The sequence below is a fragment of the Mercenaria mercenaria genome, chromosome 5 (assembly GCF_021730395.1).
Source record: "Mercenaria mercenaria strain notata chromosome 5, MADL_Memer_1, whole genome shotgun sequence".
Lineage (NCBI taxonomy): Eukaryota > Metazoa > Mollusca > Bivalvia > Venerida > Veneridae > Mercenaria > Mercenaria mercenaria.
The window spans coordinates 59,309,759-59,598,116 of NC_069365.1; the positions used below are offsets into that span (position 1 = coordinate 59,309,759).

At 34.8% G+C, this 288,358-nt stretch overlaps 16 protein-coding genes and 2 non-coding genes across 19 annotated transcripts; 6 read left to right on the plus strand and 12 right to left on the minus strand.

Moving 5' to 3' along the window:
* Positions 1-18,851: 18,851 nt before the first annotated feature.
* On the plus strand, positions 18,852-22,694 carry LOC128557086 (uncharacterized). Its single transcript, XM_053543722.1, has 5 exons — positions 18,852-19,272; positions 19,826-20,027; positions 20,840-20,944; positions 21,197-21,283; positions 21,861-22,694. Exons 1-5 carry the CDS (start codon positions 19,130-19,132, stop codon positions 22,236-22,238), a joined length of 915 nt encoding a protein of 304 aa, XP_053399697.1. The 5' UTR covers positions 18,852-19,129; the 3' UTR covers positions 22,239-22,694.
* A 19,345-nt stretch (positions 22,695-42,039) lies between these two features.
* On the minus strand, positions 42,040-81,870 carry LOC128557337 (uncharacterized). The gene is made up of 17 exons (XM_053544629.1): positions 79,706-81,870; positions 79,323-79,521; positions 78,861-78,941; positions 78,534-78,623; positions 78,108-78,212; positions 77,344-77,543; positions 57,665-57,796; positions 57,278-57,436; positions 55,523-55,681; positions 52,314-52,472; positions 50,151-50,240; positions 49,908-50,015; positions 46,110-46,376; positions 45,370-45,577; positions 44,572-44,649; positions 44,272-44,367; positions 42,040-43,014 (listed from the first exon to the last, which is right to left on the minus strand). The coding sequence occupies exons 1-17, from the start codon at positions 81,868-81,870 to the stop codon at positions 42,472-42,474; spliced, it is 4,839 nt and encodes a 1,612-aa protein (XP_053400604.1). The 3' UTR covers positions 42,040-42,471.
* Positions 60,925-72,311, plus strand: LOC123558449 (heat shock 70 kDa protein 12B-like). The gene is made up of 5 exons (XM_053543718.1): positions 60,925-61,117; positions 65,233-65,559; positions 66,277-66,495; positions 66,990-67,146; positions 67,782-72,311. The coding sequence occupies exons 2-5, from the start codon at positions 65,239-65,241 to the stop codon at positions 68,825-68,827; spliced, it is 1,743 nt and encodes a 580-aa protein (XP_053399693.1). The 5' UTR covers positions 60,925-61,117; positions 65,233-65,238; the 3' UTR covers positions 68,828-72,311.
* Positions 72,897-72,968, plus strand: Trnah-gug (transfer RNA histidin (anticodon GUG)). The gene has a single exon. It is a non-coding gene; the product is annotated as a tRNA-His (tRNA).
* Positions 81,871-81,920: 50 nt separating the features above from the next.
* LOC128557090 (structural maintenance of chromosomes protein 4-like) lies at positions 81,921-82,703 on the minus strand. The gene has a single exon (XM_053543731.1). It carries the CDS (start codon positions 82,569-82,571, stop codon positions 81,921-81,923), a length of 651 nt encoding a protein of 216 aa, XP_053399706.1. The 5' UTR covers positions 82,572-82,703.
* LOC128557338 (uncharacterized) lies at positions 82,595-83,179 on the minus strand. The gene has a single exon (XM_053544630.1). The coding sequence runs from the start codon at positions 83,177-83,179 to the stop codon at positions 82,595-82,597; it is 585 nt and encodes a 194-aa protein (XP_053400605.1).
* Positions 83,179-85,255, minus strand: LOC128557087 (uncharacterized). Its single transcript, XM_053543727.1, has 3 exons — positions 85,122-85,255; positions 84,012-84,276; positions 83,179-83,871 (listed from the first exon to the last, which is right to left on the minus strand). Exons 2-3 carry the CDS (start codon positions 84,180-84,182, stop codon positions 83,314-83,316), a joined length of 729 nt encoding a protein of 242 aa, XP_053399702.1. The 5' UTR covers positions 84,183-84,276; positions 85,122-85,255; the 3' UTR covers positions 83,179-83,313.
* Positions 85,256-94,350: 9,095 nt separating this feature from the next.
* Positions 94,351-152,740, minus strand: LOC123557358 (golgin subfamily A member 4-like). Its single transcript, XM_053544631.1, has 15 exons — positions 152,309-152,740; positions 129,607-129,859; positions 127,006-129,437; positions 126,574-126,772; positions 125,764-125,844; positions 125,489-125,578; positions 124,392-124,496; positions 123,893-124,085; positions 111,064-111,266; positions 98,204-101,886; positions 97,771-97,969; positions 97,411-97,491; positions 97,046-97,135; positions 96,655-96,759; positions 94,351-96,057 (listed from the first exon to the last, which is right to left on the minus strand). The coding sequence occupies exons 2-15, from the start codon at positions 129,763-129,765 to the stop codon at positions 95,857-95,859; spliced, it is 7,821 nt and encodes a 2,606-aa protein (XP_053400606.1). The 5' UTR covers positions 129,766-129,859; positions 152,309-152,740; the 3' UTR covers positions 94,351-95,856.
* A 2,709-nt stretch (positions 152,741-155,449) lies between these two features.
* On the minus strand, positions 155,450-162,119 carry LOC123557355 (uncharacterized). 2 transcript variants are annotated; one of them, XM_045348789.2, is made up of 7 exons: positions 161,981-162,119; positions 161,550-161,748; positions 160,483-160,563; positions 160,205-160,294; positions 159,712-159,816; positions 158,978-159,171; positions 155,450-157,601 (listed from the first exon to the last, which is right to left on the minus strand). In XM_045348789.2, exons 2-7 carry the CDS (start codon positions 161,733-161,735, stop codon positions 157,580-157,582), a joined length of 678 nt encoding a protein of 225 aa, XP_045204724.1. In that variant the 5' UTR covers positions 161,736-161,748; positions 161,981-162,119; the 3' UTR covers positions 155,450-157,579. The 2 variants fall into 2 exon arrangements, with proteins under 2 accessions (XP_045204724.1, XP_053399704.1); XM_053543729.1 differs by having other exon boundaries at positions 155,450-159,171.
* Positions 162,108-169,233, minus strand: LOC128545923 (putative leucine-rich repeat-containing protein DDB_G0290503). Its single transcript, XM_045348785.2, has 2 exons — positions 168,873-169,233; positions 162,108-163,738 (listed from the first exon to the last, which is right to left on the minus strand). The coding sequence occupies exon 2, from the start codon at positions 163,572-163,574 to the stop codon at positions 162,117-162,119; it is 1,458 nt and encodes a 485-aa protein (XP_045204720.2). The 5' UTR covers positions 163,575-163,738; positions 168,873-169,233; the 3' UTR covers positions 162,108-162,116.
* A 12,952-nt stretch (positions 169,234-182,185) lies between these two features.
* On the minus strand, positions 182,186-199,540 carry LOC123557368 (medium-chain acyl-CoA ligase ACSF2, mitochondrial-like). Its single transcript, XM_053543733.1, is given in 16 exon segments — positions 182,186-182,354; positions 183,206-183,316; positions 185,282-185,423; positions 186,724-186,872; positions 187,291-187,398; positions 187,754-187,922; positions 188,485-188,561; positions 188,564-188,635; positions 189,250-189,345; positions 189,983-190,100; positions 190,357-190,404; positions 194,197-194,315; positions 196,024-196,077; positions 196,346-196,474; positions 197,236-197,416; positions 198,215-199,540. Coding segments are annotated over 16 exon segments (1,788 nt in total). The 5' UTR covers positions 198,295-199,540; the 3' UTR covers positions 182,186-182,219.
* Positions 199,541-212,950: 13,410 nt separating this feature from the next.
* On the minus strand, positions 212,951-218,943 carry LOC123559065 (uncharacterized). The gene is made up of 5 exons (XM_045350887.2): positions 218,851-218,943; positions 218,038-218,239; positions 217,343-217,420; positions 216,850-216,936; positions 212,951-214,450 (listed from the first exon to the last, which is right to left on the minus strand). The coding sequence occupies exons 1-5, from the start codon at positions 218,889-218,891 to the stop codon at positions 213,698-213,700; spliced, it is 1,161 nt and encodes a 386-aa protein (XP_045206822.2). The 5' UTR covers positions 218,892-218,943; the 3' UTR covers positions 212,951-213,697.
* An 11,577-nt stretch (positions 218,944-230,520) lies between these two features.
* Trnat-ugu (transfer RNA threonine (anticodon UGU)) lies at positions 230,521-230,592 on the minus strand. Its single transcript has one exon. It is a non-coding gene; the product is annotated as a tRNA-Thr (tRNA).
* Positions 230,593-233,506: 2,914 nt separating this feature from the next.
* On the minus strand, positions 233,507-234,124 carry LOC123558456 (uncharacterized). The gene has a single exon (XM_045350333.2). The coding sequence runs from the start codon at positions 234,122-234,124 to the stop codon at positions 233,507-233,509; it is 618 nt and encodes a 205-aa protein (XP_045206268.2).
* A 959-nt stretch (positions 234,125-235,083) lies between these two features.
* Positions 235,084-246,278, minus strand: LOC128557339 (proteoglycan 4-like). Its single transcript, XM_053544632.1, has 4 exons — positions 246,219-246,278; positions 240,497-241,189; positions 235,593-236,316; positions 235,084-235,172 (listed from the first exon to the last, which is right to left on the minus strand). Exons 1-4 carry the CDS (start codon positions 246,276-246,278, stop codon positions 235,084-235,086), a joined length of 1,566 nt encoding a protein of 521 aa, XP_053400607.1.
* A 20,871-nt stretch (positions 246,279-267,149) lies between these two features.
* LOC128557091 (uncharacterized) lies at positions 267,150-273,196 on the plus strand. The gene is made up of 2 exons (XM_053543734.1): positions 267,150-268,557; positions 272,798-273,196. The coding sequence occupies exons 1-2, from the start codon at positions 268,347-268,349 to the stop codon at positions 273,178-273,180; spliced, it is 594 nt and encodes a 197-aa protein (XP_053399709.1). The 5' UTR covers positions 267,150-268,346; the 3' UTR covers positions 273,181-273,196.
* Positions 273,197-274,393: 1,197 nt separating this feature from the next.
* On the plus strand, positions 274,394-275,378 carry LOC123557374 (heavy metal-binding protein HIP-like). The gene has a single exon (XM_045348811.2). The coding sequence runs from the start codon at positions 274,406-274,408 to the stop codon at positions 275,102-275,104; it is 699 nt and encodes a 232-aa protein (XP_045204746.2). The 5' UTR covers positions 274,394-274,405; the 3' UTR covers positions 275,105-275,378.
* A 7,659-nt stretch (positions 275,379-283,037) lies between these two features.
* On the plus strand, positions 283,038-287,269 carry LOC123559066 (heavy metal-binding protein HIP-like). Its single transcript, XM_053543735.1, has one exon. The coding sequence runs from the start codon at positions 283,134-283,136 to the stop codon at positions 283,809-283,811; it is 678 nt and encodes a 225-aa protein (XP_053399710.1). The 5' UTR covers positions 283,038-283,133; the 3' UTR covers positions 283,812-287,269.
* The last annotated feature ends 1,089 nt before the right edge of the window (positions 287,270-288,358 follow it).

A 288,358-nucleotide genomic window follows, 5' to 3' on the forward strand; every position in this document is an offset into this window, starting at 1 on the left:
TTTTTTGTCTTCAATTAATTTTCCATGTAAAATATTTGGATTTTGTTTTGCAGACACCAGATTTGATCATGACTGCTAATTGATTAAGATAAAATGTTAAATATTAAATTTGATTTGCTCCGACGTCGGTCGCAAAAGGTTCAACGCTATGTTAAATTTTCTCCAGTCAAATACAATATACTACACACTGATGTATTAAACTTAATATTAATCAGTCTATCTTTTCGTTTGAGCCATGTCACGTGCACCGACAACGGTTACACGAGCTAAGCTCCTAAGTCTGTATGGTTTGCTACTGCAACCTGCACTTCCTGTGCTGCGTATTACATGAGTGTGTTTTCATCTGAATCCTTCGAACTAGATGATCGAACGTTTGCAAAACAGTCACAGTGTAAAATTAATTCCTCGTTTGTTCAAGAAGGATCTCATTCCAGCCATGATGAAGCTTTGGGTCATCTTGATTCCTGAAATTATAAATCAAACGCACAAACAACAGGGAGTGGTGGGTTGGGAAATTAATTTTTTAAGGATAATCGTGAAATAATGTCCTCTACCTTCTCTCTGAGTTCCACAAACGTAAAAGGCCCGAGAATAGAAAAGTTCCTGCTTATATAGTGCGCTAAAAATAGCTCGCAGAATCAAAGACAACTGACTTGCTAGTGGTACTAGAATTATACGGTATTATACAATATGTCTGCTAGTAGCTGACTATGTGGAAAATAAATGGGTTTAATCTCTAACGATTAAACTAGTTATTATTGATTTATTTTTGGCGACTCTTAGCCAAAGTGACCGAATTAGGCGTTTTGACTGACATTACATTTTTTGCACGTGCAGGACATGTGAACCAACAGGCACTTGTTCGTTTACACTTTTGGCATTACTGACGAATGTCCTACTAGAAAAACACATATCATGGTGAAATTGACACAAAAGCAACGCGATCGAGCTGTCGGAATGTTGCTAGCCGTGACACATTTACGACACGTGTGTAATTATTTTTTCAATTTCAAAAGAATTTTGATATAATTTATCTTAAGCTGTTACTTTGATGGTTATTTCCATTTTTAACCTTATTTCCGTTTACAAGAACCTTCAGTCGTAGGTTATCTACCATCCGCGTTCTTTTGGCAAAATTTAACCCAAGGACAATTCATTGAAGTGACCGATTTTGGGTTTTGTTGTAAAATTCCGACAGCCTGGGCGCGTTGCTCTTGTGTCAATTTCACAATGATATGTGTTTTTCTAGCAGTACTTTCGTCAGTAATGCGAAAAATGTTCACTAACAAGTGCATATTGGTGCGCATGCCCTGCACGTGCAAAATATGCAATATTGGTCAAAACGCCTAATGCGGTTACGCAAGCCGTGAGTCAGCCAAAAATAAATCAATAATTAGCTGCAGTACCTATTCAAATGTCTGTATGTGAAATTTCTTGTAAATACATGCATTATTAACAAAATAGTAACCCAATATAAACTGACCAATTAGGAATTTTGTTAAGTGTATATGAGACACTGCTAACGAAGTGGTGCACATAATAAGAATTTCCTGGGAAATTAGTAGACATAATAAATATGGGACACTGCTAAGGAAATGACGGATATAATAAAACCCACCAGCCGTGAAATAAGTGGACACGTTATATATGCGACACTGTTGAGAAATACTATACTCAATATGAGGCTATTGGGAATTAAGTGGACGCGATATATACCAGACACAGGTGAGGAAACAATAGGCATAATAAGAATCCCCAAGGAAATTAGTGGACACAATACTGTGAAATCATTAATATTCGTGGGGGACTAATTTTCGTGGATTTCGTGGTTGAGTCATTCCACGAAATTTAATCCCAACGAACAAGTAAAATCCCCATTCACTTTATGTTCAAAAGTTGTAATCCACGAATTCATATCCCCACGAAAATGCCGTTTTGACAAAAACCACGAAATTTCATGCCCACGAAATTAAATGATTTCACAGTACATACGAGTTTCAGCTGACAAAATGGGAGACATAGTAAGAATCTCCTGGGAAATAAGTGGACACGCTGACAAAGTGGTGGACATAATAAGAATTTCCTGGGAAATAAGTAGACACAATAAATACGAGACACAGCTCATGAATTGGTATACATAATAAGAAGTTCCTAGGAAATAAGTGGACAAGATATGAGACACAGGTATGGAAATGGTAGACATAGTAAGACTCTCCAGCGGGGGAAAAAGTGGACACGATATGTATGAGACATTGTTGAGACACTGTCGAGAAATACTATACTTAATAAGAGTCTATTGGGAATTATGTATTGTCAATTGGAAAACATTTCGACCCTGAAAAAAACTGTCCACTTTTGTATACAGAGCTTTTGAAATTCGTAAAACTATCGATTACCCTTAACGCACTTAACATTAACTGACATTTTATCCAGATAATTACATGTTTATGTAGGTTCCCACTTAATTATAACGAGTTTAGTATGTAGTTAGCTGACAGAACTGTTTGTGATCAAGACAGCTGGTTAAAGATATGTCAAATTGCACAGGTATACATCTGAGCTTATGTGTATTTATGAGACACAGGTATGGAAATGGTAGACATAGTAAGACTCTCCAGTGGGGGGAAAAGTGGACACGATATGTATGAGACATTGTTGAGACACTGTCGAGAAATACTATACTTAATAAGAGTCTATTGGGAATTATGTATTGTCAATTGAAAACATTTCGACCCTGAAAAAACTGTCCACTTTTGTATACAGGGCTTTTGAAATTCGTAAAACTATCGATTACCCTTAACGCACTTAACATTAACTGACATTTTATCCAGATAATTACATGTTTATGTAGGTTCCCACTTAATTATAACGAGTTTAGTATGTAGTTAGCTGACAGAACTGTTTGTGATCAAGACAGCTGGTTAAAGATATGTCAAATTGCACAGGTATACATCTGAGCTTATGTGTATTTGTAAAATCACTTATTTTTCACACCGCCATTGACATTACTATCTAAATGTTATATGATTATATGTTACATGTGAACTCATGGGTTTGTAACCTTTTGTTAATAAATTATCTATCTATGTGGACGCGATATATACCAGACACAGGTGAAGAAACATTAGGCATAATAAGAATCTACAAGAAAATAAGTGGACACAATACATACGAGATACAGCTGACGAAATGGGAGACATAGTAAGATTCTCCTCGGAAATAAGGAGACACCAAATATATGAGATAGAGATGGGTAGACATAATAAGAATCCCTGAAAAATAAGTGGGCACGACATGTATTTGACACAGCTGAGGAAATGCTATACATAATAGGATTCCATTAAGACATAAGAGGACACGATATCTATTCGACACAGCTGAATAATTTGTAGATATAATAATAAGAATTTACTGGGAAATAAGTGAAATTGTAGATACAGTACGAATCTCCGGGTGAATAAGTGAACACAATATATATCAGACACAACTGAGAAATTGGTAGCTATAATAAGAATTTACTAGGTAATAAGTGAACACAATATATATGTGACTAAGCTGAGGGACAGGAATTTGTAGCCTTTGGACATAAGTAGATATATGACACATAGCTGAGAAATTGGCAGACCATAAAAGGAACTTATAGGAAATAGCTGGACGCGATATATATGAGATTCTGCTGAGGAATTGGTAGACATAGTAAGAATCAACTGGGAAATACGTGGACACGATATCCTCGGAAATAAGTGAACATAATATACATAATATACAGCTGATGAATTGGTTGACATAATGCGAATATTCTGGGAAATAAGTGGACACGATATATATGAGTTACGTCAAGTGTGGAATTAGTAGACACTAAAACAGTCATGAAAGATTACAAATGGCCCCGAAATGGGAAATAAGTGGACACGATATATATGAGTTATAGGTGTGGAATTAGTAGACACTAAAACAGCCATGAAGGATTACAGATGCCCCCGAAATGGCGCACTGATACAGACGGCCATCTTGCATTAGATAACGACATTTCATACCAGAAAACAGATTCTGTGTACATCTATGCCCAAAGGAACATAAGAACATTTTTTTTATGTCACACGCTGTGCATAATTATATCGGTCACTTCTGTGGTGTTTGAAGGGAATGCAATAAAAACTATAGAAGTAGTTCGCTGAACAAGGAAACTAAAAAAAATCTAATACGGCCGCCAGTCGGCAATCTTATATCCGATCAAAACTGTTTATGTCAGATTATGCGTCTTAAAATGCCACCACTTCTTTGAGGTCTGAAGAAAATGCAGCAAACAACAGTAGAAGAAGTGAGCTTCACAATGAAATTAACACCATTCCCAAGTCAATTGTAGCAACGAGTACGTAACACTGGCTGTGTTTCATATATATCGTGTCCACGTATTTCAAGGAGATTCTTATTATGTCTCATGTATATTGTGTCCACTTTTTCATAGAAGTTTCTTTTCATGTCTACCATTTCCTCAGCTGTGTCTCATATATATGGTGTTCACTTATTTTTCAGAGGTTTCTTATTATGTGTACCAATGCTAGAGCTGTTCACTACTTTCCAAGGTGATTCCTATTATATCTACCGATGCCTCAGCTGTGTGTCATATATTTCTTGTCAACTTATTTCTCAGTGGATTAGAATAATGTCAACCAATTTATCACCTGGGTCGCATATAAATCATACCACTTTTTCGCAGACTTTTCTTGTTTTCTCTACCGATTCCTCACTTGTGTCTCATATGTCCACTTTTTTCTAAGGAGATTATTTTCATATCTACCAATTCATTGGCTGTGTGTCATATATGTCGTGTCCACTTATTTCCCAGAAGTTTCTTATTATGTCTGAACATTAATTCCTCGGCTGTGTCTCATATACATCGTGTTCACTTATTTCCCAGTGGATTCATATTCTCAACTAATTCATCAGCTGTGTATCATATATACCATGTCCACTTATTTCCCAGGAGATTCATTTCGTCAGTTGTGTCTCATATAATATCGTGTCCATGTATTTGTGAAGAATGCTTTGAAACTTAATTCTGACACACTATCATGAAAACATATGAGAAATAGTTGTTTTTACTTATTTTGCGATGAAAATCGAAAAACGTTTGTTAAGGTTTACTCGAGGTAAACTGTCTCGATTTAACGCGCATTAAAAACAAAATCTTCCATAGCGCTCTTGGTAGCGATAGTAGCGACAGCGAACACCTTATTTATTGCCGCGGCGGTCCGGATTCGGTGAAAGAAAAGTAATTTTGGAGGTCAGTGCCTTCGATTTTACAAAAGACAATTTAACACACATTTCCGTCGGGATCTAACTATGTGATGGACCTTTTTATCTCGGACAAAGTGTATGATACGCGAAAAAGGTTCAGCAATGTTGCTCAAATGAGCATGCATATCTTTAACAGTCTGCAAATAAAAGATAGATTTTAAGAAGTTATTCATTTATATCATACTGAATAATAATAGATTTATGCTATGTCATTTTCAAAGAGAATTTATATGTGTTTCCTTTTATTTGTTAACCATCTGTTTGTGTTGACATAATGAACAATTATGAATATATAGATATAAAGATGACTGCAACTTTCTGGTATTTCCTTAACTTTTTTGTTTCATGCTCAGATCTAGAACCTGGCAGTATTAAGTAATCGAAAACAAACTTTACCTTCTGAATAGATGAATACCAAGGAAAAGACAATTTAAACCCTAGATTCTTCGATCGTAAATGTCTACTTCCCAGATACATGTACAAAAGTGGAAGCATTATCAAGTGAATGAAGCTGTGTGCAATAACGCCTTCCCGATGTATTTTAAGTTATTTTGTTTGTAGGTTCCAATATTGCTCACTTGAGCTACGCAGCCATTGCTAGTTGACATTTTTAATCCCCCACCATGAGTGGTGGTGGGGTTTGGGGGCTGTGCGGGCTATAGGAATGGTCTCCGTCCGTCAGTCCGTCCATAACAATCGTGCCCGCTCATTATTACTTAAACCCCTTGAAGGAACTTGGGTCACTTAATCACCTCATCTTGACGATGTGCAGAGCTCAGAGTCAGCAGTGTCAGCTCAAGATCAAGGCTACAACTCAAGGTCAAGTTAGTTTTGAGCCTTCCGTTTTGTGTCCGCTCTGTATCTCATTAACCCCTTGAAGGATTTTAATATGACTTGGCTGTGATTTTCACCTTATCAGTACGATGTGCAGAATTTAAAAGTCACCAATGCCAGCTCAAGGTCAAGGTCACAACTAAAATGTTCAATTTCCTGTCCCTTCCTCTTGAAGGATTTTCTTGCAATTTAGACCAGGTGTTCACCTTATTGAGATGGTTCGCAAAACCCATAGGCCAGCCATTCATGTTCAAGGTCAAGGTCATTATAAAATATACTTGATATTCAATACTATCAACCTTTTCACTACCCATAGCAGCGGTGGGGGATATAACTGTCTTTCAGACTGCTTCAGTGAAAAGCGGGAAGGAGATATCGAATTCCAGTCCGTCAGATAATGTTACCTAAAAAACATAAGTTCTTCTTAAATAGTTTTAGAAACTTCATATTTTGCTGTTTTGTCTGAACGATTAATTTGCAATAAATCTTTCTAGTGCTGGTGCCCCGCCAGGCAATATCTCGAGCACGGGCGGTCGCTTACCAGTCGTAAGTAATCTGGACGGCTACCTCATATGACGATCCGAGCGGGTCTCGAACATACAATGGTATGAGGCCAGTGATTTATGTTAAAGAGAAAAATGTATGTCGACACAAGCATTTCCATTCCATATATAGCCCATTTATCATCAAGATATTTCAATATTTGAGACAATAAACTATACACGTACATTTTTAATGACAGTTTCCTATTTAATATTAATCATTTACAAAACTAAGTTAATGTTTACGTATACCTGTAATGTGAACAAAATAACTAAATATTTGCTTTTTTAGATGTGATAAACGCCGACAAGCCTTCAATAGTTCATTACCAGATGTTATAAAATACAAGAATCTTTATTTTATGCAATAAAATAACTTGTGAACAGGCTTGATGATACACCGAACTTTTCAAACTTAATTAATGGACGCATCGACAAATCAAACAGGTTTAAAGGTCCGGTTACCGGATACGTAGCCACGACACGCTGTGTCATGTTTTTCTGTGGTTTAGCGGAAGATCCCGAGCAAAAAGCGCCCTCTGGTGCTAGAACGTGACATGTTACATTGCATGCTGCGTTATGCTATGTTGTATTCGGCTTAGAGACATGTGAAGTGCAAACTTAGGGGTATATAGTGGTCAACCGTTCATTTAAGGAGAGAGTTTCAAATAAGCTTGGCTTTCTACTCAATCCTTCATGCTGTAACTATGTAACGTTTCATGTTGTAAATATATATGAAATATTGTTTAAACCAACCGTTCATTTATTCGAATGAGCATCTTTTCACGAGAAATGTGTATAACAGAAACGAGAAGCAATAACACAACTTATAAATGTCTAATTTTATTAAAGATAGAAAAAATCGCAATACGTTAGCGAATTCGCCAAAGTTAAACTGTTTCATCCATACATTGCAGGAACCAATTTATTTCTTATCGTTTGCGAATATACAACACAAATGCATGCATAATGCACGATGTAAGTTTACCACCTGCCAATGCATCGAATGCTGCATGTCACACTGCAGCATGTCCAAAAACAAGATAAATATTGCAGACTTATGCAGAAGGTCACATGTAAATTTACTAATATGATATAGAGATATGGGCATATAAGAATGCACAATGCATTTTCAAATGTCAAAATGTTGATGTCACTGTGTAAAATAATGGCTTACATGAGTACGAAAGCAACATACAATTTTTGCCTTAACATTGTTCCATAAGCGTGCACTTGACATTGGAACTATTAACAATATTACATTAAACAATACTACTTTCATATCTAGTGGTTGGGATAAGGTAAAACTTTTAGAACTACAAGCTGACACAATTTGTGTCGGACATTAGGTTTACAAGATTACTGTTTTAAAAGAACTGATCAGGTTGCAAGAAGTAAGGTTACATATATTATGCTGCACTGATATATTCATTGGACTATATGAGGTGGAAACTTTGAACATGAGCGATACTGTCAGATTCGATATGAATAAATTAATACCAGCGCTCAACGGATCAAACAAACTACCTGGACTTTCTTACCTGATTCTGTCAAACTGTTCTATATATAAGTCCATTTCCAGCTAAAACTTTTGTCAAGTCCTTAAAGAACTTTCAAAATATCTGTGTTAGCATAGAAGCAACAAAGTCTTGTAAAACCTTTTGAAGTTTTGAGATTTTTTCCCCCTATTTTTTTTTTGTTTGTTTCACAGGTCAAAGTTTTTCAACGAAAATACACAAATTATGAGCTGTAAAAATATCTTCGCAATTTGAAAAAAAAATCCTACTACCACACCACATCGAGATATTTATTACATGACTCTTTGTATAAATCACCGGTCTATAGTTTTTAATATTGACCTATCAATAGCTCTACACCGGTGTGCTGTGTTAAAGTCAAAATTTGAAGACATGAAACCTGCGAATATGTATTTATGACGTCATGTAATAAAATACAAAGTGAGTGGCTTGTCGATAAATTGTCAATTACACATAAAAACACTGACATGAAATTAGTGTATCAAGCAGTGAACCTTAATTTTGGGGAAAGGAGACCAAAGCTCCTCACGTGCTGTAGTACAGGAGACAGATACAAGAAATATAACCCCGTTTGGACCACAGAGGCGTCCTATGGACAAGGAACAGAAAGGAAACTTGAAAATCTCAATATACTGGTACTTTTTATTATATTATATTATATGTGTGATGAGAATCGTAGCAAGGTTTTTTGCGTCAGGCGTAAAAGGAAATCGCACGTATATCTTATTTAAGGCGCATGCATGCTTTAAAAAGCCGTACTTACGTTATTCAATGCGTTATGTATGCTACGAAAAGTCGCAAGTACGCTTTTAAACTTCTTTAAGTCTTTCGTAAACCGAGCGTGCACATATTTTTTTTTCACAGACATCAGTCTGAAAAGGTTACGTCCCATGTGTACTAAATGCATATAAATCAACAACGTTGAAGAAGTGGCGGAAGATGATGTAAGCGCATGTGTGCGGATGCGCTCCCAGAAAAAATCATTTTTTAATTTTCGAAACTCAGCTACGGCCTGTCAGATATGGGCCATGAGGTGTCATCCCGGAGTTGAAAATCTTGTTTGAAAAGAATCCGGCTTAATCATGTAACGTGAGAAAAATCAACTTGGTAAATGAGGAAGGCATAAATTGTAACACAGCACAGCGGTGCAACGACCCGGTAAGCCTGATGAACTCGTACAAAACATGTTTGACACAGTCTCAAACAATTCACTCATCCTTTGTAAATCAATCAACACGTTTTTCCCGAGGCAATGCCTATGTTCAGTTCACATAGCACGTGATTTTTATGACTACATATTGTTATTGTTGGCGCTAGCGCAGATATATTCAAAGTGACACGTCTAAAAAGGTATGTACATTTTTTTCTTCCTCTAATTTTTTTCTCTATTTTCTTTCTGTTTCTGTCGTTCTTCTTTTTCTCTTTTCTTCCGATACATTTATGAGTTATTCATTTTGTGTTTACCACATGTTTTTACTTGTGATAAAAATCCTGCAAATTCGACTGTAGTGTAAACAGTGGAAACTATTTATAGAGAAATAGCTTATGCAACTGCTTTCTCAGTTCTGCGGATTGATAAAAAAAAGAATAATACATCAGAATTTTCATAGTTTTAATTGATTAACTCGGAGTGAAAAACATCGGGAGAGAGACTATGATTATGCTCAAACTGACGTATATATGATTGAATTTCCGCGTGTACATATTCCAATTTTCTGAAATGAACGATAACTATGGAAATAGCCAAATTATGTTTTGTGCAAATGTATTTTTTAATGGGAACATTGTTGATCGCGCAAACAACCTCACACCCATGAAAAAAAGTGTTTTTGGGGACGCATGGTATAGCTATCTGCCCCAGGCCCATCCCCTGTCTATCATCAACATGCATTGTACAAAATTCGAAGAAAATGTTTATTTGAAACTTCCTTAAGATAAGATAAGATAACATATGTTTTTGGACTTCAAAAATTATGCGTCATAAAAATCTGAAAAGGGGAAATGATTCTACCAAAACTGAAAGCAATCAAGTTATTTTTATTTTTATTTGTATCATATGTAATGCTTAATAAATGAACAAAGTTTGAAAGAAATATCTTCATTGTTTTTAAAGAAATATTAGTTTTATTGTCGAAAGCCCGATCGGGCAATGTTACCAGCCTGACCAAAGTAACCGCTTTAGGCGTTTTGGCCAGTTTAGCATATTTTGCACGTGCATGGCATGTGCACCAATATGCACGTGTTAATGAATACTTTTGGCATTACTGACGAAAATCCTACTAGAAAAACACATATCATCGTTAAATTGGCACAAGAGCAACGCGCCCGGGCTGTCGGAATTATACAACAAAATTCAAAATCGGTCAATTCAATGAATTGTACTTTGGTTAAATTTCGAAAAAAGAGCGCAGATGGTAGATAACCAACGAGTGAAGGTTCTTATAAACAGAAATAAGATTACAAATGGAAATAACCATCAAATAACAGTTACAAACAAATAACATCAAAAGTCTATTGAAATTGTAAAAACAATAACACATGTGCTGTAAATGTGTCCCAGCTGGCAACATTCCGACAGCTCTATCTCATTGCTCTTGTGTCAATTTCACCATAATATGTGTTTTTCTAGTTGGACTTTCGTCAGTAATGCCAAAATTGTAAACGAACACGAGAATGCTGGTGCACATGCGCCGCACGTGCAAAATATCCAATATTAGGCAAAACGCCTAATGCGGTTACTTTGGCCATGAGTCACCGAATATAAATTATAATTAGCTGCAGTACCTATTTAAATGTCGGTATGTGAAATTTCGTGTAAATACCTGCATTATTGACAAAATAGTAATACAAATATAACCTGACCGATTAGGAATTTTGTTGAGTGTAGAAGTGAAAACAGTTCAGTTTTTTTTTTTTTTTTTTTTTGTAAGTTTGGTCGTGAGTCTTTCTACCGATTGCCAAGCCTTTTGTATAAGTGTTGTTCCAATGAAAACAAGTGTTTTAAAATAACTTTGATAGTTTTAATTGCAAGTGAGACATTTATGTTTAACAAAGTCTTATTTCTTTTTTAGGTTGTGTCTTTGTGGCAGAGATAAAGTGGTGTATATAAGATCATAGATGGGTCCACGTGGTTTCAGATTTCTACTGTAGGGTAAAAAGGTGCGTATGTTGTCTTACTTTCTGTGTTTGAAATTTCTAAAGGCAACACTACGATAAATATTTGTTTCTGTTCTTACACACCCCTTTCTGTATTTCATATCCTTAGTAAGGTAAACGAAAATCTAGATAATGATATAAAATGAATGACCGACGTTCAACTAAATTAATATTTGACCAATATTTGATTTTTAGCTCATCTGATTTTTGGGAAAAAAATGATGAGTTATTATCATCACCTGATCGGCGTCGGCGTTGCCAGGTTAAGTTTTATGTTTAGGTCAGCTTTTCTCCTAAACTATAAAAGGTATTGCTTTGAAACTTGCAACACTTGTTCACCATCAATAGCTGACCCTGTATAGCAAGAAACCTAACTCTATCCTGCTTTTTGCAAGAATTACGGCCCCTTTTGGATTTAGAAAATATCAGATTTCTTGGTTAAGTTTTATGTTTAGGTCAACTTTTCTCCTAAACCACCAAAGCTATTGCTTTGAAATTTGCAACAGTTGTTCACCATCATAAGCTGACCCTGTACATTAATAAACATAACTCTGCCCTGCTTTTTGCAAGAATTATGACCCTTTTTGGACTTAGAAAATCATGGGTAGGACAATTATACAAAAAAATCAACAAAAAAGTTGGTTGTCGAGGCGTTGCCATGGAAGTAAATACTTTAGAATAGTTTTAAATACAAAATGAGATAAGCCCACGCGCTTAGCTCGATAGGGAGAGCGTAGGTTTACGGATCGCCGGGTCGTGACGGGGGCGTATGTTCTCAATGACGATTTCAAATTTTGATGAAAGACATTGTGTCTAAAATCATCCGTCCTCCACCTCTGATTCATGTAGGCAAGTTGACAGTTATTTGCTAAGAACAGGGTTGCACTGATCATAATCCAGGAACACTGGTAAGGTTAACTGAAATACTGTTGAAAAAAGGCGTTAAACCCATAACAAAAAAGAAGAGCTATTTAGGAAGAGCAACATTATGTTTTCTTGCTATGTAGGTGGTGCTCAAGTGACAAAGTTCAAGATCAAAGAAACAGATCACGGGTGGATGTGTTTTTCAAATATGGAATATTAAATGTATGTATTTTACCACTTTTTATCTGGATTTTTAACGCAAAACTGATTTATATTTGCTTCAGTTCGTGCACATGTCTTTCTGTATTTTACACAATTATCAGTGTTACAATGGAAACGTACATCTACATTCTGATATAGGTGCTATAAATGAATGGCCGATTCTTTAATATTGTTCATGGATTGCCTTCTTTGATTTTGAGTCATTTGTCTAATAAAAGTGATGTTGCCATGAATACGTGTTTTATGAAACAGTTGTATGGCAAGTGAGTCATTCAAGTTTAACAAAATCATGTTTTTATCCCCCGACGAAAGTAGGAGGGATATAGTTTTGGCGTTGTCCGTCCGTCCGTCCTTCCGTCCGTCTTTCCATCCGTCCGGAGCCATATCTAGGAACTAGTTGGGAATATATATATAAAACTTGATATACATGTTCACTACTATGAGTTTTTGCGGCCCGCCAAGTGTAACAAACTTATCATTTGGTAGAATTTCATTAAATTTCTTTCATTCTTTTCCGTGAACATTTATTGTAAACATGTGAAGTTGTGTACCCACACCTGGTCACTCCCTTACCTTGATCACACCCCTCCCCCTCCCAACCCCCTCCAAAAAAAAACATACCTTATTTTAGATTCTTTTTTTTACAAACGTCATATACATGTTCACCACTATGAGGTTATGGGGCCCATCAAGTTTCAGTCATAATGACAAAGTAACACCAGAGTTATGGCCCTTAGAAGTTGCTAGTGTTACTGTATAGGGTACTGTAAATATGGCAATTTCTGCATCATAACTTTTGATACATTTGACCTAGAACTATGAAACTTAAATAGAATTTAGAACACTATAATGTAGTTGTGCACACACAATTTCATACGGATTTCTTTTGTAACTTCAGAGTTATTGCCCTTTAATTATCTAAAAATCCAAATATTTGTACATAACAAACTTACTATTTGGCAGAATTTCATTAAATTTCTTTCATTTCTTTTCCCTGAACATTTATTATTAACGTGTGAAGTTGTTCACCCACACCTGGTCACCCACTTGCCTTGGTCACACCCCATCCCCGTCCAAACACCCCTTCCCCCCTACACACCCCTAAAACATTTTTAGCTCCACTATTCGGAGAATAGGGGAGGGTGGGGGCTATACTACTCACCCGGCGTCGGCGTCGGCGTGACCCTTCTTGGTTAAAGTCTTTCGGCAACCTTTGTTTTTCTGTCATATCTTTGTTACTATTGCTTATATCTTACTGTAACTTCACATAAACATTGTCCAGTATACAAGCAATGTATGAGTAGGAGCTGAGCCCATTATACACAAGGTCAAGGTCTTATACTTAGGTTATTTTTAAGATTAAAGTTTTTCGGCAACCTTTGTTTTTCTGTCATAACTTTGTTACTTTTGCTTATATCTTACTGTAAGTTCTCATAAACATTATCCAGCATGCAAACATAGTATATGCAGGGGCTAGGCCTATTATACCCAAGGTCAAGGTCACAAAGAAGTTATACTTGGAATTATTTTCATGTTAATTTTTTTCGAAAGCTTTATTAATAGACAAATCTTTGGTACTCTAAAAGATAATGACTTGAAATTAAAAATATTTGTTTATAATCATCATCTGCATGTGTGGTTACATACCCCATAACTCTGATTGTATTTTTGATAGAATTATGCCCCTTTTGTACTTAAACTTTTTTTGCAATCTTTGATTTCTTGATGTTACTTTAATGCAATATAAGATAAAACTTAAATGTATCTATATCACCATCATCTGCATGTGTGATAACAATCCCCATAACTCTGATTTGTATTTTTGACCAAATTATGCCCATTTTATACTTTAATTCTTTTAACAAATTTCGATTTCTGGACATAACTTTGGTACTATATAAGATAATGACTTGAAACTCAAAATATATCTTTATCATCATCATCTGCATTTGTTGTAACAATCATAATGCCTCTAATTTGTGTATTTGATGGAATTATGCCCCTTGGTGTATCTTCCTGTTATAGAAGAGGTCTTTTATTCAGACAAATATTCATTTTACTGTCAAATCCCCAAATGGTGGAGCGCGCTGTCTTACGGACAGCTCTAGTTTTTTATGCCTTATTTTAGAATTTTTTTTCAAACCTTCCATGGGGGCCTCCGTGGCCGAGTGGTTAAGGTCGCTGACTTCAAATCACTTGCCCCTCATCGATGTGGGTTCGAGCCTCACTCGGGGCGTTGAATTCTTCATGTGAGGAAGCCATCCAGCTGGCTTACGGAAGGTCGGTGGTTCTACCCAGGTGCCCGCTCGTGATGAAATAATGCACGGAGGGGCACCTGGGGTCTTCCTCCACCATTAAAGCTGGAAAGTCGCCATATGACCTATCATGTGTCGGTGCGACGTTAAATCCAAAAAAAAAAAAAAAAAAAAAAAAAACCTTCCATGAATATTTATCAACATGCAAGTTGCACCAATCCCCCACCTCGCATTTCAATTAACTGCATTTAATTTTAAAAGCTAAGCTTATTACAGTAACATCCCATTTAAAATAAATTCTTTAGTCAGGATCAAAGTATCCTACATTTATTATGTAAATTGATTTTGACTAATGAAATTATTATTAACATCCCGAACTTTTTTTCCGATATATTTTTTGCTATTCCTCACCACAAACCCTTTCGGCGGGGGATACCAATTCATTGAATTTGCTTGTTTTTCTTGCATTTTAAGTTGTGTTTTAGTGGCAAAGATCAAGCACAACATACAGATCATGGACAAAGGTGTTGTTAGATCTGGAGCACATACGGTATGCGTATTTTCCTATTTTCTTTGTCTAGACTTTCTGAAAGCAACACTAGAATTATGTCTCCCCCCTCAAGGGGAGATATATTGTTTTTGCCCTGTCCGTCCGTCCGTACGTCACACTTCATTTTCGAGCAATAACTGAAGAACCATTTAACCTAGAACCTTCAAACTTAATAGGGTGTAGGGCTGCTGGAGTATACGACCCCTATTGTTTTTGGGGTCACTCAGTCAAAGGTCAATGTTACAGGGGCCTGAACATTGAAAACCATTTCCGATCAATAACTAGAGAACCACTTGACTCAGAATGTTGAAACTTCACAGGATGATTGTTCATGAAGAGTAGATGACTCCTATTGATTTTGGGGTCACTCCGTCAAAGGTCAAGGTCACAGGGGCCTGAACATTGAAAACCATTTCCGATCAATAACTAGAGAACCACTTAATCAAGAATGTTGAAACTTCACAGGATGATTGTTCATGAAGAGTAGATGACCCCTATTGATTTTATGATCACTTTGTCAAAGGTCAAGGTCACAGGGGCCTGAACACTGAAAACCATTTCCGATCAATAACTAGAGAATCACTTGACCCAGAATATTGAAACTTCATAGGATGATTGGTCATGAAGAGTAGATGATTCCTATTGATTTTGGGATCACTTTGTCAAAGGTCAAGGTCACAGGGGCATGAACATTGAAAACCATTTCCGATCAATAACTAGAGAACCACTTGACCCAGAATGTTAAAACTTCATAGAATGATTGGTCATGAAGAGTTATTGACTCCTATTGTTTTTGGGGCCATTCCGTCAAAGGTCAAGGTCACATGGGCCTGAACATTGAAAACCATTTCCGATCAATAACTAGAGAACCACTTGACTCAGAATGTTGAAACTTCACAGAATGATTGTTCATGAAGAGTAGATGACCCCTATTGATTTTGGGGTCACTCTGTCAAAGGTCAAGGTCACAGGGGCCTGAACATTGAAAACCATTTCCGATCAATAACTAGAGAACCACATGATCCATAATGTTGAAACTTCATAGGATGATTGAACATGCAAAGTAGATGACCCCTACTGATTTTGGGGTCAGTCTGTTAAAGGTCAAGGTCACAGGGGCCTGGTCATGTAAAATCATTTCTGGAGAATAACTTGAGAACCACTTGATCCAGAATGTTGAAACTTCATAGGATGATTGGTCATGAAGAGTAGATGACCCCTATTGATTTTGGGGTCACTCCATCAAAAGTCAAGGTCACAGGGGCATGAACATTGAAAACTATTTCCGATCAATAGCTAGAGAACCACCTGACCCAGAATGTTGAAACTTCATAGGATGATTGGTCATGAAGAATAGATGACCCCTATTGATTTTGGGATCACTCCGTCAAAGGTCAAGGCCACAGGGGCCTGAACATTGAAAACCATTTCCGGTCAGTAACTTGAGAACCACTCGACCCAAAATGTTGAAACTTCATAGGATGATTGAACATGCAGAGTAGATGATCCCTATTGATTTTGGGGTCAGTCTGTTAAAGGTCAAGGTCACAGGGGCCTGGTCATGTAAAATCATTTCTGGAGAATAACTTGAGAACCACTTGACCTAGAATGTTGAAACTTAATAGGATGATTGGACATGCAGAGTAAATGATCCCTATTTATTTTGAGGTCACTTGATCAAAGGCCAGGGTCACAGGAGCCTGAACAGTGACTTGAGAACCACTAGGCCAATAGTGTTGAAATTTAGCGGGATCACTGGACTTGCCAAGTAGATGATCCCTATTGCAGCCAACCATCAGTGTCTCTTTGACTTTCACTCCTGGCCTCTATTGACTTCTTTCTTGCCTATAGGACTGCATTGGGGGAGACATGTGCTTTTTTACAAGAGCAATTTCTAGTTAGTATTTGTTTCTGTTCTTAAGCATGCCTTTTTGTGCCCCCATGCGTGGTGGAGGCATATAGATTTGGTTTTGCCCGTCCGTGCGTCCGTGCGTCAGTCTGAAGTTCGTGATGCGCCTAGTTAAAAAAGTATTTGATATAAATTGATGAAACCTTGTCTTTATCATGATATGAACTTGCGCACCTCCTATTTTTATGCCCTCAGCAACTACTGATGCGGGAGGCATATAGTGATTGTCCTATCCGTCCGTCCGTTCGTTAGTCTGTTCGTCCGTCCGTCCGTCCGTCCGTACAAGGTTAACCAAATGGGACCGTTTCGTCTAGCATCAATACCCCTTACTAGAATTACTTGATACTAATGCAGATGAAACCTGTGACCATTCCTCATCTTCAGACATCACCTGACCTGAGTTTGACCTTGACCTTGAACTTGACCTCGTGTTAGACTTAGGTTGCTTTGTATCGACAAGGATGCCATCGGGGGCATCGAGCGTTTATTGAGCGCAGCTTCTTGCTCGTCTGGCTCCGCCCCCTATTTTTAGAGTTATGACCCCTGAAATAGTCAACAATGCACATTTTCACCTTGTGACACTCCTAGCTCAAAAGTATTTGATAAAGATTCATGAAACCTTGCATGAGTCTTAATCATGATATGAACTTGTGCACCTTCTATTTTTAATCCCCCGCCACAAGTGGTGGGGGTTATAGGAATGGTCTCCGTCCGTCCGTCCTTCCGCCCTTCCGTCCGCCCTTCCGCCTGTCCGTAACACTTTCGTGTCCGCTCCATATTTCCTAAACCCCTTGAAGGATTTTCATGAAACATGGGTCAATGATCACCTCATCAAGACGATGTGCAGAACCCATAAGCCAGCCTTGTCGGCTCAAAGTCAAGGCTACAACTCAAGGTCAAATGTTTGAGCTTTTCACTTTGTGTCGGCTTTATATCTCCTTAACCCCTTGAAAGAGTTTTATAAAACTTGGGTGAAATGATCACCTCATCAAGACGATGTGCAGAACCCATGAGTCAGCCATGCCGGCTCAAGGTCAAGGTCACAACTTAGGGTGAATCGTTTGAGCCTTCTATTTTGTATCCGCTCTTTATCTCCTAAACCCATTGAAAGATTTTCATCAAACCTGGGCCAAATGATTACTTCATCAAAGCAATGGGCAGAATTTATGAGTCAGCCATGCTGGCTCAAGGTCAACGTCACAACAGAAGGTCAAAGGTTTGAGCCTTTCAATTTGTGTCTGCTTTGTATCTCCTAATTCCCTTGAAGGATTCATATGAAACTAGGGTCAAATGATCACCTCAAGGCAATGTACAGAACTCATAAATCAGCCATGCCGGATGAAGGTCAAGGTCACAAGGTTTTAGCCTTCCATTTCGTGTCCGCTCTCTATCTCTTAAGCCCCTTGAAGAACTTTTATAAAACTTTGGTCAAATGATTACCTCATTAAAACTATGCGCAGAACTTATGCGTCAGCCATATCGGCTCAAGGTCAAGATCACAACTTAGGGTGAAAGGTTTGAGCCTTCCATTTTGTGTCCACTCTGTATCTCCTAAACCCCTTGAGGAGGATTTTCATCAGACTTGGGTCAAATGATCACCTCATCAAGAAATGAGTCAGCCATGTCAGCTCAAGGTCAAGGCGAAGTCATCAACATTAACCACTGGGCCACGGCATCATTCTTGTGTTATAACGGGAGAAGTAGTAAAAATACCATTTATTCCTAATTAGCTATATTTTATTAATAAATAACCCGGTAAACCATTTTATTTTGCTTACCTTTTAATTAAAAAATTAAGAGTGTAACACGGACTTTTTTCTTCGCAGAATTTAAGACTGCATTGTCTGTAACTAAATTTTACACCGGTGCAAAGTTTCATAATTTTTCAATTTGTCGTTTGTTGCACAAGTACATGTGTCTAGAAGATATTGTTTTATATAAATAATCTTGCTATCTATATGTTTTGCTTTCTGATTGCCTTATGCAATAGGATCGAGCGCAATGAGATGTTTAAGTTAAATAATGAATTCATGAAGGAAAAAGAACACCTTTGGAATTCACTGGTACAAAAGGAGAAAGAAGTCGACGAACTTCGAACAAGGTAACATGTTTATCTTTGCATTTTTTTTTTGAGAAACTGAAGCAGAGATATGTTTCCATGGCTTTGTACAGAAAAGTGTCAATGGTTATCACGATAGTTCAACAACTAGGTAGAATTCCGCGTCTTGGATTATGACCAATAAATGGAATTGTTGCTACGCGTGATCAATATGTAATACCTAAAGAATGATGGTAGGAATGCAAATGAAATATTGACGGCAATTAATGTATAATTCATGAATCTATTAATAGCGTTGATTATTACGTGACTGCTTATATTAATCGCCTGTCCATAGTTTGAGATCGGTCTAAAGTTCAGCACTAGTTTTTTGCTGGACGAAAGCTAAAACTTGAAGAAAAATGTTAAAAAGTTATCTGATGTCCTGTACTATAGTAAAGTATTTATTGAATGTCTTGCCAAGCAATAGTTTTTAGAAAAGTCAAACGGATATTAAATACATCAGTAAATAAAATAAAATTGTAATTCATCAGAAATTACTTCTCTTTTAGACTTCTAGATAACATGACGACATTGATACTTTCTTTCCTTAAAGATTGAGTCGAGTTGCCTCTGAACGTCTCACAGATAATAACCCGAACGTAGCTGACCTTAGCGATCAAAATCGTCCGGTGAAAATAGCAGACAGATATACTGAGGTTTACAGTAATGAATGGAGTGATGCTTTTGAAGATCTAGTGGCAACTGGGGATAGAACTGAGCAGGAAGCAATAAAAATTCTGCTGGAGTTTATCGAGGTAGGAAACAGATTGCCGGTTTCTTTTCATTTTCTTATAAGTTTAAAACGATAATTAATAACAGTAATCTGCACGATATAGAGATATCGTTTTAAACCGCATTTCTATCCAGTTACGTGTTGCACGATATCTGCAAAGGTAGGGGTTAGATGCACACTGTTAATACTTCTTTATATTTTCATTATTTAGCTTGCTTCATTTTGACATTGCGTTTTCTTCATCATAACGTGCGTCAGCTTCATTTGTGAGTTCTTTGTCTGAGTGAACGAATAATACTTTTAGTTTGCTTCATGGCATTCTATGCGTCTTTGAGATTTGCAACCATCTTGAACTGTCGTGTTGGGGCCGTCAAAAGTAGTCCCGAAACGAAGCGCATTGTAATTGTTGTTACCTTGTGCTCATGTAGTCGATTCAGTGTTGTTTAAAATAGAGCTCTACATGAAGTGATGTTGGAGGCAAGAGAGATTCTGTACACTTAACTTCTTTTTTTCTAACGCACAGATCAAACAAACTGGGTCTCTTTTTATTTTGGTTGAGATGTCTAAATGGATTTTGTCAGTGCGTTGTTCACTCTCCCTTAACTGAATTAAGTAGTAACTTTTTGCAGGGTCATAGAAATATATCAAAGCGTTTCTTTAAGTACTTTCTATAGTCGGCGACAAATGTTAACGAGTGAGTAACATTGGGACTCAAATCCTCTACCTAAGCTAACGGACTAATTAATAGACGAATTCTCCAAAACATGTACAACACACTTTTATACAACCAAAATGTTAATCTCTGCTCTAAGGAAAGTTTCAATTATTTTACAGAATATCTACAACATGTGTCTTAATATTTCTACAAATAATGCAAAGGACTTGAATACAAATATTCTATTGTTCACTGGTCATATCTTCAGAGGAGCTGATATGAAGGTAAGATTAAACATATACATACCCATAAAATGCAAAATCAAATTGCGCAATGTATGCCTTATATCAACATATGAAAATGTTAAATGAGTCCTTTTGTACATGGTCAACTGATAAACAGACATTGAAACTAAGATTGAAAAATCAACAAGAGAGGTCAATGATAGAGTTAATATTTTGAACACTCTTCAGATTAAATTTAAATGTCATTTGTGAAATATTTTGCAGAGATAGTTTATCAGAATTTTTTTTTAGATATCTACCAACCTTTCAAGCGCTATGAAGCCATTTAAAGATGAAAGAAAACTAATGTATAAAGAATTCCTGCCAACATTATGCACGGTAATGTATTATTTGGTGTTTAAAAATTATTGTAAGTTAAATAGTTTTTCAGTACTTCTGATGTCCGTTTCACTTTTGTTTGCTATTGCTTCATTTGTGAACGATGTCTTATTACGTACATTAGGTTACAGTAATTATTGTACAATGTATCATAAGTTGTTACTGATAATGATTATTATTGTTATTATTATCATTATTATATCATTTTATTAGTATTTTGGTTATGGAGATAATGGTGTTAGTGATGATGTTGATGATACTAAAGTTGAAAATGATGATACTTTTGCGATGATTTTATCTGCCATAAGGCTATGAGCTGTCATACTGCAAAAATGATCAAATTGCTCTAGAGAATTTTGAAGTTGACGAAAGAAACATTGGATTTTGAAACTACAGGTTGATTACTGGCAAAAATATAAAATATTTGTGGTCTGGCAATGAACATAGCTGTATCCGATACAAAGGGCAAACGATAAGTTTACTTCTGAAATCCTGTTGCAATGTCCTGAGTATTTATATCTGAGTTTATAATGAATACGGCTTTTTTACCGGTTCTATTTAAATGCTTTTATTCAAGGAAACGAACAAACTTAGAGATATAAAACTGGTGAAGAAGAAGGACAGAACAAAAAAGCTTCAGAAATACCTTGATACTGCTACAGAACTTTGTTGGCTTATGTGTATTCAAGACCCACCAGTGCATCTATACACAGATTGTAAACAGGGACATAAATTTGATGAAAATAACTTCAGTGCGTTTACAGTGCGAGGTACAACGGTCGATTATTTAGTTTGGCCAGCTCTACATTTGTGCCAAAATGGACCAATTTTGAAGAAAGGAGTAGCACAAGCTAAGGCAACAAACAAAGAAAACCGTCAGAAAATAAAACCAAACTCTAGCAGGAACTCTGAAAGTCAGTGCCATGACCAAAATGCACAATCACTTTCATTTTAAATTATTATAAATTCTAGATCTTCTGATTACCTTTACCTCATTAAATTATTTGAAGGAAATAGTGATATATCTTTTTCATCTTTTGGTGAACTTTGTTCCTGCCAGTATATAAATAGAACGCCGCTTTTACATTTTTACATTGACATTGTTAACTTGAAAAACCCAACAAACAAATAGCTATAACAAAGGAATTTTTCACATGTATACTACTTATTATGACATTTATAGAAAAGCAATGGGTTGATTGGTGTTTCACATCTCGATATACAACTACCCAATATATACAAATGAAAACACTTTTTTTGCAGACTGCATAATATGATTATCTAGCGTGCCGTTTGCGTTCAAATGAGCGGACAAAACATTTAAATATTTAATTTTTTTATTTGCAAATCTGTTGTGTAAAGTTGGTTGTTTCTATACAGAATAGAACCAATAACACATTTTAAAAATGTTCTCCCGTCTGTATTGTGAACCAGCTATGTCGTCTAAACATTGATAAGGAGACATCTTGTTATTACTGGTAACTGTGCTAACAATGTTTTATGTACTCCTGTATACTTAATTATTATAAGCTGTGCGAGTCACGTATTCATTCAATTCTTACTTCTGAACCACATCAATCGCTATTACGTGCAACATTGTTGAACTTTATAAGTTGTAATATTGAAAGATATTTGTACTGGGCGTAATATATACAGACCATATTGACAGAGTAGTCTTAGTTATCAAATTTCAGAATAAAACAGGACCGTACAACAGATTTAAAAAAAAGGTGTACAGTCACATGTATGCAGTCTTCCTTTAAAAAATAGTGTTTGGTAAATTATTTCATTTATTTCTATTTGCGTTCGGATTGTAGCATATCCTTATCTTATGTCCGTAAAATCTGTGGGCGGAGACAGCTTAAGTACGATTGCGTGTATTGTGCCACTTTGGTAAGGGAGAAAACTTCATCGGCCTACGAGCAGTATTTCCATGGAGTTACATCCACATATAATGTACGAGAGGTGTTCGAAAAGAATTGCTTATTTTTATTTAGAACGTTCAGAACGTAAGTTATCACAAATGTCTTTATTTCATGTCCTCAAAATGCTTCCTATGACTAGAAATGCACAATTTCAGGCGATGAATCCACGTCCGGAATGCGTCACGGTACGCTGATTTAGGCATACTAGTAGCAAAGGCCATTTATGGCCAAAATGCCAAATAAAGGAAAAAACTCGCAAAGAATTGATTTTTTGTGTAAGTATTATACAAGATGTATGCAACAACATATAAAAAGTATAGAAAAGTATCATGATGCAAAATGTCTATTTTTGGGGTTAAAATGTTTAAAATATTAATGGAACTGCGGATTTCTGGAATCGGCTTATAAAAACTGATTTATGGATCTTACGAGGTCCAACTTTGGCACTACATTAGATTACTATATTGTGCAAAATGTAAACAAATTAGAAATTTAGAAGAAAACAAAATGGCGTCCTAAATCCAATATGGCCGCCATAAAATCGACATTTAAACCAGAATTGTCGTTGATTTTATGTCAAATTGTCTCATTTACATCTCTTTTACATATAATAAGCTGGTTATTGTTAGTAACAGTATGTAGTTTACCTAAGATGGAAAACATACTGCCAGCAGATTTAATACGAGGCAATAGTGAAGTATACAGATAAAATTGCCGAGTCATTCGGCAGTAGAAATTGTTGTAAAGCAGCGATAACTTCCTTATTTATTAGCAAAATATATGAGTATGGGTACTTTTCTTTCTCAGTAATATCAATTCCCATATGATAATCATAGTTTTGAGGCAACATTACATTAAAAGGTGTTTTCAGTTAATTTTCTTTTTCATTAAATAGGAAAATGGCACGAAAAATATGGTAGATTCAAATAGTCCTCAGCCTTTTTCTTCCTTTTTTTGTTCTGTAGAGCTATTTTCCTTATATTTTGCAACTATTTTTCTGAAATGACATAAATTACTATGCTTGACATGTAGGTAGCATTTTCATAATGAAATAATAACATGACAGAATTTGTCATGGAAACATATCATACTCCACCACTACAACCTGGGGTCTCATTTTCAGCTGATTTTGCAATTTGTGTGTTTGACTGAAAATATTTTTCTTGCATCAAACATAACCCCCGCTTTTCTTTTGATTTTTATTCAGCACTGATAATATTCTTCAAGAAAATGTAAGTTACTGACATTCTAAATTGGTCCTGATGTGTGCTACAGCCATTGGAAATATGTCAATTGTATTTAGTATAAAGATGAACAGCTATTTAATGTGTTATAACCTTATGAACGACTTGGGTTAATAACAGTCATAGCTGGATCTCAGCATCACACAATATGTTAAATACAATCGTATAGTCAAAGAGAACCAACTATTTGTTGGATCAAGTACTCGTGTATTCAATGTAAAATATGTTCGAATTTGGACCAATCAGAAACAAGTTCCATTAATAGCACCAGTCAAAGCACACCTCTGCTAGGGTGTAGATAAGTAGATGAATTACAATGTCATTGAAGTCATTCTGTATCCACACATCAAGGATTCAACTTATAATTTATCCTAGTACCTTGAAAAAAAAGCTGTTGCAGCTACACTGTTAGGGCAGATAAATTATATAAAAAAGACGTTTGAGACTAAAGAAGAGTTGAAGTATTGTAACTAGGTTTCGAGTGTAAAGACCAGCGCATAGAAATTAAACCTTTACGGGATAGACAATAGCAAATACAGGCTGATCATCAGAAATCTGAGACAGAGACGTTTGGTTTGGTATCTTCTGAATCAGTAAGAGAACGAGGTTCAACGTTATCAGCGAAGTACAGCCAATGCATTGGGGGTCATTTTAATGCTGTATTTTATAGCATATAAGCGCTGAGCATCCAGGAGTTAGGGCAGTCATATTGAGTTGCAGCTTCATGTAAGAGAACACCGGTAATCTTCTGAATCAGGAAGAGAACGAGGTTCAACGTTATCGGCGGAGTACATCCAATGCATTGGGGGTCATTTTAATTCTGTATTTTATAGCATATAAGCGCTGAGCATCCAGGAGTTAGGGCAATCATATTGAGTTGCAGCTTCGTGTAAGAGAACACCGGCTGAACATCTATGCGAAAGGACACTTGTATGTTGCAGATTCAAAGACATTGGCTGACAGGAACTTCAAAACAGTCAAACACAGTATTCCCAGCCTATAGGCGTTTGAGCTGATTATCATTAGTTGAAGGTTGTTAGTTTGAAACATTGAGTGATTCGCCTGATCCCTGAAATCATTACAGTCATGAATCATTTAGGCGAGATAGCCAGAGAAAAAAAATATTTATAAGGTACTGTATATGGTCTCACCAGCTTTACGTTTTAACATAGGACAGTCACCGTAGCAATTGGACCCATTACATTGTTCTAGATACTAAAGGCGTAAGCATTTTCCTGTGCCATATAACTCGTATCCTGATATTTACATATGCTATGTGGAAGTGTTGTTATGATATAGATTTCTATGCTGTTGCGAATCGTACTTTAGTAAAATGTATTCAATTAATGTTTTTGTTAAAGGTTATGACACACTTAATAGCTGTTCTTTTTTTATTCTTTATAAAATTCACATATTCCCAATGACTGCAGCGCACATCAGGACCTATTTTAAATGTCTGTAACTTATATTTTCTTGCAATTATATTGTCAATACTGAATAAAATGAAAAAGGAAAGCAGGGGTCATGCTTGATGCAGAAACAATATTTTCAGTCAAACACACAAACTGCAAAATTAGCTAAACAATGAGATCCCTCAAGTGGTAGTGTATGATCTACGTCAACATGACACATTATGTAGTGTTATTATTTTATTATGAAAATGCTACCTACATGTCAGGCATAGATCTATCATTTGATTTCAGCAAATATTGCAAAGAAAATAAGGAAAATAGCTCTAAAGAGCAAAAAATGAGGACTATGTGAATCCGCCATTACGCGACTACGATTTATTGACCATTTTCCTATTAAGTGCCTGAATGCCTATAAGAAAAACTTTTTTCTCTAAGATTGTGCCAGTTTCATTTGAAATGTACATACAACCTAAATACAAAGTTTTAGTTTATACCAACAATTTCTAAGGATTTATGGCAATTTCAGTAACGTGGAGAACTCGTCAAATTTTGGCAAAAATAGCTGTCACAACATAATTTTCAATCAGTTATCATATCTGTAGCCTACTTTCGCCCTGTTTTGTCATTTTCTACTGTGATCTGCTACACTGTCAGGGCAAATTACACATTTAAACTGTAAAATATGTTCAACTGTACCTCTGACTACTAGAAATTAGCAATCGTTTTAGGATACCAAAATGCAGTTTTGAGAAGTACTGTGCATACACACAAATACATTTAAAATGTGGTCTTTTTGTGTTTATCAATATTTAAAGCAAAATTGCAATAAATTTGCCATCTTCTATCAAATTCTAGTCAAAGTAGACCTTTTCCATCCTCATCTGGCCAGATTTCAATTTTTACCAATGTACCCTTGTATGTTACAGCACACTAAATAGCTGTTCTTCGTTATTCTATATAAAATTGTTATATTTCCAATGGCACACATCAGGACCTACTTTAAATGTCTGTATCTTACATTCTCTTGATGAATATTGTCAGTGCTGAATAAAAATCAGAAAAAATGGGGGTCATGTTTGATGCAAGAAAAATATTTTCAGGCAAACCATTTTTAGGGGCATTTTCTTATTCGGGGTCTGTATTGTCTAAATGACCCCGTGGCGGCCATCTTGGAATTGAGAAGCCATCTTGAATTTGTTTAAGACTGAAGTTTGTGTGTTTTGAAATAAAATGTGTGTATCTTCTATGATGCTGGTCATTTTTCACACTATTTGAACTTATGTTGTGACATACTTAAACGGTTTTCCTGTGAAATGAGAATTTAATGGCGACCATCTTGGATTTTGGCGGCCATATTGGATTTTTTTTTATTGTTTAATGCTTTCACCAAAAAACAATTCTTTGCGAGTTTTTTCCCCTTTTTTCATAAATGGCCTTTACTATAGTAAGGTACTTGTAAACGGCAGATCCAACCGATATCTCCGTCCGGCGAAGAAGGTTTTCAGTTTCGCAAAAAGGAAGAAGTCACAAGGGGCAAGGTCTGGTGTATATGGAGGGTGTGGTAAAGCTGTTACCTTCTCTTCTTGCAAAAATGTAACAATGGCAGACGTATGGGCTGGGGCGTTATCATGTAGAAATCGGTCATGTTTGAAACTCGTGACTGGGCACTGTTTCTGATAGTATTCTTTCAATTTCTTCAATACCACATCTTTGTAGTATTTTTGTAACGCTTTTGCCCTTTTTCACTGGCACCTGTATAGTAACGCCTTCACCAGAGAAGAAGATTGCATACAAAACATTCTTTGCACTTAACTTGCGATTAGCAATTACTGCTCTTTTGCTGTTTTTGGTGGCCAAGATTTTATTGCTAACCTTCCTAACAGGTTCAAAATAATAAACCCAAGTTTCATCGTCAGTGACCATGGTGACTACGTTTGCAAATTTCTTTTCATCATACATGTATATATTTTGAGGAATTTTTTGGCTATTTTAACTCTTTGCTTCTTTTCACCATCACTTAACATGAGGCACCCGCCTTGCAGAAATCTTCCTAACATTAAAGATATTCTTTATAATGTAATGAACTCTTAATAGTGAGATGCCAACCATTCGTGCTATATCAGGTACTGTATACCTAACATCTCTTTAAACAATTTCTTTAACTTTTGATACATTTTCGTCACAAGATGCACACTTTGGCCTTCTTGATTTGGGTGCATTTTCGATCGACTCTAACCTAGAAGCAAATTTCTTTTTCCATCTAAGAACCGTGTCATCAGACACATTAGCAGATCCGTAAACAGCAGAAATTTTTGCAAGTATTTGTTTGAAAGAACAACCTATCTTAGAGAGTATTTCCTCCTTCATTGCAACACATTTACCAACCATTTTTACTACAGTAGTCAACGATTCCGTGTATTCAAATGGAAAATTATCTATCTTTCAATAAGATTTTGCGGCACATTTACACAAGTTTTAGATAGTGCTATACAGGTATTATATTGATTTGTTTCAAGTTCCACGTGGATATCGAGCAACGACACAATAAGCAATTCTTTTCGAACACCCAACATATATACAAATATTAAATTCTGTGAGCTGAAGCCTATCAACACTTTTAAAATGGCCGTTTGCGTTCGTCCTAGCCAGTAAAAACTCAAATGCCCGAATCAATAGTTCATTTAAATCTGATATCATAGCGATAATCTTTGACAAATTTTTTTTATATTTAATTTTTGTGTGTTAAGGAATGTATTATCGTAGCTTTTCGTTTGCCAAAAGGGTTTTTGATTCACGGGAAAGGGAAAGGTAGGGGGCAAGAAACGCTTTATAAAAAATTTTTCCAGTTTTCGATTTAGCTTGGAGGTTCCATCTTTTCCACCCCGTCTATAAAAAAGGCTAAATCAACCCACCCTGCAACTTTTTCATTTTTGTATGTTGAGCGCCCTTTGGATTTTCCATTTTTTCAATTTTTTAAATTACCACAACAGCAGAGCCATGCGCAGCCCCCAAAAAAAAAACACTCGTGTTGTTGTTTTTTCCGGTAAAATTTCGGGATCATGGGTCAGTTTAATTCTCGACCCGGTAAGAAAGAAGGGATGTTGCACTTTTAAAAACCGCTAAGGACAAACTAAATCATCTATATACATTTAACCTTTTCTCACTAAAATTTTTCCCTTTTTAGATTTTAGAGTCCCATGGCGCAATTTCTTACACCTCGTGAACGACCGTACATCGAATCTGCTTTTAAATTTTATTTCATATTTGTGTTAATTTTTTTAAAAGGATCTCAAATAATTATATTATTTTAATTTTGAATGAAATCTGAAAACTTCCATTTTTGGCCCGCATTTAGGTTGTTTTTAATATTTTTTCGCTGAAAAACGAAATTTGGGGATCTAGCAGTTTGCAACACTTCAGGTTCACGAACAAAAAAATTTGTTACACTTTAAAACTTTACCGCACGTTCTGATTAATAACATATAGATATATTCTTTAGAAAACATAGCCAAAATAAACAATTAACAAATTTGAATATTTTCTATATGGTATATTTAAATAAAAACTTATTAAAACCCCGGACCTAAAAATAAATTTAAACGTGCCCTTCTTCCTTTGCAAAAACGGCTATCGATTTAAAAGCCCCTTGGGAAAAACTTGCACGTCGGAAAACTACCAAGCAAACAATCAATATATACTATAAAATTTTCCCCTTTCCGGAAAACCTACAAATTACAAACCAAGTAAAACCAACGCGTCATATTTAGCTACCTTGAGTATTACAAAGGGCCTTTTAAAATCTAGTTGTCACATTTTCACATCGACCTCTGCAGAACCGGGAACATAATCCCAATGGGTTTCGGGGATGCGTAATAATATCTTCGACATTCTTGGTTTGATGTCATACTTTCTGTATTTGTGATGACATGTTAAACAAAAGTAGTTATGCGAGGTTTTTATCACCGTTTTCTCCCCAAAACCCAACTTTTCATAAACTTGACTTTGTAATTTCATGGCTGCGTTTCTTGGGATCTTGCTGATATATCGAACCCAGTAGATTAGTTTGATGTTTTCATGGGATAAACAACGGTTTCATATTATCGGAATGCGTTCCGTCATGCGTGGGCTTATCGTTTTTTTCTTCGCGTAATTTTTTTCCGGGGGGACTTTGCTATACATCCATGGTTCAGTTTCTACAGCAGATAAGTTTTGTGGGGATAAATGTTTTCAACATAAAAAGGGTAGAAAAAATAAACCCTTTTTTAAAATGAAGTATCAATTGTATTCTACTTTCTTTTGTGTATTAAGCAAGAAAGCGCAATGTCAACTGCATTATGCTATCGAAAGACAAACATTTTTATAAATAATTAATTTTTTAACAGAAAAAATTTAAATATATGTACGCACGTTAGAAAAGTATATAACGAAACTTATCGACACCAATTTTTAAAAATTACTTAATATTTGGTACCTTCCCTTTCCAAACCTTTTTCAATCAAGTCAAGTCCCTGCATCCTAATATTAAACCCGGGTATTCGCGGGAAAAAGAAACGAGTTTAAAAAACCTCATTTGTGTGAAATTCCCATCACATATTTTACTAATATTAACCAATTTCAAAATACACCGGATAAAGTTTACCTAATTATCTGTAAACCAGTTAATTTTTAAAAATTTCAAACATCTTTAAAGTAAATAACGATGATGGTTGCATGCAATAAAAAGCCCCCTACTGGAAGCCCAAATTTTTTTTACGTTGATAAACATAAAATGTACCTCCCATGATGTAAAACAATTTGTATATATATCAAATGTTATAACAAAACACTTGGATTAAAATTTGCATTTTAAAAATAGTTTTTTTTGGGCCCAAATTATAAAAAAATTTTAATAGTAATTTTTTTTATAGTAACAAAAAAGGGGAAATTAACCCTAAAAAAATTCTTTAAAAAGTCCCAAAAAACCTTTTTACCAGGTAAGATAGGTAAAAATACACCTAAAATGGTCTGATTTTTCCGTACGGCCTAATAAAAAATTAACAAATGATTTATTTATAGTAAAAAAAAGGGACTAATTTTTAAAAAAAAGGGGTGCCTCATGGTGGTAAACATTTATGCCCAAGTTACATAAAAATCCCCATCAAAAAAGAGAAATGTTTCGGACAAAGTCATTTTAAAATTTAAATTTTGACCTCAAGTATGACCTTGACCTTCCCCCGGGACCTGATTCTTTGCGCAGACAACCAACTAGGGTGTTGAACTTTTGTGCCAAATTTTACATCAAAATCCTCCATCAAAAAGAAGAAATGCTCCGGACAAAGTATTTTTCTATCTGACCTTTGGCCTCTAATTGACCCGCCCTTTTAGACCTGGGGCCCCGGGTTTTTCTCACGAAAAGTTGTTTCACCCAGGAAATATTTGGCCAATTGAAATTTTAAACCCCTGTTTTGAATGACAAAGTTATAACGGGATGGGAAAAAAAATCCCTGACCTTTGATCTCAAAGTGTACCTTGATTTTAAGCTGGGGTTTCTGGTTTTGCAATACAGTTGTCTTTCAGGAAAATTTATCCCAAGTAAAATTGAAACCCCTTGGAGACAGATTTTCTAGCCGCAAAAAAAAAACCTTATTAAATTTGCCCTCCTATTGTGACCTTAACCCTTTGAGCTGGGGGCCCGTGTTTTGCACATGACACGTCGTCTCATCATGGGGAACATTTGTGCCAAGTAATATTAAAATCCTTCATGGAGCAGATTATAGCCCGCAGGAAAAAAAGAGCCTTTTTGACCTTGCCCCCCAAAATTGTGACCTTGCCAGGGTCCGGATTTTGGCTGACACCGTCATCATGGGAATATTTAGCAAAGGAATTAAAATCCTTTAATGAGTGACAGAATTATGGAATCGAACACAAACAGATTGTTCTTTCCCATTTTAACATTTGACTGCTTAGTGGACTTGCCCTTTTGAGCAGAGGTCTAAAATTTTGTGCTGACACATCGTCTTATTCAAAGGTACATCGTCCCAATAATAAAAAAATCCCTCATGGAGGGGGAGTTATGGCCCCGGACAAAAAAAAAACCCCTGTTGCCCCTTGACCCCATGTGCCCCTTGACCTTTGAGGTAGGGGCCCGGGTTTTTTGGCAGGGGACATTTTTCCCAAACCAGGGGGAACTTTTGGGCCAAAATAATTTTAAAATCCCTTCATGGACCAAGTTAGGCCCGCACACTTTGCGGACGACTGAAGTAGGGAAGGGGGCGGATGAGGAAGGGAGAAAAGCGTTTCCTTACCCCCGAAAAGGGTTTTTCAACCAGTGGGGGGCTAATAAAGAATCTTTAAGAATCTTTGGTAGCATAAAACTCAAAAAAAAAGGGTTTGAAGTGGGGTGTGAAATGTGCAACCCCTTTTACCCCGACGTAACGGAATTCTTTTATAAGATTTTTTGAAAAACCCAAAAAAAATCAAAAGTTTTAAAATAAAACAATACTAATCAATATACAGGGACAAGTTTCGTTTTTTTCTAATAAAATTAAAAAAGCTTTAAATTTTAAAGCTTGTTAGAAATCCCCATTTAAAATTATTTACCGAGTTTTGAGTTTATCCTTTTCCCCCCTTTTCCTAATAGTTTGGGACTTCGTTTTTGCAGCATCGCATCTTGATCACGTTTTTTTTAGCCCCCAGCTTTGACGGTATTCCTTGGTAAAAATTTAAAAAAATTTAAATTTTTTAAAAAGAAACTAAATTTCTTTTCAACGAAAAAAAAGAAAAATGTTAAATTCCCCAAAATTAAACAAAAATTTCCCCCAATTAGACAAGAAATAAAAAAAATAAATTTTTAATTTAATTTTTCAAAAATTTTGAAGCCCCTTAAGAAAGGAATTTAAAACATTTTTGTAAAAAAAAATTTTTAAAAGTTTAATTTAAAATTGTCGTTTCCTAACAAAGGGTTCTCCCTTTTAAACTTTTAATTTTTTATTTTAAGGGAAACTAGGGTTTAAAACTATTTAAAAAAAAAGTTTTTAATGTTATACATTAAAGAAAAAGATACAATGGAGACCAAATATTAAAAAATTGGGTTTCGGACACCCAAATCAAAAATGGGGTTGATCAAAAAAAAACCCCATTAATGTATATTTTTTTCATAAAATATTAAAAAAAAAAACCGTTTTTAAAAAAAAATGCCAAAGAATGAAAAAGGGATGTGTAAAAGTTTTTTTCAAAAAGGGGACTTTACCTCCCTCTTTGATTTCGCACGTTACTCATTTTTTCTTTTTTTTTTTGCAATAATTTTTTTGTCTACTTCCTTTTTTTATCATTACTTCCCCCCCTTTTTGTTTCACCCCCAAAAACTCTTCAAAAATGGTCAAACTAAATCAGTAAAACACCTTAATTTATAAAAATGCTCTTTTCACAGATTTACCGTTTATTATTCACGACTGACTTTTCAGTGAATTATGAAAATTAAGATGAAATCTAAACAGGTAATTGCACAATGCAAAATCAAACATTATATTTTTGGTAATTGTATAATGGTTAACTTGGATGAAAAAATTTTAGAAGCGAATAAAAACAAAAGAAAATTAGTTTGTTTTTCATGTAAGAAAAAACACTCTTTCGCTCTGAAATTTAAACTTCAAAAATATATTCTATACAGAGGAGGGACCTGCAAAGTGCCAGCAAAAATCAGCAATATGTTATTTTTCTGCTTAATGTATGTGGTTGATATTTACCCACCAAAGATGGTTAGTACAATGTAATGCATAAATTACTTTTTACTTGATGTAGTGGGTTTATTTCCCCCATCCCAAAAATAGGTTTTTTACAATGTAATGATAAATTACTTGTACTTGATGTAGTGGTTGATAGTTTTCACACACTCAAAATAATTCATACAATTAATGCTAAATTAATGTACATCTGCAAAAAAATCGTCATGTTTTTAAACAGTTATGAATATGCCTGAAAAATTCATTTTGTCATTTTTGAAATTTTTGGGCGGCTACAAAGTTACAGTACCCAATATTTTCAATAATGACAAAATTTTCACTGGGACGCATTATTAAATGTAACCCCAATTTTTTTTTATTAAAAAGTTATTCGCTCTTGAAGAAGGGACAATTTTTAAACATATCGAGAAATTTACACCTGCTTGAAAGCCCAAACGCTGTTTTTTTTATTCTTTTTTTTTGTAGTTCTGCATTCAGTTTTTTGTATAACTTCATTTTGATGATTAAAAAAAAGGGGGCTCTAAAAAGGATAAAAACACTACATATAATAGATTGTTATTTTCCCCCATAAAATACAAATAATCAGCTAAACTTTAAAAAAGAATTTGACTGAAATTTACTAAAAAAATAAAGAAATGCAACAGGCTATATAGAAAAATTTTCTTTATTTTTTGCATCATTTTTTTTATTAAATTTTTTGTTAAAAATTTTTAAAACTAATAACATTTAAGTTACTCTTTAAAAATGAATCTAGGGATCTATAATAAAACATAAAAACCTAAATTAAAAAACCCGCCCTCGGTCGGACATTAGGAAAATTTTATTTAACTGATTTTTTTTAACCTCAATCTTTAACACGACTTGACATTAATCTAAATTTACGGGATTCTCCGAAAAAGAAAGTTTGATGGTTTTTTTTTACCTGCCATTTTTTTTTTCCGCATTAAAATTTAATTCCTCCTTTAGATCCGATTCCTTTTTTCAAGCTCATTTCATCTTCTTCCCTTTAACGTCCGTCCCGTCTACTCCTTGTGGCTTTTTTGACTGAATAAAATAAATGGTTTTTTATACATAACTTTAAAAGGGTGTTTTTTTCCCAATTCCTTAAAAGTATTTTTATGTTTTTTAAATTTGTGTGCAATATTATAACGCTTTAAAAGCATTTAGCAGCAACAGTATTTTTCTATCTGTTTTGATTTACATTTTAGTTTTAAATTTATCGTTAACATTTTTATGTTAAAATCGAGAAAAAAGTAACTAAAAAAGAAATGAAAATTTCCCACCCGTTTTTCTTTGTACGTTACACTTTGCCTAAGTTCTTTTGCGAAAAAGGCTGCTCTACAATGCCTCGCGTTCTTGAAGATGTCAATTAAAATTTTTTCTTTATTTTTTGTACCTTTTTATATACCTTGCACAAAAAAGCATTTGTTTGAACCCCTTAATGTTAAAATTAAACAAAGTGCAAAACTTATTTGATAGTTTATATTTGGGGATGAAAAATTGCGTCGATAAATCAAGATTTTTAAAAGTGAAAAAATGGATATTTTGTTCCGTTTTTTGTTAATGAAAATTTTTTAAAAAAAATTATGTTTTTTTTTGACGAGTAAACAGTGTTTTCAAATACAAAACGACCAGCCAGGGAAGGTTTATCTATCAAAGAAATAACTCCTTTTAAAAAAGCAAAAATTTAATGCAAGAAAAATTAACTATAAACTTTGCAACCACCCATTTTTAAATGTCTTTTAAATAAAAGTACCAGGTATTTTTTTGCCGTATAATGCAATTAAAACAAAGCCTTTTTTTGTTCTGCGATTTAACTATGATTATTGTATTTTTATTTAAAAATTTTTTTGGGATACACAAACAAGACATTTAAATTGCGTTTGAACCTACTTTAATAAAGGTTTTTGAAAAAGTAAAACCCTTTATTTACTGGCAGGTGGCCCCAAGAAAACACATTTCTTTCATTATTTATCAAGTAAATTGCAAAAAAATAAAAATTAAACAATAAGGTATTTTTAAAGTCAAAATGGCTCAATCAATTAGTGCGTTGGTACGTTTTTACTGGCCCCTTTTGTATGATGTTGTTTTACATAACTTGTTTTAAACCTTAACTTTAAGGCCAAGATCGTGTTCTTGCATATAATAGAACAATTGTGAAAGTCAGAACGCATTAGCTTTGAATCCTAAAGAATATTATTTCTTAATGCATGTTCGAAGTGCAAGCATTTATTTGCACTTTTTGAAGCTAGAGATATAATGTACTGTTACAAATAAACGCATGGAGCTTGAGGCCCTGAAAGTATTATTGCATGGTTTACAAATTCATATACTTGTGTTCCCTTTAGACGATGGGGGCCCTGGAAATATAACATGAATGCAAAGTGTATTGTTACAAATAAAAAGCATAGATATGCGCTTATAGTTTATTATTATAAATACAAATACATAGCTGCAAAGTTGGGAGCACGGAGCCCTGCCAGTATCATCACACGGACTAGTAGTGAATTGATATATATGCATAAACATAGCTTGAGGTCCTGTGGGTATCATTGCAAGATTTTATGGTGTATTTAGTTGCACGGTGGAAGCATGAAGCCCTGAGGGTATCATTACACGAACAATTATTGAATTGATATAGATGCATGAACATAGAGGTACGATTGAGGAGCGGCAAGTATAATTGCATGGGCTTATGGAGTCTTACAGATGCATGACCATAGTTGTGTGTTTGAAGCTTGAGACACCGCAAATATTGTTGCATAGATTTATACTGCATTTTCATTGGTGCATGAGAATAAATGAACGTTTGAGACTGTGCAAGTACATTTGTTTGTTGTTTCACTGCACGCGTTAAAAAGTTTTTTATTACACAGATGCACTTTTGAAACATGCCGTTCCATAAATTTACAAATTCAAGTATTATTGGCGTGTTATAAGCATGTCTCTTGAAATATATTGAATTTGGTTTTACCATATATACCGAATGTACGTACCTGTTTTGCACTTTGAAAGCTCGAGGCCTGGAAGTATTTTTACTGCTGAGTTTTATGGTTCAATTTCAACTTGTGACGTTTTTTGCGAAATGATGTGTCCGGAAATCTTTTCACCTCAGTCTCCTAAAAATTTTAAGAAAATAACCTTTATAAATGTCATGCGTGTTTATATATTTTAAATCTTAACAACAACGAGAATGTCATGAAATTATGTTAATTACCTATGTTCGGTATATTCGGCTTAATTCCTTCTGCATAATGTTTTGGTCATCAATTTAGATATAAACAATAGTTTGTACCAATGGACTCGTCACTTTCACAACACCTTTAGAGAAGAAAAGTGTAAAGTGAGAACGAGTCGCTTTAAAAATTAAAGTGGGCAGTTGCAAAAGATAAATCAACCAATTTTACATACCTTTAAAAGATCTGTATTTAAATTAACAAATATATATGCAAAACTAGTGCCATGGGGGCTACTTGTATTACTAAGAAACACAAATTTCACATTCATTATGAGTGTGTAACATTTCATCGAACAATCCAGTGTGCCAAATTAACGGTTTCACCATTGACATGCATTTATCATATTATTATGAACTGTTATAAAACACCTTTAGATGTGTACATTCATTAGCATAAAAACAAATAAAACGGAGATTCACTTTAATTTACCAAAATTGACACAAAATATTGCAAAAGAATGCATAGAGCAGAAATATTCTGATAATTCTGACTGAATGTTAAACTGACAAAGGAAAGATAAATTAAAGCCAAAATGGCAACCTAAAATATGTTAAAGATATTTTTACAGCTTTTCAGACTGAAGCAAAACACTCAATGCGTTTTAAAAGAATTACTTGTTGCTGCGCCCTCGTGATATAATTCCTTCGCATCTGAACTCCAAACAATGATTTTATTCAACGACAAATCACTGGATGAGATAAATGAGCCGCGCCATGGGAAAACCAACATAGTGGGTGTGCGACCAGCATGGATCCAGACCAGCCTGCGCATCCGCGCAGTCTGGTCAGGCTCCATACTGTTCGCTTTTAAAGCCTATTGGAATTGGAGAAACTGTTAGCGAACAGCATGGATCCTGACCAGACTGCGCGGATGCGCAGGCTGATCTGGATCCATGCTGGTCGCACACCCACTATGTTGGTTTTCCCATGGCACGGCTCATATTATTTCTTCAACAATATACGATTTTGAAACGTATTTTACATTCCCGTTGACTGTTTTTGAAGATTTGGAATATAATTATGTCAATTTGGTAAAATAAGTGTGCGAGCTTTACTTCAGTATTCGACTTTAGATATAAAATAGATATTACCATTTTGGTCTGATAACTACGGGGTACTGATACCGATTTAGTAATAACAAAATTTAATAAAGTCGTGTTTAAGGGACGTACACTGTCTACAAATTCAGATTTTAAGCAAGGCTTCAAAATAAATAAAAAAAGTGAAATTGGCCAAAACCTTTTAGTAAAAAGATAAAATGACAAATGTCATGCTTTCTACAAAAAAGAAACATAAATGTAATATTTCTTTCATATAGAAGTGACTTTTGATATAAAATTTCATGTTCAATTGGCGTGCCTTAAATAAAAAAAAAATATACCGTATGGGTCAGTTTTTTAAACTTTAAATTTCAACATGTCAGCTTTTTTGCTTTTTTTCTATTTTGCTATTGTTATTTCCCACTCGAACGTACTAGATTGAAAGTATGCAATTACTTGTATGGAATAGGCCTTAGCTCATATTTCATACAGAATAGAAAGCATAAAGTAACACAATATCAGCTATAGTGAGTGTTAACTTTTTCGTGCACAGTAGACAACACAACATGCATAGCATGAAGTAAAAACTATCATTTATTTATAAAGGTAATAAATATTGTATAAAGAAAAACTTTTCCCTGTGGACTAAAAGGAAACATAATAATCTATGGTTTACTATCTTTTGTACACTTTTTAGGAAATATGATGATATATAATACGTTGCCTTTATATGCTTCAATATCGGTTATTGGAAAGGTAGACGATTTTTAGGAAATATTATAATCTGTGATTTGTCTTCTAATGGAAAGGTGTGCTATCAGAGAAAACCAGCCTGCAGTAACCACCCCTTAGGAAAAAGAAAAAGGTTGGTTTTTTGTTGACAGTGGTCTCTCAATACATGTACATATACATTTTGGTTATACCGAAGAAAAAATTAGCGGCTTTTTTTAAGCAGGTTTTTATAGTAGCAACCTTTATCACTTTATCACGCGTTTGTCTGTATATATTGTTCATGATTTTATAGTCCTTAATTTGCTTAAAGTTATCTACTAATTAAATTTACGATTGTTCTTTTTTTCAATATTTCCGCGCAGTAATAAAGGTTGGCCGGTTTTTTAATTTGTTTATACAGACTTTTATTTTATTGGACAAGGTATGATTATAAACAACACAATTTTCATATTCACTTCCTTTTGTGATACGACGGCAAATCGATGAAGCCTCTACTATTGTTTCGACTATAGTTTTTGTTGAACAATACGTTTTAATGAATCATTTTAAAACATGTCAAAAGATTTTACAATAGATAGGTTTAGACCACTGATTAATTAGTGTATATGCTTCGATAAAGTTTATAACTATTATGTAAACAATTTGTTTCTCTGCTTAATAGAACTCCACTTCATCAATATTACAAAAACGCAATAGCATTTATCACCAGCTACACTTTTTTACAAAATATACACTAATATATTTGTAATGTGTCAACACATTCATGTTTAAAAATAATTACAAGTGAGCTTGTTCCACACCTGAAGTTTGCGCCTTATGCTAGCTTTAATTTGAAGCTAAAGTTATAGGAAGGATTCCAATATACTACAAAATGAATAATTGATTAATTTAGATCACGTTACATATTGATTTGAGCATTTGATAAATTACTTTAGCATGGTGTAAATATATACATGTACCAAAAAGATATAACAAAAGTATCTCTTACATTAAAAACGTGTTTCGATTTTGAAGTTCGACTTGTTATTATATAATATACAATAACAACATACTAATAATAATCATTATGATAATAATAATGATAATAGTTATCATTATTGTCAGTAATATAATATTATTCATTATTATTATCGTCTATTTTCATTATAATTATTTATTAATATCATATTTTTATCATCACTATCATGATCAATTTTGTTAATGAGGTTCACCTCGGCTTTTACCGTAGTGACCCCGTGAGGTAAGAAAATATAGTCACGGCTTCATGTATCAAATTGATCTATGTCGTTATCATAATAATTGATAATGATAATGATTAGACATGTATCTAAAAATTGCATGGTATAATTCAATATATTTCATAACTTCCACATGATACTAAGGAATAATGCATAATGAATAATAATAAAAAAATATTGCTATTATTTTACGTACCTCTGATGGCGTCCGTGTGTTCATGCTGAAGCTGTTATATGGCAGCACAACAGTCCGAGAACCCTGTAAATTGTTCGCGGTGCGAGTTTGTCTTGCTAAAACCTTTTCTCGGCGTTGTGATTCTATATAGGGTGGGTAACCCAAACAATTTCCCATTATTCGCAATTACATTAGCACATCGAACGAGCTTATTTTATGCAGATCCATGTGTAAACTTCAAACTATAATATTTTGAATGTAAAAACAAAATACATACTAGTGTTTATATTCCAGAAGGAAAAAATAATTTGTAAATTATCATTAATTGTCTTTTGAAATCCAATAAAACCTATGAATTCTTAGTTTCAAAAAAGAAATCGATTGAAATTTAAACATATTGACACTAATTTGTATGAATTACAAATTCAATACTATATAAGTTTCATTGTCTGATATTGTTAACCAGTTTGGCAAAAGGTATGGTATGTCTTTGTTATTGTGTATAATTATACGGATATTTGTTTTTGAGTTACGCTTTTGTAATGTGTTTGTATTGACCTAAAATCCCATTGGAAAAATATCGTCTGCTAATGAAGAATTCAACAAATTTAACAATCGGTATTTGAATATCGCGTTTGTTTTATGAAATGTATAGCAGTCATACAAAAATCATATATACATGTAGAGTTGTTTACATAATAAAATACATTTGCATTTATTGTGGACCTAAATTTATAATGTGTGTTGAATATGTAGTGAACACATCATCAAGTTATTGGGTCTTTTTCAGATCCAGTACTTTGTAAAATACACATATACAAATAACACCCTTGGCTTAGCGTCTGTAATTCAGACAAGAAAACATATTCGAATTAGTAGCCTATAATCACTAATAGTTCAAGCTTTTATGGGGCTAGATTTCTACACATTATCAAGCTGAATTGCAGAAAGCAGGTGGGACCGACGACTTATCTGGCAAAGTAAAACAGAAATAGTCATATGAAAATTAGATCTATCCACATTTTTGTCCCTTTTGGTTTTCATTTACATTTTAGACTGCTGGGCAAAATAATTGAATTTGCAATCTTATATATCAACACGCTAAATTTATGAAGTAACATCAATATAACTAAACAACGGTTGAAACCACTTATTCCAAGAATCATTACTGCAGTTATTGCACTGATAGGGCACACATCTTATTTTTGTTCCAATTATCTCGGTGTATATCAAAGTAAAGGGAAGTAACTCGTTATCATTTGTCTTTACTGATTTATACATTGGTAGTCTGTAATTCTTCTAAAGTCTGAATGTTCATTTTGGCCGTGACCGTCAAATATATTTCCGATTTGGATACAATATATTCCGTATTGAACTACTTAGATTTTGAAGGCCATGTTAACTGAACGATGAAAGTTTTCAACGCATGTATATCAACATTAACAAAACTCTTCTATACGTTTAAAAGTGCAATCATGTCCGTCTGATTGTTTTCCTTTTAACTAAGAAAAATAAGCAAAGAATAATGTAATATTCTAATATATTGACGAATGACACAGATATTGACTGGACTAGAAACAAACCCTGGAATAAAAACCTTTTCGCCTTAAACTTCTTCTATTATTTGCTTGTTAAATAGGACTACAATCGGACGGACGTGATTTCATCTTTTAAACGTACACATTAACATCGCGTCAAGAATTTCCTGATATTGATATTCATGCTGATAGTTTAACCTGCCTGCGTCTTTTATTGTTTAGTTAACATGAAGATTCGAATCCTCCATTACAAAATAAACTTACGGTCACGTGTTTTTGTTGTTGCTGATAATATGCACAGTTATAGGTCATAGGGTGACTTGGTGGAAGAAGACCTTTGGTGCCCCTCCAGCTATTATTTCAGCAAGAATGGGCATCTTGAGAGAACCACCCACCTTCTGTAAGTCAGCTGGGTAGCTTCCTCACATCAAAGAATTCTACACTCTAAGTTATATTCAATTCCTGTTCATTGATTGGAAGATAAAAATAGACATAAAATAAAAAGATCTAATTCATTCTGCAATCCGTAATGAACTTGTGTAACTGCTGAAACGCATTCAATTTTATATTGTTACATATACGTTTGTACTTTGGAAACTAAATTTGATCAGATAAACTAATTGTTCAGATTTAGTTAAAAATAATATTTATTGCTTTTTATTCACATGCAATATTTACAAGCGAATGAAAGACTCAAAATTGCATGTACCTGTGCGAGCACGTGCGAAAGAGACAGTATGTGTGTGTTTGCGTGCGTGCGTGCGAGTGTGCGTGTGTGTTCTTTAGATATTCTAGCTCTGATTATGTCGTTCTACATCTGTATATATTTGGTTTCATACATTTTCAGGGTATTAATAAATGAACATATTTTAGATCAACACGTTGTCATCAATCGTTTCAAAATGTAATATTCTGTGTCAAAATTTTACAGTTTTGTTTCTTGTCCTTGTAAATAGTCCGCAGTGGCAGCTGTACTCTCAATTGTTTGTTTCTTTTCGTTTTCGGAATGGCTGTCGTCAGTTGCGATATATGTTCCCACGCCCTCGATGTGACCAGTTTTAACTATAGCAGAAACTGCGGTTAAAGGCTGATCTCCAGATACACGTAATGAAGATGAGTGCCTTCTAATTTCTGTGCCTTTTTTCTCTAGTTTACGAAGGGAACTAGTGAACTCCTTATCACATTGCACAACACCTTTACAAAGAAGTGCACCGCCCTTCTCCAAGAACACAGCCGGCCAAACAATATATTTTACAAACGGACCAGATTGTGTATACTCTTTATAAATGTTTTTATCGAAGGGTTCTTTTTTCTTTGAGCCTTTCAAATTCAAATAAACTGGTGGATCTTGTATAACCATCAACCAACACAACTCCAGACATCTTTGAAGATAAGATTTTAAAGCATCAGAATCAAACACCTTAGGCTCGAGTTTCGGTAAGTCTTTTTCAATCTCCATTCTGTATTCCTTAAATTTGAAAATTATCAGTTCTAAACGATTCGGAGTGACTGAAAAATTGTATAACAAAATGACTTACTGGAAACCCTAGTTACTACTTGAACCCAACCGACCTACCTGACTGAGTGTAAACTGTCTCACACTATTAAGAACGTTTTAAGATTTACATGCACATATTGTTTCAAAACGATTGCTTTGGTACAACAAAGTGCTAATATTGGTAATAAGTTTAAGAACAAAGGCGACTAAGGAGTGACCAACGAAACAAAGTAATGCAACGACTTTCATATAGGCTGACAAATACATTAACATTTAAATGGTCAAATGGCGCAAACTAGCGAAGAAGATATACTTTAATAAACTAAAATCTTTCATAGGTAAACAACACCTTCCTGTCTGAAAGGGTGCGATAGTTACGGGTACATTGCAACAACAATTATTTCGGAACAACCCTCATTGAAGAGAAAATTTAAAATGAAAAACGTTATTTTCGTTAATGATCATTTATTAATTTATAAATGCTAATAAAATGAAAACACGATAATGTGTAGAACCACAGAAATTAGAACGTACATCAAGTCAAGAAACTTACATGTTTTTTTTTGTACCAATAAAAACACACATATAGTCCTTATTAATTATATAATGTTGTCCCAGTTCGTTATATTTGATACTGCATTTAGGCATACATCATGAAAATTGTAAACATTAACATTTATTTTCTGGCGATTTTTTTAAATTTCTAATTGGACACTCGAATAACAAAGAATGTATAATGGTCTTATTACTACACTATTTATCATAGACTTATTTAGTTTCAATGTAAGTTCGTGTGCCTATTGTTCTATGGCACAAATAATAATGAAGCCATAGTTATTGCTATGTAGCATATTCAAAAGATACCAATAAATAAACCTTATGTATGAAAAAGGAATCAACGAATAAATGTGTCAGTTTTCACTTGATTGAGCGTAGTTCTGAAAACAGTCATTTGCGATGTACACCTAAGATAACTATGATAACTTATTTTAACTGTATACTTTGGATCTTTTATCTTTTTAACTTTGCACGTAACATTTTACTAAAACACTGTTTTCTGATAGCGCCTGCTATTCATAATCGCTAGACGACTGTTTGGCAGTAGTCAGTTGAAGTAATGATGAAACGTATATGAACTAATTTTACAACAAACCGTGTCAAGCAAATTAAATTTTTATAAAATAAAAATTAATGCTTTTAACATCTATTTCATTATGTGTATTTTACCTTTGAAAGTTCGTTACTAGGTTGAATGGCTCTTTTCCTATGATCTTTCAGCTGTTTTAGTACGTCATTTACTTGCTGATTTCGATTTGTCGAATTCTGTAAATAAATGTTTTATATGCTGCACTCAATCAACTGTTTATAAATTCATGAAAAACTCACCGTTACAAATTTGATTTTTGGAATCAGTGTAAAATTCAGTCTTTCTGTTAATCGAGACTCTATAAAACTTTAAACTAAGATGAAAACCGAGTGTAATGAAACAGATAAAGTAGACTAAGTGATTATATCAATTTGCATTACCCCGTGAAACTCATTTAGAAGACTGCGTAAAGTCTCTAGTTGTCGGTCAGCTGTTTTCCAAGAAACTTTGTACGCAGTCTGAAATAGGAAAATAGCCATTGCTAAAAACTTTCGTATTCCTCAAGCAGTGTTGAACGGTATAAAAGGGTCATAATGTATGTGTTTATAACATTGCTGTCACTTTTTTCTTATCTACATAAAACATGTCTATTTCCAGTTAAATCCTGTTTTCGATAATTATTTTACTTTATTGTATTTACCAAAGGTTTTAATAAAATAGTAGAACAAAATATTGAATCCATTCCACGTTTGTGATTACCTCTCACTAATATAGCTCTAACAGTGTAAGTCCTTGTGTTATATTGAAAGCAGTAATTTTCTACATAACATCTATGTTGACAGCTGCTTTATCTGTTTTTATCATATAATTAAAAGCCTTATGGAACTAAAGCAGCATATTACCATGTGGCTAGATATAATGTTGCTGTAATCATAGACGCGTTGATTTAAACTTTCACGAAATTTATCAATGCATTGTTAACTTACATAAAAATGAAAATATAAGGTAAAATGCGACTGTAAAATCAAAAACATTATCTAATAAGCTCTGGAAGTCCAAGTCTTTGTTTCTTTAAGATTTCGACCCCGGGTTGACTGGGTTTGTCTTATCAGAAGATTTTTGAAAGTTTCGATTTTATTTGCCATAGATTCAGTGTCATACATATATTTTTGTCATTCTGATTATTAACATATTTATAATAGGAAAAAAATATTGTGTACTATAGTAACATGACATACTGTAAGCATTGTCATCAAAGCATAGATCACTTGTGTGTCAGAGCTTTTATATACATCAAGAGTTTCCAGATATGAGAACGCATCAGTCCATTCATTGTCATACAACTCCGCGTATTTTTCTGCCAGTTTTGTTGGTCTGTTTAAATCGCTAAGATCTGCTATATTTGGATTGTTATCTGTGAGTCGCCTGCCTGCCATTTCACTCAGTCTAAAAGACAAAGTTTGAAAGAATTGAAAGAAGCTGTAGGTGACTTCTACTTATTAGAAGTAGAACCAATACGGTCTTTTACGTACGTTTCCTTTCTGATTCATATTGTTTAGATCTGTATTGATTTCTTCTTTCTTCCAAATTGTATGTATTGAAATGAAAGTAATTGGAGAATAAAGTAAAACAAATTGTCATAAAAGGCTATATTATTAAGATCTTATCCGCTGGTAATATCCATGTGTACCCTACACTGGAAGTGGAATGGTAAAGAGGACAATTAGACATACTTTTGACATACGTATCTATATTAAATATGGCAGGGAAGGTTTACACGTACTTAAATACGTAGATGCTGACATATACATTTTACACCATAACGTAGAGCTGTGCGATAAGGTAATAATATTTGTACATCAAGTTTAATTGCATGTCATATGAATGCAAGTGGTCTAGATGAAATTTATAGGCAAAGTGCTCATAAAATGTTACTTGTCATTTAGCCCCACACATCAAAATGAAATATGATTCTTACCTTAGAAGAAGTTGGTCTTTTTCCTCCTCCAGCTTTTTTATTTCTTGATCTTTTTTCGCAAGAGCAACGACTTTCTCTTTCCTTAATGTGTCAATTTTGTCCATAGTATCTGCCACTTCCTCATTAGCCTCTTTTTCTAACTTTTTAATTTCACTTTTCTTATTCTTGATTTCTTGTTGCATCCTCTTTTCAACAGCCGTCATTTCATTGACTTTTGATTTAAGTTCTGCCAACTCTTTTTCTTTTGTATCACCTTCTTTGATATTTCTGCGATGTAATCAGTAATTGTATCTTTTTTTAACATGTGTCTTTGTTAGTTTAATATAGATCAAGTGTACTTACGTCTATATGTACAATATAATATCTCTTAGAATTCATCCAAGGAAACAACTATATTTGTGTGCACAAAGATGGCAAGGTAGCATTCTGTCGTAGCATTGTCAATAGTTGCGATAACTGTGTATTTTACGACCAGTATTATTTTATTTTAAGTTTTAGCCATGGCGAGAATTAGATTTCTCTTTAAAAAAGCGTTATGAATTGTAAATTAACGGAATAAATGTTTAGAACTTTAAATTTGAACTGGAAAATTTCAGCCGCCAAGGACAAAAAATTCACATTCCAGAGGTCTGTAAGGCGTTATATTGGAGTTGGGGGAATAATAAACCGCAGTTTAGAACTTTACATTTAAGTGTGGGATATACTGGCATTACTATTTAAAATGCCGACACTATTTACGTCATAATCGGACAGCCATGTTTTCGTTTTTGTCTCTCTTTTACACTGTTTTAATTAGTCCAGTTTTCATATAAATAGTTAAAACGACATTATCGTCTTCTAATGGCGATTGCTTGTTTAGGGTCACAACGACACAGTTTAGAATGCGTCTTTTCCAGCTTGATGGTGGGGAAAAACCCTAGGCTTTGTTACAGGCATATGCAGGCACCCCGTAAGAACAATCGACCTTCTGCAAGCCACCGAAAGCGAGGTTTCAAATCTAAATCGGTGAGGGACAAGTGTTTCCAGGTAAGCGACCACTTGGCCACGGAGGCCTCTGCGTCTTTTCATTCTGGTACAGGAAATACAAAAAGCTGACTTATCGTAGTTTGTTGTGTTTAGTTGAAACAAGAGGACCATGATGGTCCTGAATCGCTCACCTCTTCCCACATGACCCAGTTTTGAGTATGACGTCGTTTTTTTTCTATTATTTGACATAGTGACCTAGTTTTTGAGCTCATGTGGCCCAGTTTTGAACTTGACCTAGATATTATCAAGATAAAAATTCTGACCAATTTTCATGAAGATCCATTGAAAAATATGGTCTCTAGAGAGGTCACAAGGTTTTTCTGTTATTTGACCTATTGACCTAGTTTTCGAAGGTACGTGACCCTGTTTTGAACTTTACCTAGATATCATCAAGGTGAACATTCTCAATAATTTTCATGAAGATCTCATGAAAAATATGGCCTCTAGAGAGGTCACAAGGTTTTTCTATTTTTATACCTAATGGCCTAGTTTTTGACCACACGTGACCCAGTTTTGAAACTGATCTAGATATCATCAAGTTGAACATTCAGATCAATTTTCATGAAGATCCATTGAAAAATATGGCCTCTAGACCTACTGACCTAGTTTTTGACCGAAGTTGACCCGGTTTCAAACTTGACCTAGATATCATCAAGATGAACATTCAGACCAACTTTCATACAGATCCCATGAAAAGTATGGCCTCTAGAGAGGTCACAAGGTTTTAATATTATTTGACCTACTGACCTAGTTTTTTAAGGCACGTGAACCAGTTTCGAACTTGACCTAGATATCATCAAGGTGAACATTCTGACCAATTTTCATGAAAATCCATTCAAGGGTATGGCCTCTAGAGAGGTCACAAGGTTTTTCTATTTCAAGACCTACTGACCTAGTTTTTGATCGCAGTTGAACCAGTTTCAAACTTGACCTATACATCATCAAGATAAACATTCAGACCGACTTTCATACAAATCCCATGAATAATATGGCCTCTAGAGAGGTCACAACGTTTTTTCATTATTTGATCTACTGACCTACTTTTTGATGGCACGTGACCCACTTTCCGATTTGACCTAGATATCATCAAGTTGAACATTCTGACCATTTTTTATGAAGATCCATTCATAAGTATGGCCTCTCGAGAGGTCACAAGGTTTTTCTATTTTTAGATCTACTGACCTAGTTTTTGACTGCACATGACCCTATTTCAAACTTGACCTAGATATCATCAAGATGAACATTCAGACCAACTTTCATACAGATCCCATACAAAATATGGCCTTTAGAGAGGTCACAAGGTTTTTCTATTATTTGACCTACTGACCTACTTTTTGATGGCACGTGACCAACTTTCGAATTTGATCTAGATATCATCAAGATGAACACTCAGACCAACTTTCAAACAGATCCCATGAAAAATATGGCCTCTAGAGAGGTCACAAGGTTTTTCTATTATTTGACCTACTGACCTAGTTTTTGATGGCACATAACCCACTTTCGAAACTGATCTAGATATCATCAAGATGAACATTCAGACCAACTTTCATACAGATTCCATGAAAAATATGGCCTCTAGAGAGGTCACAAGGTTTTTCTATTATTTAACCTATTGACCTAGTTTTTAAAGGCACGTGACCCACTTTCAAACCTGATCTAGATATCATCAAAGTGAACATTCTGACCAATTGTCATGATGATCTCATGAAATATATGGCCTCTAGAGAGGTCACAAGGTTTTTCTATTTTAAGACCTACTGACCTAGTTTTTAACCGCACGTGACCCAGTTTCAAACTTGACCTAGATATCATCAAGATGAACATTCAGACCAACTTTCATACAGATCCCATGAAAAATATGGCCTTTAGAGAGGTCACAAGGTTTTTCTATTATCTGACCTACTGACCTAGTTTTTAACCGCACTTGACTTAGTTTCAAACTTGACCTAGATATCATCAAGTTGAACATTCTGACAAATTTTCATGATGATTTTGTGAAATATATGGCCTCTAGAGAGGTCACAAGGTTTTTCTATTTTTAGACCTACTGACCTAGTTTTTGATGGCACGTGACCCAGTTTCGAACTTGACCCAGATATCATCAAGATAAACACTCTGACCAACTTTCATAAAGATCCCACAAAAAATGTGACCTCTAGAGTGGTCACAAGCAAAAGTTTATGGATGGACGGACGCACTGACGCACGGACGACGGACGACGGACACCGCGCGATCACAAAAGCTCACATTGTCACTTTGTGACAGGTGAGCTAAAAATGAGGAAACTCGTGCTAGAAAATGCGCATACTCATTGCATAAAGCTGTGCTAAATTATAAAAAAAACACACACAATTGAATGAGCAGATTTAAATATTAAAAGAAATGGCAGAATTCGCGAATGTCTTACACGAATTTAGGACGGAGGGTTTCGTGTACAGTTAAATATTTCTATATAAGTTGACAAATATGCGCCTATGATCGCGATTTATAAGCATATTCTGACATAAGTGTATATTTCATCATACAATGTATTAGCATATTAAGTAAATATCACTGTGATCACTACAATGATTGTAAGTTTCACATTTTAGTGATACCCTAAACCGACAGAATAAGTATCTACGTGAGAGACTGCTCGGCTTACTTGATCATAGGTTAAGCGGTTGATCAAACATCAAGATTAAAAATGTTGAATATAGTTTAAAACTTCCTTTGTTTTAACGCGATTGGTAATTTCCCATCATCGTATAATGCAAAAGGAAGTGCACTCACTGTTTGAGCCTTTTGATTTCGTTTTCTTTTGAAGCAATATCATCATGTAGCTTTTGTATTTCTTTGTCTCTGCTTTGAACATCTTGTGCAGTTTTTTCGCATTGTTCTCTGGAAATATAAAATTAACTTTTGGTTCAACTAAAGAGTACTTCAAATTTGTGCGAATGCCCAATCTGTATTGAAAAGACTTCTTAACCTGTACATTACTTTTATTTTTTGGACAAAATATGGGTATGCTCTTACCCCATTTGTTCATATTTCTTTTCATATTCTGTTCTCTGAGATGTTATCGGGGTATTTTCAACACTAACTGCTGGTCCTGCTTCTTCTTTCCTGTGATAAGAATATTCTACATGTTTGATTTCATGTATTAAATTACATTTCACGTCTACAAACTGTTGTCACGAGTGTAAGTGGTGTTGCACATTTGGATATCCTATCCTTGAGATATCTATGCACCTATTCGATTAAACCAAGCGTTTTAGTATTGTTTGCTTAATTATGCTCTATGTTCCTTATATATGTTATACATTTTGCATTTTGCATTTATATCCCATCAGGATCAAGGGCCAACTGGTCTGATTACTAAAGTACTTAGCAATATTGTACTAAGTTTTCCATATTAGAAAATGGTGAAAAAGGGTTTCCAGTAAATTAATGCGATTAAGTACTTTTTCCTTTCTAGTTTGAACATCTATGGGTTCATTTTAATATTAACTGACATATTGCTTTCATCTGCAATTTCTGCGAAACATCAAGTTGTACGCCCAACGTAAAGCGCGCATGTATGGTAACGCCAAAATATGGAAATACGAAAGGTAAAAATGAAGCATATGTAGTGAATGTTACAAACATGATTTATCGTTATATTTCAAACATCCACTGAATTCGTGAAACAGATCAGCTTTTTAAATTTTACGCGAGGCATTGAGAAAATTTAAGACAAAGAAAATTCTGTATTTAAGCATATAGCTTACGCAGTCCCTCGTAAGTATCCACCTCTATGAGGGTGTGGTAATTGCCTGATCTGCTGGTCCTGTAAATACTGCTGTATAATTATATTGCTTTTGTTTGTTGATTCAGTGTCATGAATAAAGCAGATGCCCCGTGAAGCAGTTTGTGGGCGACGTTAAAATTTTTTTTTCTAAATGATTTTGGAACCTTGTCCCTGTAAAACTTTCAAGTAATAGATTTGCTTTGCTGGGTGCACTGGGTATTTGCGTAACAGGGCCTTTGCAATTGAAGAAAATTGTGTAAAGAACATGTTTGCAACTATTGATTTTTATTGCGAAAACTGGTCGTGTTTGCTCTTTCCTTAGCCGCTGTTTGTTGTTTATCTGCCCTAAAGGTTAGAAATAAAATATCCATGTCTCATCCCCCAAGAGAAGTTCATTAAACCTCCTTTTATCAGTTTTTAAATAGATATTTAGATGTTGTTTTTTTTGCAACAGCTCACCCTTTGAGCTTTTTTTTCTAAGATATGGTACCCATCTTGCACACACCTTCGTTAATTTCGATCAGCATTTCATGAACACTTCCTGATGAAATGCCAACTGAAGAAGTGGGAACATGTATTATGGCTGCTACAGCAGCAATGTTATGAGAGTACGCTGATGTCATACGCCGTCCTACACCAGGTATATACTGGGCTCTAGATCCTCCCTTATTAAATACCCTTACACACCTTATTTTTACTTTTTTAGCCAGCATTTGTCTTAAGCTGCTGTAAAATGCACAATGGGGTAGGGGTCGATAATTTCAGATATCTATTTAAGTAGATCAGGTTTGGTACTGATATTTTTCTGATATAAATACCATTTCTTTTCCTTTCTATTTTGAATCATTCTTTTGTGTCATTAAAATAGTAAAATATGTTTAAAATCTTAACAACAGACTTTTATGTAGAATTATATTGTTTTTTAACTTGTAAAAAAGTGGCTGGGGTAATTATGTCGACGTGTAAAAATGAAAGAGATTTGTTAGTGACATTTATGTTTATATAATGCTAAATGTTTATATAATGATGATACCACCATGTATTTATAGTGACCTGTATGGCCTGAATGCCTATAACACTAAGTGGGATATTACATGTTTTATAAGATATCACCATTTGTTTTCAGTTTTACTTAATTTCAGAAATTCTCAAACAATGGGTGAAGAAATGCCCTATATTATATGAAATAAAACATGTGCGGTGACCTGTGCTTTTTATGCCTTTCATTTGTCTTAGAAAATAATGTTCTTCTAGCACACAGAGTACGAAAAAATTCTTAACTGTAGAAAAAAAATCCTACATTCTTAAGGAAACTGACAAAACATTAGTAATGAAAAGTGTTTAAGATATCTAAAAGCAGTACTGTCATCGTGAACAAAAGAACTGTACTGTAGGGAATATTTTTTTACCTATTATCTTGCTCAAGTTCTGTTACTTTCGATTTGTTTTCATGACTATCATTTTTTATTTTCACTTCAGTTGAGTGTTCTGCTGTACCGTCTCCAACAGATGTTCGAAAGGGTTGTGTGTCTCCGCCAGGCAAAACCGCCATTTTCTTATTGCTTCTCCTATGAAAGAGAATAGAGAAATTAGTCTGTCTTTGTTTTAAATTCTACATCACATCCTTGTGAAACATGATAAAAGGCGTACGTGGAAAATGTAGAGTTTTGCTATTTTATCATTCTAACATTTTTTTTATTTCTCAAAAGTGGGTTACAGCATTTAGCATATTATATATGAAATAGTCTTTAAGTAGGTGATTACAAAATGAGTTATTTTGTACAATTAGCATAATACAAACTTGTGTAAAGCCTTAATCATTACCATGCTAAATTTCCGTAATGAATTATTCTTTCAATTCGGACAGCAGCTTCGAGTGATTAAAAGACGTTTTCCAAAAAGATTCTGACTGAATGGCGAACAGTGCAGATCTTGCATTGATGTGCAGGCCGATCAAGACCTATACTGGTCGCAAAGGTAGAATTAATTGTGTCCAGCATAATAAGGCCATAGTTTAGTACTATTATTGTGCTAAATAATGGGAATTAACTCCTACAAGCATAATACGCTTATCATAACACAGTTGTTCATCTTCCTTATTTGTAATACCTATAGTCAATCTGACTAAAGTACTTGATCTTCTAAACGAAGATCTGAGAACGACCCATTCACATTTGTCTTCTGTATATTTTGGATTTCCAATATTGCTATTTTTATTTTCGCAAATCTATTTTTGTTTGAACCAATCAGATAACGTGTTCCAATGTCAAAGAGTAAGAAAAATTTATAGTTAATCCAGGGCTCGAACCTGGGACCTCTCGTTTACAGAGCAAGTGCTCTACCGACTGAGCTAATCAACTATCTGAAATTTTCGACATAAAAATTGTTGATATCAAAACCTAAGGCTTTATAAAGCTTGCAGAATGCTGTAAGGTAGCTTTTGATTGGCTAACTGAAGGGTTGTCAGAACGAGGCCATCAATAGCTCGTTGTCAGATCCTATGCGTAGCGTAATAGGAGATGTACTTTAGTCAGATTGTACCTATAGTAGTCGCAACTTGACCGCGATGGTTGACCTTCGGCTGATTATTCATATCGATTATTTCATTGTAGAAATAAAGGGTGGTTAGGGTAGCAATGTATATTTATATGGAATTAGTTTGTTTACAGAGCATTATCCAAGTATGTATACTTACATTTTATCAGTTAAAACTTTCCAATACACTAATTTATAATTTCACAAATTTATATTTCCACATTCACATGCAGCTCGTGTTTCACGTACACACATTTTCAATAATAGGTTGTGCCTCATTATGTATTATAATACAAAGGTCAACCATCGGGGTCAAGTTGCGCCTACTATACTTCTTATAACCTTAATAACAAGAGCTGTCTGATGACAGCGCGCTCGACTATTCGAAGAATTGATTGAAGAATGGGGTCAAAATATTTCCACGGATATTCAGACAAAAGGAATAAATAGATTAGACAAACAATGTTCCTGTATTACTTTGATTTCGATAAGTCTTGCACTAAATGGCAATATATGAGCCAATTTCAAAGTCCAAAAAGGGCCATAATTCAGTCAAAATAGTTATGTACTCTTGCCTACAGATGGAAATCATAATGATAAACAAGTGTTCAAAGTTTAAAAGCCATATGTTAAATAGTTTTGACAAAACATGGACTTGTATGAAAACAGAACCAATTTCAAAATCCAAAAAGGACCATAATTCAGCCAAAATAGATGACAGAGTTATGTTCTCTTTCCTACAGATAGAGACTATTATACTAAACAAGTGATAAAAGATTCAAAGCCATATGTCAAACACTTTACAAAAAATATGAACTGGTACGAAAAACTTAACAAAGATTTCTAAGTCAAAATGGGCCATAATTCAGCCAAAATCCTTGATGGAGTTATGTACTCTTGCCTATAACTGGACATGGTGATGGTAAACAGGAGTTGAAAGTTTCAAAGCTTTATCTCAAAAGACTTTGTCAAAATATGAACTGGTACGAAATATTAACCCAGATTTCTAAGTCAAAAAGGGCCATAATTCAGCCAAAATCCTTGATGGAGTTATGTACTCTTGCCTATAACTGGACATGGTGATGGTAAACAAGTACTGAAAGTTTCAAAGCTTTATCTCAAAAGACTTTGTCAAAATATGAACTGGTACGAAAAACTTAACCATGATTTCTAAGACGAAAGGGGCCATAATTCAGCCAAAATCCTTGATGGAGTTATGTACTCTTGCCTATAACTGGACATGGTGATGGTAAACAGGTGTTGAAAGTTTCAAAGCTTTATCTCAAAAGACTGTCAAAATATGAACTGGTACGAAATATTAACCCAGATTTCTAAGTCAAAAAGGGCCATAATTCAGCAAAAATCCTTGATGGAGTTATGTGCTCTTGCCTATAACTGGACATGGTGATGGTAAACAAATATTGAAAGTTTCAAAGCTTTATCTCAAAAGACTTTGTCAAAATATGAACTGGTACGAAAAACTTAACCATGATTTCTAAGTCAAAAGGGGCCATAATTCAGCCAAAATCCTTGACTGAGTTATGTGCTCTTGCCTATAACTGGCCATGATGATGGTAAACAAGTGTTGAAAGTTTCAAAGCTTTATCTCAAAAGACTTTGTCAAAATGTGGACTGGCACGAAAAACTTAACCCAAGGTGTGACGCCGACGCCGACGCCGACGCCGACGCCGACACCGACGCCGACGCCGACGCCGTGGTGAGTAGGATAGCTCTACTTATTCTTCGAATAGTCGAGCTAAAAACAAAAATAAAGATAGCAGATCGGCATGAAGAGCAATGCCAGAAAACTAGAAAAAAGGGGAAAGTAAAAGGGGCAATACATAGTGGGGTTTGGTGGTGCAGCACTGGGGAAATTCAAGCTTTTCATTGTTCAAAACGCAAATGGAAATGCTATTGAAACTTGAATATTTTAATGCTAAAAAAGAAAACTCAAACAACTTCAGTGTGAAATGGAGTGATTGTTTATCTCTGCTTTCACTAGACAACTAATCTCTTTTCTGTACAGTTTGTATCATTCTAACATTTATGCATTATTAACTATACTATAGGGAATAGTTTTTACCTATTATCTTGCTCATGTTCTGTTACTTTCGATTTGTTTTCATGACTACCATTTTTTATTTTCTCTTCAGTTGAGTGTTCTGCTGTACCGTCTCCGACATACGTTCGAAAGGGCTGTGTGTCTCCGCAAGGCAAAACCGCCATTTTCTTATTGCTTCTCCTATGAAAGAGAACAGAGAAATTAGTCTTTGTTTTAAATTCTACATCACATCCTTGTGAAACATGATAAAAGGCGTATGTGGAAAATGTAGAGTTTTGCTATTTTATCATTGTAACATTTATGCATTTGGGATTCTGAATAGTATCCGGGCATTCTGGAAACAGGACAGCGTAGCAATATGCAGAGTCATTTCTTACTTACTTCGTTTGTGTAAACTAAAGATATGTTTATAGCCTACACATTATCAAGTGGGATGCAGTTGGAACATGTACAATGGCTGCTACAGTAGTAATGTTATGAGAGTACGCTGATGTCTAAGCCGCCCTACACCAGGTATATACTGGGCTCTAGATCCTCCCTTATTAAATACCCTTACCCACCTGTTAAAAGTGGCTTTGCATCAGGAAGAATCGCCGTAAACAGTTTTAAATTCGTGCAAAAAACAACGTATCTTTATGTAGGACCTAATTACCTTCCTAAGCTACTGGAGCTTCCATGCTTACGATAAAATAACACCAGTGTAAACGAGTGTCGCATGTAAAAACGCTTGTATTCAGCTATAACAAAATCAATTGTATTGAACTTTCATATGTGCTGGCTATTGAAACATCCTAGAAATCCATGAAAGAAATTGTGCAAAAACCTGTAATTGTTTCTACTGGAGTGCGTTAGTCTTAAACTGTTCTGAATATCCCTTGTAGCCTTAATTCCAGTGTGACATTTTTGACAAAATTCAGATTTTAGTGTCAATAGGCATACCTCTATGACCTCTGCGTGGTGGTGAATTTGTGTCCTTATAGAACTGACAAAAACAGGCTAGTTCAACATGTCTGTAAGTATTGTAAAGTCATCGACACTCAAATCTTTAAACGATGCTTCCCAAAACAACCAAAAAGCTAGTTATGGCATTGTGAAAATAAGGTGACGTTAATTTGTCTGGTATACTAGCGTTTTCTTTCAGGATATCCGCCATTTTTAAAAAAATGTTTCTTTGAATATTTCTTTTTAACAAACTTTATGCCAAAAATAAATCATAAATCATCAAAATGTGGATAATAATGGATTATTTAACCAAACGGATTCTACTTGTTGCGGAAAAATCGCCCTTATTTTTAGTAGGGGTCGGTAATTTCAGACATCTATTTAAGTAGATCAGGTTTGGTACTGATATTTTTCTGATATAAATACCATTTCTTTTCTTTCTATTTTGAATCATTCTTGTGTGATATTAAAACAGTAAAATATATTTAAAATCTCAACAACAGACTTTTATGTAGAATTATATTGTTTTTTAGGCCTGATTGCCTATAACACTAAGTGGGATATTACGTGTTTTATAAGATATCACCATTTGTTTTCAATTTTACTAAATTTCAGAAATGCTTAAACAATGGGTGAAGAAATTCCCTATATTATATAAAATATAAAAACACGTGCGGTGACCTGTGCTTTTTCTGCTTTTGATTTGTCTTCTAGCACATAGAAAAAAAAGCCTACGTCCTTAAGGAAACCCACAAAATATTAGTGATGAAAAGTGTCTAAAAGCAGTACTGTCATCATGAACTAACGAACTATACTGTAGGGAATATTTTTTACCTATTATCTGGCTTATGTTCTGTTACTTTCGATTTGTTTTCTTGACTATCATTGTTTATTTTCACTCCAGTTGAGGGTTGTGCTGCACCGTCTCCGACAGATGTTCGAGAGGGTTGTGTGTCTCCGCCAGGCAAAACCGCCATTTTCTCATTGCTTCTCCTATGAAAGAGAATAGAGAAATAATTCTGTCTTTTTTTTTAAATTGTACATCACATCCTTGTGAAACATGATAAAAGGCGTATGTGGAAAATGTAAAGTTTTGCTATTTTATCATTCTAACATTGATGTATTTGGGATTCTGAATAGTATCCGAGTATTCTGAAAACAGGACAGCGTATGCAGAGTCATTTCTTACTTCATTTGTGTAAAGATATGTTTATAGCCTACACATTATCCGGTTGAGGTTCTTGAGGAGAGGGTGAATCATGTTGAGAGGTCCCATCATGTATATCATTTTGTTCCTGTTTATATTTCTTAGCCTTTGATTTACAGCATCCCATGTTTGTCTGTGTTGCAAATCATCCTAAATGTTAAAACATAAATATATGTTTTTATAATATATGTTTTTCATGATCGCATGTAAGAAAATCTTAATGTAGTAGAATACAAAACAACAACAACAGCAGCAACAACAACCCCCGCCCCCCCCCCCCAAAAAAAAAACAACAACAAAAAAACAAACCCATCCAAACAAACAAAAACAAAACGCCCGTTCTTCTCAAGTAAGGGGATTATCCTCTTAATTTTAAGCACGGAGGAATATTTTATACAAAATATTTAAACTCGTCATTTCGATAAACTTAATTTGAACTTATTTCTATCTTTTTGCCCTTTTCAATTATGTAACAATGCTGTGAGAATTTGACAGTTAGATCAATAATCAAAATCATGTTAAAATTTAGTGACCGTGTTTGAGACAGATATACACATTCATTGTTTCCAAAAGGACGAACAAGCATGCAAGAAAATTACGAAAAGTCAAAGTGATTTAAAAGAACTTTATTAAAGAATTTAAAAAGTATTATGGTAGCGACATGTAAGCATTCGCGTATCAGTATTAAATCATGGGCCAAATTACGTCATACAGAAAAATTAGAGATATGAAATAGAAATAATATTCAAAAACATTGTTTTGCAAAACGGGGAAAAAATAAAATGTGAATGAGGACTCAGAGGACCTAATATCAAATATGTCTTGTACCCACAAAGTCAGAGGGCTATGACAATAATAAATTATCATAATGTTTATAGCTGATCTATCATTTATTTATTATAAGTATTACTAGTCAAAAGTGTAGAGCAAAGTAAAGAACTTCTTAAGACATCTAGCAATTCATTTCATTCCATCTGTTGTGTACATCTTTTTATGTATATCTTTAAAAAAAAATATGTATGTATAATTATAAAGAAATTATAGTGAAACGAAAGCTTTTTAACTTCAGGTTATACATATTAAATTAATTTGTCATGCATAAATATTTTCTTATTATATCCCTCGCTTGAACGCGAGGTAAACTGAGCCGAATAATTGATTCGCTTAACTAGATTGCACTTAATCTTGCAAACTTAAAATTGTCTTGTATATATTTAAAATAAATATGAAACAAAAGGACAGTCACTGATAAAAACAAGAAGATGCAGAGCTGGGGTCAAGTCTTCCTCGGAAGCAGATTACAACACGTAAGACTCAATATGCTAGGTTGAATTGTAGGAAAAATAAAGAAAAATGGAGGCTTTTGAGAAGAAAAGGCACATCAAACATCCCAATAATAAAACTTTGAATACCCTATAAGAGTTATCTCCTGTGAATAAAACATTGCATCTGTCTATCACAGTTGCTAATCTAATAATTTGCTTTGTTATTTATATAACTGATTGTCCCAGTAAGCAGGGGATATATTATTGACAGGAAGAAATGACATTCCGTCGGTTATATCACCCCTTAGAGATACGATTTATGCCGAGCAGGTGAGACAACAACAACAACAACAACAGAAGCTCTTATAAATGGGATTTTACAACCATCTTTTCTATATACTAATTGAATATAGTTTCATTTTCTTTGTCAGCCACGTACAAAGGAAACCTTGTCAGAATCTGAAAATGTTATATATTTTACAACGTTTAGATATTAACAGTATTAATGTGCTTACCCTTTTCCTATAGAAATATACAGTTCTCCATTTGACAAAATACTGCTAAAAGATTCGATTACGCCATTTAAACCAGGAAGTAAATCAAATCTAGTTTTCTTAAAATTCTTGTTTTATCAGCGAAATATTAAGGCGTACAATGTTTGATAACCGTATACGCTCAACGACTCAACCTTGATACCTACAGTATGTACATAATATCTTTTTAAAACGAAAGTAAGGGGCACCTTAAAGGGGAAAATGGAACAAGGGGTAAAGTTTATATTATAGTGTACAGGAAGTAATGATTTAATCAAATGGTTAAAGATTATCGCTATACAATTGTAAGTCCTATGTCCATTGTCATTTTTCCTCGTATACATTTGTGTTGCGTAAAAGGTGCAAAAACGCTAGTTTATACATCCACAAAAAGTGACTGATAATTACATTAGCGATAAAAAGTTACAATATAAAACAATCAAACAAGATTATCACTAAATAATATGGTATATCAAATACCTTATCACGTACACTTCCCCTGTAGAACCGCTTATAAAGGATGACGTCATAGTCAGTACATTGAAAATTTAAAAACGTGTTTTTATTTATCAGAAATGATAAACTAAAAGTAAAAACATCAGTTTAATTGCCACTGCAAAACTCCCATACAACAAAATTAATGTTAAATATTCTTAAAAATCCTTTTATTTCTATTGGTCTTTTTGAGATTTCAACGCTTTGACAGTTAATTACTGACTAAGATACCATGAATTTTGAACGATTTCACGGTTTTTTTTTTATATCGATTTACATATCTTTGATATAATGGCACACGTTTTTTCTGAAACAGATCATCAATTATTTTGTAAATATTAATGTCAGAGCACACTTTAATCTTTTTATTTTTCCGTTGCTGGGACAGTAATATGTCAATATTTGGGGAGCCTCGGCTCTGCCCTCAGTTGACAATTGACTCATGTTGACAATATTTGCGTCCAATCCAAACCAATGATATATATATATGCTATATGTCTCTACTTTGTTATGTCCTGTATATTAGAAAGCATGCTATTGACAAACGTAACATTTTTTTATCTTATAGATGTGAATAGAATATTGTGTTAGAAATTTTGATACTTTGATCTGGTGACATGCCTGTAGAAGTAAATATTCTTCTCTCTCTACACCCCCCATGCCCATCACAATTATCCGTTTACTATTAGATAACCTTTAAACTATAGTCTGATAATATGTTACTCGAATGCAGATCCAAAACTTAAATAACTATGTTGTTATGATAATCTGTCCATTTAAAGGTAGGCCTACATGTTAAGCTTACAATACGTTTAAAGGGAGTAGCATGCTAGTACAATGTATTATCTTCTGATATTATACGAAGAAAGTACCTTAATCACGTTTATAGATACGTTACATAGAAAGATTAATCTTCTATGCACTTTGGCATAATATTAGTAACGGATAAATAACGTTTACTTTATACTTAGAAGGGGAATAAATCTTCAGGGCTTAATACCATTTGCCAGGTATTTGAAAGCGAAAGAGGAAGTAAATTGCTGGTTGTATTGATATTACATTCGGGGCTGTATTATCCTGTCGAGTTCAAATCTATAAAAACGGATTTTTTTCGCGTGTTGATTTTAGAGGTCAAAAATGGTGATCAATAGATAGGAGCAAATATACATGTACGGTAAGAATATTTCATCTCATGTATATTTCAGTAGGTTTTGTATTCATCTTGCATTCTTGGTCGAAAAATAGGGTACACTTGTAGTTTATTTACATAATTGACATTAGTAAAATCTATTCAAAATGCTTTCTTTATGGCTAGAGGTAAAATGCATTTAGTTCACACGCTTGAGAATTTCAAAACACTTTTCAGAGGCCAACTTTTCATTTTGTTTAAACAATTTAACAATATATATCAGACTTAGGCCACACCAAATTAATTTCTTGGTCATCGGATAATTTAAAAAAAAAATTAGGAGCGTGCGAGCGAAATAAAAATAAAAGTATTTTTCTTTGGATTTCACCTATGTTTGGAGCGGGCGGGGAGCGATTTGAAGAAAATAAATAAAAACAATGTCACAAGAATTAACAACCACTGCCAAAACATATAAAAAAAAAAACAAACTTGGAAATACATAAAAAAACAAAAGATCAATTAATACTGAAGGTTTAATGACAAACTGACCAAAAAATACATGGCAGCCACTCAACACCTGACTCCAATATATCTTTATGTTTACCGGGACGCGCTACGCTGTAATATTTACAAGCATTGAGAGAAGGGACAACAATGCCAGCTTTTTGTATCCGCCTGTTGTCCCTTCTCTCAATGCTTGTAAATATTACAGCGTAGCGCGTCCCGGTAAACATAATACGAAAGACCCGTGGTGACATTTCAGCTTCATTATTTCACGATTTCTGCTTCATGATTTCACGATTTCCACTTCATGAATTCACGATTTCACGATTTCCACTTCATGAATTCACGATTTCCACTTCACGAATTCTCGATTTCCACTTCACGAATTCACGATTTCACGATGGTGAAATCGTGAATTCATGAAGTTGAAATCGTGAATTCGTGAAGTGGAAATCGTGAATTCGTGAAGTTGAAATCGTGAAATCGTGAATTCGTGAAGTGGAAATCGTGAATTCATGAAGTGGAAATCGTGAATTCGTGAAGTGGAAATCGTGAATTCATGAAGTGGAAATCGTGAAATCGTGATTTCATGAAGTGGAAATCGCGAGATCGTGAATTCGTGAAGTGGAAATCGTGAATTCGTGAAGTTGAAATCGTGAAATCGTGAAGTGGAAATCGTAAATTCGTGAAGTGGAAATCGTGAATTCATGAAGTTGAAATCGGGAAATCGTGAATTCGTGAAGTGGAAATCGTGAAATCGTGAATTCATGAAGTGGAAATCGTGAATTCGTGAAGTGGAAATCGTGAATTCATGAAGTTGAAATAGTGAATTTATGAAGTGAAAATCGTGAAATCGTGAATTCGTGAAGTTGAAATCGTGAAATCGTGAATTCGTGAAGTGGAAATCGTGAATTCATGAAGTGGAAATCGTGAATTCGTGAAGTGGAAATCGTGAATTCATGAAGTGGAAATCGTGAAATCGTGATTTCATGAAGTGGAAATCGCGAGATCGTGAATTCGTGAAGTGGAAATCGTGAATTCGTGAAGTTGAAATCGTGAAATCGTGAAGTGGAAATCGTAAATTCGTGAAGTGGAAATCGTGAATTCATGAAGTTGAAATCGGGAAATCGTGAATTCGTGAAGTGGAAATCGTGAAATCGTGAATTCATGAAGTGGAAATCGTGAATTCGTGAAGTGGAAATCGTGAATTCATGAAGTTGAAATAGTGAATTTATGAAGTGAAAATCGTGAAATCGTGAATTCGTGAAGTGGAAATCGTGAATTTATGAAGTTGAAATCGTGAAATCATGAAGTGGAAATCGTGAAATCGTGAATTCGTGAAGTGGAAATCGTGAATTCGTGAAGTTGATATCGTGAAATCGTGAATTCGTGAAGTGAAATCATGAAGTTGAAATCGTGAATTCATGAAGTGGAAATCGTGAAATCGTGAAGTGGAAATCGTGAATTCATGAAGTTGAAATCGTGAATTCGTGAAGTGGAAATCGTGAATTCGTGAAGTTGAAATCGTGAAATCGTGAATTCGTGAAGTGGAAATCGTGAATTCATGAAGTTGAAATCGTGAATTGATGAAGTGGAAATCGTGAAATCGTGAAGTGGAAATCGTGAAATCGCGAATTCATGAAGTAAAATAGTGAATTCGTGAAGTGGAAATCGTGAAATCGTGAATTCATGAAGTGGAAATCGTGAAATCAAGAAATCGTGAAATCGTGAAATCAAGAAATCGTGAAGTTTTTTCGTGAAATCGTGATTTCGTGAATTCATGAAGTGGAAATCGTGAAATCGTGAATTCATGAAGTGGAAATCGTGAAATCAGGAAGCAGAAATCGTGAAATAATGAAGTTGAAATGTCACCACGGGTCTTTCGTACGCTGACAGTCTTAACAATAAATGCATTATCATCTTCAGATTCTTTTTGACAAATAGATCTGATAATACGCATTAAAGAAGCCTTTAATGCATGTTTCTCGGATTGAGAGTTCGCAGGCTCTTTATGATTACTTTGCCCTAATTAAGTTCCATGTGTTTTATTTCTTCAAAGTTATGAGAGTAAACAGCAGGACAAGCATAACATATTTTATGCGTCTTGCTCTACACAACATATGGAATAGGTGAATGTGCGGATGTCAAAGGCTTCAGCCCTAAATAAACTCGAAAACATGTATGCAGTTCCATTGCCCTTACTATATGTGTCCTTAAAGAATGCACAAACAGACTTACCCATTTTTGGTCTCAAGGTAAATGCCATCAAGGATTTATGGACTGGGTAAGAGAACTTCTTCCCATCTGTACAAAAAGTATTAAAATTGCCAGATTACTTTACTCGAAACAAATGGATGGATGTATAAGTTTGATGGGCATTTTAGAATGAACAATGATGTAACAATGGATGTGTAATCCAAATTGAATTATAACACCTGTTCATCATTAAAATGCTGTACACAGTTATTGTTTATATGTATATGTGTATGATTTTAAGGATCGCAGCAAAACTTTGTTTTATCACCATTTATTATTAGATGACACTGTTTTAAATAATGACCTTCGTAATGACCTTTCCAAGATTTATTTACATAATCTAACTGTCATATCGGCTGTCAATTTTGCATACTGGTGCAAAACAGAGCTTGAAACATGTTCTCCTGTTGTTTTAATGAACACTTATGATTAAAAGTGTCAAATTTTGAAATCAGTCTGCAAAAACCGAAGCGAGCAGAAGCTGATTTTCCAAAAAAAAAAAATTGTTTTTGATTCTGGAAAAAAATGGAGCGGGAAATCCGTTGACCAAGTAATCAGTTTGATGTGGCCTTGGTTAATAATAACTTGTTATGAAAATCTGTATAATCTGTATATATTCTAACGCAGATACTAACTGACAAAATTAATGTCGATTGTTTTTAAGTATATTTATAGAAACTTACGTTGATTAAGATAAAATAAGAAATGACATGTCAACACTGTGTATTTATCGTATCACTGGTTTTAGATTTGAAGATAAACTTTCTGTATACGTGTATACATGCAATATAGATAATATACATGTATTTAGAAACGACGACTCGAGACTTTTTTTCTTGCTTAAAAAAGAATTTTCTTAAATACATGGATACTGTATTCACGGTGATGAAAAATATTTGTCTAAACAATAACATGGTGTATAGTTTGCATTTGACATTGTATATGTTAATATACACTTTCCTTAATATTATGAATGTATGTCCTCGTGGACATTTCAGTACAATAAATGCATTATAGATAATATACATGTATTTAGAAACGACGACTCGAGACTTTTTTTCTTGCTTAAAAAAGAATTTTCTTAAATACATGGATACTGTATTCACGGTGATGAAAAATATTTGTCTAAACAATAACATGGTGTATATAGTTTGCATTTGACATTGTATATGTTAATATACACTTTCCTTAATATTATAAATGTATGTCCTCGTGGACATTTCAGTACAATAAATAAATAGAACTAACACTCAAGGCTTTTATGACGCACCATTATTTTAATTTGACGAGAGATAAATTATCAATGTATATTTTTCTATCTAATTACACTTATAATAAGACAATATTTAACAAACGTATGGCAAAAATACAATAAAGCGAATCTCTACTTATATTTTTAGCACAGAATGGCAGCTGCAACGTCAAAGCAGCCATCCACAAAGAAACGTCTATTCGTGGCAGCTATAGATCTAGGTACAACATACAGCGGCTGGGCTTATTCCACACTAAATGACCCTGATAAAGTACTTTCCAGCCAAGCATGGTTTGCTGGCACAGGAACACTAGCGTCACAAAAGACACCCTCTTGCGTCCTGCTTTCGCCGAAAAAAGAGTTCGAAGCGTTTGGCTACGAAGCAGAAACTACATTTGCAGGTCTTGCGGAAGAAGGCAAGCATCATGGATCGTACTACTTTCGAAGATTTAAAATGACTTTGTTTGATGATCGTGTAAGTTGTTTTCACACTGTAGACGCGAATAAATGCAGACACTTGAAATAGAAGTATGCAACATCCGTATAACAGACTAGTTTTATGTACCACCTCAACGGCCTTCTATTTTTTTTTGTACATACGTTTCATGTAAGCTGTCTTTTCATCCGACTCGGCTTTGTTTGCTGCATTACTATTTTGTGTGTGCATTTACACTTACTTATTGTAAACTCTAAATTAAATTAGCACAGAGGTTGATGAGTGGGATTTCATTCTTAATTTTCAAGAATTGCTTGATGTGTCAAATATAGAACATTACTTTTTTAAAAGTTCGAGATTGACACGTTTGAAATATACTTGTTAAACTTAAATTTGAAATACAACACATGACTTATAGCAAACAACTCAATTAAATGCTTTAGAAGAATTTCAGCAGACGCGTATTATTATTATTATTATTATAATCGTAATACTCCTTATATAAAACGAGACTTAAACGATGTTTTTTCTGGAATTAAGTCAAAATTCGAAGGAAAAATATGAAACAAAATCTGTATCATGTACATAAATACTTATTGTATGGCTTGCCGGTTAGTAGTCAAAGCTATTGCCAAAGGTCAAAAGTAATGATTACTGACCCTCGGTCCAAAGGACCCCGGATGAGTGTATACTATGTTAGCCTAAATATTTTTGTATTATTTATAAAGGAGGTCTTAAACATATTTTCCTTTTAAGAAACTGAATCGTCACACTAGCATTGAAGACATATCTGGAAAGAAAATGCCAGCACTGGTAATATTTGCTCATGCCATACGTTATCTGAAAAACAGCTTCATGCAAACAGTCCATAATAGAGTTCAGAATGTCAAAGACGACGATGTGAATTATGTTCTAACAGTTCCAGCCATTTGGAACGATATGGCCAAGCGATTTATGCGACAAGCAGCTATTGAGGTAATTGTAGTTTTTTTTAAAATACCACTTTTAGAGTGATTAGAGAGGTTGCCATGCACGTACGGGTACATATAGACTTTTCTATACGTAATTGTAAGCCTCGTGTCTCATTAAGCGTAAATGTAAACAGTTAAAATAAAAAACGTATTAGTTTTTTATGAACGTGTACGTCTATACTCTATAGAATGTCATGTTTTTGACACCTTAAGCGATTTGATCAAATTCAACAAGCTTGCATACCCGAGCACGTTTTGAATCTCAAAGTTTCTGTCATGATAGTAATTCTTACTACAATAACATAAAATATAATGATAACTGTACTCGTAATTACGTTTTCGCTTAATGTATATTGATATTTTAATATGATTTTATAAACAATATTACGTTGTATCCCTTTGAAATTTATTAGACCAATTACCATGTTTTTGTCTGATCATATGTCCCTATGTCTCTCAAACATTGATATTAACTGTAGGCCTTTGTTTAAATTGCAGGCTGGTATTCCAAACGACCAAATTACATTAGCGCTTGAACCTGAAGCAGCGTCTATTTGGTGTCAGGGGATCCACACAGAGGTACAACGAAACTTTGATACCACCGATCTTGGTATTTCAGCCATTGGTACACGATACATGATTGTGGATTTAGGCGGTATGTCCAAGAGTTATGAATATTACGTAATGCAAAATATAAAGTATCTTTCTTTTGCAGGACTTACACATTCAGTTATTGTCTCTATCTTAAATTTGATATACTGGCGTTCGTTTTCTCATTAAATTGTTATGTCTATCGTGAAGTTGTCAATTGGTAATAGCATGAAAAAAAAGCTACTGAGGTTACTGCAAGGATTATATTATCGATATAAGTTAAAATTTTAATATACATGACTGATTGTATCATTAAGTGGTCCACGTTTATGACTTTTAAGATGTTTTGTTTGTCCTCAAGCAATTATTTCAAACAATTTAATACGAAACGAAAATCAAGAACAAAATCATTCTATTGTTGTTTTTTTTTATCAAAATAGCGTTTAAATGACTTGCAGTTAAAAGTATTTTAACCCTTAGCTTGCTGGTGGCAAGTGATTCAACCTTTGCGACCAGTGCAGATCAAGATCAGCGTGCACATCCGTGCAGTCTGATCATGGACTGCACTGTTCGCCGTTTTGTTTTGGTAAGCATCCCGTTTAACAGTAAATGGTACTTTCCAAATTGAAATATGGACAAGTTTATTATAGAAATTTAGCAGGGTAAGGGTTAAGACACAAACATATTTTTGTAACACAGGTGGAACTGCAGACATCACTGTGCACGAGAAGAAACACAACAATACACTCTTAGAGATACATAAAGCTACAGGAGGAGCTTGGGGAGGAACAGAAGTTGATAAAAATTACATACAACTTCTAGCAAAAATAATTGGACCGAATGAATGGAAAAAGTACGAGCAAAAGGAACTGGAAGATATACTTGACATCTATAGGGACTTTGAAAATAAGAAAAGAAATATATCTACCACGTCATCTGGTCAGATCACTGTCAAGATGCCGAGTAGTCTGAAAGATGCTTATGAACAGAATGGAAAGAGATCTATATCAGACGTTGCAGAAAGATTTAGCAGGAATATTGATTGGAGAAACGACAAATTAAGAGTAGCTGTAGCTTTAATGAAGAAATGTTTCGAAGGTCCAGTGAATGATGTTATTGCACATGTGGAAGAGATTTTATCAGAAGAAAACATGGGAAATGTTGACAAGATAATGCTGGTGGGAGGGTTCGCTGAAAGCCCGTACGTACAAGAGACTTTCAAAGCACACTTTACAGGCAGACGAATTATTATTCCACAAGAATGTGGCCTTGCTGTCTTAAAAGGAGCTGTACTCTTTGGGCAAAACCCTACAGTTGTAACAGCAAGAATTGCACGGTACACATACGGTCTGGAAATTGCTGTTCCTTTTGATCGTACAAAGCATTCTAGAGAAAAACTAGTTAATACGGATGCTGGACCGTTATGCCGAGATTCGTTTTGGAAGGCTGTTGAGATCGGACAGGTGATAAAGAATGGACACGAAGTGCCAAGGATTGGAAGAGCGGTCGATGATTACCAACCAAAGATTTCTCTAAAAATTGTCAAATCAAAGCAACGCAATCCGGCATACACAACAGATCCGGATTGTGAAGTCATTGGACATGTTGTAGTACCAATGGATCGCACTTTAAAGGCTGATAACAACGCTGTTGATGAAATATTTACATTTGGTGGCACAGAGCTCATGTTAAGAACACGACATAAGAATACAGGCGCTACACAAGAACTCGCCTTTGACCTGTAAAACATTTTAAAAACATTCGATATAAATCTGCCGAGCACGCTTGTTCAAGTTAGATATATGTAAATATAACTTTAATCAAAACTAAAACTTATAATTTTCTTTGTATCAAGTATGATATTAAAAGTTTTTATTTTAAAACACATTAAATTTCTTAAACAAGCTCTAGTAAAATACATCGCTGAGTCAAATTTCAGCAGTTTGTATTTAAAATGGGCAACTGCAAATCTAGAAAAGTAAGGTATATGATAATATGGTGTTCCGTTCGTGCCATCGATATTAATGATAGTGGTGTGTTAATATAGCATTTCGTATCGTGTGTTCGCATTCTCGCATCCTATTATCGCAATATCGCTCCATCGGCTAGGGCCAAAATTATGATATTAACATCGAACTTTCGCCGTTAGGATGAAAGGGGCGACGGCACGAAAACACGATACGAAAAACGCGACAGCATTGTTTGGTAAATTAAATGCAGTATTAATGTCGTACTTCAGTGAATTCGCCGTAAGAATGCGAAAGTACGATGATAATAACTTCACATTATGTTTTGGCGTTTTTGCATAATGTTATCACACTATCGCCCTTACCAATGTAAAAAAAACGAAGAGCCGAAACAACAATGGCCCTAATGGAACACTGTACAATCATGTCTGTAAGATTCACTGCAAATATAACTCGTGTCAAGTCCAATAATACGACAGTGAATTTCTATAAGCATTTTTCGATATAAATTCTGGACCAAGTATTTTTGTTGTAAAACTTACCTGTGAACTGTACATCGGCTAGCTTTGTAACGATTTATTGTGCTGGTCAAGTTGTCTCCCGATATCTGTACGTTAGTTACTTGAAAATTGTGTGTGCAATAAGACACATTATGTGTATATGTCGGGCACATGTCGTAAAATCATGCTCATGCGCAATGGTCTGACTTTACATTCATAGGCCTCTAACGCTATAAAGATTCAGTAAAATATGTGACTTTATCATTTTGTTTTCATATTTAAAGGTGGTCAGCAACCTATTATATATAATCAAGTATCGTATATTCCACAAGGAAGGGATTCATTTAAAAAAAAGAAATACCCAAAGACAAAAGTTATATTTATATAGATCCTAGTTAGAATGTATTTTTATTCGATTTTTTTTTGTAAAATGTGCTTTACCTCTTTTTGATATGAAAGTATATTTCATAAATGACTTCAATATAATTTCTAGTTTCATATTTGCATTTCATAAATAACGAGATATTTCAACTATCTGAACAAACAATCCAACTTCTCAAATGCGTGTGGCTTTGTACTTCTATCTGGTTTTTGCAACCAGTATAGGCAAAGGGAGTTAACAATAATTTTACAGATTTGCATTTCTAACTCGGGTACTTGTATTATTGTCTATGCAAGCCTTTGACGAATATTATGCAACAGTTCTTTAATAAAGTTTGTTACTAAGACAAAGTTGGTTCATCAAATTTATAATTATCCTAAAACAAGTCTTGACTGGACAACCAGGATAGGAAAATCAGACTTAAAAACAACGCTAAAATATCTAGCATGTATTAAGCACTCTGAGGTCATATATAAGTGTGAATGATCAGATGTTTACGTTTTGAATGAATCCATTACTCGACCGAAACATGCTTATTCACGTTTGACATTTTTAAAGTTACAGTCAGAATTCTTTTTAACAGAATCACTTGTATCATGCTCATTCAAACAACCATAGTCGTATGATAATAATAAGTGATGTAAGGGAGGTAATTCCTGTGGGAAGGCAGGCTGCACAATACCAGCTTCCAAACGCTTAGTTATTTTAAAACGTATTCATATTCTTTGAGTTCATTTTAAGATGTTCAAAATCTTATTTAGTTCGAATGGTACACATCATAACAAAGTAAGTCAATCTTGAATTGTATTAAACAAAGCTCTAAGTTACGGCTGCAATATCCTTTCAAAGGTACACAATTTAGAAAACAAAGACGTTCACCGAAAATTCACCATGCATGATTATTCTTTAATCTTACACAAGCTTGAACTAACTGTCTTCGTAAGCCTACAAAGATACAGGAGGCTGAACTGGCACCACCCGTTGAAAATCCTAAGCTCAACCTGAAATGCGACGAACAATTGTCCAAATACTCCGATGGATATATAATGATATGCTTAAACATAACACATGTCAATATCGTCAGTTTATTTAAGCTTTGAATTTTTGTAGCAGTGCGCTGAGACATTTTGAAGGAAGACATGGTTTAATCAGTTACTTTCGGGACGTCTGATTCATGTTGGCAAGTTGTCACTACCTTGCGGAGAACACGTCGGTACTGTGGTTAATCGGATCTTTTTGTAATAAAAATAATTTGTGCAACAGTTTACTTGTATTAATGTTTTGTAAGCCTTAAAAGTAACTGATGTCAGATAATCATATAATGTATTTTAAATTTGATTTTTAAACATGTTTATCATCAGAATAGATTTGATAAACATACCTTACACAAGGAATAATATAAATATAAGAATTTTTTGTATGTTTGTCTAAGATTTGCATTGAAACTTATATGTTCAACAGCCAATCAGTCGAAATCGTATTCATTTATTACCCCACTTTGATTTATCTTGCTTTCTTTGTTGCACATCAAACAGAGAACATTAAGTTATAGTATACGATTTAATGCACTTCAGTTAATTTTACATTACAGGAAAGTAAACGAACAGGTTTATGACTGAACTATTTATCGTGTCTTACTTTTTGTTTACATTTTCGGTCTAGCTGAGTTCATAAACAAAACTGAAACTTGTTTCAGAGAAATTCATGTTTTCTTTGAAAAGTAAATACAGAAAGTGTGGAAATCAAGTTGTTTTTTATTCTATGAAATTCACGGGGAATAATGTTAATGTGCTGTCTCATCTACTGTGATACCTCTGTGTGGTATCACTCACCGCCGCATCTCTTTTCGGTACTTTTCGCTACAAAAGTACAATTTGGTTTTTACTTTCCTGCTGTTTCCGTGTTTTTCCTCGTGGTATGATTTCATGGCGGCAGATATATTTTTCTCGCTACATTTCAATCCTTTTAAACCCTTTATGCCCCCACATGCTGTAAGTTATCGGGTATATCAGTTTATATACATGATTTGTATTGAGTATATGTACATTATATCGCTCTGCATTGCTCAGTATGCATTTTTGGTGTTTTTGAAATGGATTCGTTCTTAAATATATTCGAACCATGGGTGCATTTTGTATTGGTTAAATTATTACTAGTAGGTTTGATATAATAATTGAATGCTGACATCTGCAGTTAAACATTGTTAAGGCTATATATAAAGTATAAATGGTTAAATGTAAGATTTAAGGTCAAATGTAACACAGATATACATGTATGGTCATTTGTTATAAAACAACTTATATGTCTATTTTCAGGCTTTTACCGCCTACTTGTCTACTTGATACACCATCACGGCCTACGAGTAAATGGTTAAACTAGCTGTATGACTTGTTATTCTTTGTTTCAACGGTCTGACAGCATAGTTAATATGCTTTTCTTAAAAACACTCACGCGTTAAAATACCATGCCATGTCAGTATATAAGGTAGTGAGGACAGGTAGGGGAAAAATAAATTCATCTACCTAAACAATAAACATCCATAAAACCAGTAACCGTGAAACGCGTCATATTTTTGAGACAAATTTTGTGACAGTTTTAAGGAAAATGTAAATACATTTTCTTATTACTATACATACATGTACGCATCAAAATTGGCAACTTTCCTTTAATACCAATATATGTAAAGTAAAAACATTGATTGTCACGAGATTCATCTAAGTTCTGTTAAATTAATGTAAGTAAATGTTAGTTTTACTTATTGTAGATTATCATTAAGGTCACTTATTAATTGTTTACAGCTACGTGGAAAAGAAATAGTTACAACACTAGTAATGATACTATGAAAAGAAATATGGTAGGAGAACGCAAAACACTATAAGGCTAAAGCTTTAAGAAGCAATACAAACTCTTGAAGTACTTCTATAATTTGAGTGGATTGTAGTGTATATATCAGTTCAGCGCGACAGCCGTGATAGTATAGTGGTTAGTACTTCGCGTTGTGGCCGCGACAACCCAGGTTCGAATCCTGGTCACGGCAGTAGCTGTAAATGTCGATGTCTCGGTACTGCTGAACATTTTTTCCATTTTATCATCAATTTCCATGTTTTTCCATTTTATCATCAATTTCCATGTTTATTTAATTTTTTTTGAAAAAAAAAATGAATTTTTGAAATTTCCTGTGAATTTTAATATGACAAATTGGTACGTATTTCATTGTTTTCTTAACCTTACCATAATAATTCATTATGCACAAAATGGCACACACTGGTACAGTATCCTTATCGGAAGTCAGGGTAATTAAAGGCACTAAAACGGCCATAATGACAGTTTCAAGAGTTTTTACTGATACTACTGAAGCAATTGGATTTACATTTGCCTTCATACCGAACACTATGTACTATACTGTTAAAACTAGGATTGATAGTTCTTTTTTACTACAACTTGTTCCGAAAATAACAAATATAGCACTAAGTAAGTTTGTAAGAAGATCGTTTGAAAGCACAGAACGCAACCAGGCTAAATAGTAGCAGAGTCGGGTTTGTTGAATTTATTAGTAAGAGAAGTTCAACATATCTCACCCATGCTAGTACTGGCTTAAGCAGAATTCATTACAATTGAACACTGAGTGGGTTCTGTTATCCCAAAGAACAAAATAAATCAGTAACAATGCATCCAAGTAAAGACCGTCAGTTTAAGACCAGTGGTGTAATACTTAAAGATATAAAAGAAGATCCTTTCAAGGCATAAAACGTCAACAACCTCATTTTGATATGTGTCAAAATAAGGTCTACACCGCCCCCACTTATCGAGCCAAACTTTACTTTTTTATTCAAGCATATTTATATTTTAGTTAAAACTATGTTTATATGTTTCAATTCATATAAACGAGGAGATATTTGTTTATATTCCAGCTAATGTTGTAAAATACAACTGGGTAAGACTCCTTTGCCAGGTTTTATGGGAAATGAAAGTACGAGAAGCGTTCAAATTTGAATGCAATCCGGTGCAATTTGATTAGTAGTAAACAAACAACCTCAAAATAATTATCTCATTCTTTCAAAATATTCACCACATTTGACATACATAATTTCAGTCTTCTAATCCAATTTTTAAAGGCGTTTTCATAATCTTTTCTAGGTATACTGTACAGACACTGGTCAAGAAAAATAACTGGACCGAAATTGTTACGTGTTTTAATACTTTCTTCCGGTGAGGTATTTTTGAGGCTTTTAAACAGGAAAAAGTAGCAAGGGACAAGGTCGGGCGAATACGGAGGGTAGGGAAGCTCAACAACCTTTTCCTGTTTCAGAACGTCGCGTACAATGGCCGCCTTGTGTGAAGACACATTGTTATGCAATAGCCTGACATCCCGCAAAATACAGTTAATTATTTTGTGAAAATTGTGGGTACAAGCGAGATATAACCCTAGTTGCATTCATATTTGAACGCTCCTCGTGCTTCTGTTTAGAGATATTCCCTTTGACAGTAACAATACTGACATTAAATAAGAAATGAAAGAACCATCTGCAATTAAGCATATATATTTGTAATTTATATTTGCAATTTTCATATAGACGAAAATCGGTTAAGCATGCATAAACTCACATACTAACAGGGATGAACGTAAAGTACTGTAAAAATCTATACTTTCAAAAGAAACTCTTACAGATTTAATATCTTCTATTTCAGGTAACTTGATCAAATGACAAATCAATGATTATACTGTAAAACTTAGTTGTGTCCCTTTACGTGATTGCGTTCTGTTAATTAAACTGTTACAACCTATTTTGGCATACATTTGATGACACATTGTATGTAATAAATAATCACAAATAAACAAAAATATTTGCATACAGATTAAAGGAATAAATGTTTTTCCTTGTGTGAATGAGTCTTTTTTAATTTTCTTCAATATATTAAAAAAATAAGGCGATTTCAAAATCATTAGCACACAACTGTTACAGTAATTCGCAACATCGTCATAGGAAAAAGCCAATCAATACTTTAAGTGTACTAATATTTGAGAAACTAATATAAACAGATCTTTATTAAAAGCTTGGTAAAATAAAAATGTTTGAACAGAACAGTGTATATTACCAAGAAATATAAAACAAAAAGCTAATATGCCTTGTCTGTGTATTGAAGATAGCACAGATAAACAATAGATGTTTCTCTATAAACACTGTTGATATGTACAACTTTGCTTTACAAATTCTTAATCGAAATTTTGATTAGGTCTATAGATACACTATTACTGACCAAATGATACGGTGTTTTATATTCTAATAAAAATATGTGTAGATCTATTATTTTTTATTCCATGAAACCGCTATTATGTGTTAATGACCTTTCTGACTAACATGTGGAATTCCTAAACAATACTTTGTAACTATAGTAACATCCAAGAAACAAAATCAGGAAATTCCTATTGTGAGAGAATATCCATATTTAGACCAAACTTATCATATTTCAAATTACCTCCCTTTACAAGAAATTGGACGTGTAACAACTATTAAAAATGAACCGTGATTATAACGAAGCAGAAAAAGAAGTTTCAGGGCAACTATATCGTTATGATACGGTATGTTGTGTCTAAAACATTTGTTACTCAGAATATTAGATGATTTAACAATAAAGTATGCAATGTAGTGGATATACAAAAATATAAAAGAGTTTTCATAAGAATAATACTTAATAATAATAATGACTTTTCCAACAGTCTGCCATAGACGTCATCAAAGTAAAAATATTCTGAATAGTTCTTAGATAATTTGAACCTGTAAATCACCAGTCCTTACATATACGTATTCAAATCCTTTGGCTGAAGGGCTGAAGTTTGATACTGTTGAAAAAAAACTGTCGAGAAAGCTCTTTGAGATTAAAAAACGTGACAATTATCTGACAAGATTAACTGTGACTAAGATAATCAATCTCCTCTAGCTTCTACTGGAAGCTTCTCGAAGGTGATTGACGAAATAATTACATTCAGTTTGAAAACTATCTAGACTCCGAACGAAATGATAAATAATATCACTCTGAAGTCTAAATTATCATTTTGCGCCGTAACTTCATTATTTGTCTATAATGGGAAAGCGATCAGATAAACGAAAGAGTGTAACACACAACAGTGATACTGTTATGATCAAAGGAACCTTGACAGGACATACAAAAAGCAACTACAACATAAAGCGACCGCAAAAAGAACGCCGTCGAAAATTCAAATAAAGGTCAGAGACCACCAATTCAAAAAAGTACAGGGAACTTACTGGGAATGAGGTAAGTGTATACCTGGGAATAAAGTAACATCTGTGCGTTCTGATTGGTCAGTCATGTAAACAAACCCAGGAAGTGATTATTTTTTCAAAATTGATATTTTTTCACTGCATTTACAGTATTTTATTATACATTTTGACAAAATTTGCTACATTTTATGTGTATTGAAAAAAGTTTTATCATACGAATTTCTCCCGCCATGTCAATGATGTAAACAGGGGGTCATCTCATTCACACGAAAATTACTTAAATAAAGTATCACTATTCATATGTTTTTCGTCCGATATTTTGGTAGAACTAAGATAGTTCTTGAAAAACGTGTAATTAGATATACATGTTTCGATGTATGGAAGGCCGTACACGCCATAATGTTACAATGTAAGTCTATGGGAAAACAATTGGTGGTCTCTAACCTAAAGTGTTCGTGAGCATTGCAGTCTAATGAAATGATAAATAGGTAAACACTGAATTTTCCCGAGTTGAGGTTGTTTGTGTATGCGTTTAAAAATTTTAAAATAAAAGAAATATAACACTTAGATTCTAGTAAGATGTATAATTTTGAAGATTCTACTGGTCATGTACACAAATAACATGCTGGTTATAACCTAAGTGACACATTAAAAGTTTAAGTAGATACAACATTCTAATATGCTTGTCTCTGTTAAAACACTCTTACGCTAGAATGACGTCACGTTCACGTGCGGTGACGTCAATGTTTTTTGTTGCGACCAAGAAAGAGCGCTACTGTATTTGATCTACATTTTTAGATTAAGGGCATATTAGAATCGAAATAATTTATACCAAAAACCGTATTTTAACACTATTCATGCACTTGGCGGTTATACGTCGTACAAATAATTTCACTCGGGCTGCGCCCTCGTGAAATTATTACGCCCGACGTATAACCGCCTTTCGTGCATAAATAAGTGTTAAAACACTCTTTTGCTATGAATCATTTCTTAAATGATACTATCAATAATAATAATCATCAAAAACAGGCATAATAAATCATACTGTTATTGCACGTAGTTACATCTACATATCAGTCTTACATTAAATGTTGGTTTGTTCTTGTCTCTGTCGTACTTTGTAACTTGCTGAACTGTTATTTATCAACTGTTAAGACATTATCATTTCACTCTGCACTCTTTTTTGATTTCTTGCCGTACCCTTGAGCTACGCCTTTCGCCAGAATTGGACCACTCTCGTGTAAAAGCAGAGGAGGCCAGACTACATAGTCAATGTTTGTCCCACTGCTGGTATATGGTTTGTACAAGTCGGTGTTAAAGCTTGAACCTTTTCTAAGCAACGGAGCAAATGCAACGGGTGGGTCTTGGATCTGTAACATTCAATTCAAATGTATTCCACGAAAAACAGTGGATAAAATAGTGAAACCTTTTTTTGAACAATTCGGTTTGCGATTTATATGAGTTTTTTTCTATATGTAAATATGTCAACAAAGAATTAGCTGTTTGATCTAACATGGTCAAAGTTCAGCTTTTCAACATGTTTAGAAATAAAATATTCAAATGAAACTTCTTTGATATGTATTAATACATAGAAAATGGTTATGGTTTTTAACGAATAAAATTAATGTGTAATCACATTATTACACATCAGAAGATCAGCACAGCCAATACAATATCTTGACTGGGATCTTTGAATTGCGCAACAGAAAATGTAACATTAACAGCAGTGAATAATGTTCATATCTAGTTGTGCCAGAAGCAATGGAATTAACAACTGATGCCGCTGAATGAAAAATGCATTATAATGTACAAGCAAAAGTACATAAAAAGTAAATAAAGTACTCGTACGTATATTTTTATACAATTCCTACATGTACATGATCGGTTTATTCAATATTTCTACATTACGTTCCATAAACTTTTAAAATACAAACCGTCATAAACCAGCAGATTTCAAGACATTCTGATGTGTATGAGCTGACTTCTAAAGCTGTTCTTAATGAATTATCAGTTGACCGTTTAAGACGAGACTCATACATCTGAAAATTGGAACTATTAGACAAGAAACATGGAACAACAGAATCGTGAAATAACTGACTTTGTTGCAGAATATCATTGTACGAAGCTACTGATAGCTGATCTGTCTATTTAGTTAAAAAAAGTGTGAGAAATGTGAAAAAAGTAAACTTTTCATTTGTCGATAGCCTTTCAAATGTAGAAGTAATTGTTATACAAATATAACTGGTTTCATATTTTTATGATATTGATATAAACTGCCTTAATGTGGTAACGTTTTAGATACATTATGAATATTGAATTTTATTAGTTTCAATCATTCCTCTTAATGTATGTACATATACCGTATATAGGTTTCCAACGGCAACAGGTGCTACTGCCTTCCTGCAATCTTTAAAGAGTTTACGCACATCTGCTGATACATCTCCATTTCCCTGATAAAATACTTTTTCTCTTAATTATAGCAAGATAAGCATACATTTGTAAAGACCAGAAATATTTATGTGATTCTATACCTATCCAATCAGAAATGAGCATAAGAAAAAACGAATGTACTATACCAATTATTTTTTGTGGATATTACTGTTTAAATAACTTAACTGCGTGATAGATAAGTCATAATTCAAAACGGTTAAATGAGTTATAAAAGCCTAAGATAAAAGATGTCGTACATGTTGGTCCGCAAATTTCAGTTCACGTCCTAATTCTTCCATTTGTTCATGTGCCCTTTTTATGCAGAAAGTCATAGTATCCTGCAGCAAAATAGAACAGTCTGATTTACAGTGTTTATTCTAAAACAAGTTATACTCTTACAGTCTTCCGTTCTGACAAAAATGATAAGATCATAGACATAATCAGTCTGATATAGAATATATACGATTACTTAACTTTCAGTGGGCTACTGGTGGTATCATTATTCAAAGCATTGAACAATAATGCTAATATGATACTTAATTATAAAAGTGACATAAGTTCATAAGAAGTAAAGCGTTTTGAAAAAGGCTACACATGTTAAATTGAGAACTATTTATAAGTTCATAACAAAGCGTATAAAACAGAAAATGTTCATGCTCATTGCTTCCACTGATTAATTTCGTTTCATTTAACAATTATGTAACCCGCATTATGCTTACCTGCAAAATCTCTAAGAGGGCTCCTATAACATTTTCTTCTGTATCGAAGTATTTGTCGAGAATGTCAAACGCATCAGTCCACTGATTATCATACAACTCAGCACATCTCTCAGCGAGTTTTGTAGGGCGATTTTTGTCGCTTAAGTCCGTAATATTTGGGTTGTTATCAGTCAGTCTGTCTCCCATAGCTTTACTGAGCCTTTAGAGACAATATCAATTAATTGAAAGTGGCACAGGGGATCTTTTTTTTAATAATGTAATTAATGTTAAAATAATTCCTGATGGTCAATTGTTATAAATTTAATGTAGCTCTGCAATTCAGTTGTCTGATTATAAACGTCTTAATAACTTTTAAAATTTGTTTTAGGTATTATTATATTTACCTTGTTTTAGTTTCGTCTAGTTCAGCCTCTGTATCTTGCAATGTTGTCAAAGTCTTTTGCAACTGGTTTTTCAGCTCTGCTATCTTAACTTCTTTTTCTATTACAGCTTCACTCTGCTGATTTCCTCTGTTTTCAGTCTTTGTACTATGTAAAAGTTTCTCTATATCGTTTATTTTAAGATCACGTCGTTCAACCTCTCTCTGAAGATGCTGAATTTTCTTCTTTTGCGAAGTAATAACTCCATCTAATTTATCTTGTGTTTCATTCATTTGTTTAACAGTCTGTCGCAACTGATCTCTCTGTTCGATTAACTGTTTATCTTTTTCCATCACCTTGTTTTCTAGAGTTTCATTTCTTTTCCTCACATTAGATTTTTCTACGTTTGTATTTTTAAGCATTTCCTTTAAATGTATTTCTGCTTTCCGTTTCTGGCGTTCCATCTCCTGAAGGGAAGTTTCAATTTCTTTTAATTCAGAATCTCTTGCATCCAGCTTTTCTAGAGTTTGTTTCAACTGATCTCTCAGTTCAGATAAAAGGCCGTCTTTTGCCTGACTTTCTGTTCTTAGTAAAATGATAGTTTCACCTAATTTGGTCTCTTTTACATGAAACTGACTTAAAGCTTGTTCCAGACGAAGCGTCTGTTCAGATATCTGCTTATCTTTTTCCATCACCTCCATTATAAGCCGTTCATTTTCAACTCTACTTTCAGTCTTCATGTTTGCATTTTTTTCTTCAAGATCTTTAAGTTTCTTATCACGACCCTTGATATCCGTATCAAGACCGTGGTTCTTTTCCTGCAGTGAATTTATAATTCTACTGCATTCAGTCTCCGCTTTTTGCAGTCTCAAAATTCGATCCCGTTGATCACTCTGTTTGTCGTTTTCCTTCAATTTTATTTCTAGAAGATCAGTTTCTGCTCTCATTTTAGTAATTTCTGCCGTTTTTCTGTTTAACATTTCCTGTAAATTTGTTTCTGCCTTCCGCTCACGGCGTTCCAACTCCTCCTGAAGATATTCAATTTTCTTTCTCAGAGTAGCGTCAATTTCTTTCACTTCAGATTCTTTGTCATCTAACAGTTCCAAAGTTTGTTTCAACTGATCTCCAAGTTTAGATATCTGGTCATCTTTTCCCTGAATTTGTTTCTTTAGTGAAGTAATAATTCCACCTAACTCGGCCTCTGTTTCGTGCAATTGATTTAAGGCATGTTGCAGTTTAGCCGCCTGTTTAGATATCTGCTTATCTTTTTCCGTCATCGCCAGTATAAGACGTTCATTTCCACCACTAATTTCCATCCTCATTCTTTCTAACCTTTTTTCAAGATCTTTTACTGTCAAATCACGATCGTTTATATCTGTTTCAAGATCCTCATTCTTCTTCTGTAGTGAAGTTATAATTCCACACAACTCAGTCTCTGCTTCTTGCTGTTCCTTCAAGACGCGATCCCGCTGATCAATCAGTTCGTCTTTTTCTTTTAACTTGTTTTCTAGATATTCATTTTGAGCACTCATTTTAGTAATTTCTGCCGTTTTACTGTTTAACATGTCCTCTAAATGTGTTTCTACCTCCCGCTCACGGCTTTCCAATTCCTTCTCGAGATATTCAAGTTTCGTCCTCAGCGAAGTGTCGATTTCTTTCATTTCAGATTCTCTGTCACCTAACAGTTTCAGAGCTTGTTTCAGTTTAGATATGTGGTCATCCTTTCCTTGTATTTGTCTCTTCAGTAAAGAAATAGTTCCACCTAATTCGGACTCTTTTTCGTGTAACTGATTTAAGATTTGTTGCAGTCTAGCCGCCTGCTTAGACAACTGCTGATCTTTATCCTTCACCTCAGTTACAAGGCTTTCACTTTCATCTCTGATTTCAGTTCTCATTTTTTGTAACTTTTCCTCAAGATCTTTCACTGTCAGATCACGATTATTAATAATTTTCTCAAGCTCTTTCACTGTCAGATCAAGATTCTTCAAAGTTTGATCCCGTTCAGGGATACTTTTGTAGTTTTCCATTAGCTTTTTTTCTAAAATTTCATTTTTGTGAATTATTTGCGTCATCTCATTCTCTTTTCTGTTTAATAGTTCTTCCAGATGTTTAATTTTCCACTTATTATCATCTACCTCTTCCTCCATATATTTTTGCTGTTTCTGCAGCGCAGTGTCATTTTGTCTCATTTCAGTTTCTTTGTCATGCAATTGGTTCAAAGTTCGTGTTAGCTGATCACTTAATTCAAGCATCTGATCATCCTTTCCCGAGATTTTTTCTTCAGTGTTGTGATAAGGCCATTCAAGTCAGACTTTTTGTCATGCATTGATTTTAAAGTATGGTCCAGCTGAACTTTCATGTCAGATATCTGATCATCATTTTCATTTGCAGCGTTGTTTGCAGATCGTTCATTTATATCAGTTATTTCGGAAATTGTGTTGTCTAACATTTTCTCTAGAGTGTACACTTGCATTTCACTACTATTAACTCGTGTCACAAGATGCACGTTTTCTTGCTTTAGTGAGGTTATAGTTTCACCCTGTTTAATATCGTTTTCATGTAATTGTTCGAAAGCTTCGTGCAGCTGATCACTCAGATCAGATAGTTGTTTATCCTTTTCCTTCACCTGATTTAGGAGACGTTCATTTCCACCATTAATTTCCGTCCTCATCTTTGTTAACGTTTCCTCCAGATCTTTTACTTTCTGATCAAGACGCTCAAGCTCCTGTTCTTTCTTCTTTAATGAGATATTTGTTCCAACAAATTCAGTTTCTATTTCTTGCAGTCTATTCAAAGTGCAATTCAATTGTTCACCTTGTTTACGTATTATTCTATCATTTTCCTTTACATTCTTTTCTAAATGTTTATTTACTTTACTCATTTCCGTCATTTGTACCGTTTTACAGTTAATTGTTAGAATACATTGCTCCAACTCACTTTCAAATGTTGCATTTTCTTTCGTTGTGAAGTGACTCTTGCATCAAAGGCGGTCTCCGTTTCCTGCATTTGTTCTAAAGTATGTTGAAGCTGGATGCTCAATTCAGATAACTGGTCATCTCTTTCTTTTAATTGAGTGTTTAGTTCTAGTTCATTTGCGTTTGGTATCTCAATCTTATTGTCCAGCATATCACGATCATCTACCTCTTTCTCAAGATGCTGAATGCTCGTATTTAGCGAAATGATCGTTCTTTTCAATTCAGCTTCTTTATCATGCAATTGATTTAAAGCGTGTTGTTGCCGATCTTTTTCCTTGATGCTGTCTAACAGTTCTTGTGAAAGACACTGCGTTTTCCTCTTTAGTGAAGTGATAGTTCGACTCATTTCACTCTCTGTTTGGATTTTCTGATTCAGCTGAGTACTCTTTTGGAGTAACTGCACATTATCTTTCTTCAATGTGTGTTCAAGATCTTTATTTCTGTTATTGATTTGAATCATTTCATGCTTGATACTGTTTATTATGTCTTCTTGCTCTTTTATTTTTCGATCCCGTTGTTCCATGTCTTTCTCTGAAGACTTTATTTTCATATATAGGGAGGAGATAAATTCATTTAATTCATTCATTTTATCGTCGTTTTCTTTAAGTTTCCGATCACGGCGCCGCGAATCTGCTTCAAGACCCTTTTTTTCTGTCATTAGTTCCTCTTTGTGTTCAGAGCATGGCGCCCAATTTCACCCTCATAACACTGTAGTGCCGTGCATTGTAAACGTCCTCCGCAGTTTGCCTGTGTTTCACGCAGTTTGCTCACAATAAGTTGCATTTTACACAACTGGTCATCTTTTTCCTTTAACAATCTGTTAGTTAACAGTTTATACCTATAATGTATGTCGGTCATGTTTGCATCAGAAAATGCCTTTAGATCTTTTAGATTAACTTTCAGACCAAAAATCTCTTCCTGAAGTCGCGAAACTTCATGGACTTGTGACAAGATAATAACAGTTGCTTCTTCGTTTTGTCTAGTAAGTTGCGTATTTCTTTCAGCCTGTCGTTCCATATCTCGTCTGAGCTGATCTCGTTTTATCCTAGTTTGTGGAATTAATCTCTGGGATCGTCTGCTGTTGTCTAATTCTTGCCTTAACTCATGTCTTATTTTACGTTTGATTTTTGTGTAATTATCAATACATGCAAGTTCATTTCGCAAAGATTCTGTTCTTCTTGTTAACCGTCTCTCTGAACTTTTGAGATTCTTCACCTGTAACACAAATAGCTAATTGTAGTAATTAATTATTGGAGACAGTATACAAGATAAACTGCACCCATTAAAACCAAAATAGTCAAAATAATCAAAATTTTGTCATCACTTGAACATAGAGTCGAAATTATAATACTTACACGTAGTTTCACCTTTCTGATATCTGTTCTTACTTTTGATGACAATTTATCTATATCACTTGAATATGGCGTTCTATGTTTCTCCAAATATCCAAGAAGAGCTGCCAATGAACGCGATAAGTCACGCATTACAAAATCATCTTGATCTTGCACACTTTTGAAGCCTGCCATTGATCATCAAGTCAGTCGTCCAGGTAGCAGGGAACGATACGAGTATTTCCAGTAATCGAAGTAGCTCCAACTGCAATCAACATCCTGTCTTGTCCTATAAAGTAGACAACACTCGTGACATTCATGCAATGAGCATGTTACTTTCAATACCTTGAAAATCATGTTACTTTCAATATCTTAAAAATATAAACGAATCTTATTCTATAATGCATATGCATGATAATGTGAATGTTATTATTAATTGCCTGAGTGAATATTTATTCAAGGTAAATATGTTGTAGCATAATCACTATATTTATCAAATGCAATGTGGAAAGAAGACTAAAACATGGTGATTGTGGCGAGAAGAACAGTGTGCTGTTTAACTGAAAAGGCTGCTAATATCAAAATAATTGGTCTAATCCTGATACAGGTCGAAGCAGATACAAACCACAATAAGTATGCAGTTTCAGGACAACGCCTCTCTATGGCTTTAGAAGCGGAGAAACATAAGGGCAAAACGTTATCATTTCTTATAAAGTCACGGGTGGTAATATTGTTTGTACTGTATTTCTATGCGACTTGACAGAGCTTCTGCGATCACAGGACTGTTCCTACATAAGAAAAACTGGGTACAGATATTAACATTGCAACTCACATTTTGTTATTGTAGAAAGGGCTAAGTACCTTTAATTTGGAAAAGTCTACTTTCGGTTTTAATCAAGATGGATTAATGTCTAAGCGTATTATAAGAATCGGACTACAACAAATAAGTTAAACGAATGTTTGATAAATGAGTCGACATTGCTCGAGGGAGACAGTCTAAGACATTGGACTATCAAGGACTCAAGCTTTGATACATCTATTGTACCTAATGTAGCCAAAAACTGAATGCAAAATCATAACAGGAAAGATCCTCAGAAAATATAATGATGAGGCTTTTGTGCAAACGATACTTACAGAATTATGGTATATCCTTTTTATCATTGTTGCATTCACTAGGGGTTCAAGAGTAACTATGTAAACTTTGTTTGACCTAATCGCTAGCTTTATCAATTTACTTCCTTTTCTGACATGGTTGATCACATAGTATGGATTTTATGTACGCACGTCGTTATAAAGCTTTATTACAATTATCACACAAGAGTTGTAAACAGTATGTCGTCTCCACGTCCTCCGCAAAGTAGATTCGACCGCATAAATACTTGGCATAATTGTTCTATTTGCAAATAAATTTCTTAAGTGCCAAAATAACTGAGATTTATTTCGAAAAGAACGTTTTTGTTCTTGTTCTTCTTTAATTATAATGTATTTAGACATTAAATTCAATAATGAACTAAAAATGTTTTATTTTTTTTTTAACGAAGTGCGGGTTATTTACGCCCGTAAAACGAATGGCTGAGAACAACATAGATTTAATTGTTGTAGCAAAACGTTATGTTATTTTCGTAAAGAATACTTGTTCCATAGTATATCACTCACTATAGAGTACAAAACACAACGGGGATACGCTTTAAGTAAACTTTTATCCACAAACTTTACATAATTTAACAAACAGAGCTCCCGAACCCCGCGTTAAATAAAGTTTAGGAGAAGAATCCCTCTGCTGACCAGTTTCATGAAAGAAGAAACAGTTAAAACCATGCTCTTCCTTCACATAGAATATATTCATTTTTGCGAGAAATAGTAATAAAAATGACGTATTTCTGTTTATGTTGCGTGATAAATAATCACATCTAAAAACTTGACAAGTTATATCTAAAATGGGCATTGTTTCAGGTAGCAAGAGCGGGCACTTGGTTAGAACCACCGATCCTCAGTAATCCAGTTGAATTAATTCCTCACATTATCAATGCTATACCCAAAGCGAGGTTTCGAACCCACTTTTGTAAAGTAAAGGGGAAATGATTCAATGTCAGCAACCTTATCCACTCGGTCACGGAGCAATCCCACCAACTCCTTTAATGAATGTGGTTGATGCGGTCACGAAGCGTTCATTGTATGTCCGTTTTTCTCCCTATTCTAGTGAAATGAAACATTTAAACAAATATAATCTGCCGATCACATCGCTCACCAGCCCGTGCTATAAGGATGACCAATATCTAACCTAGCAGCATTTTGTTGTCTACATTAAAAGTCGGTCAAAGGAAAAACACTAGCAGCAAGTTCATTAAAACTGACAGACTAATAACAAAATGTACAACAAATAGGATGCGAATAACCAACTGCGACATTGTTTAGAAAATCCAAAAGTCTGTATATTGAAAGTGTTGGATATGGATATCTAAGAGCAAATTAAGCGTTAAATTGCATATTCTTTTCCTTTGATCCTTTGATGTCTGAAAAGTAGATTTTCTGAAAAAGCGAAATGGCAACCAGCTTTTCTCGTCGTTGCGAACACTGTTCAATGCATTTACAGGGCTTTAGAACAAACCAAAGTTTTAACTAAATGATTTTAATATCATTTAGTGACGGAAATTATATTGGTGTTCTAAAAAAATGTCAAATAAGCAATTGCCTACCAGTAGGTAGTTGGTTATTCGTGAGTGAAATGCCAACTGGCTTTCGTGATAATTACGGAGATAGATCTATGCATTCGAAGTGTTGGATACTAAGATCTTAGGGCGTTAAATGGAATAATTTGAACCCTTTGAAAGAGGTACATGTTTTCTTCTAAATGTGAATTACCAACTACATTCCAGTAGGCAGTTGGTTATTCGCTCGAAGTAGTAACCGGCTGGCCTTGTCGCTGCGGACGCATATCTACACTTTTAAAGTGTTGAATATTAATATTTAAAATCAAAAGTAAAACTAAATAATAGTATCCTTTTGGGAGAGGTATATTATCTTCGAAATTTAAATAACCGACTGAAAACTGGTAACTGCGTTTTTCCTTGCAAGTACATGTAAAACAAGTTTGAAAATGAAGTGTTAACTAGTTTCAAACTAATATATTACCAGTTGGTTGTTGGTCAATCGAACTGGCAACTGGCAGTCCTGACTTCTATATATTTAAAGCGCTAAATATTAATATGTAATAGCAAAAAAAGCATTACATGGAATGATCTGATCCCCTTAAACGAGGTACGAATTTTTCAAAATTTGAATTACCAACTACAGATCAGCTCACGCGGAAAACCCATTCTACTCGATCCTCGGAGGATGGCCAAAACGAGTACGAAGGCTCCGACTCGAAGTTTCTTCGAGTCAGCCATTTTCCGTCGAGGAATTTCGCTATCTGACTCCGAGGATTTATGTGAAGTCACTCGAAGGAAATCCTCGAAGTGACTCGAGATGAAATCGAATAAGCGGAATACACACCTATATTGGTTTCTTTTGTTTCCGAGTCACTTGACGGAATTCCTTCATATGACTCCGAGACGAATAATTAATTACCTATACAAATTTAAATGGGCCTTCGAGTAACTTCGAGGACAGATTTCAAATTACTCGGAGCAGGGTGATTATATTTTACATAGTGATAAGCGAAATAACACAGAATTTGTAAATAAAAATAATACTGAAGTATTTTTTATCGTACTTTAAATAAACCAAATTTTTCTGTTTACTTATGATATTCTATCACTTTTTAAGTGGATACGGCAGTAGTATTTTTATCCTATTTATAATTCCTTCCAAATGAATAAAAGAAAGACCATTTTCATAATGAAAATTAATCATTTCTCCTATACTTTTCATTAATTAATAAAGGTCACTTTTCTTTCACGGTCATTATCTTAACGTTTATCTAGTATTATACAGTTTCTAATTTAGTCCATTTTACATCAATTTATTTCTAAATCTAATTTGCACTGTCATAAACTATTTCAATATAATATTCAACAAATAACTATTTTTTAACGGCAGTTATTTGAAATTGTGTTTAGTTTTATATAATTCTTAATACTTAACATTTTACTTTTCTAGCGGGCGTATTCTAAAAGTTTATCTAGTTATAAATTATTCATAATTTAGTACATTTTCACGACTTTATTTCTAAAATAAATTCGCAAAGTCAGAAATTAATTTTATATCAAAATTTAACAAAGCAGTTTCCTTTAACGGCGCTCATTTGGAACTTTGTTAAATTATATATGATTAATAATTTAGTCCATTCTACATAAATTTACTTCTAAATCTAATTTGCATGTATTTTGAATATCATACTAAACAATTTATTTTTAGCGTGTGTTATTTTAACGTTTATATATTTATAAATTATTCTTAATTTAGTGCATAAATTATTACACGACATTTTTCCTAAATTTAATTTGCAATGTCAGAAATTATCTAAATATCAAAATTTAACAAATCACTTGCCTTTAACGGCGATGATATGAAAGTTTGTTTAATTTCGTATGATTAATAATTTAGTTTTTTTTATACACAAATATACTTCTTAATCTAATACGCATTGTCAGAAACTATTTCAATATAAAAAATCACAACAGTTTCATACATTCAATTAAAAGAACAAGCTAATTATACAAAAACAAGCCGTCCAAGTAAGGAAATACTGCCTCGAAGTTTCGTCAAATCATCTCGCGGCACTCGAAATGACCGATTTATTGTTTATTACAGACTCGGAGTCGCGCGGAGTGGCCATGAAATACCGGAAATCATTATAGTGTTACCTGTATAATTTCGACTCGGAGTTCCGTCAAGTAATTTCTCGGAGTGACTCGACGAAATTCCGCTAAAGTAATAAAACTATAACAGTCGGTACTCCGAGTCAGAATTAGGCAGTACTCGGAGGAATTCCTCGCTATGCAAGATTTTTCCTTCGAGGAAAAACGGAAAGTGGGTTTTCCGCGTGAGCTGATCTGTACCTTCCAGTCTACCTCCAAATTGATAACGTTTGTTAGACCGTGTTTTATTTTGAGTTTAAAAAGTAATCGAACTGGCCAATAAAGTTTGAATTACCAACTGGCAACTAGTATGTAGTAAGTTATTCGAATGTTCAACTACCAACTGCCTACCAACTTTATTGTCATCAACGAATAGGTAGAGGTATTTTATTTGCTTCTGTGTACGATTGAAATATCTTTCACTGTGTGAGCATCAGATGCATTATTTAAAATCTGGTGTTGGCGAGTGACAGATATTTCAATATACATGTAATTTTTAAAAAACAAACATATTTTTTTTCTTTTTTAACGTCTTTTCAATGTTTTTTTTTTCTTTTTTACAAAATGTTGCCAGTTTTATCCGCGGGGCGTCACGCGCATCGGATAACGTCACACGCAGCATCATGACGCCACAATGTAATATTTGGACGAAAGTTAAATATTCATTGAGAGGATTTTAGGTTTCTTTTATAGTTTAAAAGATGGAGCGCAAATCATTTTGTTTATGTAGGTATTATTTACTTCTATAGCTTTACTGATGTATATTTGGTACAGTTGCAGTTTCATATATGCGCCGTTATACCTCAACAATAATCTACTGAAACTTTTATGTACTAACAATGAATGAGGTAGTAAAGACAATATTCGAAGCTATCATGGATACCTGCCTATCAAAAATTAATCCTTTTTAAGAGTGAAAGAAATATCGAAACAATCAGTACTAACAAGTTAATAGTAATGGATCCTCAAATGTTGTACAGGGAAATCCTGTAAAAATATTGCCTTCTTATTTCAACTGACATGGAAGTTACAACAGTTGCCTGCAATGTTACTAGCTTTTCTGAAGCAATGGACTGGACAACAAAACAGACATCAGTGTAGAAATAATGGTTGGGATTGATAGAGAAGTCAACACAGACAACACTCACCTGACACATATAAATATAAGACACACACGGAAATTGCAAAAAGAAATCAGCAAAATTGAATTGCTGAGAAATAACACTTGTTTTATTATGTATCCTGATGTTTGTTTACCGTAGTGAATAACGCACACATTGATTCAATCTCTGAAAATGTACGTATTAGGAATGAACCATTCATGAGTGCCAAAAATATCAATTAGTCTTTATAATACAATTTCATAATTATTTCAACGCGGTTAAAAAGTTTATATGGGTGCTTTCTGGCATAAAATATTATATAGTATATGACGTCATAATATTGCTAGTACTATGTACCGCACCGAAGTGCAAGCTATTTCAAAGTTTGTCACTAAGTAAAGACAAGATAAATAAGTGTGTTGATTTCGGTTAGTAGAATGTTGTTCCACTCCTGAATTAAGGCTTGTGTTAGTTCATTGACGTTCGACGGTGGAATAGGGCGACGTCTACACGCTGGTCCAAATTATTCCACAGGTGTTCGATGGGATTCAGATCTGAAAAATGCAACATTATTCGTCCTGATGAAATTCACAGTATCTCTAACTGTATGGCTTGTGCCATTATCCTGTTGAAACTGAGTGATACTGGCATTATTTTGAAACTGTGAGATGACGTGCCTCGCAAGAATCTCTTCTCAGTGGCACTATCGATCACGACGAGAGGTGTGCGATAACCATGCGCAATGCCTGCCCAGACCAAGACCGAACCTACTCTACAAAAACGATCTCGTTCAAGTACACACCAGTCGGCATAACGTTCATTTCTTCTACGGAACTCTCGAAGCCTGTCATCGACTCATCGGAAAAGAGAACGCTATTCTTGTTGCCTTAATCAGCGATGGTGTGTACGTGCCCAATTAACACGATTTATGCAGTGACTTCGCGTCATAACACAGTCAACGTAAGGATGACATCCACGTAGACCGCTTTCGCCCAAACGATTGTGTACAGATTAGTCTGATGTTCGGTTTTTATGTGTACCGAGGGTGCTATCAGCAGTGGCATTGGCAGTGTGGAAACGATTGCGAAGGTGGGTGTTGATAATATAGCGGTCTTGCCCAGGCGTCGAGACGCGCGAACGCCCACTACGTGGTAAATCTTCCGTATGCCCTGTTACTTGAAAACGTTGCCTAAAGATTCGAATTGCACGGCTAGAACTGCCAACAACACTAGCAACCTCATTCGTCGCTATACCAGTATTAAGCATTATGGAACTTAAGGTATAAGGCATTCTTTTTAATTTCACACGAGAAGTGTAAACAAACAGATCATGAGTGACTTATTTGTCGTGTCTTACCTTTATTTACATGTTTCGGTCTCGTTCATAATAAAATCTCTATTCAGAAAAATTCATTGATTCGTCAAAAGTAAAATCAGATTGCATTATATTATTATATTTTTCCAGATTGATATTGTATGAAATTAGTATGGTACAAATCAAGTTCTGTATTCAAAACTAATTTTTACTGTGAACTTGCATAATGTTGAATATGATACATTTTTTGAAAACACCCACGTGATAAAATACCAAAAGACGTTTTTCTTAACGGTGAGGATAGATAGGTGAAAATGCGAATTTATCCACAAACCATGACAAAACGTGATAGTTTTATTTTCTTGTAGAGATAAGAGTTTTGACAGTTTCAAATAAAATGTAAATACATTTACTTCTACTTTTATACATACACATTAAACGTGGTAGTTTATCAAAACGAAAAAAAATAGCAAACTTATTTTGATTTGTGTCAAAAAAGGTGATCCCCCAACCACCTAGTCATACTTGATTTTTTATTCAAACATATTTATATTTTAGTTAATACTATGTTTATATGTTTCAATTCATACAGAGGAAGATACTTTTTTATACCCTATTTTGATTCCAGCAAATGTTCTAAAATATTTTTGGAGTCAAGATTAAACATTACACCGGTCTTACAATTGGGAAAGACTCCTATGCCAAGATTATTCGAAATGAAAGCACACCTGTTTAGGGATATTCCCTTTGACAGTAACAATGCTGATATTAAAATTGTATTATACAATTAGAAATGAAAGAACCATGTGCAATTAGACATACATTGGTAATTTCATATTTTGCAATTTTTATATAGACGAAATGCGGTTAAGCATGCAAAAACTCATATACCAACAGGAATGAACGTAAAATACTGTAAAAATTTACAAAGTTTAATAAGCAACATTTTGGGAAACGTATTTCTAACCTCCCTCGTTACAAAAAGAAACCCATACAGATTTATCTTCTATTTCAGTTCAAATCAGTGACAACTTGACCACATGACAAACCAATGTTTGTACTGCTACAAGATGTATTACAAAGTTCGTGTAAAACTTTGCTGTGTGCATTTACATTGGTTTCTGTTAATCAACAAGATAAGTAACAAGAAATATCTTTAAAAATGATGGTCGGCGAATTGTAATAAGGAAAGCAGTTTATGAATTTTTCATCTAACATTCATCTTTCATCTTACATTTTTCAAATTGTAAAACTAAACACCGCACTTTGACAATTTAAATGGTTCTCTTTTATTTTTTCGCAAAGGTTTCGTAGGGTTGCAATTTTGTTTCGTTTATCCTTAGACGAATAATTACAGCAGTAGTTTGATGAAGATTCATGAAGCGGTTCATGGGAAGAGGTCATTAAACGTGTTTATATATTTAGCTAAATTGGTCCCTATCCCCATTTGTAACAAAATAGCAGGAGACCTTACGGTATTGTTACACATCGAGTTTGATAAAAATCCATTACATTTTAGTGGTTAATGCAAAGAAAGGCATATCTACTTTTAGCTATAGTGGTCCCAAATAGGACCCAAGTTCCTATATAAATAAATTTAGAAGAGGACCTTATAATGATGCTCCAAACCAAGTATGACAAAGATCCACCAAGATGTTCATGAGACGCTGTATAAAGGCATTTCTAGTTTTAGCTCTAGCAGCCCATAAAAGAGGTCAAATGTCCCAGCTGAACAAAGTTGGCTGCGGGCCTAATAAAGATGCTACAAATCAAGTTTGATTAGAATACATGAGAAAAAATCAATTAAAGGATTTTTTTATTTATTATTTTTATTTATTTCTAAAATAGGCCAACTGATCCCGCTTTAACAAATGCATAGTCTTTGGACAATGACGTCACACCTATAAAAAAGTGAATGTCAAGCAAAACACACAATTGTAATTATTTCAATATTTCTGTTTCATAAGCAAAGTTTGGCCGTAGTCATATCACATAGATAAACTGTATGCAGCGTACCTTCACTTCAGTGTAATGAGATTCAGTCATTATATAGCATATATATAATGAAACAGATTTCAACTGAGTTCAATATTTGCATACCATACTAAAGAAAAATATTCATATATAATAAATCAGTTAAATAATTAAATATTAAATATATCAAAGCAAACAAGTACTCATTTTAATATGCAATCTGAATAAGTCACAAAAGCAAGAAACCTTTTCATATACAGACGACAATTGTAACAAGGAAAATCTTTTAAAAAGCACTTCTCTACATAAAAGAGATCTTATCACACCCTTATTCAAGTGATACGCAGACCGTATTCAGCTGTTTCTTTAATTTGATATATGTTGGTATTTGAACAGGTTTTTATCATATTTATTAAACTTACTTATCATTTTGAGATATATCAATATTCTTGCTTAATATACTGAGCCAAAGTTAGCTTTAAAACTGTGAACAGCCTCGTTTAGGATAAATGCTTTGTCTACATTTCACTCAGCGTAGCACAATCAACAGGGTGAAAGAAATTGACACTCTCGTCCAATCAGGCAGCGTGTTGCATAAATCTTCCATTCGGATAAGTTATCTATAATGCGTTATCAAGTAGTTTGATTTGCAAACTGAAGTCACGTGGCATAGGTAGCGAAAACGAATTTAGACGGCGTCGCCGAAAAAAGATGGATTGACAAAAAAAATGTCCAATTACAGAATATTGGAGTTGAATTTCACGTTGCAATACGCTTAGGTAAGTTAAACGTCCAAGGGGTGTTGTCACACGTATACCCATAGCTCGCAACTTGTTTTGGCACACATTTGATGACATATCGTATTTCATATATAATCATTAATTTACGTTAAAATATTTTCATACAAGTTGTAAGAATAAAACGTTTGCCTTGTGTTGATGAGACGTTTTTAATTTTCTATATATTTTCTATATATAGTATATTTAAAGATAAGGTGATTTCAAAATTATTAGCACACAAGAGTAATCCGCAACATCTCAATAGGTAAAATACTTTAAGTGTAATATCTGAGAAAATAACATAATTAGATCTTTATCAAATGCATGCTAAAATAAGTATGTTAAAAAGTACAGTGCATATTACCAAGAAAAATAAAACAAAAAGCTGATATACATATATCTGTTTATTGAAAATAGCGCATATAAACAATTAATGTCCTTAAATTTTTTATAAAAACTGTTTACACGTACAACTTTACTTTACAAATTGTAAAATGAAACTACGATTAGGTCTATAGATACATTTTCAGTATCACTAATCGAATGATACGGTGTTATATAGTTTGATAAAAATATGTGTACTATTCTATATTCCAGGAAACCGCTATTATGTGTTAATGACCTTTCTGACTGACATCTTGAATTTGTAAACAGTGCTTTGATACTATAGACTCTTCCACGCGTTGATACTACATATTTACTAAGACAGATCAGTGTAACAGACTATTGATACTATAGTCACATCCAAGAAATAAGATCCACAATTAGTGTTAAGAAAATACCTAGCATTAGTAGAATATTGAAAATCAAACCAAACTTATCATATTTTCAAATTATCTCCCTGTACATGAAATAAGTTACGATTTGGATCTATAATAACTATTAAATAAATGCACCGTGATCAGAACAAAAGCATTTAACTTGTGCTTTTGAAGTTTCAGGGCAACTGAATTAGTTGTGGTACGGTAAATTATGTCTAAAACTAGAGTGAAACGTTTGACTGGAATATTAGATGATTTTAACAATAAAGTATGCAATTTGATGAATTTACAAAAAAAAGTGAAAGAGTATACATAATTACAATACATCTATGTCAAATGTAAACGAAAGGAATATCACACAATAAATCTTGAACACTTAGATATTAGTGATTTATAGTTTATAATTTTGAGTCATGTACACACATTATATTGAGATTATGACCTAAATGATAGTATATAAATATCATATGGCAACGTGTGTGACATTGATATTGTCAACCCGAGGGCAGAATGTCACCCGAGGCGAAAGCCGAGTGGTGACATTCTGTTTCGAGGGTTGACAATATCAATGTCACACACGCTGCCATATGATATTTATTTTATTATACCGAACAAAATTAAGTACATAAAAAAGTTTAAAAAAAAAGTTTTTAATTCATTTTATTCAACAGTTTTAACTTTTGTCTGAATCGTCTGTTTACACATTAAACAGTGACGTCACTACTATATGTGTACAAGGGAGGCAATCATTTCATGATTTGGCTGAAAACATTGAAGCAGTTATTTGCCCTTATATGACATTCAAAATATCAGCGCGGTCACATGACCTGACAGTCACTTTCGCTCGGTCACGTGGCAAAAAGTTTGAAAATGTGTTTGATAGTCATAATATCTCTTTTATGGGTAATGGGATTTTATCATTGTAGACAAAAGTGAGGTATAATAAAATATAGATATCACAGAAAATACCCATATACTATCAATTCTAACGTCATAAATTAAACATGATATATATCGATAGAGTTACCGAGGGTAATCTCATCTGTATAACATTTTGGTCTTTTCTTGTCTCAGTTGTTTTGCGCAGTTTCGTTGTTAAACTATTCTTTATCATTTGTTGTAACATTATTATTTCATTATGTACTCCTTTCCGATTTCTTGCCATATCCCTGAGCTACACCTTTCGCCAGAATTGGACCACCTTCGTGTAAAAGCAGAGGAGGCCAGACCGTATAGTCAACGTGTGTGCCGCTGCTTGTGTAGGGTTTGTACAGTTCGGTGTTAAAGCCTGAACCTTTCCTGAGCAAAGGCGCAAACGCAACAGGCGGGTCTTGGATCTGTAAGCATTCCATTAAAACAGTGGACAACATATTGAGGAAGAAATAAATAAGCACAATTTTTTTTTTTTGAAAAAATCTAGTTTGCAAATTTCTGTCTTTTAAGTAATGTATATTAAGATATAGTAACAAATAATTAGACTTTTATCTGAAAGAGTCACAGAGTTTTCAGGATTTTTTTAAATGAAACATTCAAATAAATTTTCTTATGCACATATGATAATTAGTAACGGTTATTGTTAATGATTTGAAGTCATTTTATTATATATATATATATATATATATATATATATATATATATATATATATATATATATATATATATATATATATATATATAAGGTAACCACATTCAGAATGACAGAAAAAACATCGACAGCAGTGAACAATATTAAGTTTTTGCCGAGATTCCTGAAACAATGGATCTGGAAACCCATTTCAATCGTTTCATAGCGAAATGGAATGAATGCATTATAATGTACATAGAAATAACTACATATCTGATTATTAGGGCCCTGTTATGCACATTTTGCTGTACATCTTAAGTTTTACTCAATAATCTTATAATCTCTTTCACTATACTTGTTAAATACAAACCACCATAAACCAGCAGATTTCAAGACATTCTGATGTATATAAGCTGACTTCTAAAGCTGTTCTTAATGTTTTATCGGCTGATCGCCTAAGATGTGACACATACATCTGAAAATGTAAGCATTTAGACAAGAAACAAGAAATAACAAATGACGTAACTGACTTTCTTTACGAATTTAGTTAGTGAAAAGAAACGTAAGAAAATCTTTAAAATAGGCTTGTTTTACATTGTTTGATAGCCTGATAAATACAGAAGTAACTGACATGAAAGTGTAATGTGTTAAATATTTGTTAGATATTGATATAAAATTGCAGTACGTTATAAGGTCATAAACGCACTAAAATATTGAACTTTTATTAGTTACAGTAATTCCATGTAAAGTATTTCTTTTACCGTATATAGGTTTCCAACGGCAACAGATGCAACCGCCCTCCTGCAATCTTTAAAGAGTTTACGCACATCAGCTGACACATCTCCATTTCCCTGGCAAATTTCAAAGACATAGTTTATACTTATTTATCTGAACTCGATTGAAAATTTCAAGCGTAATAGAATCACTGTTGAGTCTCCTGAAAACAAGTACATGTAAAGATATGAAATAACTACATGTAGGGCAATTTTTGACATTCTATTTCATTTGGATATTTTATGTGAAATAATGAACCGCGTGATAGATGAATCTTGGTAAAAATGTTAAGGGTCTTAATTAAGAACGGATAAATGGTACGTTTTAAAAGCTTAAGATCAAAGTGTCATACATGTTGATCTGCAAATTTCAGTTCACGTCCTAATTTCTCCATTTGTTCACGTGCCTTTGTTACACAGAACGTCATGGAATCCTGCAGGAGGAGAAAACACATGGCATAAGCAGTATAATATAGTATACTATATAGTTAATAATCATGACTACCTAACTTTTAGTTGGTTTGAGTTTTCATATTCATTCTTGGTTATGAAAGGCATTTTAAATCAGATAACAACATTAAAAACAATAAGGTGCTTTTAAAAGGGATTCACATTGCAAACAGAAGAACTGCAAAATTCTTAAGTTAAATAAAAGTGTGTAAAGTAGAAAAACAACAGCTATCTACTCAAGGTTTTAAATTCCTTTTAATAACCTGCAAAATTTGTAGGAGGGCTCTTATAACATGCTCCTCCGTATCGAAGTATTTGCCGAGAATGTCAAACGCATCAGTCCATTGATTATCATACAACTCAGCACATCTTTCGGCAAGTTTTGTTGGGCGATTCCTGTCGCTTAGGTCGGTAATGTTAGGGTTGTTATCAGTCAGTCTGTCTCCCATAGCTTTACTGAGCCTACAGTGCAAAAGGTCAGTAAGTTTGAAAATTCCCGAAATGAATTGCTATATATAAAATGAAGTGACTTTTTTTTTCTGAAAGCATACTATTGCTTTCCTGACCATTCGAAATAACATAGAATAACCGTTCCAATACTGTTTTCTAATTAAACAATTAAACAAAGTAAACATAATTTTATACATCTCTTAGTTGCCATTTATAATTGTTAAATAAAACATTGTGTACGTTTACCTTGTTTTAGTTTCGTCAAGTTCAATCTCTGTATCTTGCAATTTTTTTAAAGTAATTTGCAACTGATTATTCAATTCGACTACTTTCTCTTTGTCTCTTACATCTCTCCTTTCTCCACTTTCCCTCTTTTTATTACTTTGACTATGTAAAATTTCACAATCACGGTGTTCTACCTCTCTCTGTAGTTGCTGACATTTCTGTTGCAGCTGTTCTCTCTGTTCACGTAATTGGTGATCTTTTTCCTTCACGGTGTTTTCTAGGAGGTCATTTCGATTATTTATTTCAGCTAATTCAATCTCTTTACTGTTTAATACTTCCTCTAGATGTTTAAGATTTCGCTCACAGAGTTCCGCCTCTGTTTCAAGATATTTAAATTTCTTCTTCCAAGAAGTATCAATTCTTTCCTGTTCAGCTTTGTTTTCATTCAACTGCTTCAAAATATGTTGCTTCTGATCAGTTAGTTCAGATATCTGATTATCTTTTTCCTTATTCTGTTTGTTCAGCGAGGTGATAATGCCATTCAATTTAGCCTCCTTTTTATACAATTGATCCAAAGCTTGTTGCAACTGATTCACCTGTTCAGACAACTGTTTATCTTTGGCCTTCAATTCCTTTAAAAGAAGTTCATTTCTACCTATTTGTTCAGTCTTTAATTTTTCCAGCTGTTCCTTCAGATCAGTAATTTTAAGATCACGCTGCTTAACACCTGTCTCAAGATCAATACTTTTCTTCTTCAGTGAAGATATTATCCCACCTAGTTCAGCCTCTGTTTCTCGCAGCTTTTTCGAAGTGCGATTCAGCTGATCACTCTGTTCAAGTAACTTGTTATCTTTTTCTGTAACTTTGCTTTCTAGCAATGCGTTTGTGTCAATTATATGTCTCATTTCATCCTTTTTACTATTCAGCATATCCGTTTGATGTCTAATCTTCTGGTCTCTGTGCTCTACTTCTCCCTCAAGTTCATTAAGTTTCTTCTTTAGTGAAAGTTGAATTTCTCCAAACTGAGCCTCTTTGTCTTCCATCCTTTTCAAAGTTTGTTGCTGCTGATCTTTCAAGTGAGATATCTGAGCATCTTTCTCCATGCTCTGCTTCTTTAGTAGGTTGTTTATGTCATTCGATTCAGTTTCCTTTTCTTTAACTTGATTTAATGCTTGTTGCAGCTGTTCCCTCAGTATAGCCATTTGTTTATATTTTTCCATCATCTCTCTTTCATGACTATCACGTTCACTAGAAATCTCTACTTTTATACTGTGTAAATTTTTTTCTAGATCTTTTACTTTCAAATCACGGCGCTCAATATCTGTCTCGAAACCTTGATTCCTTTCCTTCAGTGCAGAAAAAATTCCTTCCAGTTCGGTATCTTTTTCTTGCAGCCTTTTCAAACTATGGTTCACTTTATCATCCTGGTCACTTAACTGGTTATCCTTTTCCTGCAGTATGTTTTCTAAAAGTTCATTTCTATCCCTCAGTCGACTTATTTCTACCTCTTTACTGTTCACCACATCCTCTAGATGTCTATTATTTCGCGTCTGCTGTTCTACCTCTGACTCTAGATTCTTAACTTTCTTCTTCAGCGAAGTGTCAATTGTTTCTATTTCAGACTCTTTACATTCAAACCTTTTCAAAGTTTGTTGCAACTCATATTTCAGATCAGTTATTTGAGTATCTTTTTCTTTAGTTATTCTAGCTGCAATTCGCTCACATTCATTTCTTATTTCTGCACTTTTATTATTCACTATTTTTTCTGCACTGGTCAGTTCTAGATTTAAGCGCTTTATCTCTGCCTCAAGATACTCATTTTTCTTCTGAAGTGAAGTAATAATTCCTCCCAATTCGGCCTCTTTATTTTGCAGTTGATTCCTACCTTGTTCCAACTGATCGGATAATTTGCTATACTTTTCCTCTGCTTTCTTTGTAAGAAGTTCTGTTTCATTGGTTATTTCAGTTTTCAAGGTATTCATCTGCTTCTCTAGATCTTTTACTTTCAGATCACTATGTTGAACTTTTGTCTCAAGGTCCAGTTTATTCTTTTTTAGTGCCATTATAATTCCATCCAATTCAGTCTCCGTGTCTTGCAACTTTTTTAAAGTGCGATCCAGTTGATCACTCCGTTCACTTAACTGACCATCTTTTCCCTTCATTTCAGCTTCTAAAAATTCATTTCTGTCATTCGCATGACGCAGTTTGATCTTTGTACTGTTTAACATTTCTTCTAGACGTCTCACATTTTGCTTAAGATGTTCCATCTCTGACTCAAGATTCTCGAGTTTTGTGTTCAAAGATGAAACCATTCCATTCCATTCAGCATCTTTGACTTTTAAGGTATTTTGTAGCTGGTAACTCAATTTAATCAACTGATCATCTTTTTCATGTGCCACTTTGTTCGCAAATCGTTTATTTATATCACATTCTTCATGTTTTCCACAATCTAATGTTGTCTGCAAATTGTGTTCTTTTAGACCACTGCTCTCTAACTGTTCAACAAGAGACTGGTTTTCATTTTTTATTGAGTTGATTATTCTATTCTGTTCTGCTTCTTTTTCAAAATTTCTATTCAACGATTGTTGCAGCTGATTTTTCAGTTCAGATAATTGCTTATCTTTTTCTTGCAGTTTTTGCGTAAAACGTTTATTTTCACTATTTATTTCAGTCCTTAAACTGTCTAACTGTTCCTCAAGATCTTTGACCTGAAGATTACGACGTTGAATATCTGTCTCGTGGCTACGATTTATCTTCTTAAGGGATGTTATAATACCATCCAGACCCGTTTCTCTTTCATGTTGCTTTTTAAGATTATCATCCTGTGTCCGCAAATGCTCATCTTTCTCCTTCACTTTGTTTTCAAGAAATATAATTCTATCGCGCATTTGAGCATATTCTGTGTTTTCATTGCCTAACATTTCTTCTTGATGTCGATCATTTCGATCATAGCGTTCTATCTCAAACTTTATTTTCTTCTTCAATGAAGTGTCAGGATATCTCATTTCAGCCTCTTTGTCATGCAACTTTTTCAATGTCCGTTGCAGACGATCCCTCAAGTCTGATATCTGATCATCCTTTTCCGTCTTTAATCTGTCTGCTAATTGTTTATTCTTCTCTAGCGAATCCCCCAACTCTTTGACTCTCAGATTACGGTGACCTAATTCTTGCTCCAGATGCAGAACTTGGTTCCTAAGTGAACTACAAATTTCATCTATTTTCTTCTCTGTTTCATGTGATTTTGTCAAACTATGGTGCAGCCCCTCTCTTTCTTTTTGCATTTCTTTTAGTTCCAATAGACATCTCATTTCATGTAATTTTCTCTGATCTTCTTTTATCTTCAAAATTGCCTGTTCATTTTTGTCACTTATTTTGATTTTTTCCATCTCCAGCTGTTTTATTTTCTCATCACCCATTTCTATCATTTCCAAAAGAGACTGGATCTTCCTTTCTTGTGACGTCAAGTTTTCTTTAGCCGTTTTCATTTGGCTGATAAGGCACGCATTTCTGATTGTTTCTTGATCAAAGTATTCTTTCAATTTGTTATATAATCTTACAACATTCAATGCTATCTCTTTGAAACCTCTGCATGTCTCTAATTCTTCTATCAAATCATGTTTTTCCTTGAGATAACATTCCCGGTCGTTGTCCATCTGTTCCAGACAATTATGCATTGACTCATTTTCATCTTCTAAATATCTTACCTGTGAATTGTTATGCTATTTTAGACAAGCAAGACATGAGAATTTTACCTTTAACAATGATTTAACTTTTACAATTGAAATTTTGACATACTGTAGAGACCTACATAATTAATTTCCTGTTCGAGTAAAATTGTACTTGTGCAGATACAGAACTACTTCAAATGCAACTTTCGCGTTAATGATGTGTTATATATATTATTTATCATAGTGACAGGTATAAAATAAACAGATAAATACATTTTTTATTACAATGAGATCAGATCAATTCACAGCCTAATAAGGCTTATCAGTCACTCAATTTCTACATCCATTACATTATAGAGAAATAATGCATTACACAATTTACAGTAAAACGCAATCAAATATAATGTGGTACATGATAATATATAAAACTAGAAATGTGTCACTGACATGGATGCACCCGCAACATGAGAAAGGTCACAGGCATGGTACTGCTCACAAACTAAAAGAAGGACCCTGAGCCCTATTTATTTACAAATATTGTAGGAAAACCAGAAAATTTAGTATTCTGTATATGTATTGAAAATTCAAGTTCAACCAAGGACTGTGACCTTGACCTTTGAGTTAGTGAAATGGTTTTTACGCATGACACATCAGCTATCCATGCTTATTATTTATGTCAAATTATTTTGAAATCGGACCATGCATGTCAAAGTTATGGACCGGACACGAAGATCACATTATCAGTATATATGTAGTGAAAATTGGCTAAGTTTAACAAAGGACTGTGACCTTGATCTTAGAGCTAGTGAAATGGTTTTGCCTATTGCACATTGTCTATCCATGCTTATCATTTGTGTAAAATTATACTGAAATCGGACCGTGCATGTCAAAGTTATGACACGGAAACGAACACCAACCTTTCCAGAACACACAAACAAACACACACGCGGACAGGGGTAACACTATATGTCCCCCATCCCATTTTATGGAGAGGGCATAAAAATGAGAACATAACATGTGTTGAAAAATAAACTAGGTGGTTCCTAGCTTTAAGGCATCTGTTATAACTTCCAAACATTAACAATATTTCTATCTATTCAATAAAGGGATAAACCATATCAAGTTCTGGCAAACTTGATGAATATATTCCATCTAGATTGTTGAAAAGAACCAAACGTAAGTTATCATACCTACGTCAGAGAAAAATGAAATGTACTTCGTTGCATCACATTGATTGCAAAGTCTGTTTGCATGGGCTATGCCATAATATATTTAGCGATCAATTTCAATTAGCAGAGTACCAGATCTTAACTGAGTTATAACAGATCAAATGTGCTTACTAAGGTTCATTTTTACACATTGTTCAGTACGAAATTATGTTTTTACGATTCTATTCTGAATTTACCTCATTTTGCCATTTACGTATAAAATTTTCCATTAATTTTATTCGAACTTTTTTCGAAGCATCACTATGATTGAAACCTCTGATTGATAATGTTTTTAATGCTTTTAACTTTCCAATTTCTTTAAATATAGTTTTAAAATCACTGGACCAATTTCGTTTACATTTCGAATAATCCCAAAAATCATTTTGGTCAATCGGTTTTTGCTCATAGAAATAAATCTTTTATAAAGACGAACACGCCCTCTAGCCCTGGGTTGAGCAGAACTCAACATTTACACAAGATTCAAGTACAAAAATAATTTAGAGACATCTGCAGATGTGTTCATACGACGGTGCGCATGGAACTTTCAATGATACACTTGCATGTAATTCCATGAAAAGCGGCGTATGGTCCCCAGTTAAAATAATGGGTATGCCCTAAACGAGAAAACAATGAGCAGAACTAAACAAACTGGAATTTAGAAAGGAGATCTGAGGTTATGGAGCCTGTATATCACAGGAAATTCCAAAAGACAAAATTAAAAAGCAGGCACCATATCCAAGGGGTGATTATACAATACCCAAAGCTATGAAAGCATGAGTATTGGAACCACCCAGGCCGAAATGTTCTGGCTGAGAAACTAAACAGTACCAGTTTGATATTAAACTTTAAAAGGTCTACTTGCAGAATACGTTAAACCATTTGCCTAAGAATTCATTAAGCACAACGCCTAGATATTTGTAGTTTTGACAAATTTCAACAACAGAACTACCCAGTTTAAATATGAAGCGAGTTCTAACTTTGCTTTACATCCTAAAATGCACTATTTTAGTTTTATTTATATTGACTTGTATTTCTTCTTTATCTGATCTTTAACTTTTTCAATAGTCCATTTCGGATATCCACATTTCTGGAGATCTCGCCTTACATGGTTTTCTACACCAGTGGAATAAAGTACCTTGACGGTTTCGACAACGGCCTGTTGTCTTCCTCATAATTTTCGTACTGCGACGACCGGCTATCTTCGGCCTTGTCCGTCAGTTTCCGGTTTCGTGGAAACGGCGAACTAAGGGTCGTAGACGTGGGACAGCCTGTGCGCCCCCTCGTCCCTGTTCATGACCGTGCCCGCTGTCCGAATCTGAATCGCCTCCTTGACTTGTCTGATCCGCTCATTCTGCTACCTGATCCACTATGGTTGCCCCCTCCTATCTATTATATGATTCTCTTGCACTGAATGGTCTGTTATTGCGCTTTTATTGAATTCCATTCTGCGCGTGTATAGTTACTTTTTTGATGTGCATTTGTGTCTTATATTTTCACCTTGTCTTCCCAATGTATACCTTTTCATGTTGTTTGCAAGGAATCTGATACACAACGTCACATTTATACTCCAATTTAAGTTTGTCTTTGGGATGGACTAACATTGACCTAAGCGTTTGGTATGGTTTCATAGCGGTGGCTACTTTGTGTTTTCTGAACACACGATCTACACTTTCAGACACCACCTGTATGTATGGTATTACCACTAATCCTTTTGTCCTTTCTGAGTTTTCGTTCTTTTTCTTCACTTTCTTGCTCTCATTTGTCTCTTTCTTCTTTATCTGATCTACACGATCTACACTTTCAGACATCCCCTGTATGTATGGTATTACCACTAATCCTTAAGTCGTTCTTTTTCTTCACTTTCTTGCCCCCATTTGTCTCTTTCTTCTTTATCTGATCTTTAACTTTTTCAATAGTCCATTTCGGATATCCACATTTCTGGAGAGCTTGCCTTACATGTTTTTTTTCTTTGACTATGTCCTCCTCTTCCTCTGTCACAGGTGAGTAACATCTGTTATGAAGGGTCCTTACTACACCTAGTTTGTGGTACAAAGGATGGTGGGAACTAAAGTCAAGATACTGGTCTGTGTGCGTGCTCTTCCTATAGACTTGTAACTTCACACTACCGTCCTCCTTTCTAACTATGAGTGTCCAAGAATGGGATGGGTCTGTCCTTCTCTTCCTCATGAGTAAATTTTATACTACCTGTCTCGTCGACTTGATTTAAATGTCATGTTAGGTTGTCAACTTGTCCCACCTTGATCGTCTCTAGAATATCGTCCACATATCTCTTCCAGAGTGTAGGCCTACAATCTAGAGGCGACGACGCGATGGCTTTTTGTTCTAAAATCTCCATATAGAGATTTGCAACTATGGGGGACACTGGGCTACCCATGGCTGTGTCGAACTTCTGACGGTAGATGTATCTCTAAACATAAAGTATGTCGTTGTGAGAATAAACTCACAGAGTTTCATCACGTATTATACTTCTAAGTTGGTAGTTTTCTCAGTGTCTTATCTTTTCTCAAACGGTCGGCTATCACTAAAAGAGCTTTATCTATTGGAGTGTTAGTGAAAAGCGAGACAACGTCGTGCGAAGCAAAACTTTGATCATTCTCCGCCATTACTGTTGATAACTTGTCCGCCAGATGTTTTTGTTCTTCACATGGTATTCAGTGAGGCCTACAAGAGGGCCTAGTATGTCAGCCAGTGCTCCAGACGTATTGTAGCCGATGGATCCAGTGTAGTCAACAATAGGACGTAACGGATTGCTTTGTTTGTGAATTTTAGGCGTACAGTACATTCTTGGCACTAATTCAGAAGTTGGATATAAGTAACGATGTTGTTATTCAGTGATCTTATTTTCATTTTTCAGTCTAGTGAGTGTCCCGACCAACTGTCGTTTGTATTCTGCCGTGGGGTCTTTCTTCAGCATGTCGTACGTATTCCTGTCTGCGAGCATTTTTTGGACCTTGGTTTCGTACTTCGACGTATCCATGACCACTGTGGCCTTCCCTTTGTCTGCCGGCAACACCATGATATCTTTGTGCTTGTATATCTCTTTCAACGCCTGCCTCTCTTTACTAATATTCTGGGTCGGGTTTGGCATTTTTCAATAAACTAGTTACCTCTGAACAAAGTTGAGACCTTTCTCCTTCCGGGATTGGCCAACATGCTTTTTCTGTAGCCACAATGAAATCATTCACGGGGACAGAAACGGGGGAAACCGCAAAGTTCAAACCCGAGTACCTGTTTTTGTTTTAATGTTAGTTCCAGCTCTGAAATGTTCTTTACCCATTTCCTAAGGTGCTCACCTGATAAATTAGGCTCGCTATCCTTCTTTTGTTCTAAAATACAAATGTGACGCGATTCTGTCTGTTTATACACTTTCTCGCGAGATTACCCACCAATGAAAATACTTGCTCAGTGACGTCATTCGGTAAAACGTTCTTCACTACCTCTTTCGCACTCAATGCTTTCGTACCCAAATCGTTCACTTTTCTACTGACAATTCCTATCCGTTCTCGGACTAATTCCTTCCTGGCTCTTTCCATAACCCTTCGTCCGTTCACTGAATGGGGCATTTCAAGTTTAGACTGGGAGGGACAAGGCCGAAGATAGCCGATCGTCGCAGTACGAAACTTCTGAGGAAGGCAACAGACCGTTGTCGAAACCGTCAAGGTAAAAATATATTTTAGTAGTGTTAAAGAAACTTCATTCCAATGAAATACCAACTAAATGAACAGCTTCAAGGATACTAGACCAATGGTTTAAAGTATCTAACATCAGCTGGAGGTTTTGTTCACTTGACGCTATCAAAACTATGTCGTCAGCAAACAACAAAATAGACACAAATAATTCATTACTTAAGTTTACCCCTAAATCTAAACGTTTAATTTTCTCTGCTCAATCGTTTATAAATACAGTAAATAGCGTAGGCGAGATAACGTCCCCTTGTTTCACACCGGAAGTGATGTCCAAAAAAGTTTGTATAACTTTCGTTTACGTCAACAACAGCCTAGCATCCAGTGTAGAGTGCTTTCAGTGATTCATAGATGTGATTAGTAACGCCAATATTGGATAATATAAGATTCTTTCACTGGTTACAGGTGCAGATGGGAATTTCCGGCCTCGAGGGTAACTGTTTAGGCGGTAACGAGGTTCCTACCGTGTTACCGCCTAAACAGTTATCCGAGAGCCGGATATTCTTATCTGCACCTATAACCAGTGACATAATCTTTTTCTTGCATACCGATATCAAGATATAATAATAAAAATAAAATCAGTCGAACGGCTTTCTTTTTAGAACTATTTCTTATAGCAGCGTATTTAAACAAAGCGCGGGAAATCAACGTCCGTAAACAGGAAAGACGTCATGACGTTTCAAAGACAACTAACAATGTTTAGTTCCGGTTTTGTTTTATCAGTTCCAGCGTAACGTTATGAATTTTTGATAAAATAACGTGTTTTGAATCGAGAAATATACTATCAGGAACAAAGAGGAACTGTCAAGGTTTTGGATTTTTATTCCGTTTTTCGAAATAAAATATAAATAACTACATAAATCTTCTACATATATGAAGTTCGTAATACGTCATTTAAAGCACGAGACAAAATCGACGGGGTGATATGACAAGTTAAACATTTGTTAAAAAAATGAACATAGTAGGAGCTTAGAATAATCGTTCTTGAAAACTTCAATTGGGAGACAGTCAATACCATCAGCTTTTCCAGACTTTGCATAAGAAATAATCTGACTACATTATTCTAAGGAGACAGGCATATTTAACTTTTTAGAATAACTGAAATGAATCGGATTGTCTAAATTTGGAAAATTATCGGGGGGATTTCCGTTCGTGTCCGAGAAAGGAGTGTAAACATTTTCAAAATCGCACTCCCATTTATTTAAGGTAACTTTTTGTTCACATGGAGTCTGGCTGTGTCCCAGAATTACTTCATTTGGAACGTTTGTGTTGGATTTTTGTCTGCCGATTGTTTTTAATTTTCGCCAGAATACAGTTGGATTTTTAGTCTCATTTTCCGCTATGTCTTTCTTTAATTCGATTAATTTTATAATTTCGTTTAGCTTTTCGATTTTTTTTATCAAATGTCATATGTTTTGTTTTAAACTCAGAAAGTGGCCTTTGTTTAGGTGTGGTTAGTAATTTTAAGTAATCTTTTTCAGCTTTTCTATAATTTTTAAACAGTGAATTTAATGTGATATTCCACCATGGTTTAATGACCTTCGAGCTCTTCTCTGATCTCTAGTGTTAAAAAAATTATTTTACTGTCCATTTCACTGTAATATATATTACAAATCTTAGAAAAACCTTATTTATCTGATTGTGTTCCTTTGATGCTTTAAATATAGCCATTCAGTAAGCACTTTAGAGGTATTTGTGTCCTTTTTGCATAATAAAAACATTCTTAATGATACATGTTAAGACGGAATGGTCTGGCATTGCCCATCGAGGCTGAATGTTATATAAACAACATAAATCTGAGATACAAAACACGGAAAAGTCATCAACAAAATGGACCTTTGCATTGGGAACAAGTAGTATTATCAACAATGGATTTGCATTCATGAGAAATGCAGGTAAAATTGTCAACATATCTTGAGAATCTACCATTAAGCAAACAATAATTAAGACTTTTTAAACAAATCTATGAACACTGAACCCCGCTTTTTTTTTATGTCATCAAAAGATTATTATTGATCGGGAATATCGCTTCCATCTATGACACAAATTTCCACATCTTCCATTTATATATCCCATATATAGACAAAAAAAGGTAAACCTTTGCACTTTTCTATATACATATAAAAGAATTAAACGAGGACGTTAACAATATTTAAAAATCGGTTATGGATTGTATTGTTGAAATCATGCTCATATATCATATAAATACTCTTAAGTGAAACGAATGCACATATTTTATATTTGATCGCGAATATGAAAAAAGGGGTATCAGTTTTAAAGTAATACTAAGTTTAACTTTCTGGTAGGTGCGATTCCATGCAAAACGAACCGTATCCATGACGGAGTGTCAAGTTTTCTAACAAGAGCTGTCAGTGGACAGCGCGCTCGACTATTCTCAGTGCTTGATAGTATAATATAAGCAATGAGTAAAACTTTAACATTACAATAAGCATATTCTAAGTCGAAAAGGGGCCATAATTCAGTCAAAATGCTTGAAGCATATTCTAAGTCGAAAAGGGGCCATCATTCAGTCAAAATGCTTGATAGAGTTGCCTCCTCATTTTTACAGACTGGGATCATGCTGGTAAACAAGTATGCAATATATGAAAGCAATATCTCAATGGACTTTGAAAATATATGGGGTGGTATGCAAACTTTAACATTTGTGTGACGCTCACGCTAACACTCACGTTCACGATCACGCCGACGCCGGGACGAGTAGGATAGCTCCCCTATTTTTCGAATAGTCGAGCTAAAAATTATAGTGGCATTTTGGACTGTTCGAACATGGAAGGTTTAAATGTATAATGCAATAAAAGAAGTTTTATCCGCTTAAACCGTCAAATGTTTGTATTTGGAAAGTTTATAAACCTATACAATTTGGAACAGTTTCTATGAATCTCAAACAAGAGCTTCGCCAAACGAGTTAATTTACGCTCAAAGGGTTATATCAGAGGAGGATAGAAGCACAATTTAAAGAATATGCAAAACAGGATACTAAAGGGCAAGAAACTAAATGATTTTTGAGGGGAGGGGTTAATTGGGACAGTGTAATGTAGATTGTTGAAATCTGTACATCGTCTCATCATCACTGCCTATATTCCAAGTTTCAAGTCAACATCTTTTATATTTTTTAAGTTTTGCTCTGTACACGAAATGTGATGGGAAGATATGACCTTGCTGTTACATCGACTAATGACCTACCAACCTGGTTCATGCCCTATGCACATCGTCTTATCACCAACTAACTACATCTCAAGTTTAAAGTCAATAACTTGAATAGTTAATAAAGTATGCTTCGGACATTAAATATGACAGACAGATTTGACCCTTGAGCTCAATCTGTGTCCTTGATCTTAAACCTGCAGACACGGTTTATATTCTCTGCACATCGTCCCATCACTGTCTTCCTACATGACAAGTTTGAAGTCAGTACTTTGAATGGTTAATAAGTTGTGCTCCGGACACGAAATATGTCGGACAGATTTCACCTTTGAGCTCAACCTGTGGCCTTGACTTTTGACCTATAGACCCGATTCATCTTCACTGCATATTGTTTGATCGCAGCCTACCTACACGCCAAGTCTGAAGCCAATACCTTGCATGGTTATTTAGTTATGCTCCGGACACAAAATATGATAGACAGGTTTGAGCTTTTAGCTCAATTTGTGACCTTGACCTTTGACCTACAGAGCCGGTTCAGGCGCTCTGTACATTGTTTCATCGCCATCTTCTACCTAAATGCCAAGTTTAAAGTCAATACCTTTAATGGTAATAAAGTAATGCTCCGGGCATGAATTATGACAGACGTACAGACGCACGCGCCGTCACATAATACGTCCCGTTTTTCCATAACGGGTGTATAAAAAAGATTAAACACAGTAATTATTGGTAAAAAATAAGGAAAGATTACTTATCACTAATAAAAAAAAGGTTTCATTTAGGGGTGACCACCTATATTTGACTAGTCCCTGTCTTAAAGAACTGTTAAACAGATACATGAAAACAAACTGATTTGTTTCAGTTTTATGATAGTTTTATATTGTTAAGGGCGTTAACCTCTATCACTGCAAATATCGAGGCTTAAAATTAATTCACATTCATACATTAACATTCTGAAACACGGTTCCTTAACTACAAGATGCAGATGGACTTAAAATGTCTATGATCCGTATGTATTATATGTGGAAAGACCGTTCCAAAAATGTAAATATAAGAAGGCACAAACCTTTGATTACTTTATAAAGCGTGACACGCCACATTTTCTATAAAGCAAATCCCGAAGGATGATATGTACTTACATGTGATTTATCCTTTAAGATCTCTTCCCTTACTTTAGAAGACAATACATCTACATAACTATCTCTGAAGCATTTCGTGGGGTGCTTCTTTAAATAAGTCAGAAGTGCAGCTACCGAAACTGATGTGCCAAGCATTTCTAATCCATCTTCGTCTTGTATGTACGCCATTGTCATCCAGTCATACAGAAGTAGATGTTTAGACCATATTAAGAATTACGTGCTCCTGGTGACATTAGTTTGATCTGTGAGAAAATATGCCTTTTAGTAAATAATTGCATTAACCTAATTATAGCTCTATATGACCAAAACAAAATGCATTTACATTCATAATTTATGTAAATTTAGTAATTGGGCTATATCATAAGTAATTATTTTTGTACTCAGAAATCTACTATTACTTGTTCATTGGAATACTCATGTGTGGCATATAATTTTGCAGGAACTGTGTCCCATTATTTTGATATTCATGTTTAAATTAACTGTATGCCCTTATAATTATAATGTGCATTGATTCTAAACCATTCAAGACCAGCTCGGTAGCCTAGTGGTACAGCGCTCACTTCGAGTTAAGGGGTTCGTGGGTTCACTGCCTGGTATTGTCACTACAAAGACATTATACTAGGTTGCTTTCTCACTTGGCGGCTCTGGGACTAGTCAGCTCGGTATCAGTTTAATGACTTTGGCGTGATATTCAGGTTAGGCAGCACAATCATGTTGGCCATTGTGCTATAAATAGACGCAGTTGTTTGTATGACTGAATGTTGAAAAAGACGTTAAACCCGAACACACAAACTCCTTAATCATACAAAATGGTAATAAAAGTGAAAGAAGTCATTTAAAAAAAAAATCTGCGGTGTGATTCCGCCTAGTTAGCAGGAAATGAACTATAAATGCAGTAAAACATTTAAGGTAAAGTGGGTAACCCATAGCTTTAGTTCTTGATGACTCGTAAGACAAGAAAATGAGGGATACCAACGCATATAAACGGCATAATTAAGTCATCCAGATACGATCCTTTTATATTGTGAACATTTGGACATCACAAAATTATCAGCTTAATGATGATTTTAAACATATTGAGCAATGTACTCTACATGTGTGTGAACTAAGCTGGCTGCTCGGGAACTTGCCGATGTGAATAGAGATCCGTTCTATTTATACTACTCCCGGAAGCATTGCAAAATAGATTGCGCACTTCAGACAACTTAGTTTCAATAATCACATACATTTACAACATGTCATAGTTTGCAAGATTTATATGCAAGTGTATGTTATTCTATTCATATCGTGTTCCGCAGCCCTACTAACTGTCCATTTGCCGACAATGATTTATGGTGTATAGGAGAAGCCAGATGTAACATTTGATTCGTGAAAATGATGAAAATTTGATTGATCAAACAACGAAAAGAACTTATTTTTAAGTCAAGTATTCATATCATAAACACAATCTATCGAACTTGACCACTGGAAAATCCACTCAGTATCAGTTGGTTCATAGCATATAGCTCGGTCACGAAATAATCTGGTTTCACGTGTAACAGTGATGTTACATCTATATATCTATCATGATCAGGCCATTGGCGTAGTCGGTAGCGAAGTTATCTCATACCTGAGGAGGTTGCAGGTTCGAACCGTAAATGCGGCATATTTTTACAAATATTTTTCTCAAAACAACTTCCCGTATATTTTTTACATATCGTTCAGCCGTGATACTGCTACGATTCAGTAAGTCATAAAGATAAGCAAGCTTATGAGAAAAACTGAATTACTTATATACTTTTTTCACATGGGTGCAACATCAATATATACTGCTGTATTTTATATACAACACAATACTTTTATAGTTACTGTAAAACGTAACGAAGGAAATTGAAGATAAAATAATCGGAAAGTATTTATTACTAAAATAGCGAATACAATGCAAAGAGTAATACTAATACTATCTAAAAAAAGTAAAAAATTGAAGTCAGTACGTTATCAATTACACTGACAGTCAATTTAACCTTTCCTTTATCTTTTTAAAGCTTAAAGATTTGATAACTAATGTTCAACCACTGTAACAGGTGTATATGCCAAGTTATCAAGTTGCGTCTATACAATAAATAATAAATATTTTGGTATGTCCAGTTTGCGCGGTAGGTTAAACTAAAAACGATGAATCGGCGGTTCGCGAGTTCGATCCCCGTGTGCAGCGTATATGACAATTAAAGTACTACAACAGAATGACGTCAGTAAAATGATATTTCTGTTTAGTCCATCTAATCATAGCTGTAATACGTTCTAATTATAACTGCAAATTTCCGACAGATGAAAATATTGAAACTAACATGAATTAGATTTCTAATTTCTATAAGTATTGTATAGATCTAGTCTATGATTAACACAGTCAAGTCATTAATTAGTTTGTATTTCTCCTCCGTTGTATAGGTTATACAACTTTTAATACTAATAAATGGGCTACTTTCGGTTTGAATGGATTACATTCCGGATTGAACCGGCTACTTTCGTTTTGAATGGACTACATTTCGGATTGAACCGGCTACTTTCATTTTGAATAGGCTAGTTTTCGGATTGAACAGGCAACTTCGTTTTGAATGGGCTATATTCGGATTGAACCGGCTACTTTCGTTTTGAATTAACTTACTTATGCATTGGCCCTGTTTCAACTGAGTTTAATAAGACATACAAATCAGTTGACAAAAAATAAATGTTGCAGAACTTTAACCAGTAACTGGGAAGGCGGTATAATCAAATTGTTAGTAAAAGGTCACTAATACGGCCTATGAACTGGTAGTACGAAAATCAAATGCAGATCTATCTGACCTATCATTAACGGTATCACAGTTAACAAAACGCTGAAATGTTCGAAAATAAAATTAGTGAACATATCATTCCAGTATAGTATACCTGTATATATAAACATAAAATAATATGCCGATAACACGGTACTTACAACATATCGTCCCTCCTAGAAACGCCATTTTCTGTCCCCCCAGTTTCTCAAGCTGGTCCTTAAATTATTGCCTTTAAATGTAAAGGATAAACCGTAATTATGTAAAACATGTAAGCGCTTGCAAAATTAATGTACTTCCTCTTCCGAAAATTTACATTGGCGGATCCAGACTTTGGTTTAAGAGGGGCGCGGTCTGAATATTTTTGCATGTCAGCCTCAAATGATGCAATCCGACGTAGGCCTATATTTTGCGTGTAAATAATTATGATTAATTAATTGATTAATAATATTTGACTTTTAAATTTGCAAATTGCCAAAAAAAAAGCAATCTGATCTATTTGATAGCTATTCAAGTTACCACTGTCAAAACAGTAAGCAACGTACGTAATCTACGCCGCTTTAATGTTGATATAATAATAAAATATATATAGTTGATACCTCAAAGATATCTATTGAATTGGGCCTAGAGTTCGACCCTCGGGCAAGCCGTATGACTCAAAAGAAGACATTGTGTCTGAAATCATTCGTTCATCAACTGTGATTCATGAAGAGAAAACGGAAAATGGGCTAGTTCTGAAACAGAATCAAGGAGCATACAGTAAGTAAGGTTTAATGCCCGCCGTGACGTTACCAAAATACTGTTCCCTATACATATCTGCACAGTGGCAGTTTAGTTGTTATTATGAATTAAGTAATTGACAATTGTCCCAAACCTTCACAACGTCGTGAAGCTAACAAAGGTATGAATCTTAAATCTTCAAAAAAACAGTGTGTTAAACAGAAAATCAAAGTGTAGACAGGTTGAACAAAATGTACAAACATCGTACGTGTAATTGTGTTGTTTTATACTAAGTAGAATATTCATCAAGTCCATATAGTCTCCACAATTTTGCATGACATCCATGTACCACGTTTCCAATCTAAATAGAACTACAATCGAACTCGACGGGACCAGCCAAATTTGACCAAGTTATGAGTAGTTCGAGCCATCCGAGTTTTGGATCATTATACCAAAACATGTACCTGGCTACTCGACTATCGCATTTTATAGCCTTCTTCGAATAAAAACAGTATGAACTATACTCAACGATAACAGCTACCTATAGCTAACGGTAACAGCTAAACAACCTGTATGTATTAATCAATACACAGTCTATTTTAGCACACGAGTCATTATATTAGAAGTCAAAGCAACTGAAAAACTTTGCATATTTTATTCAGACTGACAATATTCCGCCGTGCTGCGTATGTTCTGACACCCTTTTAAAAAAGTCATTGATAGCGGTTTGTTTACCTGCTAAAATTTACAATTTTACCGTTCTGTCCCATAGAATTAGATACTTAAAATATTCTAAAAGAGTTGTCCCCCTTTGAAAAAAGAATGCCATTTGTAAAGAAATAAAAGTAAACAATTGTTAAAAACGATAGTTAACCTAGTTATGTCAAGTTTAAGCACTCGTACATTGTTGCAAATGCATCAAAACGAAGACATGTAACAGCTTTTTTAAAAATGGCGAGGTTTTAAAGGCGTTGAACTGTCCAGTGTGCGGCCCCTTCATGCAGTCCCTTTCCGAAATTCAATAATATATGAATAAAGTGACAATGGTTTTGTAGAATAATATAAATGTTTTATATGCTGTTTAATTTTCATGTAAAACACTTCTTTCTTTCTATGATTTGGTGGTGTTCGAACTTTCTTCTCCGAAGCATGAACACACCTCTTAATGATTTGATCTTCGTTCACTGCGATGCTCTTTATCATAAACGTTAATTGCTATTTGTTTGAATTAATGCATTTTAAAACACTTCGCTAAAATTAAGGACAATCATGATCTATTAAGTAAGAACTGCAAAAGGAAGATGTAAAAATACGCACCGATAAACACTTGGCGAGGAATGTAATAAACGAGAAGCGCTTTTACGTGAGTCAATTGAGGCAAATATAAATTTTGGCACTAGTCTTGTCTATTCCGGTTAAAACGTGTGAAATGCACTTTAAAATGTCTGCGGGGGCCGTTGCTTAGTCCGAGACTTCAAATTATCGACGTTCGAATTTCCTGTCGTCAAACAATACACATTATAAAGGGCTGTTCCGGAGACCGGACGATGAGTTCGAGCGAAGGGTGATGTTCAAATTATTATTATCATTTTCAAAGTTCGACTGAAACTTAAAAGTAAGACAGTCAAGTAAAAATTCTGAATTCTAGCCTATGAAACTATATTTTGTTTGTTATCGGAGGGGCGCGGGGGACGCTGTTTATACCTCTCCATTGATCCGCTAGACTAGTGTACGCGATAGTGTTACATTTTGTGGATCAATCATTGATCAGTATTTAAGTCACGCGTCTTTAAACGTTTTGTTTACATATGTATGATCACTCACAGATGATATACAAACGAAGTACTTATTTTACAAATTTTAAACCGTGTTTTAACACTATTTATACATAATGGGCGGTAATACGTCGAGCGTAGTATTTATGTGTCATTTACGACGTATAACCGCCGGAGTGTATATAGTGTTCAAACACGGTATTTCGATTTTAATATGACTTTTATTGTAAAAGTTTTGATCAAATATGATAGAACTCTTTCTTTGCGCATGTATCGCGTCAAATTGGTCCGAGAGCTCACAACTTTTATTGCAACAATTGAGGCCAAAAGTTTATACTTTTTTTGTAAACATTATTCCATATCCCTCAACTTTACCCTACCCTCTAATATTTTACAAGTGAGTTTTACCTCCCCTATCACAAACATAATTGAACAAAATAAAGCTAGGCACGGCTTTGACACTTAAGAAATTGGTTTTCATGGAGGATATGGAATATTGTTTCCAAAAACGTATAAACTTCTTTTGGCCTCAATTGTTGCAATAAAAGTCCGTGAGCTCTCGGCCCAAATGGTAGGTCGTCATGCTCCTTTGTTTATACACGCCTGGACCCTAAATGGTAATACATTTGCGGAATAGTTCCATAAGAGCGCAAATGATGTCGAATTATTCTGTACAGCGTTAAACAAACTCGTGCATCATCAGCTGGAGCATGTGTGTAAATTAATCAAGACAGTTGTGCTATGTAACATTTTGTTTTAAACATGTTTTTAAGTAAAATATTTGATCAAATTTTAAAGCGCTATTTCTCGAGGCATACATGGCGCTGTTGCTATTTAAAAAGTCAAAAATTAACCAAACTGTAGTTGACTGAATCATGTCATACAAATCGGGTTGACGGAAATTAACATGTATGTATATTTCATGTAAGAAGTGTATGTCTTACCAAAATATGATGCAAAGAAAATGTGAAGACGTCCCGGAAACTGTCACCGTCGAGAGCCAGTCTGCATAACTGGGCGCTTTGAGGAATGCGCGCGTTTGTTTTTTAACAGAGAACTACTTTATATACAAGCAATGAACAAAATACATAAGAATAATGGATATGAACGGATTTTCAATAGTATAACAATGTATTACAGAAGACTTTATTCTTTCGCACAAGTAAGCAAGACGCTGAGAACTGTAAAATGACGAACACCATTCATGTTGTACATAAATGTCATCGGTAATATGACGTATTGGAGCTTGCTTAGCACTTTTGAATGTGTTTCACAAGAAACGAAAGTTTTGCTTAAGATTTCGATATAGAATTTGAGCCCTTTTTAGAATAAAAAGATAAAGATCAACAATAAGAAAACGGAAAGTAATTTGAAAGGGACAGAAAAGCGGATATCGATTTTTGAAATCATTTATTTAGTTAGGTCAATTTTTTTCTTCGACACGTAGCTTATTTTTACAATTTTACCATTAGCTATTCAGTCCAGTTAGTCATATTCAACACAGACTGTCTTGCAGAGGCATAACCAGAATATCTCTGATGGGGGGGGGGGGGGGGGGGGGGGGGGGGGGGGGAGGGTGTGTGAGTACGAGTCGTGAAACGAGTGGGGGTAGTTGTAGGAGGGGACTCCCCCCTCCAGCAGGTGGGGGTATGTGGGGCCTCCCCAATAAAATTTTTAAATCAAGAAGTCATTTCGTGCGATTTGGCGTGTATTTGAAAGCTCTCTGATGGGTAGAAATGTGACTCATTTTTTCATTCTTTTTCTGTGAATAGTACATGTCTTTTAAGTTCAGTTAATTTATTTGTAGTCAGTAAGTTAAGATAATGATAATAGTATAAAAGTAATATCAAGAAAGACACACTATTTTTAAAAAAAATATTTGACAGATGTGATGTGCATAGAATAAGGTCATAGTTGTTTATGAAACAAAGTTTACATTGTACCATTATTAGAAAATTGATGTAAACTTATATTGTCATTTTTTATATATTTCATGCCACTATTGTGAAAAGGTATATAGCTATACATAATCATTTTCTCATAAAAGTAATGCTCTGGGCTTTCTAAAAATCATATTCAATGATACAAAGGAAATTACAAGTATATGTACACAGCTGAGAATATTTGGCAAGTAGTTCTTAGTTCACATTTTGCCTGCGATGCGTCAGTGCAGAGCCCGCAGACTGCCCGTATCCTCCTTTCTGTTCAGAAGACGGCAGTACGATTTTCATACGGATTCACAGGCTCCTCAGGCTCTACGATTTTGTTTAGCGAAAAGTTATACAAATTAGAAAAATCGAAAGACGTGTCGCAGATGGCATTGCACAATCCCTGCACGGGCATCTTTAGGAGGCCTTGCGCTGATCGTGCAGACAACGCACGATTTTTCGTGGACATGTTGCCCAAAAGAAATCGTACGTAGATTGTAGACTCGTGGGACCTTCGCACAGCTGCCGCAAGGTTGATGCTTGCTGCCCGTGCGGTACCTGTGAACACGCACGGATATAAAGCAATCATCGCGCGGCAACTCTACAGCGGCCGCATCATTGCCGCAAACATTTTTCAGATGGTTATATATATTGGCCATTTCCAACATTTTTTCATTATTTGTCTCTTCGGAGAAATGATAGTACCACTAAGACTCAGAGCGACATACCTGCGGTTGCAGTTGAGGCAGGTCATGAGAAGAGAGCATATGATTACAAGCCTTGTCATCCTTGATGAGCAGCAGGCCCGACAGAGGCACTGGAAGAGGACGATGTACGTGAAGCCCTTGCTGCTGAGACGGGCCACCCTGGGGCACTACGACACCCTGATGCAGGAGTTGATGCGGGAATCCCATGGGGACTTCTAAGTTTACCTCAGAATCGAGCCAACCATGTTTCGGAAGATGGTAAACAGACTAACCCCAAGAATTTCTAAGCACCTAGCCTGCCGTCCAGGCTTGTACCATCACCGTATCTTCTCCGCGCAGCCTCTGCATGCAAGGTAGCAGTACGGGCGTCGTATGATTTCCACGGGAATCTTGCGGAGACTGCACGGTAACTGCACTGAAATTGCACGATTTCCATAGAATCTCTGCGCAGTGTCCGTACGGATTTCTCCCGGCCTTTCCCAGAGAGCCTGTACAAAAAATGGCACGATGCTCGTATATAATGTGAACACATACGCCGTAGCCCGTAGCCATCTATGATGCCCCTAAATCCGCAAGGAATTATCACACGGCGCCCGGGTCAGATATGAATTAGGCATCCGCTATAGAAAGAAAAGAAATGGTGGTTAAAATACGCTTTTCGGTCAATTCAAATCTAATCTAAATTCATGAAAGCGCAGGAAAATCTATGTCTATGAACGGAAATGTCATTGCGTTAAAAAAACGCACGACAAAATAAATTTTCTGTTTTTAGCAGCTGTAGTGTGACACTGTATTTTTCTTAAATATATCTATAATTGAAAAATATACTGAAAGGTAGAAAGGCACAGCTATAAAATTTGATTTCATATGCAGTTCATGTAAAAATACAGAATAACTTATGTTAGATATATTTCTAATCAGGCTAGATAAACAAACAATGCATGCTGAACCTGAAATAAAAGCTCATTCAAAGCAGTGGAAACGAGCTGGTTCCCCACCTCTCAAAAGTTTTAGCTCTCTTCCGGCAAGGTTATGCTTGTTACTTTTTGAAATTCACGTGGAATTACACCGGCTCATTTCAAGCCAAAAGGTCAAACTGTAACTGTTAGATAATATTTAGAAGTAATTTTGAAAAATAACTCAAAGAAAAAGTGACAGGCTAGCCAAGAAAAACTGCCCCTCCTTTGCATGACAATGCCCCCTCTCATACTGCCTCATCTACAACAGAACCTATCAACACCTTCAAGTGACAATTGTTGTCACACACTTAGTACAGCCCAGAATAGATAAAACGGTTCACTGGAAACAAATATGAGACCAGGGCTGTAAATCAGCACCTCATGCTGCGTTTACACTTAGCCACGATGTCCACGATTTATTTCATAAATTTTGTATTACTACGTTTTCCTACGCTTTCTTACGCTCTCAGTACGTTTAGTTACTACATGTAGCTGTAGCGTTTTGTTACGAAACCAACACGATCTAGTCAAGCTGCCACGATTTTCATCATGTTCTCTAAAGTTCTCTTACGATTACCACGATATGCTATCACGTTTTGTCACGTTCTATTTAGATCCCTCACGTTATCAAGTTCTGTTGAGATCTCCTACGATTTATGGCCATGATTTGATCAAGATTGTCACGTTTTGAGCACGATTGGAGTATAAATAGGAGGCATGAGTCATCCTCTCATTCTCTCCAGAGAGGAACGAGCTATGCATCTAAGAGATGAAGAAGATGCTGAATTGGCAATTTTCATGTATGTCTATATAGTTACTCGTCTGGAGCAGCAACAAGGGACGGAACAGGGCAGGACAGAAGGGAGAGGAAGGAGACGAAGAAATAGAAGGCATAGGACCTGCAAGGTGAGCCCATGATTAAGTGTAAACCGAAGGCACCAATTGGGACAATACTCTCAACTCAGGTGTGAAGATGTTGGCTCCTGCGTCAACTTTGTAAGGATGCCTTCAGATCTATTTGAACTTAAGGAATCGTGTTTCTAAGTTCACTAAGATCTCCTACGATGGAGCATCAAGGTCAGATGCACTATGTTAAGGTCTGTTAAGCTACGCTCTGTTACGATTTTCACGTTCTATCACGTTCTCTCAAGATTTAACGATAAATCGGGATAATCGTGGAAAAATTGTTGACTGTCAAAACTTTTGTCACGATCATCACGATTCAACCAAGTTCCCTCACGGTCACCACGATTCGATACCACGAACCATCACGCTCACCACGCTTCTCTCAAATCGTGATCCTCGTTGCTAAGTGTAAACGCAGCATAAGCAGTAGGTCTTCTTCATGGTTTGCAGAGAAAGTACAAGCGCTCCTACGAAGATGATCAAAGTGTAAAGACGTAGGTGTAGAATACTTTAAAAAAAGTAGAAAGAATTTTTAAAAATATTGAACGTTTTTTGAAAAAGAGCAAAAAGCGACTACCCTTCGTATGTGTAGCATTCTATCGAAATCGGCATGTTCCTTACGCAAGCTAGTTAAAATGACAGATTTAGAATTTCATGTTGGAAAGAAGCGGAAAAGAGTAAGTTCAGCGGGCTGAATTTAATGAAGTGTAAAATTCTTATATTAAAGTTAGCACCCGTTTTTTCTTTGTCGTTTTCTATAGTACACCTGTAATTTTTTACAGTCGCTTGCTACAAACACCTTCACTCAGTGTCACAAAATCAAGATGAATGTCAAGATACCGATCATTTTAACATCGAATTGGAACAGTCAAACAGACCCGCCAACGTTAAATTGTAAGCCGGTCTTCCGGTAACAATACAGTTCCTGATATTTATTTAGGATATCCTTCAATTTAGGAAAAATTATATAGTCACGTCGATTCAGTTTTGATCTTTACTGAAAGAAAGATTACTTTTAGCTGTAGCTTAATGCTGTTTATAAAATTTATTTGTCGAAATTTTAGAACAAACCTTTTTATTCATGTTTGTTAAGAGTGCAATCTCGTGGAAAGGGCCACCCTTCATATAATTGCTTCATTGTTGTTTATATGAAAATTAACGCTTTTGCTGTTTCTATACAACGTGTGTGTGTGTGTGTGCGTGTGCGAGGGGGGTCGAGTTTAAAGTATTTTCAACAATATTTCAGTAACACGACGTTGTCTACTTGTAGCAGTGAGCACAATGCCCATTTTTACAGTGCTGCCTCACTGGAATATTACGCCGTAGACACGTGGCATGATACTCCTACCAGTCACATTATACTGACACCAGGCTGACCAGTCCTAGCACTATCTTCTTAATGCTGAGCGCCAAGGGAGGAAGCTACTAGTACCATTTTTACGTCTTTGGTATGACGTGGCCAGGGATCGAACCCACGACCTCCCGCACTGGAAGCGAGCGACGTAGTGAATATAACTATTCGTAAATAAACATAAGTGTATTTGCATACAAGTTACAAGTGTAAAACAATTGCGATTTTTATTTTCTTAAGATTAAATAAGTTGATTTAAAGACAAGATCAGAAATACAGTTTTAATATCTGGTGACTTCAAAATTAGTAAAGTACAGGGGTAATTCATAGCACTGGTTAGAAAAAAACATTAGTACTTCAAGTGTAATATTTGAGAAAGTAGTATAAAGTAACCAGGTTTTTTCAGCTTTCTAATTTAATTAATATGTCAGTTGTTGAAAGAATCAGGCTTACAAATAAACGTGATAAAACAGAACGGTGAATTGCCAAGAAATAAAACAGAATGCACATATACATTGTTTATTGACGTAAGAGCAGATAACACTTGTTCATAAATACTGTTTACATGTACAATTATGCTCTACAAATTATAAAATAATCATATTCAGGGTTATCGACAAAACTCTACAAAATTGTTTATTTTAATCAAAATGCGAAAACCCTTTTTCTATTTCAGGTAAATGCAGGTATGTGTAAAAATGTTTTTCTAACTGGAATAAGTAGAAGTCATAAACGTTACTTTGTAACTTTTGTTGACTAAATAGAAAAACATGCAAGGAGTAACTAGAATTAATGGAATACCAATAGGCAAACCAATCTTTTATTTTTTTCAAATTAACTCTCTTTATTTAACAGATTTGGATGCCTATTGAATGGCATGAGATAAATGATAAAAAGTTGAGTTGAACCTGTTGAAAGAGACAAAGCAAAGACAGAAAACAATTTAATACCTTTCTGACATTTTAGAGCAACTGAATCGTTGCTATACGGTACATTGTGGTCTTGAAAAGGAGTAAAGTTTTTGATGTTCAGTATATGAAGTTAAAAAGAAAATTATGACGTGGTATGTATTAACAGGAACATGAGAGTTAGCATAATCAGAATATTTTATGCCTATATTGACCTTTCCAAAAAGTCACAAACGACAAATTTTATCCTGTATAATATTCAAATTTAGTAAAGCATTAATACTTTCAAATAATAATGTACCTTGAACAAAGGAAGTGGGTATGATACAGTTACAAAAAAAAGACATACTTGAAAACTGTCAGCATGATTTGTTTTAGACCTACTTTATTTGACGCCATACATGCGCCATGCAATATTGCTTCCCTATTTCTTCCATGTATAATACATAAAAGACGACATTTAATAATCGAAATAAGATATAGCATGGCAACGTTAGGATATATCTAAACACTCTGAATCGGTTCCAGGCGTAAAACCTCTTAGTAACATTTTGATAAAAATTACTAGAGTGATATAATAAAAATACTTGAATATGTAGGAATTAATTAATAGCAATAGTGAATAAAACAAATATTAAAAAATCCTAGAGTTACCAGATGTAATTGTTAAGCGTTATACATCTTGTTTTCAGTCTGTAATTTCACTGTGGTCTGTTCCTGTCTCTGTAGTCTGCCAAACAGTTCTTTTTGGACTGTTGTGTCATCAGTTCTTTTATTATGTACTCTTTTTAGATTTTTTACCGTGGCCTTGAGCTACGCCCTTCGCCAGAATTGGACCACCCTCGTGTAATAGCAAAGCAGGCCATACTACATAGTCGATGTGGGTGCCACTACTTGTATAGGGTTTGTACAGGTCGGTGTTAAAGCTCGAACCCTTCCTGAGCAACGGGGCAAACGCAACAGGTGGATCTTGGATCTGTAAGCATTCAATTTAATTCTAGTGTACTCCATGGAAACTGTGGACAACATAGTTCGGAAACAATTTAGTGCATTATGTAATTTTATTTGCCCTTTTTTTTATTTGTGCAAACAACGTGCAAACAAACTATCAGTTCTTTTAAGCTTCAATTTTTGGGCACGTTTAAAAATGAAATATTACAATATATGTTTTTTGGTACATAGCTACATACAGTTAATCATTTCGAAGATTTTAATTTATATTCGAACCTAATGTATGTTAAACTCCTTATTTTCACATAACGCATATTAAATTTCTACATACCATCATAAACCAGCAGATTTCTAGACATTCTGATGTATATGAGCTGATTTCTACAGCTGTTCTTAATGTTTTATCGGTGGAATTTCTTAGATGAAACATATACATCTGAAAGAGAAGAAGTATTAGACAACAAGGATAGGTACTTGCGTCGAGTGCACTTGCTGCATGGATCGCGTTTACACTGATTTTTACACCGCTTTGAGTTCAGGTAAGTCGTTTTTAGTTATTTAGACCATCCTCGATAACAGCCACACCTACTTAACATTAGAGCTTACAGATAATGTTTCTGGAGTTTTTTTGACCGGTCGAAACTGACTTTCCTTTCTACACATGCTGAACAGAAGGTAAATAAGTATTTAAAAGCAGCAAAATTTAAAGCGGCAAAATTGTGTAATTTTGTTGGGTGTAAACTGTATCTAGGCAGTAACTCTCACTGTGTTGAGGTAATGAGGGAATTCAGAACGCATGAACGTCAAAAACATTGCTTGTTAGCCAGGATGATTCATAGAAGATCTTCTAAATAACTTCTCATAACTCAAATAACGACTAACCAGTTAACTGGGTGTCAGCTTGGTGTATGCAGCAGGTGCGCGTGACGTAAAAACTTAACTCGGATACGACATGACTTCATCTCAGTGTTGTTATATTTTCTGGTCCTTCGGGATCATTTAGATTCGAAGATTGAATACGGCTTAATGCAGTGTTGCATTTTCCATTACTGGTCATGAACAGACTCAATCAAACCGAGTCTGCAATTTTCACTGTGTGCCTTGTTCTCGGTGCTTCCGAGGGATCTACTTTTCAGATTTTATTTACTTTGTTATATGATATTATAGTAGGAAGCTGCTGGTAGTTGTGCAATGTATTTAGACGAAGAAAATAGGAGAAAGGTGAAGAATAGAGTTTTCGCTTTTCGGTAATCAAATAATAAATAACAGTAATTTATCAGAAAATTGTTGGGAATATTACCTGTCAAATGTTTTTATAATAAATTGTACTTCATTAAGTGATTACGTAAATGAAGCGCATTATAAATGCTGAACATTTTTATATTTGATTACATAAATTCAAGCATTCTCCATTAAATTTCTCTTTACCTTATATATGTTTCCTACGGCAACAGGTGCCACTGTCTTCCTGCAATCTTTCAAGAGTTTACGCACATCGGCTGATATATTTTCACTCTCCTGTTAAATTTAAATATTTCTTTTTAATGCCAAGACAAAAAGTATATTATGTAATCTTTAAAGTATAAGTACCTATCCGAGACAAAATGGTTTACAAAACGACTCAACAACTACCTAGACGAAAGTTGGTAATACAAGAGTTATGAGTCATAGTTCAAAATGTTAACTGATAGTTACTGTCTTACACGTTTGTCAGCAAATATTAGTTCACGTCCTAACTCCTCCATCTGTCTGTGCGCCTTTGTTTCGCAGAAAGTCATGGCATCCTGCAAGAGAGTTCATAGCACATCTTAAAATGTTTAAGAATCTAACTTCGTAGATGCATTTTTATGCCTCCTTTCAAAATGGTTAATACTTGAGACTATAGTTATAAAGAGTATATTATAGTATGTATAATTACCTCTCTTTGATCTGACATGATTTTGTATATAATCATTCGAAACTTGTTTAAGGTTCTGTAGACCCAAGTTTCATGCTTGAAAACATGAACAATAACTATATTCCATTTAATGTAAATTTAAAATTAATAAGTTTGTGTATATTTAATTTAACAAATACTATGCATTAGGGTTAAAATATACATACCTAATGTATAGCTCAATACAGAATAAATGTGTGTACCACTAAAATCTGGAAGGTTTGTTTTACAAACGACGGTTACTGCATAAATTTTAATTATGAATGTAGCTCTACACACAATTAGTTTATATATTTATTAAAGTTAACATCATTTGACGAGGATTTCCTGCATTTGAAGTAAATATCTAAAGATAAAATATTTTAGCAAAAGACAGGCGTTGGATATCTTTAATCTGACACCAAAGTTATGAAAATCTCATTCCATTAGCAGATATGTATGCATTATGTGACTTAAAGCACTTCGCGACTATTATTTTGGGAAGGGTTATATATATATTGGTCCTCGTAAGTTCATGTAAAACAGACCTTCCTTCTTTAGTTGCAAGCATGTGATCCTCAAAGCAGTTACAATGTACCTGCAGTATCCATAGGAGAGCTTCTATAACATTTTCCTCTGTATCGAAGCATTTGTCGAGAATGTCAAACGCATCAGTCCATTGATTGTCATACAACTCAGCACATCTTTCGGCGAGTTTTGTAGGGCGATTTCTGTCGCTTAGGTCGGTAATGTTAGGGTTATTATCGGTCAGTCTGTCTCCCATAGCTTTACTGAGCCTTTAGAACAAAAAGCAACACAATTGAAATTTCAGTTAGTGTAAAGTTATATAAAATGAGAGTCATATAGGATGTTATTATCTGAAAGCATAGTATACCATGTATCTTGTCGCTTAGTTAAACCTTCAAAACAACACAGAACTACCGTGCAACGTTCAAATGAACAAATGTTATTAATACACTTAATTTAAAGAACAGTTATAAGTGTTGAGTAATGCATCATATATGTTTACCTTGTTTTAGTTTCATCTAGTTCAATCTCTGTATCGTGTAATTTTCGCAAAGTCTGTTGCAACAGTTCTTTCAGCTCGGACGTCTTCTCATCTTTTTCCCTTACATCTTTTTCTTGTTCATATTCCCTATTTTCAACCTGTTTGCTGTGTAACATTTTCTCTAGATCGTTCACTTTAAGATCACGGTCTTCAACCTCTCTCTGAAAATGTTGGGTCTTCTTTCGCAGCTGTTCGTTCCGTTCATCCATTTCCTTCAACTTTTGTTCTAGAAGTTCATTTCTTTCAGTCACTTTAGTCACTTCAATCTTCCTATCGTTTAACAGTTCCTCTAGATGTCTTACATTTCGCTCACGGCGATCCACCTCTGCCTCAAGATACTTGAGTTTCCTGTTCAGTGAAGTATCAGTATCTGTCATATCAACCTCTTTGTCATCCAACTTTTTCAAAGTTTGTTTCAGCTGATCTTCCAGTTTAGATTTCTGATATTCCTTTTCCTGATTTTGTTTTTTAAGTGAGGTTATAATGCCATTTAATTCGACCTCTCTTTTATATAACTGATTGTTAGCTTGTTGTAGCTGTTCTTTTTGATCCCTATCTTTTTCCTCCAATTTATTTTCAAGAAGCTTATTTTCACCTTTTAGTTCAGTCCTCATACTGTTAAACCTTTTCTCAAGATCCTTTACTTTCAGATCACTATCCTCAATATGTGCCTCAAGGTCTAGATTTTTCTTCTTTAAGTCAGCGATAGTTCCTACTAATTCAGTTTTCGATTTTTGCAGTCTTTCCAAAGTGCGATCCCGTTGATCAGTATGCTCATATTTTTCCTTCAATTTGATTTCTAGAAATTCAGTTCTATCACTAATTCGTGTCATTTTGATATTTGTATCTTTTGATATTTCCTCGTATTGTTTAATTTTCTGATCTCGGAGCTCCAGCTCTGATTTAAGACTGTTAAGTTTTCTCTCCAGCGACTTGATAGTCTCATTCAATTCTGCCTCTCTATTCTGCAATGTTTTCAAAGTGTGTTGCTGTTGATATCTTAGTTTAGATATCTGGTTATCTTTCACCTGTGCAGTTTCATATGCTAGTCGTTCCTTCTTTGTTTCAGTAATTGTACTTTCCAAAATTTCCTTTAGATTATTTATTTTCAAATCTTTTAACTCCACCTGTGCCAAAAGACACACATTTTCATTCTTTAGTGAGGTGAGGATTCTACCTTGGTCGCTTTTTGTTTCCTGTAATTGATTCAAAGCTTCTTCCAACTGGGCATTAATTGCAGATAACTGTTTGTCTTTTGCAAACAGTTTCTGTTCAAGACGTTCCTTTCCACACCTCAATTCAGTCCTCATTCTGTCTAACTTTTCCTCAAGGTCCTTAACCTGCAGATCGCGGCGTTCAATACTTCTTTCAAGACTTTGAATTTCTATTTCTAGTGACGGTTTGTTTTCATCCGCCATAGCCTTTGTTTTTCGCAGTCTTTCCGAAGTGCGGTTAAGTTGATCATGCTGTTTATATAACTGACTATCCTTTTCTTTCATTTTTTGTTTTAAAATCTCATTTCTTTCATTCAATTGACCTAATTCGACCACATTTTTGTTCAACATTTGAACGTTTTTGTCATCCTCTACTTTCATAGTTTGCTTAAGTTGCTCACTCAGCTCAGAAATGTGGTGATCTTTCTCCTGGTTGTCTTTCTTTAGTAAGTTTATAATTCGGCTTTGATTGGTCTCATATAATTGAATTGAGGCTTGCTGCAGCTTATCCCTCTGCTTTGATAATTGCTTCTCTTGTTTTTCCATTTTCTTTATAAGAAGCTCTTTTTCACTGGTCATTTCCGTTCTGATAATGTCTATCCTTTCCTCTAAATCTTTAATTTTCAGATCACGACGTTCAAGATTTATTTCACAACCCTGCAACTTTTCTTGAAGATGTTCTATTTGCCGATCACGATAATCTTTCTGTTTTTCCAAATGTTGAATTTTAATATTCAGTGAAAATATTTTGGCTTCAGATTCCTCCTCTTTATCTTGTATATGATTCAAAGCTTGTTGGTACCGATCTTTATGCACAGATATCTGCCTATTTGTTTCCTTAACTTTCTTTACCAAAGGTCTACTTGTTATACCCATTTCAGTCTTTATCTTTTTTAATGTTATAGCTTCGTCAATGTCTTCCTCTGAAGTTTTCATCCGGTCCGCATTCCTTATTGTCTGCTTTTCGATATACTGCCTTAGCTGAGCATAGTCTGTTATAACTTGTTGCACTGCATACTTAATAGCCTTAACCAATTCAATGTCATTAGTAACATGCTTTAATGCTCCTTCCATATCATGTCGGCCTTTAGAGTATAATTTTGTGTAGTTTTCAATCTGTTCCTCATATTTCCTTTTATCTTCTTGTAATTGTTTTATTTCTAACTTGCGATTCTCGGCCTGTGGAACGGTAAGTTATGTTTAAGTATTTTTTACAGAATAGCATTTATTTAATGTGTACGTTTTCAAATCGATACAAATGGACAAATCAATTACAAAGTTTCAGGAATATGGAATTTGTTACTGGCTTTACTCATATGAATATAATATCATAAAACAGAATACTTACACGCTCTCTTTCCTTTTGGATCTCATTCTTTACTTTCAATGACAGTACATTTATTCCTTTTGTCGTCGGCTGTTTCTTTATATACTCCACAAGAGCACTAAGTGCTGAATCGATCTTTTCAAATCCATCGTTACCTGTTTGGCCTTTTTTGCATGCCATTGCGAGTCAGGTAATTGACTTAATAAGCAGAAATAACAATCTTTGTCATCGAACTAATTCAGACTTTGTATTTTAAGTGACGCCCATTGCTCATCTGTAAAGAAACAAACCTCATAAAATCGGTATACATGTACTATTGTGCTCCTGTTATTTATGAATGTTCTTTCGTTTGGATAAAAATGGTCTATTGCTTTCATTTCCATTTATGACTTTCCATACGTATGTTGTTTTTTTTCAGATTCATTTTTTTATTTGAATTTTGAATGATATATGTAATTCATACGTTATAATTTGTTGTTTTATGTACCTATTATCACCATATGATTCATTTGTTTTGACGGAGTTTGTATTAAGCGTATCAACCGAAAATCGGACAAGCTCAGGTTGGTAAAATAAAACAGCTAGACCTGACGGATCAGAGATCAGCCAAGTCCATTTCATACGGGAAAAGGCATTTCATTTATCGCCGGATAACTTATTTATCAGAAAATACCTAGTTTTAAAGATATCCAATGCCTATCTTTCACTGAAATATTTTTATTTAGATATTAACTTCAAATGTAGAAAACCCTCCTGCAATATATTTGACTTTGCTAAATATATAAATTAATTGTTTATATAGAGCTACATTCATAACATTCTACATTCATAACTGAATGTCATGCAGTAAGAGTCGATTAAAAAAAACAACCAAAAGACCCCAAAAAACGTGCAGTTTTTCAGTGGTAGTACACACTTATACTGTGTTCCGCTATACATGTATAAAGTTTTGTTTTGTTTGTTTTGGGTTTAACGCCGTTTTTCAACAGTATTTCAGTCATGTAACGGCGGGCAGTTAACCTAACCAGTGTTCCTGGATTCTGTACCAGTACAAACCTGTTCTCCGCAAGTAACTGCCAACTTCCCCACATGAATTATCAGAGGTGGAGGACGAATGATTTCAGACACAATGTCTTTTATCAAATCGTCACGGAGAACATACGCCCCGCCCGAGGATCGAACTCGCGACCCCGTGATCCGTAGACCAACGCTCTCCCTACTGAGCTAAGCGGGCGGGCTCACATGTATAAAGGGTTATTATTTTTAACCTAATACATAGTACTGTTAATACACATAAACTTGTTAATTTTAAGTTTACATAAACGATATGTAGTGTTTGTTCGTGTTTACAAATAAGCCATTTGGATCTAGTATACATGTAAATATAAAACAACATATAAAATAAAGAATGAGCGATAAAGTATGAAAACGCCGCCATGAATATGTAAAACATTCTTACTCCCCAAACTATCACATTCAATATATACATTCAATTAACAACTGTTTGGCTCGACATATTAATGTTACTACTAAGTTAAAAGATATCAAGTAAAAACAGTGTTCTAATCAATCATAAATGGCAATAATAAAGATGTTGCTTAGTGTCGGGGAGGAAGGGACAATGGAAAAAAAAACAACCCCAAAACAATGAATTTGACAGGGAAATATTAGAGGCCGACCATCTGATATTCAAGGGGTGGGGGATAATCGGAAACTCTGACTCCCAAATCACTGAAAATAAATTCTGGCCCAAGATCAGAAGGAAGGCTATGTTCTTTTATTTTGAATTGTTTTTAGTTTTAACATTTTATATTAATGTGTGTGTCATTATACAACACTCCTTATTATTAAGGATGAACAGCACTTCCATTAACATTAAAACATCGCTAACGAGTGCAAGATAGACTAAAAGTATTTGAGCTGTAAGGTGCAGTTTTGGCTGCATTTTTGCAATGTATTATTATTATCATTATACCAGCCCTTTTCATGATAACACGTTCAAAGGCGCTTTACATATACTGCAGCCACACAGGGCGCGAAATCGTCCTCTATTAGTACAGACACAGAGCGATCTGACCAGAGGGACAGAGTGCGATAAAGCCCCCAGAACAGACAGAGAGAACTTTTCAGATACAGACGTGTCCGGCTCACCTAGTCTAGCTCTTTTCGAATAGACAGTCTGGTTCTTAAACGAAGGATCGGGACATCACCTTTTTGAGTGTAAATAGATTTCCTTCTTGTAGAAAAGAATATACATACAATCTTATCTTAAAAGCTTACTAGAATTCTGCATTTGACTTTTCAAACAATCATCAATGGTACCACTTCCTAAAAAGGTCTGGCACTATAATGAAAATTCCTACTCAATTTGTTTTTTTTTCAAGAAAAATTCGACATAGGGAATATAACTTAACCCTAGTGTAACCGACCGTTATATTTTCAGTACTGAACTCAGGATTTGATATGCACAAATTTCAAAATTTCCCCGTAACCTCCTTACACAGAAAGGTTGCAACACTTGTCAACAAGAGGCCAAAATGCACCTAACTCGCTCACTTAAACATCTGACGTTGCTTCCAACTAGGTTTGGTGAAAATCCTTTAAGCTGTTCATTAAAACAAAAGTTATTAAAAAATCTTTCTAGATTTTACTGTCACGCACCAAAAACGCATACACATCAAAATAAATCATTTAAAGGTATTTCTATCCCCTGAAAGGGCCTAAGTGCCCCCATTTGAACAAACTTGACATTTGAGTTTATAATCATCCTACAGACCAAGTGTGATGAAGATCCATCAAGCGGTTCAGGAGAAAAAATACGTTTAAGGAGTTTCAATTTTAAACTCTATTGGCCCCTAGAAGGGACCAAGTGCCCGCAACTGAACAATATGTTAATGACCTTATAAGGATATTCCAGACAAGGTTTGATGAAGACCCATCAAGGAGTTAGTGAAAAGAAGTGAGATGAATATATTTCTACTTCTTGCTCTAGCAGTCCCTAAAAGGAGCCAAGTGTCTTCAACTGAACACATTTGTTAAAGGACCTTATAACGATGCTACAAATCAAGATTGATGATGATCCATCTTGCGGTTCACGATTAAAAAGTCATTTAAAGGCGTTTTTAGTTTTAACGCTAGTAACTCAAAAAAGAGGCCAAGAGCTCCACACGAGACCAAGTTTGATGAAAATCCATTCAGTAGTGCATGAGAAGTAGTCGTTTAAATGTATTTTTATTTTTACTTTTAGTGCTAGCTTCCCCTAAAAAGGGCCAGCTGGCCCCATTTGAATAAAATTGGGAGAGGGTCTTCTAATGATGCTACAGACCAAGTTTAATGAAGACCGATCAAGCGATTCACGAGAAGATGTTTTTCAAAAGTATGTCTATTTTTATTTCTAGTGGCCCCTAAAAGGTGTCAAGTGCTTCCCCCACCCCATTGAGAACAGATTGAGAAAAGACCTTATAATGATCCTCTAGACCATACTTGATGAAGATCTATGAAGCGGTGTATGAGCGGTCATTTTAAGGTATTTCAAGTTTTAATTCTAGCAGCTCCTTAAAGTTCCCCAAACTGAACAATGTTGTTGAAGGACTTTATAATTGAGCTACAAGTCAAATCTGATGAAGATCCATCAAGTGGTTCATGACAGGGAGTCATTCAAATGTCATAAGGCATGGCGGTGTTGTTCTGAAATTATTTGTTTTACATGTTATCTAGTAAAATATAAACCATACTAAAAGCGTTTGTATTAATTAAATTGAGTACACCCCATTAAGATTCAGTGTAACATTTACACCCAAATATGCATAATTATAAATCCGTACATCTTTTCCATCCTATAACCCTATACTTGACATATAATTAGTTACCGTTATCCTTGTATACCCCAGTCCCCGACCTGAATTGTACTAACCTTTAAGGTACTTCCACCATCTCGAATTTAGAGTGACCTTCATTTGAAGTGTGAAAATATATTGAACAAAAGCTTTCAAATGCAGCTGTTCCAGAATACAAAAAAGCTCAGTTTGCAAGACCTGAACTAAAAGTAGCTGTGTAAAAAGTAAAACTAAAATTTGGAAATAAACACAGAAGATATTTTACCTGTATTTTTCCAAATTTTTGGTTATATTCAGTCCTACCAAAATGTCCGAGAAGGTTACTAAAATCTAGCAGGGGCTATTCAGCTAGGCAAATAATCTGTAACTGTTAACATCCCATAAATCTCCATGGCCTGCTGTGCTGGCCGACATCCTCACATCAATTACCTGCTATTTGACCTTATCTTACATGAATTACCGACCACAAGTTTTATGCCTTTTTACTAATCAGCAGAAATTTATAGAAGTCTTATATTGTTGTCTACAAAGCAGGGAATGTTTTTTTTTTCATCATTTCCAAAGAGCTATAAAATAAATTTAATCATATTTTTTTACAGGTGAGTAATAATATATTTTTTGTTTTTATCAGTTTTGTTCTTGAAACAAAATTTATCTGGAAAAACAATTAGAAGTACAGTACAGTTATTTTCGAGAAAGTTTTTTTATTATTATTATTATACACAATAAAACTAAGAAAATTAGTATTAGTCCCTACCTGTTTCACTAGAGGGTTTATAGTTTTACTACTTCTATCAGTTTGTCTGTCCATGCTTTAATACGAATCGGTACTTATGCTGCTACAGGAAACGATACATAATATTGAATTCAATTTATTCGCTAATTCTTATTTAGTGATTAAAACTTCTTTTAGGTGACTTAATTCCGTCTACAAGAATGTCCTTCTAATTGTTTCAATAAGTGTACAAAAAAAAAATGCAATTTTGATGAAACTTTCTATATGTTATGAAAAACATCAGGTGAAAATGCATGCATTTTGTTTTTACCTAGTTATGCAAATGTAAGAAACTGTAGTCTGAAATGACTTAATAAGACGTACATGGTAGGTTATTGTAACTTGCTATACTGATAGGAGGCACATCATATAATTTTTGCAATTTTTGTACCTTGTCATGAGAAAACTTAATAAAACAGCTCTTGCAATAAATTGAAAAGCATTAGAGGTAGATCAATTAAGGGACTTTTTTACAGAATGAATACACACATAAGGCATTTAACCATTCCTGTGGGAAAGTTATGAAATTATGCGATAATTTTAAAAGTATTTTGGTTGTATAAAAATAGGGGATATTGAGAAGATAGTGACATTTATGCTCCCATGCATTTTAGCAGAAGTATTTTGTACTTAAAGAAAAATTCAGTTTAATTTTTGCGTGTAAGTAAAAAACTGTGTAACTACTAAAGATATTCAATTTAAACTTCACACATGTCTTCAGTGTCATAATGTTACGTCACTGGCTATGTCCCGTAACTCTGACTTTTAGCAGAATTATGCCCTTTTTGTACTTAGAAAATTCTGGTTAAAATTTTGCATCAAAGTACATATCTCTGTAACTACTAAAGTACTTACAGTACCACGATATTTGTCTATAAATGTTTCTTCTCCACTTACAACATGCTTTTTAGGTCCACTATTCAGAGAATAGGGGGGAGCTATACTACTCGCTCCGGCGTCGGCATGACCCTTCTTGGTTAAAGTTTTTCGGCAACCTTTGTTTTTTCTGTCATATCTTTGTTACTATTGCTTATATCTTACTGTAACTTCACATAAACATTGTCCAGTATACAAATAATATATGTGTAGGGGCTGAGCCCATTATACCCAAGGTCAAGTTCACCAGGCTGTTATACTTATTTTTAAGGTTAAAGTTTTTTGGCAACCTTTGTTTTTCTGTCATAACTTTGTTACTATTGATTATATCTTACTGTAACTTCACATAAACATTGTCCAGTATACAAACAAAGTATGTGTAGGGGCTGAGCCCATTATAAATACCCAAGGTCAAGGTCACCCAGGTCTTATACTTGGGTTATTTTAAGGTTAAAGGTTTTCGGCAACCTTTGTTTTTCTGTCATATCTTTGTTACTTTTGCTTATATCATACTGTAAGTTCACATACACATTGTCCAGCACACAAACAAAGTATGTGCAGGGGTTGGGCCCATCATACCCAAGGTCAAGGTTACCAAGAAGTTATACTTTGAATTATTTTCTTGTTAACTTCGTTTATAGACATATCTTTGGTACTTTAAAATGTAATGTACAGATTGAAAATAAAAATATTTGTTTATAATCATCTGCATGTGTGGCTACATACCCCATAACTGTAAATGTGATTTTGACAGAATTATACCCCTTTTGTACTTAAACTTTTTTGCAATCTTCGCTTTCTGGATATAATTTAAATGCAATATAAGATATAGACTTGAAACTTAAAATGTATCTTTATCATCACCATCTGCACGTGTGGTAACAATCCCCATAACTCTGATTTGTATTTTTGACTGAATTATGCCCCTTTTACACTTAAATTTTTTACAAACTTTGTTTTCTGGATATAACTTTGGTATTATATAAGATAGTGACTTGAAACTCAAAACATATCTTTATCATCATCATCTGCATGTGTTGTAACAATCCTAATAACTCAGATTTGTGTATTTGATGGAATTATGCTCCTTGGTGTATCTTCCTTTTGAAGTAGGCCTCTTATTCAGACATATATTCATTTTACTGTCAAATCCCCGAATAGTGGAGCGCGCTGTCTTATGGACAGCTCTTGTTTGTTGGTTACTGTAACATGCGATGTACAGAATGAGGTACATACTATCAAATTAAAAAAATGTGTATTTCTGGCACGTGCAAAGAGCGTCTTACCATGAATTGTTTGAAAGAATACGCTTTTTCCTTGATCCTAGTTAGTGTCAACATTACTTGTATGAACCACATCTTGCACAATAGTACAACTATGGGCAGTTCTGTCTTTATTTCTAAATGTACCTTTAAATTGATAGCGAACAGATCTTGAGTGAAGCGATAAAAATCGGGATCGATCCATTTTCGTTAACATGCGATATACCGAAGATATATTTACTGTCGACTTGAAAATTGTGTCCTACGGTCCGTGCCATTATCAGACAGTTCTTTTTTAATGTTATGTTTGATCGATTCCCAGTTGAGGCAGTGCTTTTTCACATAATCATGACATGATTGTTTTCTTTTCTAAAGGTCAAGTAACACTTAAGATTAACCTACAGCATGTTACCATATATTTTTCTGTGAAATTTTAGTTGTCTCTTTATAGAAAACAGTAAAAGACCTGCTCCACTACTATTCAAATTCTTTAGTGTGTATGCAACCCATGATTACAATAGGCAACAGCTGTAACGGCCACGTGCAACACTTTAGCACGCAAAACCACAGGTATTTAATAAAGAATTTTATATAAAATAGACTTAATTTTGACAGCAGTCACTGTTCATAGTTAGGATTTTCATGCTTTTTCAGTGACAATTCAAGATAAAAAGGTAGCACGGGAGCAGGGCTTTAACTGTTACCTATTGTAATCATGGGTTTCATACAAACAGAAGACATTTCTCTCTGTTTTGCAATATCATTGAAATAAAATACAACATGCTATATTTCAGATTTATAATTTAAACTTTTAAAAAGCAACGCTAAATTATGTTCTGAGCAAATAAAGGCCAATTTCGTCAGAAAGTTTATAACTTTCTAGGTAAAATAAATGCTGTTTGTAATTATTACATTCAAAGTATTACTGGGCCTTTAAACTATAACTCCAATATGAACTGCTAATTGTAAAGATTAATTTTATTAACTTCCATAGGTTCATATGTATTACTGGAATTTCAAGTGTGTGAAATTTCCTTCAACATTTCATTCAAAATACAACAATTGTATCTTTTTCTTGATTCCTCATGCAATAAAACCACCTGACCTAATGTTCATCTCAATATTATAAGCTGGCCAAGGAGAAGAGTGCCGGTAATTTGATAGGGCTATTAAAAGCCAATCTAAAGATGCTATTTGTTACTCTCTGGCATTCCATGTTATTATAATTTCAGGCCAATCATTAACCCTCTGACCAGAAATTCTGGGAGAAATTGAAATCTTGGACATTTTAGTAGGACTGTATTTATAAATCCTTTCGAAATACTTTATTAAAAATTCATGAATGGCAAAAGTTAGTTCAAAGTTTCAATTAGTGCATAGGAGAATTGTCTTACTGAATAGAACTAAACTTACTACAAAATCTGTTTTCAAATCTGACCACCTCATGTATTAAAACGACAATAAATCTGTACATATTGCTATTTTCAGCATACATAAAAGTAGTGCAATGTGCGGACAATGATTTTTGTACGTATGGTGTACCAAACTGCCTTAAATTGTAAGACAAGTCTCAGACTTAATGTGAACAAGATTTGGCAACGATCCAAAATTCTTTTCAAGGATTGTGCAAGTATAAGAAAGGTTTAATTTACTATAGTGGAATTTATGTACTTACGCGCTGCTTATCTCACGGAAAATTTGGTGGAAATAGAATTTTCGGCAATTCCTGCGGTAACTACCGAAATTACTTAACGTTACTTTCTCACTCATACGTGATTGTATATTTATAAATTATAAAAACAATCGAAAAATTTGCTTTATCACGATATATGCAAATATTTTTAGACAGTCTTGAAACATTAGGCCACAGCATTTCCGCATACTGGCCCGGGACAAGTTCGATGTGTATAGTGATTCCTTATTAGATGTTTCATGCGTCGTAAACTAACCAGTTTTGATCTCTCGACTTTTTAAACAATATGAGAATAATGCAGCATGTTTTTGAAAACACAGTGAGAATAAATCGCAGAAAAAAATGTACAGCCAAATATGTTAGGAGGTAATACAATTTGTATACAGTTGTAGATAACTACGAAACATTTTACAAAATGCAATCAGTTGAACTTCTCACGCGAAAACCTGATGATTAAAATCAGCAATATCTCAAAAGTAACTTTTCTGCATCTTGGTTCTTCGTTAAACAATGATATTTTTTCACACTTTCATAGATTTAAACTGATAATAAATGTGCATTGAAATTTCGGCATAGAAATGGACATTGACTTTACATCTGCGGTGTTGACAGCGGAAGCAGCGGTCCAGTACTAAGACTGTCCACGAAACCAAGGATAACGAGTTCTTTATCTGAAAATTACGAACATTAGGATCAGTGTTCAGTATACACCTGAAAATGATAGACTTGCTATTTGCCGAGTGCACACTTGTTTTCTATCGTCGTTAAGGTTGAGAATTAGGCCTTGAGAGTGGCGAAATTTCACATAACAAGATGGAACACAGTTTTCAGCAATCGTTTATCTTTATTTCTTTACAAATGGCATTCATTTTCAAAGGGAAAACAACTTTTTCTCGACGAATACTTAAAATATTCGGAAAAAGTTGTCTCCCTTCGAAAATGAATGCCATTTGTACTTAAAATATTCAGAAAAAATTGTCTCCCTTTGAAAATGAATACCATTTGTAAAGAAATAAAGATAAACAATTGCTGAAAACTGTGTTCCACCTTGTTATGCGAAATTTCACCACTCGCACGCCATTGCAAATGCATCAAAACGAACATGTGTAACAGCTCTTTGAAAATGGTGAGTTTTTAAAGGCGTTTGACTGTCCGGAAGTGGGGCCCCTTTAGGCACTCCTTTTCCGGAATTCAATGTTTGTATCAGTATACTGACACTTGTTTCGTAAAGTAATATACATGTTTTACATGCTGTTCAATTTTCATGTCAAACAACGCTTTCTTTCTATGATTTGGTGCTGTTTGATTTTTGTTTCTCAAGGCCTAATTCTCAACCTTAATATAAAGTAGACTAGTAAATATTAGTACACATGCATAATCTCATAAACACTTGTTTAATGTATGTTCTCTGAAATGAACAAATAACTGGCTCAACTGAGACACCATACTTTAAAGTAAAATTCAGTTTATTCACCACGAGGTTCAAAATGCACGGGAGTCTCGTGATAGTACATGCCTTTAATTTCACATGGATGAAGTGTAAACAAATACATTTGTAGTTAAGGTAACTTGACAGAGAAAACCAAGATGGCGTCACGAAATTAGGGTTGGTCACATTATTTACTCTTATAGACGATATGCTGCTACAGGGGTCTAAAGATGCATTTTAATCATTTAACACACACATAAACACTTGTGAAAATGCTTTTAACTTATAAAAATATATAATCAAATGTTCTGAAACTCACCATGAAATCTAGTCAATTTTTGTGCGCATTTTGCAGAAAAGTTATGTATCCAAACTGAATTGTTTTTATATCCTTATATCTTAGAATGTGTCCTTCAGGTGCTCCACCTACGAACAAAAGAACTTATCCGCTGAGTTTTATGCTATTTGCTCTGGAATTTCATCAGTAAATAATAAATTTCTATATTTTACACCCTAAAAAGTTGAAACCTGCTTGCAGTATGAGGGTCGTTAAAAAAATTCAAAGTACATGTAAGTTTACTTTGTCTTTATTTCTGAGACTTTACATCCTCACATATTAAGAGTTTAGAGTGATGTGTTCATTTCTTAGTAATTCTACATTGTTTGTATTTAAATTTTATAAAACGTTTACAATTTTTTCAACCTTTGTCCTAGTTGAAATGTGTTTGCTACTGTTTGAATAACCCTCAATGTCAAAACTTTACTGACTTGCATGGAAATCTCATGGAAAGTGTGGATCTTAGGCCATACTAAATTAATGTATGTTTAATGTAATTGATAAAGTACATTTTCTTGATTTTCTGTTGCCTGCCTCCAAAAAGTACAGAGACAGTTTAGATAAGGTTTTTTTGTTCATTTGAACATGAAAGGGTAATAAAATATAATGTAATATACCCAAAATCAGCTATGTTTAGGTTAATTTTCCATTCATAGGACTGGGTGAGTTTTACAATAAACATATTTTTGGAATTGCATAGCCCCTTGTTACTGAATTTATTTGCAACAAAATATTGAAATTTATAATTTACTGTTGAAATTCCAGAGCAAATAGCATAAAACTCAGTGGATAAATTCTTTTGTTCATAGGTGGAGCACCTGAAGGACACATTCAAAGATATGAGGATATAAAATTTTTTCAGTTTGGATGCATAACTTTTCTGCAAAATACGCACAAAAATTGACTAATTTTCATGTTGAGTTTCAGAACATTTGATTTTATAATTTTATAAATTAAATGCATTTTTACAATTGTTTATGTGTGTGTTAAATGATTAAAATGCAACTTTAGACCTCTATAGCAGCAGATTGTCTATAGGGATAAATAATGTGACCAACCCTAATTTTGTGACGCCATCTTGGTTGTTCATGTCAAGTTACCTTAAATTTGCTTCCTTTTATTTCTCACGGAAAAGATCGGACGGTTTTTTATATTGGAATAATTATAGAACATCTATGCATTTAAAGTTGAAAGTTGATTGTTTTCTACAGGACGTAAAACTGAAACAAGTAAGCACTTTTGCTTTTTCAGCAATGTTCCTCAGGTGAACTTCGACATTGTTTACGAAGAGAAATCGGTTTTGTGTCATCTTGAAATGCGTTGTTCGGCTGAAACGTATAGTTCCCGGAAAAGATCCAAAATGGTTTATTTTGGGGATTTTTGTTTTATTTATAAATTCAACACAATGTGCAATATTTCCAGTTTTTGAAAATGATTGAAATTCAACTTTATTTAAGAAAAAGTTTCGATCTTTCAGTAATATTTTGTCAGCGGATGCTTACAAACTTTAAGTGAAACGGCTTTCTTGTCCAAGGGAGGTGTGTAAAGCGAAAAACTATCATTACACATTGCGTTTATTCTTTAAATGTGAAGGATCGGTGACAGATTAAGGAGACCGGACAGTGAAAAACTATACTAAATGGATATCTCTAACCATGAATAAGGAGACATACATATTTCAGTAAGGAAATTTCAGGTAAAAGAACAATCATATATTTTATTCCTTGAAATAAACATGGCGGCGAAATATTTTAGAAAAATTGTGCACGGTTTTGCGCATTAGACTGTTTAACGACATTTTCTTGAAAAAGTAACGCTCTTGTGCACTATTTTGGCATTTCTTTGATTTGAAAATAAATATTTTATAGCAATTTAGGTTGCATACGATACCAAAATTTTGCACTAAAAATGTTCACTCATTTTCTTCCAAAGCACCGTGGAGATAGGGCTCAGCGTAGCTTTCATGCTCGCAACTTTTATCATACATTTTTTGTGTCCTTGCATTTCGAAAACTGTTTCGAGGGTTCTGATTTTTCACATGAATTTCTAATTTCAGTTTGCGGAAATACCTTAATCTATGTCTTTGTATTGCAATAACCGAGAGCAAGTGTAAATGCTTCATTGCACTTGCCTTCTTGATGTAAATGCATACAGATAGGTTTTATCTGTGAATAATAAATATTATCTAAGATAATTATTAATTTGTTTCAGGTTAGTACTTTTACTTTGTAAGTTACAGAGCTTATTTATAAGTGTAATAGTTTTTATGACTTTGTTCTAAAATTAGTTCTTCTTGTAATATTGTTAGGACATCAAGTGTACATTTGGAATTTCAATGTTTTGTATAAATGTAAATGTTTGATTGCACATGCCTTTTTGATGTGAATGCATAGAGATAGATTTTATCTATGAATAATACATATTATCTAAGATAATTATTACTTTGTTTCAGTGTTTGTTCTGGGAGACAAATAAGTAATATAGGGGCCACTTTGGGGGCAAACAATCGGGCGCCATCTTGGATGACCTAGTTACTATAATTAGTAACTCATTTGCATATAAGAATTCATAATAAGTGCGCGTGTGCGGCGGCCATTTTGAATTCTAATGACGTATTTATGAAAATGCTTAGGAATGTCTTGTATACTTATCTAGGGCGTGTTCGCGCACATCGAGGGTCAGCCCTACAGGTCACAATAGCCTAGATAGTTTTCCCTATATATTCTATATAAAACTGACGTTTTTCAAAGAGCTACCAAACATAGCTAGACCCATTTCAGAGAACAAATCATTTTAAAGAGTTATGATAAAACTGATATAAAATGAAGAGAAAAGTAAGGGTCATGTATCTTCTAAGAGAGATTTCTCTGGTCACATTACTGTAAACTGACATCAAAATCACACTTCTGTGACCCGGAAGTACTACTCATACTAAAATTGAGCTTGACTTCACCGAATATAACCTGCTCTCCCATGTTTCCTACCAAAATGTCAACAATACATCCACAGTGAAATTTAAACAAAAACTAGCCTCAATTTAGACCTCTGTTAAGTGAAAAATTAGTATTCAAATACTTGACAGCCATTACGCGACTAGACCAGATGGCTCACACACTGGTTCCTTTTAGTTTAGTTAGGCCCGGAGATAACACGAAAACAAAGCTATACGCATGCGTTATAAAGAACCTCTAGTATAAAAATCATTCGAAAGAAAATGTATAATATAATTACGTACTGCTGACCAGTCATTAAAACTATACGAGAATACCTATTTATAAAATGAAATTAAAGGACAAACTATTACCCACTCAACGGATGTAAACCCGCCCGATATCCCACGCTAAAATGAACCAACACTTTTAGAATACAGATTAAAACCGTCGTTTCTAAACATAAAATAGCCAATCAGAAGGCAGCGAAACGAACCAATAAAACATCTCCAATAAAGTCGTTTTGACCAATGAAAACGTCGAAATGTTAACCAATCAATCCTCTCCCTCCTCCACTCCTCCTCCTCCTCCTCCTCCACTTCACTCCTCCTCCTCCTCTACTCCTCCTCCTCCTCCTCCTCTTCCACTCCTCCTCCTCCTCCTCCTCCACTCCTCCTCCTCCTCCTCCTCCTCCACTCCTCTCCACTCCTCCTCCTCCACTCCTCCTCCTCCTCAACTCCTCTCCTCCACTCCTCCTCCTCCTCCACTCCCCCTCCTCCACTCCTCCTCCTCCACTCCTCCTTCACTCCTCCTCCACTTCACTCCTCCTCCTCCACTTCATCCTCCTCCTCCTCCACCTCTCGTCCTCCTCCTCCACTCCTCCTCCTCCACTTCCTCCTCCTCCACTCCTCCTCCTCCTCCTCCTCCTCTTCTTTCTCCTCTGCCCCAAGAAAGCGTAAGAATGGTAAACAGAATAAAGCAGTGTCTTTTTGATAAAAGATACTTACATCGATTTCACAAATGCATCAGTGTCCTGTTTGCCTTCAGTCTTTCTCTAGGATCGACAACATGCGGAGACATCAACGTTATGTCCACGGAAATGACGAAGCCACTGACAGCAGTTTTTCACCGCCATTACAAGCATGGGACATCTCAAGAGAGACCACGTTTCAACATCCATTTTCTATGGTCGTTTCTGGACCAAGTGGTAGCGGAAAAACTGAATGGACAAGAAAACTGTTATCATCAAATCTTGTAAGACCTCAGCCTGAGCGTATCATATGGTGTTTGGACAATGGCAACCGTTGTATGATGAACTTCGGCGTGAAATTCCGGGGTCGAATTTGTACACGGTATTCCAGACTACCTAAACGATTCCCAATACTAAATGTTAATCGAAGGAACCTGCTGGTCTTTGACGACTTGATGACTGAAGCTAAATGCGATCAAAGAATTGCTGATCTCTTTACCAAGGGCAGTCACCACAGAACATATCTGTCGTATATCTCACCCAAAATTTGTTCCCTCAAGGTAAAGCTTGTAGAGATATCGCTTTGAATACGCAGTATCTGGTGCTATTTAATAATCCTATTGACAGACAACAAGTTGCTACATTGGCCAGAAGAATTTACCCTTCGTCTAGTAACATCTTTATGAAACGGTTTTGAACGAGCGACATCAAGACCGCACGGTTATTTGGTAATAGACTTAAAATCGAGCAGCCCAGAACAACACCGTTTACGCGAAAACATTTTCGAGGCGATCAATCCAGAAAAGAGAAAACGAACGAATGATGAATATAAACAAGAAGACTATTTCAATGGAGAAGGATACTTATCTGACAAAATGATGACAAGGATAAAGATGAGGAGAGGATTATGATGACCATGATGATGATGATGATGATGAGATAGTGATGATGAAACAGAAAATAGAAATAATGTTACAAGCTTTGTAAAGAAACGATCTTTGATCAAGGGACCTCCAGGTAAACGTAGAAAAGTTGAGATTATAGAAGAGCGATCACGCCGTGAGATATGGGATAAGCGTTTTCAGTATCCTCTCAGACAATCTATTAAAAAAACAATTCAGCGCTAAAGTTAACAACTATACGGAACAAGGGCTCTCTTTTGAAGACGCGTACCGTCACACCGCTAATGACGTGCTGCCTGACTAAGAAAGAGACTGAGACAAAATTATGCCCGATTTCTAATCGACTTTTATGAGCTACAAAACGACCCTACTCAGCAGCAGATTATACAGTCGGCTAAGAAACTTAAAAATCAGCACGGGATGACTGTCAAAGAATCTATTCGGCAAGCCATTGCCCTTAGAAAAGACCTTTTGTTGAGTTGTGGCCCGATCATAAAACCAAAGGAGACTATTCAATGGGGGATAATAATAAAGAAAGTGATGACGATCAAGAATCGGATGATGATGAATGAACGTTGTAAGAAGGATTGGCGTCTTTAACTTTCACCGTGTCAAAAGGGGTTTTCCATAGAAGTGTACGATTATAAACAAGAACAATGGGTCCCGGATAAACCTGACCCTGAAAAATGATACAACATTTCAAAGACCTGAGGACGGATACGTACGGCCTGATCATATGGGCCGTTACTTTGTAGGAAGCGGTGCATATCGAAGAAAATGGCCGAATTAAAAGAGGAACGAGAAAGGGAATCACAAGAACAAAAAGGGGAAGATCTCCCCGTAGTTAAACTTGTGACACCCGTAGCCCAAGCGGTTGATATTGCTAGGTCGGAAATAAGACAGTCACGAAAGCAAAGTGATCTGAAGCGACATAGGTATAAAATGGACACACCTTTGAGTCGTGATTTAGACAGCCCAAGACGTAAGAAATATCGCGAAAGCATGACCCAAGATACTATAGATTGGAACACCTATACATTTTAAAATGAAAAAACTACGAACTCGAGGAAATGTTAAAAGAGTACCCTGTGACAATAGGCGCCGCGGACTAACTTCAAATACGTAGAGGACAATACGTCATTTCGAATACAGACACGAGCCAGGGATCAGGAAAACATTGGGTGGTCTTTTACTTTCCAAAAAGAGGGCCCGACGAATTTTTCGATTCACTAGGTAATAGACCGGAGCACTACAAAGTTCATTTTGAGCAAGCGTTAAAAGAAGCGTTATTGGATGAACTTCAGTCAAATACAGGATACGGATTCAAACATATGCGGCTGTATTGCGTATATTATATTATGAACCGATGTTCCGGACGAAAAATGAAGGACATTTTAAAACCGTTTGATGCGTATTTGCAAGAAGTCGAATGATGAATTTATTGTTTCTTATTTTAGTTGATACATGTAGCCTGTTTTAGTAATACAAGCTTTGGCAAAAAAAATTAAAAGAACAATATGTCTTTGTTATTTATAACCTATAAATTCGAATATGATTTGACGGAAAAGATTAGGCGTCGGTAGGTGTACTAAAATAAAACGACATATTCCTTTATTGTATTTTATTTCGTTTCACAAATCCATATTATGCTTTTTAATAAGCGTCTCTCGCAGTTCTAAATGAAGAACTACATCAATGATATCTACAGTAAAATAAATCATGTTTATTATTCTTCTCTCGAACTGGAAAACCAATCGTATTGAAATTCTTGGCCAACCCCCTCGTATCACATCGTTGACATGAAGCGCTATTTCCTCGTTCTCAGGAATATAAGTCATCCAGTCACTTTCGCCCCAATATTGAAATTCATCTGATGAAAACGACGATCAAAGTGTCTTTAAAAGATATGCTCTTTTGCTTTAACCACTGTTTAATGCATAGGTTGGGAAATTTTTGTGTCGTTATTTTATTAAGAGCCATTCTATACGGGTCATAGTCCAACATGTAACATAACGATATATACGGTCTTTCTAACACAGCCAGAAAATAGTTTTCTACAGAGATTTCCCATGGTAACACATCCATCATTTACACTATTTAAAACTGCCTCTTTAGCCTGTCTTTCATACAAATTTCGTGTAACTGATCAATACAATTCAGCAACTAGTTCAACGCTTTAAAATGCTCTTTTCTACCAATTTCTGTTTGCATGATGATCACAGAGCATAGTTAGTACATCTATGTAAGTATTTCCGGGTCCTTCGGGTTCTGTGCTGATGTTACAGGGGCAATAGGAATTTGGTTGCAAGCTATGTTCGCACCACTTGAGTTCTATTTTCGGATGATATTTGCTCATGTATTGTCGGAGCATATATACCCATGTAGAGTAATTCATATCGAATTCTATTCTCGTTTTTGTTATGTCCTTGTACTTAACATAGAGACACCCCTTCGCTTCCAGAAAGTCGCGTAAAGCACACTCTATGTCTACCAAATAATGTTCGTCAGGCAAATTAATCTCCATGTCCGTATACGGATCACCAGTGTGGATGATGGAGAAGTCTACATTCAAATTCCTGTTTCTTATATGGCTTGTCAATAATTCTACCCAAATGTCTTCCGAAAACCCAAAATGTACTTTACTGTAATGCACTTCGTAAAGCCATACTTTGTGATGTACCGGACACACTTCCTTTAGGTCCGCAGCGAAGGAATTCATCATATTCTCGAATACTCCCGAGCTAATCTCCATGATTTGACTTCTGAATGATTTTGTCTGATGAAAGCGCTATTATATGCTCGCCACAAAGCCTCGATTTCAAAAGGAGGCTTGTATTTTTAGTAAGAACGTCATTTATCTCAATTCTGATTGGTTAATTAAAATAGTAATACTGGATTAAACCGGTAAAAACCAGACAAGAGGCACTCATTTTCAATAATTCTTATTTAAAGGACAAATATTAAACTTTCCCTGCGGTTTTATCTCAGTATTGGAAAACAAAGTCGATCCGTGTTATCGCTTGTCAAAATTCTGCTTCCTGATTGGTTGCAGTTAACGAAGTGTTATATACTGGAGTTCTACAGGTAAATATCATTCGATTAAAGGATCTCAGGTAAAGCGCATATCACGGTTTATGCTGTATGAACGATTAAATTAGGTATTTCTATTTCATTTTTCGTATCGGGTTTATTAAAGACATTTTGCTATAGCGTGGAGTAGACGTAAAGCGATACGGGTCTTAACCTGTCAGGTGTATCGGAAAAACGTTACCGCTTGTCAAAATACTGCATTCTGATTGGCTGTTGGTAGTGAAACGATATTTCTATTCAACCATCTAAAGATTTGATTCATTAGGCGAATTTATCCGGACAGGTAAGTTGTATGAACGATTAAATTAGGTATTTCTGTTTCATTTTCGTATCGGTAAATTCATGACATTTTGCTATAATCATTTCTATAATTATGTATAAAACGTAAACGGAGCTCTTTAAAATCAATATATGTGTAGCGTGGAGTAGACGTAAAGCGATACGTGTCTTAACCTGTATTGGAAAAACGTTACCGCTTGTCAAAATACTGCATTCTGATTGGCTGTTGGTAGTGAAACGATATTTCTATTCAACCATCTAAAGATTTGATTCATTAGGCGAATTTATCCGGACAGGTAAGTTGTATGAACGATTAAATTAGGTATTTCTGTTTCATTTTCGTATCGGTAAATTCATGACATTTTGCTATAATCATTTCTATAATTATGTATAAAACGTAAACGGAGCTCTTTAAAATCAATATATGTGTAGCGTGGAGTAGACGTAAAGCGATACGTGTCTTAACCTGTATTGGAAAAACGTTACCGCTTGTCAAAATACTGCATTCCGATTGGCTGTTGGTAGTGAAACGATATTTCTATACAACCATTGATTCATTAGGCGAATTTATCCGGACTGGTAAGTTGCATGAATAATTTAATTATTTCTATTGTATTTCGTATCGGGTTTATTAAATAATTTGTAATCATTATATTAATGCGCTCATAAATCGCGCTATGTAAAATCATCGTATTTGTACGTTATAGAACGGGTTTAAGCCTGTCAAAATAGTTTATTCTCTGATCAATATTCAGACTTACCGTTATCATTTGCAGAAGAGAACGCCTGATCCCCGCAAAATTCGTCCGCGCCGGTGAAAGTGTTAACGGTAAAGTTTTCCATGTCACCCGTATGAATTCCAATGGATGACGGCTGTGCACTCTCTTATATACGATTCGCCTTCTGAATTCGCGATGTCATTCGTTAATAATATTGAGCGTTGATTGGTTAAGATTTTGACGTTTTCATTGGTCAAAACGACTTTATTGGAGACGTTTTATTGGTTCTTTTTCCTGCCTTCTGATTGGCTATTTTATGTTTAGAAACGACGGTATTAATCTGTATTCTAAACGGATAAAGAGTGTTGGTTCATTTTAGCGTGAGATATCGACGGGTTTACATCCGTTTAGTAGGTAATATTTTGTCTTTTAATTTCATTTTATAAATAGGTATTCTCGTAGGGTTTTAATGACTGGTCAGCAGTACGTAATTATATTATACATTTTCTTTCGAATGATTTTACTAGAGGTTCTTTATAACGCATGCGTATAGCTTTGTTTTCGTGTTATCTCCGGGCCTAACTAAACTAAAAGGAACCAGTGTGTGAGCCATCTGGTCTAGTCGCGTAATGGCTGTCAAGTATTTGAATACTAATTTTTCGCTTAACAGAGGTCTAAACTGAGGCTAGTTTTTGTTTAAATTTCACTGTGGATGTATTGTTGACATTTTGGTAGGAAACGTGGGAGAGCAGGTTATATTCGGTGAAGTCAAGCTCAATTTTAGTATGAGTAGTACTTCCGGGTCACAGAAGTGTGATTTTGATGTCAGTTTACAGTAATGTGACCAGAGAAATCTCTCTTAGAAGATACATGACCCTTACTTTTCTCTTCATTTTATATCAGTTTTATCATAACTCTTTAAAATGATTTGTTCTCTGAAATGGGTCTAGCTATGTTTGGTAGCTCTTTGAAAAACGTCAGTTTTATATAGAATATATAGGGAAAACTATCTAGGCTATTGTGACCTGTAGGGCTGACCCTCGATGTGCGCGAACACGCCCTAGATAAGTATACAAGACATTCCTAAGCATTTTCATAAATACGTCATTAGAATTCAAAATGGCCGCCGCACACGCGCACTTATTATGAATTCTTATATGCAAATGAGTTACTAATTATAGTAACTAGGTCATCCAAGATGGCGCCCGATTGTTTGCCCCCAAAGTGGCCCCTATACTACTCAAATAATTGACCCCAGGCGTGTAGCACCCCAAGAACGAACCCACATCTACCACTGAAATATAAATATTTGACCGAAGGGTCGAGCTATAAGCAACCCACTAGCACAATATCTCGACCCGCGTACATGACTAGTTGGCCTAGAAATAGAAATAAAACTCTAGTCAAGAGTGGCCCCAACAATTCTAATTACTCGATTAAGTTCTCAGTTTAAATAAATCTTTTAAAGCAAAAAATCAGTTTGGAGTCAGTTGAACATTTGCAGGTTGGGAGAACTTAAATAACTGTTGAAATCCTTTTCTTTATCTGGGTAAAGTAATAGGTAAATACTTACAAATATAATGGAATAGTGATTTTTCATAGTCAATATTTTCATGAAATTTAAGATTTTTCAGCTTACCTAAATAAAATTTTACTTTCGAGTTCTCTTGCGATGATAAAATATTAAATAGAATATAATTATCATTAAATCATTAAGATTAGAATAAATTGTTTTAGTTTGTATGTAACAAAACTACTAAATATCCTCTATTTATTATGTGCCTTCTGATATTCAATGTCTTTTAACTTTTAAGACTTGGTGTTCAATTGTTTATCTTTTCAGCCCGCACGTGTTCTGTGCCCCGATTACTATATAATATAGGTCAAAATCCACGTTATACAGCTAACACCGAAAAACTCATACAGCCTGGTATACTGTGTACTCACTATCTGATTGAGGGTGCATCCAACGAACCAACCTTAAAAAAACCGGCATGCATTTACTTAAGAAAGCCGACAATTCAGAACTCTGAGCATTTTATAAGGAATTTTCTGCTCTTTATGCTTGTAAACTTGACATCTGTGGTTTTATATGAAGCTGAAGTCCAGGAGAAAGACTGTCTCACAGTTACACAAGATATTTGCTTCTATTCCCTTTCTTTTCCCACCAGATTGTTTGTATCTTGCATAACTTCTAAATAGTTAAGACTTTTGTTTTATCTAAACGTAATCATTAAAAGATATAGGTGAACTTTATCAGACATTTTTACTGATATTTATATCAGATAAGTCACACAAGTGTGTATAGGGTAGCTACTAGCATAATAAGCTATTAAGTCCAAATGCAGGGCCTGCACATGATTTTCACAGGCGTGATTTATTTTATTAATAATTCGTAAAAGGGAAGATTATATTTCCAAATATACTTCAAAATGCACCAGATCTACATGATTGTACAATTCATTTTTTTCCCGCGGGATCATTTCCGTACACCCTGATTTATCTCTCAACATCCATTTTCGGCTGGCTATGCCCCTAATGGCTCATTTATCTTTTAGATATCAGTCATATAAATTATAGTTATGTACTATTTTGCTTATAGATGTACATGACTGTGCTCAAAATTACGAACTTTAGTTTGAAACAAACTGTTTCTTATCTTTAAAATATAATCAAAGAGACTTGCAGTGTACTTAATAAAGCAAATTACTCAAAACAGAACATATTTCTTTCTTTAACGTGCTTATTATTGTTTGAATAACAAAAGTATTTTGAAAAAAAAAATGTTAAGTTTACTCTGAAAAACATATTTTGACCTACAAGTTCTGAAAAAATATTCGGACTTTCATAGAAAGCGGACAAACATCTTGTCTCCAAGTAAAATATCAGCTCCCCTACCCCCTCCCAGAAGTTCAAGTGGTCGGCTCCTTAGGCTTATCAAAAATAAGAAAGACTGTCCTAGTAATAATGTTACTGATACAAAAAACACTGAATCAACACAGTACACTTTGCCCGTTCTCTGTATCTCAAAAGAAAGTACTAATATAGTATGCTATACGGTGGCACAAAGGTGACATAGATGTTTTTTTATATTAATACGTGCGCACGTAAATAACTAATAGGTGCAAGTTATACGTGCACATATTTTTTCTTCTAATATGTGCGCTGATGTTTTAATACCAATACGTTCGGTGATGTTTTTTTAAACTAATACGTATAAAAATACCTAGGGATAGGGTATAACATGTACAGAGGCTTTTTTTCTGGTCTGGTACCAGTGATGCCACCTCAATGCTACGCACTGTCAGAAGATTATAATGAGCTACTTTCGATTTGAAAGTTAACAAGGCTACTTTCGGTTTGAAATGTAGCGACTTGTTAACAAACTACATGTGTAAACCTATTTGACATTGCGGCAACACATTCACTCGAATTGAGGGTATATAAAATTAATTCAATTTAGCAGTATCCAGTCCATAATAAAAACTTTAAAGTAAGGGTTGCTGACTCAAGATTGGCTGTACAGGTCGCTGAAATACATCTAACTAGTAAACAATAAATATAAATGATATTTCCGTACATGTACAACTATCGACTTAAATGCATGACATAAAACAGTACTTACAACAAATCGTCTCTCTTAGTAACCCTTTTTTACTGTCTCATCGTTGATTTTACACTTCTATAATGTACACGATTAGTGTAACTACGTAAACTATGTAACTATGTATTTAAGCCTTATTGTTGGCAATATCAATTTACTTCCTTTTTCCTTATTGCACTATGATCACATGGTATATTCATCATAAAAGTTTAACACTTGTTACACCTAAAATTAAGGTTACGATTTGACTATGTAGGTATATACGAGTGCATGGTTATAGACATGAAAATAGACAGCGCATGCACATACTAATCCCCAATGATAACGTGATTCCCGCGCAAACGCGAGGACGCGTCCATTCATATTGGTTGTACATTACTTGAAAAGTAAATATCAGTATTTATTTATTTTAACTGTCCAATACCGTATACGGCGAAATAGCTCAGCCGGGTAGAATGCAAATAGAAAACTATCAAATTGTTTAGAACGGGTTCGAATCCTCATTAGGATTTTTAGAAAGAAAATTGACTGTCGTCGCTGAGTTTCAAACCCACATGGCAAAACAATGCTGAATGTTGAACATAAACAGTATTCTTAACCTATGTGCTAATCTGTAATTGGTACGAAAACTAAAAATATATTTAGGTTTTGACAAGATACAAAAATGTTGAATTCCCTATGCTTTATTTAAATCTATCTATAGTTCTGTTTGTAGTGTCACCATCATATCGTCAAGCATGCGCCAAAGAGTTTTTTCCAATATGTTTCTTCAAATAAACTTCGGGGTCAGTTGTAAAAAGATAGGGTCTGTCGGTAAAGCGGAAGCAACCAACTGCATTCTAGACCTAATTAACACGTTTTATATAAAATTTACCCAAAAACTTTACGAGCAAAATTTAAACAAGAGTATATTTTTTTAATTATTTTAAGCTGCTTACAATATATGCATTTAACGTTTCATGGCTGCTGATTAAACAGCATTTTCTCACAATATATACTTTTAACGTTTCATAGCTTGAAATATAAGAGCTGATTAAACAACATTTTCTCACAAAACAATCAATTACATGTAAATACATTATTATTTATTTTCCACAGAGAGGTTAACTTTGAATACAATGATATTTTGTTCATAAATAACACTCAGTCGGGTGATATTCGTTTAAACAACACCCTACCGGTTGATATTAATTTTTTTTATCCCTCAGGTAAACAATGTAAAAAAGCCATAGACCAAAGGAGACTATTTTTGAATAGTACATTTCAAACAATATAAGATATGATACTTTTTAATATCATCATGCCAGATGATATTCATTTTAGTGACATTCTGCCGGGGGAGTTGAATAACACCCGGGTGATATTCGTTTAAATAACAGCTGCGGACTAATTTTCATTTAAATAACATCTGATCTGGTGATATTCGTTTCAATAATACCCGTGCCGGAAAGCGTTCCAATTATTTGACAGTTGGACAGAGTTGACAATACTATACAATACAGAGTTTAATTAAAGTCGGTCCTTACGTAAACAGAGAAAATATGGTGTGAAACGCGACTGTACGATGGCGGAGCGCGCCAGTACGATGGTGACACTACGATGGTGTAGCGCGACAGTGTGATGGCGAACAACGACAGTACGATGGTGAAGCGCGATAGAACAATGTCGAAACGCGACAGTACGATGGTGACACTACGACGGTGAAGCGCGGCACTGCGATGGCGAAGCGCGACAGTACGATGGCGAAGCGCGACAGTACGATGGTGACATTACGATAGTGAGGGGTGACAGTGCGATGGCGAAGCGCGACACTACGATGGTGAAGCGCTACAGTACGTTGGTGAAGCGCGACAGTACGATTGAAAAGAGCGACAGTACAACGGATTGTCACCATCGTACTCTTGCGCTTCGCCATAGTACTGTCGTACTTTGCCATCGTACTGTCGTGTTATCACCATCGTATTGTTACTGTCACGCTTCGCCATCTTACTGTCGCGCTTTGCCATCGTACCGTCGTACCTTCGCGCTTTCGCGTGCACAGGGAGCAGGAGCTGGCCCTAACGGAACACCGTAATTATCTGAATACGAGAAAAGAAACAAGTACCGCACAGTATTATGGCGTTTCTATTTCTACCATCATGTAAATAAACAATCAGTAGCATTCTCTTTTAAAATAAAAGATATGCGAAGTTAAATAATAGTTGGCTTGTTGGCGCAAGGGATGAGCGGATTGAAAAACCCTCATTTTGTAGCGATACTTTTGGTGGTTCGAATCCTCCATTCGTCTAAAAAGTTTTTTTTTACTTTGCATTACATACTTTGTGTACGTTTGTTTCCTCCAGAGTCTGGTTCATTCTTTACTCTTGTTTTCGTATAATATCAGCAGCATTTTAACATAAATCAGAACTGAAGTTATTAACTTTTGCTTAACCTAACTGATTAGTAAAACATTAAGTACAGTTTAAAAAAACAACAACAAAAAAAAAAACAAAAAAAAAAACAAACAAAAAACCCCCCAAAAAACAACAACATACTAGTCTGAGAATCGAACTCCCAACGACGAAACTGTACGAAACGGAGCGCGTTACCACTCGGCCAACGAGGAATTAGTGTTTGCATTGGAAACGTTGTTAATGGACTTAATCTTATGTTATTCTTTTGTTTGTTTACATTTCAAAACGCAAATTCTGTGCAATATAGTTTGATTTTGACGTTTGAGAGTTCAATTTATCGACTCGTCTGCCGATTGGGGAATTCGACACGATTTACTTTGCCTTATTTAGGTAAGAACCGCTAATATCGTACTGAATAACATTACCTAAATAACGGACCGTTCTGTTATTAAAAGTACAAAAACATCGCTGACCTCAAACACGAACTATACCTATAGATTTATTTTTTCATTTATTTATTTTGTTAGGTTTAACGTCGCACCGACACAATAATTATAGGTCATATGGCGACTTTCTAGCTTTGATGGTACAGGAAGATCCAAGGTGCCCCTCCGTTCATTATTTCATCACGAGCGGGTACCTAGGATGAGCCACCGACTTTTTGTAAGCCAGCTGGATGGCTTCCTCACATGAAGAATTCAACGAGCACATCGATGAGGGGCAAGTGATTTGAAGTCAGCGACCTTAACCACTAAGATTAATCGCTTAAATCATTATTTATTATAAAAATATATGATTAATATACACAAATGGAAATGTATCAAATGTATCAAAAAGTATACTAACTTTGAGATATCTAGCAGTTCTTAAGGCCGTTCTAACAACAACCCTGGTATTAAACTGGTGACTGTTCCTAATCACTGTACCATACCATGGTACTGTCTCAGAGGTCACATAGCTAATAACATAGCTAACAACATGACAAAAATGAAAATGATGCAGCCCAATTCATGGACGGCAGTGGAAAAGTATGCTACCGTCTTACAATTAGCATCTTCGTGACGAACGGGACAGAACATGGGCCGTATACAAAAAAAAATACGTCGACCCAGCAGCGATAATATTAATAATTAATTTAACTTCAGTCTGTCGAAAATCATTGGATAATAGAATTAATTAACTTTAAAGAGATTTAACTACACTTCAGTCATGGTGTCGTTGATTAACAAGTATCTGTTAGCTGTTCGATCCTAAAATTATTGCCATAGCCATATAGTTGCTCTCGTTGGAGAGTATTTTTGTCAGTTTTGACAATTCCTGTATTTTCTCAAAGTAAATAGAATTCAATATTTTGCAGCCTAAACATGAAGACTTTAAATTTCTACCACCATTGCCTGTTCATCAATAGAAATATTAAAACAATCAAACTGTTTAAAAATGTTTTCTACAAATTATAGACAATACAATTATACATGGTATTAATAAATCGGAATTACATTTTTTATTATCAACAAAAACATAAACGGGTAAACATATTCCAACTATTTTTATTAGCACCAGTCCATCAGTCTGAGATATAAACGTCCTCTTGGTAAAACGACATTCTATAATGTTCTTAAATAATTTGCAAATTTGCAATTTTTAAAGCAGCAGTCTTAACAAAAAGTAACTAAAGGTACTTCGGATGAAGATACTGTAACAAAAAAAAAGCATATCTGATAAGTCATTCACTGCAATGCAACGCAATTTCTATTGGCGCCTTCCCAAAGTGATTGACAGAATTATTATACTAATTTGGAATAATATCAAGACACTTCACAGGTACGGATAGATTATAGCATAGTGGCATGTCGCTATTATCACTGGAATAGAGAAACTAGCCAGTTTAATAAATACAAATGATATGAATCCAAAGAATGTAAACATAGTGATAGAGACAGGGAATACAAACAGCAAATACGTTTATCCTAATTGAAAAAAATAAAGCCGTGGCAAAACAAATAGTGTGTGTGAGAGTGGCAGACAAAAACAAACAAACAAGGCGATCGCTAACACCGATGGATACTCCCCGAAATTACTGTAGCATAAGGGTTTTTTCATTCACTGAGGTTGTGTTAAGGAGAAACGTTTTCAGCAAGACTTGTGGCTCTTCAACACTGCACTCCCTGTCATTGATCATATAAAGTATTCCAGTTATGCCCCCGGACAAGGTTTTCAAAATGGGAGATAGTTCAAAAATGGGACTAGGACTACCTTGAGTTATGGATCATTGTCCATGCACTTTCTCTCATTGAACTCTATGAATATGTAAAGTATAGGTCAATACCTTACATAATATTCAAGTTATGCCCTAGACAAGGTTTTGAGAAAAGGGAGATAATTAAAAACAAGACCACCTAGAGTAATGGTTCCTTGTAACTGCACTCCCTCTTATTGACCCCTATCAATTTGTAAAGTATCAGGTAAATACCTTACATAGTACTTAAGCTATTCCCTGGACAAGGTTTTCAAAAAAGTGAAATAATTAAAAAATGGGAACACCTAGAGTTCTGTTTCCTTGCCATTGTACTCCCTCTCACTGACCTCTATAAATATGCGAAGTATGAAGTAAATACCTTGCATAATATCCAAGTTATGCCCCGTATAAAGTTTTCAAAAATGTAGATAATTAAAAAATGGGATCACATAGAGTTATAGTTCCTTGTCACTGCACTCCATCCCACTGACCTCTATCAATATGTTGAGTATCAAGCCAATACTTTGCATAGTAATTTAGTTATGCCCCGGCTAGATCACTGAATCATAACATTTCAACGAAATAGACAACTAGGCTTGACAGCGGTAACTCCTGTGAAATCTGGTGGATTTCCAATCAGTGGTATAGGAGAAATAGTACAGATCACTCAAGAGCCATGACTCCCCTGAAAATCATATAATCGGAAATTGAAATTAAATATGCATATCTACACTTCACAATTAATAATCCGTGAGGTTTGGTGAAACTCAGCCTAATTGTATACAGCAAGCAGTGTAAACTCTTGAAAATATTACAATTCTAAGGTCATAACTCGGCTGAAAATCACTGAAACGGAACATGCCTATGATATCTACTACAACTAGGAATGACACTGATAACTTCTGTACGGTTTGATGGAAATCTGTCAAATGATGCGAGAAAAGTAGCCAAAATGTTATAAAGCTTGACAAAATATAGGGTCATAACTCTCCTGAAAATCACCGAACAAGAACATTCCGATAATATGCATAATAAGACTTATTGTTCGTTTTGTCCTCGTGTGTTTGCTTTGTATGTGAGTGACTGTATGTATTGGCAGTGTGCACATCTGCGTGCTGTGAGTTTCGCTTTGGAACGTGGCATTTCATATTTGATATTTATCCTTGCTTTTTTTGGCACTGATAACTTCTGTAATGTTTGGTGGAAATCAACCCTATCATATAAGAGGTGTCTAAAGCATCATAGAATTAGACGAATCTAGGGCCAAAACTCTGCTGAAAAACAGCGAACTAAACCATGCTAACGATATTCAAAACTAGACTTGATCAATAATCACTTTTTAAAGTTTTGTGTAATTCCTCTTTGTGGTATCTGAGCAGTTGCCAAGAAATGGTAAAATACAATTAATCAAGGGACGTAACTCCACTAAAACTCACTGAACTGGAACATTGCAACAATATGTATATTAAAGCTTGGCACTGATAAATCCTGTAAGATTTGGTGAAGAACCGACCAATTATATAAGAAAAATGGTCAAAACATGATAACATTTGTTGAATCAAGATCCATAACTCTTCTGAAATCGTCGAGCCGGAAAATGCTGACAATTTGCAAAATGAGGCTTAGCACTGATTACTCCTGTAAGGTATGCTGAAAATCTGGCCAATATCACAAGAAAATTGCCAAACCATCATAAAAATTGAAGAATTCACTAAAAATGATCAAACCATAAAATGCCGACGATATGCACAACTAGTCTTGACATTGATCATTCTTGTGAAAGATAGTGTAAATCTGTCCGGTGGTGTTGGGGGAGTTGCTTGGACAAATTTTGTGATAGACAGACTGACGGACAGACAGACAGACAGAACTAATTCAGTATGTCTCCACCACTACATGTTGGAAACGTAATAATAAAAGTGATAAAAACCAGATATGATAAATCACAGAGTTGACTCCTTATCAGTCTTTAAATCTGGTCAGTTCACGTTTCTATCGCACTGTTTAGCTGATTAAACCTTTCTTAATCAACTGATGTGACATAAATATTTCATTATGTACCCTTTTATGATTTCCTGCCGTATCCCTGAGCTACACCTTTCTCCAGAATTGGACCAGCCTAACTGTAATAATAGAGGAGGCCATACCACATAGTCGACGTGTGTGCCGCTGCTTGTGTAGGGTCTGTACAAGTCGGTGTTAAAGCTTGAACCTCTTCTTAGCAACGGTGAAAATACTACAGGTGGGTCGTGTATCTGTAATCATTCAATTCGAATATATTTCATGCAAAACATTGTACAAATAGAGTTTTAAATAAGCTGAAAGTTGTTTTACACTATTTGGTTTGTGATTTTGTATATCCTTAGGAATGTCGTCGTCAAAATAACCCGAATTTGCGACGAGGATGGGATTAATCCAGACTAAATATATATTTGACATAATTGATTTTCTGTACCAAACCTACCCGCACCTACCACGAACGGCAATATTCGGGTTTTACTCTAATGGAAGTTCGCGATTTCATCTCCTACTTTTGCAGTACCTATATATGTTTAGTTAAGTGGTTTGAAAATAATCTAATCATAGCTACGCTACATGTGTATTCTTTAATAATCAACAGATTAAACTGACTCATGAATTTTAAAATTAGTTGAGCTTTAAAAAAAAAATACACAGTAACTACTTTTTGAAGATTTTTATGAATATTCGAACTCCTTATTTGCATACAATGCATGTTCAATCTTCTTAATATTCTCTACAAAACGTCTCGTCTCGTATATGTATTAAATACAAACCACCATAAACCAGCAGATTTCAAGGCATTCTGCTGTATATGAGCTGACTTCTACAGCTGTTCTTAATGTTTTATCTGTTGACTGTCCAAGATGTGATACATACACCTGAAAATATCAAAATTTAGAAATAAATACACCACAATAAACGACATTAATCGATGGATTTTCTTAGATGAAACATATACATCTGAAAGAGAGAAGGTTTAGGTAAGAAGGGTAGGTGCTATCGTCGAGCACACTTGCAGCACGAATCCCGTTTACACCGCTTTCACTTAAGTAGATCATCCGCGATGAACCATTCAAACCCAACGTACACTAGAGGTTACAAAGAATAAAAGTTTTCGCTTTTCGATGATCAAACAATAAATAATAACTAACAGTAATTTATCAGAAAATTGTTGGGAATATTATCTGTAAAATGTTTTGATAATGAAACGTACTTCACTAAGTGATTACATAAAAGAGGTACATTATAAATATTGAACAATTTTACCTTATATAGGTTTCCTAAGGCAACAGGTGGCACTGTCTTCCTGCAATCTTTAAAGAGTTTACGCACATCGGCTGATATTTCCTCACTCTCCTGTTAAATTTGATTATTTCGTTTTTAATGCCAAGACAAAATGTAGATACGTGAACTTTGAAATTAATAATGTTGTAAGAATTGTACCTATTCGAGACAAAATTGGTTATGAAACGACTCAACAACTACCTAGACGAAAGGTGGTAATACAAGAGTTATGAGTCATAGTTCAAAATGTTAATTCATACATGCTTGTCAGCAAATATTAGTTCCCGTCCTAACTTCTCCATCTGTCTGTGCGCCTTTGTTTCGCAGAAAGTCATGACATCCTGTAGGAGAGTTCATAGCACATATAAAAATGTTTAAGAATCTAACTTCGTGGATGCTTTTTATGCCTCCTTTCAAAATGGTTAAGACGTGAGGCTATAGATATTAACAGTAAAATATAGAATATAAGATTACCTCTCTTTGATCAGACAAAATTTTGCATAATCATTCGAAACTTGTTTAAAGGTCCAATACTAAGGAAAGTGAACATTTTAATTTCTTTTAAAAAGCACAGAAACTATTTCATTTTATTGGAAAATGAAAGTTGGTATGTAGAAATTCGAAATAAATCGCAGTATATGTACAATTATTTTTCTATGAAGTATGAAGAAAGTTAAAAAGACCTGGGGGTCATTCTGTCGATTCATTGAAATTTCAACATAATACACATACATTTCTTTGAGTTCCAAAGACCTTCTGTAAATTTTGACCTGCCAATCTTCATTATTTAGTGTCTTGCAGAAGTCTATGCACTGGCTATGAAAAAAATTGCCAACTCACTTTCCCTTAGTAATGGACCTTTAAGGTACTGTAGACCCAAGTTTCATTCTTGAAAACATGAGCAATTACAACATTTACTTTATTGTAAATTTAAAATTAACAAGTTTGTGTATATTTAATTTAACAAATAGTATGCATTTAGTTTAAAACAGTAAATACTTAATGTATAGGTCAACACAGAATAAATTTAATAAATTAACATCATTTGATGAGAATTTTCTACATTTGAAGTAAATATCTAAAGATAAAATATTCTAATGAAAGACAAGCATGAGATATCTTTAATCTGATACCAAAGTTATGAAAATCTCATTCGATTAGCAGATATGTATGCATTATGTGACTTAAAGAACTTCGCGACTAGTGTTTTGGAAAGGGTTAAATATATATATGTATATTGGTCCTCGTAAGCTCATCGTGTAAAATAGAGATTGACCCTGCTCCTTAAGTCTACAAACATGTGATCTGCAATGCAATTACAATGTACCTGCAATATCCATAGGAGGGCTTCTATAACATTTTCCTCTGTATCGAAGTATTTGCCGAGAATGTCAAACGCATCAGTCCATTGTTTGTCAAACAACTTAGCACATCTTTCAGCGAGTTTTGTAGGGCGATTCCTGTCGCTTAGGTCGGTAATGTTAGGGTTATTATCAGTCAGTCTGTCTCCCATAACTTTAATGAGCCTTTAGAGCAAATTGCAACAAATTTCAGTTAGTGTACCGTTATATAAAATGGGTCATATGGTTATTTCTGAAAGCATAGTATAACATGTATCTTGTCGCTTAGTTAAACCTGCACAATAACACAGAATTACCGTGCAACGTTCAAATGAAGAAATGCTATAATACATTTAATTAAAAGAACAGTTGTGAACTGCAGTTAATAAGCTTTGAGTAATGCATTATATATGCTTACCTTGTTTTAGTTTCATTTGTTCAATCTCCTTATCGTGTAATTTTCTCAAAGTCTGTTGTAACATTTCTTTCAGCTCGGACGTGTTCTTGTCTTTTCCCCTTATATCTTTTTCTAGTTCATTTTCCCTGTTTATAACCTATTTACTGTGTAACATTTTCTCCAGATCTTTCACTTTACGGTCACGGTGTTCAACCTCTTTCTGAAAGTGTTGAGTCTTCTTTCGCAGCTGTTCACGTAACCGGTCATCCATTTCTTTCAACTTTTTTTCTAGACGTTCATTTCTTTCAGTAACTTTAGTCACTTCTATCTTTCTATCGTTTAAAAGTTCCTCTAGATGTCTTGCATTCCGCTCACGGCGATCCACCTCTGCCTCAAGATACTTGAGTTTCCTGTTCAGTGAAGTATCAGTATCGGTCATATCAACCTCTTTGTCATCCAACTTTTTCAAAGTTTGTTTCAGCTGATCTTCCAGTTTAGATTTCTGATATTCCTTTTCCTGATTTTGTTTCTTAAGTGAGGTTATAATGCCATTTAATTCGACCTCTCTTTTATATAACTGATTGTTAGCTTGTTGTAGCTGTTCTTTTTGATCCCTATTTTTTTCCCCCAATTTATTTTTAAGAAGCTTATTTTCACCTTTTAGTTCAGTCCTCATACTGTTAAACCTTTTCTCAAGATCCTTTACTTTTAGATCACTATCCTCAATATGTGCCTCAAGGTCTAGATTTTTCTTCTTTAAGTCAGCGATAGTTCCTACTAATTCAGTTTTCGATTTTTGCAGTCTTTCCAAAGTGCGATCCCGCTGATCAGTATGCTCATCTTTTTCCTTCAATTTGATTTCTAGAAATTCAGTTCTATCACTAATTCGTGTCATTTTGATATTTGTATCTTTTGATATTTCCTCGTATTGTTTAATCTTCTGATCACGGAGCTCCAGCTCTGATTTAAGACAGTTAAGTTTTCTCTCCAGTGATGTGATAATTTCATTCAATTCTGCCTCTCTATTATGCAATGTTTTCAAGGTGTGTTGCTGTTGATCTTTTAGCTTAGATATCTGGTTATCTTTCTCCTGCGCAGTTTCATTTGCTATTCGTTTCTTCGCATCCTTTGTTTCAGTAATTGTACTTTCTGCCTCTCTATTCTGCAATGTTTTCAAAGTGTGTTGATGTTGATATCTTAGTTTAGATATCTGATTATCTCTCACCTGTGTAGTTTCATATGCTAGTCTTTCCTTCTTTGTTTCAGTAATTGCACTTTCCAAAATTCCCTTTAGATTATTTATTTTCAAATCTCTTAACTCTACCTGTGCCAAAAGACACACATTTTCATTCTTTAGAGAGGTGAGGATTCTACCTTGGTCGCTTTTTGTTTCCTGTAATTGATTCAAAGCTTCTTCCAACTGGGCATTAATTACAGATAACTGTCTGTCTTTTGCAATCAGTTTCTGTTCAAGACGTTCATTTCCACATCTCAATTCAGTCCTCTTACTGTCTAACTTTCCCTCAAGACCCTTAACATGCAGATCGCGGCGTTCAATATTTCTTTCAAGACTTTTAATTTTTATTTCTAGTGACGTTTTGTTTTCATCCACCATAGTCTCTGTTTCTCGCAGTCTTTCCAGAGTGCGGTTACGTTGATCATGCTATTTATGTAACTGGCAATCAATTTCTTTCATTTTTTGTTTTAAAAACTCATTTCTTTCATTCATTTGACTTATTTCGATCAATTCAATGTCATAAGTAGCATGCTTTAAGGCTCCTAAAATATGAAAAAATGAGCGATTAAATATAAAATAAAGCTATCTGCTGTGTTATTCATGCTAATAAGTTACAAAATAATAAGTAAAAACTATACGGGGACTGGAATACGGGATACCCTAGTTTATCTTGTCGTCCAATCAAAGCGTTTGCCGTAGGTATTCTGCCATTATCCACACGTTTACGTCATACAGTTTAAACCTTCTTTTCAGTGAAAGTCTCGGAAATCATTTGTTGTATTTTATTATTTTTTTTTGAAAACAAAAGTTCCACCTTAAAAGCATTGCCTGCATCTGCTTTTCACCTTAAAAGCATTGCCTGCATCTGCTCTTGAATGGAAGATATCTACATAAATGTTACAATTTGCTGTGTGAAAATGGCTAAATCTAGGCTTGTTTTACCCTTTGCCTTGTTGATTCAAGTTATTTATATAAAAAAAAATATGACATATTTTGATAATCAAGTCATAGCTGTTAACTGTTGTCTGGAAATATTTTTTCTCGCAAAAAGAATGTTTCTGTAAGTGGAAACATTGTAAACATAAATACTATATAATTACTGCTATAATTATAATTAACACCTTTCAAGTAAGAAAAGTGTCAGCTTTCTTCATATCCGACCAAAATGTGTCCTTTGATAAAGTTTTGAAGTTATGGGTGAAATATTCATGTGAGCTACTCACGCTAAACACACGCTTTCAGATAATGGCAAAAACAACATATTGATCGCTAACGGCTGGTCGATATTTACAGGTATGGACGACAAGATAACACAGAGATATGGAGTGTCTACTCCCCTTATTAGACCTTCCTGGTAAAAACAGTGTTCTAATCAGAAAAAAACCCATCATAAATGGCAATAATAAAGGGACAGTATTAAGGTATCGTGGAAATAAACAATAATGTATTTAATGAAGAAGTATTTGGGGCCGACCATTTGATATTCAAAGTAAGGGAGAAGTGGGTGGGTTTCAACATAATGAAAAAAGAATTCTGACTCCCAAATCACTGAAAAACAGATCTGGCTCTAGATCAGACTGAAGGCTGTGTTCTTTTCTTTTGAACTGTTTTTAGATTTAATATTTTATATTAATATGTGTGTCATAACATAGCACTCTTTATTATTAAGGAAGAAAAGCACTTTCATCAACATTAAAATATTGAACACTGCTGCAGAGTGCAAGATTACTGGAAAGTATTAAAGCTGTAAGGTGAAGATTTTGCTGCATTATTGCAATGTATGTAAAGTAACCTTTACTGTATACACACGCATAAGAGAGGGAGGTGGAGGATCGGAACATCACCTTTATAGTGTATATATGTTTCCCTCTTGTAGATAAGGACATACAGATAATTTTATCTTAAAAGCATACTAAAATTCTGCATTTGACTTTTCAAACAATCACCAATGGTACCACTTCCTACAAAGGGTCTGGCACTTTAATAAAAATACCTATTAAAAATTCATTTTTGTCAAGGATAACTGGACATAATATAACTTTAAGCTAGAGTAACTGACCGCCATATTTTCAGTATTCAAATCCTCTTGGAATTCAGGATTTGATATGCACAAATTTCAAAATTGGCCCAAGTCGCTCACCTTAAGATCTAGAAAACCTTAACCATCTGACTTTGCTTCTAACTAGGTTTGGTGAAAATCCTTTAAGCGGTTCATTAAAACAAAAGTTGTTTTTCCCTATATTTGCTGTCACGCACCAAAAACGCATAACCATGAGAAGAAATCTTTTAAAGGTATTTCTATTTTAACTCTAGTGGCCCCTAAAAGGGCCTAAGTGTCTCCATTATCAGACCTTATAATGATATTATAGACCAATTTATATAAAGGTCCACGAAGCGGTTCATGAGAAGAAACACTTTAAAGGTATTTCTTTTTTAAGCCTAGTGGCCCCTAAAATGGGCAAAGAGGCACAAACTGAAGAAACTTGTAAGAAGCTTTTAAATGATGCTCCAGACAAGGTTTAATGAAGACCTGTCCAGGAGTAAATGAGAATAATTTATTTAAAGGTATTTCCATTTTTAACTCTAGCAGCCCCTAAAATGGGGTAAGTGTCTCCAACTGAACAGGTTTGTTAAAGGATCTTACAATTATGCTACAAATAAAGTTTGATGAAGATCCATCAAGCGGTTCATGAGAAAAGTCATTTAAAGGCATTTCTAGTTTTAACTCTAGTGGCCCCTAAAAGGGGACAAGCGCCCCACCCCGCCACCAAAATGAACAAATATTGGATAGAACCTTCTAATGATGCTACATACCTTGGTTGATGAACATCTATTGAGTGTTTCATGAAAAGTAGTCGTTAAAAGTTATTTTCATTTTAGCCCTAGCGGCCCCTTAAAGGGACCAACTGCCCACCATTTGAATATAATTTGGAGAGGACCTTCTAAAGAAGCTACAGGCCAAGTTTAATGAAGAGCCATCAATCAGTTTATGAGAAGAAGTCTTTAAAATGTTTTTCCATTTTAGCACTAAGCTAAAGGGGCCAAGTGCATCTAATCGAATAAATATGGCAGAGGACCTTATAATGATCCTCTAGACCACGTTTGATGAAGATCTATCAAGCTGTTCATCAAAAAATGTCGTTTAAAGGAATTTCTATATTTAACTCTAGCAGCCAAGTGCCCCCAAAAGTTGGTGAAGGACCTTATAATGATGCTACAAATCAAGTTAGAACATCAAATGGTTCAAGAGAAGGAGCCATTAAAATGCATTTCTAATTTTAACTCTGGTAGCCCTTATAAGGGTCAATCGCCCCCATTTGAGTCCATATTCTCCAAGATTGGGAGAGGACATTATAACGATGCTACAACCATGTTTGATGAAGATTCATCGAGCAGTTGATCAGAAGAAGTCGTTTAAAACTACTTCTAACTTAAGCCGTAGAGCCTCAAGTGCATACGTACAAAATCAGGAGATGACCTAATAACGATTCTACAGACCAAGTTTGATGAAGATCCATTGAGCGGTTCCTGAGAAGAAGTCTTTTAAAGTTTTCTTTCTATTTTTAGCTCTAGTGGCCCCTTAAATGGGTCAACCTGCGCCATTTGAACAAATTTAAGATAGGATTTTATAATGATGTTACAGATGAAGATCCTTTAGCTGTTCATGAGAAGATGTATTTTAAACGTATTTCTAATTTTAGCTCTTGCGGCCCTTAAAAGTGCCCAAGTACCCCCATTTGAAAAACAAATTGAGAGAGGATGCTACCGACCAAGTTTGATGAAGATCAATCAAGTGGTTAAGGGAAGTTCTTTAAAGGTGTTTCTATTTCTCAGGGGCTCCTTAAGGGACCAAAGTGAACCACTGTGAAAAAAACTTGAAAGAGGATCATACCAGGATGCTACTGATCAAGTTTAGTATAATTTGGACCAGTAGTTTCAGAGGAGAAGATGTTTAAGTAAAAAAGTTGACGCAAGACGATAGACGCCGGACCATCCACCTATACTAATACTTGTAGCTCACCCTGGCCATTATATTGAAACACAGTTCTCAAACAGAGAGTCAAAAAATGAAATTAACAATATTTATAATTTTAACTCTTTATGATAAAAAATTCAATTAAAATAAAAACTTTTCTTCTGGTAAAAAAAAAAAAAAAGCAAACAAACACTTAATGGCAGAAATTTCTTTCTCTGAAAACCCAGGAGAATGCAGGATTTAGCGTTTAAAATACCAAAGTTTCGCAGGATGAGATCCCCCTTCCGCAAACTCTCCCATCCTGGTCCCCCTTTCTCCCAACTTTGAAAAAACTCCTTCATCCTGGTATACTGTGTACACACTATCTGTTCAGGATGCACCGACGAACCAACCTAAAAACGGCAAGCATATATTTTGGAAAGCTGACAATTCAGAACTCTTTGCATTTTAAAAGAAATTTTCTGCTCCTTATGCTTGTAGGTTTTATGTGAAGCTGAAGTCCAGGATACTGACTGTCTCATAGTTATACAAGATCTTTTGCGTCTTTTCCCTTTCTCTACCTACCAGCAGACTGGTTGTACCTTGCATTACTTCTAAATAGTTATGACGTTTGATTTATCTAAAAGCAATCATCAAAATATATAGGTGAACTTTATCAGACATGTTTTGCTGGCATTTATATCAGATAAGCCACAAAGGTGTGTATAGGGTAGCTACTAGCATAATAATCTGTTATTTCCAAAGGCCTTGGCCTGCACTTGACTGTCACAGGCATAATTTATTTTATTATATTATTAAGAATTTCGAAAGGGGAGATTATATTACAAAATATACTTCACAATGCACCAGAGCTACATGTACAATTCATATTTTTCCGGGGAACATTCCCCCGTACCCCCTGATTTCTCTCTCAACATCCATTTTTGACTCGCTAAGCCCCTTATGGCTCATTTATGTTTTAGATATCAATAATATAGTTTATATATATATGTATCATTTTGCTTATAAGTTATAGAAGTATATGACGGTTCTCAAAATAACAAACTATAATTTGAAACAAACTGCTTCTCATTTAAAAATATAATCAAAGAGACTTGCATTTAGCTATCTTATGTGTACTTATTTAAACAAATATAATTACTTACATATTTCTTTAACTTGCTTATTAGTTTTTGAATAACAAAGAAATATTCTGAAAAAAATATGTTTGGTAAAAGTAAAATACCAGCTCCCCTACCCATCCAGAAGGTCAAATGGTTAGCCCCTTTAAAATGGCCTAACAAAAATAAGAAAGACTATCCTAGTTAGAATTTTATTGATACGAAAGCAGTGACCATACTTTTAACCCGATCTCTGTATCTTAAATGACTGCAGAAAAAAAAATGGAATATCGTCCTTAATATAGTATGCTACACAATTTCAGAAGATTATATTGAGCTACTTTCGCTTTAGAAGTTAAAAAGGCTACTTTCGGTTTGAAATGTAGCGACTTGTTAGCAAAGTACATGTATAAACCCTTTGACCTTGAGGCAACACATTTACTCGATTTGAGGGTATATAAAAAATAATTCAGTTTAGCAGTATCCAGTCCATAATAAGAACACTTAAGTAAGGATTGTTGAGTAAACAATTTATATTAATATATGTGATATTTCCGTACATGTAAAACTATTAACTGCAGGACATAAAACGGTACTTACAACAAATCGTCTCTTTTAGTAACCTTTTTTACTGTCTCCTCGTTTATTTTACACTTTTATAACGTAAACGATTAGTGTAACTATGTAAACTATGTAACTATGTATTTCAAGCTTATCAATAGCACATTTTCAGATTACAGGTATCACTACGTCACACTCAATGCGGTCATCCCTATTATTAGTAACAAATACTCATGGCTAAGAGATTTTCGGACAGTAGAACTCTATAGTACATAGAGTTAATTACTGTAAGGATTGCATTTGCACATTCTTATCTCACAGTAAATGATGTACCTGGCCAGTGTTGCAAAATTTGTTTATATTTAAGGCACTAAAATGCATATTAACTGAGATGGTTGAATATTTGGTGATTTTGTTTATATCTTTTAATATAATCATGAATGGAATATACATGTAATAATTGAGCATGTATACATATTTATGAGACTTTTTGCCAATATTCTTAGTAAAAAATGCTTATAAAATGTCTTAACAATTGGCGAAATGGGCATTTAAAATTAGAACATCTGCGTGATTTACATATATACGATAGTATAACTTAAAAAATTAATGGGTTGTATTTTTTAGCCCATTTAAGCTACTTAATTAATGTACCTAGTGAAGGTGCTGGACAAACTTTAAAACTATATTTTCCACGATGCTATTAGATGATATTTGTTAATGATAATAAATGGATTGTATTTTGTAACAATCTCTGCTTTTGTTCAAGACGGAAAATTAAATTTGAATTTAGTAACTTTTACACAATGATTATTTATATAATCTTGAATGATAGTAAAAAAAAAAGCAGAAAAAATATATAGTTTTTAATTTTTGTTACATATATAAATTTGTAACATTTGTTCTGACAGATTCTACTTGTTTTTTCTTTCTTTATTGTTTGTTGCAGCATTATAATCATTTTAGTCCTATTTAGGCTATGTATCATGAGTCTCTGAAGTAATGTAAACTGTCTAACAACAAAATTTGGATCAGAACAAATTATTTCTGATTTACTCTCTCTAGTCAAAGAGCTATAAAAATACTTCTTTGCTCTAGTCAAATTGTCACTGAGATCAAACTCGCAACATCTGGATTGGTCACACTGAGTTGGCTAAAATACTGATTATGTTTTAGTTTAAACAAAAAAATAAATTTTCTTACAAAGTAAGACAGTTGTTCATGATCTCCCCACTCTGGTTTTCAAAAAAGGGAACATTGTTTTATACTGACAGATCACATTATGTAACTTTCATATTTATATGTATTTTTTTATTGATACAGATCAAGTTCAATCTAAGGCTTCAATAACAGATGGTTTATTTTCCTATCGGTGCCATCTGTTGTTTACATTCACCAATGATAATACAGAACAATATGTGATTTGATTTTATGATAATCTTAGTTAAAACCAATTTTTAATGTTATTTTTTATTCATCAAGTTTTTCTGAATTATTATTTGTTATAACTAATGTCATAGCCCATTTAAGCTATCTTATTATTCAAATCTGGAACTATTTATTGTCTTATGGGACAGACTTTATTTTTTGTACATCTTAACTGTCATGTATAATCTTTGTGACGCATGGTAATTCTTTTAAAACATAGTTAATGTTATATTACGTTTATTTAAGACTTCTTTAATTTAAGTAATTCTGATATGTGTATTTTTGTATAAATGTTAAATTATAAATTGACTGTATGAATGTGTGTATGTGTGAATGTATATCAGTTGAAAGCGATACTGGAAATAAGTTGTATAATATCTGTATTTGTACACTTAGTATGTCACCTTCAGAAAATAAAGCTATTATTATTATTATTATTATTAGCTCTCAGTATAGTCAATCTAATTAATTTCAACACGAATAAGATATAATCTAAATTAAATTTGGTGTGAAAACAGTTTACTGCATGTTATAATAACATCAGGTAAAGTAAATGTTTCTGTAATATTCAGTCAACAGAGTTCTAGGACATGTCTGAATCCATTTAAGTTCTTAAACAGAAAAAATAATGTGTATAACAATATTCAACCATCACATAACATTCATTGATTCTGTATAAATAACACACATCTCTCTGAATGTTTGTCCGAATCCTAAGACCATAAACCTGGGCTTTTTCAGGTCATTCTAAAAATAGACACAGGGGCTGATTAGAGAATATGCTATTTACTTCCTTTTCCGTATTGTATCATGATTACATGGTTGATTTATCATAAGGGTTCAACACTTGTTACATCTAAAATTAAGGTTATGAACCCTAAATGCAGTTTGATTATGTAGTCGCGTTTTCTTCGGTATACGAGTGCATTATTATTACTTAAAATCGATTTATTTATTACCTGACGTTTTCTGGTTAAAGACATGAAAATAGATAGCGCATAGGCATACCGTTTATTATTATTCACTGTGATTAGCTGAACTCTCAAACAGTTGTGCAGTGTACATTGTGTGGCAGAGCACAAAAATTATTTAATTCTTCATTTCTGGAGGTTAATTACGTCACTGTCTGCTCTTTGTGATTTTTCTTTGGATTTCTCCAAAACAGGCAACATGTTTAAACGTTCATCATTTCACCCGAAATACTTTATTAAAGCATGTTCATAATGCTATTCTTTTTTATTACTAAATCTATATTTATAGTCCTTTCCATTGGTCTAGATGTAGTCACATGATCAATGATAAAAAGTCGTATTGACTCGAAGGCGGAGCCAAAAACACGTATTGACCTCCAGCTGTGACATCATCACGGTTTGACGTCAAAACAACGCGACGTCGTACACAATTTACCACGAAAAATTATCGAAAGCTGCAGATATTTGTATTTAAAGTTTATACTCATGAGTAGGCTGGATTTAATAATAAGACAATTGAACAATTGTTGCCTTTTAAGTTCGATCGATATGTGGATTTATCGACCAGATAAAAGCGATATCGACCGAATATCGATCTCACCAAAAGGCAATAATTGTATAATATTTTATTCGTTTTGTAACAATCAAGCGCACATAATCTTAGATAAAATTTAAGAAAACAACATACAACTTGTATGCAAATATTTCGAACTTCAATCATAATTATTCATTAAAATCTATCTAATATGGTGATTTCTTTATTAATTCAAGACTTAGGCGTGACCATTGTCACGTGTTCATAGGGAGCCCACGTGCTGTAATTCATGTCATGCAAAATAATCAGAGTGCATTTACAAAATCAAATGTTATTATACATTTATATTAAGTCGAAATTAAAAAACCAATATCACATTAAAATTATCCGGCTTTTCTAATACGAGTTTACGAGCGGTAGTAAAGCTACAAGAAGCACAGATTAATCACTTATATCAGTATTTATTATGAAAAATTATAAAATTATGATAAATATACACACATTGAAACTATTCTGCAACAAATTCTTTCCGTTTATTAAACGGGACGTGTTTACACTATCTGATTATATTTTTTATGTCCAACCAGTTAATACTTAACAGAGTTTCACAAATTGTGGCTTAATTTTCGAAGATTCAGAAATAAACTATACATCATTCCTATAGGTCTCCGAGAATGAAAGGTAAAATCTTTGAACAAGATGAAAATATGTATAAGAATGTCAATTTTATGACTACAAAATATGTTGTTGTTTTTCATCAGTAAAAATCGGACAAAATCACAATTTTGAGAAATTCTTTCACCACTTAATAGAAAATACTTTGGTACAGTAGGTAGTTTAAAACGTATTAAAAGTATACTAACTTTGAGATATCTAGCAGTTCTCAAGGCTATCCTAACACAACATTGGTATTACACTAGAAGTTGTTCCTAATCACAGTGCCATACCTTAGTACTTTCCCATAGGTAATAACATATAAAATTGGAAACCAAATAACAAAACGGAAATGTTGCAGCTAAATTCATGGACGGCAGCGGAAATGTATGATACCGTCTTACAATATTTTTGCGACGAACGGGACAGAAAATCAGCCGTGTGGAGAAAATAGGGTGATAGATTTTGCATCTCCACTTGTTTTATTCCCTAGACTAACTGGCATTCTGAAGTACATTTGTGGTGCATGTTTGTGGTGATTTCCTTCACAATAACCTCATGGAAACCAAAGCTCTCTGGTGAGGACTAAATCAGCGTGACACTGTATAGAATTAACGACAGGCATTGTTAAAACATTTGAAAGAGATCTAAAAACTAAGGAACTAACAGAAGAGCATTAGTGCCAGGTGCGTTTTATTTATTAACTCGAAATTTTGAGATACTTACTCGAAAAGTCGACTTAGTAATTTAGATAAGTCGAAATTTCGTGTTATTAACTCGACTATCAGATAATATCTAAATTAGTCTGTGTGCGAACTGAATAAAAAATGTGTGTAGAACGTTTGTAAACATGCCACGAAGTGGCCTAGCTCATTAATGTATTTAAAAGTCGGTCTGAAAGTATAGACAATATCAACATTGTATACAGGCAATAGGTTTCTTTATATATCACAAACCAGGAAAGAAATTTGGTAGCAAAGGTAGCTATGCACGTTCGTATCTAACTTTTTCTACAATGCAGAGTTTGATTAAACCCTGATTTTTCGAATCTTCAGAATGCATTAAGAACCTTCCATCATTATAAATAGGGTCTTGAGATTGATTTTTCGCTAGACTAATTTGAACAATTTAGACCTCATGCAAGTTGTAATAATAGGAGACTATAGGAAAATCAAGGTTTTGATGACATTTTCTCATTTAGAATGTTCTGCAGAAGTAAACCAAAATATTGTCTATTATATGGATACATTTTAATTGTATCGGTCCATGTGATTCAGTTTTGAGATATTTACCCATAATGTAACTCTACTTTCGATTTTAAAGATGTCAAATGGCACTCTGTCGGTTTAGATTATATTAATGTATTTTAGGTCGTTTGTGATGAAAGCCTCAAACCTATACAACTGCAGTACGTTAGCAGCCGACGCATTAACCACTACACCGCTGGTCTCTACTTTCGGTTTGAAATTGGGATAGACTGTAATAAACTACATTTCTATTCATTTAATCGTTTCGGTTGAAAAAATTACTGATTAAGTAAATTTACATTGATCTGTAGTGTTTTCAGCAGAATCGATGATAAATCAACACTTTAGCGACAACAACATCACACGGGTTTGTATATATGTATGGTGTTCTTGCAACATATTGTCCACCCTTTTTGTTGTTGCATTTCACTTGTTTTTTACTCAGCGTAACTATGTAAATATTCCTAAAGTGGCAGGGGCCAGTTACGTATTTGGCCCGGGTACGTTTTTTTTAAAATAAAATAGATATAATATTATGTACTTTAAAGGCATATATATTCAACTGGTTATTTATGATGTTTATAGAACTAAGGATTCCTGAATACGAGTAAGTATTGTGTAAAATAAATGTGTGCTTGAATCGAATTTCCTAGCTCCGTGTAGACGGCCTTGTCTAAAGTCGTACCTGTGGTAATGGAAGTCAGACGAAATGGATACGATCATCCATCCATCCAGATTTAGCTCAAATTTGCGGAAAAAGTAAACGGTTATGATTAGTTCCTCCCACTATTATTTTCGTCTGGTCACATGCTTTAAAAATATGCATGTGTTTTAGATCAGTCATTTGCAGATAATACGGTACAGGTCGCGCAAGGTGTGCATTTTAGGCCATTTTTGCCTCAAAATTTAGTGTCCTGACACCTGCGTTTTTCTCGTTTTTATCACAGAAACAACAGAATTGCAGGCTGAAAATGTCACTTAATGAAGTGCTAAGTATATGCAATACATCCGCACAACACTTGCCTGGAATATAACAAAATTAGACTTTTTGGCGATTTTTTTTTCGCACTGGTATCAGCGCAGATTTGTGGAAATTTCAAATCTACTGTCCCTTGGCCCCATAACCTTATTTTGGCGTGTATTTGAAGCAAAAAAACATTGCACGAAAACCTTATTCTGTCTTATTTGCTTATATGAATTGTATTAATTTACTAGGTATGCTCGTAATGTTGCACGTGCAATCTGTGGTACAGTGATCCTTGTTATATACTTCTTGAAACAGATGGTTGGTGCTAACACACTTACGATTAGGTATATCATTCAAGAGATATGTCTATGTGTATACATAAGATCATTGTTAAAATGAATTTTGCTATAACTCCGAATTAAATACTAGTCAACAAAGACATGCTAAGTTTCATGATACTGTTACAAATGTACCAAATCTGAAACTGATACCTTGCATAGGGAAAGCATTCAGGCAAAGAATAGTGACGTTTTGATTTCGTCAACTTCGCTGAAGGTATTTCCCTTATCTTTTTTTTTAACTTAAACAGTATTCTGCAAAATGTTTCTTACACCTTTTAACTTATTTCGCAGTTTCGCATGTTAGCGAAGTGTGAAGCGCGAAATAACGATGGCGAAGCGAATCATCACGAAAAATTCTCGTTTTCACAATTCGTCAACGTGATCTCGTGGTTCGCCTAATGATTTCATGTTTTACCATCGTTATCCTGCGCTTCGCATATCGCCTGCCCATGATTGAGAAGCGTTAACGCGAAATCACGATGGCGAAGCGCGAGATTACAATGGCGAAGTGCGAAATTACGATAATTTTACGATTTCACGCTTCGCTATCGTGATTTCATGTTTAGCCATAAAGATTTCGCGCTTCGAGCTTCATGCATCGCTTTCTCTAGCGATTTGCGAAGCGCGAGATCACAAAATTTTAGCAATTTCGCATTTCGCCATTACGATCTCGCGCTTCGCGTATCACCTGCGCATGTAAGCGAAGCTTAAAGCGCGAAATAACTACGGCGAAGCGCGATATCACGATAGCGAAATGCGAAATGAGGAAAATTTCGCGATTCTGCGCTCGTGATCTCGTGCTTCGCTGTTACGATTTCGCGTTCCGGCATCATGATCCCGCGTTTCGCGTATCGCCTGCGTATGATAGAGAAGAGCAAAGAGCAAATTGTGATTGCAAAGCCCGAGATCACAATTGCGAAGCGCGAAAGTACGAAAAAATCACAACTTCACGCTTTGCCATTGTGACCTATAATTATGTCGGATAATTCCAAAGCATGTGAAAAAGGCGAACACTTTTTTATGCCACATTGGCTACATGTGTATGGACGTTCAGATGTTTCAGTATTTAACCACGAAGGCGTTCAATTTCCACGCATCTGAACCGTGGTAAATTAAAAAATAAATCACTCGAAGGCATTGATTACTTGTTAAATATACAATCCACTTACGGGACCAGTTTATTGATTCCAACACTTTATAATGGTTAGAAGGTACTAAATGCCTCCGCGTCTATTTTCTATAATGTAAGATAACAATATACGACATATCCTGTTTTTATCAGCATTTCCAGCCTTTAAAGTTTTGTGAAATTACCCTTGATTTGAAGATCTGTCTTTATTTTATGTTTTTCGGTGGTTTATCGAAATATAACGGTGAATTATATCCTGATAAACTCACTGGCCACTCAGTGAAAATTATCAAATCTGATACCCGGATTAATGTCAAAAAGTTTACCGAGCGCACTGAAAGCCGGAAACAATATGACGATGACGTCTTTAAAATGACGTCATCTTTGCGATGCTTCCTGATAAAATTTCCCGCAAATTTCGACATTTTATTGAAATAAACACAACAAAAGTAGAGTTTTAGACATAAAATAAACAGAAAAATTGTTGGTATCGATGTAATATCACGGTAATTTCACTCGTGAACACCAAAAGTTGTTATTTTCACTCGTGGCTGCGCCACTCGTGAAAATATCACTTTTGGTGCCCACTCGGTGAAATTATAACGTGATATTACACCGAAACCAACAATTATCCTCTATATAGGCAATCAAAAAACAAGAAAATATGGGGTTGATCATAAAACAATGAAACAATCATCACGTGACTGAGACACCTGAAAACGCTCATATTGCGAAGGTAGACATCAGGAAATATCTACTTTCACTTTCACTTTCATTTCACCGTATATCGTAGCTTAAAGCGGCATGCCTCCAGATCGTTCGACAACAAAAAATAATTTTTTTTTTTAGATATCTGGAAATAAATGCTATATTACTTAAGAAGGCTTAAAAACTTAATTACTGACGAATTTTATGTTACGGAAACACATGAGAATTTGCTGTTTTTACTACTTTTTACGATGAAAATCTCCAGTTAAACTATCTCGATTATAAATATCTATTATTTGAAGGCATTATTCACTACTTCAGCTATAGCGCTATTGGTTACGACGACACGAAAATGTCTTTTTTTTGCCGCGGCGGTCCGGGGTTCGATTTCCGGCGCGGTCATTTTTTTTCTTGATTTGGAACTTTTAAAATACTTTAGAAACAAAAATTCATATTCTAATGTTCATAATATGACCAAACTTCAACTTGAAAGAAAGATTATTTTTTAGCCAAATCTGGAGGCATGCTGCTTTACAATCTGCCGCAGACTTTCCTGTTTACAATCAAGCATAAACAATGTATTAATTCTAACTTAAACTACTATGAATAAACTTTGAAAAGCGACGACAATATATGTTTTTGATGTGAGTAGACAAATCTATACATTAACCACTATGAACCCATTTGAACCTGTTAGCCATTCAGCAAGCCGCGCATTTAATGCCACAGTGTCAAGACAATAAACTTGCAAGTGCGTATCTGTTAATAAAAAGGAACAGAAATTAGGTTGGATTCCCTGTTTATGTAGCAGATACGAAAGCAATACTAATGTCTGTTTATAAATACTGTGTATAAATTACAAGAACTTTAAATATAAAAGTAAAAAATACCAGCAGCAACTACGCAATATTCCAATCGAACTCTGACAACTGTAAAGACACACACACAGATATTATTTTGTCTCGTGTTTGATTGTGTAAGCGTTAACACGCCATGTACCTGGATAATCTTAACTCTGTTCAGCGACCCTAACTCAGTGCCAACATGGCGGATGTAAAGCCGATACAACTTTGTTTTCTGTGTAATTACGATGTATAAAGGAATGTTTCTGTTGTTATATCTATCTCCATTGATCAAGTGTATATTTATTTCAAAATGTATCATGTTAAATATATCAACCTTTGTGTATTCAGATGGAAAAACGACGAACAAGGCAACTTTTTCAATGAAAACTTTTACAAAAAATCTTTAAAAATACTTTTATGCTTTTGATGCCTCGACTATTTTGTTGTTTGAAAGCAAAGATATACTGCTTTATAGGTCCCTTTACACTATGTTGTTAACCCACTACATGTTGACACAATACATTTTCAAATGCACTGACAGCGAGAAAAGGGATAAAAACCTAACTTTGATTTGATAAAAAACGAACTCAGTTTACATGAGGAATGGATAAAAACCTAACTTAAACGAAATTGTGTGACGGATAAACACCTAACTGACTAGTATTCTATAGAAATGAATGAGTTGACGTGTACATGGTCTGATTATTGTAAACATTACTTTATAAGCGGTATTGTCTTCAAACTTTGTCATTAATTTTAAGATGTTATATGTATGCCCACTACAGTCAAATATTTTTTCATAATTTTAATATTAAGCAAATAGCAATGTTTGGAAAAATCTGGATAAACCCTAAAAAATAACTCAGTATAAAAGTCAAAATTATTATATTTACATAAGAAATTATTTAATGCCACCGATGTCCGAAGTTCTGTAGTCCCCAACCCTCTCTCCCTCTCTCTCACACGCACACGCACACGCACACGCACACACACACACACACACACACACACACACACACACTGTTTCAGAAGAATTGTGTTTGTTTCAAATCTTGTATATCGTATAGTGTAAGAGATTTTTATAGAGGTGCTAATGGAATATTTTTTATATTGTTTAAATGGGATTAGATTTATGATTATTTATTAAATATGATATTTTCAGACGGTAAATAGGGAAGAAAAGTGTGTGTGTGTGTGTGTGTGTGTGTGTGTGTGTGGTGTGGTGGGGCGGGGGAGTGATGCATGGACTGACGGGAAAGGGGTGGGGTATCCTTACATTTTTCACTTGTCCACGGACACTTAAAATCCACTTGTCCATAGTATACAATACAATACAATACAATACAATACAATACAATACAATACAATACAATAAGTTTTATTTCAAGTCGGCAAGACACAAACATATGAAACATAAGCTCTGATGAGCTTTTTAACCGACCATTAACAAATATATATGAGGTCAACAAGAATATAAATAGCTGTAAAAGAAAATGTTATATATCTAAAAAGCACACAAATTAAGCACATCTAAAGCTGTGGAAAAGCTGCTGATCCTGACCATAGGCCTAAAAACTTCTATAAGAACTTCATGTTAATAAAAAACTGAATTAGCAAAACCAGCACAAAAGTGCAACAGAAAAGAAAAATGGTTTTAAAAAATCAATTATCCCCTCAAATCAGATTTGAAAGGAACTGATCAGCAACTTTCTCACAGAGAGCAAACACATTGAATATAATATTAAGGAACATGGTTAAACAATCAGTGAAATCATATAAAACAATGCGACACATATAAAAACAAAAAGGATATTATGAGGACATGCAATAAGTTACCATGCATAAAATAAGTGTAATTGCTGACTGCAAAGTTGCACTTGTCAAATTTCACTTGCTCTGATTTGTAATATTTAACCTTCATGAAAACGTAAATAGACTGGAGATCGAGTTCTTTATTTAGGACAATGAAAAGAAAAGCATATCACAGTAACTGTGGTAAAATATAGGCTGTTGAAATATTTGCCTTTTAACGTTTATAAAAATCTGAAATCGCGTAAGAAGTGTTCGGGATCTGTTGAGGTCATGCCCGAAACACTGCCCACGCAATGGTGCAAAGCCAGATGAATTCAGAGAAAGACTCTTAAAACGTTCCAACTTGTTTTAGTCATACTTGCGATCTCTGTGTGCTTTTGATTTTAATTTGACTGACTACTGGGTCAAATATTTCCTTTGACAGTGACTTATTGTCTCAGCAGTTGGAATTCTACTTACAAACTTGTCATAATACTTTTTTTAAGTTGTTTACGTTTCTGATGTCTTTAAATGTCCTTTTAGTTCTCTGTGTGTAACCCTTGTTTTCCTTTTTTTAGTTTTAGTTACAGAATGCTATATGCTGATGATGCAAATATTTTTCTTCAGCTGCTTTAAGTAGTTCTTATGTTCCCTTTAGCATGTATATGGTTTCTTCTTTTATGTTTTTTTTTTTTAAATGCATGTTGTAAAATGTGACTTTTTCTTATTTTTGTGTAGTGTCAGCTAATTTTTTTATGTTGCTTTAAATGTGCTAAATCTGTATGTGGTAAATTACTTTTTCGTTTTATTTGCTAGTACATATGTGCTATTTTGTTTTAATGCGCTGTAACATGTATGTGACAATTTGTGATTTGTTTCTTATCTGCTTAGAGCCAGGTGCTTTATTTGCTTTAATGTGCTTTAACATATTTGCATTTTATTACAGCTGTTTTACTTATGTTGAGCTTATTTACATGTGTTTGTCGGAAAATAGCTTTAAGCTAGTGTTATATGTTTATACTTTTCCGACGTTAAATAAATCTTCTTGTATCTAAATCTTCTCTGATATTTTATCATAGTCACCGAGTTACAGTGTGCGCGAGACCTAGTCAAAGAACCCATTATCTTTATCACCTCCATACACTTGAAGCAACACACAATCTAAATGATATTTTATGTTTTCTCATTTTATGCCTGAAAAAGTACGCTTGTCCGCGGACACACAGAATGAAAAATGCACTTGTCCGCCGGCAAAAAAATCACGAGTCGGATAAGTTGGACATAGGAATCCCACATCCCTGCAGGGTAGATCAAAGAACTTCGAGCATCAGCAGTCTATAAAAAAGCACAGACGAACAGAAGTTTTCGTTTGGTTAGGTGTTTATCCATTCTAAGTTCGTATTTATCCAGCACTGTTTCCTATACCAGTTAGGAATTATCCGCAAATTTAAACCCACCTCATAATCAATAAAAAATTTAAGCTATAAAAATCGATTTCAAACTTTGATACTGTTAAACATTGTCAAAGAGATATTTATGGAACTAATACATTTAATAAGTAAGGTCTTACTGCAATTTCTGGTACTTTAAAACAGTTAAAAACATAAAACTTGTTCATTTTGAAGACTTTTTTGAGTACATTTTAATGAATTCCAGCCACATAATGTGACATTTCGATTGAAATATTTAGTACACAAAACATATTATCAATACAGGATATTATGACTATCAAAAGTTTTACGCTAACATTGCATACTCACATAAAAACACGAAAAAAGACAAGGAAATTAACTACATACATCGTCTTTCTGTCAGCCATGTTGGCACTGAGTTAGGGTCGCTGAACAGAGTTAGGATTATCCGGGTACATGGCGTGGTTAATCATACATTTCATAATTCTGAAGATTCTACACGCCATGTTACTGCCTTACACCAGGGTCGTATTCTAAATGGTAGAAGAAAAGCCCGGCTGAGTTATATTTACCTAGTATATATATATGTCAGCCACTTATTAGGATTTTTTTCTAACATGTTTAGAAATAAAATATTTAAATTAAATTTGTTTTTGCCACGCATTAATACACAGTAGGCCTATTAAATTTGTTACGAACTGTTTGAACGTATAAATACTTGATAACCTTTTATCTTTCGTAGGGTCCATGAATTAAGCAACAGAAACTAAATCCTCGTTCGTACCACCGTATCGAATAATAGATCGAGCTACATTACTAAATATATGTTTACTCAATTGTTACTCTGCACCTGAAATTTAAAGTCAAATGCAATTCTTGAATATAAATATTGAAAATATCAAGGGTACTTACGACCTATCTCCAAGAAACGTCGTTTTCTGTTCTATAATTGTTTAAACTGGTTGGTCCCATGAATGTTTTCCTATAGATGTCAAGGATAAACCGTAACTACGTAAATAACAGTTGACTTCGCAAAATCAATTTACTTCATTTTCTTCACATTGGCGGATCCAGACTTTGCTTTAAAGGTTCGCGTTCATGTTAACCCTAATTGACGCGATCTGACATTGCTGAGCAATAACATTTGACACTATGACATCTTTTAAAAATAAAAAGTAACCTGACTTGAATGAAAACCCTTAATTTGACCACTGTCAGAAACTGTAAGTATAAGTAATTCACGCTGCTTTAATGTTATATATAGTATATAATAATAAACGATTGATAGTTAATACCTCAACGATATCTACAGATTCTTTTCTCGTGTCGCTCACATGGTCATTCAATTTGAATATAATCTACCGCAGTACATGTTCTAGCCCCAGTGATTTAATAGCTTCTTCCTTAATTTTGTATTTCTATACCTTCCCCGTCACCGTCAGCGGAAAGTCTTTGACAAACTGAACATATTTTGGTACTTTAAACCTTGCAACCTAAAAAGGTCAGAAAAATTAAGTAATCAAACCAGTAGTTATCAACATTTGCTGTAAAAACCAATAAAACTTTTTGCCAAACTTTCAAATAAATATTTGAGAAATTGTGTTTAATGTTCTAGTACTATTGATATTTTTAGATATTTCTGACTGTTTTACCATCATCCTCAACAACAAAGTGAAAAAACAACAACAAAAAAAGAAACTTAATTTTAACCATCTGCATTTACATGAAGTTTTGTGTTTTATATGTGACTGTATATATCTCCAGTGGGAATCCATTTAAGAATTTGAAAGTTCACAAAGTATACTTCTCAAGTTTTAACGTAGAAAATACTGGCATCAGATATTAAAGCCCTCTCATACCACAAAACCTCGTTTACAATGATTTAATTGGTAATATTTTTTCTTCTCTGACTCTCTTGATAAGCATATACAGAAAAGAGGTTTAAGAGAAAATATCATTTTTTTCATGGGGGCTCGAGGGGTTGTGGGTGGGGGGGTGGGGGGGGGGGGCGCGTCGTTTAACAACATCATTACAACATGTAACGGAGGACAGTTAACCTTAATAGTGTTCCTGCATTCTGTTCTCCAACAGTAAAATCCAACTTCCCACTTGAATCAGCTATGGAGGACAAATTATTTTAGACACAATGTCTTTATCAAATCGCCGGAGAGGACATACGCCTCGCCCGGGGATAGAACTCAAAACCTCGAGTTCCGTATGTGTGCGGTCTCCCTGTTTAATTAGCATGCCAGTCAGAAGAATAGTACAAATATTTGATCAAGATTACTTGGCTTCAGTGTTCAGAAAATTTAGCAACAGCAAAAAGAATGAATTGCGCTATTACCTTTTCCTTACATAATGCCCTGATTTCTTCTTCTGTCGCTATTTCGCCATCCTTCAACTCTACCCAGGCACAAACCTGCTCCCCAAGGCGTTTGTCTGGCACACCAACAACCTAGTTGGATATAGATTAATCGATATAAAATACTGAAATACATGAATCGATCCTAAAAGTCACGAATGATTTCAACAGACGGATGGAATTCTCTGGTTTTGAAAAAAAGCACTATTTCAAAAATGAAAAATGATCATGGTTACATATACACATGTATATCATTGAATAATAAAGAATGCTAAATATTTTGAATATGATTACTGAAGACTAGCATCTGGATCAGCTGTCAGAGATGAGTATACAATGTTCTGATGTTATTTGTAATACTGATGTCAAAAAAGGGGCTAGAATTCTAAAAACAAAACAGAGATGAAAGTCCCAACAATATGTGCATATCCGTTTCATGTTGAGGATGTATACCGTGTGTTTCATTTCAGTTAGATGGAAACTGGAACAGAAGTTAAGTACACAATGATCTGATGTAAGTATACTTTTTCAAAATCCAAAACGGGCAATACCTCCAAACCTACCGGATATGACAGTCCAAACAATATTCGCATGTCCACTTCATGTTGATGATGCATACCGACTTCGCTTTAAAAAGAGAGTGGAGTGGAGTACCAAATATTCTCATTTCTGGTGTACTTGTCATATTGATAACTCTAAAAAGGGCCACAACTCCAGAAAGAAATCCGAGACCATGGAAATGTCCACTTTATGTTGATAAAGTAGGTAAGTTTCATTTTAATTTGATGGACAATTTAGGGGCTGTTGAAATAATGTTCTGAATCTGATGTAGTTGTAATATTCATAAGTCTAAGAAAGGGCCATAACTCCAGCAAAAGTTTTATTTCATCTGAATTAAAACTGTAGAAGTAGTTTACACAATGTTCTGATGTAGTTGTAATATTTCAATTCCAAAAAGGGCCATAACTAAAGATAAAATGCAATATAATGACCATAGAGGTCGCGATGTGCTTGTATATACTTAATATAATTATTTGTAGGATTATTATTGTGATGTATATACATTACGATTATTAACATTAAATATCTTATTAGAAATTTAGCTCAAGGTAAAGAAAGTAACACACCGGCAACTAAAAATACTGACTGATTCATAGTAGAATGGCTAGAGTGCAATTTTATAAAGTATTCGTATGATAATGAGGTGAATATTGATGGATATTCGTAGAGTCGAAATGTAACGAGGCTTATTGAAACCAGATTTGACTGACTGGCGTTTGACTGATCTGTATTTAGTATAGCTCGAGAGATTGTTTTGAGGAGTAGTTGCTCGTTCAAATTTGTGTATAGGAATTTCATTTTTTTGCGGTGAATATCCTTTTGTGACGAGTTATCGATAATCGGAATTTTCGGGTCATAAATTAAGAGCTCTTATTGTTGAGTTTAACGTCGCACAATTTGAAACCATATGGCGACCTTCCAGCTTTCGCGGTGAATAATGACCCCAGGTGTTTGATCACGAGGGGCACCTGTAGTAGCATAGACCTTCAATAAGCCAGCTGGATGGCTTCCTCACATGAAGAATTCAACGCTCCGGGTAAAGTTCGAACACACATCGGTGAGGAGCAAGTGATTTGAAGCCAGCGACCTTAACCACTCGGCTATGGAGGCCTCATTGAGTGATTTCTAAAATGGTAGATTTCGAGAAAGCGTTTAGAGCGGCTGGCAATTACAGCTGTTTTAGAGTCGGCCGCATTCCACATATCTTAAGGATTCTTAGAAATAAAGAACTGCATGACAATGTTACGTCAGTACCAGAATTTTATACATTATATTAAAGTGACCACATCAAATACAAAAAATGTATGTCCACTTCATGTTGATGATATATACCAAGTTTCATTTCAACTGGATGGTAAATGTAGGGGGAGTTCAGTTCATAAGAAAGTGTGACGGAAAGATGGACTGACGGACGGACTGTTCAAACACTTTATGCCACCCGGGCCTTCGACACCTTCGGAATACAACAGGGTAGGTATATCAACAATTCACCGTTACCTGGACGTCTTTGATCTTTGGATGAGTATACAAGACTTGCTCTATCACTAACGGATAAATGTTTTCCCCACCTCGTATGATCATATCTTTATTGCGACCTGTTATCTGTACAAAGCCGTTTTCATCCATAACAGCTATGTCCCTGGAAAAGACGACGCACCTATTATATTAAAAGCACTCCAGGGCCCTTATTCATAAAGCTCCTTAGGAGAAAACTTAGGAAAATCCTTCACTTTGTAAAATGTCCTGAACAACATAGCACAAAAGAAAAGTGTAGAGTTTATAAGATTTATTGATAATCGTCATTACTATGCCAAACAGTATGTGACAATATTGTTAGCCATTCCAACTATCTCAACGATTGTACATAAAATGCTTTGGAACTTTTCCCTTAGTAAGTCCCTTAGGAAAAATTTTCCCGTAGGAGCTTTATGAATACCAGCCCTGGACAAATCTATATTTTATAAGAATCCAAAATCTTTAACTTCATATTCAACTTTTTTTCTGAATATATTTTCCCTGAAAATTTAGTGTCAATTATTATTATTTAGGAATATGGGCAAATACTTGATGTAACAGCTAGTGATATATTGTCATGGAACGTTCTAAACTGTGACATCATTAGGTAACCGAAACATACATCAACTACAGCAAACTTAAGGCAGTTTTACACTTTCGAAAAACCGAAAATCATGGTGTAATGTCACCTATCCTGATAACATAGAATAAAGTCTGGACCCGACGTTCGGAAAGGAAAATAATCCATCTCGTGTACATTTATTAAAACAACAACATTTTTCCTTTCAAATGATAACAAAAATGTAGACACATGAAATAATTCCAGATATTTACATCCGCCGTATTCTTTTTCGTTGAAAAAAATTTCGTATGGACAGCAAAAGGAAAGGTGCGAAAGTTAGTCAATTTCTACTGTTTCCGCTGTTTTGACGACGTCCGCGTATAGTCAGTGAGAAACTTCTTTTAATGCATCGCATTGTTCCGTGTGGTGAACAGAATGGCCGGGAAGCTGATTTTAATGTTAAATGCAACAAAATGTATGCACTTTAAAATTTAATCCTGATTACAAATGAAAAGGAAATAATTATAATAGTAAATGTAATAGCATGGGTTTTCCGATCCTATTCTCTCGTTCATTTCGCATGAACACCGAAAGAAAATATCTCACTTCTTAAATAATACCTTCAACAGATCTTGAAATTTGCACTGAATCCTTAAAACCTAAATAATAGAAAAAAATCTATTCGAGATAGTGTCTAGCAAATAATCTAGCACATTACAATGTTTTTTTATTTGCAAAATTTCTACGTGTATACTTACGTTTGTAAAATTAAGGTTTAAGCAAATCATGCAGAACAACTATCTAAGGTAAGTTTTTTTAATCTGCCAAAAACACAATTGTGTATTACATGTATTCTAATTACCCTGTAAGATACCATCTGTCGGGTAGACAGACTTCTCGTGTTTTATCTTCGTCCCCCCAGTACCCGAGCATTGTCGTGTAACCTCTCGTGCATAATTCTCCAGCGGTACCAACTTTTGCTATTTTCCCATTTTCATCAATAATTTTGGCCTGAAATATACTCTGGATGATAAACGGAAAAATTGAAAACCAAAGTTTTCTTTATAAATACTTTAACATGTGTGTTATTTTCTGGCATGCTTCCCAATATTTTTCACATCTGAAATCGCTGTATATGGCAGTTTTAGGACGACCTTAGTTACATCATACTTCTGAAGTTGCTGAATGTTAACAGAGATTGTTTGATCAATCGTTATCTTGTTAATAAAAGGGTTCGTTTTATAGTGTTATTTAACAAATTCTCCAATCAATGTTTTAAAATACAAAACGCACAAAAAATCTCCATCAGCACGTCAGTCACGTGCACAGATCTTTTGGAAAATAAGAAAAAAATAACGTAGTCTCCTCGCAATAAACGCAATCGGAACACGCTTACTTAAATTAAATCACTTTGACAGCAAGGGTTTACCTCTACATGTGGATGGACAGTTCCGACCGTTGACACACGTTTGTCAATCGGAGCATTTCGTTTGCTCTGGAACGTTGTAGGACTATTTTCTGTGGCGCCGTAACAAACCTGAAAAATTCGCAGTCGATACACCAATTAATAACTGCATCGTTCAAATTTATTCACTTTTGTTATAGTTAAATATTTGTGTACATGAGAACCTCGAACAGCACATATGTGTACAAACTAAATCATATAAAACGCTAACGGACTTGCACTCTTTAAATCTGTAACAAAACGGTGACTTCACCATTCTTACATATATATACTTTTCAGAGAAAATTAGTCACTCTCTGATTTTAACGATTTTCACAATACTGTGTTTGAACAGAAATTCTTTACAGGATCTATGTCTCTAGCGAATAGATTCTTTAAAAGAGAACGACATTAAACTTTTCACCTTGACATATACACTGTGACCTACCGTGACTTCGTCCATGTGCATTTAAGCAATAACTTGTCTCATAGTTTCAACAGGACATGACGATCCTGCCATTATACCGGTGTACAGTGTAGACAGATCAAACTTGTGGAATTCACAGTGGTTCAGCATATCTATAAACATGGTTGGCACGCCATATAATGCTGTACACCTACAAATTCATAAAGACAAGATACATTTTAGGCAGGAAACCAATATTTCACATCTCACATGTATATATTATATACTGCTATGAAAAAGGCCATGGGATTTTTTTTTAAAAGTTATCGAATCTATTAAAACATGGTGCAAGAAGTAAATACACATCCGTTCCCCAATGTGAAGAGTCAGACAGTATCGCAATGGCGCCTTGAATATTCAAATAAAAACGTCTTGCTGATACGGACTTCTTATTAGCCGCTACGCGCAAGGGTCGTTTGAATAAGTGCTGAAAATGCAGGACTTCATTCAAAACAATCGCTCGTCATTAAGAGTTAAATTGTGTAATTTTAGCAGGAGCTACATTATCAGTGTTGAGAAGTCCTTCACAGTAGTAGTTAATTTAATTTGTTACTGATACTTGTGTCAATACACTTGTCCTCTATCTTTTCAAAATGCTGTGTAAGACTTTTCATGTGTTTATCATGCCCAAAGTCAATGCATTTTTAATATGAAATTTCATTATTCATTTTAGTACGCATTTTAAGTACATGTGTATATGCTTAAATTCTTACTTTTCCGCGGCAACAGCTGCTAGAGAAGAAGAGGGATCAAATACCGGAGCCGGGAATACACAAGTGGCACCATGGTTAGGTATATCTGCAAACACGCCACAACCATCCCAAAACAATGATACAAAGGCACAGGGCAACAAATCCGAGCTGGCTAAAATATTGAACAATATATTGTTGTGCTGTTACACTATCAAACATGTATTTAAAGCTCATTTAAAGGTTTAAAGGAATTTCTCACTAAATCTAAAGGTACTAAACCACACACTTTAGGCGAAAAATAATTTCCTTAAAAAAAAAAAAAAGTGTGTACTCTGAAAGTGACTACAAACATATTGGCATAAGATTTTTGCAAGATATTCTTATGAATAACCAAAATACATTGCAGAAGGTAGTAAACCGTTGTAACGCTGTTGAAATAATGCAGATAATTTACATTCTTCTTGCATTTTCACCAATATTTAACTTTTATTTTCACCCACTTTATCATTTTGTTCAGTGACATATAAACATTCTATGCAAAACTTGGTGGAAATGAACTTGTTAAAAAAAAATAACCCAAACTGTGGGCGAGTAGCGTTCAAGTTGATAAACCATGCCGAATTCGTCTTATGTAGAATATCGACTTAACAGAGCTTTGGCTATAATTATAATTTATATTAAAAGATATTTCAGTCTTACACTGAAACAAACAAATATCACCTTTATTTCACATTTGTGCACATATATATATTGAAAGAATATCAGATGACAAGATTTCACATATACCCTGTTATGGTAATCTAGTCGCAATCCAGTGAAATAGCTGTTGTTGACAATATTATGGTGGGAAAGTGTTGCTCCTTTTGGAACTCCAGTTGTACCCTGAAACATGACTTGAGAGTATGTTATATGATTGTGAAATGTTTCAGCTGACGACTGTATGCATTGAAACACACCAACAGCACTGTTTCATATAAAGCAAAACCAATGTCAGTTTTTATAGCCTTTTCACTTGTAAGTATAATAGGCAAAGAATTTTTTTTTAATTATTTGCTTTTACCTTATATATATAATGTATGAAATGCGCCACTTTCCATCGGATTATCATGAAATTTTGACGGAATAAAATTGACGATATTTTCGGCAGATGTGTTGTTTCCAATTCTCATTAATTGTCCAATTTTCAAACATGTCCAAACAGGTAGAAAGTCTTTTCACCAGAGCGCTGCAGACTAACTTAACACCTATATCTTTGGCCGCTTTATTGAAGCTGCGCTTTTTACAAGAAACTAAAACATGGCAAAAGAAACTATTCGCAATGTTGTCTTGAAATTTGATCTCTGATGATAAAGCGTAAAGTTAATATGTATTTATGAGTGGACAAGTGTCAGTACGTCAGTCCACTTAAAATTACATTTTGACATATTGGCCTAGATGTTTATCTTGACAATGTAGAATTTCCAGCTGTTAGATATGATCATTATCTGCTGAAAAAAATAAAGTCACACGTCATACTTACTGACGTAAACTGTATATTTATAGGATCATCAAACTGCAGACTGTCTTGCAGATCAGCAATCTGCCGGACGCTTGCTTCACTTCCGGCGCTCATGACGTCAGAAAACTTTAGGGTTCCTCTGGAAAAAAATTAACTGCAATACGTACACCACTACCTACTTAAACGGAATTACTAGTATTAAATATTGAAAATCCCTTGCTATGGAAAAGGTGAATTAATCAGCAGTAAGCATAAACACCTTTTCATGAGGTTAGACAGTTTCAGTTATTATCTAAGATTTTAGATATTAAAATTAACATATCAAGTTGAGTTCAAAGAAAACTGTACAATCGCACAAGACAGCTCTTTAAAATTTTATAACATTAAAAACTTACGGAAATTCCTCTTCCCCCATCATAATAATGTACTTTAAGCCTGATAAACTGAAAAAAGACAATGTGGCAAAAATAAGTTTCAAAACAATATATATTTCATTCAAATCCTTCATTAAGCATACGTATATAAATTGTGTATAAAAATGAACTAACTGTTACAGTAAAAGACAATAAGAACCTGTTACATGAAACGTACTCTGTGGCGAAATGTAATCCTGTGATTTTTTGCCTGTATTTTGAAAAGTTATGTTTTTATGAAAGCTTATGTGTAACATTTTTTTCGGCCATCAGCGTGGCAGCCATCTTGAATTTCAAAATGGCTGCTATATTTCAGTTAGTATGCCCTTATATATTCAATCTAGCCTTCAAATAAACCTGTTTTTCTAATTAAGAAATGGAAATTTATATTTCTAAATAGTAAAGGATTGTATTTATAAGGTTTCTTTAAAGTTTTAATCAAGTATTGATTTAGTATTATAGGTAGAAAATCGTCTTTTTATACATCTAATTTTTAAATTGTTAAACTGGTCATTCTTTAAAAGAAATAGTACATTTATCCAAAAACATGCTTAAGGCATTAATCTTAAAGATAGTATCAATTATTTAACGACATTGTATTTATAAATATTGATTGAAAGGATGTAGAAACAAGAGGGTCATTGACCCTAAAGCGCTCACCTGCGTACAAGGCTTCAAGTGTGTTTGTATAAGTACAAAGTAAGGTTTCTTCTATGTTAGACTGCATAATATACATGTCACACACACTTTTGAACCTATGGCAATAATTTGAACAATTATGGTACACATTACAAATCTGATATCACACGCCAAATATCATGGCTCTAGCTATTATTGATTCAGAGAAGAAAAGTGAGCATACCCCCTGGCAGCCATGTTTTTTGACGAATCGGAAAAATTTGAACAATCTTGGTAGAGGGTCACACAAGAACCATTTGTGCAAACTTATTTTAAAATCGAGCCAGCAGTTTCACACATAAAAGATTTTTAAAGTTTCCACTATATACATATAGGGAAAAGTGACCACGCCATCTGGCGGCCATGTTTTTTGACGAATCGGTATAATTTGAATAATCTTGGTAGAAGGTAGCATAAGGACTACTTGTGTGAAATTATTTCAAAGTCGGACTATCGATTTAGGAGGAGATGTCGTTTGAAGTTTTTTTTCTATTTTTAGCTCTGGCAGCCCCTATGTGCAACCAAGTGGAACCGTTTGAACAATTTTAGTAGTGAATCACCCAAGAAATATCATGGCCAAGTTTCATTAAAATCCATTTGGTGATTTTGGAGAAAATGTCGTTTAAACACAAATGTTGACGACGGACGACTTGACGCACGCACGGACGGACGGACGGACGACGGTCGACGGACACAGCGTGATCACAATACCTCACTTCGTGCTCAGGTGAGCTAAAAAGTCCCTGCAGCAATGAATACCTATTAAAGTGTAAGAAAACACAAATATGGATAATGGTGATGAAATTAGAGTTATTATCTGATTTTCTTTTCATTTAAACATCATTGTCACTAGAACGCACTTTACATGTAAGAGTACAGTTTTTCCAAAATCTAATATCAGGAAGCCTGTTACAAATCAGTTTGGTTTAACTATTTCTTGAAATGTCGACTATCTGATGAGACTAGGGTTGAATATACAAAAGAAAATGCCACAGAAGTGCCTTTCTTTCCTTGAACTCTTGTGGTATCAAGAAATGATAAGCAACCACATCTTAAAATTGCCTTTAGTATTGTACGAAAATCCCGAGATTAGGAAGTTTTAATATTGTCATATTTTGTTTAAAATGACTCTGGCTGAGCATCACCGAGTTTAACATTTATACTTCACTTTATTCTCCCAAATTCAACGCCTTTAGCCCTCTTTTGTAATCATATTTCATTTATCATGGTCCAGTTAATGTCAAACTTTTTCGACATTTTTTAAAGGATTTTATTGACATACAAATTGAATACCCAGTTACATTTAAATGATTTACTACACGTATTAAAAAACCAGAAACCATTAATGCAAGACAAGCAAGGGAAATATCTTTCTGCTTAATATGTAGAACCTTTTTTTCAAAATCATAATTAACTCATTGAATAACACATTACATTGCACAGAAATGTAAATGTTCTATTCAGTAATGTTTTATTTTTGACAATCTAACTGGTCATCTAGTACAGTTAGCAAGGTGCTTCTGTAACCAAGTGGTGAAGGATGTCGGTATCAAATCACTAGACCATAGTCTCTGAGGGTTCGCGCCCTGCTTTAGTCATCATGTGAGTCATCCAGCCTGCTCGCGGAAGGTCGGTGGTTCAGCCAGGTGCCCAAATATGCCCGAAATAATGCCCAGAAGGGCACATGAGTCTTCCTCAACTATTACAGATAGAAAGTTGCCATTTATTCTGCACTGTGTCAATGTGATGTAAAACTTTAAACATGTATAATTATGTACAACATAAGAGTGTCTTCAAGAACTGGGCCATGAAGTTTTGTTTAATTTTAGGGTTTATGTCCCGCCAAAACAATTTAGGAATATGGCAATTTTTCAGCTCTGAATGGTAAAGTAAGGCCCAGGCGCCCACCATTATAGGCATAAGCAGATGCCCGGGCAGAAAAAATAATCTTCGGTGAACAGCTGCATTGCTAACTAAAAAAAACTGAAAGAATTTTACGTCACATGAAGGATTTCAACCTCGCATAATTGATGGCGAATTGATTTGAAAGTCAATGCCCAGCTTTGAATTGTAAAGAAAGGTCTTTTAGCCACTCAGTCATGCATTGGTCTGAGACAGCCTCAATTTAATAAAAGTATAACACCACAAAATGAACATTTGATAATAATTACAACAATGTATCTTAAAGTTACTTCCCGGTATTTCCTATTTATTTTATTCAAGTTAAAAGTTTTGTAATAAAGCATTGTATACCATAACTGCAGCTCCAAAAATAGAGAAAAATTGGTACAGTCTGAATGTTTATTCTAAAATATCTGGATATATTTCTCACATTTTTTAATTATCTCCCTTCTTATTAAACTAAAAAGATAAATATTGATAATAACACACAAAGTTTACCTTGACTAATTTAATGTAATAAATGCAATCGCTTTGCAGATAATTGAATAATTTTGATAATATAGGATGCCAAGAAGCAAATACACATTTGTGCATTTTACCTCCCTTTACTTCGCCTTTATCATGTTATCGCTATGCTTTAAATTGTAAAGATTACCTTAAAAGACATACAGTATGGTTGATTTAGACATATTTTGTATAAAGAAATGTATTTTGTTCATGTCATACCTGTATTTTGAAGATATTGCAAATTATAATAAATAAAAACACAAGATAGAATTAAATGTTCCATTTAAACTTGTTTAGCATTAATGTAACATACAAAGTGCATACAGTACATTTTAGAGAAATTTAATTGGTAAGAAAATGGAAAATGACATAATTTGAGGCGGCCATTTTGAAATCAAAATCAAAATGGCCGCCAAAATAATGATTATAAAAACTGTTACCAATAGAATTTGAGAGGTTGGGTGTTTAAACTTTCAATAAAACACAACTTCCTAAAATATAGCAAATAGTACATCATAAATTTATAAAAGAAAAAAAAAGAAAGTTTGTTATACATCTTTAATAAAGTCTATATATGAACCTAATAAAACAGTATACGGAAAAATCAAATATGGGCACATCATGTCATTTCTACACGCACAACGTAATATATTTTGTTTTAACGCTGGGTAACCCTTTACAGACGTAGGGATTCCTCGCATAATGTCTACGTCATACTCTGGATAATGAACTTACATATGACTTTGAAGTTGTCCTGGTTTACACGAAGCCAGTTCCGGTACAAGCTGGAACATTATCTCATAGTATAGCTGGTCCTTGTACTCTTTGGCACATACTATCGCTTTACAGTCAACCTGTCAAACAGAAAGTATATTGTTTTATTTGCTGGTCTGTAATTGATGTTTCTGATTCATTAAGATTTGGGACTCCGTAATGCTAAAAATGTAAGCGGTTAAGTCAGATTCCACGGCCCAGGATAAAACTACCTTGTTTGATATCAATGTTAAAACTACAGCATAATTTCTGATGCGATTGGCCAATTATAGGACTGAATTCTGAGACTTATCTCTACACTGAGACTCAGACGTATAACCATTCATACTGCTTAACTGTAGTTAAAATTGCGGTCCTTAATTCCTAATAAGTAACACGAATAACGATTATGTTTTCTATACTAACTAACAAAATTGACTAATTCAAGGTAAAAGATTCTTCAAATCAATTAACAAGGTTAGTCGAGGAAAATCCACAGCTTGAATGGTTAGAAAACTTATTTCGCGCGGAGCCTAAGACATGTTTGATATTTACATCCCCAGCATTAAGTCTATGCCGCTACCGCTTGAAATACAGTACATGTACTAATCTAAGTAAAATTTATTCGGGATATCAGTCGCAACCACTGGCGCCAGACCAGAAAGAAAATGCCTTTGTACATGTTATACCCTACCCTAGGTATTCTATAAGAAGGTCATGAACGGGAAAATATACTAACCCGTTTCAATCGTAAATTTCTCAACTTAAACGCGCAGTTCGGTGAATGGGTACCTAGTATATTGAACAAGCGATAATTTATCTTCCATCGTGCACCAGTCACATTGTCTCAATATTCCATATTGCTGAGATTATTTTATGCTTTCGTCAACGTTACAGAAAAAACTTGCTTGACCTTCCCTAATGAACAACATCCGGTCTAGAGGTCACGGCAGTGTGCACATGTTTGGCGAAATGTAAACAAACAAAAACAGAATTAAAAAAATCACATTTTTACAATAAAACCCGAAATGATGAATGAAATTCATCTTGTATATGATCTTCAATTTGAAATCGTATGTTCTGTTTATTTTATTCATTTTGCACATTTATGCTGCATATGCACATTTAAGCGAACACGTGTAGTAAAATGACGATTGACATACATTTTCACATTAGCCAATCAGAATGGTTTTGTAATCTAGAACGGAACTTCACCAGGGAAGGGAAGTTCAAGCAAGATTTTTGTGTAACGTTGAAATAACTATAAACTACGCGTTGCTTTTCTAAGATAGATGTATTGAAGAAATGTGACCGGTACATAATGGAAGATTAATTACCACTTGTTTGATATCCATAGTACACATTTACCGAACTGCGTGTTTTAGGTATGACATGCGCGATTGAAACGGGTTAGTATATTTTCCCCTTCATGACCATGGTTCTTATAGAATACCCAGGGGGGTGGTATTACATGTACAGAGGCATTTTCTTTCTGTTCTGGTGCCAGTGGTCGCAACCAGATACTGAACGCGTATCGCTAGCTATCTAGTCAAACCTTCTTCTGTTGTGAACAGTTGTTAACTTTCCAAATCGTATTCATGAATACTAAAAAGTATTCATCTGTTCACCAAAGGTGGTTGAAATCTTCTCCGCATGGAAGAGAGGTTGATGGTGTAATGGCCACGAGGACCAAAAATTTAATGTCTCGATCGAGTATGCAAACCGACAAAGAATTAAACCATCGAGCGGACAAGATGAACCTGTACTGACCAAGTAATTAAAGTGTTGAAAACGAAATCAAATACTTACCAGCTGTAGAGCGTACTCCAGTTCAAAACTTCGGTATAAAGGGTTTATATTCACCTGTAAAAACAGACACAATCATAACGGTCTACGTGATACAAGCAAAATGATTGATCTTATTTTATGTCTTGAACATTCATTTCATATGTATTCATTCTTAAACTCTCCTGGCATGAACTCGTTATAAAGATAAAATTGACATTTTTTTTAGAAATATTAGAGCCTTATAGAGTGCTATTAAGCCGATGTAAACCGCGCTGGACAACGTCACTTGCGTCATCTGTTTTCTGAATTAGGTTGCTGAAGTTATTTGGAATCTTAAACTTACCAAAATCAAGCCTGCTCTAGCTGTGGCATACTGCGTGAGGACCCATTCTATCGAGTTGGGACCCCAGATTCCTACTCGATCCCCTTTCTGGAGTCCAAGCTCTAACAGACCCGCTGCAAAACGGTCACTCTGTAAAGAAAATTTAATTCAATGTTGTTGTTTTATTTCTCCTCCTTTTTATGAAAGGTATAGCACGAAATGCTACTGATGGGTTACATTCTCTGGTACAGCAACTACCGTACACAGGGTTTTATCATTTATCTATTTATTTATTTTGTTGGTTTAATGTCGCACCGACACAATCATATGTCATATGGCGACTTTCCAGCTTTGATGGAGGAAGACCCCAGGTGCCCCTTCGTGCATTATTTCATCACGGGCGGGCACCTGGGTAGAACCACCGACCTTCCGTAAGCCAGCTGGATGGCTTCCTCTTATGAAGAATTCAACGCCCCGAGTGAGGCTCGAACCCACATCGATGAGGGGCAGGTGATTTGAAGTCAACGACCTTAGCCACTCGGCCACGGAGGCCCCCTCAGGGTTTTATCAAGATTCAATTTTGTTAATGGAAAGAGACCGGTATTTTTAAGCAATACCAGTTTAAAAACGGGCTTAATCGTCTGTCATTTCTTCCATACATGAACGTATATTTTAGAGTGTAGACGGAGGAAGAGGGAGAGGGAGGGGATAGCTAGAGATAGGATTAGGTTACTTTTAAAGTGAAATATAATGCTCTTTTAGTTATGTTTAGTTAAAAACTGTTGAATGAACTTTTATAGTGAAAATGAATTAATGTTGAAGTTTTGAAAATTGTTCTCTCCTCTATACAATATCCATGCTGCTGATAAAATAAAGCATTTTCCTATGCGTATAAATAGATGAAATCTCACCTCTTCAAGTAACTGTGAGAATGTCTTCCTGACACCTGCCGACGGAAATATGACGGCTTCTCTGTCGGGAGTTTTCTCCGTCTGTGACTGTAACAGTTTACCAATAGTGATCCCTCGCAAGGGGACATCACTTGTTCCGTGTGTGTAACTCCAGCTCGTGGTACGTAGGCGGGAACTGCAACTATAAAGGCTTAAAATATCTCTACTACAAATTTAAACAATCTTCGCTGAAACATACGGAAACTTTTCATTAATTGAATCAAGTTAGTTTAACTAGTCTTTTCGAGTTATTTGTTTATAAAGTAACATAACATTAATCTGCCGCTCATCCTTAATTTTTTGTCATGTTCTAAATCTTTGTTCGTTTACTCCAGGAGAGGGTTCCTACAATGACATTTCATTGCCCTCTCTCCAGAAAACAAGATTGTTAAATTTGTTACAAAATCATGAACATGTTTGCAATATTTATTAAAAATGACCGCTCAACAAGACAGTCATGCCTAATATACCTTTAAAAAGTTCATTATGCGTAGTTTGTTTCAACGTATGCAATAACTGCCTAAGTATCATGACAGTTCTGTCATGCCTATAGGTATACGTATGCATGTAAGTCTTATTAGTATATGTATGAAATATACGCTTAATCACGTATAATGAATGGCAGACAATATAAAATATTTATTAAGCCAAGACTATTTGAACTAAAAAAGTACAGTTTTCTGAGGCTGTCTCGCTGACTAAAATATAAACACTATCACTAGCTGGAAATGACTGTTATATCCATGTCATGTCAACATACCTAAAACAATAAAATGCTTAGAACTGTGTAAACATGAAAGGTTTCAACACAAAGAGTAATGTACAATTGGACATCAGTATAGTTTCTTTAGTGATTCGCAAACAACACAGTGAAATTCTTATAAAAGGTGTAAATAAGAACGGATGAGGTCAAATGTTCAACTTACATAAAAACACTTACCTCAAAGCCCGATTCATACATTTCTCGGTCTGTAACTTTTGCCTTCCAAATATTCCCAACAATACTTTCGATTTAGGCATAGCTTTCCAAGTCAAATCTGCATTTCTTTATTTCACATGTCAAACATCGTCGGTTTAAGTTCAGTATATTTAAACACTATAATACCGGAACATGCATTCACCCATAAGATAGTAAAGACATATATATTTAATAACAGATCACGTATGTCAAAAGCACGCGCGTTTGCGCGCAACAACCTTTTAAAGCGGGTGCATTCACACATGACGATAACGAAATACCATTTAAAATGTGTTCATTATTCAACTTTTATTTCAGCTCATCTTGTTTTATGATTTTCAAGCAAGCATAACTACCAGTATTAGTCGCAAAATACTTGTGAAATCATTGATATTTGTTTGGAACTAGTTTTCGTGGATTCCGCGGCTGAGTCAATATACAAAATTAAATCCAAACGAACAAGTTCAACTCTCACTCACGTTTTGTTAAAAGTTTTAATTCATAAATGCACATGCCCTCGAATTACTAATTTTTACTCAAACTATGAAATTACATGACCACCAATTTTAACGATTTCATGGTATGCAAACTGACCAATTTCATGCTTTTTAATTATGTTTGTGGTCCTGGAGGTAACCCCGTTTATCATCTCCTTAACTGGTATCATAGGGGTTGGAGAGCCATCGATGTATAACCCTTACAATGTGACAGAACATATTATGAATTACAGCGAAACACATGTACATTACTGCGAATACGGGTGAAGTGGAATAAAATGCACGTGCATACAATGAAAATTTTCCCACCTATATTGAGAAATGATACTGTGGCTGTTGTTGTTAACGATGTTTCCTCTTTTTTAACACGCACGAGAGTCTGAAATAAATAAAGGTGAAACGTTTTTATGTACTGGTTGAGAGTATGTTTATAATTGTGCAAATGATGCTTTAACAAATTTTACACATTGTATGATTGTACGATCCACGCTATCAGTAACAGGTTTTTTTTCGTGAATTGTGGCTTTATTTTTTAAGATCAAGATTAAATCTGTGTATTTCTCCGAGGATAGTAGATCTTTCTGATTTCTTTAAATATCTGTAATAATGACATTTTTATGACCAAAAAACGTATATTTCCCATTTTAAAACCAGGCAAAACTGCAATTTAAAAAACAAACTTTTTTCAACCTTTTGGATGACAATATTGTTTTAAAGAGTGTAAGAAAAATTCATTCCATTTAGAAAAGTAAATCAGCATAACAAATCATGGAAATTAAGACATGTTTAGTTTTGCTGTGATATTAAATGCTGATATGTTGATGTTGTGCTGTTACTATTTCAGAATTTCTATGCACAGAACTTTTCAACAAACACTGTTTAACTGATTCTAACACCAACATTTTATGTCACATCTTGAATTATTATTTTTACAATACCAATGCAGCTCCTATAACATTAAAAGAAACAAATATCTTTTAAATACACTGCAACATATATGTAGTTTTAAGTCAGCAAGTGGCCTATCCCCATAAAAAGTGGTGAAAAATATCCACAAAATATATATGAATAATGGCAAGTTTTCAACGGATGTCTTGCATTCATCTCAACTTCTCACTAAAACCCATAACATGAGCATAAGTAGTCTTTCAGTGAATGAATAGCACGTCAGTAAAATAATATACAAATGTAGCTCTTTGCTTAACCATTACAACCTTTCTTTAGACCCTTTTTGCCAAGATATCCTGAAAGTTTTACAACAATAGATCTACGGATAAAGTCAAAACTATATTTTTTTAGTTTTTAATTTTCCCATGGCAGTCGCAGTAGGTGAATGATGAACTGTTTGAACAATCATTACATCTTTTGACAATCTGACTAAAGTACATCTCCTATTACGCTACGCATAGGATCTGAAAACGACCTATTCATTGCCTCGTTCTGACGGCCCTTTCACTAGCCAATCAGAGCCTAGCTTACAACATCTTGCAAATCCACCTGTAGCATTGGCTTTTGATATTTACAATTCTTAAGTCGTAATGTAACAGATAGCCGGTTAGCTCAGTCGGTAGGCCACTTGCTTTGTAAGCGAGGGGTCCCGGGTTCGAGTCCTGTAATAACTGGATATTTTTGTTACTCTTTGACAATCGAACAAGTCGTCTGATTGGATAACATAAAAATAGCAATACTGGAAATCCAAAATATACAGAAGACGAATGTGAATGGGTCGTTCTCAGATCTTCGTTTAGAAGATCAAGTACTTTAGTCAGATTGATCTTTTGAAATCTTGACCCAAGTTTACAATGCCTACATGTACTTAAAAAGTAGTCTGTCAGCACGTGTCGTGTTAAGGAAGGGTGTTACAAAATTTTCCTGTTTTAGTAAAGAGATGTTAACGAACAAAAGGTACACTTTTCATCTATTCACGCTGGCAAACCAGCAAATGTTTACTTTATTTTTTTCTTATGAGATAACAGACGCCAGTTTTTGGACGTTTCACAAGCCGATAGCAGACCGTCTTCCTTTGATTCAGCAGAAACCTCCTAAGCACAGACTCCGCATATGTATAAAGCATATAGTAATTATGTTATTTTATGAATATATTTTCTTAAAATCCGGAATCATTATTCTGCTTTTCATAAGACTCTTGTAGTCCATACAAATCCAGTGACGAAAAAACGCGCCGGTTTGTCAAAATATTACCATTTTTGGCCAGGAAGGAGGGATATAGAAATCCGGTTCATACATCTGTTAATCTCTCTATTTATCTGCTCCCTGCCCCTTCACATCTTCCCTTGTCCAAAATATTATTTTGATTTTTTTAGTTTCATATGTTTCTTGTTATAGTCTCTAGGTATCCCGTCATCTGCCCCCGCCAACATTACTCATTCCACCCTTACATTACCCGCCGACACTTAAAAAGGTATATTTTCTTTACTTTTAGTTCCTTGCTTTTCCTTATAAATTATGATGTATCTTCCCGTCTATCCATCCCCACTCGTATTAACCGCAATCCCTGCCCAGCCTACGAGAATTCTAAAAATAGGTTTTAGTTTTTGTTTGTTTCTACATTTCCCGTCTACTCATTCTACAGCCTACATTATTCCCACACTCCACAAGCGCCACCCCGCCCTCCTCCATTCTTTTTATTTTTACTTCCTTGTGTTTTTTGATAATATGTCTTGGATGATATTTTCATGCTCTGGAGTCATTCTTTAGATGAGCTTAAGAAATTTATTGAGTTGTTGAATATAGTATCACTTTTAGATGTAGATATTAGTATACGACTCGTAGATGATGAACATAACATCAGCACCAATGTACATGTCAAACCTACCAATATTCACCAGTATGTTGATTATAGCCCGTGCCATCTTAAAGCATGTAAGGATGGTATACATTACAGTCAAGCTAAACGGTATCGCCGAATATGTTCCGATGAGAATCAATTTTCTTTGGTAATATTGAACAGCTACGGCAACACTTTCTTGTTAGAAACTACCCAGAGTCTCTTATTAATACAGCATTTGAGAAAGGTAAGTGCATGACACAAGATGATGCACTTAAAGCCTCTGTAAAACATGATCAAAACATTGTGCCTTTTGTAGTTGAGTACAACACATCTCTTCCTAGTTGTGGCAACATTATTGACAAATACTGGGATTTACTTCAGTTGTCGGATAATCCTGCTGTTAAAATGTTACATTTGTGTAAATCTACCATGGCTTTTAAACGTCCTAAAAATTTGAAGTACATTCTAGTAAAAACTAACTTTCAGATGTTGCCTGATGTTAATAAATGCAATCGTTCAAGATGTTCGCATTGTTCCTATATTACTGAAAGTGATAGTTTTAATAGTTCTCAGTGTAAGATAACTTTCAAACTTAAGAACAATGCAACTTGTAAAAGTTCAGATGTATATATTTAATAACATGTAGGAAGTGTAGAATGCAATATGTAGGCCAGACTAGCCAGCAAGTTTCAAGGCGTATGAATAAACATCGTTTTAATATTACAAGTTTTATGGATCCTGCATTTTCTAGTCATGTAGCAACTCATTTCAGTCAAGATGGCCATAGCTTAAATGACTTTAGCTTCATGCCTATTAATGTTATCCATGATGATATGAGGAGGCTTCTTAAAGAAACTTACTGGATTCATAAACTGAATACTATTTTTCCAAAAGAAATGAATTCAAAAGTAATGTATATTTTTTCTGTAATGTAACACCAACTGTGGTTTTCTTAATGTCAGTTAGTCAGTTATTGCTGGTATTTTCTTTATTTCTCTACAACACAATTTATTTTTGTGATCCTGTACTTACTGTTATTATTATTTTATCATTTGAAAGTAAACAAAACAAAATACTTAACGATTTATCATTATTATTCAATAAGAATCATGTAAAACATTACATCATATGACATTTATCACAAGGGGTAACAAGTAACGTATAATAAAATTATTATGGTAAGTTTGGAGGTTTAAGGCCACTTAATGTTTGGACAGGGAATGCCAGAGCAACTGTCCAAACACAGTCGGTCGAGAAGAACCAGCGAGCCTGAATGAGTAAAAACGAAGTGCGGATCGAAGCAAATTTTTGTCCATAAAAACGAGTAACGAGACTGCAATATTATGACAGTGAGTGCCGAAGCAACTGTCCAAGCCTGCAATATTATGACAGGGAGTGCCGAAGCAACTGTCCGACATGAATAGCAAAATAAGCAAATGGTAAAACCTGTTGCGAATAAGGCAAGCTATCATTGGAATCCACGGGCAAAGACGCAAATTTACTTGAAACCAATCAAGTAAAAACTTGGCAAGTGCAACAATAAACTACGCAAACTAGGCAAATATGGCAAGCGCAACAGTAAACTAAGCAAGCTAGGATTGCCAGATCACTTGGGCAAAACCTAGAAACGCAAACAGAATTGCAGGCTTACAATAAAAATTTATCTAACCGCGATTCAAATTACGCTGTGTATTATTACTATAAATACGTCAGTCGAATAGGCCCCCAAACCGACGGGAATGAGGCCAAGGCCCCAACATCGATTTAGGAGAAAATTCGACAGACAGATACCATACAATATCAAATAATAAAATAATTTTGTGTATAAGCAGTGAATTTTGCTGGCTCGCGTGTTCAACCCTCGACCGACAGAATTTTTACGATAAGTGACAGTGTTATATGACAATAGAGTAATTTACTGAAAAGAATTGACAATCATCTTTTATATTCAGTTTCTCAAAGACTATTATGAACAGTTATTACACATCAGTTATAGAATCCTTATGCAAACGTTCATCACAAAGAATGCAATAACAAAAAGTGTTCACATCCATAGATATACATATTTACAGACTGTATAAGTTATAGCAAACAACTTCCCACAAATACTGTCCTGAATGTCCTTTCTAATAACAATTCAACTGATTCAACAAACACAATATAAAGTTCACTAATGTGCAAAGCACTATAGACGTTTATTATGTAGTATTATACACTTATCACTTAGTTTCTGTCAGTGATGAGAATGTCTGAATGTCTACAACTTCATGAGTGACAGATCGTTCACTTGATACCCCTTGTCTGGTAAACGATGTTGCCATTCCCGCATTTTAGCAAGAAGACTCTGAAAAATACATCAAAACACAGCAGAGCAGAGCAAAGAAAGAATCATTATATAATTTATGTATTAATATGATGTCTAAATGAAAAATCGTAGCAAAACAACGATTTGTAAACAATTTTGGGTGGATGGGATGGGAAATTGAGCTTTTAGCAGCGTAGTTTATCTTCGGTGTTGAATCGAGAAAGAGAAATTTGCACGGACGTTTGCTTATATACCATTGGTAGAACTGATACCCGGCATAATGATAGCATGCTGGTTAGAAACCATGCGTAACGGACAATAATATCCGAAGATCACCAATTGCCTGGTGATCGTGACGTAACTGCATAGCAACGGTGTTTACAGCTTTTTCTTGCAAAATAAAGTAAATTATTTGCAGAAGAAAATAATTTCTAATATTTTATCTTTCGAAAGTAAATAAAACAAAATACTTAACGATTTATCATTATTATTCAATAAGAATCATGTAAAACATTACATCATATGACATTTATCACAAGGGGTAACAAGTAACGTATAATAACATTATTATAGTTTTTAAGCGGTATAATTTGACTAACATGTGTGTATCATTTATCACATAACTGAATTTGGCCACCCACGCCAGGTCTAGGGGCGACTAACTCGCTTACTCTGAATAAACCAAAATAGGCCATTAAAAATAATGCCAAAAATAGAACTGACTCATAGTGATTAATTGCGACCTATGGCAAAACCGAACACACTGCAACTAATACATTCCAAGTTAACGGTGCTCTTTTGTCCCTAGAAATACGTTTCCTATGGCAACCCTCAAGTATTTTCTCTATAACAAAATTACTAGTGATGACGTGCAGTTTGTGATAGTAATTCAAACCAGAAATATAGGTTGAAATGCTTTTCGGTGAAAGTCCTTTCTCAAATAAAATGATAAATAAAAACAACTATGTGCTTGATTGGGGCTGGCCAAAAATCACCTAATTTGTAAATTTGTCTGAATTGCCTAAATACGCTTAGCGCTACGTTGTATGTTGAAAGGGAATTCGGTGCTGTTCCAGACTGTTATAACTGCCCGGCTCTAAATTGAAGATATTCCAAAGAAAGGAAGGTATCTGACGAGGGGCTGGGTCTGCCTCTGGAGAGACCTGCCTGAATCTGTCCCACTGAAACCGAGATAATGCGTCGCAAACAATATTTGAACGACCTTGAATATGATTTGCCTTAACAATGATGTTTAACTGCAAACACCTCAATGTGAGAAATCTATACATGATACGGTCGGATTTTGATGACAATTTGTTCAAAATATGAACTACCGAAATATTGTCACAATTAAACCTGATTTTTTTTGTTTTTTAAGTCACAAATAAATAAATAATGCTACAAGAATGGGAAATAATTCTAAAACCGTAATATCAGATGTTATTCCCGATGTGTGCCATGATTCCGGCCACTTAGCATTACACCATTGGCCGTGGAAATATATTCCAAAACCCCTGTCTTGGCCCCCAGCGCTATCCGTAAACAACTGAACGTCCTCATTTGTGACCCAAAAGCGGTCGTGAAACACTGAAATCCAGTTATAATTTTGAACGAAATTTAACCACATTTGTAGGTCAAGGCGGATTTCTTTACTGATCCGTATTCTATGGAAGGGCTTTGTGAGACCACAAGTAGCATTGATCAAGCGACGAATAAACGGCCTGCCGGCTACGACAGCACGGCAGCAAAAATTCAAGGAGCCAATAAGGGATTGCATAGCTTTCAACGTTGTTTTAGGTTTCGACAGTAGATCTTGAATTTTTTTTTGACAACTTCTTGCAATTTTGACACAGGAATTCTAACAACCATTTCGTTCGAGTCCAATTCTAACCCCAAAAATACCAAAACTTCAACCGGACCTACGGTTTTGTCTGTGGCTAACGGGACCGTTAATTCAGACATTGTTGACTGAAAACAGTTTAATGCTACGGCGCAAGATTCCTTGCTTTTGGCGCCAACTAGAAAGTCATCAAGATAATGAATTAATTTTGCCGTATTTAGTCTCGATTTAACCAAAAATTCTAAAAACCTTGCAAATCTTTCGAAAGTGATGCAACTTATTGAAGCTCCAAAAGGAAGTGCCTTATCAAAATAAAACTTATTATTAAACCTAAAACCCAATAACTCAAAGTCTGACGGAGTAATCGATATTAAACGAAAGGCACTCTTAATATCTACCTTAAATAATTTGCAATGCCTTCCTAGGTCTTGAACTAATTAGACGGCCTCGTCAAAACTAGTATATTGAACTGAACATTCATTTGGATCAATATAGTCATTGACCGACTCGCCAGGAGGGTAAGAGAGGTGATGTATCATCCTAAATTCACCTGTAGTTTTTTTAGGAACAAGGCCAATACGAGACACAATTAAATTAGGGAAAGGTGGATCTTTAAAGGGGCCCGCTACCCGGCCGGTTTCAATTTCCGTGTTTATTTGTTTCTGAATAATATCAGGATTCAACTTTGTAGATTTTAAGTTAGGAGAATCCCTAGCTTCGCGGGGACCACTATACTGTATTGGGAATCCATTTTTAAAACCAGCCAGAAGAAAGGCCGCCTCGCTTTGATCATAAAATTGTAAATATTTTTCCAGGACTGAAACATCAATTGGTGAGAATGCTAGTAAAAATACATCGAGATTGCATGGTTCTTGTGAAATATTTCTATTTTTGTGCCTGTCCCCGACCTTGGCCTCTGAAGGGTCGATTATATGGACGGGCGCGAAATGACTGATTCGTCGGGAATCTATTAACATTTGGCGTAGTATATGGTTGATTTTTGGAGCAGATTACAGCCGGATGCGTGCCGCCGCATATTTTACAGAGATGTGCGAACCTACAGTTTGGCCATTTACATTTGGACTGGTTAAAGTCATTGCATTTATAGCTGAAAGGGGTTGTCGGCCTAGAACTGTCCCGCACCTGGACGCAGCGCCACCATAGATCGTTATTAATAACTGACCAAGGGGAATGCACTTGTGCTTGTCGGAGGCGGAACTGTTCATCATAGGTCCGCCAAGCGAATCCCCCTTGACGCGCTGCACATTCTCTGATGGTAAACATGTAATGCAAAAGTTCGTAAACTTTATCAGAATGTGTGGACAAATAAATAGATGCATAAATTATGAAGGCATCGGTTCATCTCTCGATAGAACCGATTTTATCCTTACAAACTTTTTTGGAAGCCTCAATATGGCCGTCGGAATCTACTAATCTGAGAACACTGCTGTTGGAAAATTCGGCCAGTTCTACAGCACCTTTCAATAAGAGAGCTAAATTAGTGTATTCACCCTTGCAAATTTGTTGTTTAATTGACGTCGGAACATGGGCGGCCAGATCATCTCCTGCTAAACGCATATCCGGCGGCGTAAACAAGCCGCCTGAAGTAGGCTGGAAAACAGACTGGGGAAAAAATGGGACATTAATACCCTGAGCAGTATTTTCAACACCGAGACTTAAATTATCGGGACCTGAACTCTGATGTGAATTGTCTGGAGGAAGAACATCAGAATCCTTAATAATAGTTTCAAAATCAATAATAGACCTACCCGCATCTGGCTGTAATAAGCTGTTGCTTGCACCATCGAGGTCCTCGCTCGTGCGCTTCTGTCCCCGTGTAGTTGCCACCGGATTTGGAGAGGGTGGAGAGTCCGTCTGGCAATGTGAATCAACCAATCTTTGACCGGCAACGGCACCATCGTTGACAGGACTGACATCGGCATTATTTACGTTGTGTGCCCGCCTAGCATTAGGATTCCGACCCGCAGCACCTTGCTGCCTTGGCCCAGCAGCAGCATAATTCCTCCTCCGTACGCCTCGACCACGTGGCATGATAAACGTAATAGAGTTTACAGCTGTGAAATTGAGCTTTTAGCAGCGTAGTTTATCTTCGGTGTTGAATCGAAAAAGAGAAATTTGCACGGACTTTTGGTGCTTATATACCGTTGGTAGAACTGATACCCGGCTTAATGATAGCATGCTGGCTAGAAACCATGCGTAACGGACTAATATATCTGAAGATCACCAATTGCCTAGTGATCGTGACGTAACTGCATAGCAACGGTGTTTACAGCTTTTTCTTGCAAAATAAAGTAAATTATTTGCAGAAGAAAATAATTTCTATTATTAACATTACTAATTTAGATAATGTTTATAACCTTATTATGTATTAAGTAAAACCACTTTTAATTTTGTCACAATATACTTCAGTACTTCAGATATATATGTGTAGCCTATTGTACATTGTAATTTTTACGCCAAAAATGTTTGTAAAGTAACGTCAACTTTTATGAAGTCATATATTCATGGCGTTGTTTATTTCATACTATTTGTTGACTTCCTGAAGAAGACAAAATAAACTGTCGAAACGTCGAATAAAAATGGAGTTAGCCTTGTAATTCTCTTGTTCTTTGATAATTTGTCTTCATTTTCCGTCTTCTTTCGCACCCAATGTTTCCCAACCCTTACCCCACCCACCACATCCCACCCAAAATATTTATTAGTTTTCTTGCAGTTCTTTATATTGTCTCGTAGTGTGTTACTCTCCCGTTAACATCCCTACAGCCACATTACCCACAGCCCCCCTCCTAATCCTCACCGAAAAATTCTTTCTTGATATTTTATCAGACCAGCAACACGTCCAGTTTACCCCATCCCCAACTTGAGAATACCTATTTTCATACTTAACGTTATTTATGTTTCTTGTCTCTTAGTATTCTGCCACTTCCTCCGCCACCCCCGAATTACCGCCCCAACCCCACATCCCATCCCGCATCTTCAAAATGAATACTTATAGATTTTTTTTGTATCTTGATATTGTCAGGACCATCCTATTATCCGCCATTCTTCGATATATTTTTTCAAATTATTGCGTGTCTCAGTATTGTTTCTATTGGTTATGTAAATATTTATATAAAACAAGTTGGAAGTTAAATGCGTTTCCTTTTACAAATAAGTCAGTCTGAGACATTTTCACCGTTTAAATAAAACGTAGAAACCAAGTGCAAACCCGCTGTTCAAATTTCGTTGCCATGACGAAAACGTATTTAATGTATATGATTTATCATTCTTAATTCAAAATATTAGCCCCGCACGAAACACACACACGAAACACACACAAGTTTAATCTCATCTTTGGTGCAAAATTATTATATTTGTTACTTTTTCTTCTTCCGGTGTGTGACATTTAGTGTTACTGTTGAGACATCATGGTGATATGATTTCCTGCGTCATAAAGTGTTGAAGGCTCAACATATAGTGGGATTTAACGTCAACCTTGTGAAATTTAGTGTTGGTTAGCTGTTGTATTCGGAGGCCTGTAGAATACACCAAAAGGAAAACGCTTCGTTGTTGTTTTGAGCACTATCCAGATACATTTAACTCCAGGAATTTTCAGATCGTGTCTTCTGTTATATCGCAGTGTTTTTACATATAAGGGAATACTACCATGACTGTAACCAACTCTGTGGTTCACGGAGCTGCTCAAAAGTTAAATCAGACGTTGGAGTTGAAGCACTCAGACATAATTCAGAGAAAGCCGCGGAATTCGGCAGAAAGGGTATCCAGCTAAAGATTTATACGTGGACTTTATAGTGCATGAATGATAGATATTTAGACAGATCGATAGACTGATGAAATAGTAGGGAAAGAATAAATGGATCGAGATGTTTCTGGGCCAGAATTTAGGGGCACGCTGTCAGAAAGAATAATACGTATTTTAGACCAAAAATGCCAGGAGTGGACAGCAAATGAAGTAAGCGAATTGAGGTAAGGTGCATGTGAAAACGAGATTAGCTGAATGCTTTCTGGATACTGGATGCTGTTTGTGTTTTTGCCAGGCAAGGCAACAGAATGTGCCTGTGAAAATCTAAGTAACAGAAACATTGAAAATACATGAAACTGAAAGATAAATACTCCATGTAGACAGCAGACGAAGGCAGCCCATGATGGCTGAATGCTCTCTCTCAAAATATGTCATTACGTAATACTACGTGCATACAATGTGAGAGAATTAACAGCTAACATGAGACACAGTTCTAATACAAGCAGTGATGTTAACAAGTGAATTGATAGACAAGGCCTCTCCCAAGTCGCGCTAATGAAAGAAAGTACATGTACTACAAGAAGAAAGGAGATACTACTAAAAGACAGATACGGCTGTTGTGAATATTGTAAGACGCACGATAAGAAATATAAAAGCAATAGAGACACAGATGATCTATCATAGCTACAGAAACTGTTACGAACTTATAAGGATTTAACAGATGGGTATTTAGAAGTTCATAACAGGCAGGATCTCTAGTAGACTTTCTAATTCTGCTGTTTTAGAATACATTACAGTTCATAGTGTTGCATAGGCCTGTTGGAAAGAAAACAAATACAAGTCCAGTAGATATTACAGTTTTGACGGGTCTCGAAAAAATAATTTGTTAGCTATGATTATTCTCATCCATCAGATGTTCGCCAAAATCCCGAGACGAACGTCATCCGGGAACGACGGTAGACCTCTGGTATGCGAGAATGGCTATTATATACTAAATAGATACTTGAAGTTTCCAATGTAGAAAAGAAGTCAAAATAAAAACATAGCTTTCATAGATTTATCCAAAGATGTTTGGCTACGTTAAAATATATGATACAAATTGTTTGTTAATTCATAAAACTATCTCTGTACCAAGTTCCGTTGGATCATGCCTCCTCTCTAATAATGACGTGCGCGAAGTGCAATATCTCGATGGAAAATAGCACTGGATTACGTTTCCGGATCGCGAAACCACAATTGCTACGTGCTAGATAATGATGGTGAAGGGCAAAATTATTTGCAGGTCTGCCATCGTGATCTTGCGCTTTGCCATCATGGTTTCGTGATTTTCATTTCGCACTTATGATCTTGTGCTTGGTTCGTGCATTGCTTGCTGTAGAAATAAGTGGTGAGATATCACGATGGAGAGGCATGGAATTGTGAAATCGCCATAGTGATTTCATATAGCATACCACAAAATATAGGCACAAGCATTACACAGTTTTATTCGGTATTGGAAATAAAGAATTACAGAACTTCATATACAAATATATTTATATTGATGCATATTGTATGGTGTCTTTAGGACGTAACGCTCATTGTTGGCGTACATTAGTGTAACTGACGCTATCGTCGTTTTTAACCGCTTTGACGTTACAGGGATTACTTGGGGTGTTTGGGCTACAGTTTTTATAAATCATATCGTTCCGACATTTAAAAGAAATATTTTGATATAGATGTCGAATGATGCTTATGCAATCAAATTATTTATCAGACAGTGAATTATATTGCAATGTTCGGATACAATTTTAATGCGTATACGTTATTTAGTTTTCAAACATAACGTCGACGTTACATTAATTTCACGGTTGTGACATTTCGGCTAGATTTTGCAATTTTCATGTGATAAATTTAATTTATATTCAACGTTAGACTTATGCATATCAATTTGCAGACAATTGTATGTACTTTCAGACTGTAGTCGCAGATTTGTAAACAAATACATATGTTTGTATTTCGGCACGTTACAACTTCGTAATTTTAATTTTTGCATTTTTTGACACGTGTGACATCGCGGTTAGATTAAACTATACATATATTAAACGCCATTATCCAGGTTAAAACAGGATAACAACTTACTAATTCAAAAGTAGAATTTATGTACTTTTTGTCAAAATAAATATTATAGAAAGCATACGATAGTTAAAGAAACTACAGAAGTTTTAATAAATCCGGTCGAGGAAAGACATAAAATCTTACGTTTTCAGTTGGAACTGTCTTTCGCTTCCGATTTGTTACAGAAAGTATTGAAAAGCAAATGATTGAAATGTCGTCAAATATAGTTGACGTCACGTCACCGAGTCTTCATATTTGACGGAAAAAAATAATTTTATGAATTAACTAAGCTGTTATGTAATGCGCATTGGTAAATTTTGTTACATCTTACATGACGTTTTTTTTTGTGTTCTTTTCTATTATACTATGTCGAATTAAATTTTTACTAATTATTTAACGCAGATGCGATCACATTTACTAACAGGGCGATTGTTTTGCCTTTCTTGTGATATAAGCATATAAACAATCGTATTCCTAAAACGAATTTCATGAAATATTGAAGTGTAAGAAACTTACAAATTCCCGATGTTAGCCAACAACGTACGCAACGTCTTAGATGAAAATATAAACCTACCCGCCTTCTGTCTTAAGATAGTGATATCCATTTGAAATCTGAAAACGGTCAGTTCGGCTAACAACAATAACAGATAATTTAACCAGTTTATAACTGGTGTGACTTTAAGAAGTTAGTCAGTTAAATTCGCCAGTATTTGATGTTTTAAGATTATTAAAAATAATTTGTTATAAAATACATTGTATATTCATAAAGCATTATTAATGTGTGTATTTGTCAGAAACAAATTTTCAAGCAAAGAGCAAATTGTGCTTTTTTAGAAGCATTGGTAAAACTGATAGCTAAGTTTTATGTACAACGAAATATGCATTAATACTTTAAATTCTAATTATCATAGGAGATTGGGCGGTTATTCCAAATATGATATTTTATTAGTATACCTCTGCCTTCCGATGACAGAACAAAAGATAATAGGTAAGGGTAGATTTAAAAACATGTTATTGATACTTATTTTATACAATATATTATATAATTCGTAAATGTTTTCATATGTGTCATTCATCAATAAATACCACTCTCGTGACATTCTATAGGAGTTTTATCTGTTCATGTCAAATTAGCTTGGAGATGATTAGAGGTTGGCAAAGTCTTTTGCAGTATATGCATAATTATGCGTAAGGTTATTGAAACGCTCCGATACATGCATTAAAACATTGTTTCCATTTTGAAATTCTATTAATACATTTTCAAAGCTGATATTCATTCCAAATGCATAGATTGAACACAGTTATTGTCTTTACTTAATTTTACACACACGCTTGCAAGAGTACATTGCTCAACAAAAATGTATTCAGGCTACTCTATGTAACAATTAATGATAAACGAAGAGTATAATCGAGAAGTTTGAGTTTACGTTGTGTGTTTAAATATTTAATTGTGTATTAATTTTGATTACATATGTATGTGCTACTTGAATGAATACAAACATTTAAAAAAGAAATGAAACATAAGGAAACTAATTAACATCATACTTAAGACGTATTAATTGTATACTGGATGTCATTGAAAAGTTACCTTTTAATATATACCTCTTTATTTTTTTATACAATATCGACGTTACTTTTTAATGGCCTGTGCGCGGTCTATTACTCATAGCCCCTGTCTGGTCATGCTCCTAACCCATTTCATGTCTGTCAGGTGAGAACAGCACATACGACGTGCAATGTCACGACATGAAAGTTCGGCGTCAACCATGCAAATGGCCTGATGGCGATGATCGTGCCTTAAACGTTACATTCTTGGCAAAGATAATCTGTTTTTTAACGTATTCCTTTTAGTCCGTCGGCTAACTTTCAAGGGGGATGAATGATTTGCGATATAATTTTCGTACATGTCGACATTGCTCGAAAAAGTCATTTTGCACGTGCAGCCCGTGCCTCAAACTCATCGAATTCAAGTTATCGAATTTGACAAATCTTTACACCAATGACGTCTCAGTTGCGTCAAAAATGTAGTCGAGTTATGCTTTTAACACAGTCCAATGCGATTTCTAAAATATAAGGGCCATTAGGGTGGTAACTTTTCAGTGACGCTGAGTATATATTTAAACCGGGGTTAACAGTTATAGTTTAACCACATATTGAATATTTCTAGTACATGTACTACATTTTGGTGGCGGTAATGGTTGTAACGTTCTTTCCTTGTTTCGAACCAGATTGTTGTGCACTATACCATGTTTTGAAGTTAGTTTTTTTAGCGGCTTCAGAATTTGATATAGAAAGATTTGGAACATCAGCGGAAGACTTTGGATTGTGTTCATCTTTTGCATCGCTCGTTGTTTGTGGTGGATTTTTATAATCCTTGTCTCGAAACACGCGCCTTCTGTCGTCGGTGCTTTTATTAAACTTTTCGTTTTTTGCACCATTTACCTCATGACTGTAATGTGCGACAGATAACTCTTGTCGGTTTTGTGGCAGTTGTTCGTTTCGATTACTTTTCGTTGTCGTATCAGTCTTTGATACTTTACTGCTACCATTGTTATCTTTGGATATATTCACAAATGGTATTAGTGAACCTTTATTATCTTCACTTAAGGTGTTATAGGTTTTTTCTACATTGACATTTTGTGACTTCTTGCCTTGTGCAATGCCTTTACACAGTACGCTACCTCTGTGAGAGAGATAGAGTGTTGGCCAGACTATGAAGGCAATGTATTTCCCAGTGGCTGTGTACGGTTTATAAAGGTTTATGTTGAAAATTTCATCCATTCGTGGTAAATTTGTATCGATACAGACTGGGGGATCTTGTACTGCCATCAACCAACATAGATCAATGCTTTTCAACAGGAATTGAGAAACATTCGTAGAATCCTGCTCCTCAGTCGGAAGTATTTTTCCCATGTCATCGTTGTACAACTGAAATATTAGGCTTACATATACAATTTTTTCTAGGCATTTGTTGTAATTAAAAGGTTTTTCAACACCAACCACTCAATACACATGTATTATAAATTAACGGGTTTATCATATAAATTATAGATTTTCACTATACAGTACTACAGTACACTATAAGAACTAGCTCTTACTGTGGTAATATGACGATTTCAAAATTATTATAGGGCAGAAATTTGGAATCTTATTTGAGAAATAACTGAGAACAGTTACAGATTGTAGTAATTTAAGATTACCTCATCTATTGATTACACAAAGTATGTTCCTGGAAGGTTTCCTGTGATGAGTAAATAACTCGTATACAGATATTGATTAAGGGTATCAGGTTCGAATGGCTCGTATTTGGATTCATTGTATTTCAGCTATACAGACATTCATTGGTCAAGTAAAGAAATTTGATAGTCTTTAAAAGTTGTACACTATTCAACATCTAAGAAAATGATCGACATTTTACCGATATGTTTGTCATGTTAAAACAAAACGGATAAGATTATATACAGCATGGCCCCCGTCGTAACACGTAAGATACACATCTGATACGTGAATAAAGTTTATATAATTATGGTAATTGAATATTCATTTCATTTTTGCCGTACTTCAAAAGCAGTGGTTGGTTTATTTAAATTAAGCTGAGAAAGAGGTTAATACCCTGAAAAAATCTTTACAAAAATATATAGTTCTAATATACAGAGTTGGTTTAAAACTGACTACATTGTGAGAAAGCATTGACAAACTCATTTTGTTTATATTTTGAAACTGGATTTAAACTACATTTACAAAATGCTAAAATGTAATCTGATATCGGGTTGGTTAGAACTGTCCGTAGGAAGGCGTCCAACCAACTTACGGTAGGTCGGTGGTTCTACCCGGGTACCAGCCCATGACTGAAACAATGTTGTAGGGGTACTATGTCGGTTTGACCACGGACCCAAAACAAAAGAAGTAAAACTATTCGTGAAACCATTGGTGGTTTGACTTTTGTCTTACTTTGAATGAAAAAGTTGACTGATTTTTCTGTGAGCTGTGAAGTGTTTTTATCTAACAGAAATTTCCAGATGTAGTGATTTTCTTAACGTAGATTTGATGAATATGTAATTCAAATGTTTTCAGATTGGTGATAACAAAGTTTTAAAATAATGAACAGTATCGTGACCATTTTACTTCGATTGTTGCCTTAGAACAGTAAAGACAGACTTTTCATTTAGCTTTGGCTTGGCTGTTTTTAAAACAAGAACATTTATTCAGTTCTAGCGAGTTTCTCAGATTCAAATTTTAGCTTATGTATAAAATCAAGGTTCATAAATAGACATGCTAAGTGCATGTGCATATATTTAATGGACTTTTAAGTCAATAAATTGTTTGCTTGTTTTTTTTTTCAAATTATTTTCGTTATTTTTTAAGCTAAAAGAGACCTGAATGGCCATCTTACATGTAATCTAAACTAAACTCTAGACTAATTGAAGCTTTCTGTTTAAATCGAGACATGGCATCATGACAGAAAACGTGTTTCAAATGTTAACTTAACGAACACGTGATTGTAAGTTTGCTAGTACTATTCAGTTTTGTGTACAAAACTATTCGTATGTACTAAACTTTAAAGAATGTATTCATATTTATTATAGACTGAAATACTGTGAAATACTAATATTACAAGCTACTACTCGCGCACGGTATTTGTAACGATAACATGTGAGGTCGCTGACTTCAAATCACTTGCCCCTCATCGATGTGGGTTCCAGCCTCACTCAGGGCGTTGAATTCGCTATGTGAGGAAGCCATCCAGCTGGCTTACAGAAGGTCTGTGGTTCTACCCAGGTGCCCGCTCGTGATGAAATAATGCACGGAGGGGCACCTGGGGTCTTCCTCCACCATTAAAGCTGGAAATCGCCACATCACCTATAGTTGTGTAGGTGCGACATTAAATCCAGCAAATAAATAAAAACATTGGTTAAATGTAATCAAATCGCATAATTGGAAATTTTAGCAACAACTAAGGAAAGAAAATGACTGCAGCCAATGGAGATTTACTCTACTAATCGGATACTAATTACTTTACCCATATAAAAATATACACAATCTGTATCAGTTCTGAAATGAAGGCAGCCACATGTTCACGGAGTATTTTGAATGGTTGCGAACAAGCCGCTGATTGATTGAATCAATAATTCTAATGCGGCGTAAAGTAAACGAATATATTGGCGAAATGACTGTGCCAAAGGTCCAACATGGTAGACCTCTCGTATGCAAGAATGCCATTTATATGAACGAGGAGTTTTAGTTTTGAACATAATGCAAATTAGTATGTAGGTTTGACTACATGCAGAAATACATCTATCGTGTAAAAATAAAACCAAAATAGATACCTTCCTTATTTTGTCGACATTTCTGTTTGGATGTTTTTTCCTTTGATCTTTAACGGTCTTTAATATTTCTGATGGAATGTTATCCGCCTAAAAGTAAACCCGCTACATTTTACACCGGATTTATGTATACATGTACATTTGTAACACACTTGTCTTTATAAACATGTTCAAAGGTACATTACACTAATGAGTAATGACACCAAATCCATCCTCTACCATTCATATGCTATCCTTATGCGCCTTTGACTCATTTGCGCCATTTTGATCGACCCTTGGCATACAAACAACTTTGCCTTAGATTATTTAGTTTATTCATCGTTTCGTCTCTCTTCTTTATATGGTAAAGAAACACATTTACATATGTTATCAATCAAACTTATATCTAGTAGATTCATTTTGTTATATATACAACTTGTAGAAGTTGCAATTTACGTATTATGGGATTGAGTTATGGTTAGGCAACAAGTAAAAGGCTAAATTAAATTTATAATACCTCATAAAACGATTTCATGCTTGCGATTAAGTCCTCCATGTCACAATCAGCTTTCTGTCTGCACGCTGAATATATGCACTACAAAGTATGAAAGAGGCATACATGTACAATACTAGAATAATGTATTAATGTCAATTTTATAACACGGTGCACATTATTTTAAAAATTGGGCTCGTACTCATCAACGTCTTAAGTCTGAAATTTAGACTAGTACTAACTTTTTCTTTTGTGCTGTCGTTGTAACATAAGTTAGCTTGTCATGGAACATGAGTACTCATTCTGCAGCTACCTACAGTTCAGCGAAATTTAATCTGTACAAATTTACTATGAACAATGTTATTGCAAATAGAACATTTGCCGCTTTAAAGTATAAGTGTCAGATTTAACGTGTTAATGAATAAGGGCCAATGACCATCCAAATGATGACTTCAAATATAACATGCATGTATTCATTCAGCTACTACTTTGTATCTGTATGCTCTGGTGTATTGGTACATGCACTAGCATCATATGTTCTTAAGCATATAGGAATTTATTAGTAATACTATTAAATGATATCTGTCACTATCTTAATTTCAACACTTTATTTAATGCAATTTCCATTTTCAGTGTTACTGTCACTACGTATCAAACTGGTTTCAAAATATTTGGGTTGCCACTATGTGAGGTTAAGAGATGCAGTAGTAAACACATACACAAAATGCCTTTGCTATGATTTTACAAGCTTCTTCTGATGTTCTTCTGTCTTCTGCAGTGAGAAAACTAAACGCTTCAGTCCACTCATTGTCATACAGTTCCGAATACTTTTCAGCCAGTTTTGTCGGTCGATTTTCATCGCTGAGGTCAGCAATGTTAGCATTGCCGTGTGTTAGCTTACTTCCGGCCAAAGCACTGTACCTAATTGGACAGTACGATACATATTTTACTGCTTTGCACATCCTGAAGGATTGCTTTTAATAAAAATATAACACTGTTCCCATTTCAATATTTACATTTAATTTAATGCATACAAGGATTTCTAAAATTACGACCTCATTAGTCAATAAGATGGCATCTAAACTTTAAAATATGTTTTTAATTCAACATACAGATTTCATATCTTTAATAGGCCTATTGGGGAAAGGCAAATGCCCAATGACTTTCAACAAGTCAGATAACTCTCCAACAAGAAAGAGTCTAAAGTCTTGTGTAATCATTTTTGTAACTGGACAAGCAACAAATATATCTAGCTATCTCCAATAAGTTACTATATAACTGTCGACAAAAGGCTGTTCTGTTGAGACTTATATCGTTGTGCTTTAATGTTGTAGTAGCTAGAAAATGTTACATGCCCAGCATATACATGATCTACCTCATATGGCATTTTATGAAGATATTACTAGAATTTAAATCAGTCAGAAGTTTGCAACGACACAAATCACAAACAGCAATGATGTGGCATGTATTCTTTGCAAATGATATCTTAATATTCCAAGTTTAATTAAAAGGAGAAACTGTTAAATACATACCGTGTCAGTATTGTATCTCTGTCTTTCTTCACATTTTTCATTTCATTAGTTAAAGACAAAATCTGACTTTCTTTATTCTTCAAATTCTGTAAGCTCCTTCGGAAAACATTAAATCGACTTCATAAATATTCATACAGAAATGATCAGTCTAAATCAGTTACTATCAATTTCTAATAAGAAAAGAATATTAGCTTATGTAATATGCAAAATATATTTCAAAATATAAATCGAATTCAGCTTCCGATTTACGCAAATCAGTCAAATTCAGTTATTCTAAAAAAATCATTTGCTCCTTCTCATCTTTCGTTCTCTTTCTCTAATCTTTTAATATTCTGTTCATATGATGCTATTCCACTGTCTCTTTTCCTTAAAGCTTCTTCGCGACTGAAACGTGAAGATTTGATAAAGGTATTTCATCATTTGTGATTTTTCCTAAAGTATGAAAGTCGAACAACAAACAAAAATAATACAGTCTCTGAAATAGTTATTATTCAGTCAAGAAGGCAGTCACTGCTGATACAGTGTCGTGTTCGATAAAACTTTTTTTGTTATAAGGAATAATGGAACAGTTTAGTAATGCATTAATGATGCAGAAGTTCATGATATATGTTAATGAATAATAAGTGATTTGATATTGGCCCTGTTATTTGTCTGAGGGCAGTCGTATTGGCCCGAGACCTAAGGCTGTCCCGAGGACAAATACGCATCGGTTACATACCACTAAATCGTGTTGTTTTTTTTTTTTTGTACGCTAAAACTATGAATATGTTCCGTACTGAGTCAACGTTTACTGACTTTAAAAACAAAATGACTGCTGTTTCTGAACTTCCATCTGTGACTCTATATTATTTTAGCCAATCAAATTCTTAAAAATGCGGGCTTTATATCTATATCACTTTTCGGCCCGGAGCCGCTTACTGATATAGAATTTTGATGAAAAGAATCCTCAACATTTGATATTCAGCTTTGTATAATTAAAAATTTATTCACTTCCGTTCAAATCATAATTGCATACGTTTTGAAATGTTGGGAAATAAAGAATTTTTGTTGTGCTTTACGGATATGGCCAGAAATTATGAAAACTTATAATAATTATATATGTTAATAACATAAATTAAACAAAATACTCACACGGGTATCACCTCAGCTAAACGTGCATTGGAGTTCGAAAGTTCAGCATTTTCATTTTTCAATCTCGCAAATTCATTTTCAAAATGTGTTGTGCTGGTTTTCATACCAAGTTGCCTGTTTAAACAATGTTGAATTAGGAACACGTTATGGTATTAATATTCGAAAATGTTTCATGTTTTATTACAATTCTCTAAATTCTCTCAAATTATTGTTAATGGTTCAATGGTTCAAATGAGAAAATTATGAAATCAAAACGATTTTAAAATGATGCATTTAAGAAATGGTCGTGTCTGAAGAAATTGCTTTAATGTACATTGTCTTACATGGTTTTGTTTCCCATCATTATATATTTCCAGCTATACAATATTAAAGATAATAGCTTTTACTTTTGAGAGAGGCTATCTTATTTCTGTAAATTAAAAACGTTTCAATAAGAACAAACACATAATTTTGTACGATTATAGCTGATGTGTACAGCAAATACACAAGGGAATATGAGAAAACAGGACTTCCTGTTTATTTCTATTATCAGGAATTGGTGCATAACTGTTAGGAGCAACCGCAGATTGTTGTCGAGTAGAGCCAGAATTATCGTGAGGTCTGTTATTTCGTTCGCTTCCCTTACTTTTATGCTTTTTCTTGCCCTTACCCTTCTGATCTTGACGTTCGTACCGTTGTCCTGAATTTCTGTTTCCCATTTTTTCTATATGAAAAATGCAATCAGCGTTCAAGCTGCACTCGGAACAGTGTCAGAAGTTTTCATCAAACAAATGCTTATTTACTGTTTGACGTTAACTTTTTTAAATACAAACTCCTGTGATATTTGTTTAAATGTTTGTATTGAATCTTCCTTTTCTTTTTTTTTAAGTTTCACCAATGGAAAAGGTTGAATAAAAATATGTTAAAATATATTCATGTGATTTTATGTTCTGATGTTCTAGTCCCAGACCCGGAACTGAATAAGAAATGCATAAACTAGGACAACCTCATAAATATTTTTTTCTTTTTTACAAAATATGTTAAAATTTCTTCATGTGATTTTATATCGTAGACCCGAAACCGAATACAGAAATACGTAAGTTATAACAACCTTTTTACAAAATTTATATCAAATTTATATGCAAGGATATGTTTACTTAGTCAAACAAAACCGTTAATGCAGCTAAGATTTTATAAGATAAAAAGTTGTTGTTTTTTTTAAGTAAATTGTCTCTTACCTTACATTGACGAGGCGGAAGTAAATTGACGTATAAATTCTTGTTATTAAAAACCGGTTTTCTATATGTTAGTTTTGCTTTATTTAATATACATTCTAAATTAAAACCCTTTCGCTGCCACACTATAAATTCAAAATTGCCAACGACGTTCACGACGTCATCTAATAAAACCGTCACTTTTCGAACGTTGACGTTTGTAATATTAGCGCGACGTTTCGTTAATTGAGTAGTAATTGGGAGTTTGTAAATATGCAAAAGAAGGCGCGTGTTTTAGATATTATAGTTTACTGAACTTTTTATCATTTTTATAAAATACAAGTGCTTGATTCTCATTCAAAACATATGGTCAGTTAGTTTATACTTATTTTATTTTAGCTCGATTGTGGTGAAAGGTTCAAGCTTATTTGAACCACTTTTGAATCCGCTTCCTTGAAAAACCAGTACTAACGCTCCCCTTTACACAATCAGAATTACAAATAGCCAATATGAAATTTACATTATCATTGAAACATATGAGGTTTTACTCGATAGCAGTGATGTATATGTCGCCAGATATACAAACATACGTAACAACAAACAGGGAAGAGAATTTTTGCATTCCACATCTCGAGCAACTTTTTTTTAAAAACGTTTATTTATTCACTATGTTTAGTAAACGTCTTGATTTAATAATATGAAAAACGGATGAATACGGATGAACGGAAGCCATACTCAGCATAATGAGTGATGTTTTCTTCATCGTTTTAAACATACAGTTTATGTATGTACATTGTTTTTCTGTCATGCCTTCAACACTGTTCAAATCTGATTCAATTGGTTGATACATAATGATAAAATTCTATGCCAGAACTGCTGATACAGGAACGGACGGCAGTGTCATTGACGCAACTGAAACTTTGCCATAAAATTACGGTGTGAACTGCGAGTGAAAAGGAATTCGGAGCCCTAACATATGTAAAAACGTAAACAAATACGCTTGCAAAACTAGTATGTTATCATGATTAGTTTTTGATTATAATGTGAAATTTAAAACATATATTTAATGGACTCTTATTAAGTAAAAATTTTGGCTTTACGTATGAAGGATGCATACATTTATTTTATTTAAAAGTATTATTCAAATACATTCAGAAATGGAAGCAGTTTATCTATACTTGTATAAAATTTGTTATGCTACAAAGCACAAAACAAAGACAAAAGTACACAGGTTGGGCGAATAAGTTCTCATATATATATGTACATTTATTTTGGCCCTACCAAAACGAAAGATATATTTTTTCTATTGCAACTTTGCATCTGTAGTTAACTAGGATTACCTGAAACGGGAAAGAGAAATGATAAATACCACAATGCCCTGCATTGCATACTAGTACTCTAAGCATTGTAATAAACTTCGCGTCAGTTAAACTTAATTCGGTACTGTTATGATAAAAAGACGCTAAATTTGATTTTGCAGTCGTGAAAATATGCCCGTGTTTACTGGCTCATATTAAGCTTTTATGGAAGTTGACTCTTTAATTATTTTTTTCTGAATCAGATCGGGACTATGAAAGTGAATAGATAAATGATGTTGTTGATTCGCGCTCAAGTAAATATCCAGACGGTGACAGTGTGTTCCTGTGGAACGAAATAGTAAACCTCGACGTATCTGTGGTGGCGAGCTTTTTTCCCCATAAACTGTGCACGAGAACCATGTTCAGCGTCGTCATTAGACCCTACGCCTCGGGCAAACGGTGACTCCTTCTGTTTCCCTTCCTTTCAAGCATTTCCTCAACCCGATTCACAAATTGCTGTCTGGTTCACAGATGTTCACAAGAAAGCGAATTGACCACTCCTTCAATGAGTTTTAGCCTATTTAATAGATGGTCGTTATTATGTTATATTAGATGTAAGCGTTAATAGTATATCTATGAACAAGATAAAAAATAACTTTTTCCTCATTTTCGATGTTTTTTGATGATCAAAAGTATAAGTTAATTAAAAGCTTATCTTTGACGTTCACATCAACCATGTATTTCTTATATTTGGTTAAGATCTTGTGTTTCTCGTTACTACTTAGACTGGCTCCCGTCACTAGGTTTGTTCTTATTTACATACATCAGTTTTCTTCATTTATAGGGAAGTAACTTAAGAATTTTGTTTCTACATTGATATTTTTATTGCCCTTGGCTCCAAACAGCCATCAGAAAAAAATTGTGCTATTTTAGAGTCTTAAAATTTCTAATAAAATGTGTCCTGTATTGAAAAAATAGCCATGCAGCCAGGGAGCCAGGCTAGTTATTACTGGGAAAGTATTCTACAACTTAGGCCTATAGACCGCAGCGGAGAATGCTGAATCCATCCGTAGCGGTGAATGCTGGATCTGTCCGTAGCGGAGGATGCTGGATCTGTCCGTTGCGGAGGATGCTGGATCTGAGGATGCTAGATCTGTCCGTAGCGGAGAATGCTGGATCTGTCCGTAGCGGAGAATGCTGGCTCTGTCCGTAGCGTAGGATGCTGAAACGTATTCATTGGAGTCCACACCGCCCATGTATTTATTATATTTGGTAACAATCTTATGTTTCTGGTTGTTATCTAAGCTGGCAGCATGGAAAGTATTCACCGTTTTTACTCTTTTTTTAAATTTATTTTCCTTGAATGTCATGCAAAAAACGGCGCCATTTCTGGTCGTTCGAAGTGCGCATGTGCGAAAATGGCGGCACTTTTCAAAATTGCACAAAATTGATAAATATTTTATGATACATTGGATATATTTAGCGGAGAAAAAAACTGAAAAAGTGTCTCGGTGTGTATAAAAAAGTCTCGGATACTTAATGAGTGACTCTTGATCCAAGATCTGGAATGTATGGCCGGTAAACGCAAAAAGAGTAAGAGTTCGCCGGAGAACAAAGAAGGTACCGACAACAAAAGACAAAATATGGCTTCTAACCAACATTCGCCTGCACCAGGTGGGATATTAAATGGACATTTGAACAGCTCATATACAGGTCAGAACTTTATTGCTCCTGGAACTTTCACATATAATGGCAGTTCGATGCAGAATTCAGTTTCACCTGTGTGTGGTCAATATCTACCTCAGGGGCCTCAGGGGCCCTTGGCAACGCCAAATACACCTATATCACAGCAATCGACAGTACATGTTGACCCATTTGCGCTAATCCTTCAGCGACAGAGTTGACAATAAGTTAATACAGTTAGATTCAATTCAGTCGTCAATCAACGTTATAATAAGTCGATTGAACAGTGTTGATGAAAAGATCATCTCATTTGAAAAGAGATTAACGGAACTTGAGACAAGCCGATCATTTGACTCAACGAGTGTAGACACGATGATGGAAAAACAGAAAGAGGTCGACGGCTTGAAAAAACGTCTTGGTAGGCTGGAAGCAGATCGGTCATCTTGCGACGACATGGTGAATAAATTAAAATGCGATCCTTTAAAAAACAATCTTTTGTTTTTTAAAGTTCCCGATTCCGAGGATGAAACGTCAGACGACTGCAAAACTTCTATCTTAGACATTATACAAGATAAAATGAAAGTCGATAACGCTAAAGAAGATATTGTATTGACCAACGTTGAAAGAATGGGGCGTTTTAAATCGGGGAAGACAAGGCCTGTCGTAGTAAAATTCGGAAAGTTTGAAGATCGTGAAAAAGTACGTAAATCCTGCCCAAATTTGAAAAAAACGTCAATCGGCGTCTCGCCACATTTCCCCAAAGACATTGCGGATAAGAGAAAGGCCTTAAGCGGGGCATTTAAGAAAGCCAAGGAAGACAAAAAGAGAGTGTATTTTAAGTACGATAAGCTGTTTATCAATGATGTGGAGTACGTGTCAGGGCCTCAAGCCTAGGATCTAACCGAGAGTGGCATTAAGGTACTATCATGGAATGTGGAAGGCTTAACTAAAGCAAAACGATCTAGCGAGGTATTTACAGATTTCATTTCAAAATACGATATAATTTGTCTATATGAAACATTCACCAGTAGAAATACGAATATTACACTTAGTGGATATAGCAACCCTATACACTCATTTAGGAAATTTCAACACAGACGCGCGAAACGTGCAAGTGGCGGTATTATTATTTATATTAAAGACAACGTAAGAAAAGGCGTCAAATTGATACGAAATGATATTGACTGCATAGTATGGATTAAGCTAGATAAACAGTTTTTTGAAATTGATATAGACTGGTATATAGCAGCGACTTATGTACCCCCGGAAGGGTCGCCAGCATATGATGTATACAGTGTTGATTTGTTTAACAAACTCGAAGACGAGATAGGTCAGTACTCACAATTAGGTCGATCTTTATGGATAGGTGACCTTAACTGCCGGGTCGGCCAGAAGCTTGATTTTATTGAGCATGAGACTTTAACGGACATGGAATTTACCGAGCCATTAAATAATATTCCAAATAGGAGAATTTCGATGGATACACGTAGTAATAGATACGGTGATTATTTATTAGATATGTGTAAGTCATTAATTATATTAAATATATGCATTTTAAATGGGAGAACGGCGAGTGATGACGATATGGGAAAGTTTACCTGCTATACGCATAACGGGGAAAGTGTAATTGACTATGTAGTAACTGATTACAACAATTTTGAATGTATTAAGGATTTTAAAATACATAAATATAACGAATACTCAAATCATTCCCCAATAACGTTTGAAATAAAAACTGGAACGCATAAAAGTATGAGTAAACACCAAACAAGGACATTTTATAAATGGGACAATAGCGTAAAGGATAATTTTAAGGCGGAACTGGCAAACGGAATGAGGAATCTAATAGACTCTATGAAAAATAATGATGTACGAAATAGGGAAACGCTTAGCACGGCAGTTACTTTGTTTACAGACTATATTGATTCAAAAGCAGGCATATTGTTTAAAAAACATTTAAAACGAAAACGGTTACTTTTCTCGATAGTGAAAGATCGGAGCGTAAAAAATGGTTTAACGTAGAATGCGAAAATAAAAGAAAACGATATCGTGAGACCCTTGAAAGGTACAATTGTGAAAGAAGTATAGAAAATTTTGAGTGTTTTCAGCGACTTAAAAAAGACTACAATTTTTTTGTACGAAAAACCAAGACATTATATAATATTGAAAAGGGGAAAAGTATGAATGAAATGCGCCGTAAAACGCCAAGGGAATTTTGGAAAATGTTCAAAAATGGAAATAAGTCAGTGGATGAGAGTGTTACATTAAACGACTTCTTTGAGCATTTTAAATCTCTGGCTACCACACAGTTTGAAAATAACGAAGAAGAAAACGACTTTCTAAAGGATTTTGATAGTAGGGTACATGAAAGTACATTCGAGGAATTAGATGTGCCTGTTACGGAGACAGAAATACGTAAAATAGTAAAAAAGCTAAATCGAAATAAAGCTGCGGGATTAGACAATATGATAAATGAATATTTCATAGAATGTATTGATATACTTATTGAGCCATTGTTATTTTTGTTTAACAAAATACTAGACGTTGGTGAATTTCCGCGCCAATGGTCAGAGGGACTAATTATACCAATTCTTAAAAAACAACCGTCTAATAACACAGATAATTATAGAGGAATAACACTTTTAAGCTGCCTCGGTAAAATATTTACTGGAATATTGAATGAGAGAATCAAATCATGGAGTAAAAGCAACGACAAATTATCCGACGCCCAGTTCGGCTTTAAGTCGGGCCATAGCACAACAGACGCTGTCTTCGTTTTATCAACCCTTATAAAAAAGTATACTTCACAAAATAAAAATGTATACGCAGCCTTTGTGGACTACCAAAAGTGTTTCGACACGATATATAGAAATGGCCTCTGGTATAAACTGATAAAAGAAGGATTTGATGGGAAAATACTTAAATTGTTAAGATCTATGTAAAGCGATGTAAGATCGTGTGTAAAGCACGTAAATAATATATCGGACTTCTTTAAAATTGATCTCGGATTATTTCAAGGGGAGCTATCTTCGCCACTATTATTTTGCTACTTCGTGAATGATCTTGAAATATGCTTACAAGAAAATATCGATTGTGGAATTACATTAGACCAATTATCAATTTATTTAATTCTCTTCGCGGACGACAGTGTATTGCTGAGCGAAACCCCAGAAGGACTACAAGCTAACTTAAACCAATTAGAGGTGTATTGTAAAAGGTGGGGCTTAACAGTTAACGTCGAGAAGACAAAAATTATGGTATTTCGAAAGGGCGGTCCGTTATCAAGAAACCTGTCATGGACATATAACGGACAAAACATTGATATTGTTGACAGCTTTAACTATCTGGGCTTTGTACTTAGTAGTGGTGGTTCATTTCGCAAAGGAATAGAGGCATTAGCAGATAAAGCTCTTAAATCGATGTTTTCATTAAGAAGCATTACCAGGGACATGCAGATTCCTCTACATATCAATTTTAATCTGTTTGATGCATATGTAACGTCTATAATGTCATATTGCTCTGAACTTTGGGGGTTTTCTCAAGCAGACAAACTGGAACGGCTTCACAGAAAATATTTGAAGTGGACATTGAATGTTAAAATGAGTACAAACAGTTATGCACTATATGGCGAGACTGGTCGTTTTCCATTAATCTTGGATAGAAAAGTAAAAATAATAAAATATTGGTTCAAGTTGTTAAACTGTCATAATACAAATTGTATTTTATATTCTGTTTATAATGATCTTTTTGAATCACATGAAATAGAAAATAATTGGCTATCAAATGTCAAGTTTATGTTACAACAGACAGGGTTCAATGATGTATGGACTTTTCGTACATCGGTTACAAATATAGGATGTTTTATCACACAGTTTAAAATGAGGCTTAGAAACATTTATATAGGTCAATGGAGAGAAGCAGTAAACACTTCAACGTCATTGTTGTTATACAAGGAAATAAAACAAACGCTTGAGATGTCCGAATACCTACATACAATTGACAATAGTAAATCCAGAAATGCTTTGGCCAAACTTAGACTTTCATCCCACTGTTTGGCCATAGAGCGAGGTAGACACAGGAACCAGATAAGAAGTAAACGAAAATGTGTTTTATTTGATACGAACGATATAGAGGACGAATATCACTTTGTGTGTATATGTGACTCATACAAAGAATTGCGAAAATCATACATTCCTGCCTATTACAGAAATCGACCAAATATGTTCAAGTTTGTTGAGCTTTTAAAAAGTAGCAATCGTAAACTATTGTATAGGCTATCAACTTTTATTATAAAAGCACTTAAAATAAGAAATGACCTGATTAATGTTGATGTTTAAAGTGTATGATATGTGCCTTCTATGTAAACTTAGATATTTTGCCATTTTCATGTGCATGCCATTGTAATATATTTTCATGTATGGACGATAAGCTGTATATGCTTAAGTAAAAATAAATATTCTGTTCTGTTCTGTTCTGTTCTGTTCTGTTCTGTCTTAAATTTTGATCCTTTATTGTAGCTGTACGCGTTTGATTGCATTTGGCATCATGTATTTGACGTAATACTCCGGTCAAAAATATTTTCAAAAACTAAGAAGCTAATCTATAGCGGATGTGAAAAACAAACTGTCAAACTACACATAATAAAAAACACTTAAACAAGGTGTCTTGTTCAACGGGTTACAAAATGTTGATATTTCAAAACGTTTTGGATTATGGTGCGGGTAAACACATTTCTAAACTACTAAGTGCTCTGTCTATCGCGTTTTCGCCGGTACTGTTCATCCTGGGCTTATTGATTAGACCCATGTAACACGAAAAATAAATACTTTCAGTTCATTTATTATTAGTTTTCTCTACCAGTGAACTTTGAATAGTGCCTCAGTGCTGGAGCCGCGGTATGTGTACGAATGAACTGCCACATACTAGTATAGACTGTATGCTATCACAAGCGTCCAAAGCTTCTTTTATTAGACAATAAACATTTTAAAACCGTCTGGCCTATATATATGTCGTTTTTTTAATCATTGTGCAAACTAACAACCGATTTTATCAAAATTTGATATATATTTTGATACACAACGAGTAATTGTGTGTGTGTTGGAAATGATTTCTTATTTTTATGTGGTGTTAGAAAATTATTGAAATATTTTGTTTGCCTACATTTCAAAGTTTATTTCCCCATCATTTATAATCTAATCATGATTGAAATGTAAGTTTAATGTATTGGTCGGCGAAACTCAAACAGAAACTGTACGTAAGAACTCATTTATTATCTGCTAAAACTGCCATTCCTTATTCAACGAGTTTTTCGCTGTTTCGAAGTTCGAAATTTAAACAGAAGAGTGAATTCGGGGTAGGGTGCAGGCTGAACTTTGGAAACATAAACGTGGAAGTAATGTTCAGTTTGTTTGTTTGATTTGGGTTTAACGCCGTTTTTCAGCAGTATTTCAGTCATGTAACGGCGGGCAGTTAACCTAACCAGTGTTCCTGGATTCTGTACCAGTACAAACCTGTTATCCGCAAGTAACTGCCAACTTCCCTACATGAATCAGAGGTGAAGGACAAATGATATCAGACACAATGTCGTTTATTAAATAGTCGCGGAGAACATACGCCCCCACTCCCCCCGAGTATTGAACTCGCGACCCCGAGATTTGTAGACCAACGCTGTTACCTATTGAGCTAAGCGGGTGGGATAGTAATAATTCAGGTGGTACCGTATAAACATACATATTTTTATGTCATCAACATAATATCAATTTGTTACTTGTTCGTCTTTGTCACATTTTTATTATCATGTTAATTGTGAACATCAACGTCAAAAAAACGTATGCTTGGCATAACGTTCTGGCATATGCTTTGGGCCACTTTCATCAGCAGCATAGATCTTACTTTTCGTTCCGGCGGAAAACACTTCCATCCATATGTTTACCATTTTGAAAAATGTTACGCTGATGATATTAGACATGTCGGATGTGTAACGTCTTTCCACGTACATTTCAATTATCATAATTTTTTCTTTTTCCAAATACTGTCGTCGTATGGAACATGCTCTGATTTGAAATAGTTCTGCCCGCGCTTCGATATTTTGTCACAGGGTGAGAAAAATGTGCAGTCAGTCTGGGGGCTCGAACCCGGGACCCCTCGCTTACAGGGCGAGTGCTCTACCGACTGAGCTAACCGGCTGCCTGACACATCTTTTCCCCTAACGTGACTAAGTCCGTACCGTGACATACACCCCCACAAATTGGAAATTCGTCCTCGAATTCCGGAGGTACATAATATTACAAGCGTCGTAAGACTGACCAAGCAAGCATGCCACGGTCCCATGTTGGACGCCAAATGTCACAGGGTGAGAAAATGTGCGGTCAGTCCGGGGCTCGAACCCGGGACCCCTCGCTTACAGGGCGAGTGCTCTACCGACTGAGCTAACCGGCTGCCTGACACATCTTCTCCCCTAACGTGACCAAGTCCGTACCGTGACAATTTCAAGCAGGCAGTAAACCAACAAACATGTAGTTCGTTGTACAGTCCATAAAATAAACAAACGTGTTTGTAAACATGGACGGATCCGAACAGAAGGGGGAGAAGCATTTTATAGAAATATTCCGACGGCTAAACACGAGACATATCTGTAGCCCGGACCAACCTATAAACTGGGCAAGTCTATTTTATAAGTACATCAACACAGCTGACCCATTTAAACGGGCTGTAACAAAGTGTATTATTAACCTAATTTTACAGGATGGAAAAATATGAAATAACTAACATGCAAGTAAAATGCTTTAAGACAGCAAATGAAAAGTTCATACATGTGTTATACAATTGTAGGGTAGAAAACATACCATAGTTATACAAACTTCACCGTCTATATTCAGTGAAGATGCAAATCCAATTCAGAACTAAGGACATATAAACTGTTTCGTACAATATATATCATACAAATTAAATACGTTAGATAATTATGCATTTCACTCAAGACAGTATAAACAAGGGTTCAATGTGCCAAAAATTTCGTTTTCACGCAATTTTATAGGTATACAGTATCAGATAAAACTACATTAGACAAGTTCAATTATCAACGTAATTGAATATCTACGGCGCGAAATTTCACGTAGTCGACGTCACGGCGGAAATGACGTCATTAAATGTGCAAAATAACAACTATTTACATTTCATCAAATCTTCTTTTTAGCAATAAAATACTGAAATAAACGTTCTACATCGAGCGAGTTTAAGAATTAAACAAGAAATTATATAACACATAAAAATTCTCAGTATCGGTTATATAGTTACACAGGGATGTCTTGAGTCTATAAAACTTGTTACAGCGTTAAATTCTATTATCAGCACAACAATTAAAGGGAGGTAATTCCAGGAACCCAAAAATAGAAAAATCAACATAGTATGAATCTTAATCTACAATTTTATTAATTATGAATGGCAATTTTTTGTCCATGGCTGCTAAGATAGTAAGTAACAACTGACAACAAACAACAGTGAGGTGCCAAATTCACATACAACGGGCAGCCTCCAAAGACACCATATAAAACAACGTTTATCACCTCAGTCTGGTGATCAGCTAAACACCAAATAAAAAGTTTATCACCTAAAAACAAGAACAGTCTGGTGATCAGATACTGCTGCTTGTTAAATTTTGAAATAACACTTATCACCAAGTGTTAGAGACAGTCTGGTGTACAGATACTGCCTACTTAATACCAAAATGTAATAGATGTGTCTCTGAATTTACCGCGCCCGTCTTCTGCCAATGGACCTAAAGTCCACCGCCAAAAATAAAAAGCGGAAGGGCAGCGGTAATTTACATAGGCAGCCATGGACCAACTTCAGTGGCATCTGGAAAGCAATTAGCATTGTCGTCGTGACAAAACTTATATAAAGCCCCTTGTAAGGTATTAAGAAATATGTCATTTCCCAAACTAGACAAGTGCACCTTATCTGTGCAGAATAATGCAGATGCTTCTTCCATTATTTCTGGATATTTTATAACAGCCCCACCTTGCTTTATAACCTTTGTTGAAATTGAATTATTAATGCACTTCCGGGCTTTATCCAAAGAAGCATGGCTAAGTTCATACCGCCACTGTATCCGTGGTAAAATTTGTGAGAAAATAATTAAAGTATATGGATATGTTTGAAAAAGTTGACTCATTAGAGACCTTAAAAAATACATAGTTTGTCCTAATGGAGTACAGCCAAGGTTATTGCCCCCACAATGAATGAGTATATCTGGTTCAGTTTTTTGTATAGACTTTTGAATAACTGAGAACGTATCTTCGACTCTCAGCGAGGATACACCCTTCCAATGTAAATAAATTTTGTACCTTTCCAAGTCAAGGTGATAGCCGACACTTTTTGTGGCATGTTCTGCCGCATGCTTAACTATTGAAGAACCAACAATTAACACTTGTAATGGCCCTGAAAAATTGAAACCTTATTTAAGCGCAGTGTGAATAAATACTGAATTAATGAATGCGAATATAGCCAAGATAGGCTGAACTTTCCCATCTGCCCATACTTTTTATTTTCTCTTCTGAGTGACCATGCAAATACAAGTCGGTTGCAGCTCCTATGCGAAAAGAATGAGATTTGTAAAATTTAACATTGTATTTACTAAATTCTAGCATTTTCGCATATCCGAGTTAAACTGATAAGTAGTGAGACTTGTTCCATCAAAATGGCAAAGAAATGGACTATACAAATTTGGCCGAACCGTAAGATACTGTATAAGAACAGAGTGGAAAGTTGTTCCACTTCCAGACTGGGGGATGACCAGTAAGGTACCTTGACCCAAATGGTCTGTTTTTGAATGTCGTATCCTTACAGACACTTGATTATCACTAATGATAATGTCCGACAGTTAAAGAACGTTCTTTGTTTCTTGAGAATTTGACGGAACAAGCTCACTGATGCGCAACAATGCAAAATATGCTAAAGAAAATGCTGTTTGAAAAAGAATTGCTTCATATCTTGAAGCACAAACAAACTGAAGATTTTTACACGATATAAGTAACATTGAGTAAGAAATTGGAAATCGAACATCTGTCACTCTGTTGACCTTCATATAGCCCTTTAATACTTTTCTCACTAGAAAATGCTGAGTATTATCAACTACATCATTGAGCTTTGTTTGAACTCTTATAGCTGATATGTAACTATTAACTGTTTTAAAGGAGTAACCTCTCACGGACAAGTATGCAATAAATTCTAAAATGTGAATAATTGAAGGTGGCCATTCACTGCTCTTGTTACACTCATCTGTGAAATGCTTAAAGAGTGAAAGCCCGTTATTGTATGTTCTATGTGTGTTATCCGAAATGGATTCCATAGCTAGTTTGTCAATTTCTGATTGAAAATTTCTAGAAATGAAACTGGGATTTCTTCCGGTTCCAATGATGCTCCAACCGGTAGAAGTCTGGCAAGACGATCCCACTGTAAACGAGAAATGGCATCTGTGATTTCATTACGGGTGGACGAAATATGGAGAGCTTTAAACTGAATACCATACTTAAGGGTGAAAAGAACTAACTGACGTATTAAGTTCATAACCCTGTCATTTTTTGACGATCGTGTATTTATAATATGCACTAATGAATTGTTATCAGTTCTAAACAGAATTTTCTTTTTGTTCAAGAGATGACCCCAAACAGACAGAGCAAGCATGATTGGTATGAGCTCTAAGTAAGTTATGTCTTTTAAGACCTCACACGGCAGATCGGACGGCCATTGCAAAAAGCACCACCTTCCTTGAAAGTAAGCTCCACACCCATAGTCACTATTGCCGCAAGCATCTGTGAATAGTTCGAGATCAACAGAACTGGTCCAGTGAAGGTCACTAAAGTAACAGATACCATTGAAATCCTTTAAAAATAGTTCCCATACTTCCATATCATATCGCATTCCAGCAGATACCCTAATGAAATGATGAGGTTTACTTGCCTGAGACATAGCGTTGTAAAAACGCCTGTTAAAAGCTCTACCTGCAGGAATGGCCTTACAAATAAAATTTAGAGACCCTACCAATGACTGTAATTGCTTAAGAGTAATTTTCTTTTTATGTTGGAGTGTTACAAGTAGTTGTAATAATGTGACAATCTTTTCCTGTGGAATTCTAAGAGGACCATTTTCTGAATCTATTTCTAAGCCCAGATATATTATTGTAGTCACTGGGCCTTCAGTTTTGTCCTCATTTAAAGGCACTCTAATATCATTGCAAATGAAATCAAAGGAGTTAACCAAGCACGACAGATCCGAATATGTCTTTGCGGCAAATAAAAAATCATCCAAGTAATGGTCAATATTACTTGATTTTCAATAATTAGATAAAATCCAATGTAGGCCAGTCGAGAATTTCTCGAAAGTTGCACAGCTTAGAGAACATCTTTGCGGCATGGTTTTTTGAATGAAGATTTCAGACGTTGAATTATTGTAAATGCCCAAAAGAGGAAAGTCCGATGGGTGCACGAGAAGTAAATCAAACGCTGACTTTATGTCCTTTTTCATGAGTAGTGCCCCTTTACCTAATCTCTGCACCATTTTGACAACATTGTCGAATTTCAAATACTGGACTGAAGTTAATTCTGGATCAATAAATTCATTTATACTAAGTGTTGGAGGGTATGACAGGTGTGTGATAAGTCGCCAACCTCCTGACTTTTTTGGTAAATTTGATTCTCAAATTGGAAAAAGGTGGGTCAGAGAATGGACCAAAAATATGTTCAAAACTCAATTCCCGATAAAGTTTATCATGAAATATTTCTTGGTACATGAAGGCAGACTGTAGATTTTTAACATAAAGAGGAATTCGAGGGCCCCTATATTCTAATTTAAAACCATTCTGAAAACCTTCTAAAAGGTATGTCACTATATCTAAATCAGGGTAATCCTCTAACCAAAACTTTAACCTATCAGTTTTTATAGGCGTTGAAGCGAGGTCCCATAGGCCTTGGCGCACTCTGCTGTGCTGAGCGGTATGGTCGATTCGGCCTGAAAGAACCTACATTGTGAAAAGCAGTGTTATAGTTATCAGAAAGCCTGCACCTACAAACTGGGTGATTTTGTGCACATTTTAAACATTTGTGCTTGTAAGTACAAAGGGGCCTTTGACACAGACCCTTAAAATTAAAATCATAACAAGGGCGTGCTTCGACAGGCGCTATACTATTTGTGGTAGTGCTAAGAAACCACAATTCTGTGTCGACTACATCCCAACTACTTGTAGGATCCACGTTTTTTCTCATACGGAACTGATTGTCGTAATACACCCAGTTTGCATTACGAGCTGCACGCCTTCTGATAATAGACATATATTTCAATAAACATTGGATAGATTCAGGGTGTTTCATTACGTAAATCGAAATAAAGATCAGGAAAGCACCTGACCATTTTTTAATATTCGTGATATTTTTTTGTTTACAATTCTGGCTTACAATTTTGCCATCTTGAACAACTAAAAAGGACGAGTTTACACTATCTTTGTTCTCTGACAACTGAGAGCTTACTTCGATAAACTCATTATTCCAAATTTTTGCTTTTATCATTGGGGGAACATGAATATGGATAGTGTTAATCGTTAGAGGAACCAGAAGTTGTGGGTTTATGTGCTCGATGGCTGGTTCGAATGGCTGAGCAGTTGAATTATTTATTGCTGGATTGAATATTTGATCAGTACTGTTATCATAAATAGACTGAAAACTTGTACCTTGAACCGGCTGCCTGCGTGGTAAAGGCCCTGGAATTTCTCGTTGAGGTACCTCTTCAGCTGGCTTCACTTGGTGAACAGGTGGAGCCGCAGTTACTAGTTGTGGAGCTGCTTGAGGTGGTGATGGTTCATTAGGTTTAGGTGCCGGCATGAAGAGAGATAAGCCGTAAGGTGGAGCCGCACAGGCAGATACTGCTTGAGGTGGTAATGCCTCGTGAGGTTGAGGCGGAGCTGTAGAAGCTACTGATACTGTTCGAGGTGGTAATGCCTCGTGAGGCCGAGGCGCCAGGGCTATCGGAGGTGAGCCTGAAGGTGGGCCTGCTGAGGAAGATCCAGATGATTTTGTGGCACGTCTGGTATTAACCGCACTTTTCATTGCGTTTAAGGCCACAGGATTGGTTGTGCCAATCGTCACCGACTTCTTTTTGGCTTTAGGTATCTATTAAAATTAAGGCAAAAATAGCAAAATAATAAAAATTATTATATTAATTATGTTAATTAAAAGTTAATTAATTTAATTGTTTAACAAACTATGTTAATTTAATAACCGAGTGTGTTTGTAGGTTTGAATCCCTCGAAACTGTTTTATGTACAGAACCAGGTATCCAATGGTGACTGTACTAAGTGTCAGATGCAACCATCAGAGAAAATGTCCAGACAGTGAATACTTCATTCAAAAATATCGGGTTTACATTGACAAAATTGCATCATCGACTTTGCATGTGGTCTCAAATATTTTAAGATTTATGTACGCATAATCAATTGTATAAATGTATTTACTTGACGGCATCGATAAAATTTAATTAGACATGTAACATATGGTGAATTAAAAGAAAAAATATAGAAAAATGCTTCTCTGCAGTTGAAAACGACTTTATCTCGGCTGTTTTTCCAAAAAGAGGCAAAGCTTTGGTATAAACGCCGCATGAACGTACTCAATCCGATTAAAGACTAAAGGCGTGTAACACGTACCCGGTCCACACAAAAAATGCTGCTGTGTGCAGATAAAGGGGTTTGTCCCTTTATATGGTACAAACCGTATTATTAGATACAGTTTATCTTAAAATACATTTATTTTACTTGTATCGCTTTAAAGTGAAAGTGTATATTTTGCTTCATAGAATAAATCGTTATTCATCGGGTTTGAGTAACGTCAATACAATACAGGTGGTGTAGATAAGAAGTTCCTCAAGACTTTATTTAATGCAGCCACGTAATAGACTAACTAACCTGTGTGAAAATATAAGACAACTTCTGCACATGAAAAATAATACATTCACGGCACGGTTTCCGAACCAGCAGATGTATAGGAAATTTAAGTGATAGGCCTAAACACTCTGGTTCCCACGCAGATACAAAATGTATATTGTGTACTTTATTTAAAGTTGATGGATTCGTTTTTAAGGCACCTAGACCCTATATTTGTAATATCAAAATGTAATGATTTGTTATACACGAGCAAAGTAATTGTAACTTCATTTTTATTTTTTCTAAAAGCCGTTCACGTAACCCTCTTTTCTTAGTCCTTTGTATTACCAGCAAAACTATACAATAACAGGCGATGCTAAAGTTTGTATTATCTGAGGATGGAAATTGTATTGCAGCTACCAAAGCTAGTACAATTATTCACTTTGTCTTCAATGTTGTTATTTTTTCTGGTCCTTTGGGATCATGGAGTCCATTCAACATATGTATAATAGAGTTCCGCTTAAGCGAGCGATAGGGGGCGTGAGAGGTGTTGCACATTTCATTACCTCTCATGAACAGACTCAGTCAAGCAGAGTCTGCTGTTATTTTTCTTGGTTGCATTCTTTACTTACAAAGGATTTTTTACAGAGTTTATTAACTATCACAACAGCGATCTTTAAGTGCCATGTGGCGGCTGTAAAATGTCTCCCCGTACTTGGATTCAGTGATGTTTTATTTTCTGGTCCTTTGGGATCATGGAATCCATTCAACATAATTTTTATTATGTGTAATAGAGTACCGCTTAAGCCAGTGGCTAGAGGACGTGAGAGGTGTTGCACATTTCATTACCTCTCATGAACAGACTCAATCAAACCGAGTCTGCTATTATTCTTCTTGGTTGCATTCTTTGCTTTCAAAGGATCTATTGTGCTTGTGACTTACAGACATTTTCCAGTCTCCTGGTTTCTGTGACAGTGACCTTTAACCCGTTGGCCTAAAAAAACAGTAGAGTCCTCCTCACATTTTGCTTAGTTCTGACTTATAGTTCGGAAACGAAAATGAAAGCATAAGAAATATGAAATTGTAATACCTAAGGTCTGTTATCAGGAGTCTTAAATAATTTTAATCTTTGGGAATTCAATTCAAATAAAAACAGTGTCACAGAAGAATATTTATATAATACTGTGTATAATGTTAATGGTAAGTTATTTCAAAGTGCTTTTTTTTTAACTCTGAGTACTAGTGATTCTTTTTGAAATATCCATGCCTGAACTTTTCTGTAATGGGCAACACGCCCTTGTTCAATATAATAAATCCAATGTTTTTCTCTGGGTCTATTTTGATTTATTACAATCGATTGAAAGTGTTAAGAAAGTCAGTTGTGTCATTTATCATGTATTTTTATACTTACAGCATGTTAAACAACAATAAACTGTAAACTGTTAAATATAATATAAATTGTATTGTTTTCTCTATGTTTGGTTGTATATTTCCAAAAGTTGCCCATAAAATCTAATTAATCGACCTTAGAGTACACAAGCAGACTGCGAAACCCTTATCATATTACTCTTATTTACCAAAAATAAACAAATGCCAGACCAAAGGTTACCAAGAGTAAACAATGAAAATCTACATATGTTTAGCCTACATTGCTACCTTGTAAAATGTTCTTGAGTGGTTATTTAAAAAGAAATCCAGTTTTTTACTCTTAATGCTTTGTTTACGGCTGAAATTTACCTAGTTGATGGATTTTCATTTAGAGACACTGGACGTTATTCGTTACCGAAGATCGGTAGTTTTCGTAGAAAGACTTTTGCCTTTAAGGGAGTAAGACTGTCGAATGATCATTCCCAGTCTTAAGAAAATATAGAATGCCCTAGTAAATTCAAGGGTGCAATAAAACCCATCTTATGACCAGACAGAATCCTTTTTATTTCGTCTTTTTTCTATTTTTAGAATCAGTCAAAGATTTGTGGTAGTGCCAATGTAGCTTAATTGCTTAGTTAACGCCTGTGATATCAAAAGGGTAATTATTCTGTCATTCTTAATTGAAATTGTGTTATTTTATGTGTATAAAGCTAATCTGTGATGCATTATATGCTTAATTAAGTAACTATTATGATATGTTTGTTATTCGATGAATTCATAAAAAATATTGATCTCTCACTATACATGACCTTTTGTATCAGGCATCCAATATCAGGGACCACGAAATATACTCCTCTTGTTGTATTATCCCTGGTATTGGTGTGCACTACATGTCTCAATTTTTGTCATTGTATTTGTTATTTGTTTTAGCACATGCATATTATTGATAATGCTTTGTTTCATGTACCGTTCATCTTACCGAAATATATCTATCTGTTAAACAATTCTCATATAGACCAAGAAACAACAAAACATAGAAAATAAAAAGAATTTTAGGATAAGTACGTTTTATTGTTAATAAAATGCATATTTATAATTCCAGTGCAATTTAATAAAACCATGACATATTTTCCAATGTAGAATGATCAAGGATTCTTATTTGTGTTAAATGTTTTGAGGTTTTTCTACTGCGACCCTGTGTAAAACCTTATAAATCTAGAACGTTATCCATGGCATTCTGATTTTCAATAACACGTTTATTCCGGCCTAGAAAACCAGCTATTGAAATATATAAACCTTAAGAGGCTATATTCCTAAATGAATGTCGTTTCCTTTTTCTGTTACTGCTCGGTGATATACCAGTATATGTACGTCACAGATCCTTCTGCCTTTGGCCTCAGACTAACTCTTTTGTAGTAATAGTTGTTTTACTTTTAATATTTAGTTTAGTATACTCACACACCTTGTAATATTTAAGTGTGTATGAGTATTAAATGTCAAAACAAAGTATATAATTTTAACACTAGACGCTTGACATTTTTCTAACTGTTGGCCATTCAGGAAATCAATCAATGGTAAACGTTTGAGATAAACTGTGCAAACTTAATGAACATGGACAATAACAGCCATGCAAATTTAATACTTTTGTAACAATAATTTCATTCGTTTTAACACAATATTTCACTTTCATAGATAAAGCTAATGTATTTAGCGATAGAACGATATTCGTGTATAAATATCAAGAGTTTGAGTTGATTACCTTGTAAGCAAACGAATAATTATATGTACTGTAATCTACCTTAGGTTACGTTATTTCATAGTGTGTTCAAAGCTGTCTTTACACGAGCATATTGAAAATTGTACAAACAATGTATCTCAGTGTAAAGTTAAAGTTTGGAAATCCAGAGAATTTTTATAATATACTTTCAGAAATTGTTTTAATCTTTCCAGAGTTTATATTAATGTAAATCGTCTTTGGCATTAAAACATGTACTTTCATAATGAACATTTGAATATATACAATTTAGTCAGTGCATTATGCATTCTTTCAAGGTCTATGTTGCCTTGCCGACAGATATATTTAGTTCCTGTTTGCCTTTCTTTTTCTTCTTTCTTCCAGTTTGGGGATGCGTTAAGCTGTACTGCTTTGATTTATCATTTGTGTTTTTAACTATGAGAGTTGATTCATTATTTTTAAATCCTGGATCAGAAGTTTCCATGGTATTTTGACATTTACTACTGCCAACCGTTGTAGAAGTGTTTGGATGCAATACTCTTGTATTTCGGTCATCCTCCATTGATCTAGTAGCAATCGAAGATTTTCTCTTAGAAGCCTTTGCGTTTGTTGGAATGTTATTCGAATTTGATTCATTACAATGATTCGATTTTGTATCAAAATTTGCACCCATCTTCTCCTGTGTATCTCTCTCTGTCACAGTTGTAATATTTGTTTCCGTATCGCGTTTATTTTCTTCATCATGTAAACTAGTAAGATCTGTTCTGTTTGCATTTTTAGTATCAGAGAGTATTTCTACAGAAATTAGCTTTGAATTGTTCGATTCTTTTTGATCGCTGCATGTTCCCGGCTCGGTATACCTGTCATTATGATAGCTATCAGAAACCAATAATGCTGCACCTTCAAGTTTTGTTTCAGAGCTTTTAGTTTCTTTAACTGATTCTTGGAGTCCTGTCTCTGTTTTAGTTGCTCTTGTTATTTCTTGTTGTTCCGAAGTTAGTGCTCGCTCATCACATAAATTCTGTTAGTTCGCGGATTTCAAGGAAATCCCTTTTACAAAAATTTTCCGCCTTCTTTGAATAAAATGGGGGCCATACAATTTCAATTACGCCCGGACTGAGGTAGGTTTTAAAGTGATATTTTCGTACTTTTCTCCATTTCTGTTGCAGATGTTTAGTCCAAATAGCGGGGGGTCTTAAAAACCATAGCCAAACAATTCAATACCCTTATTTAAAACTTTCAATTCACACGTGGGCTTCTTCTTACGGGAAAGAGCTTATGATATTTTCTTTTAAATCCTGAAGAAAGCAAATTTTTTAAAAAATAGATGTACTTGTTCTTTACAAAAAGTTATTTCCAATACATTCCACTTTCTTTTTATACAAAAACCTATTTTAGAGACTGCTTACTATAAATGGGCTTTACAGTATTAATGTTTTTTTTTTCTGTATCTAAATGTTTTTTTGATAGATTTCATTAAAAAAACTTAAAAGGAAACTTAACGATATAACTTTAGAAATACAGTTTGGGTGCTTTAAGTGTCCATCAGGGTTTTTTTTCCTCGTTTTTAAAGGGTTTTCACCCCCTCTGATGGGGGTTCTTTCCCAAAAAGAAAATTATGGGCCAAAATAGATATTTGAGTTTTTAAATTTTAAAATTCTATTCAAAACAAAACCCCAAGTTTGTTTATTATTTTAAAATGTTCGCGACTGTAGCATCGTAAGACATTATTTCGAATTTGTTTACTCCCTTACCCCGGGTGTTTTAAGAGCAAAAAAACCCCTAATTGAAATAGTTTAAAGCACGTCCCGTGCCCTCACATGTTGTTCGTTTAAAAATTTAAATTTGGGGGGCCCTTTAAAAACGAACACATCATTTTTCTAATGGAAATTTAAATGCTGCTTGTCTATATTAATCAAGTTTCAGAATGAAATGCTCCTAATTTTTTTTTATGAAAAATACTACTTTTTAAATTTTTCATCAAACAGTGTAAAACACCCTTTTATCAAAAAAATCTCGTTTGAAAAATTTTTTAAAATTGTTTATCGCGCTGGGTTTGTTGTGGCTGAAAAATTACATATTAATTCCTCAGCCCACTTTTCAGATTTTATACATTCTTATTAATAAATGAAACAAAAATATTACAAGGCAACCAAAATAAAGAAATTTTCATTTAAATTTTAAAATTTAACGGGACTCTTTTGGGAAGGATTTTGGGCTTATATGTGGTAATATTACCTGGGTAGTTTTATTTTCATAATATTACTGCACTGCTACTAACACTTTTATTGGGCATTCTGAAATGAAAAATGTTTTCCCAAAGGGCCCCTTTACCTTTAAAATAGATTTAAAAAAATTCAACACACCAGCAAAAAACCTACATACAGTACATTTAGAGCAAATCTATCGGGGGTTTCTCAAAAAACCCACTGGCGTGCAATGACTTATCCGATCCGGGTCTTGAGGGCGAAAAAAGTATTTCCCACTTTTTCTAACATTTGATATAGTATGTCGTGTTAGAATCGAAATAAAAGTTCCCAAGGTTTTTTCATAAAATAACCCAAGTTTTCCGTCCTTATGCAAAACAATATAACACTCGGCCTACCCCTTCGGATATCTTCTTACGCATAAAACTCAAAACCGGTTATTCTACAAAAAACCCACTTTTGGGAACTTTTTTTTTCTTAAAAAAACTAGGCAAGAAAATTAGGCTGATTTTCCCTATTCAAACTATGGGACCCCAGGGAAATAATAATTATTTTACTTTGAGGGCCCAGGTATTAGATCATACCTTTTTCTATTAGAAAAATCATAAATTATGACGAAATTTTTTATGTCCCAATTAGAAGAAAAATCGTTTTAACATGTTTTTTTTAATTCTAATCAAAACATTTTTTAAATCTATAGGGGGCTTTTTGTATACATTATTTTAATGCTTTGTTTTATTTAATGTTTTATATCTTACCCTATTAAAAAATTTGAAAGTAAAACCTCAAAACGCAACCCAAATAAAAGATTGATTTTTCACAATAGTTTTTAAGCGCCGTTATCAAACAGTATTTCAGTTCGGGAACGGCAGAAAATAAACCAACTAGTAATGTTTTTTCTGTACCATACAAAACTTTCTCCGACAAAATTTTCATTTTTATCCACACGCATCAAACTATAGAAAAAAACCCCTTAGCCCTGGGTCAAATTCTTTACCCCACAATCAAAGTTTTCTGTGTGCTCTTCTATTGAGAAAAGAGACTACTTTAAAAAAAATGAATTTTTTCAGAAATATCTTTTAAAGTTTAAATAAATATAAAAAAATTTTAAACCCAAGGAACGTCTTTTTCCTCCCACATTTTTCCCCCAGTCCCCGTTCGCCTTCTTTTTGCACGCGTTTAAAATGCCTAAAAAAAGGGGGATTAAGATACCTTTTTAAAAACTTCAAAAATAATAATATTTGTGAATTGTACTGAATTATACTGCTCCCCGTCCTTTTATAAATTATGTGAATGTAATATAAAAAAGGAATTTGAATTTGCGCTAAAAACTTTTTATATTTTTTTTATAAAACGTTTACCCACTGTAGCAGGAATTATCAAGAAATAACAAATAACGAAATTGAAATTCTCATGAAACTGAAGAAACAAGAGATACTGAGTATAAAATGTTAAAATGAAACGATCGTTTAATACATAATTTTTGTTATTGGTTGGGGTTTACCCCGTTTAAAAAGTTACAAGTGTTTTCTGAAAATAATAAGCATTTTTATTTTTTCCTAACACACCAAAATGTCTGTGTTACAAAAAAACACCCCTTTTTCTGAACAAGGCGGTTTAATTAAAATGATAAAGCGTTCGTTTCGCCCTGTATTATTCAAAAATAAATTTTAATTATATGAGTCATCAGACGTCTAAGCTTTGGTTTAATTGTTTTTCGTATCATTTTTTTTTATTATTTATATAAAAAAACCTAAATGTACGTTAAATCATGATATATTTTAATTTATATTTTCGTATTAGTAATATATCTTACTCACAAAAAAAGCGCTTAAAAAAGCGTTTGGGGCATTTTTCTGATACTGTTCCCCACCGTTAACACTTAAAAAGATCTGTCCTTCATTGTCAAAAAATTTCTAAAATACGTCACTAGTTTTGTGGGTTTTTTTTCATCCTAGGTCTGCAATATTTGCGTTGCCACCGTCATTCTAGCCCCAGCCATAGCACTTAGTTTTAAATTCAAAAAATTAAACCCAAATAACATGTTTAAAAATACCTAAAAAAATTTTTTCTTTTTGTCCTATCTACACTTTTTCCATAAGTAAAAAATTGCCCCCAAGCAGAGAAAAAAAAGATAATGAAAATTTTAAAATATTTAAATTGGAGGTATAAATTAACCAAAAGATAGTACCCCTTCATTAAAATTCAAATGTAAAAGGGATAAAAAGTAGATTTTTTCTTGAAAATATCTTCTGTGTATTTTTTTTATCTTATCAAACTTGAAAAACGTTTATTGTGATGTTAAATTTAAAATAAAAAACTCTTAAATTAATTACGAGTGAAACGGTGCAAAAATATTGAAAATTTTGATAAAAAATTTTTTTATTATAAGTCGTTATCAAAAAAAAAATTATAACATGTACCGGCAAATTTAAATTTAAGTTTTTAAACAAAAAAAATCAAAAGAAATATTTCCAATTTTTGATACATGACATTACGTTATTGTTTTTTTTTTAAAAAAATCTCTTAAAAATTTAGAAAGGTTCCCTTTTAAAATCTCTTATAAACATCTAAAAATTTTTTGAAGCCCTGGGGGGACAATTGATTTCCGTCTTCCATTCGATTTCTAACTTTTGCACTTCTCTTTCCAACTTTTTACTTCCTCTTTACTCTAACTTTCCCCCTTCTGACTTTTAACTTCCGCACTTTGACTTCCAACTCCTGACTTTCGACTTTCGACTTCAGATTCCCAAATTCCACCTTTTTACTTTCCCACTTTTTTACTTCCTTTTTTCTAACTTTACTTCCCACTCCACTTCCGCACTTTGATTCCCCTTTCCCGACTTTTATTCCGATTCCACAATTCTTACTTCCGACTTCCAAAGGGAAAGTTGGAAATCAGAAGTGGGAAATCGGAAGCAAAGTTAGAAGTCAGAAGTGTGGAAGTTAAAATCAAAGGCGGAAGTTAGAAGAGGGAATAAGAATCAAAAGTTGGGAATAAAAGGGGGAATTGGAAAAGGAAACGAAAATCAGGAAGCAAATTTCGGGGAAATTAGAAGGGAAATAAGAAGTCAAAAAGTCGGAAATAAAAAGTGTTGAAGTTGGAAAACAGAAATCAAAAATCAGAAGTTTGGGAAATTTTAATGCGGAATTAGAAGACAGAAGTGCGGAAGTTAAGGTGAAGTAGAATCAAGAAGTCGGAAATAAAAGGTGGAGTTGGAATCAAAATCGAAACAGGGAAATTGGAAATCAAAAGTGTGGAAGTTAAATAGAAAATAGGAAGTTAAAAAGTTGGAAGTGGAAGTGCAAAGTTTAATCAGAATGGGGAACACGGAAATCAAAATTTTCCCCCCAGGCTTCCTAGAAATTAGGATTAGTTCTGTGTGTGCTTATATTCAACAAACAAATGAAAAAAAACTGTCGCCCTTGTCAGTAGTTCTTATTGGGACCCTTCGTTTCTGAATATCGAATTTTTTCTTAAAACTTTTTTTTGCAATTTTTTAACATACCTGATGTCTGAAAATAAAAACCAAATAGTGCAAAATTTAAAAACCGGGTTTTACAATTAAGTTTTGGGTTGTTCATTTCCCCTAAATACTTTAAATAAAATATGCGGAAATTTTGGATTTAAGCGAAGACTTTGTATGTTTTGAAATTAGTGGTTATAAAGTTATTTTTTAAATTAAAAAAAAAATGCCGAGTGTGTGTGGACTTCTTGGGGAAAATTTGTTTCATTGAAATTGATTCTGTTTAATGATTGAAACATCAAGAAAAGAAAATTATTGATATTTTTCTTATTTTTTTGTCTTCCCCAGTTCTGAGAAGCCCATCTTTCATTTTTGCCATTTCTTCTTTCCTTTCTTTTTTGAGACGTTTTATTTTAGCACTTAACTCATCAACCATGTCATCACTTGCTTTTCTGCCTGTTTTTAAAAACTTTCAACGGAAAAATAGAAAAGAATAGGCATATCTGGTTATATCGTAAAATAAAATTTTTTATAATCAGTCATAGGGAAAACATTTTTTTTATTTTAAATTTTGTTTTAAACACCAAGTTTATCAAATACAAAATCAAAGAAAAAAATTAAACCTGTTGTCTTTCCTCCATACCAATGTGAAATTTTAATATGCTTTTTTCGTTTTAAAAAAATCTTACTTACAAAACGCACTTAACGTGCGGTAAACAGGTTTTTGTTGCACCCGAAAGAGCGCAACTATAGATTAAGGGCAATTGCATCGAAATAATTTTAAGCAAAACCCTGTTTTAACACTATTTAACACTCGGGCGGTAATCGCCGAAAATAATTTCACTCGGGTGGCCCTCGTGAAAAACATTACGCCCACGTATAAAACCCCCCCTCGTGCTAAAATATTTTTAAAAACTTCTTTTTTCTTAAATTATTTCTTAATTAAATTTACTCTGAGTCATTCGGGGCTTTTAACATTTTTTTTTCCTCCATAAAAATCGTACAATATAAACACGATATCAAAAAATAATTAATAATATATTTTATACAATTTTGTAAAATATACAAAAATTTCTTTAAAAAAAATTTTAAGAATTAATAAGCCCTTACTGCTTTCATGGCAAGGGTAAACAGGTTTTTTTCACAATACAGCATGGTATAAAATTATCTAAAAATAAAATAAATAAATAAACTTTTAAGTTGCCATTCACTTTTTTAAAAAGTAAAAATAAATCGCCTATTAATCCCAACCCGAAAAAAGTTAAAACGAAAAAGGGGAAAAACCCGAGCCCAAGTTTAATTCATTTTAACTGGTGTTTCAAAAAGCATAAAATAATTAAATATTTATGTTCTGAGGGTTTTTTTCTGTGATTCCCCCGGGGTTTTCTTGTACCTGGGGAACTTTTGACCCGAAGCAGGTCTTCTTTATCCCCACACTGCATATTGTATTGATAATTTCTTACATGTTGTTTCTTCATTTGGTTCTCCCCGTTTCCTTTCTTGCCTCCGAAGCAAAGGCTTTTAGAATGTATATTTTAGCTGAGACGTTTAATTTTCAGGTTGTCTGAAATGAGTTTCAAGGTTTTCATTTTTTTAAATTTGTATTTGCAAAAAAACTGCTCTACCTACTTCTTTCGAAAGAAAGCCAAAAGTACCCGCCCCCCTTAAATTTAGTGGGGGAGCGTTGGTCTACGGGTCGCGGGGCGTGAGTTCGTCCCCCGGGGGGGGGGTTATGTTCTCCCTGACGATTTGGGTAAAAAACCCTTGTGCTGCAATCATTCGCCTCCACCTTGATTCATGTGGGGGAAATTTTCAGTTACTTGCGGGAACAGGTTTTTACTGGGACAGAACCAGGGAAAACTGGGTTAGGTTAACGCCGCCGTTACAGATGAAATACGTTGAAAAAAACTTAACCCCCAAAAAAAACAAAAAAATACCCTAGTTTGTTAAATTACGCATCGGGGTGAAAAGAAACAAAAGTTCGAATTATATATACATTTGTTTTTTACCCTTTAAATTTTCCAATACCCTACGCCCACATTGTTTTCGTGAACCATTTTTAAACATTAAAAATTTTGGTTTTTAACCTAAACCAAAGGTTCCTAATTAGTGTGTCTTTTATAAAAAAACGTGAGTCAACTAAAAAAAAAACATAATAAAAAGTAGAAAAGGCATTTTTTAAGTAAAAAATTTTGGGTTTTTAAAAAGTTAAACAGTATGACCCTTTAATTGGGAAAGATAACAAAATTTGGAGACCCAAAAAAAAAATGGAAATTTATCAAAAATGACTAAAGTTTACCTGACATAGTATATTCTATTCAATGGCCTTTATGCATTACCGTTTTAAGTCTGAAACTTAAAATTTGAAATTCTAAAATTATTGCTTGCCATTAATTTGTAAGTCCGGTATGTACTTCCTTGAAACCTCGCAAGCTAGTATAGCTAAACAAAAGCTATGAAAATTTTCAAATAAAAATAAAGCCATTAGTCGGTAATTTTGGATTTAAAGACTTATTTTTAATTTATTGATTTTCTTTTGATAAGCAATTCAACCCAATCAAATTAAAATTTCCATGTCATTAAATATTAAATTATGATAATATAATTCAATTTAGAAGAATTTGAGATAAGAACTGAAACCGAAAGTACAAAAAAAAGTCACCCATTAAGGTTTAACAATATATTTTAATAAAAAAATAAAAAAGGGTTTTTTTTTAAACTAAAATTTCTTTTGTAAAAACTTTTTACCCCTGATATAATATTGTGTACCAATTTCGGGGGAAAAAAAAAAAAATGTTTTTATTACAGTTAAACGTGACAAGGAAGTTTAACCCTGTCACCGTAATCCCTTTTAAATTTTTTTGGAAGTGTGAAAGATTTGTACGACTAACCCCCATATATACTTTATAAAATTAATACTTTTTGTTATACCGAGGGGCAAGCAGTTTCGGTATCCCCAAATTGTTTTTCAATTTTTTTTAGACATTCTTTTAACATTTAAAGGTTAATGTTACTAATTTTGTTTTGGTGTTCTTTCAAAAGATTTGTTTTCCCTTTTTTTCACAAAATCAACACTGAAATAAAATTTAAATTTTCTGCATATTTAAAACATACCCAAAGGTAATTTAAAGTGGGTTTAAAAGAATGAAACTCAACATAGAAAATCATTTAAAATACCGAACGGGAATGTCCCCGGGTTTTTTTTTTAAAACCCGGGAATCTACCGGGGATTCCCCCGATCTTTTAAAGGGGGCAATCACATTTAAAACAACTTTAGACATTTTTCATTTTGTATATTCGGTAAAGAATTTTTTAAGGGAAAAAAAAGACCATTACTAAATTAGATTCCTATTTAAAGTATATTTATTTTTTTAAAAAAATTTTGTAATTACTTTCCCCCTTTTAAAAGAAAGTATATAAAAGCTTGGATTTCTTTTTTTTTTCGTACAAAGTTAGTTTTACATTTGCTTTTATAGACTTTTAAAATTTGAACATCTGAAACCAAAAAGCAATTTTAAACTGTGTGTACTTTTGAAAAACATTTTAATTTTCCCAATCTAATTTTTGGGTTTCCAACAAGATGGCAAAGTGAGGTAAAATAATTTTTTTTAAACTTCGTTTTAAAAGAATTCCATCTAAAAAACATAATTTTTAATGCAAAAATTTTACAAATTATTACAATAGTCTAATATTTAAACCTTTTTTTAGGCAAATTTTTTATCAAATTTTACTTAATAAAACAATTTTTTCTTGGTTGGGCAACCGGATAAAGGGAAAAAGAAAATTTTAAAAAAACCTCCGGGAAAACTAAATTTTTATTAAGTGTTAAAGTAACAAAAAAGTGTAAGATCGATGCTAAAGTTTTCGAACAAATACTTACATGTCCAAATCTGATTATCCCCCTTTAAAAAAAGCAGGCCCCTTTAACTTTTATAGCTGATAACAACCATATCGGGGAAAAATTTAAAAAAAAAAAGGGGTTATTTTGTAAACTTTAAACATCTTGCTATTAATAAACCCGTGCAAAAAACATTACCCACCATTTTTTTTTCAAGCGAAAAAACCCGGGAAATAGGTATGTCCCCATTTTGACTAAGATGCAATTTTTTTTCCCGGAAAAATTTACGGAGCTATTCTCTTTAAACCCCGCTTATTTTTTGTCAAAAAAGTACAAGAAAAAAAACACATGAACATGATGTACAAAAACTTCCCTATCACACAATATACTTGAAATTTTTAAAATTTTTAATAAACATTTGTAAAACATGGGGTTTTTTCAAACCCCACCACACTTTTACCCTGATCTATTTGAAATCAAAAATTTATGTTTTATTTGTTTTCCTTTAATAACGTTTAAAAATTTAACCAGTGAAAAACCCCATTAAATTTAAAAATTGCCCCTTGAACTATTCAAAAAGTTAGGGGGGACTATTTTTTGGGCTACTATAGTTTTACACTGAATTTTCAATTTTAAATTGTAACAATAAATTTTACAGCTTTTCATTATGTTTCTTATTTTTTTTAAATTTTTAAAACTTTTCAAAAAATAGTCTAACAAATTCTCCCCCCCCCTGGGTGGGCGCGGCGCCCACCCCTTGTTTAAAGTTTTGCATGAAAGGGTACAAAAGGCTAACTTTTAAAAGGGGCATTATTTTAAAAAATCATTTTTTTTTTTTCTAGGTAAAACCCCCAAAACTCCCCCTTGGTCAAGCCCCTAGCTCTGACATGTATTTTTGAGAAAAGAAACCCCCCCCTTTTTTGGACTTATACCCCTTGCCAGTGTATTTAAATCCGGGTTTAAAATTTTACATCCCGAGTTACTATCCCCAAAAAACTAATGAAAGATATTGAATTAAAAACCTCACATGTGTCTTGGGGGTTATAAAATATTTGAACCCATAAGTCCCAAAAATTGCCCTAAAATTTTGTCCAAATTTCCCCCTTTTGGGCTTAAAAAAACCGGTTAAAGTTTTGTTGCAAGTACATCAACTATTATTTAAAAGGCAAAAGTTTTGAAAGTTTTTTTTTTTTTTTTAAGGTTTTAATTTTCCCAAACCCTCAATGAGTCAAGTCCCAAAACCTTTAAACATGAAATTTGGCCAATTTAAATCCCCCCTTTTTTGGGACTAAGAATTTTCCTGGTTAATTTTTGGGCGTCAAGTACTTAAAAAAGCTTTTACTTAAAGGCATATTGTTTTGGAAACCTTTTTTTTCTTTTTCTAGTTTAAATTTAAAAAACCAACTTCACTGGGTCAGGCCCCCTTGATTTTAAAAAGAAAATAGGGAAAAATTATGCCCCCTTTTTTGACTTGGAAAACCCCGGGGGTTTTAAATTTTTTTAACTTTCAATTTTATATCTCCCAAAATTTAATGCGAAATTAAATTTTAAACTAAAACATGATTTTTTCCGGGGTTTTAAAAACATTTGAAGCATTACACCCCAAAATCTGACGTGCTTTTTGGGCCCAAAATTATGCCCCTTTGGGAACTTAAAAAATCCTGGTTAAATTTTGCGTGCAGGTAACATACAGAAATTTCCCTTAAAAGCATATTTTTTTTGAAATTTTACAACTTTTTTCTTTTTTATAGCCCAATTCCCAACCTCACTTTTAAAAGGTTCCCAAAAGTCTGCCTTTTAATTTTGGGCAAAATCTCCCCCCCTTTTGGACTTGAAAATTCGGGTTTTAAATTTTTGCGTGAAAGTTACTATCTGCGAACAAATGAAGATTTTAAAATTTGAAACTTAAACTTTTTATTGTATCAAGTTCCAAAACCCTTCGGACATGCTTTTGGGTAAAATTTATGTCCCCTTTTGAATTTAAAACCCCTTGGGTTAAAAGTTCTGAAACCCAATTTTAACTATCCCCAAAACTAAAGCAGATATTTGGATTGAAACTCTATAATATTTTAACTTTTGGGAATTTTTTCTGTTTTGGGGACAAAAAATTCAAACACCCCGACCCTTGGCTGCCCTTACGGACAGCTTTTGGGTTATAAAAAAACTGATTTTTTTTTTTTTGGGCCCTTTTTGGTCATGATGTTTTATCCTACGTGAAAAAATGTGCTACAGTAAAGTCCTTTCTTTGATTTTTTTGTACCACTTTTTATTACCCAAAACCGCCAAAGGCGGGGGGATATAGGTTTGGCTTTGGCCCGCCCTTTTGGGTCCGCCCCGTCCGGACCCAAAATTCTAAAGGGGTTTTGGGAAAAATCAAAAAAAAAACGTCATATACATTTTTTTTCCCACTATAGGAAATTGCGGCCCCTTCGATTAAGTTTCATATACTGCCCAATTAACACTAAATTTTATGCCCCTTAGTAGTTTCTAGCTTAACTGTATAGGGTGCAAAAAATAGGGAAATTTTCCCCGGTTTTTGGCCCCAGGGTTGAGTAAAATCAATTTTTCCCGGATATAAAGTTTTTACATGGGAATTTTCCCTTTTTAAAGGGCGGAGCACAGGGAAAATTTTTAAGGGGCAAAAGGGCAAAATTTTCGGGACTACAATCAAAAAATACTGACCACTTTTTATTTCAGCATCAATTTAAAATTTTTACAAATCCATAACTTCAATTTTGTAATTTCTGTAAACCTATTTGCTTTATTTTTTTGCCCTGATACAAGGGTCGACATCCCGGGGCCCACAAAATCATTTTTTGGATACCCCCCAATAAGCAAAAGAAAATTTAAAATGAAAAGCAAATTCAAGTAAAAGTATTTTTTAAAACTGAATTAAATTGTCTGCAAATTTTTTCACAAAGAAAAAACATAGCTTCCCGAAAAACCCCTTTTGGAAAACCCAGAGGCCATTACGCGGGCATCCTTTTAAAAAAACATCTCCCGGCCCATTTGGGAAAAAACCTGCCCAAAATGCATAGCCGTAACTGTCCGCTGAACCATCCGTCCTGTTTGACGATCCGAAATTTGGTTTTAAAATTTTGGGGTTGTTTGTTTGTTTGTTTTGTTTGTTTTTTGGTTTCCCCCCGTTTTTCAAAGGGGGTTTTTTTTCCAGTTTTTAGGGCGGAAAAAAATTAATCTAACCTGTTCCGGGATTCTGTCCCAAAGTTAAAAAACCTTTTTCTCCGCAAATAACTTCCAGTTTTCCTCACTTTAATCAGATTTTGGGGGAAAAGGGGGTTTTACAGACCCCAATTTTCTTTTATCAAATCGTCACGTGGAACATCCCGGCCCTCCGAGGATCGAACTCACCCCCCGGAAACGGTAGATCGGCGCTCCCCTTTTTGAGCAAAGGGGACGGTGAAAGAACACCTAAAAACAGATTCACTTTTTGACCAATGAAAAAAGGGCTCCCTTATGCAAAGCAGCATCAAGAAAATACACGAAGACCAAATCATAAAGGGGCCGGTCCCGGATGCCCGGGCCTGCAAGCGATTCTCTCAACAGCCCTTGCAGCTGTTGACGGGATATTGGTTTGAAATTGCTCTGTTTCCTGTTTGTGTGGAGAAAACCCCCTTTGGAAAGGGCCCAGGGTTTGCGGGAAATAGAACACAAAATAAATTATATATTTTTGATTTTGGAAAAATGTGAAGTGAAAAACCCTATCTGATGGCAAAAACCAAAAAAGGGTTTAAAGGGGGAGACAGGGGCAATACAAAGAAAATACAGAAAAAACCCTTGCTGGATTTTACTTTCACTTTTAATAAAAAAAATTTTCATATATGAGAAATATGACAGAACAAACATGGGAGACGGGAGCCAGTCTAGTTGTTTGCCAAAATTTAAAATTAAATTCGAATATTATGTATTGCTCGGACAAGACTTAATTTTAAAACGGTACCTGGTCCAGTTTTTGGTTTGATAAATCTTTTCAAATTGTAAACCCTAACGGTTTCTGCAATATGTAAATATGTCAAAAAAACATCATTTTTTTCGAATATAAAATTAAGATTATGTAAAAATTTTTTTGAATATAAACCCCAAAAACCCGTTGAAAAACCCACAAAAATTCATCAGGGAGCTAGGGGGTAAAACAGAACAGCAAGACGAACCACTCCCATGGGGCCCACGGGGATACTTTTTTAAGGGGAAAAAAATGACGCAATATATGACTTTTTTAAATTATACTGGCACAAATTCAGAATTCGAATTAGGGCAAATAACAGGATACCCTTTAAACTTTATCCCCCACGAAAGGGTTGTTTTGGGGCCGAATCCATAAATCTAATCCCCATGAAACAAAATGAAAACAAAAACCAAATTTTTTTTTTTAATTTTTTAGCAATTACAAAAAACCAAAAACATGTTGGGAAAAGGGCCGTGATTTAAATTTAAAATTTAAACGTGAATTTTGTAAATGTAAAATTTAAAAAAAATTATAATCTGATTAAAAGGCCCATGAAAGGCATGCTCTACAAAAATGAATAAAAAACCAAATAAAGCGCGCCATGCATCCCAGAAAAATTTGATAATAGGCATAAATTACGTAGCCCTAGAAAAAAAATAAAACTAAAAATTCAAACCCAAAGGGAGATGTCCCCAGATGTTTTCTTAAAAAATTTAAATAATGTTATAACAAGGAAAATATATATTCTTACAATTTTCATTTAAATTTACAAATAAAAATTTAACCCTCTAAGAAAAACCAAAATCCTTTGTAATTTAAAAAATTTGCCCAAAACGTAAACAACAACAAAGAAAACAAAAAAATGTTAGGTTTTAAAAAATGCAATAAAAAAAACATGTTTTAAAACCCAACCGGAGTGACTGTGAGAACAAACTACAAAAAATTTTATGTTAAAAAAATAAAATTTTAATCCACCCAAAGAATTTGGGACGGGAGCAAAACGACAGACTTGGGGAAAAAGGGGTTTTTACATGTCTTTTAAAAACAAAAACCGAGTGTTAAATTTTTTTAGTAAAGTATTCAAAAAATTAAAAAAAAAAGAAATGTACTAGGGACAAATGAAACGACCATAAATAATGTTTTGGGCCGAAAAAAAAACCTGTTTATTTTAAACGGGGTAAAGGGCCGACCAGGGGGCCCAAGACTTTTTTAAAAAATTTTTGAAAGGGAAAATTTAATCCTGAAAAAAACCCTGTAATAAACCCCCTTTTCACATGGCAGCTTATTTTAAAATTTTATTAATAATTATTTACCGGAAAAAGGTAAAGGGTTTTTGAAGCGCGCGGGGGAAAAAAACCCGCGTTTCCAAAAAAAAAAGGGCCCCTTTTTTTGAACAGCTTTAAAAAAGATGTTAGCGAAAATTCCGGGTTTTTCCCAAAAAGCACTATTTTTTAATTTTGAAACAGGGAATTTTTATATTAGAGCCAGGGAAGGGGGGTAAAAAAAACCCAATAGAATCAATAAAAAAAATTCTCGATTTTTCAGAAAATTTTAAAACCTTGGGACAAGTAAAAAGACAGAAATTTGTAAAAAATTTCGTTTTAAACCAAGAAAGAATGAAGTTCATGATGGAAAATGCGGCAGCCAAATTTTAAACCAACCATTATGACCCTTTTAAAAAATATTTTTCAAAAAGGGAACATAAAAAATTTAAAATGAAAAGTTGAAATTTTAAAAGAAATTTTTAATTTTAAAAAATAAATTTGCAGAAGATAAAATGGTGCTTTGCGAAAAATTAATTGACTAAAACCCCTACCCTTAAGGGAAAAAAATAGCCCTTTCAACAGTTTTTTTAACAAAAGTAAATTTAAAAAGGGGTAATATTCTTTTTTAGGAGCCCTATAAAAAAAAAAAAATTCCAATTTTTTTTCATTTTGACACGACTTTTAAAGGCCGAAATTTAAAATTTAAACGTTTTTGAGTTAATATCGTAGGTTTTTTAAAAAACTTTTTTAACTACGGGCCTTTCTCTTAAAATTGTCCCCTTCGTATGCATACCCTTTATTCATGAAAAACCATTTCAAAAAACAAACAAAAAACCGAAACCTCTTTGGTCTATAGTTCAACCCCTTAAACTTTTTGCTGGATTTGAAAAAATTTAAATTGGGAAAATTTAAATTTCTGATACGGACCTGGGGGTTTGATTTTTGCCGGGAAAAGCCTTTTCAATAAGTGTTTTTAATACAACAGCAATTCCACTGTGATGCAAACCCCCTACTAAAAGGGTTTATAGTTGATACCAATGTAAATTTCCAACTGGTTAACAGCGACCAAATGGGAAAAGTTTTAAGTTTATTTAAATTTCTTAAATAATCGAAAAAATGCCTTATCAAATGTTCAAAAAATATTTGTATTCATAGAAAAAGTTTATTTCATAGGTTAAAAAAAATTAAGGGGGAGAAATTGGCAGAAAAGAATAAAAGTTTTACTGAATTGTTATTACGTTTTTTAAATTAGTAGTATTCCGCTTTTATATCTTACAAAAAATTTAAAGGGGTATCGGGAACTATTTAAGCTGGGTTTGGTTTGGCTGAGTATGCATACTCAGTGGGAAAAAAACCCAATTCAAGCTGGGACCTGTAGGCTTTTCAGAAAAAATTTTGTTTTAACCATAATAACTATTGTATTTATTTAAAAAAGTTGGGGTATAAAAAATTGGCAAAAAATTTTTTAAACTTACAAAGCCCCCCTGGATCGGAAGGGGGAAACATTTTAACTTTCTAAGTGCAAAGTGTTGTATTAGGGGGAAGAAGCTTTTTTTACAATCCCCTAAGTACAAAAATGTCCGAGGTATGGGGGGGAAAATTTTTAAACTTTTGCTTATCCCCAATCCCCCAATTCAATAGAGACGCCCCGAAAAAATTTTTTAAATTCGGTATATACCCCTACTGTTCGGGTTTTTAAAAAAAGTATTAAATGAAGGCACGGGTTACTAATTTTGGCCTAACTATATTTGGGGAACGGTACCTTTGCGCCAATAACAAAAGTGAAACACCAACGACCACAAGGAAAATTTAAATGGTTTCTAACTGGGAAAAAAAAGATCAAAACCCTTGATCTCTAACCGCTAAGGGTGTTAACCAATGCCCAAAAAAAATCCAAATTTATCAAATGCTGCCCAAAACTAGAAAAATCATTCCTTTTTAATATAAAAAAATGTGCAAAACCGATATAAAAAACCTTACAACAATTTGGGATCAAAAACATTTTGTGAGATATTTTGACACCGGGCATAGCTGTAATAAAAAGGTTTATAAATTTTTCACGTACCATGTTTTAGGGTGTGCCCTTTAATCTGATTTTCTTTTCATACAAAAAGACCGCTGCCCGACTTTAAATTTCATCGGGGACCCGTAGCAGTAACCTCAGCTTTAAATTTAAATTTTAAACAGTGCCCTTTCAACACACATAAAGACAGGAAAAATTACTTCATCAACATCCCTTTTTCAAACAAACCCAAACCCCAAATTTTAACGGTAATAAAAACTAAAGGGTTAAGGTTTACATGGAGCAAAAAAATTTCCCTTTGCAAGGGGGCTATTTTAGGGGGCTTTTACAAAATTTTTTAGTGCTTTTTTCTTTATGTCTAAGCGTTCATTACGAAATAAACATAAAACAAGTAAAAAAGACATGGGTCCACATTTCCTAGCGCAAACTGATGCCCCCACCAGCATAAAGCCATATGACATTTCATGCTTTTTTTTAAGGGAAAAAATAAATCTGTTTCCTATATTTTTTCGTTTTAAAAAAAAATGGGCCGGGGTTTCGATGCGGAAAAATTTAAAAATCGAGTGCGTAGCAAGGGTTTATTTCATTTTTAAAATCCAAACGACGCCCCTGTTTTTTTAACCCGATAAAAAATTTTTTGGAACAATTTAAATTTTTTCGATTCTAACAACGCAAATAATTCGCATTTTTCAGTTTTAAAATTTCCAGCGTTAAAACTCATTCGGGTCCCTATGCTGTTTCAATCTATCCCCTAGGTTAAAGGTGTTGAATTTGCCCAAAGGGAACGTTAAAATAAAATTTGTTCTTTTTTATCATTAAAATTTGGGGGGTAAAAAAATTTGGGAATCTAACAGCTCGCAAAAATAAAATTTTGAACAGAATCTCAAAATTTGGGGAGTTGACCCTGTGTTACGAGTGCCCAAACTTAACTTTTTTATGACGTCACATCATTATGACGTCTACTTTAAAGTCATAAAATTTAAAGACGTCAAACCCCTGAATCATAATTAAAACTAATTGAAATTTTCTAGGGAGAATTTAAACGTGTTTTTTCGGCCCCACACATAAGTCCGTAAGAAATTTTTATTATATTTATGTTTTTTAAATTTCCCGTTTTTCCCCGTTTGGCCTGAAATAAAAATTTGATCTAATGGAAATGAAGTAGAATCTCTTATGTTTCAATCATTTAGGGGGGTGAAAAGTAACAGCCAACCCCTATTTTATTTGGGGATTCTGTATAGGCAAATTTTGCCTAATGTTTAAATAGCAATTGCTGCGGATCGTGTTAGAAAGGGAAATTTAAACCCGGGTAAATAACCTTTTCCCATGACTTCCGGTTAGTTACAGATGATCACAAATCAACTTGAAAGAATATTAAAACTCTCCCCAATGTTTTCTTTTTAGTTTTTGTCTGCTTTTTTAAAACCCCTTTTTAAAAGGGGGAAGGTTACCTTTTATATTTTTATGTGCGCATGTCCAACCGGGAAACTTAAAAAGTGGAAAGATTTACGGGGCGGGCGTTTACCGGAAAAAACTAAATGTGTTTGTAATTCATTCTTCTAAAACAAATCATGAACCTTCTTGATCTGATGCTTTATTTTTTTAATAAATTCCCGAAATAATGAATAAATTGCCGGAAAACGTGTCCCAAAAAAATGTTTCCCCTTTAAAAGACTTTCCCCCACGTCATGAGTTTCGTGTCCGTTTCCCCGGGAAAATTAATAGTTTTGTCTTGAAAGTCCCCAAAATTTTGTGCATTTTTTTTTATTTTAAAATATTTTCAAAAACCCATTAAATTTTTTGAAATATTTTTTTGAAATTTTTGCGCTGAATTTAAAAAACAAATTTTGCTTCTTTTTTTTTGTAGTTATATTGAAATGTTAAAGCGGAAAGTAAGGGAAAAAAAGGATGATGGTAACCATTTTTATTTGGGATATAGTTGGGTGAAAAGTTACTTTTTACGGCCATTTTTTAAATAAAAATCTAGCAGTTTGATTTGTAATACCTATTTTTCAGGTTCCGTTTTAAAATTTTTTATAACATCTAAAAAATTTTCCCAAATTTTGGGGAAAAAGGGGGTTTCTTGAATTGAATTGATTTTAAACCCTGGAAAAGGGGAAACCCGTACCCATGTATCCCAAATGTAAAAATTTAAAAACTTTGACACGGGCTTTTAAGAAAAACAGCTTCGGGCCCTTTTTTTTTTCATTTCAACAATTTCCCTAGGAAAAATGCAGCATGCTGAACGACTTTTCCTGAAAAATGCCAGACGGGGGGGGTAAATGCTGTAAGTAATTTTAAGCGGAAATTTGTTTTAATCCCCCCAAAGCAAATAAAAACGAAAAAAATAACTTCGTTAAAAAAATTTAAAAATTTTTTTTATAGCTACAAAACTAGAAAGATAATCTTATTCAATATTTTTTATAAGAAAAATCGACAAAAAACAAGAAAATAAGCTATATTAAACAACCTTTTGTTGCCAGGGTAATTTTAAAATTTATTTAAAAATAGGGCCCGTCAAGTGCTTTGGGATTTTGCTAAAAAATATTACCCAAAATCCATGTTGGTCATTAACAGAATGGCACTGGGAAGGGCCCTCCCAAAAACCCCTATTTTTATACTTTTTGTTTAAAAAAAAAAGGGGGAAAAAGGGGTTTTCCCCTGGAAAACAGCCCCGCGACATATCAAAATTTTTTTTGGGGTTTTTTTAGAAAAGGGTAACGTGCATACTATAAAATTTTCAATTATGCGACTTCTTAAGTTTTCCTTGAAAAAATAAATTTTCACTGAAAATTTTTAAATATCCGTATTTTCCTTCTTCTTTCATAAGAAATACCCCTTTTTTGGGTCCCTGCTCTTCAAACCTGGATAAAAATTGAACTTGAAGGGACAGAGCAAACGAAATTGAAAATTTTTAGCAGTTAAAACACTTTTTACCCGAAATTTCAAAAAATGTGCTGCGGTTCAACAAATTTTAATTTTCCCCTTTTAAAAAGGTAACCTTTCCCCCTTAAGTTTGAAGAGAACTTACTCAAATTTTCCCTTTTTCCCTCATTGTAATGTTTTTGTTATCTTTCTTTCCTTACATCTAAAAATTTTGAAGCCACCTACCTAGGATAACGAAAATAACCAAGACCCTTTTAAAAAAAACATGAAAAGAAAACATTGAACTAAAACCCCCCACAATCCGGGAGAGATTTTTCCCCTTTGGGAAATGCTAAAGACGCAATTTTTCTCCCCTTTTAAAAAATTTCCTTTAATCACACATTACCAAACGGAAAATCACTGTACCTATGCATGATAAACAACACGAAAATCCCTAAAAATTTTAACAAACAAAAAATCCTGTGGGCTTGTTTTCCCTCCCAACAAAAATTCAGGGAATGGAGCATATTAACGAAAATTTTTTGACCCTTTCCCCCTTTTAAAATAATATAGCAGATACCGGCAAAGAACTAATAAAAAAAAGTGAAGCATCTGTTTTCCCCCTCTTGTGGAAAAAATTTGGGGGCGATTAACAGGATTTGAGATTCCCTTTTTTTTAAACTGTCCTTTGCCGGCCCGTACAAACATCTAGAACCCTTTAACATCTTTTTTGACGTCTCCTTCCCCTCAACGAAAACCCGACAATACTATCAAAATTTCCCAAATTTGATGAAGAAAAAAAGGGGGCGCCCCCCCCTGTCGAAGAAAATTGTAGAAAAGTTGCATTTTTAAGCAAGTGTTTAGTCCCAATAAAAGATATAAAAGCTGATGGGAAAAGTTTTTTTCGGAGATTGCACAACAAATATTGAGGAGCCCTTTTGATGGGCCCAAAAATGGAATATTTACAACACCCAGTTTCGGGGACAAAATATATTCCATTCGACGATTTTTAACGCCCCCAAAGTCGGTAGTTGAAACAGCATTCAATAAACGGAGGGAATCCAAAAATGCTGCTATATTCGGCGAACACTCGTTTTTTTCAACCCGGGGAGCAATATGGTTGGGGCTTCAATTAAAAATCGGAGATTTTTTGGGAAAATGGTGAAACACGGGCCGGGGGGGAAAACGCCCCTTCACAAAACATTCCCTTGGGGAGCACCTTTTTCTGGCTTCTTACTCCAGGCGATTAAAGGGTTTTTTCAGAAAATAGCATACTGGGTGTTAAAACAAGGTTCACAGTGATTTTTTATAAAAATTTTGGACCTTAATAGTGTGACATTTCAGATCTTGGAAAAATGTTTCTTTTTCTGAACCCGTAATCGTAAGATTTTATTCTTTAATTCCCGTGTTTAATTTATTAAGTCGTTTTATTTTAAGAAGTACTGAAAACATGAATCTGAAAATTTTAGCAAGGGTATACTTTTTGCAAGCAGCTGGGAAAAATTTTTCATAAAATAATTTTTTATACAATTTCACTATATGAAAGGGATTTTTTACCCTTTAAGGTTTAATACATACTCCCCAGTCCCCATTTTCACGATGTATGTCAAATTTTTCTTCTAATTCAGTTTTGTTTTATTTTAAAAATTGTATGTACTTTATAAAAGCGGAAATTTTTTGTAGTTTTAAACGTAGTCAATTTTCATTTCACCGGGAAATTCATTTTTACTTTCTTGTTTCAGTGAAGCAAATTTTTTTTAAAAGGCTTAAAGTAAATGTACGAGAATTCTTTGGATTTTTCTCTAATTTAGTTGAAAAAAATTAATAAAATCTTTTTAATATTTATTCATCAATGTTTAAAAAAAATTGTTTTTTCAGTCTGTAAATTTGTTAAGGAAAAAGAGACATGCTTTTGTTTTAATTTTCAAACTTTTTTTACTCTCAAATTTTCTTTTAAATTTTTTTCCGCTGCATTTTCACTTTTTAAAAATTGCTTTATTTTTTCGGGATGCTAAAGATTAAAATTTTTCCTTTTCAATCACCATTAAACTAGCGTTTAATTTCAACATTTTAAAGTGTAAAAAAACCTCCCTAAATGTTATTTTAAAATTTTAAACCCGATTTAATGCAGGGGTTGTTGAATTTTATTGTCGGATTTTCAAAAAAAATCTTTTTAATCGAATATTTTTTCACACAGCAAAAAAATAAAACTATTAAAGTCAAATTGGGAGACCTTATAATTTACTTTGCCCGCCGGGCCCTATACCCTCTAATTTCTTTGTATTTTTCTCTTTTGGAAGCCCCAGAAACCCACGGGTAAAAAAAAATCCTAAACGCAGTAAATGGTCCCTGCAGTTTTTTTTTTGTTTCAGATGGCAAGCCCCAGGATAAATGCAGTACATGGTCCCTCAGGGTTTTCTTTGTTGCAGATGGGAAGCTTAGGGTACCTGCCTTAAAAGAGGGTATGAGGGAAACTTGGAAAAGGGAAAATATTTTTATATAAGTTTCTTTATAAAAAAATTTAAGCTTGCTAAAATTTTAAAAATACTTAAGCAGTCAATGAAAGTATTACGTGGGAAAAAACTTAAATACAGTTGTTCGTTGGGGGCCCGGCTTCCTCCCCCGATAATGAAACCCTGCGCGAAGCCCCGTTATAACGACGGGAAAGCATGAAGGTTTGCCCATCGTGATCTCGAGCTTTGCCCCTTTAGCCCCGCAATTCTTAATTGCGATTTTTGCACTTTAAAACAATTTTGCACCTTGCGATATTAAGCGCGGGTTTCCCCGGGGACGGAGCGCGGGGATCACAATGGTGAAACCGAAATATAAAAATTCGCGATTTCGTGCCTGACCGTCGTGTCTCGCACTCTGCGTATCGCCTTTACATGATGCCTAAACGCAAGATCAAGATGGCAAGGGTTTTTTGGCTTTAATTTTTCACACGCTTTTGCCTTTTGGGTTTTCTCAAACTTGCCCACCAATTGTAGGAAAACGCAATGGCCTTAACGGAAACAGGTTTCTGAAAAAAGTTTCGTTTGCATCGCTCCATTGAAGCAAAAAATCAGTTGCCTCGAAGCCTTGAAATCGGAATTGTTTTTTTTAAATTTACATAAATTTTTATAATAATTAATTATTCATAAAAGGAAGCGTTTTTAAAAACGTTTCAAAAAAAAGTTTTTTTTTTTGGGCGAAAATTAAAAAAGGGGGATTTTTTTTCTATAATTTATCCTTGTATAATCATATTGGGAAGGGAAACGAAAAAAAATCAAGGTTTTCAGGGGACATATTTTTTTAACAAAAAAGAAAACAATACCGAGGGGGAAAAATTAAGACCTTTTTCCTAAAAATTCCTAAAAAAAATGCAAAAAGATTTGCCTGGTCTTCCCTGGGGGGGTTTGACAAAGCGCCGAAACCCGGAAAATTTTTTCTTTAGAGAGTGTCTTCATATTACAATTAAGCACAGCCCGGTCCGATTCAAAGAATTTATTCCTTTGGGGGGAACCTTTAAAAACTACCAAATACCAAAAACAAAAGGGAAGCCCCCTGGGCAACAAATAGTCCAAATGTATATAGTGCTTATTTTCTCCCTTTCCTCGTGCCCTTTTTTTAAAAAGCATCTGTTTTCTTTTACTCTACCCGTTTTTAGAACTAAAAAAAACTAATAGGTATACCTAAACATCGAAAAAATTATCTTTATTAATTGGGAAAAATAAACTTTGTTTCATTGGTGCAAATGTTTCCCAAAAGTGGGAAATTTAATACTAAACGAAATTCGCTCCCCCATTTTCTTTAAAGTCTTTTTAAAAAAAGTATAAAAAGGATATCTTAAAATTAAATGCTTAAAGAATCTCTTTGTTTATATCAACTGAATTATAACTATGCCAATATAATATAATTATGCATGTTTATATTATGTCACTTTTTTTTTGTTGGGTTTAACGTCGCACCGACACTATTATAGGTCATATGGCGACTTTCCAGCTTTGATGGTAGAAGAAGACCCCAGGTGCTCCTCCGTGCCGATGATTATTTCATCAAGAGCAGGCACCGACCTTCCGTAAGTCAGTTGGATGGCTTTCTCACTTGAATAATTCAACGCCCCGAGTAAGGCTCTAACCCACATCGGTGAGGGACAAGTGATTTGAAGTCAGCGACCTTAACCACTCGGTCACGGAGGCCTCCATATTATTCACTAATTGATTGCCTAAATGGAAATTGTATAAATGGATACTTTAAGGTATTAGGTCCCTAATAGTAATGTTTAAACAGAGCTGTCACTAATGGTGACAAATGCCCCCACAGCACATTGACCTTTGACCTGGTGACCCCAAAGTCAGTAGGGGTGGTGTAATCAATAAGTTCTATCAGCATGTGAAGTTTGAAGGTCCTGGGTGAAGTGGTTCGCATGTAAAGTGCCTTCATGCAAAAAGTTAACGTTGACCCCTGTGACCTTGACCTTTGACCTGGTGACCCCAAAGTCAGTAGAGTTGGTGTATTCATAAAGTGCTATCAGCATGTAAAGTTTGAAGGTCCTGGGTGGAGTGGTTCGCGAGTAGAGTGCCTTCATGCAAAAAGTTAACGTTGTCCCCTGTGACCTTGACCTTTGACCTGGTGACCCCAGTCAGTAAGGTTGGTGTACTTAATAAGTACTATCAGCACGTGAAGTTTGAAGGTCCTGGGTGCAGTGGTTCGCGAGTAAAGTCCCTTCATGCAAAAAGTTAACGTTGGTCCCTGTGACCTTGACCTTTGACTTGGTAATTCCAAATTCAGTAGGAGTGGTAACCTCAATAAGAACTAACAGCATGTGAAGTTTGAAGGTCCTGGGTGCAGTGGTTCGCGAGTAAAGTGCCTTCATGCAAAAAGTTAACGTTGGCCCCTGTGACCTTGACTTTTGACCTGGTAACCTCAAAGTCAGTAGGAGTGTTGTACTCAATAAGTACTATCAGCGTGTGAAGTTTGAAGGTCCTGTGTGCAGTAGTTCGCGAGTAAAGTGCATTCATGCAAAAAGTTAACGTTGTGACGAACTAACTAACTAACTAACTAATATACGGACGGACAGTTGAAAACTAATATGCCTCCGTTCGGGGGCATAAAAATGGCATTTGCTTTGTATATTCTTACAGTTGAGCGTGCTTCGCACTTTGTTGCACATTTTTAAAAACTTTTAACGTGCCGTTTTTTATAAATTTTGTGTAATTTATGGTATTTCTTCAAGCTCAAGTAGAGACAAATTTCAAAGTGGTGGCCTTTACCCAAAACGTTTGCAGATAATTCATTATACCATTATTTTTTATGAAAGAAACATTAAACTATTGGTAAACAATTATAAAACTTAAAATAAAACTGTCAATATCATTTTTAGCTCATCTGATTTTTTGAAAAAATGATGAGTTATTGTCATCACTTGAGCGGTTGTCGGCGTCGGCGTCGGCGTCGGTGTCGGCGTCGGCGTCGGCGTCGGCGTCGGCGTCGGCGTTGCCTGGTTAAGTTTTATGTTTAGGTCAGCTTTTCTCCTAAACTATCAAAGCTATTGCTTTGAAACTTGGAATACTTGTTCACCATCATAAGCTGACCCTGTATAGCAAGAAACATAACTCCATCTTGCTTTTTGCAAGATTTATGGCCCCTTTTGTACTTAGAAAATATCAGATTTCTTGGTTAAGTTTTATGTTTAGGTCAACTTTTCTCCTAAACTATCAAAGCTATTGCTTTGAAACTTGGAATACTTGTTAACCATCATAAGTAGACCATGTACATCAAGAAACATAACTCCATCTTGCTTTTTGCAAGAATTATTGCCCCTTTTGGACTTAGAAAATCAGTTTTCTTGGTTAAGTTTTATGTTTAGGTCAGCTTTTATCCTAAACTATCAAAGCTTTTGCTTTAAAACTTGCAACACTTGTTCACCATCATAAGCTGACCCTGTACATCAAGAAACATAACTCCATCCTGCTTTTTGCAAGATTTATGGCCCCTTTTGGACTTAGAAAATATCAGATTTCTTGGTTAAGTTTTATGTTTAGGTGAACTTTTTCTCTTAAACTATCAAAGCTATTGCTTTGAAACTTGCAACACTTGTTCACCATCATAAGCTGACCCTGTACAGCAAGCAACATAACTCCATCCTGCTTTTTGCAATAATTATTGCCCCTTTTGGACTTAGAAAATCATTTTCTTGGTTGAGTTTTATGTTTAAGTATACTTTTCTCATAAACTATCAAAGCTATTGCTTTAAAACTTGCAACAGTTTTTCACCATCATAAGTGGACACTGTACATCAAGAAACATAACTCTATCCTGCTTTTTGCAAGAATGATGGCCCTTTTTAGACTTAGAAAATCATAGGTAGGACAATATTTCTATTATACAAAAAAAAATCAGATGAGCGTCAGCACCCGCAAGGCGGTGCTCTTGTTTCTAGGGTGCCTCAAGTAAACGGATTTAATTAATGAGACAGAATTCTAATACCAACATTGAAAAATTAAGGTCAAATCCTGCGTGTCTGTTTTGAATTTTGCTCACTTCATTAAAAAATAACCTCAGGGCGGAAGTAAAACCTACCTACATTTCTTCCACAATATGTAATCTAAAGAATGAGGGCAAAAAGAGAACGTTTACCGCATGTAACTCAGTATTTTTAAAGAAGTCTAACTCTACCCCTTTTGTTTCAGAGGTAAATTCACTTTGAACAGTTAGAAATCGCTTACCAAACGAATTCTTTTCCACTTTTGTACAATAATTCAATAACAAGTCTTGAAAGAATTAAAAACTTACTAGAAAAAAGGAAAATAAGGAAAACAATAGTTGATCCCAGTGGGGCTTGAACCGACGCCCCCTGAAAATTGCTGTCAAAGTAGGTTCATGGTAGGAATTGAATACTCTTCAAAATTGAGGTACTCTATTATGGGCCTAATACCTTAAGGCAATATCTATTTTAAGGGGTATTTGTCCAAGAATGAATGTGATATTAATTAGTTTATGTGACAGTGTAAATTGTATTTGGTTGTTGTTGTAGTTTTCTTACATAAAAGTTAACATCCGCTTTTCATTTTGTTTTGCTTAAGTAGCGATATAGTTCTTTATGGGTATACATTAGTCTCTGAAAATCTGATATGCAAGAAAATGTCAAAAAACCGTCATAAAGTAAGTGGATTTTATATATAATAAAGAATAGCCGGATTTAGTGGTGTTCAGCCTTTAACCCACAATCGAGATTTTCGGACTTCTATGAAATTCCTGTCGCAATATCGTCCCGCCGGGGCGGCCCGAAAATAATAGTCACATATATTTAAAGCCTGTCTTGAAATGTATGTCATTGTCGAGAGGGGAAGACAACGTTAGCGACCTTGTTTAGTAAAGCTATCAGCAGTGATTATCCCCTGCTGACGTAATGCATGAAATACGTCACAGCGTTCTCTTTCGAAGATTCCAGCAAGGAATACAGGTCAGAAAATTTTTTGTCTCGGTTATTATTTTTAATTTTGTTAAACTATAAAGTTTTAAATGAGCTGCGATGTTATACTCTTGATTTATTTAGAAACTCTAAATATTTTAGATGTACAGTACAGAGGATCTAGATCTAGATTCTCTATTTAAATTTTTTATACTGAGTAGGCAAGCAGATTTAGCTCTAGATCGGCCGTTAAAGACCCGAGCCCGTGGCAAACATCTACATATTTTCACACCTTTGCTATATGCTTTTAACATTGCATTCAATTTATTTACATATCTGGAAATGCCGAAGAGACAATCCAGGGGCAGACGCCGTAGGGCGGAGACTTCCATTGTGGCCTCACAAGTTCAAACCAGGAGGACACGTAGGCGCACACCCAGAGCCATTAACAGCCAATTAACAGCACAGAGTCATCCGGTTACGACGGAGTATAACCAAATCATGAACTCTCACTTAAGTAGCTCTAATCTGGGACAATTTCACGCTTCAGAGACAATAAATGCTCAAGACTTCAGTGCTGGATCTGCCAATTACCCCACCACTGGTTCCTTTATAAGAGGACTGTCTGGACAATACCAGAACACCGACACTCGGGTTTCTCCCGGTATAAGTAGTTCTACATGTACGGCTTTTGGTGTTTTTTCCAGCTAATCACGGACAACACTATGGTTCAGGACAACTTCAGAACACTAACATTTCTAGTGCTAATACTGGTTCATTTATTCCACAAGGACAATATACATTTCCTCCATTTTCTGGACATGCTCAAGGACAATTACAGACCAGCAGCATTACAAACCCTCTTTTTTCTCCCAGTATAAGTAGTTCTACATGTACGGCTTTTGGTGTTTTTCCAGCTAATCCGGGACAACACTATGGTTCAGGACAACTTCAGAACACTAACATTTCTAGTGCTAATATTGGTTCATGTATTCCACAAGGACAATATACATTTCCTCCATTTTCTGGACATGATCAAGGACAATTACAGACCAGCAGCATTACAAACCCTCTTTCTCCTAGTGTTCAGTATAATCCGATTAATCTGCAGGGAAATGAACAGTTTCGCAACAATTATGTTGGACACCCTGCTCTGATGAACACGGAGAGCATTCAGGCCAGTACTAGTAACATCCAACAAGATTCTCAACAATACGGTACAGCCTTTCAAGAAGTCGGTGCTTCAAATTCACATGCGCCACAACCGACTGGGCCATTACACATGGATTCGACTCACCCTGTAGTGAACCAAGATGTCTGTCTGCCACAATTGTCAGCTGTCCTACCTCCTGACCCTGTTACAGAAGGTAATGTTTTTTGTTTACAATCTGTGTGTTCTAATATGGCCATGCACGTGCCGCAAAAAATTAAAGAACAAATATGGAATAACGAATTCATTCAATTAGAAACTTTACTTGATAGAGATAGCAAGATATCTCAATCTTTAAAAATTATAGAGGGTAACTTTCTGTAGCAGATGAACAGAATGTAAAAGAAATTACAACCATTAATTTGTGGACAGATGCTTTCTTGATATTTGTTCAAATAATGATTATGAAAAAACCACATCTTGCTGCTGATCTTATTCAGTATTTACATACAATTAGGTTAGCTGCTAAACGTAATATAACTGGTTGGCTTTCTTATGACAAATTGTTCAGGCGGAAACTGTCTCAGTATCAGTCTTGCAAATGGTCCGTGCTAGATGGTGAACTTTGGCTGTTGACTATGACTACTCAGCAATCTCAACCGGTTTTTAAGCCTTGTTTTCATTTTAATAATAAAGGTTTTTTCAGCAAACTTAATTGCTCATATCAGCATTTGTGTAAAAAATGCAAGGGGCCACATTCATTTATTTCGTGTCGGCAAATTATGTCTCAAAATTCAGTAAACAATTTCAGACCCAGAGCCGCTGTTCGTCAAGTCACAAGATTCCCAATTCCACGACCGTTTATTAGACATAGGCCGAACGCCAATTAAGCCAGATCGTCTGGAATACTGGTTAAGAGGTTATGAAAATGATAAAAAAACAATTTTTACTGTCCGGATTCAAAAATGGCTTTTCGCTCCAGTACTCTGGCCCGCGTGAATTTATTTGTTCAAATAATCTGAAATCGGTCATTCTTCATCCCGATATATTAAGAGCAAAAATAGACAAAGAAGTAAGATTAAATCGTATGCTGGGTCCATTTAATGTTTTACCATTTTCAAACTTAAGAATAAACTCAGTCGGTCTTGTTCCTAAAAAATCCGGAGGTTGGCGTCTTATTACAAATTTGTCCCATCCGGTTGGGGCAAGTGTAAATGACTTTATTGATCCGAGTTATTGTTCGGTTCAATATTCAAAATTTGATCATATCATTGATACGATTCAAGAGCTAGGAACAGGAACCTTACTAGGAAAATTAGATATTGAATCAGCTTTTAATTTATGTCCCGTTCAACCAGCTGATTTCAATTTATTGGGAATTAAAATTGACGACAATTACTGGATACAAAAAATATTGCCGCAGGGTGCATCAATAAGTTGTTCTATTTTTGAAAAATTTTCAATATCGTTACAATGGATAGTATCAAATTATTCAAAGTCAAAATTTCTTGATCATTATTTAGATGATTTTATTTTTCTTGGGAAAAGGGAAACCTCTGAATGTCAAAATCTAATGGATAATTTTAGACACATTTGTGACGATATAGGTATGCCGCTTAGTGAGGATTAAACCGAGGGGCCTACCACGATACTTACATATTTAGGTATTGAACTAGATTCATTCAGGATGGAATTTAGAATTCCCGAGGATAAAATCTCTAAAGCAAAATTAAGTTTATTTAAGAAATACTTTCTTCAAAAAAAGTACGATTAAAGACATTTCAGTCGTTGGTAGGTCTCTTAAATTTCTTCACTAAGGCAACACCATCAGGCAGAGCATTCAACTGTGAACTATATATCGCAATGTCACAAGCTAAAAAACCTTATCATTTTATCCGAATTACAAATACAATTCGAGAAAATTTAAAAATATGGTTAGAATTTTTAGATCACTACAAGGGCGTGTCAGTATTTAGTAATTTAGACTGGGTTTTAGACTGCGATATGAATTTATTCACCGATGCAGCCGGGAATAAAAACTTAGGGTGCGGAACTTATCTAGATGGAGAATGGACTTGTTTTAGATGGCCATTGTCCTGGTGTGATGACATTTTCAGAGATATAACATTTCTGGAGCTCGTTCCAATACTACTAGCATTCTATTTATGGGCTGAAAAATTGAAAGGCAAAAAAATTATTATTCATACGGATAATCAAAGCCTTGTTCACATTTTAAATAAGAAGTCATCTCGTAATAAACGAGTATTGATTTTGTTAAGGAAATTAGTTTTACGACTTTTGCAACAAAATATTCAAATAAGAGCAGTACATATTCCATCGAAACAAAATGCGATATGTGACGCATTAGCCGTTTACAGGTCTCTCGTTTGTTAACTTTGTTACCACATTACGCTTCACATGATCCTTTATCAATTCCACAGGATTTCATCAATCTCTGCAGCACAATTTTTTCCTGCTGTAAGAAGGATCTTTGTCAACAAGTACTCGCCGAAGCTATCAGGTGGGATTTAATTCATTTGATAAATTTAGGCGATTAAATTACAACACAGCTAGGTGGCCACCTACATTGCAACACATTATGGAATATATATCATTTATGTCAATGCCGTCATATGCATACAGAACTGTAAGCAGTCACATATCGGCGATAAGTTTTGTTAACAAAATTAACAATTTTAATGACGAAACACAGTTTTTCATAGTTCGAAAAATGCTTGTAGGTCTGAAAAGAATTCAAAGTCGTAAAGATGTTCGCAAACCTATTGACCCTACACTGCTTCATAGAATTATAAGTTGCCTGGGCTGCGTTTGTTCATCTCAATACGAACAATGCCTATTTTCAGCAGGCTTTCTATTAGCTTTTCATGGACTTTTAAGAGTCAGCGAGATTTCATTTCCCTTTAAAGGAGCTCGATTAACAGACACTTCCTTTATATTCTTTCTACCAGTTTCAAAAACGGACCAGTTTGGTCTAGGTTCTTTAATTAAAATTCCATTAGATACAGTAATTTCTGCATCTTTAAAGACACTGATTCTGGTATGCCAGGTATGTGGCCTATGGGAATGATAAGGTCTGCGTATTGGTGGTAAGGGCCAATACACAAGACTGGACCATTGATAGACTTGCTTCTGTTTATCATAATAAGCTACTGTATAGCTACTGTGCAGTACATAAATTACAGGTGATATTTCTCACCTGCATAGCAATTCAGTTCTCACCTTTATAACGAGTTTAGAAAGCTTGATTGAATTATGGCTAAATAAACAAAGTGATAAGATACAACAGTGTTTTTTTCATATTTTCAATAATCAAGGTTTTTAACAATTAAATTTCATCCATGCGGTTTTTTTTTTTGCTTGTTTTTTTTTTTTTTTTTTTTTTTTTTTTTTTAATCAAAATACAAAAAATGCATTCAGGCACATAGCTTTTAGAAATTATAAATTATGTGTAATTTGAACAATGATATCTCTTTATTGCTGGATTTTATTATACAGAAAAGAATCGTTATTTAGACAACACAAGGGGAATTATGCATTTTTAATATATAAAATCCTTCTGTCCATATTCCATTTTATCTATTAAAAATGCAACTGAACGCTTCTTTAATTTCTAATAAAATCCAGCAATTCTCATTTCTTTTCCTGGTTTTATTTTGTTACTTTTGATAAAAAGATCATAATCATTGAATAAACAAACTTTTAATTTCTTTTATTGAATTTTAAGTAATTATTTAATTGTTAAGGAGTGAGAAGAATTGCTTCGCTATAAGAGTTATTATTTAATTGGTCGGGACATTACTCAACATCAATTAAAATAATTTTGTGTACATTCTAAAAACAACAACAACAAAACCCAGCATTTTAATCAATAAAATGCAAAACACAGGAAATAACCAATTTATCTGTAGGCAATAAAATTTATGATTCTCTGACAATAATTAGGCTACATGTCAAGTCTACAGGGGTTTTATGGACCCTTATCAGACTGGACCAGACAGGATCTTGTATATTGGGGATTAAAAAGTCTGGTATTTGGGGGGGGGGGGGGGGTTGGTCACTTATATAGGAGATTTTCTTTGCCTTTAAAGGTAGTTCTACAAAAGTACATTTCCATGCGCCCAGGCTGTGACGGTCAATTCCTGTGTCACATTGATGGGTTACCTCTTACTCAATATCAATTTAAATCAATCTTGAAAAAGTCACTGAAATTTCTAGAGGTCCCATTAAAAAGATTTCAGAGTCATTCCTTTAGAATAGGCGGCGCTACATATCTTCACAACAAGGGTTTTTCAGAGGAATATATCAAACAGCTCGGGCGCTGGAAATCGTCGGCATACAAAACTTATATTAGGCCTTATTAATGCGATTTGTAACTGGTACCAAATTGCTGGTATTATGAGTATATGTTCCATAATCTAACTTTTTGAATTTCTTAGATACGTTCCATGTGTGGATAGTTGGTTCTTCCATGGTGAGAGATGCATTTTACCATGCAACAGACAAAAATCTTGGTCTCTCGCAAATTGGAGGGGTAGTAGAGTGGAAATTTAAGCCTGGTTTGCGCGAACATCAACTCTTTCCGCTTATCCAGGAAATGTCAACTGATAAACCACTTCCTTACTTAATTGTTATTCACTGCGGCGGAAATGGTTTAGGACAAGCTCCTTTGGGTCATATTCAGCTTCAATTAAAACAGTCAGTTGAATCCATTCTAAGAATTTTACCATCAACACGAATTGTTTGTCCTCAATTATACCGAGGCTATATTACCGAAACGAAGTTAATCACGATAAACTGGAAAAAGCCAGGAAAAGATTAAATACGGATCTTTCAAAAGTCTGTATGCAGTCGGGAGGTGGTTACATCAGATATCCCGAAATCACGCATAACCAAGAATTCTTTTCAGATGGTGTGCACTTGTCACATAAAGGCATAGAAATTATGGTGACGAATATTCAAAATGCACTGTTTACTTTTAGTCAGACTGATATTTTGTGTTACCCTCAGTAGATTCAGTGATACATTTGTATGACTCATTTTTGTCCCGCGCTACTCCGCTTTTCTAATTTTACAAATACGTGAAAGATCTTATATGTTTTTGGCGGAGCTTTGACAGTCTGCATGCTAGATTGGACTGTCACGCTTTGGCATACTAGCGCGGTTTTGTAATGCAACCACAATGTACATGGCTGTCAATTTCAAAATTATTCATGAGTATTTCTTAACAGATAAATTACCATTGCAAAATTTAAAACACGATTTCAATTAATTACTTCAGATTTTCCCGAGTAAATTGACAACAAGTTCTATATTCTGATATCATCCGATTGTCCGGTGTGTGAGAAGCTGATATCATCCGATTTTCCGGTGTACATTTAAATTACGTCCGATTGTCCGGCGTATGAGAATCTTATATCGTCCGATATCCGGCGATAAAAAATCATAGTGTCCGATTATCCGGCATGTTATTATTCATTCTATCTTCCGATTATCCGGAGTTATCGGTCTCTGCCATATTGCCCCGGCTTATGCCATCTTAGGGGATCAGCGCAGTACCGGATGCAAATTATTCAGATTGTGAGAAAGTTTTCTCAGTGTTTTAACGCCATGCTCGTTGTGGTTGTAAAGTCAGCCATGGCAGAACTATGCCAAACCTTTTTTATCTTTAAACTTAATTGTATCACAAAAGAAATTGCAACATAATAAATGTAGTCTAAGTAAATTGTCTTTGTTTATAGCCTCTCTTGACAATCTTTGTTGCTAGTTTAATTAAGTAAGGGTTACTCATTCGTTAGATAAACGTGCGACAAACATAATAACGTACATCAATTATTTTGAAACTAGGATCTCGGATGTAAACTTTAGCGGATACACGTCTATTTGATTGATGTTTTAATAACATTTCTGAGAAATAACAAGCCCTCTTAAAATACAATTGGACACGACTTAACAAGAAAACCTATAAAACGGCAATCAGCACAAGCACAGTGTCTGTAAATAAGTTACATTAAGATTCATTATTGGAATATCAATTTCGTTACATCATGAATGTAAATGTCAGGAGTGTGCTCTTATATATTGCAACGATCACTTTGCTAGTACCAGTCTCGGAGTCAGTTCCTGTCGGTGATTCAAACCAACTGTCAGCAGTTATTAAAAATATAACAGATCTGCAGATTCAACTAAACGAAGAGAGAGACCGCAGGACTAAACTGGAGGGTGAAATTAACATATATCGCCAGGTACAGAGCGAAATGATGAAAAGTGTTGAAATAATAGACGGACAAATGGGCCAACTTGTGAACGGACAGAACGTGGCTTTTTATGCACGGTTATCTAAAAGCTATGACAGTATTGAGCCCTGGGCTACAATCGTGTTTTCTGATGTTGAAACAAATACTGGAAGCGCTTACAACAGTACAAATGGTGAATTTACAGCACCCATAACAGGCCATTACGTTTTTCATTCTAATATTCTCTCAAAACAAGATAAAATTATCGAAACTTCACTCCGAGTTAACGGTAGCGACAAAATGTTCCTATATTCAGGCGGAAAGTATCATGGATCCGGAAGTAATATGACTGTGCTTCATCTTAACGCTGGAGACAATGTCAAAATGGTTAAACATGGATCTTGGGGACCAAAGCCTTTCTACATACACCATAGCTGGAGCTCATTTTCTGGGTTTCTCTTACGCGCAGATTCGTCCTCCTTTGATCCTAGACATACTCCATCTGTATAGACGTGCAGTCATTCTGTTAGTTGTGATATATTGATATATTACTTTATGTATACAATAATGGCGTTTATCTTCCATCTGACAGGCATGACGGCAATGAACTCAGCATATGTATGACAAATGTTTAATGAATGTGTTCCGTAATTTATCTTGTCCTCATCATAATAATAATGTTTTGATTTATACTGTATGAATGTACATGAAAGGAATGTCAAGCTTTTTTTTAAATGTTTTATGTTACATATTTGTACATGAGAATAAACAAGTAATTAAAGTTCTAAGTTATTGATATAGCCCCTTCAGAATTGGACAGATGAGGAAATACAAATGTAGTACTATCTAATTTAAATAAAGCAAACATAGCGGTTTTGAAATTGCATAGAATATGTAGTGTTTGATACTACGAAAGACCGGTAGTGAGTTCACACTTCAAACTTCATACTTCACACTTCACACTTCAGACTTCACACTTCATCTTCTCACTTCAAACTTCATTCTTCAGACTTCACACTTCACACTTCACTGCACGCTTCGCACTTCGTAGATTAAACATCACGTGACTTGACGTCATCTGCTTATTGTGTATTGGCATAGATGTGTATGCCATTTCTTATTTGAGTTTTAAGTATTATTGATTGTGTACATTTTGAATGTTCTAGGAAAATAAACGACTTTTCGAGTTTAGATTATATCACTTGTTGATATTCGAAAAATAAGGGGAAATTCACTGTCTGTCGTCCGTCCGTTCAAAATCTTCTTGAGAAAAACTATTGGGATAATTTTTTAAACAATCTCACGGGAATGATACATGGGTGACGCACATACAAATTGCTAAAACAATTTCATTCAATGCAGAAATGTGGTTGCCATAGTAAACGAAAGGAAAAATATGTTTAAAAATCTTCATGTGTAAAACAGAAAGGCATAGAAATTAGATATATGGTGTGTGGCATTACCTAGCGGTCTTCTAGTATTAAAGGTATTCAAGTTATGCCACTGGATTCAAAATTATCCCATCCGAGTGACAGTACTTTTAAACGGACTTATAAAGGAAAACCTTATTAATATCTTCTTCTCTTACAGAATTTTATACTCTACGATATTCATTCAAATTACGCCTTTGGAGTCAGAAGTAACTCAGCCATAATCATTATTCTACTTCATTATGCCCAATCTCGGTAATTCCAGGTTATTTTAAAAATAGAAAAAAAAAACGCCCGAAAAAGACTTCACACTTCAAACTTCAGACTTCACACTTCAGACTTTCTACTTCACACTTCATACTTCACACTTCAAACTTCACACTTCAAACTTCAGACTTCACATTTCAGACTTCAAATTTCACACTTCAGACTTTCCTATTATTTGTATGTGTATTAAGCATTATATATTTGAAGTGTGAAGTGTGAAGTTTGAACTGTGAAGTATGAAGTTCGAAGTCACCACCGGTCTTTCGTAGTTACTGGATCTAGTTCATTTCTTCTTTATTTTACAATAGCCAAATATAAATCATCCAGTTTCATGTTTCTATTGATTCTGTAGTAGAACACTTACTTTCATTTTAAGATAACATTAATCATTGTCACGTTTTATCCAAAAAGGCTACTTTGTATAGTAAAAGATATTTTAGAGATTTTTGCTAGAGAAAGGTTTCTTTTTTTTTTTAATTTTACGTCTACTTCAGTGTAAACTGTAATCAATTTCAAGAATTATTTAAGTATGTCATCATATTCGTTTTAAGGTATATACAAGATAAGTGCATGACCAATGTGAGACAGGTATTCAAAAATGAAACCCAAAACCTGAAGCAACTTAAGTCTTATAGTTAAAGGCGAAGGTTCACTATGCCCTAAATTGGCCTAAAACAGAAAGTCTCTAAATAGTGGTAATTCAAAGTTTTCTTTCACCTAAAAGTATTGTTTTATGACAATGCATGCACTATTTTACAATTCATTCATTATCAAAGAAAATATCAGACGAAAATAAAATACTTTTTAACATTACAGCTATGCAAAACCTTCAGTTTTTAACGGATTTTTTTTGATCTGATACTTTCTGTATGCACAGCTGTGGACACTCCATAAATTCTGTGAAAGAAGCTGGACCTATAGTCAATCCTTGACTATGCGCACTACTAAAAACATTTTTATGTAACCTAAATAAGTAAAAATAATTGCCCAATTTCTTAAAAATCTGTGATTATAGCAATATTCAGTGACATGTTTTGAACATAATAATAAATTTGATTAAAAAAAGCTAAATTCACTATAGAAAATAAACATTCTGGTAGCAAAAACGTTGTTTTTTTTCCCCAATTTGATTTTTTTAAAACTGTGTTGGCTAATCAAGGCTAAAATGAATCTTGTCCTCTCATGACAAATTGCCTGTATTTTGTTAAATTTTCACTTTTGAACAAAGAATATTACATAACTGATACAAATACAAAAATGTAATTATATCTATTCCAAAGTTAACATGATTTTTTTATTATTTTGATTTCGCAGAAAAGTCCGCGAACATACTAAAAGATAATGAATAATGTACATTTTATTATATTTTATTCAATGGACAACTTGTTTCCATTTTTTAAGTATAATTAGATAGCTGTATATAATGCATTGATAATCAGTGCCTAAAAAATCATAAAAATGCAATTTTACAAATGTCTGGGAAGATAGTAGCGGATGTATTTATAAATCACTCATACCACATACTTAGCATTCTTCAGCCTGCCGATTTCGTCGTTTAGTAAAATTTCGTTTTCAGAACACTAAATTTTGAGACAAAAATAGCCCAAACTGCCCACCTAGCAAGACTTGTGCCTTATTATCTGCAAATGACTGCTTTTAAACGTATGTATATTTTAGTGTACATTTTGTATATTTAAAAGCGTGTGACTGTGGGAAGAAAAGTGTCTCGTAACCATTTACTTTTTTCCACAATTTGAGCTGTATCTACATGGATGGTTGACCGTTTCCGTTTCGTCTGACTTCCGACACCTCGGTTAAGAATTTAGACCCGACCATTTACATGGAGCCAAGAGAACAGATTCGAGCATTCATTTATTTTACACAACAATTACTCGTCCGTGAATATCCTTCGTTCTATAGCATCATTAATAACCAGGTGCCATAATGTGCCAAGTTGTCGCCAGGCGCTAGCCACGTAATAGGCTATTAGCCACGCTGTTGCCTCGCTGTAGTCCCGCTGTGAAACGATTGGCAAGTTACAACGAATATCAAAGTCGGGTTATGCCTCGCTGCCGTCACACTGTCGCCTCGTTGCAGTTGCTGCCACGCTGTTCTATGTAGTACTTTGTTATACCTCGCTGCCGCCACGCTATCGCCTCGTTGTCGCCATATTGTTCTATGCTGTGCTTCGTTATGCCTCGCTGCCGCCACGCTATCGCTTCGTTGCCGCCATGTTGTTCTATGCTGTGCTTCGTTATGCCTCACTGCCGTCACGTTCTCGCCATGTTGTTCTATGCTGTGCTTCGTTATGCATCACTGCCGTCACGCTGCCGTCACGCTGCCGTCACGTTGTCGCCACATTGTTCTATGCTGTGCTTTGTTATTCCTCACTGCCGTCACGTTGTCGCCACGCTGTTCTATGCTGCGCTTCGTTATACCTCGCTGCCGCCACGCTATCGCCTCGTTGTCGCCATGTTGTTCTATGCGGTGCTTCGTTATGCCTCGCTGCCGTCACGTTGTCGCCATGTTGTTCTATGCGGTCCTTCGTTATGCCTCGCTGCCGTCACGTTGTCGCCATGTTGTTCTATGCGGTGCTTCGTTATGCCTCGCTGCCGTCACGTTGTCGCCACGTTGCTCTATGTTGTGTTTTGTTATTCCTCACTGCCGTCACGCTGTCGCCTCGTTGTCGCCATGTTGTTCTATGCTGTGCTTCGTTATGCCTCCCCCCCCCCACCCCCACCCCGTCACACTGTCGCTTCGTTATCGCCACGTTGTTCTATGATGCGGTTCGTAAAGTCTCGCTGCCGCCACGCTATCGCCTCCTTGTCGCCATGTTGTTCTATGCGGTGCTTCGTTGTGATCGCTGCCGTCACGCTGTCTACTCGCTGTGGCCACGTTGTTCTATGCTGTACTTCGTTATTCCTCGCTGCCGTCATACTGTCGCCTCGATGTCGCCACGTTGTTCTATGCTGTGCCTCGTGATGCCTCGCTGCCGCCATGCTTTTGCCTCGTTGTCGCCGCGTTGTTCTATGCTGTGCTTCGTTATGCTTCGCCCCCGTCACGCTGTCATCTCGTTGTCGCCACGTTGTTCTATGCTGTGCTTCGTTATACCTTGCTGCCATCATGCTGTCGCCACATTGTTCTATGCTGTGCTTCGTTATGCCTAGGTGCCGTCACGCTGTCACCTCGTTGTCGCCACTTTGTTCTATGCTGTGCTTCGTTATACCATACTGCCATCACGCTGTCGCCACGTTGTTCTATGCTGTGCTTCGTTATGCCTAGGTGCCGTCACGCTGTCGCCTCGTTGTTGCCAGCGTTGTTCTATGCTGTGCATCGTTATGCTTCGCCCCGTCATGCTGTCACCTCGTTGTTGCCACGTTGTTCTATGCTGTGCTTCGTTATGCCTAGGTGCCGTCACGCTGTCGCCTCGTTGTCGCCACGTTGTTCTATGCTGTTCTTCGTTATACCTTGCTGCCATCACGCTGTCGCCACGTTGTTCTATGCTGTGCTTCATTATGCCTAGGTGCCGTCACGCTGTCGCCTCGTTGTCGCCGCGTTGTTCTATGCTGTACTTCGTTATATCTCGCTGCCGTCACGCTGCATTCATGTGCAGCTACAACTCGTCACGCATTGGCTGGCACACTGGCCTGAATCAAAAACATATCTATTACTTACTTGACTTCAGAGCAAGGTACATCTAGATTATAAATACTAGTATGCAAAGAAGAAAACAGATACCTGGCAAATTGTCAAGGAGTGCTCAACCCCAGGAGGAAGAAGATGGGGACACAGTTGCAGCAGCCCCACAAGAGGTAGAGGCCGGGCAGGGACCATGGAGCCATGAGAGGAGCTGCGGTGAAAAAGACCAGTCTAGGAAGGGTTCACGAGCATCCCCGTAGTGCTGTTTGAGGCCCAAAAGAAGGACATTGTGGAATGGATACAGTCATACGAATGTCTGAACAGCGAGAGTGGGTCTGCTTTACTTGTTTTTTTTTTTCTATATCTTGATTTATTATATTATTGTATTTTGTATTATTTATATTTGTATTTTTTATTGTGGGTAGAGAAGTGGCAATGTACAGTAGAGTATAGCATAATGTAGCATTTTTTCCTCTACAAGCAATAAATATAACATATTTTAACGGGATATACCCTAACTGATGTCAAACTAAAAAAAACTCAAAAAAATAAATAATAGAATATTCGGAAGTATTATAACTTATTCTTTCGGTTAAGTTATGCATTCCTATGACAGCGTCCTGGTGTAAGCAGAAAGAAGATTTAAATTTGCCTTACGTAAGACTAAGTATCTCCTTCGTAGGATTTAGTATCTCCTGCGATAAATGGACAAATCGGCAAACTTGTGAATGGACAGAACGTGGCTTTTTATGCACGACTGTCTAAAAGTTATGAAGCCATACATAGGTGATACGAAATCGTACGTAAAACAAAATCAAGTGTCTCTGCTTGCATCAGGACACTGCCTTAGAAAAGCTATGGCTTGATAGTAGCAAATGTACCTTACAAGTAAGTGAAGTAAGTGGCAATACAAAATTCAATCTGACAGTGCTGACATTATTCAGACAAGATACAAGAAATGACAGACAGATTAGTAAGTGTTATAAACGTATGTGTCTCCGTGGCGAGTGATTATGGTCGCTGACTTCCAATCACTTGCTCCTCCCCTACGCTCGGGGCGGGCGATGAAATCTTTATATGAGGAAGCCAGCTGGGTTGCTGGTTCTACCAAGGTGTCCGACCGTGATGAAATAAGGCAGCTAGGGTCTTCCTCCAGCATCAAAAGCTGAAAGGTCACAATATGACCTATAATTGTTTCGGTGTGACGAACAACATATATCCTAAGTCAATGCGACTGTCTTTAAGTAAGCGGCGCACTGTAAATCATTTATTACTTTACACTGGCGCAAACACAAAAAGAAGTAAACGAACTTGCAAACACTTTTGTACTTAAGGTAGCTATAGACTTATGCGAACTACTAGCAACAGACCAGAAAGAGAAAACACTGTACATGTTACACACTACCTCTAGGTAAACTATAAGAACCACGTCATTAACGCAAAAATATACTAACCAATTTCAATTGCGCATTTCTCACATACAACGCGCAGTTCGATAAATGAGTATTACGTATGCAGACTAACAAGTGGTAATTTATCTATCAAATTACTTTATTGTTGTTCCTTCTCTTGAGAAGGAACACTTAGGGTTAGTAAGTCACATTTGACTGAGCAACTTACCTCAAAAGCTGTTGTCATTACAATCAAACTCCGTGACCTTAGAAATAACCTCTGACGTTAAAATTATTCTTTCCTAGTTGAGGCGACTCTCTGACTGAACGGGCTCCGCGGATTACATATTATTAAACCCGAGGATGGAAAAGTGGCTTTGTTGAAACATGCCAAACATCTTATTTGTCACAAAGGTTAACATACGTCGTTACCTTCGAATGCATGGCCAATCTGTGAAAACAAACCCCATTGCGACCCTCTAATTATGCGCAACAAATTCACGCTTCGAATGGTACACTACATGTGGACATGGATTGACCGGGTCAATGTGTGTAGTCAGTGTATTCTTAATTGCCGTATTTACTCAACTAAAAGTGATAACGGATTTACTTTGTTGTTGGATTTAACAATTTATGTTAGCGTAAATACTTGGCATTTGTATGCAGTAGAAAACGTCATAGTTCTTTTTCAAAATTTTACTTTTTTGTATTTTGGTACAGAAATAAACGCACCCATAGTGCAAAATGTAACGTCCCTAGGTTCGCTTAAAAATAAAAGTAAAGTTTCTTATTCAACGTGGGTAGTCGGCGAAAGTCCCACCTGGATTGGATGAAACAACTTAAGTCCAGCCGAGCCCACGGCAGGCGTCATATTTACCTCCCCAGCATCCAGTTTAGACTGATACTGCTGGAAACAGTACTAGTCAAAGTAAATCACCCATCACTGAACACTCAGAAAAATCATGTGATGAATTGCGCTTTTTTGTACAGACTCTAATTTCTTGTCTGAAATACCAAAAGCTCATACGCGCGTATAAGTCTGTGCTTTGTTTATTTCAGTGAATCAATTACTTATCAAGAGTATATTAACATTCTATTTACTGACAGGGGCTTCCGTGGCCAAGTGGTTAAGGTCGCTGACTTCAAATCACTTGCCCCTCATCGATGTGGGTTCGAGCCTCACTCGGGGCGTTGAATTCTTCATGTGAGGAGGTCATCCAGCTGGCTTACGGAAGGTCGGTAGTTCTACCTAGGTGCTCGCTCTTGATGAAATAATGCACGGAGGGGCACCACTATCAAAGCTTGAATGTCGCCATCTGACCTATAATTGTGTCGGTGCGACGTTAAACCCAACAAAATAAAACAATCTATTTACTGTCAGATAAGTGTAGGAACGATAAATGTGTTCATCTATATCAATTATAAATAATAAACTTGAATATATTCTATCCCATTCTTCCTAATTGACTAGTACATTGTATCATCTTTTGATTGATAGCAGCGTTTCATTTGTAAACAATAACTTGCGACAAGTATATACCAGTTGTTTACAAAAAATAAATGTTTACTTTTATATTGGATCCCGGATGTTTACTATATGTAGCGGATACAAAAACTATTTACACTGATGTTGTTGTTATATTTCTTAGAAATCCAATGCAATTTCGAAATAAAAAGTCAAGTCATTGGTCCCCACTGAACATAGAAAAGAAAACTATATAAAGGTGGTAGCGCACATGTTCAACATTAAACTGTATGAAAAAGACAGATATATTGACTGTTATAACCTTTTAATAAATTTGTAATTATATCATGAATAGCAAGAGAGGTTTGTTATGTATCGCAACGATTATGTTGCTAGTGAAGGTTTCGGAATCAGTTCCTACCAGTAATACAAAAGATGTAGCAGAACTAAAGCTTCTACTGAACGAAGAAAGAGATAGAAGGGCGGCATTAGAGACCAACGTCAACAACTTACAGAACATAATATACCTTATACAGAGCGACATGATGAAACGTTTTGAGATGATAAATGGACAAATCGGCAAACTTGTGAATGGACAGAACGTGGCTTTTTATGCACGACTGTCTAAAAGTTATGAAGATATTAAACCATGGGCTACAATCGTGTTCTCTGATGTTGAAACAAATACAGCAGGCGCTTACAACAGTGTCAACGGTGAATTTTCAGCACCCATTGCAGGAACTTACGTTTTTTATTCTAATATTCTTTCAAATCCAGACAAGACTATTGAGACCTCAATCCAAGTTAACGGTGCCAACAAAATGTATTTATATTCAGGCGGAAAGTACCGAGGTTCCGGAAGTAACATGGCTGTGGTTCATCTAAATACTGGAGATAAAGTAAAAATGGTTAAACATGGACCCTGGGGACAGAAGCCATTCTACATACATCAAAGTTGGAGTTCATTTTCCGGGTTTCTTCTCCGGGCTGATGCGGCTGCCTTAGTACCAACAGCTTCTATATAGACGTATAATTACTAGGTAACGACAGAGTTCTTGTAACTACGTGATGACAAGTGTGATATCACTATTTGATTACTGTTGATGTTTTTTATTCAAGTAAAATTATCATCAGAGAATACATGACGTTTAGCAGTCTTGTGCAAGTCACTTCGCCTGTGAATTCAAAAAGGACAAGTCAACAAGGGTTTCAGCACTGTACTGTACGTTAAAGTGAATGTGCTTCTTTGTAAAATACGTTTCATCAATTATCTACTTCTTTTGTATTAAACACATATACAATTGTATTAACTGATACAATATCACGTAGTTTTTTTATAAAAATAAGTAATCATTTAATGTTATTAAAAATGGTATACCCCGATAAAATCATAACAAGAAACAAAGATTTTATTCATTTTGAAATAAAATGCGTGAAATTGTCACCACATTCGATATTTGACCTTCGCTATATTCGAATGTTCTGTTTAATCACATTCGAGCGATACTTGTAAGGGGAACAATACCAGCATTACTAAGTTTTTCGCTGAGTGTAAGAGTTGTCAAACTTCGACCGTTTAGCGGATTTATTACCTTTATCTTAAGTCAGTGAAAGTTTAATGGATGGTATAAGACCACAGTTATTAGTCCCCTACTGGTTGAAAACCAGTTTCGGGGACTATAGGAATACGCTTTTCCGTCCGTCCGTCATTTCGTCCGCCCATCCGTCCGTCCGCAATTTCGTGTCCGGTCCATAACTCTGTCATCGATGAAGTGATTTTAATATTAACTGGCACAAATGTTTCCCATAATGAGACAACGTGTCATGCGCAAAACCCGGACTCCTAGTTTAAAGGTCAAGGTCACAATTGGGAGGTCAAAGGTCAACAGGGCTTTTTCCTGTCCGGTCCATAACTATGCCATCCATAAAGGGATTTTAATATTACTTGGCACAAATGTACCTCATAATAAGACGATGTGTCATGCACAACTTTCAGACCCTTAGCTCAAAGGTCAAGGTCACACAGTCAAATGTTTACATAGCATGAACAGGGTCTGTTTCGTGTCCGGTCCATAACTCTGACATTCATTAAGGGAATTTTACGAATGTTCCCCATGATGAGACGACGTGTCATGCGCAAATCCCGGATCCCTTGTTCAAAGGTCAAGGTCACAATTGAAGTTCAAATGTCAACAGGGCTTTTTTCCTGTCCGGTCCAAAACTCTGCCATCCATGAAGGGGTTTTAATATTACTTGGCACAAATGTTCCCCATGATGAGACAACGTGTCATGCGCAAAACCCGGACCCCTAGCTCAAAGGTCAAGGTCACAATTGGTGGTCAAAGGTTAATAGGTTGTTTTTTCCTGTCCGGTCCAGAACTCTGTCATCCATCAAGGGAATTTAATATTACTTGGCACAAATGTTCCTCATGATGAGACGACGTGTCTTGCGCAACACCCAGAACACTAGCTTAAAGGTCAAGGTCACACTTTGAGATCAAAGGTCAATGGGATTTTTTCCTGTCCGGTCTATAACTTTGTCATGCAAAACAGGATTTATATATCAGTTTGCACAAATATTCACCTGTTTGAGACAATGTGTCGTGCACAACACCCGAGTCCTTAGCTGCAAGGTCAAGGTCACACTTGGAAGTCAAAGGCCAAAAGGGTTTTTCTTCTTGTCCAGTCTGACACTCAACAATTCTTAAAGGGATTTCAATATTACTTGGCACAAATGTTCACCACTATAAGACGGAGTGTCGTGCGCAAGAACCTGGTCCTTAGGTCGAAGGTCAAGGTCAAACATAGAGGCCAAAGGTCAGATACAAGAATGACTTTGTTCGGAGCATTTCTTCTTCATGCATGGAGAGATTTTGATGTAACTTGGCACAAATGTTCACCACCATGAGGCATCCATGTTTTTAGAATTACTTCCCTTTGTTATTACTATAAATAAATTATATTGTAACTTATTTATTACTGGCCGTAGGAAAAAATCGAGACCTGTTTTCTGTGGTACATCATGCATGTTACATCCAATTTTTAGGATCAGTTTGACCTATCTCTACCTGGTAAAGAGTTTCTTGTGGACTTATATTATATTGATGTTTCTTTTTCTTCTTTTTTTTTAAGGATTAATTTCCCTTTGTTGTTACTATCAATATTTTATGACACATTTTTCGATAATCAGCCAAAAAATGCCATATGAAAACAGCTGTAGGTTTTTATATATATAAATTTTAATCAAAGTGTTTTGTTATAACATATTGTATATATAGTACAATATTGTTTATACATCATTGACAGATATCAGTTCATTATGTTATACTGCAGTAGAGAAAATTAGGTGCCTTCCAGTAGGGGACTTTGTATTGCATGGCAATACTTCATTCACTTCTTTTTACTATAATGTTCTATATAGGCACTGTATACTATTGCAACTTTGCATGCATTCCAACCCCCTAAATATACCTGAACTCAACAGAACTATTCAAGAAAAAAAATTCCAGCAACAATAAACATGGGATTGACCGGCTCTTTTTACCACCATTTTGAACCAAATCACATGCGTATGAAAAATACTTCCTAGATGGCCGCAAACAGGCAAAACAGACCCTATCAAAAAGTCATGTTATGCGTATTCTGACATTCTCATTCTGTCAAATTGTACATGTACCTACTATTTCATATCTCCTCTATTAAATTATGCCATTTATTGAAGGTCTTTCACTCAAAAATTCACTAATATTCACCATCAAACAGAGGAACTATTTTCCGCGTAACCACTTCCTTAACTGTGATCTTGTGCCGGAGGCTATTCATGGAAGATATAATTCTGATTATTGACTATGTATTGCATTTTCAGATCTCAAATAAACTGTCGGATGCATTAAAGACTGTCACTGACAAAAAATGAATTGGCATATATGCGAAAGACGGGTGCGCAGGAGTAAATGACAACTATTTAATGCTAAATGTCAATTGATTAATGTTAAATGCAACATACCAAATGCTTTATGTTATATACTTAATGATAGATTCTAGATGCTTAATATTTAAGATAGCTAACGACTTTTGCCAAATGATAAACTTATATCTTAAATTAATGAATGTAACTTAATATATCCTGATTTAAAGCAGTAAAATGTTCTACCTGTCATAGGAATACGTGACCGAAATTGTTTACTATAAATGTTTAGAAAAAAGCTTTTAACATACAGACAAAGTTATGTAACGAAGGTCAATGGCTATTTAATCGATAAATTCATCCGTTGATATAATCGGCTCTTTATTTGAATAAACACTAAGGGCTATATTCATAGACAATACTCCAACATATGGTGGCTGATTTCTGCCAGTGTCGTTCTGTCGTTCTGGCGCCCCCGCCATAACGAAAGAACGACGTTTTCCTCTTTTGGCGTTGTCTCGTTCTGTGTTTCGTCATTAAAATTGTTAATTTTGTTAATAAAACTTATCGCCGATATGTGACTGCTTACAGTTCTGTATGCATACGACTGCATTGACATAAATGATATATATTCCATAATGTGTTGCAATGTAGGTGGCCACCTAGCTGTGTTGTAATTTAATCGCCTAAATTTATCAAATGAATTTAATCCCGCCTGATAGCTTCGGCGAGTACTTGTTGACAAAGATCCTTCCAACAGCTGGAAAACATTGTGCTGCAGAGATTGATGAAATCCTGTGGAATTGATAAAGGATCATGTGAAGCGTAATGTGGTAACAAAGTTAACAAACGAGAGACCTGTAAACGGCTTAATGCGTCACATATCGCATTTTGTTTCGATGGAATATGTACTGCTCTTATTTGAAAATTTTGTTGCAGAAGTCGTAAAACTAATTTCCTTAACAAAATCATTACTCGTGTATTACGAGATGACTTCTTATTTAAAATGTGAACAAGGCTTTGATTATCCGTGTGAATAATAATTTTTTTGCCTTTCAATTTTTCAGCCCATAAATAGAATGCTAGTAGTATTGGAACGAGCTCCAGAAATGTTATATCTCTGAAAATGTCATCACACCAGGACAATGGCCATCTAAAACAAGTCCATTCTCCATCCGGTCTGCGTAATTATATGTTATTGAACCTAGTGTTCTTTTCGTGTTTGTTTTACTCGTTCATGTGCGCCTCTATATATCTTCGGCGGTATTTTGCATCGTTACCTGTGGAAATTGTGTGTCTTTAAATCATGTACGTGAACTGAGTTATAGAGCCAAATATCTGTGTCTCGGGCAACGGACTCGAAAATAAAAAGTAATAAGAACTATTGGCACGGCCGCTCCAATACATAAGATATTGTGGACCTGGCACTTACTTGTGTTGAATTACGCAGTAACTTCGCAAGCTAGACCTATATAGTTTGTGGCAATATAGGAGGGATGATATATTGCAAGGCATGTGTGATTATAACTGAGCATGGTCATTAAATTATGAAATATGTCCTGGGCCCTTAATTTGATTAAGTTACCTACCAGACGCAGCTATGTTCTGATTATATGACCGAGTACCTTGCAGTATCCCTCCCTTCTGTATTTCCACAAACTATGA

Bases quoted from the DNA above. Each gene is read 5' to 3' on its own strand.
- LOC128557086 (XM_053543722.1), top strand. From the start codon at position 19,130: ATGTTTTGCTTTCTGATTGCCTTATGCAATAGGATCGAGCGCAATGAG. The intron at 19,273-19,825 runs GTAACATGTTTA...CTTTCCTTAAAG, and splicing joins GTCGACGAACTTCGAACAAG to ATTGAGTCGAGTTGCCTCTG. The intron at 20,945-21,196 runs GTAAGATTAAAC...ATTTTTTTTTAG, and splicing joins TCAGAGGAGCTGATATGAAG to ATATCTACCAACCTTTCAAG.
- LOC123558449 (XM_053543718.1), top strand. From the start codon at position 65,239: ATGGCAGCTGCAACGTCAAAGCAGCCATCCACAAAGAAACGTCTATTC. The intron at 65,560-66,276 runs GTAAGTTGTTTT...TTTCCTTTTAAG, and splicing joins TGACTTTGTTTGATGATCGT to AAACTGAATCGTCACACTAG. The intron at 66,496-66,989 runs GTAATTGTAGTT...TTTAAATTGCAG, and splicing joins TGCGACAAGCAGCTATTGAG to GCTGGTATTCCAAACGACCA.
- LOC128557337 (XM_053544629.1), bottom strand. From the start codon at position 81,870: ATGAGACAAAATGACACTGCGCTGCAGAAACAGCAAAAATATATGGAG. The intron at 46,377-49,907 runs GTGAGTGCACTT...ATTACATCGCAG, and splicing joins GAAATCAAAAGGCTCAAACA to AAATATCAAAGAAGGTGATA. The intron at 44,650-45,369 runs GTATGTCATGTT...TTCCTATTTCAG, and splicing joins CTTTGATGACAATGCTTACA to ACTGCGTACAAAGTTTCTTG.
- LOC128557090 (XM_053543731.1), bottom strand. From the start codon at position 82,571: ATGACGGAAATGAGTAAAGTAAATAAACATTTAGAAAAGAATGTAAAG.
- LOC128557338 (XM_053544630.1), bottom strand. From the start codon at position 83,179: ATGGAACAACGGGATCGAAAAATAAAAGAGCAAGAAGACATAATAAAC.
- LOC128557087 (XM_053543727.1), bottom strand. From the start codon at position 84,182: ATGGCAGGCTTCAAAAGTGTGCAAGATCAAGATGATTTTGTAATGCGT. The intron at 83,872-84,011 runs GTAAGTATTATA...TTTGTGTTACAG, and splicing joins TCAGAAAGGTGAAACTACGT to GTGAAGAATCTCAAAAGTTC.
- LOC123557358 (XM_053544631.1), bottom strand. From the start codon at position 129,765: ATGGCATGCAAAAAAGGCCAAACAGGTAACGATGGATTTGAAAAGATC. The intron at 125,845-126,573 runs GTACATTGTAAC...ACTCTCTTGCAG, and splicing joins CTCTCCTATGGATACTGCAG to GATGCCATGACTTTCTGCGA. The intron at 124,497-125,488 runs GTAAAGAGAAAT...CTTCTCTTTCAG, and splicing joins CCGTAGGAAACATATATAAG to ATGTATATGTTTCATCTAAG.
- LOC123557355 (XM_053543729.1), bottom strand. From the start codon at position 161,735: ATGGGAGACAGACTGACTGATAATAACCCTAACATTACCGACCTAAGC. The intron at 160,564-161,549 runs GTACATTGTAAT...ACTCTCCTACAG, and splicing joins CCCTCCTATGGATATTGCAG to GATGTCATGACTTTCTGCGA. The intron at 159,172-159,711 runs GTTTGTATTTAA...GAATGATTACAG, and splicing joins AAATCTGCTGGTTTATGGTG to ATACACGACCCACCTGTAGT.
- LOC128545923 (XM_045348785.2), bottom strand. From the start codon at position 163,574: ATGGTGGATGAAAACAAAACGTCACTAGAAATAAAAATTAAAAGTCTT.
- LOC123559065 (XM_045350887.2), bottom strand. From the start codon at position 218,891: ATGAAAAATGTGAAGAAAGACAGAGATACAATACTGACACG. The intron at 218,240-218,850 runs GTATGTATTTAA...CTGTCCAATTAG, and splicing joins AGAGATACAATACTGACACG to GTACAGTGCTTTGGCCGGAA. The intron at 217,421-218,037 runs GTATGTGTTTAC...CATACTTTGTAG, and splicing joins TCATAGCAAAGGCATTTTGT to TGCATATATTCAGCGTGCAG.
- LOC123558456 (XM_045350333.2), bottom strand. From the start codon at position 234,124: ATGTCTCAGGCAAGTAAACCTCATCATTTCATTAGGGTATCTGCTGGA.
- LOC128557339 (XM_053544632.1), bottom strand. From the start codon at position 246,278: ATGGTTGATGAGTTAAGTGCTAAAATAAAACGTCTCAAAAAAGAAAGG. The intron at 236,317-240,496 runs GCAACATAGACC...TAATTTTAATAG, and splicing joins TAAATATATCTGTCGGCAAG to ATACCTAAAGCCAAAAAGAA. The intron at 235,173-235,592 runs GTAAACAAAAAA...TTCACAATGTAG, and splicing joins CAAAATTGTAAGCCAGAATT to GTTCTTTCAGGCCGAATCGA.
- LOC128557091 (XM_053543734.1), top strand. From the start codon at position 268,347: ATGAACACGGAGAGCATTCAGGCCAGTACTAGTAACATCCAACAAGAT. The intron at 268,558-272,797 runs GTAATGTTTTTT...TGAATTTCTTAG, and splicing joins TCCTGACCCTGTTACAGAAG to ATACGTTCCATGTGTGGATA.
- LOC123557374 (XM_045348811.2), top strand. From the start codon at position 274,406: ATGAATGTAAATGTCAGGAGTGTGCTCTTATATATTGCAACGATCACT.
- LOC123559066 (XM_053543735.1), top strand. From the start codon at position 283,134: ATGAATAGCAAGAGAGGTTTGTTATGTATCGCAACGATTATGTTGCTA.